The 236,694-nt window shown below is 48.3% G+C and overlaps 5 protein-coding genes and 1 pseudogene across 53 annotated transcripts; 3 read left to right on the forward strand and 3 right to left on the reverse strand.

Moving 5' to 3' along the window:
* Positions 1–3,790: 3,790 nt before the first annotated feature.
* Positions 3,791–9,559, reverse strand: Pheta1 (PH domain containing endocytic trafficking adaptor 1). Of its 6 annotated transcripts, XM_063271210.1 has the most exons (5): positions 8,892–9,556; positions 8,579–8,646; positions 7,447–7,529; positions 6,919–7,016; positions 3,791–5,789 (listed from the first exon to the last, which is right to left on the reverse strand). In XM_063271210.1, exon 5 carries the CDS (start codon positions 5,770–5,772, stop codon positions 5,068–5,070), a length of 705 nt encoding a protein of 234 aa, XP_063127280.1. In that variant the 5' UTR covers positions 5,773–5,789; positions 6,919–7,016; positions 7,447–7,529; positions 8,579–8,646; positions 8,892–9,556; the 3' UTR covers positions 3,791–5,067. The 6 variants fall into 6 exon arrangements, with proteins under 6 accessions (XP_063127280.1, NP_001363745.1, XP_038945169.1 ...); NM_001376816.1 differs by lacking the exon at positions 8,579–8,646 and having other exon boundaries at positions 8,892–9,048; XM_039089241.2 differs by lacking the exon at positions 8,892–9,556 and having other exon boundaries at positions 8,579–8,880.
* A 13,433-nt stretch (positions 9,560–22,992) lies between these two features.
* On the forward strand, positions 22,993–45,574 carry Sh2b3 (SH2B adaptor protein 3). 4 transcript variants are annotated; one of them, XM_063271604.1, is made up of 8 exons: positions 22,993–23,144; positions 31,645–32,319; positions 41,812–41,913; positions 41,992–42,083; positions 42,159–42,253; positions 42,334–42,548; positions 42,626–42,797; positions 42,909–45,574. In XM_063271604.1, the coding sequence occupies exons 2-8, from the start codon at positions 31,672–31,674 to the stop codon at positions 43,229–43,231; spliced, it is 1,647 nt and encodes a 548-aa protein (XP_063127674.1). In that variant the 5' UTR covers positions 22,993–23,144; positions 31,645–31,671; the 3' UTR covers positions 43,232–45,574. The 4 variants fall into 4 exon arrangements, with proteins under 4 accessions (XP_063127674.1, NP_001389277.1, XP_063127673.1 ...); NM_001402348.1 differs by lacking the exon at positions 22,993–23,144 and adding an exon at positions 23,894–24,175; XM_063271603.1 differs by lacking the exon at positions 22,993–23,144 and adding an exon at positions 24,173–24,306.
* Positions 44,895–141,133, reverse strand: Atxn2 (ataxin 2). 33 transcript variants are annotated; one of them, XM_063271185.1, is made up of 25 exons: positions 140,479–141,125; positions 111,975–112,011; positions 110,272–110,331; positions 109,764–109,835; positions 109,094–109,244; positions 87,070–87,194; positions 82,586–82,677; positions 81,962–82,159; positions 80,554–80,732; positions 78,575–78,784; positions 75,930–76,112; positions 74,331–74,528; positions 73,914–74,021; positions 73,383–73,453; positions 67,373–67,677; positions 66,023–66,086; positions 65,184–65,336; positions 64,764–64,830; positions 59,204–59,391; positions 58,441–58,573; positions 55,265–55,318; positions 50,181–50,326; positions 49,450–49,677; positions 47,502–47,670; positions 44,895–45,962 (listed from the first exon to the last, which is right to left on the reverse strand). In XM_063271185.1, exons 1-25 carry the CDS (start codon positions 141,111–141,113, stop codon positions 45,940–45,942), a joined length of 3,849 nt encoding a protein of 1,282 aa, XP_063127255.1. In that variant the 5' UTR covers positions 141,114–141,125; the 3' UTR covers positions 44,895–45,939. The 33 variants fall into 33 exon arrangements, with proteins under 33 accessions (XP_063127255.1, XP_063127259.1, XP_038946072.1 ...); XM_039090144.2 differs by lacking the exon at positions 44,895–45,962 and adding an exon at positions 46,089–46,705 and having other exon boundaries at positions 64,770–64,830; positions 140,479–141,122; NM_001419737.1 differs by lacking the exon at positions 44,895–45,962 and adding an exon at positions 46,089–46,705 and having other exon boundaries at positions 140,479–140,910.
* Fbxo22-ps1 (F-box protein 22, pseudogene 1) lies at positions 89,635–100,203 on the forward strand (annotated as a pseudogene).
* Positions 141,134–166,469: 25,336 nt separating the features above from the next.
* On the reverse strand, positions 166,470–192,964 carry Brap (BRCA1 associated protein). Of its 2 annotated transcripts, none has more exons than NM_001271194.1 (12): positions 192,773–192,964; positions 191,328–191,489; positions 189,888–190,083; positions 188,246–188,435; positions 181,249–181,362; positions 178,859–179,007; positions 175,674–175,749; positions 175,154–175,292; positions 174,574–174,683; positions 171,346–171,435; positions 169,988–170,091; positions 166,470–168,510 (listed from the first exon to the last, which is right to left on the reverse strand). In NM_001271194.1, the coding sequence occupies exons 1-12, from the start codon at positions 192,852–192,854 to the stop codon at positions 168,147–168,149; spliced, it is 1,776 nt and encodes a 591-aa protein (NP_001258123.1). In that variant the 5' UTR covers positions 192,855–192,964; the 3' UTR covers positions 166,470–168,146. The 2 variants fall into 2 exon arrangements, with proteins under 2 accessions (NP_001258123.1, XP_038945684.1); XM_039089756.2 differs by lacking the exon at positions 192,773–192,964 and adding an exon at positions 192,338–192,633.
* A 173-nt stretch (positions 192,965–193,137) lies between these two features.
* On the forward strand, positions 193,138–235,616 carry Acad10 (acyl-CoA dehydrogenase family, member 10). Of its 8 annotated transcripts, NM_001398790.1 has the most exons (22): positions 193,153–193,356; positions 197,939–198,138; positions 203,272–203,420; positions 205,896–206,090; positions 207,891–208,049; positions 209,005–209,164; positions 210,551–210,692; positions 213,458–213,526; positions 215,100–215,281; positions 217,133–217,283; positions 219,582–219,727; positions 221,742–221,915; positions 222,401–222,801; positions 225,005–225,145; positions 225,412–225,549; positions 225,648–225,738; positions 228,824–228,982; positions 230,054–230,226; positions 233,682–233,825; positions 234,449–234,526; positions 234,959–235,151; positions 235,355–235,616. In NM_001398790.1, the coding sequence occupies exons 2-21, from the start codon at positions 197,952–197,954 to the stop codon at positions 235,127–235,129; spliced, it is 3,210 nt and encodes a 1,069-aa protein (NP_001385719.1). In that variant the 5' UTR covers positions 193,153–193,356; positions 197,939–197,951; the 3' UTR covers positions 235,130–235,151; positions 235,355–235,616. The 8 variants fall into 8 exon arrangements, with proteins under 8 accessions (XP_038946092.1, XP_063127408.1, XP_038946093.1 ...); XM_039090164.2 differs by lacking the exon at positions 233,682–233,825 and having other exon boundaries at positions 193,138–193,356; XM_063271339.1 differs by lacking the exon at positions 197,939–198,138 and having other exon boundaries at positions 193,165–193,356.
* Positions 235,617–236,694: the final 1,078 nt, after the last annotated feature.

Genomic DNA, 236,694 nt, shown 5'->3' on the forward strand with positions numbered 1-236,694 from the left:
ATGGCCAGTGCCTTAACCTCCTAAGCTACCTTAGCCTCTCAGAATCATGTATTTAAAGACCAGGTTTTTTGGGCTGCTTGCTTGTTTACATATTTATGGAAGCAGAGTTTGTTTCCCTGTGTTGCCCTGGCTGGCCTAGAACTCACAGAGATCCATCTGCCTCTGCCTTCCGAGTTCTAGGCTTAAAAACACTATACCTTACCTGGCTTAGCTACATGGCTCAGGCTGGCCTCCAACTTCAATTTCTCTTGCCTCACCCTACTGAATGCTGGGCTTCCTGGGGCCCAGCAAAAACCTGGTTATTTGTGGTTTGTTTATTCGTGGGACAGGATCTCAGACGTATCCCTGCCTGTCCTGGAACTCACTGAGATCTGCCTGCCTCAGCCTCTCAGGGCGCTGAGATTAAAGGCATTCGCTGGCACAGTTGGCTGTGTGATTTGGCTTTGAGAGAGTCTCGTGTGTGTGATCCAGGCTGCCCTCAGATTGACTTTAGAGTGAAGGGTGACCCTGAACAACTGATCTTCTCTCCTGAGTGCTGGGGTTATAGGCATGTACCGCCACGCCCAGAAAATACTGGCTTTTTAACTGGATGCCAGCATTCAAATATAGGGGTGTGTCCCTTGAGCATGGCAAATGTCACCTCCTGAAAACTAAACTCTGGCCTTACTGGGGCGTGATCGGTTGTAACAAGAGTTGAGGAGTGACCTCCTTTGCGCGTGGCATCTGCATGAGTACTGTGGCATCTGGTTGATGACTGAATGTGGGGTCCCAGCTGCTCTGAAGGCAGCCCTGTCCTCTGTGGTATGGCCTGGAAGCTGGATGGTTAAGACTGAGCCTTGCATTTCCCTGTGGCCACAAGCCACGACCCTTAGCCAGCCTCTGGGAACAGGTCTGGGCTAAAAGGCCTTTCCCAAATAACACTGCCCGCTCCCAGCTGTGTAATGCAGACCTCAGTTTCCACATCTGTAATGTGGGGTGTTGCAGCAGTGACTCAAGGTGCATTCTCTGGTGTGGCATCTTGGAATTGTGTGGAGCCTGGGTACACCTGCCCAGTGCCTGAACCAGGGGTGTCCCAACCATGTGACCATCATAGGAAGTGGGGCTACTTGCCCCATGCCTCAGCCATCACTCACCCATGAACCAGAGCCCCATGCTATGGCTCAGACCATTCGTTGGTCCAGAAAACTTTCTACAAATCCTGGTTTCCACATGTCCTCTTGTGGGAGGACTCATTTGATTCATTATCCCCACCATGGCTAGGAGAACTTGCCTAAATCTCAGGCAGCACAGTGTGGGAGTGGGGTAGCAGTAATGGGAGCTGTCGTGGAAAGGGCGACCTTGCAGGCAGGCCCAGGTGACTCTGAGTCAAGGAGCCAGACTGCCTGGCTTCCACACCAGCCCCAGTTCTGAGAGCTATATGTCAGTGAGAGAATGCCTAAACCTCTCTATGCCTCTGTTTCCGCAGCTGTAAAGTGGGGATGGCTATATGTTTCTTTACCCAGTAGCATAAACTTCAGATTACTGGGTGCTGGCCATTCTGGCCCCAGGTCAACACTCGTAGGAAGGGTAAGTATCAGAGTCATGGGGCAGGGTGATGGAAGAGATGTGTTCCTGTCATCCTAGCTACTCAGAAAGCTGAGGTAGGGGAATCACTTGAGTCTACTCATTTGAGAACAGCCTGGGCAACACAGCAGAAGCCACCCCAGGAGCCAGGAGCAGTAGGGCAGGACTTTGTCCAAGATGACCCACTAGGAAGCTAGCTAGCCTGTGACCCTACCCTGAGGCACCCACATGTCAGCCTTAAAGCCTGGTCCCTCATTGGGTCACCTAGGACTCTGTTTCCTCATCTGTGAAATGGGCTGTGACCAGACAGCTGTGTTTGTACCCCCTGGCTAGAGCTGCTATGTGAAGCAGTCCACCTTTGGTGGCTCCCAGTCCTGAACACTTGAGGCATAAGTCTGAGTCTGGCCACCCAGCTGCCTCTAAGTTCCCTCACAAAAAAAGGAGACAAGGGGCTGGGGATTTAGCTCAGTGGTAGAGCGCTTACCTAGGAAGCGCAAGGCCCTGGGTTCAGTCCCCAGCTCCGAAAAAAAGAACCAAAAAAAAAAAAAAAAAAGGAGACAAAACACAATCCCAGAGACTGATTTTTAGCGGTCCCGAAATACTGCCCTCTCCGCCTGTGTGCACCCCCCACCCCTGGGCGTGGGGTATGGATAACAGTGATGTTAACAGGCAAGACTCTGGAAGCACTCACTCAGCCTGAGATGGCTGCCTTCTCGTCACCATCCCAAGTCTGGTTGGCTCTCTCTTGAATGTCACAGACCTCCTGTCCACTGGGACCCCAGGACGCACAGGTAGGAATGTCCGGCATCCCAATGGGCAGGAGGTTTGCCTGCATGTAGCTGTGGTAGATAACACTGCCGTGACACACACGGGCACACCAAGACCCTCTCAGGTCCCTGTGTGTCCCCTGTGATTCTGTCTTTAACTGAGAACTGTCTAGCTGTTCCACCTCTGTGACCTTGCACTGCGGTCCATCCCTGCACATGGCCACCAGCCTTGGTCATAGCAGCTAGCTGATGGACACTGGGTGACCCCACTCACATCTCACTGGCCAGACTGGGCCCCCGGGGCCATTCTTTGGCAGTCAAATGGCAGTAGCCTGGCTGATCCAAGTAGACTGATAACTTGGATGGGTGGATGCTGTGGACCTATGACCTCTTGCCTGAGTGTTCCTCCATCCCTAGCTGCCTCCTAGAATATTCCTGACCACACAGTCTGACCTCAAGATACCTTGTACCTTGAATACATAGCCATACCATAGCAGGAGGGCAGAGAGGGATGTCAGCATTGACTGACTTTGTCCCCGAGGCCACCTGTCACTCCAAGGAGTATTTTGATAAGGACACACCTGTGACCCTGTCTCTTGGAGCAGCCTCTGTCCCCCAACCCCAAACCCCTGCTTCCTCCATCCTGTGCCTAACAGGGACTGTAGTCACCGGTGCCCTGACTCAGTCAGCTGTGGCCCCAGGGGGATGGGAGAACTCGTGTGCCAAAGACTCAGGGCCACATGGTCCTCTGACTTGAACATGAGTTGTGTGACTTGCTCCGTTCACTCTAGAGCCAAATGTCCCTGAAGGCACTTGATTTTTCCAGGCTGCCAAGGGAGCCATGGCACATCATGAGTCTACATTTGGAAGACCTTGGGCCTCAACCATCATGTTGGGCCACCCTGGGCCTGCTCCTTCCCTTCCCATGAGCCCAGTGAAGAAGAGGGGGCCCAGCACTCACAGCAGACATTACTAATCACAGACCCTTCCCCTCAATTTTCACAGTGTCAGGATTCTCTGCACTCTAACTCCTGAGCTACCAGGAACAGGCCAGTGAGAAGGGCCATGGTTTTGTTGTTGAGATGGGTATCTTACTATGTAGCCTAGGCTAGCCCTGCTAGAGCTCCTACCTCAGCCTTGACTGCTGGGATGACAGATGCATACAATTATCAGGTCTGGCCGAGAGCTCGGCTTGGACCCCTTCCATTTGCAGCCTAGCTCACCTGTCAATCATCATCTCTTTAGGGCCTATAGTCCTCCACTTGCCTCCTGAGGGCATCCCAGCTGACTCTCCAGCTGTGTGGCCTTGGCAACCTCTGAGGCTCCGCCCCAGCCCCACCCCCCATGTAAGATGAGGCTAGAGTCTTCCCCAAGAGGCTAAAGGACAACAGTCCTTTCTAGGACCCCAGGAACTATATCGACTGTGGATTCTGCAGGGAGTAAATTAATACAAGCAGCCATTACTAGACCAGCTTTTATTTTGGCCCTCGTACCCCGTCCGTGGCTGATTCTCTCTCCTACGCCAGAATCAGCTGGACTTTATCTTGTGCTTTGGGGAAAGGGGGCATCTCTACCCTTGCCCCCCCAGCTTCTGTCCTGTTCCTTTAGAGTTTGTAAACCCATCCCGCACGGACCAGAGTCTACACTTCAGGCCTCCAGCTGGGCCACTCCGAACGTCCTGAGCCGAGAGTGGGAGAGTTGAGGAGACCGTCCCCAGAGGCACTACCTGTGCAGAGAGCTGAGCCCAGGAGACAGAGGTAAGGGCCAAGTCAGTAGGCGCCTGTGTCTCCTGCTAGGGCCTGGCTCCCTAGGGACAATGCCACCCCTTCCAGCCAGCCAACAGTGACAAAAGTGGTGGGGGTGGGGATGGAAAAGACAGTGTCCTCTGTACTTCAAAAAACCCACAACCAAGCCCTGGCCCCTGAGCCAGCAGGGAGTCAAGAGGCTCTGGCAAGACAGAAGAACCCATGGAACCCCAGCTCAGGGCCTCCAGGGACAGAGGAGAAGGGGGGACCAGGTGAAATCTGTCAATAGGATGCCGAGATTGGAGTAGTGTCCTCCAGTCCCCGGGCGGGGCACTGAGGAGGACTGTAAACAAGACCCAGGTGGGGCTGCTTGTCCTGCCCAACACTCTGGAAGACAGCCAGCACTGTGGTGAGTGGGAAGTAGGCCCCGCTTGGAGGCTCACTGGTCACCTGCAGTGGCCAGGGACAGTGCCTGAACTCTCTCCCTGCAGGCATGGAATCAGTTGGAGGCCTGTCTCCTCCAGGTGAACCTGTGAGGAGCTGGATCCCAGCCCAGGCCTGAAAGGCCCTGCTCCTGCCCAAGCAGAGTTGTGAGGCCTGCCTGCAAAACTGGGCAAAGTCCTGCCTTAGCAGGATCCAGGCCAGAAGCCTTGGGGACCTATCCCATTCAAGCTCCACCCTCTACCTGCTGCTTTAGGCCCAGAGCAGCGGCTGAGACAGCAGCAGACAGCAGCTAGCAGGTTCAAGATTCTTGAGAGGCCGGGCACCAGCTGGACCCTGAGCCCCACAGCTCCAGGGCCATCGAGGTCCACCCAGGCCGCCCTGGGGCAGAGTCCTCTAGAAACCAGCTCCTTGGGCTCTAGAAGCACCTTCAGGTTCAGGTCCCAGATTCTTCTCAGAAGTGCATGCCTCTGACCCCAGGAGCCCAGATCTCCTGAGTCATGTGTCCTATGTCCCCTGGCTTGCATCAAAGCTCACAGCCATTAGGTCTCTTAAGGCTGGTCCTGGGTTTGAGTCTCACCAGAACCAGGATGGCAGGGGACTTCCAGGCTGGTGAGGCCTCCACGCCACTGATTCCTGAGGGCCCGCACCTCGAGTCCGTATCGCTCATGCAGCTGGGCGAAGGATACCGAGGGCCCGTTGGCCGCGGAGGCCCTGCGGCGGGGTGGCAGTGGTGGGCGGCGGGGGGCTACAGCGGGTTGCTCAGGCAGAGCGCTCCACACCGCCCGGCCGTTCTCCTTGGGTTTCGGGTTCAAAACCGTACTTGGGTTGGCGTCGGGTAAGGCGTTGGCCGGGCTTCCCTCGCGCATGGCTGCCAGCTGCTGCTCCAGCTCACGCACCACCAAGCGCAGGTAGTGGAAGCTGGCCCGGGACAGTGCCTTCACCCAGCCCTCCAGGGCGGCCTGGCTGTCCGCTGCCAGCACATAAGGCCGGGAACGGCCACCCGCAAAGCGCACGGCGAAGGCGAACTCCTCCCGGGCGTCCACCAGCTCCACCGTGCAGCCCTCCAGCAGGATGACGCCCAGTGGCTCTCGGCTCGATTCCGACTCGAAGTAGAAGAGTATGTTGCCGCGAAGCACGAACCACCGCCGGTGCGAGCCGGCCCCACGCCCACCACGTTTGTACAGGAAGCCCGCATTGTCCACCGGAGCGTCACAGGTCGCGTAGAAGGCCAGGCTGCGCTCGTTGAGTTTCATGGCCACGAGGCCTGCACCTGTCCCCAGCATAGGAGCAGAGGTTACTCCTAGGATCACAGACTCCCAGGCCACCAGCAGCCTCCTTCCCCATACCCACCCCAAGCCCGCGAACTCGAGTCTCACACGGCCACCTGGAGGGTTCCTGGTGCCCTTGACCTGGAAAGGTACATTAAGCATTCAGCTCGACAGACACTTAGCATAGGTTAGCTCCACTTAGCAATGACCTTGGATGGTATGGGCTAGTTTTCTGGTCGCATCCATGTGTCAGATGGGGAAACAAAGGCACAGCGAGGTCAGCCACAAAGCAAAGGTCACAAAACGAGCTGACTGGAGCCTTTGCTAGTGCCTGGAGGTCCCATGTGAGAGAGGGAGCCATAGGGAAGAGCATGATGGGGGTGGGGGTGGGGATGGCAGGTACAGAACGGCAAACACAAAGGTAAATCCTCCTGCTGTGGGGGCAGCAGGAGAGTTCTGGAGCTGCTGGAAAATAACCTAGATAAAATGCAGGATCAGTCCAGACTGTCAGGGAGGAAGGGACAGGGCATTCTAACACATGCCTCCCAGAAAGCACACACTGGGGCAGCAGCAGGCAGTAGGGCTTATCAGGGAGTGGCACGTGCGTGTGTTACCAGTGTGGCCACTTGGAGGAGACAGACCCTGCAACCAAGGGTCCCCTGTCACGACTTCACTTCACCCAGATGGCTGCCATCCTTTCAAAGAGTCAGGAATGCAGTAGGCACTCAACTAATGCCACCCCCTCTACGTCTGGAGGGATGAGGTCTGGGTGATGGCTCTGCAGGGCCAGGCTGTGCCACCTGACCTGGGTGGAGGGAGAAGCTGTTGCCAAACAATACTTTTTTTTTTTTTTTTTTTTTTTTTTTTTTTGCCACCTCATGCACATTGGAGTCAGGGACAGCTTCCTGCAGAACCAGAGGCTAACACCTGCTTGGCCCAGGGCAATGGGGCCGGAGCCTCAGCCCCTGAAGGCTCAGGTGAGTTCAATCCCCAGTCTGCCTCCTGCTGCTGTGTGGCTTCTTATGCCAGCTGTCCCTCTCTGTGCCTCTGTTTCCTTCTGCACGCATGACTCATACACCCCTCCGAAATCAGTCGCACGTGACTCACAGGCCCACTTCTCACGGAACCTACCGCAAGCCGCTCACTCCCGTCCCAAGGTGGCTCACAGTCTCCAGGCTGGGTCACCTCAGGGGCACACAGTCAGTCTCTCTGGACCTCTCCTTCTTTGTCTATAATATGAGAGCAGAACTATCGGAGTCAAGGTTATGGCAATGAGACTGGACACAGGGAACCGGGCCCTCTGTCTGTGGCAGCCGTTGACGGTATACTTGGCGGCGGCTCCACCTTTGTCCCTTCCTATCTGGCTGCCTCAAGGTAACATCACCTCTCTAGGGCCCTCCCCTGGGACCACAGAGGGACTCTTGCCTCCCGTGACTTCTAACTGCCTCTAGCCCAGCCCAACCCCGAATCTCAGCTCCTTCCCCAACCTCTGCCTGCCACCTGGCTACCTTGCTCAAATACACCAGACACTTTCCTCCCTGGGGTGCCTTCTTTTCCTACCTCCTCCCAGGCTTCACTATTGCCTAGAAGGAGGAGGTGGCACCCTCTGACCAAAACAGACCACCCGGCACTATCCTGCACCCCCGCTGGAAATTATACCTGGATCACTCATGCCTGCTCTGGAAGGGGAGGATTTTTCCGTCTGGATTTGAGTGTCCAGTGTGTAGTGTGTGCTCAGGAGCCTACACGACAAAGCAAACCGTTGTCAACATGAGGACTCTGGGACAAGGGGTGGTCCCCATCCCACATTCATAGATGTGAAAAAGACCAGGGCTCGGAGCAAACACCCCAGTGGGGCAGAAACCTTGGGTCCTTCTTCCCCACCTAGACTGACACTATCTTGCCTGGGGCCGGCCCATCAGCCATCCTCCCTCAACTGCCCAGGTGGGGGTACCCTGGCCCAAGGTCACCAACAGACAGAAGGCCCAGCCAGGTCCCTAGTCCTTGCCTGCTCTGGCTCGGCAAACACACAGGCTCTAGCTTCCCGTTGGAGGGAGCAAGCGCTCCCCACTTTCCAACTGTCCTGCTGTATTCAGGTTCAAAGTCTGCTAAGCGCACCAAGCTACAAGTAACAGGACCTAAGCAAGATACTTTAGGGACCAAGTTGCTGTCCCCGCTGGTCCAGGTTGGAAGACCAGTCACTGGCACTTCCCAGACCTCAGTTGCTTCAATGGGTTTCAAGGAGGCTCAGCTGAGCTAACATAAGGACAGCCCGTGACAAACTTTAGGGAGAGTATTCTAAAATAAGACAAACCCAAAGTGGCCCTCACACCTGCCATTCCAGCACTTGGAAGGCAGAGGCCAGCCTGACTCAGACACAGCAAGACCCTGTTTTGTTTTGTTTATTTTAAAACAAAAACAAAAACACCACCACCACCACCACCAACAACAACAACAACAAAAAACGGACACTTGCTTGGTATAGCGGTGCACACCTTTGATGCAAAGATATAGATGGATCTCTGCGAGGATAGTCTGGTCTACATAGTGAGTTCCAGGCCAGCCAAGGCTATGCAGTTAAGACTCTTGTCTCAAAACCAACAAAACCGGGGCTGGGGATTTAGCTCAGTGGTAGAGCGCTTACCTAGGAAGCGCAAGGCCCTGGGTTCGGTCCCCAGCTCCGAAAAAAAGAACCAAAAAAAAAAAAAAAAAAAAAAAAAAAACCAACAAAACCCACAAAAAGGCAGGACTGGCAAAACGGATAAAGGCGCTTGCTGCCACGCTTTCTGACCTGAGTTCGATTCCCAGAAACCAAGTGGAAGAATTAAAAGAACCGACTCCGGCAAGTTGTCTTCTGACCTCCACACGCGCACGCATAAACAAAAAATAAATATAGGAAAATCTAAGACAAGCGATGACCCCACCATCCGTGGGGTTACAGCTGGCCCCAAGGATAGGACTTGAGGGAAACTGAGGCAGTCACTGCTGCACAACCTCAAGTCCAGGCGGCGCTCGGCCCGGCCCTGATGGAGGCCGCGGGCGAGTCCCGGGCGACAGCTGCGCGGATGCCGTCCCCGTCGCAGTCCCCTCCCGCCCGGCCTTACCTAGAAGTGGGACAGACGCGATGGCCTGTCCCGCCCATGGCCCGGAACCACTCGGGGGCGGCTACGAGAGGGCGCTTTGTCTCCCGGAGGCCGAGCCGCGGCGACCCGCGGGCGCCCCTTTAACCCTGAGCGGCCCGCCCAGTAGGGTCCCGCCCCTGAAGCACATACGCCTGCTCATTGGTCAGCCCCACAAGACCCCGCCTCCTGGTTTGCCACGCCCCCACGCCCGCGCCTGAAAAGCACTCTTAAAGGGACCGTGCCGGGGTCAGGAGTCCCCAGAGTTCTGTCCCAGAAGACCTGAGGATTTGAGCTGAGGAAAAACTGGCGCAGCTAAGACACAAAGCTTGCGAGGCGGCGAGGCGGGTAAAGGCGCCTGCCGCCAAGCCTGGTGACCTGTAAGGTAGAAGGTTCCAGAGAACTGACTCCCACAAGTTGCTAACCATGGCGCGCTCAAGGTACACACAGTATCTCTGTGAGTTCGAGGCCAGCCTGGTCTACAAAGTGAGCCCAGAACAGCCAGAGCTACACAGAGAAACCCTGTCTCGAAAATAAAAATTAAAAAAAAAGAGAAAAAAGGAAAGAGAAAGTCTGCTGTAAACGCAGAGGATACCGAGCCATCCAAACACTTGCCCAGGTGAAGAAAGTTCTAGAAGTGAGCAGAGTTGGAGGACCACCGACCCACTGCACCCCTGCGTGACCTTCCAGAGCAGTTCCTCAGCTTCTCTGGGAGTCTATGTAAAATATACAGACAAAGAGTTACAGGGTGTGACTGAACTGCAAGCGCTTCCAGTGAGTAGGAATTGCTGGGGTTTCCCCTGCTTCCCAAAAATCACAGGGACCCGCCTCCCAGAATCCTTCACTTCCTGGTCTATCTGCCTCCTCTTCCTATCCGGAGAACAAGAGCAAAACAGGACAGACCAGGATTCCACAGCGTCTCACTAGCGCCTACTAAGGTGCAGACCGATCCAGAGAGAAATAGCCAAGAGTCAATCAACAAACAGTTCTAACTTGGTGTGAGGCAGGAATAGGCAACAGCAGGAGTACAGGGCTAAGACAAACTCTCAGGAATGGCCACTGAGGAGCAGCGACCTAACCCACTGGAGACCTGCACTTTTAGGAAGCCATATTGCGTAGGACCCTGTGAACTTTGGGAAAACTTTGCTTTGGTAGTAGTATTTGTGATTTCAGGCCTTGGGAGGAAGAGGTAAGAGGACTGTGTGTGTGTGCACACGCGTGTACATATATACGTACACATACATATATAGCTGTAGCAAGATTATGATTCAAAATTACAATTAATTAATAATTATTAAATAAATTGGTAGTTTATTAGATAAATCATTAATTTACTGAATAAATTAATTAGTAGACTAAATTGGTCTTGAACTCACAGAGAGCCTCTTGTCTGCCTCCCAATTTGGGGGATTTATTTCCCGCCCTCTGATGCCTCTCCCGTGGAGGATTTTGAGCATAAATGCAGTCTTTAGGGGGCTGTAGGACAAGAGGGAAGGCTAGGAGGCCAGTCATGAGGCTACTGCAGTGGTCTGAGCGAGTCATGATGGCAACTTGGAGGAGAGAGGGGGAGAGAAGTACGAAGTGGGCAAACTTTGTGCGTGCTTTTAAGATCTATGCAAGATTTCTTGATGGTTTTCTGTCGAGATGAGAGACTCCAAAAAGGAGTTAGAAATGGATCCATGTCTTTGGGCCTAAGTAACAGACATAACCAGAGCGTCTGGAAGGGGAAAGCCTAGGCGATGTTTTACCGGGCTGGAGCCAGAGGGGATCCATCTACAAAGACAAAACCAGCTCAGTACCTCACACCACAGGCGAAGGCTGACGCCAAACAGATTACGATCCCAACAGGAGGGGTCTTATGTTGACCTAGAAAACTTCTGAGGCGCTAAAGGGGAGTGCATTGGCATGTACCAGGCCCTGGTGGGATCGCCAAGCCTGAGGGACAGTCCCAACCTTCCTGAGGGAGGAAGGGAAGAAGGAAGGTTCTTAGTTGGTCTCGAGCCATTGATCAGTCAGCCAGTTGTCAGTCAGTTGTCAGTTGTCAGCTGTCAGCCAGTCAGTCAGCCACTTGTCAGTCAGCTGTCAGTCACTCAGTCAGTTGTCAGTCAGCTGTCAGTTGTCAGTCAGTTGTTAGTCTGTCAGTCAGTCAGTTGTTAGTCTTTCAGTCAGCTGCCAGTCATCTGGTAATGTTTGGTGGTTGTCAGTCAGTTCTCAGTCGCTAAGAGTCTCTTCAGAGGTCAGTCAGTCAGAGGTCAGCCATGTGTCTGATCAGTTAGGCAGCACTCAGTGAGTGGCCTGTCAGTTATCAGTCAGTGGCCTGTCCTAAGTGCCATTTAGCTTTTATCCAGTGGTCAGCCTGTTAGTCCTGGCTTGACTGGATTCAACATGGCGGCCGCTGTCAAACATACAGTTGTGTGTGTCCTGGAGCCACTAGCTGGAGAACCCAAGTGACGGAGAGAAGCGAAGGGCTCAGCTATGCCACCTCCTGCTCTGGCCTCCCCTAAAAGGAGCTGGGTTTTGTTGGCTGTGGCCCTGGAAGGTGTCTTGGCCATGGCACTTGCTTCAGAGATAGGCGTGGGGACAGGACCGGCCCATGAGGACAAAGCAGGTTGACTGTTGGGCGCCCTCCTAGTAGTGGAGGGGTTCGTGGCCATCTTAACTCCTCTCTCCTGCATCTCTCTCCCAATCTCATGTGGCTCCACCTCAGATGCAGGGGGCCTCGTGCTCCCTGGCCCCTGAAGGTGCAGGTGTGTAAACCACACAGGGTCACCTGGCAGGGAGGGGAGGCAATGAAGATGTCATCATCTATGCTGGGGGAGGGTGGTACAGCTGCTCTGGGGTCACCCACGCTCTCTGTAAGTGACCCCAGTAAATAAATCCCCCAATTGGACTTTGGGAGAATCTTTACTTTGGTCTCCTGAAGCATCACAGTCCCTATCTGGGGGAAGGACACATTTGTTTGTCTCCCAGGGAAAGTCTACATGAACATCGGAGGGACAGATACCCGAAGCAAACAGGGAGGCGTTTGTTCTTTATTATTTGTAGTTTTTATTGGTTTCGTTGTTGGTTTGGTTTGTTTTGGTTTTTGGGTTGTTCCAGGCAAGGTTTCTCTGTGTAGCCCTGGCTGTCCTGAAACTCATTGTGGACCAGGTTGGCCTCGAACTCACAGAGATCCACCTGCCTCTGCCTCCTGAGAGCTGGGATTAAAGGTGTGAGTCACCACTCAGCTATTTTTTTTCTTTTTCTTTTTCTTTTTCTTTTTTTCTTTTTTTCAGAGCTGGGGACCAAACCCAGGGCCTTGCGCTTGCTAGGCAAGCGCTCTACCACTGAGCTAAATCCCCAACCCTAGCTATTTTTTTTTTTAATTGAAGTGAAATTTACTTGAAAATTTGATTTCAAGACAACCAACTTGTCTGTGTTTGATTCATCCCCAATGTCACCAAACCACTACCTTGTCTGGTTGTGGGCAGGTTCGTTTGTTTGTTAAGACAGGACCTCAGGGACTGGAGAGATGGCTCAGTGGTTAAGAGCACTCACTGCTTTTCTAAAGATCCTGAGTTCAATTCCCAGCAACCCCCCCTCCCCCGCCCAGGGTGGACTTGGCTTAACTATGCTCCTGCCTCTACATCCCAAGTGCTAGAATTCCAGGCAAGCATAATCATGCCCAACCAGGAGCCATTTTTATTGCCTCAGAAGAAGATCCCAGGGCTGGGGATGTAGCTGCTCAGGGGTAGACAGTATCTGTCTAGCATGTGTGAAGCCCCAGGTTCGATTCCGAGCACCATAAAAAACGGGCAGCTTAGTCCCCACTGCCCCAGCCCTAGACAACCTCAGACAACTTTGCGTCTCTGTGGATTCCACCATCAGATGCACAGACTCCGGGTCATCCATTCCTGGTGGAGTTCCCTCTCCAGGGCTCAAGGCCAGGTCTTGCTGAAGTTGGCATTCTATCCTTTCCCCCAGCTGATTAAGGGCCCATCATGGTCACAGAATGCATTTTGCTTCTCTGCCTCTCCACCTGCCAGCTGGCTTCGTGTAGCCAATACCTCTGTAGCTGGGGACTGAGGAAGGGTGGAAGGGACCATGACTTAGAAAGGCCAGATAATGGAACTAGGGAACCAGCAATGGACTGTGGTCAAGGATATGGTTTTGCCTCCAAACCTCTTCTCTAATCCAGCAACTTCCTCATCCACTCCCTATCAGGATCCTTTTGGCTCTCCCTCTCCTTCTCTGACTCCCTGGGCCCTGGGCTCCATTCTCCACGGAGCAGCCTCAGGGTTCCTTTTGAAACTCTCCTCAAACCAAATCCTGCCCTTCTCTTGGTTAAAGGCATTATGGTGGCTCCTCGCCACCTCAGAACCAGACAGCTCCCTGCTAGCCCCAAAGCCTCCCTTGTATTGGCTCTGGCCACCCCTCCAACCTCTTCACAGCTTCCTCTGTGTTCTCCTATCCTCTGCCACCCGCCGCCCTCCCTATGTTCCAGAATGCTCTGTGCCCCAGACCTCTTCCTGCGTGCTGTTCCAGGAAGACTGCCCACATCCTCCAGTACCGATCCCTTCACTGGGTCACTTCCTCTTCAAGGGGGCAGATGACCCCCCAACCCTTCTTCTTACTGAGTTCAGTACCTGCCTTCCTTCCAGTCAGTCCCTCAGCCGGTAGCATTTAGAGAGCATCCTACTGTCCCACGTACTCAGAAAATAAGTTTAAAAAAAAAAAAAAAAAAAGGATCTCCAGGAGAGGCCAATGAGACGGCTCAATAGGTCAAGGAACCACTGAGACTCACAACTTGAGTCGGATCTCCAGGATCCACAGGGTGTAAGGGAAGAATCCACTCCCCACAGTTGCCCTGGGACTTCACCTGTGTGTGTGTGTGTGTGGAGGGGGAGCACAACAGAAAAGAAAAGTGTAATATTTTAAAAGTCCATACGGTTGGGGCTCAGGAGACGGTCAGTTAATAAGACACTTGCTGTGCAAGTATGACGACCTTAGTTCAGAAGCAGAGTCCAGATAAAGAGCCAGGCACCCATGTGTACTTTTTGGGTAGTGGTTTAGTCCTGGGGAGCTCAGGTCGGTTGGCCTTGTTGGTTTTTTTTTTTTTTTTTTTTTTTTTTTGGAGCTGGGGACCGAATCCAGGGCCTTGCGGTTGCTAGGCAAGCCGCTCTACCACTGAGCTAAATCCCCAACCCCAGCATTGTTGTTCTTATGGGATTGCAAACCCCTTCAGCTCTTTCGATCCTTTCTCTAACCCTCCAACGGGGACCCCATTCTCAATTCAATGGTTGGCTGCTAGCATTCGCCTCTGTATTTGACATGCTCTGGCTGTGCCTCTCAGGAGACAGCTGAGGCTCCTGTCAGCATGCACTTCTTTGCTTCATCAATCTAGTTTTGGTGGCTGTATATATATGAGCCACATGTGGGACAGGCTTTGAATGACCATTCCTTGTCTCTGCTCCAAACTTTGCCTCCATATCCCCTCCTATGACTATTTTTGTTCCCCCTTTTAAGAAGGAGTGAAGCGGGTTGGGGATTTAGCTCAGTGGTAGAGCGCTTGCCTAGCAAACGCAAGGCCCTGGGTTCGGTCCCCAGCTCCGAAAAATAGAAAAAAAAAAAAGGAGCGAAGCATCCGCACTTTGGTCATCCTTCTTCTTGAGTTTCATGTGGTCCATGGATTGCACCTTGGGTAATCCAAGCTTTTGGGCCAATATTCACTTATCAATGAGTGCATACCATGTGTGTTTTTCTGTGCTTGGGTTATCTCACTTAGGATGATATTTTCTAGTTCCAGCCATTTGCCTATGAATTTCATGAAGTCATTGTTTTTGATAGCTGAGTAGTACTCCATTGTGTAGATGGGAGGGGGGAGTGGATGGGGAGGGGAACACCCTTATAGAAGAAGGGGAGGGGGATAGGATAGGGGGGCTTATATCCGGGGAAACTGGGAAAGAGAATAACATTTGAAATGTAAATAAAAAAATATCCAAAAAAAAAAAAAATAGAGCTAGGCACCAGCATGCGGAATTGTCCTGGTGGGGACAGGAGGAAACCTGAGACTGCCCAACCACAAAGCCTTCCCCTGGAGCTGGCCCAGGACAGGAAAGACCAGAGCCCTCCACTTCAGGAGCAGATTTGTAAGGACTTGAAGATTTCCTTCAGTGGTAGATTCGGATGTGCTAGTGTGAACCAGATAAACCCTTTCCTCCCCATCTTGATTGTGGTCCTGAGGTTGCATGGTAGCAGCAGGGACTTGACTAGGGCAGGTGTGTGCTGCTCTCTCCCTCACTTTACAGATGAGGGATTGAGGCTTAGGGAGGTGGTGGGCCACCTGCTGTCCCCAACCTGGGATCTAGGGTCACCGGCTTCCAACAGCCTGCCATTGTGCCTCCTGGGGTCATTTGTTGTCTCTAGAGTTGTTTGTTCCTGCAGCACTGAGGATGGCTGAGTGCTTTAGCACCCGGGTTGCACCCTCTCCCCACCCCCAGGCTTCAACATGGGTGTGGTACATCCACAGGATGGAATGTTACTCAGCTGTCATAAGGAATGCAGTGTGACACCAAGGCCACCGTGACTCTGCAAGGAGTGCCAGCCTAATCAGAGAGATTAGAGCAGCAACTCCATCCTTCCTGTAACACAGGCAAGTGAATGAGTCATGGCAACCCTCTGTCACTGAAAGCTACACCCCCAGGGGACTAGGGCTGTCTTTAGGTGGAGGTCCCTTTTCAGGTGGTTTTGAAGGGTGTGTAGGAGTTGACCACACAGGAGAAAGGGAGAAGATATGGAACAGCGTAGCAGAGTCTGGGAGAATGAGACAGAGGGGTCCCTTAGCCTGGGTGTGGGTGTTTTGCAAGTACGGATGAGTCTGAGGTAGTGGGGGAGCTATGGAGGGTTGTAGAGTGTGCATGGGCAGGCAGGGCATCCCCAGATTGATGCCTTGTATCAATGGCATGGACTGAGCACCTATCATGTAACAGATTGCCACGTTGAAACCTTTGCCTCAGTTTCCCCCTACAACCCAACCACGTAGAGTACTTATTTCCTCATTTGTGGTTTGCTCTGTTTCGGCAGGGTCTCTCATGAGGTAGTTCTGGCTGGCACAGAGAGCCACCTGCCTCTACCTCCTGAGTGTAGGGATTAAAGGTGTGTGCCACCATGCCCGGCTTGGAGTTCTTTTTTTTTTTTTTTTTTAAAGATTTATTTATTTATTATATATAAGTACACTGTAGCTGTCTTCAGATACACCAGAAGAGGGCATCGGATCTCTTTACAGATGGTTGTGAGCCACCATGTGGTTGCTGGGAATTGAACTCATGACCTCTGGAAGAGCAGTCGGGTGCTCTTAACCGCTGAGCCATCTCTCCAGCCCTTGGAGTTCTTTCTTATCCTTGCTTTATGGATGACGGATGAGGAAATGAAGACCAGAGGATACTAAGTCGCTGGGGTGAAGCCAAGGTCCCCAGTATCCTCCCCTCCTCTCAAGCTCTGTCCAAAGAAAGGTGATGAATGGGGAACCAGATAAATGATTATTTATTTATTTATTTATTTATTTATTTATTCATTCATATATTCATTAATCATTGATTGAATGATCGATTGATTGATTGATTTGGAAAAGCGCCTTCTAAGGGAGAGAACTCTCTTGAAACCCACGTCTTCCACCTTTGGTGGCGCTGTAGCCCGAGGGTCCGGGTCTCAGGGAGGCAGGCGGCAGCTGCGCGGCCGCCCAAGACCAGCAGAGGGCGCGCGAGCCTCGTGACTGCTGTAGTCGTCAGACTCCAGCCCAGGAAGCGGGCGCCGGTCGGGGAGAGGACCCGAGTCTTCAAACTGCGGAGCAATTAGGGCCTTTAATTACCAGGATTGGAAGTGGACGAGCCTCGAGGGGCCTCAGGGCACTGAGTCACTTCCCCAGAAACCAGATTCCCAGGGCTGGCGGAAGAGGGGGCGGCTGCGCTTCCCTGAGGCCGGGTGCTGGCCAGGATTGGGCTGAAGCCAAGACCAGGAGCCACGGGTGGGGCGAGGGTAGCGGGGTGCAGGTTCCTGGTGGCCCGTTGTGGGTCTTGGAGAGGGCACCTCCGTTTCTGTGCCTCAATTTCTTCCTCCATCAAGAGGAGTAGAGCAGCCCCCTTCCCCTGCATAAGGTTGTTGGCCAAGCAAGCTATGAACCTGTGGAAAACCCTCCAAATCGTTTCCACAGGACCCAGGCGAGATGGCCCACATCTGTTAACCCAACACTCAGGCAGGAGGCTGCAAGTTCACAGCCATCCTGAGCTACTTAGTGAGTTCCAGGATAGCTTAAGCTACAGTCTCGAAGCTAACACAAACACATCATTAATTATTCTCCTATTTCTCTTTATTTCCAGCGCCGGGTACAGTAGATGAGAGAGCCCCGAGCAGAGACTGCTTCAGTCTCTCAACATCTGTGTGACTTTGGCTCTGGGCCTCAGTTTCTTCAGAAGCACAGGGCAAATGAACAAATAGCCCCTTCCTTCAGGACAGGCATGGCCTTGGCTGGGCACACATAGTTCGAGCATGACACCAGCCTATACTTGTATTGAACAAGGGCTTGGGGCAGATTTCACGTGGAAGGCACAGAAAAGGGAACCCTAGCCCCAGAGAGGAAGCAGAGGAATCTGGTTCCTTAGCTCAGCAGATCAGACCCACCGGAATCCTGCTTGGGAGGTCGGAGTGCCTGGTGCACACACTCCAGCAGAGTGCGTAATCTATGCCAAGGCCAAAGCTGCCCTCTGAGCTCTTTTTTTTTTTTTTTTTTTTAGATTTATTCATTTATTACATATAAGTACACTGTAGCTGTCTTCAGACACACCAGAAGAGGGCATCGGATCTCTTTACAGATGGTTGTGAGCCACCATGTGGTTGCTGGGAATTGAACTCAGGACCTCTGGAAGAGCAGTCGGGTGCTCTTAACTGCTGAGCCATCTCTCCAGCCCCCCTCTGAGCTCTTTCAGCCATTGCTGAATCCAAGTATGGGGAGCAGAGTAGGTGACCGCCACAGGACCTTCTTAGGGTATTAGCTAGCAATTGCTGTGTAACAAACTGCCCCACCCCACCCCACCCCCGCCCCGGGGCCTTTCTTAGGTAATTCTCCTTGATTGTCACATGGTTTTGGAAATTCAGATTCGGTTTCAGGAGTTGGGACTCAAGGTCATGAAGGACGGTGAAGTCTCAAATGGAATCTGAGCTTGGCAGCTGGACATTTCCTTTGACATCGGCAGTTGGGGAGGCTGAGGCAGGAGGATCAAGAGTTTCAGGTCATTGTCATGGCAACTGTGTGGAGGTCAGGGGACAACATATGGGAGTCAATTGTTCCTTCTCCTATGGGGGTCCCAGAGATAGGACTCAGGTCGCCCTCCTCTGCTGGGCCATCTCAACAACCCAAAATAAATAGAGAAATATTTTTTATTTTTAAAGATTTATGTATTATATATAAGTACACAGTAGCTGTCTTCAGAGACACCAGAAGAAGGCATCAGATCCCATTACAGATGGTTGTGAGCCACCATGTGGTTGCTGGGATTTGAACTCAGGACCTCTGGAAGAGCAGCCAGTGCTCTTAACCTCTGCATCCCCATAAAGATTTTCTTACTATTTTAAATTTAATTTTTTGAAATTTTCATTCATATGTAATTTTTCACTTCTCTTTATAAATACTTTTGTCATTGTTGCTTGAGACAGATCTTCTCTGTGTAACCCTGGCTGTCCTGGAACTCACTTTGTAGACCAGACTGGCCTTGAACTCAGAGATCTGTCAGCCTCTGCCTCCTGAGTGCTGGGATTAAAGGCATGTGCCACCACTACCGGGTAATAAATACTAATTTTTTTCTTTTTTTTGGAGCTGGGGACCGAACCCACGGCCTTCCGCTTGCTAGGCAAGCGCTCTACCACTGAGCTAAATCCCCAACCCCAAATACTAATTTTTTTTAAAGACATAAATCTTTATTTTATGTATCAGTACAGTGTCGCTGTCTTCAGACACACCAGAAGAGGGCATCAGATCCCATTACAGATGGTTGTGAGCCACCATGTGGCTGCTGGGAATTGAACTCAGGACCTCTGGAAGAGCAGTCAGTGCTCTTAACCGCTGAGCCATCTCTCCAGCCCTAAGTACTAATTTTTAAAAGGGCTGGAAGTCAGTCATGGTGGCACACACCTGTAATCCTAACATTTGGGGAGCTGTGGCAAGATTGCTGTGGACTTGAGGACAGCCTGGGGTACACAGCAAGACCCTTTGAAAACAAAACTCAAAAGTGGGAGCTACTGGGGTACTTTGCTGGGTACTCTTTTTTTTCCTTGCTTTTTTTTTTTTTTGAGATTTATTCATTTCGGGGCTGGAGAGATGGCTCAGCGGTTAAGAGCACTGACTGCTCTTCCAGAGGTCCTGAGTTCAATTCCCAGCAACCACATGGTGGCTTACAACCATCTGGGATCCAGTGGGATCTGATGCCCTCTTCTGGTGTGTCTGAAGACAGCTACAGTGTGCTCACATACATGAAATAAATAAAATCTTTTTTAAAAAAAGATTTATTCATTTATTATATATAAGTACACTGTAGCTGTCTTCAGACACACCAGAAGAGGGCATCGGATCTCTTTACAGATGGTTGTGAGCCACCATGTGGTTGCTGGGAATTGAACTCATGACCTCTGGAAGAACAGTGGGGTGCTCTTAACCACTGAGCCATCTCTCCAGCCCCCTTTTCCTTGCTTTTTTAAGATTTATTATTTTATTTCATGTATAACTGTAGCTGTTTTCAGACACACCAGAAGAGGGCATCGGATCTCATTACAGATGGTTGTGAGCCACCATGTGGTTGCCAAGAATTGAACTCAGGACCTCTGCAAGAACAATCAGTTCTTTTAACCACTGAGCCATCTCTCCAGCCCCTTGATGGGTTCTCTTAAGGAGGCCCAGCTAACCAACTCCTCAAGATGGTGTCCTCCCATGTTCGCCCAGAGTTGGTGGCCTGAGGGACTCTCCTCTTCATGAAGCAGGGGTACTATCCACACTGATGAGGTCCTCCTGACTGTTTCTGCCTCCCCCCTGCTGGATTTATAAGTGTGCCCTGGCCTGCCAGCTGTACATTTCATTTCTTTTTTGGCACAGAGTCTTACTATGCACTCTGGCTGGCCCAGACTCAGGGTGATCCTCCTGCCTCTTCCTCCAGAGTGCTGTCATCACACATGTGAGGCATCGTGGCAGCTTGAGCTGCACATTTTTTTTTTTAATGATTTTATTTACTTAATGAATTTGGGTACACTCTAGCTGTCTTCAGTCACACCAGAAGAGGGCATCAGATCCTGTTATAAATGGCTGTGAGCCACTATGTGGTTGCTGGGAATTGAACTCAGGACCTCTAGAAGAGCAGTCAGTGCTCTAACCACTGAGCCATCTCTCCAGCCCCAGCTGCACATTTTAATAAACATTAAAATCATACGTACCAGGTGGGTTTGGAGGTTCACACCTGTTGCTGCTTAGCATGGGTAAGACAGAGGCTGGGGGATTACAAGTCTGAGGCCACCTGGGCAACACAGCAAAACTCTTGTCTCAAAAACCCAGAAACAAAGCCAACTCTGGCAGCACAAGCTCTTACCTCAGCTACTCAGAAGGCGGTGACAGGAGGAGGATGAGTTGAATGCCTTCCTTGACTAAGTCTAAGGCTAGCCTGGGCAAACCGACGAGAGTTTTTTGTTCAGTTAGAAGCCCTTGGTTCGTATACTTCAAGCAGTAGTTTCTCAGGTCTTTTCTCTAGAGACAGGTTTCCTTCACTCTGGGGCCCTGGCTAGCCTGGAACTCTATGTAAACCAGGCTGGCCTCAGATTCACAGAGAGCCACCTGCCTTTGCCTCCTGAGTGCTGGGAGTAAGGACACTAGATACACACACACACACACACACACACACACACACACACACACATACACACACACATACATACATATACACACACTCACATATACACACACACTCACACATACACATATACATACACACACATATACACATACACACATACATACACACACACTTACACACACACATATACACATACACACACACTCACATACACACACACACAGAGGATTTTCTTCTGTTTTTGTTTGCCTTCCCTTTTTTGTTTTTTATATCTTTGAGACAGAGTATCTCAAGGAAGTAACCAGTTTGATGGTTACTTCAAGCCCCAGTAGCCCTGCCGGGCTTTCCCCTGGGTGCTGGGGTTTGAACTCGGGTCCTCAAGCTTGCACACTAAGCACTTTACCTATCCCGCCGTGGCCCTAGTCATATCTGGCTAGTGTTCGTTGCTGTTCCTATTAACCACATGAATGGCTTGGATCATTGGCTTCTTAATACTCTTGGCTCTGGTTAGCCTTCATTGGTATTGTCTAATTGGTTTGATCCGAGATAGCGTCTCACGTAGCCCAGGCAGGTTCCCAACTCCGAAGGTAGCCAAGGCTGGCCTTGAACTGATCCTCCTGCCTCAGCCGCTAGGTGTCTAGGCCGCCAGTCATTCAGTGCACCTGGCTGATATTTTGACACTGACCTTGGTGACTTATAGAACCTGCTAGACTAGGTTTCGTTGTCCTTGTGACCTGGCCACCTGGGTCCCTGCAGGTGGACCCTGTGCCGCTCGCTGCCCTCAGCAGGAAGGAAGGGCGGGTGACCCGGCCCTTGGGAGTGGACAGACTGCTTCCGGCAGTCCCCGCCAGCCGTGGGAACTGGCCTCCTTCCCTCACCCCCAAGCCCCGCTGGGTGGAGGAGCCAGATCCCCAGGGGCGCAGAACCCCAGGGTCGCTGCTGTTACCGCAGAGTCCGCCTTGAGTCCTTTGCCCTCGGAATGAAAAACACAAATAAATAGAGAGCTCTGACGTTGCAGGGCTCACAGGGAACCCGGGCTGGGGCGGGTCCCCGGCGAGCGAGAAGAAACCGAGCGCGAGGAAGGAAACGGGTTTGGGCCTCGGAGAAATCTGGCAGGCAGGGCCGGCCTGTGATTAAAAAGAGGAAGAACCACAAGTCTCCATTTAACTCAGCAGAGCTGCAGTCGGCTACGAGAGGGAAAGTGCTTGCGGCTGGCAGATTGCAGCCACCATTTGGCAAAGGCTGCCAATGCCCGATGCTTCGCGCGCGCCTCCGGGCCACAGCGAGGCTGCGGGTACCCGGCAGTCGCCCCAGGTGTTGGAAGGAGCGTGTTGTGGGCCAATCAAGGCTCGACTTCACTGAAGCCCTCCTTAGAGGCTGCGTCCCTGAGCGGGGACACCTACCCCAGGCTCTGTGGCGAGAGCTCATCTGGGCCTTTCTCGCGATTCTTCGTGGCTAGCGGGTGCCTTCAGAAAGGACCCTCCCCCCCACCGACCCTCCAAAACCAACCAAACAACAAACCAAACCCAACTCTTGCACCAAGACCGCCGAGACAGCACGTGTAGGCCAACGTGTTCCTTCTTTGTAGGTGGGGCCATTTCTACTTTCTAACAAGGCACCTTAGGGCCTTTGCATCTGCCACTCTTAAGGCTGGGAATGCCTTTCCTTCTCATCACGTGGGAGAGCTTAAACATTACTCAAATATCTCTCTCCCTGCGTCCCAAAGACAGCCCCACGACAGAGCTGTCACGGAGGCTGTCTCCTAGCCAGAGTGCAGCCCCCCAAGAGGGAATCACTAACTTGTGCCCACAAGCACCTTGACAGGGCCTATCACCTCGGAGATATAGCCTCCGCGCCTTTTTGGGGGTGGGAGGGAGGGCTCCTTCCAAGCCATGTTGCTACCAGGCCCTGTTTGCTGCCATCCGATTGTAGTGGAAATCCCCACCTACGGGGGAGTCCCTTCCTAGGGCTCCAACGGCAGGCCTCGGGGACTGAAGCCCGGTTGGTTAACTGCTCTAAGGCGAGCGACTCACTTCTTCCAGTCCTTGAGTGGGCTGGGGACACGTGTTATTTCCATTTCATTGATGAAAAAAACTGAGTTGGAGGGGTCCAGTATTTGGTCCCACGCAGCCAAGGGAAGGCAGTGGCTCCAGGGAGCCAGCGGCTCGTGGGAGCCTGTCGTCTGGGAAGGCTTGAAGTGGCCCCTCCAAGCTGGGGGCGTGGGCGGCCTGCTTCCTGTTGGGGGAGGGGGAGGGGACAAGCATTCCTCTTTCCCCTCCCTCCGTAGAGACCGCGGGGAAGACTGGCGTGCAGTGACTCTCCACTTCAGCACAGGGGCACTCCACTGTTAGCCTATGTGGCTAACAGGTAAAAGGTAAAGGGCTAGGGGGCACGCAGACGTGGAAGCTCAAAGGGCTCGGTTGCCCGGGATGCGGAGGAACTCTTGGAGAAAGTTTCATCAAGCTAGAGAGTGGCCGGGTGGCCAGGTAGAGAACAGCCTACTCGGCCCGTTCCGGGACTCCGAGGACCTTAAGAGGGGAGCGGAACACGAATGGATGGCGCCGCCGAGGCAGGACGGCTCGGCGGAGCCACGGAGAGTGGGGCCAGGGCGGGGCTGGCCCCTTCCCCGGGAGGTGATGAAAGCCGCGGTCGCAGTTGCTAGACCCGGCCGGGAGAGCTCAGATAAGGCCGGGCTGGAGGGAGTCCGCAGGGGCGCGCCCCCACGAGGTCCCGAAGGTCGGGGCGGCCACGCCCACAGAGCGCCTAGCCCCGCCCCACCCCATCAGGGGCCCCGCCCCACCCCTTCCAGGGTCCCGGCCCCACTGAGGCCCTCGGTTACTGGCCAGCGCGAGAAGGGCGAGACCGCGCACACTCCTCCCCTTAGAGATTCTTTCCCCCTTCTTTAGGGGGCGCGACGCAACTTGGGGGTAGGGAGTGAGCCTTTTGGGGGCGGAGCTTGTCAATATTCTACCTCCCACCGTGCAGCAGGGCGGAGGCGCGAGGGGAGGGCGGGGCCGGCGTAGGCACCGCCCCCGGCCTCCGCAGGCGGAACACGGGGCGTGGTTCGTTGTGGCCACGCCCCCAAGCCACCCTCCTCTGCCGCGCGCGTCTCGCGGTCGGTTCCTCTTTACATAACGGCGTGGGGCGGCATGGGCTCGGGCCGTCGTCGCCTCCGCCTGGCCGCTCTCCCGCCCAGACTGTCACGGGCCACGGGGTCCACAGCAGCGGCGGCAGCAGCAGCAGCGTCCCGGGGGCGTCCCGGGGCCGCGTCCCCTGGCTGCTGTCAGGAGCTGGCGGCGGAAATGAGGCGCTGGCCGTTTTCCGAGCCGGGGTTTCCTGCCTGAGCTCCGAGAGGCCGTGCAACGACGCCATGGGCCGGCTGGGCCCCGACCCGCAGCTTGCGCGGTAAGAGCGGCCCGCCGAGCGTGTTGGAGGAACTGGGCCGGGCGGCCGCCCGCATCCCGCTTCTGTTTTCTGGCGTTTCCTCATTCTGTTTCTCTTCCCCAATCCCAGACCGCAGTGATGTGGGCGCGGAGGTCAGTGCTTGCACCTGGGGCCTCCGGAGAGGAGCCTGGCGGGGCGCCGCGGGAGGAACTGAGAACTGTCCCGGCACACAGTGTGCTTAGCCTCCGGGACCTGGGGGGTGGTGGACACGTGTGTCACCAGGGCCCTGGTGATCCACAGAGGTGGTATGCCGAGCCCTAAAGGTGAAAGCAGGCAGAGATGGGGGGAGGGAGGAAGGGTAGTAGGGGACACCCCATGACAGGCCAAGGCCCTCTGGGGAAGTTGAGGTTTTAAGAGTTTTATCCTCTTAGGACACTTTCTGAACCTCGTCCCACAGGTCTCCTCTGGGAGGAAACTCCATCTGAGCCAAGGGGTGAATGCATTCTGAACTTGTGCAGTCCCTATGGGCAGTCAGCTGGGAAGGGGCTGGCCCGAAGCGACAGCAGCTGTGGTTTGGGCATCTCAAGGGCTGGGGCAGTGGCAAAAGAGGAAACAGAGGGTCCTAGAGGCAGAACTTGTATTCTTCCTCCTCTGCTTTCCAAGATGAGGGCCACGACCTCAGTTTCCCCTGTGTTGAGTGAGTAATAAGAGATTTGCAGTCCAGTTTTTAATGAGGCGTAGTTTTGGTGAATCCTGCGTGGAAGACACCTGTGCCTGCCCAGGAGGGCTCAGTTACAGGCTGTTGGTCTTCAAGCTGTCCTGTTTTATTGACCCTGACTGTGGGACCTTCCTCAGCTTTCCTGAGCACAGCTGCTCTGGGGTTTCTCAAGTCTGTGGGCAGGGAACTCTGGAGGACCCTGGGCAGGGTCAGATGATGAGCCCTTCCTGGTCTCAGTTTCCTCTGTTGACACTTAACTTGTGAGGGCTACCAGAGCACAGCACGGCTTGATCAGGAGGGCAGGCAGTCATGACAAGGGTGTTATCTGTTTTGTTGAGGTCATTTCTGTTCTTCTTCCTTCCTGATTCTCTGGCACCAAATGTCACCCAGTGCCTGGTCCTCACTGTTCAAAAAATGTTCTTAGACAAGTGACGTTCTTTCTTTTGAGGAGCTGGGCTGTGCAAAGCTCGTGTGTCTCAGGCTATCTAGTCTAGTTGAGCCACCTTCTGCTTTCTTCCTCTTCTGGGATAGCTGGAGGTACTTGGGAGCCCCTTCTGGCTGTCAGGCCCAGAGTGCCCTCACTAGCATGCCCTGCTGAAGGAGGCGTTTGGTGACCTCTCAGGGATCTAACATTCCCCAGGCCTATATTACACCACACCCTCTGCAGAGCAGGTCTTTGTGTGGGTCCAGCCCACCTTTTGGGGCTAGTCAGCTTCTGAATGTCCCCTTGCTGTGACTCTTTGGGTGAGCACTTCTCTGAGGTGATGAAGCTGTCAGGACTGGGAAGGGTTTTAAGTGCTTGCACACGAGGTGGAACAGATATTGCTATTGAAATGAGAGGTCTTTCCTACCAAGTCCCCAGCTCTCCTGGAGCAGCACTTGGCCAGAGGCTGATCCAGACTCTGCTAGCTTCATGGGGGAGGCCCTGGGCAAGTGACCTTATATCTCTTGGGCTCTGCCCAGTATCAGCCAAGTCTCTTGCACCTCTAGGGTGGTTGTGTGCCATGTAGGAGCCCAACAAGGAGTAGGCATTTGAAGTAGGTTGGCTCTGACTGGCCTGACTCTGAGGTCTTGAGTGTGGATTTTACCATCTCTAAGTTACAAGTGTTCTTGGCAGTCTGGAGGGGAGGTGCTGAAGGACAGAGTTGTTGGGAGAGAGGCATGCATGGTTGGCACGTTAGTGCTCGATAAATTCAAGCTATTGCTATTAATCCCCGAGGTTTAACTGCCAGGTTTCCTGGGAAAACGGTCCCCAGGGCCCCTGGGTGTTGAGCATCTCTGGTTGGGCAGGGGAGGGCAGGGCAGGAAGCAAGCTTGCATCTGGAGAATCTGGAGGGGCCGCAGAACCCTGCCAGACCTGCTCCCAGCCACCCACCCTCCCCGAGGAAACTGAGGCTGGTAGGCTGCTTAGGGGAAATGACTCAGTGGGGGTCACTGGCTGAGTCATGCCTACTTGGACCCAGGAGCCCTGCAGCCCAGCTCCCAGCTTCCGGGGGCTTGAGCTCCCTCAGGGACTGGGTACGTCTCAGACCTAGCTGCACATCCTTGGGCACTGTTAGACATCACCTGCTTCGGCCCTGGGATTTGGACAACCAGTGTCTCTTGGTCAGTGCTCTGGGGATCTCATTGACACCCCCACTGAGCTCTCCAGCCTTGTACCCTTCTCATTGGGACAAGAGACAAGTCCCTAAGGGACCTGATGGCCTGCCCCGCCCTGGCCAGCCGGAAACCCAGCAGCTGAGCAGATGGCTGAAAGATTTTTCCTCCCACACAACCCTGTCAAGGGTCGGCAGGGGGGCCAGCCCCCTGGCTTCCTTGTGAGCCAGTCCTTGGAGCCCCTTGGGGCCTGTCCGGATGTGCCCCCCCAGCCGCTGGGGGGGTTGCAGCTTGGTCTCCAGGGAGGACTGGAGGGAGGAAGTCTGTGCCCTGCTTGTGGGGCTGACTCACAGCAGCTGACTGGGGGTGGGGCCAGACTAGGGGTAGGGGCACAGTGTGACTATCCTCTTGATGCTGGAGGTAGACTTGCCTTTCAGACCAGCACTGGTGGCATCTCCAGAGAGTCCCAAGGACTCATCAGGTGGGGAGGAGCACTTAAGGGCCAAAGGCTGTCAGTGTTCCTCCTCGGCCCCAGGCCGTTCAGGAGTTGGTGAGGCTTTCCCTGGCAGTGAGGTCTATCTGCCATCACTTCTGCCACTGTCAACCCTGGGGCTGGTAAAGGAGGATGCACCAACCTTGGGGGCTCTTCCCCTGCTCACCCCGTCTCCTGGCGCCTACTTGGATGTCAAGCTGTGTGTGGGAGTCAGGGAGGTGCACCTGGGAGGTAGAGGAAGCTTCCCTGCCCGTACTTCCTATTCTGGCAGACTGGGCCAGCCTGGTGATTTCAGGATGGGCCTTACTGGCTTCGAGGTGGTCTAGCCTTAGTCTTTTAGGGCCAAGCTGGTTCCCTTGTACCCTGCTTCCTGTGGGCTAGAATGTGAGTACGTGCACTGGGTCTTTTGATTTCTTGTCCTAGCATCTATGGGTGGGGCAGGCACAATTCTTGGGCATACATACATACACACACACACACACACACACACACACACACACACACACACACACACCTCCCAGACCGGCAGATGGATCTGCCTGCCTGCCTGCCTGCCTGCCTGCCTGCCTGCCTGCCTGCGTCCCTCCCTACCTCCCTCTCTCTCATGCTCACTCACAGCCCTCCCTGGCCTGGCAGGTGGAGCCTCCAGGTATTGAGGCATCCTCTGTACCTGTGAGATGGTAGTGGCAGTGGCCAAGCTGAGAGGCTGCTGATGTGTCTGCAGTCATGGGCCTGGGGTGGTCACAGACCCCCCCTCCCCCCAGGCCTGGAGCACCAGCCAGGCTGTGGCAGGCCGAATGGGGCGATGGGGGTGTTCAGGGGTGCTGCCCACCGTGCTGACTACAGGGAGCTGGCTGCTCTGCATGCTCACCCTGTACACTTGGGGCTGGGGAACAGGCTGCTCAGGGCCCAGCTCTTTTTTGTCACTGTGGCTCCTACGGGGGTGGGGGTGGGGGTGGGGTGGGGTCAGGAGAAGCCCCGAGGCTATGTCCAGGTGGGCAGATGAGACTGTATCTTCTGTGGGTGAGGAGAGCTGTACCTGTAGTCAGGCTGGCACAGAGCACATCACAAACTGAACTTTGCTCCTTGCTTCTCTCGGCTTCTCTACTCTGTCCCAGGGCTATCACAAGCTTCATCTCCTAGCACATGGAAAGTGTTGTCAGTCATTGGAGGGGACCACCCCTATGCTGCCTACCCTCCCTGGCCATCCCTGGGATGCCCTGGGTTCCACAGCCTCCCATGCTGCCTGACCCTGAATTGGGTTCTTCCTGAGGCTTAGGCCTTGCGGGTAGGTGGCCTGACTCACCTCTACTGCTTTAAGTATCAGCAACAAACAACATAGCCATTCTCTTCTCCAGCCTGTGCCAACCTACCACAACTCTCAGTGTGCCACTGGGATTACCCATCAATGCCTGCCTGCCTGCTGCCCCTGGGCAGGGTTGGATGGAGACAGTCCCTAAAGCTACTGGGGCAGGTCCCAGGGGTGCTCTCTTCCTCCCAGGGGTGTCCCTAGAGTCCCGTGTTGGAGTTGGAGTGGGTGGGATGTGATAGGAGACTGGAGTGCCAGTCTGCCTTGCCCAGCTGCCAAGGTATCTGGGGTACTTGCTCAGAGTAGGCTTTGAGGGTGGCAGGTGACCTCAGAATGGTGACGATGGTGGTGCACTGTGGCTGATAGCCTGTGCTTGTTGAGAGGCTGGTTGGGTCCATGCCCTCCAGATGGCAGCCGGGCCTGGAGTAAGCCCGACTCCCCTGCCTCCTTTCCCTATCTTTGACTTGGACTTCAGGACAGGATACCCAGCTAGTTTCGATTCAGAGAGCCATTTTAGTGTGAGTGGATGTGATTTGTTTGTATGTTGCAACTATTTCTAAAGAGTTGGTAGGTTTGGACTGTGAACAGGGGCACTGGCCACTGTCCTGGCTCTGTGCTGTAAGCTCTGTAGGGTGTAGGAAGCAAGTTAGTTCCCAGGGTGCATTTGGGCACTGTGGGGTACCTTCTATGAGTCCTATGGTTTCATTCTTACACCATAGGAGTTCTGTGATGCCTGAAGTTTATCTTTGCAGGAGTGGTCAGAACCATGGCTAGGTGTGGTAGGGGCAATGTGAGGGCCATGGGAGTGGGTCTGGGCCTGGCTGTCAGGGAGCCTGGAAGGTCCTGCCAGGGTCGGGCTCTGTAGCTGAGCCTTAGACCCTGGCAGACAGAGTGAATAGGCACATATTCCAGATGAAGGGGCAGGTGTGGACAGAGCACAGGCGCCCAGAAGGCAGGCTCTGCAAGATGGTGGCTAGTGGGTGATATTGGTCACTAGGCACTGTATACAGGTATTCTTAGGCCAGTGAGGCTTTTAGCCGGGGGCAGGGGGCGGGAACCCAGTACACGCCCTAGACCCAGCCCTCAGGAGCTGGAGGCAGGAGGCAGCCATCCTAAAGAGAAATAATTCTTTAGTCATGCCAGGCCTGTAGGAGAGTGGTGGGCCCAAGTCCAGTTTCAGCTGCATGGTAAGACAAGTTTTTGTGTGTGTCTTGGAGCCTCTGCTGTGATGTGCTCTGGGTCTGGTGGAGATGGCCACTAACATATGTATTCCCACTGCTCAGGACAGTTGTGAGAAGTGTACTGAGGACAGATTCTGCACTTGTGCTCCTCTCGTGGGGATGAAAGCAGTCAGGCCTAGGGAGTGCAGTGCAAGAACACAGCCCAGTGGTGGCCCTTGTAGTTTCCAGATAGGGCTGGAACTGTATGTGCACTCCACTTGTGGGTCGTACAGGCAGTGAAGGCTGCGCCTGACTCCCGTGTCAAGGCCTGGTGCGCAGGGATATGGCACTGACCAAGGTGGGGAATCTCCCAGGGAGTAGGTGCTCTCCTTGGGGAGGCGGGCAGAACGAGATGGGCCTGCTTAGATTTAGCCTCTTTCTGACTCCTGGCATTTGCTGCTATGTGCAGAGGACTTACTATGTGCAAAGGACTTACTATGTGCAAAGGACCTTATGGTTTTGTGGCATGCTGTGTAAAGTACTGATAGAGTGCAGAGTGTCTCCCAGTGAGTTCACAGGCCTTTACATTGGAGTCGAAGTGTCCTATCAGGTGCTGGCCACCCTGTCTGTTTTGGGTCTTGCAGAGCACAGGACACAGAGGAAAAAGTGATGTGGGGTAGAGGGAGCAGAGAGTCCCATTTCTGGACCCAGATGTCCCCTTCTAGCCTCTTGCAAAGGCTCTTGACAAATACTTAATGAGTGGGAGATTGAGGTGGCCATATGACCAGTGCCTGGTGCTCTTTGCAGTGAGCTCTGGGTTGGAGACAAGGCTTGTTTGCTTCTGTTTGGACAGGTCTCACAAAGCCCAGGGTGGCCTCCAATTCTCTGTAGCCAAGGATGGTCTCGAACTCTTAACCTTTCTAGGACTGAGATTCAGGCACAGGCCACCACAGCAGCTAAGCTTTCACATATCTTACCTGTCCTCTGTTGTGTCCCTCAGTGTGCTGTGGGATGCCTGAAGGAGTAGATAGAGGCGGGCCTTGTATACAGGTTGCTCAGTGCTTATCCTGGCCATCCAGACAGCACAGACAGCGCAGGGCTAATCCACGGACATCTTGACTATTTACACCTGTGTCTGCCTGAGTTCTCTCTCAAGCTTAGAGAGGTTACCTCTCTGTGAGTCTGGTCATTACAGGCCGATTTGCTATGGGAAGACAGCAGCCAGTCACACTGAACTTTCCCAGGTTTTAAGCCATTTGTAATGGAGTCTTTGTAACACTCTGGATGAGCAGGAGGAGTTCCTCTGACATGAGAAACTGAGGTGGAGAACCAGCACCATCACTCACACAGTGGAAGTGGGCCTGGAATTTGGACCGGGGCGTCAGTCCATGCTTCTAACCATTCTTTCTGGAGATAAATAATACTCATCTGTCTTGGGTACTCCCTGGCACCCCACATCTGCCCTCACAGCCTTCCATTTCAGAATGGGTCTGCGCTCCAGGCCTTTCTTGTTGCCCATTCCCTGCTCCAGTAACAAATGTGTTCCCGTACCTGTAAAAACTAGCTGGAGAAAGATGTGAGCCTTGGTTTGTGTCCTACAGGGTGGACGGTTCCTCGAAGAGGTGATAGATTGCCCCTTGACTCCTCCTGCTCAGGGACAGACCAGGGTCCTTGCCTCCTCAGCTTTACCTGCTGATTGTCATTGTCCCCAATGGCAGGGAGCAGTGGCCAAAGCTCTGGGCCTATGAGCAACTGTGGAAAATGAGTCTAAATTCCTCTTGTCAGACTGTCCCCACAGAAGAAGCGGTACTGCTTTAGGGCACCCAGCATGGGCGGTGGAGAGCCTGTGTTTTAGTCTTTACAAAGCAGCCCTGGCTATCCCGTCAGTTTTTACTTGGGTGTGCTGTGAGTAGCCTGATTCCTAGTAGGAAGTTCCCTCCACCCGACATTTCACTTCATATGGTCAACTGAGGCCTGAAAATACTAGGTGGAAAATTCCGGAAAACCCCAAGCATGGCTCTGAATGGTGCTGAGCTCTCAGAGCCCCGCTGGAGGAGGCAGCGCCTCCCCAGTAGATCTTGCCTATCCACTGTATCCACCGTGTGGGAGCTGCAGACCCGCTGGCTTGCTGGCTTCCACGTGCGGGGTGTTCCCCGGGTGGTCGCGGGGGCGGGGACGTTCCCTGAGCTCATTGCCTTTTGATTTGTCTTACAGCCCGGCTGCCCCGCCTCGCTCTCCACCATGAACGAGCCCACCGTGCAGCCGTCCCGCACGTCCTCGGCACCCGCCTCGCCAGCATCCCCGCGCGGCTGGAGTGACTTCTGCGAGCGACACGCAGCAGCCGCGGCGCGGGATCTGGCCCGCCAGTACTGGCTGTTTGCGCGTGCGCACCCACAGCCGCCGCGCGCCGACCTAGTGTCGCTGCAGTTCGCCGAGCTCTTCCAGCGCCACTTCTGTCGGGAGGTGCGCGAGGGCCTCGCGGGGCCGCCAGGTCACGACTACCGTGCTACTGCCCCGCCCCGCCCCGCGCTGCCCAAGGCACGCAGCTCCGAGGACCTGGGCCCACGGCCCTCCTGCGCCCTGCAGCACCTGCGCCGCGGCCTGCGCCAGCTCTTCCGCCGCCGCTCGGCTGGGGAGCTGCCGGGGGCTACCAGTGACACCAATGACACCGACGCCATCGCCACCACCAGGCCGGGCCCTGCCCGCAAGTTGCTACCCTGGAGCCTGCGAGAGCCGTCCGCCGAGGCGCTCAAGGAGGTGGTATTGCGCTACAGCCTGGCGGATGAGGCGGCAATGGACAGCGGCGCGCACTGGCAGCGGGGTCGCCTGGTGCTTCGGTCTCCAGGTCCAGGCCACGGCCACCTTCTGCAGCTCTTCGATCCGCCCAAGGTGAGCACCCTGGAGAGTATGCTACAGTGTGCCCACACCTCGATAGGCACCCTGCGACCCGGGAGAGTTCAAGGACTGTTCATACGGTTGAAGGGTTGCAGCATGTTGGTTTAAAGCCTTTGAAAGTCTAGATATACCTAACTCGGACATTGGAGCTTTCAGGAAGTTCCCAAGGGCTGAGCGGCACCCGTGATGTGCCCACTCTACAGTTTCTTTTCTTAGACTTTTGTTTCTTTCTGGCAGTTTGCCCTGGCTTCAGTTACTCTGCTGGCAGGTAAAGCTTAGGGTCTCCGTTCTTCAGCCTGCAGCTGGCTTCCGTCCCTCCTGTGTGGATGTGTGAAGCCTGGCTACCTGCCTTGATTTCTTCAGTTCTCTGTGGCCCATTCTGTATAATAGCCTGGCTGCAGGGTAACAGTGATGTGAGCCCAGGCACTGCTGGCAATGTTCATGCATATGCTCAACAGTGATCACGGGACAGAGAATTACCATAGGTACACACATCTCCCCAGTCTCCCTTCTCTCTCCAGTTTGGATATATGGTTTTGTTTTGGAGATAGCATCTTACCTAGCCTGCTCTTGAACTAGGATGTAGAGAATGACCCAGAGGTTTGAGCATGTCTCTACTTCCTGGTTACTGGGATTACAAGCATGTCCTACCAGGCCTGTGGTGTTAGGTATTGGACCTGGGACCTTGTGCAGGTCAGCAGGACTCTATCCACTGACTTCCGTCCTCCGTCCCTATGCATTTATTTGTGTGTGTTTATGTTGTGTGTGCGATCACTTGTGTGAGTGCAGCTCAGAGGTCAAAGGTATCCAGGACCCTGGAGTTGGAGTTCTAGGTGGTTGTGAGCCACCCGGTGTGGTTGATGGGAATTGAACTCAGGTTCTCCCGAGGGCAGCAGATACTCTGAACTGCCCAGCTCCCTCTCCAGGGTTGTGCGTTCTTGTTTTGTGTGCTTTTCAAGGCCAGCACTGTCACTGTTTTCCGGATCCCTGTTGCTGAGTGGTTTGGTGGTTTCCACTCCAGTGCTTTCTCCCCCATGGATAGGGTGCTGCTTCCGTCCTCTTGCATCAGCCTCTCAGGTGCTGGCGCCATGAGCATGTATGCTCCTGTACTTGGCTTTTTTGGGACTTTTCTGAGTAATGTCACAGTGACATTCACACATAGGTCTTTGCAGCGAATGTGCTTTTGTTTCTCTTGGGTATATTCCTGGAAGTGACTTTCCTGGTGACATTATGACATTTCCCAAGTGGCTTTACCAGCTGGTGTCCTTAGTGTTGGTGGCAGAGAGATCCCTACTTCCATAGCCTTAACCACTCTTGCCCCTGGTCAGTTCCTGTGGTGTCTCAGGAGCTTAGCACTCCTGTCTTCTTGCCACCTGTGACTTACTCTTTTGTGAAGTCTGTCGTATCCCTACCCTACCCGTCCTTCCGTGGAGTATCTGTGACTGAGTGTACACATGTCTGTGGAGGCCAGGAGACATTAAAGACAGGATCCCAGACTGGAGCTCATCAATTCACCTGGCCGTCTCTTCTCAATATCGGCCTGTGTCCAGCTGCTGCCCTGAGCTCTTGGGTCCTCATGTTTTGGATCATGCTTTACCAGCTGGGCCGTCTCCTTTGCCTCTCTGCTGCCTTTTCCAAGGACTTCCCAGAGCTTGTGTGTGGTATAGGCATTCCTGTATTGCAGATGTCATGACACACGGTGTGGGCTGCCTTCTTAGCAACTCAAGTTCCCACCTTTTATGTTGGTTCCCTTGCTGTAATTTTAGCAGGGATGGAGGTGTGCGGAGGTCAGAGGGAAACTTGTAGGAGTCAGTTCTTTCCTTCCACTAGCTGGCTTTTAAGTAATGGAACCCAGGTACCTGCTGAACCATTTTGACAGCCCTTATTAATTTTTTTTGAGAAAGTATCTCCCTATATAGCAAAGGTTAGCCTTCAATTCTTGACTCTCCCTGCCTCAGCATTCTGAGTGCTGGCGTGTGTCACCACACTAGACAAGTTCCCATTTCAATGCTTTCTGTACCCTATTTAAGAAATACTGGCCTACCCCAGGCATTGTGGGCACTGTGTCTTTCCTTTTGGAACTTTCTTGTGCCCTTCATGCTATGGCAGTGGCATCTAAGCTGAGTTGGTATGTGGGAATGAGGCCAGGCCACCATACTTGGCTGTATGCTAGAGAGTCTGTCTTTCCTGTGAGTCTGCTTCTGCTTCTGGACACCATCTGTCCTGTTGGCTAGTGCTTTAGACTGTGACAACAGCACTGCCTAAACCGCCAACGTTTCCTCGCTGTCTCTTCCTCAGTAGCCGTGGTGGACCTGGAGGTCACTGTGTAGCTCAGGTTGGCCTTCAACTGAAGGTGATCTTCCTGTTCCAGCCCCCTGCGTGCTGGGGTTATAGGCATGTGCTGCTGCACTTGATCACGTATGCGGCTGAAAGAGAACCCATTGACTGGCAGAGGACAGCGGGCCAAAGGCCTGAAGGCAGGAGTTGTGGCACATATTTGAAGGGAGAGCCAAGAAAGCTACCTGGGTTGGGAGGAGGCTACCCTGAGGTCTTCACACTGTGTTCCAAACATGTACACAGGGACAAGTAGACACCTTTATTCTTATTCAAAAGAAACCCTGAAGAGGAAAAGATTCTGAGGTCTAGACTGTACGGTGGCACAACCTGTAATCCCCACAGCTGGGCAATGACAGCATCAGTTCAAGGTTAGTCTTGGGCACATATCAAAATTGGGACAGCCTGGGCTACATGAGTTGCTACCTCAAAAACAAAGACCTAAGGCTAGATATGACAGATGCCCCTCCCCTGCCCCCATAATCCCAGCACCCTGTAAGCTAAGGCAGGAAGACTGTGTGTCCAGGGTAGCCTAGGATACAAATAAGCCCATCTATAAATAAATGAACAAATATTAAAATAAAACGTCTCAAGACTGACACAGGAGGGTCCCAGCACCTAGTCTTACCTGTGTGGTCAAGTAGAGACTAGAGGACATCACTAGCTGAGGAGTGGCTTCCATGCAGCTCTCTCTCAGAGCAGTGACCAGAGAGGCTATAGATGCTGGGGCTGAAGCCAGCCTTGTTTCAATGTCTGCCCCAGCTGAGGACACCACTGAGGTGCTGTAGGGGAGCCTCAGCCTCTGCACTTCCCAAGGCTTTGGGCTGCCAGTCCCTACTGGTTGGCCCAGTTGGCTGGAGTGGTTTTCAGGCCTGGTGCTGCCTCTACCAGCCCCTTGGAGCAGCAGGTCAGGCCAGCTTAATCTCCCTTGGGTGATCCTGAAAGCCTAGTGCTACCATTCTTGGTGGCAGGAACAGGAGTGACTCTGAGTATGCCTGGGTAGGCCTTGCAGGAGCCGCTGCGCTTCGTAGGGAGAAAGGTCTCAGGCTGTGAGGTCAGAGTGTAGAGGGCAGCAGGAGGGAACCAGGTGCAGGCCATCCTTGTGGCTCTGCGACCTGAGAAAGGTGTTGCAGAAGAAGCTGGGCAGTGATGCACTTGCTGGGCACAAGGACAGGGAGGCCTGAGGAGCCTGGGGCGACCTGGCCTCCCTTCTGCCCCAGTGTGTGGGAAAGAGGAAGCAGAGAGAAAGGGCTGGCCACTGCCGGCCTGGCGGTTTCCTCTAGGCCCAGGAGGAGGTGGCGGGGAGGCAGGAAGCCTGGTTCCAGGCTCTGTGGTCCCATAGCCCCACCCCCACTCAGCCATGGGAACACTTGACCCTGGAAAGCAGGTCTCCCTTTGGGCCTTTTGACTTGCTGTCCCTGGTGTGGTGCCTATCATCCTTCTCCTTCATCACTTTGCCTGTGATAAGCACTACAGTTGACTCAGCCACGGAGTCCTCCCACAATACCTCCGAGGGCCTACCATGAAGTCACCTCTCAGATGAGAAGATTGGTTCAAGGCCACACAGCCTAGACGTGGAGGAGACAGAAACGGGGTCTTTTGTGAGCACAGGGCAGGGGACATGAGGTTTAGGGTTGTGTTCAAACCCCCAGTTTGCAAAGGAAGCCCTGCCTGCCTGCAGAAGCCACACTCTGGTATCACAGTGCTTGACAGGCCCACCCACCTTGGGCCATGGGCAGATACTGCTCTGTGCGTATGGCACTGGAAGGGGAAGAGAGGGAAGCTGTCACACGCACAGCCATTCCTGCTCCCTTCATGGGTTCTGTTGAGAATGGTGGTCACAGCTCAAGCTGCACTGCAGGCAGCTGGCGGCTCTCAGGCACGTGTGTGCGCACGTGCGTGCGCACGTGCGTGCGCACGTGCGTGCGTCTTTTAGCTCATTCTGTAACACAGAGCAGAGCATGCCTGGATTCCAGAGGTGACTGTTAATCCCTACTCTGCCCAGAGCCTCTGCCCTGAACACTGATCTATTCATCATGGAGTCAGGGCCATGGGCTCAGTGTTGGGGTCATGTTGAAGGGCAGTGTGGTAGGCTTGGGGAGGGGCAGGTCTGAGCTCATGTTTTGCCTTGAGTTCTTAGGCTGAGAACTTGAGTTTGTAAACCTCAGTTTCTCCTGGTGGAAGGAGTGCTCTGGGGCTGGAGGGATGGCTCAGTGGTTAAGAGTACAGACTGTTCTTAGAGGTCCTGAGTTCAATTCCCAGTAGCCACATGGTGGCTCACAACCATTTGTAATGAGGTCTGATGCCCTCTTCTGGTGTGTCTGAAGACAGCTACAGTGTACTCATATATAATAAATAAATCTTGAGAGAGAGCGCACGAGAGCACGTGCTCTGGCACATTCCCATTTTGAGGGCAGAAATAAGACTCCTTGCATGGAAGGCTGCAGATCCCAGGACTAGGTCTCTCAGGCACCTTCCCGTTAGGACCTCTATGGCCATGCTGGGGAAATCCCCTGCCCACTGCTTTGTGAGTGGAAAAGGAGACTAAGGCTTTGGAAGGGTTCCAGCTTAGCCTTGTGGGAAGCGGGGCTTCCAGCCCTCCCTCCTATCCCTCCTCTGGCTAAGGCTGGGGTGAGTGATGGGACACCCTCCTGGGGGAGACCAGCCACCCAACTCGGGCCCCAACATAGGCACAGGAAAATTCTCGTTCCTAGGCAGTTGTCTGAAAGGGGCCAAATGGCCTCAGAATGCTCCACCACCTAGGAAACTGATAAGGACTATCTAAAGTGACCAAAGCCACAGATGGACTCCCCAGCACCTAACCTGTCCCCAATTGCAGAGAACATTGTCAGTATGGTAGACAGATGTGTTCTAACCCTGTGTCACCTCCACCAGTTCAGATCCTTGGGCTGTCTCCCCAGTGCAGTTAATTCAGCCCTGAGCATCATCAGAGTCTCCTTGGGCAGAGTGCCTATGAGGGCAGTCTTGCGCTGGGCTCCTCTCCCCAACTCCAGGGTCTAAGTTCACTAGTCCAGAATGGTGGAGCAATTACTACCCTCTCCTAGGACATTAGCTGGTTTCAAAAGGACTCAGGCTGACATGGCCTTTGTGTATCTGTGTGATATCCTTTAGGAGGCTCCAAGTTACACCCATTATTTAATGGCCAGTTAATAGTCCCTTGTATGGACTTAGCATTATTTTCTTCCCTACTTTATGACTAAGTGGAAATTAGGTTGTTTCCACTTGGGGAGTTAGAGTGAATAATGCTTTGAACATCTGTACAATATATCTAGTAGGTTGTTCAATTTATGCTTTTTTATGTGTTTTTTTTTTTTTTTTCTTTTCTTTTCTATTTTTCGGAGCTGGGGACCGAACCCAGGGCCTTGCGCCTGATAGGCAAGCGCTCTACCACTGAGCTAAATCCCCAACCCAATTTATGCTTTTTTAAAAAAAAAGATTTATGTATATGAGTACACTGTAGCTATCTTCAGACACACCAGAAGAGGGCATCAGATCCCATTACAGATGGTTGTGAGCCACCATGTGGTTGCTGGGAATTGAACTCAGGACCTCTGGAAGAGCAGTCAGTGCTCTTAACCACTGAGCCATCTCTCCAGTCCTCAATCTATGCTTAACATTTTGAGGAGTTGCAAAATGATAACACAGAGATATTCCCACAAAAGCACACACAGGTGTCCCTGTGACCTGTCACTTTCTATCTCCATATTGCCGGTAGCTGTTGGGGCCTGAGCCAGGATCTGGCTTGGTTCTGTGGCTGGCTAAGGGTGTCTTTCCTGTGCTCCCTGACATGCCAATGCTCTGCTGTAGCCTGCACCCAGGGGCACCAGCTCTATTGCTATCTTGTAACCCCCATTTTACACTATGTATTCTCAGCTTAGCCTTCAATTTGTAACTATTTTGCCTCAGCTTAAGCTCTAGGTTTCTACTGTGTCTATACTTGTGTGCTCTGGTGCCTGGAGAGCACAGGAGAGGGTGTTGGATCCTCTGTGCAGGAAGTGGTTGTGAGCTACCAGGTGGGTGCTGGGAACTGGACTTGGGTATCATGGAATAGCACAAAAGGCTCTGAACTGTTAAACTATGCTTCTCCAGACCAATCCTTTTTGGATATGGGTATGACTGGCCTTTTTTTTTTTTTTTTTAAAGCAAGGTTTTTCTGTGTAGCTCTGATTGTCCTGGAACTCAATTTTTTTTTTAAAGCAAGGTTTTTCTGTGTAGCTCTGATTGTCCTGGAACTCAACTGTGTAAACCAGGCTGGCTGGCCTCACACACAGATCCACTTGCCTCTGTCTCCTGAGTGCTGGGATTAAAAGGTGTGTGCCACCATGCTCAGCTGCTGTTTCTCCGATCCCGTAACATCTGCTTTAACAATACGTTGACCCTAGCACATTTACATGATCGCACAACGTTTAACGTTAGACCTCACCTGCCTCTCAACAGTCTGTTCCATGTGTGCAGTCTGCTCCTCGTCTGTGGATGGGTCCTGTTCCTGTTGTTTCATTGGCCTTATGATGCATGCTGGGCAAGGACGACATCAGTCTCACCCTCAGCTACTCCTCTTGTGTCTGGTCTCAGTAGCCATGACTTGTTTCTTTGTACCTTGAGTTCATGATGTAGTCAAAGATGACCTGAACTTCTGATCCTACTGAAATTTGTGTCACATCTGGTTTTTGTGGTGCCGGGGGCCTGAATTTTAGGGCTTTATGCATGTTTACCAGCCAAGCTCCATCTCTAGCCTGTGTGTCTGTCTTGCTGATTGGCCTCATGCCATGGGTCCTGGTCCTGTCGTGAGGCAGGCGGCTTGTCTCTGATCTGAGCTCCCTGGCCTGAGGACTTTTACATCTCTGCCACAGCTGGTTGAGGTCATCAGTGCTGTGCCCCCAGGGCTCAATGCTGTTGCTAATGTTCCAGCCTCGATTCTCTCCCCACTTGCGTGAAGGGTGTACTTATTGATTTCCTATACTGGGGACAGATGCTCAAGGGGTGCCTGGGGCTTCTTTTTAACAGGGCTTCTCCCAACCCCCAAACACAGTCTTACATGATGTCGAGGCTTGCTCTGGAACCTTTCTGCTCCTTGGTCCTACTGGCTCTTTTCCCTCAGTTATGCAGTATCTTTTCTGTGACTTCTGAACTCTGATTAGCCTGCAAACCCCATCTCTTAGAAGCCTTCTGTCGGGCAGCCTGTGGCCCAGGGCCAAGGATGTCCTTCTAGCTCTAGCTACTGACTACTGACTGCTGTGTGACCGCTGCCTCTGTAGCCACTCTGGAGCATTTATGGCTCCTGTTGTGCCCAGACAGGGTCCTGTCCTATCCCTTCCCAAGAGGCCTTTGTACTGAGTCTTTCTGATCTGTAGGTAACTTTAGGGGAAGGAGGCCAGCAGAGTCAGCCCAAGCCTGGTGGGCGGGCAGGCACCTGCGCTTGGAATTCGTAGACTTCCTTCCTTGAGTCTGATGGCCTAAGACGGAAATAAAGTCCACAGTGGGAAAGAGAGTCACCAGGAAGAAGCAGACTTGCCTTCAGACTGACTTCTGGTCTGGTTAGCTCCCACATGTCTCTGCGTAACCCTCTAATGGGACTGAAATCTGCATTTGTTCTGGGAAAGGTTTCTCATGCAGGGCTTAGTTACCTAATTGAGTCCTAGATCAGCAGGTCCTTTCTTGTCCTCAGGTCACAGGGTGATGATGGTAGTGGTGCTGACCTCTAGAATGGAAGCTGCTCCAGCCTAGACAAGCGAGGTTCACTAGGCACAGTCCTGGCAAAGGCCATTATCATGGCCCCAGGCTTCCACACAGTGTGGCTCAGTGGGAGCTCGTGGGCTGCTAGGGATTTCAAGGCAGCTGCAGGTCCTTCAGAACGCTATGAAGATGAGGAAGTCTCACTGCTGAGCGCCCCGCGACACACACACACGAAACCATGTAGTTTTAAAGGTGTTCAGCACAAGGACCCAAGAGGCAGTTATGGCTCTAGTGTCGCCCCCATGCTCCAGCAGGCTGGAGGTGCAGTGGCCGAGGGATGGCAGGACTCCTGACCTCTGTGCTGGGGGTATTCCGCCTTGGTCTGGAAGTGGGTGGTATAGAATGTGGTAGTTGGTGCTGCTCTACTCACATTGAGAGACCACGTGTGGCCTGGACACCCCAGCCGCCCCCAGCTGGGTCTGGAGAAAGCTTCTTATTGGGAGGCGTGACCCGTGAGGCATGTTGGTAAGAAAGAATGAAGGCCTCCAAATGTACTTAGGGTTCTGGCTAGATCCTCCCACAACCTGCATTCCCTCAGAAGTCCGAGCAGATGGACCATAGGCAGTGCTTAGGCACCCTGTCCCCAGCCTAGTGCAGGGTCAGGCATTCTAGCGGGTAGCTCAGGACAGGCGCTGCGACTCTGATCCTTTTAAGGCTTGCATAGGGAGTTGAGAAGAGTCTGGATGCTGGCCAGCACACAGCAGTTGTAGACAGGAGTGGGGGTCATGTCTTATCCACTTGGCCAATTTCCAGCAGGTCCCCCTTCACTTCTGTTAGCAGGCGGTTGACCAAAGCCAGTGGCATGGGAGTGGACTCTGCAGAGAGCAGAGTTAAAGCTGGGCTCTGATGCACCTGGTAGTAGTCTTCTAACCTGGGACAAAAGCCACGGAGGGAGGAGAAAGGCCTGTCCTTCCTACTTCTCTGGCTCTGCCAGTTAATTATCTCAGCCTCTGCTGAAGCTGGTCCTCAGCCTGCTCAGCCAGCTAGGACAATCTTTTTTTTTTTTTTTTTTTTTGGTTCTTTTTTTCCGGAGCTGGGGGACCGAACCCAGGGCCTTGCGCTTCCTAGGTAAGCGCTCTACCACTGAGCTAAATCCCCAGCCCCCGTGCAAGGACAATCTTATCACAAGAAAAAAGGACCAGAGGGCAGGGAAAGGGTGGCTCCCCCCCCCCCCCCAGAACTCTGACCCTGAGAACTGGCATTTGTGGAACTCACCAAACCCAGAAAGGTGGCACCTCCAAGCTGTGGTATATGTGACTCTTGCAGCTTGCTGAGCCCTGTTCCCATAGGTGGGAAGTTGTAAGAGAAGGATGTTCTGTGCCTCCTTCCTCTAGAGAGACTACCTGAGAGGCCTGAGGGGGCGGGGGGAAGCCTTGAATGATCCTCTTGCTCTCCTAGAGCTCAAAGCCCAAGCTCCAAGAGGCCTGCTCCAGCATCCAGGAGGTCCGACCCTGCACACGCCTGGAGATGCCGGACAACCTCTACACCTTTGTGTTGAAGGTGAGCGCCAGGGCTGTGGCTCCTTGGGGAGACACTGCTGTCTCCTCAGGTGCAGAGCTATATGCCTCCTTTCTGCAGGTGCAGGGCCAGACAGACATCATCTTTGAGGTGGGAGATGAACAGCAGCTGAACTCATGGCTGGCAGAACTCAGGGCAAGCACAGGCCTAGGGTGAGGACCTGCCCATCCCTGGTTCCCTTTGATAACCCCTGCTGGCCCCCTTCTCACCAGCCTCTTCCCCTACAGGTTGGAGCACCTGGACACAGAGTTACCTCTTTCCTTAGTGGCAGAGCCTGGCCCAGCTATATCCCCAAGGGGAAGCACGGACTCCCTGGACCAAGGTATGTGCCAGATCCTTGGTCTCTGGGTGTCCTTGGACATGTGGCCCCTCTGCGGGTCACCACCACCATCTTTCTGCCAGGTGCTTCACCTGGGGTGATGTTGGACCCAGCCTGCCAGAAAACAGATCACTTCCTGTCCTGCTACCCCTGGTTCCACGGCCCCATCTCCAGGGTGAGGGCTGCACAGCTGGTTCAGCTGCAGGGCCCTGATGCCCACGGTGTGTTCCTGGTGCGGCAGAGTGAGTCCCGGAGAGGGGAATATGTACTCACATTCAACTTACAGGGCAGAGCCAAGGTAGGGGCAGGAACTGGGGGACCAGGGTGGGGCAGATGCAGCCTGGGCAGCAGGCTGATCTCTACCCCTTCCCACAGCACCTCCGCCTGGTGCTCACAGAGCGTGGACAGTGCCGGGTGCAACACCTGCACTTCCCCTCGGTGGTGGATATGCTCCGCCACTTCCAGCGCTCCCCCATCCCACTTGAATGTGGAGCAGCCTGTGATGTCCGACTCTCTGGCTATGTGGTAGTCGTCTCTCAGGCACCAGGTAGGAAGCCCAAAGTTGTGTCAAGGGGTGGTGTCACAGCAAGTACAGCACGTACAAAACTTCCTTCCTGGTTACGCCTTCTTCATGGAGTCATCCATGTTATCTCTCCAGGTTCCTCCAACACCGTTCTCTTCCCCTTTTCCCTTCCTCACTGGGACTCAGAGCTGGGCCATCCCCACCTCAGCTCTGCTGGCTGTCCCCCTGGCCATGGTGCAGAGGCTCTCCGTGGCCAAGTGACACCTCCTGAGCAGATCTTCCACCTGGTGCCTTCTCCTGAGGAACTGGCCAACAGTCTGCGGCAGCTGGAGCTTGAGTCTGTGAGCAGTGCCCGGGACTCAGACTATGAAATGGACTCCTCCTCACGGAGCCACCTTCGGGCCATTGACAACCAGTACACCCCTCTCTCACAGCTGTGCAGAGAGGCAAACTTGTGAATGTAACCATTTTCCTTCCCTCCAGAGAACTACAGGCTGCTGCTGTCAGCCTTCCCCAGCTCAGATGTGCCCTGCTTCCACCACACACAAGGCTGTCACAGGCTTCCTGTCAGCCACAGCTAGCCCTGGCTTCTTCCCACTGTCTGTAGATGTAGTTCTTGTGCACAGGTGCCACTAGCTGGCACCCAAGGCCTCGTTCCCAACCCAGAGGAGGCGGGGCTGCAGGCCCAGAGCTGGCAGTGGAAACTGACAGAGCTGATGACAGACTTCTTACCAGGTAGGGTCATCGGGAAGCACAAAACACTAACAGTCCCTGGATTCTCACATGGTGTCCTTCCCTGTAGCTTCATTCTGTGGCAAGTCTAAGTCCCATGTCACAGGCGATGGACACTTCATAATCCTGCTTCTACTCTTAGCTTTGGACAGAAGCTCTGCCAGAGGGGCAAGCTTAAAGATCAAAAATGATTTAAACATTTTACCTCAGAGTAATTATTTTTAAAGGGTTCAGGTTTCCACTTGATATTATAGCTTACTTCACTGCACTGCCCTGCTACCCCCTGCCACTGTAAAGTTGGGGGCAGCTGAGTCCCCCTGCTTTGCTTACCTTGAGCCAGGCTAGCATGCTAGTGTCCTTGTCTGCTCACCCTCAGGACAGTTGCCTGCTACGGGGTAGCCACTGTCCTCCCTAATGTAGAGAATGAAGTGTGTCACCCTTTCAGGGAAATCCAGGCAGCTTGCAGAGAGAGGAGGGTGGCAGGGGACATTCCACCCCAGTGCCTTATGCATTAAAAACAAAATCAGGACTGTGGTTTACAGCAGCGTTAGAGGATGAGATGAATGGGTGGGGGAAGACAAACACAGATGGAAGGCCTCTAGGCTTCTTTAGTGAACCCACATTTTACTCCCCCCAACCCCCTCCCAGCATCTAGGGGCTTAGTGAGTTTGGCCCATGCTATGAAGAAACTCCTGTAACCGCTCCTAGGTGTTCTTATCCATACAATCTTTCCATCTAGACAGAGCCAAAACTGTCATCTTTCCTAAGGGATGCAGTTCACAGGGACTGGAGCAGGCTGTTCATGGCACAAACAGTGCTTACAGCAGTGGCTTTGGGAAACCACAACTTAATTCCTTGAACATTGAGAGGCAGCCATGCTGCTGCCCTGCTGCAGACAGCAGTGCTGACTCCCCCTCTGCTCACCTTGCACTCGGGAAGCCTGCGTGGGCTTTGGTGAGGGAAGCAGCTGCACCTCAGCTTCGACACCCACCACAGGTGTGGACCTGTGCTCATCTTAGGACAGCGCCTTCCTTCACTGCACATCAGGTATGAACCAGAGACGTGAGCAGTAACAGCCAGTGGGCCAGGCCGGCTCTAATCCACACAGGATGCGTGGACGGCTGTGCCCTGCACCTGGCCAGGAGCTAAACCCACTTCAAACTTGGGGCACTCATTTCTCCTGGGCCTTCAAAGAGAGACTTGCTAGGTGCTGTAAGCCAGCACCTTGGCCCCTTAGTGCTGGGATTCACTCACTGTGGACAGCTTTGTTTCAAAAAATGTCCAAGATATCAGAAAACAAGGTAAAAAAGTCTCATGACTCTGTGACAGAGTGACAACACTAAGCCAGCACCTTTTCTTTAAGCTAAAGTAGGTCCAGTTGGCTGACGGGGACAGACGGGTACCGGGTATGAGAACTCCTGGGCCAGATACCCTGTGTCAAAGCCAGGCCCCACTCCCACCCTCAGCAGTGTCTTCTGGCCACACAAGGCAGGATGGGTCAGTTGGCCACTAGAGACAGAGCAGCTCAACAGTCCTGAACCCCTGCTCCCTTCTCCCGAGTACTCAACTCAGACTAACAAGCACCAGCACCAAAGAGTTAGGTCAACTAACCTGCCTTGTCTTTACCAGCATCCACATGGCTTTATCTGTATAAATCTTCTGCCTTTGATCATTTCTGGATGGTGTAGGAAAAAAGGAATAGTGACCATTACAGTCTTGGGCCAGACAACACTATTTTTACCTAAGTCTCTTAACCTAAATTAAGGCTTCACCTCTTCCCTGAGGGCTCAGTCTCTTGTTTAAATGTTACCTTGGTGCAAATAAAAGTGATAAACTGTCCCCCACTGCCTCCTGACGAGGACACATCTGTCTAATGGCCAGCGTGTGGCTGGAATAAGCAGCATTGTGACCACAGGATCAGGGGACTTCATCTTCTATCATTAGAGCAGAAGGTATTTGGCAAATCTTTGTTTTATGTACTGTACGAGTAACTTATTCTTGAATAATGCAAATTTTCCTACAATGTACAAATTGCTGTATGTGAATTAAAAAGGTTTTCAGAATTACAACCACGATCCCTGCTTCCATACACACACCCCTCCCACTTGCCTCTCCCTTCTGGCAGCCTGGCCTCACCCAATTCCTCCATCTCCCCTCTCGGGCATCCCTGGCCGCTCTACTAGACAGCACTTAGCCACTAAGGACACACCCTGGGCCCGTTGGGCTTCTTTGTTTCCTTTTTAAAGAAGGATCTTCTGCCCCCTGCTGGTAACACAGGCCTGAACTGGGATAACTCAGATCAACCACATTTGGCTCTGTAGAAAAGGAAAAGCAAGCTTACAGAGTCTGCACCTGCTTGCAGATGTGGGCTTTGGAACGCTGCCCACCTTCCTTCTGCTGAAGCCAACTGCACCTCTCCACCCGAGAGGGAGTCTCAGTCTTGACTTTTTCTAGATACTAAAGGTGAAGAAGAAAAGTCATTTGGTCAGCACCTCTTCAGAGAGCACACCCGGCCTGCCTCCATTCCCTGGGGTCTGCCTCCCACAGCAGCAGGAGTCAACACAAACACACACTAACTGGGTATCAGTTTTTAAAACTTTTTTTATTTTTTAATTTTTTTTTAGTTTTTATTTTATATTATCTACAAAGTAAAAGTTTTCCCTTAACTTAAAAGTTGAATCACTGTAGACAGTGATCGCCTCATCAAACTTGATTTATAAATAATAATCCGTCAGTTTGGCGGTAAGAATTTACTGAACTTCTGTCAAGTTTAGTAAAAGGGCGTTCCAAGTCTTGATTTTTTTTTTTTTAAAGCGGTAATAGCAGCAAGAATCACTCTTGTTACTTCTGTTGCTAGCTGATGTGTTCATGACTCTCAAGGGCCATTAAAAAATAAATAACTTCCAGTTTCAGCAAGCAGAGCTGGGTACTTGAGGACCCTGCAACAGCACATGGAGTTATGGAACAGCCACAAGTCCCTACATGCCTCTACTCGGTCCAGAACATCCTCCACTGCAAGTGAACTGTTAGCATTCCTACCGATGTTAAATCAGTGTATCTTTTTTAAAAAAAAAAACAAAATAAATGAAGTTCTAGTTTTCTGTGCTTCCAGTTGGCAGAAGCAGTAGAAGGGAGGAGGGGATTTGGCCTTTCGGTTCCTCCAGGGCAGACTTACAACTGCTGTTGGTGGTGGGCTTGTACTGTAAAAAAGAAAAGTGGCTATTTAAACAACACAGGACTGCTGCCCACCAGCCTAGTGTCTGTCTGCAGCACGTGACTGTCAACTGCTCTTGTGCTAGCTGAGTAAGGCCAGAGGTTTAATGCTGCCCTCTCTCCCCCAGCTGCAGCCAAGGTGGGGTTGGGGAGGGAGGGAAGGGGAGGTGAGGAGAAACAAACCAGTCAGACGTAAAACCACTTCAGATACAAGTCCTGGACTTGCTGCTTGTGGAGCACAGGCCTTCACTCCCCCTCCCACTAATGCTAGCCAAGCACCACTGCTTTCCAAGTCACAGGGAAGACAGGTGTCGTCACAGTAGCCATCCAGTACGAGACATCATGGGTGTCCTGTGTCCAGGCACAGGCTGGGGCTAAAACTACACTCAAACCAGTCCGCAATCAGCACGTGCTCATCAGTGTTCTTCTCCAAGCTACAATCAAACTTGGCCATGGGCATAAACCCCCCACATCAGCCTATAAAGGACTCGGGAAGGAACACGCGTGCCCTATCCAGCCTATCATACATAACCAGGAAGGCCAACTGAGTCCTCGGCATGCATCAGCTACCCAGAATGAGGCTGCTGCTTCTCAAGCCAACCCTGATACCAGCAGAACACACACAGATTCTGATGCTCCCTGACCGTCACGATCCCTCCTGTGCACACTTGGTCGGGCCTTGCTAGTCAGGTTTGCAGCCTGAAGCACTGGTCCTGCCTGCCATTCTACCTCTGCGAGCAGAACTCGGGGTGCCCCGGCGGCCCCTGCACACACACGCCTCACCTGAAGGGTGCGTCATATAGGGGAAATGCGCTGTTGTCGAGACTGGAATGGGCTGTAGTGCACTTTGAGCGAGGGCGGCCTGGGGACCGCCGGGTGGCTGTGTCGTCATAAGCATCATTGGCGCATGGGCAGTTGGATGAGAAGGAACCATTCCTGACTGTACATGAGCCTGAAACAGAGAGCTCTTTTACGCATACAGGCAACATCTCCTTCTTAAACAACAAGTCAACTATTCCTTTCATTGGACTAGGGCTCAAGAAGGGGCAAGATGGACTTCTTGGGTCACTGTGAGGTAGATCCTGCAGGGATAAATGGGGAAGTTGGCTACAGCCTCCTAGTCCCCAACATGTCTGCTCAGATTACCACACAGGGTAAGGTCTTCACCAAAAGCAGGCCTCTATTAGGTTGGGAAGGGCACTTTCTTAGCTATGGCGCATGGCCAAAGATATCAATGCCCCTTTCAAGTCAGAAAGCCTGACAAGGGCCTGCAGGGGGGCAGCCTCCCCAGCACCCTCAGCAGCTTCCTGAGTCTCCTCTTCCGCCCTTCCCCAGTCATGATGGGTTCCCCAAAGTAGGGTGAAGTGGCACTTAGGCCCCTCCCTTTAAAAGCTTAGCTGATGGAGCAGAGGCTGCAGTTACTGGCTCCACTGAGATGATGTCAGAGAGTGATCTGAAGTTGGATCAACCCGGTGCTCCATATCAAGTGGCAACAAAGTTAAGTTAGAAAGGTGATGTCAGCTAACGGGGTTGGTAAGCTCGACCTCGGCTCTGCAGGGAGTGGGCCGAGCAGGAAGAAGCTGCTTCCTGCCTCCCATCCTGTGCACCGCTCTAGACCATCACACCAGCAAAGCACTGGTTCACACCTCCAAACAGGCCTGTGGCTCTCTGCTTTCCCTATATTAGCCTCTTACTCTCTGACAAAACACATAAGTGAGGTTTGGGGTGAGCCCATCTTACACATAAATTCACAACCTCTGCTGGACACTCACAGGACCCTGATTCTCTTAAGTCTCACTCCACCAAAGCACACTGACCAAACTGGCTGCCCTCCCCACTGTTGCCAGCCAATCAACAGGAGTATATTCTAGGGGAAGGACAGTAACAAGCTAGCCTTCTGCAAGAGACCCAACTACACGGCATCTTTAGCTCACACCTTGCCAGAGCCTCACTGGCACACTGAGACAGGAAATAGAATCATTCAGTAACTCTTCTAAGTGAGACCCACCTCAGGGAACCATGATCAAAAATAGCAGAAACATCTGATGCAGCCACCGTACGCTAACAGCTATAGAGAGGGCCTCTCCATGGCCCTGGGCTGCCCTGGCTCTATCAGCAACCACACCTTTCAACCTCAGACCTTACACTGGGGGTAAGAAAACTCCAGATGATCCTGGGGCTACTCTGGAGCTTCAGTTCCACTGCACCATAGTCCAAGGCCCGAGCTCAGGAAGCACAGTACAGGATAACAGCAGAGGTAACCAGGCAAAACAACTGGGACACTTCTCAGAATTCCTGTGACTAACTCAAGCTAACAGGCCCAGTGCAGTCCCCCTCAGAGAGCTGAGAACCGCTGCCTGCCACCCTGCTCTCGGGCTCTCACATGTGCGTGTGTAGAGGTGTCTGTATGTGTACACATATACACAGTGGTGAAGCTAGAGAGACGGAGCGAAGCAGACACAGAAAGGAAAGGACTGGGGTGCATTCCAGACTCAGAGTTTTAGGTCTCAGCTGGGAAATGCTAAATCACAATTTCACTGATCCATCACAAAATCATAGCAACATTCACTGAGGGCCAGAAGATCACGTACTAAGCAGGAAAGGGGCAGACAGGCAGATGGCACCACACACAGGGTTTCCTGGCTTGGGGAGCAACTGGCTCCTTGCTGCTTATCTGACCACCACCACTCCCTATGTGGCCTTCACAAAAACTTGGCTAGTGCTGGTTTACCTGAGGTACGTGGGCCATGTGGGGTGGGGTGGTGTATGCCGGCTGAACATGAGAAGGATGGATGGTGAAGACTGTCTGTGGTGCTGCTGGGAAACTGCTCTGTGGAGACTGTGTATTAGAGGCAGGTGTCATGGAAGGTGGTGTTGGTGCCAGCCCCGCGTGATAAATGGCCGACTGCTGCTGTGGACTGGCCAGGTGAAGAGCCTGGGCGGCCTGGTGCTGATGGTGCTGTAAAGCAATAGGAAACTTCTTCACTGAGAAGCCACTGGGGTCAGAGCATCATAGAGTGACAGCAACAGGCCAGCACATCCCACCACACCCCAGGGAGGTGAGAAGGGAGAGCACAGGCATGCCCTGACCAGAGGGTCTTTTCTGGAACTCGAGCCCAAGTCTCAGTTGGGCAGTTACAAGCCCAAACAAGGCCTTAACTGTCCTCATTAGCACGTGTGACTGAGGAAGCCAACAGAAGGCAGCATTATGGCTTGGTTTCAAGAATGAAATTCCAGAGTGCTTTATACTTAACTAAGAGCCTTTTAACACTTCTGTTTCTGGCATTCACCCTTAGGGAATGGCCTACCTCGACGCACATTTTCAAGACCTCCCCTGTACCCACAACAGCTCGCAGCTGCTTGAGGATGGTGGCCCTGATCACACGGAGTCTTGTAAGTAAAGTGGCAGGGACAAGCGAGCAAGGGAGCAGCTGTGCACGCACAGGTCAGGCCTCTGCTTACCTGAACAGGACTGGGTGCAGGATGACTTCCACCATGCTGGCTTTGTTGCTGTCCGGTGGGAGTGGCCGAAGGCTGAGGATGTGGAGGGTGTGGATGCAGGGTGGCATTAGGATGTGCGTACTGCTGAGCGAGGGAGCCGGTGGAAACTGGGGTGAGAGGAAAAGGAATGTGTACAATTGACACACATCGATGACCCCTGCCAGCCCACCTATGCCTAATTTACAGTGCTTTCCTGACCACTGCAGTATAACTCATTCCACTGCCATTCTCTGAAGCCCTGTACAGCAGGCCCAGTCTAGTCCGAAAAATAGATGGAAGGGCTCTGCCGGACAAGGCCAGCATGTGACCCATATGCTATAGCTCTACACACTGCGCTAACACTGAGTCAGTTTGACTTTACTCAGACAGTCCCTGTTTCTCTTGGAGGCTTAGGTAGAAACAACTCCAACAGACACACACTGGCCCAAATGAAGACAGTGCAGCCTCTCTTACAAGGTCGGCATCTGATTACCTCACCATGCTACTGCCCAGGAATGGTCCCTGTGCACAAGCCATCTCAGTCAGTCACATGCCCACTTCACTATTCGGTCCCCGCTGAGGATCTCCTAATCAAGGCCTGGAGAGGAGACTGTCCGCCCCGCCCTGTTATCTAGAACAACACCAAAGCAACAGCTTTTTAACATCTCTTTAATGTGACCACAAAGACAGACCCGGAGGCAGCTCTTTGTCCATCTAGGAGGATAAACAAGGAGATCAAGTGTTAAGTGAACCATGCCTTTACAGAGCATCATGCTGAGAATGGAAGCCAGGGAAGGCCTCACTCTACTGAGTCTGGGTAGCTCAGGGCACCAAGCACCAACTAAACATCAAGCAGAAACTGAACTGCTCTCAGGACGCACATCTCATCTGAGCCCTTAGCTCTCCACAGCCACGCCCACACACAGATGTTGCCACAGTTTCATGCACTTTGGGTAACATGTCAGCAAACACTGATATGGTGTGACAGAGAAGCAAAACCACTTAGGGTCAGCACCAAAGCTCCCAGAATAGCCAGCATGGAGGACTCTGGCTGCATGCCAGCTAAGTAAGGGACAGGGAACATTCCTGAGATGTCACAGTGCAGGGCAGGGCATCCTATTTCCAATGTGTGGTCTTGAATGGCGAATGCATCTGAGAGGACAAAGCAGAGTGCCCGAGCTGGCATGGCCTTTGTATCCAACCACCAAGGCCACAGCTCCCACCAATGTCCCTCAGTATCCAGCTGAGACTGATGAAGGCAACTGTGCTCAGAACCTTTGAAAGCTTCCGGGACACAAATGTGTGTCCACACACAGGTGGGTCAACAGATGTGTAATGAGAACACCAAGCAGCATAATGTCACAATGTTTCAGGGAGTCAGGGAGAGCAGTCTGTCTTCTAACTTGCTGATTGTTAAAAGCCACGCATGACCATATAGCACTTAAAACTACTTGTTTTTAGAGATAGGGTCTGCTAATGTAGACTAGGTTGCTGGATGGTGATAACTGGTCCAAATGTCTCATTTTAAAACCACAAACATTAAAACCCCACCCAGTGTTTATCAAGTGTTTCCTTAAAACAATGTTAAGTCCCAGTGAGGTAAAGCAATCCTAGATGTCTACTTATGGGGTCTCATAAAGATAGTGGGTACAGAAGCTCAAGCTCTAAAATTCCATTAGCAATGAATTCCTAAGTATTCAGATTAGAAAGGAGTTTTTAAAAAGTAAACAAAAGGCTGGAGACACAGCCAGTGCAGAGCTTTGCACAGAAGGCCCTGAGCTCCAGTCCCAGAACAGCGGGCAAACAACAAACCACCCTGAAGGGAGCTCTAGTGAATGCTGTGCCACCACCACCACGGGAGCAGAGCCACTGCAGCGACAGAATTATGTCTGTCAAGTCTCAGAAGGACATTTGTCAACAGGGAAAATGCAAAGTCTTGACACTGTCGTCTGGAAAGAGAATTAAAAGATTTTTTTCCCCTTGTTCCTTCTTCCTCTATAGCTTGATGGCCTGGAACCCACCATCCCTGAGATTCCAAGTAGATTCACACCAGGACACCATATCCAGCCAGGATCGGGACCAAACAGCTTTAGTACTCACTCACTCACAGTTTATGCTGAGGATTGAAGCCAGAGCCTCCAGCACACTAAGCACACAGTCTACCAATGAGCTATGCTCTCAGCCATGTTCTTAAGAGTTTGTAATTAATTAGAGGCAGGGATTGGTAGAACCCAAGCTTCCCAAAAGCCTGACAAGCAGCTGAAAATGACCTTAAGAGTTTTTAATTTTTTTTTATTCATATGAGTTCACAGACACACCAGAAGATGTTGTGACACACAGATGGCTGTGAGCTACCGTGTGGTTGCTGGGATTTGAACTCAGGACCTCTGGAAGAGCAGTCAGTGCTCTTAACCACTGAGCTATCTCTCTAGCCTGACCTTGGACTTCTAAGAGGCTCTCCGACCTTAGCTCCTCATGTGGTGGGGTCATAATCTGGCTACCACATTCAGTTTTGAATTTAATTATATATATAAGGACATTTAAAGGCTCTTAAAAACCTTAAAATTATTATTGGTGTGTGTGTGTGTGTGTGTGTGTGTGTGTGTGTGTGTGTGTGTGTGTGTGTGTGTGTGTAGGCGGGCACACGCGCGCGCCAGGGGATGGAGTGGAGGAAGGTTACATGGCTCTCTGTGCAAGTCAGCAGAGGAGGTTGTCTCTTTCTGCTTTTATGTGGATTCTGGAGATGAAACTCTAAGCCATCTTGCTGGCCCTATCACACATCTTTTAACAAGTTTTCTTTATTGTATGCATATGAGTGTTTTGTCTGTGCAACACACATGTGTGCAGTGCTCACAGAGACCAGAGGAGAGTACTGGATCCCATGGAACTGGAGTTACAGATGGCTGTGAGCAGCCACAAGGGTGCTGGGAACCAAGCCTGAGTCCTCAGCAGAAGTGAGCACTGCTGACCTGCTGAGGCCCACAAGCATGCACTCTAACATAACACAGCAGTCAGGAGCACCCACAGAAGTGTTTTCATCCGCTCACTTTGTGTGGCTCAGAGTCTAAAAACAAGCACCTTATGTGACCCTTTCCCCGTGAATAAAATATGAAAAACTGGGGAAATGGGAATCTAAAACTGTAATTCGACCAACAGCAAAGCTAAGTGCAGTAAAAAGTGAGGAGAGGGGAAATTATAAAAACAACAAAGAAAGCAGAGATGGGGAAGGTGAACAAGAACAGAATTCTAGAATAATGAGCAAGGCTTTCAGCTAAGGGCAGGATTAAATGGTTTTCTGCTCTACGCTAGAAATACCATGAATCCTCTCAGAAGCTCTGAAACCGCTGTTTGCTAAACCACTACTTACAAGGCTTGCGGCCTCCATGAGAGCTGGGTGAGGTGAGGACAAAGTGCTTCCTGACTTAAGTGTTTAAAATTCTAAATACGTCAAATCTTTTTATCATTAACTGCATTCCAGAAACAGTCTCCTGAGTCAAGATGTTAAGAGAAGCAAATTCAGTCCCCAGGGCCAGATGTTTAATCTGTAAATAGGTTCTCTCATTTTGACCCTGGATGCACAAGTCACTGCAAACACTGAAAATAAGCAAAACAGGATCCACCACCTTCAGTAATAATTCCAAAGGGAATTATTATTATTATTATTTTCTTTTCTTTTCTTTTTTTCGGAGCTGGGGACCAAACCCAGGGCCTTGCGCTTGCTAGGCAAACGCTCTACCACTGAGCTAAATCCCCAACCCCGTATTATTATTATTATTATTACTCCTCCTCAAGGAGCAAATTCTAGGGAGTAGAGGGGATAGAAGACATCAAACTTAGCCCAGGCAAAATGGCAGTGGTCGAGGGACAGAACACTGTGGTGACTAAAATCCCCAACAACAGCTGCTGGCTTTGGTGCTGACTCCTCTCATGAGGAAGCTATGTTCAGGCTATCAGTGCTTAGGGATGGTGACTCAAGACCTTTTAGCCATCTGCCAGGGGAATGACTGTGACCATAACAGGGCCAGCAAGATGGTAAAGAGACCTCAAACTATGTCCTTAAAGTCGTCATGTACATTCTCAACAAGTCTCCTTTTCTAAGAGCGTCTGAAAGGACACCATCTGTTAACTTATCCCAGGCACCAAAAAGCAGCAACTAATTTTGGCTCGGCACAATTAATGAAAACTTAAGGTAAAAATATTTCCAAAACCCTGCATCTGATGATGAGTAGCCATTCCAAAATAGCCCGACATTTAGTCCTTAATTTAAGAACATTAAGTCTTAATGTCTGCTAGAACTCATGTTTCATACAAAGTGACTTCAGCAACATACATTTCTAAAAGGTCTCTCAGTAATTAGTCTACCAAAGCTGCTTCATTTTAAAACACTGCCCTGAAAATAGGAAAAATCCATCTACCAAGTTAACCTAGGGAAGGGGGCAGCCTATGGGCTTCAAGGCCTGCGCTTTGGGGCCTTCGGCACTGAAGGACGCTCTGGGCACCACGGATGTATCTGCTCCCCGTACTTTAAGCTTCTACTCATGCAATCCCAGATCAGACAGAAACGGACTAACTGCTTCATCTTCTTGTGCTACAGGAATCTCACTAAGGACTCTTCTCTGTAGTCCCAGGCACTATAAACTAGTGCTTTAAAGTCTACACAAGCTTGTAAAATTGTTCAGAAAAGGCTCCCCTGAATGAGGAAAACACGAGGTATTTCCCACACAGCTACACTCTTGCGTTGTATTCAGACTGCTTCCGGAAAGATCTGATTCCTGACTCCAAGAATTCTTAAGCTAAGGCATAGTTCTTCTGTCAAAGCTGAATTATACAAACAGAGCCACAATTCTCTACTTTTCCTTTTTTCTTTTGTACTAGGGAATGAACTCCGGGCCTGGTGCATGCTAGAGCAAGAACTACCACCACTGTGCCACACCCCAGCCCAGACATGCACACTTTGATTCTGTCTGGTAGAAAGAAAATATTCTCCAACAAGTTAGCTACTTTAACATGTATCCCTTAAATAGTGTTTACTGTGTAATTAAAATTAGTATAAAAACCCAACTCACTGGCAAAGTAGAAAGAAGGGCTTGTCTCCTTGTTGTATGGTAATTTGGGACATGCTGAATTTGGGAAATAGAAAGGTAAATTAGCCTCTTGAGGTGTGCACTGCTGATGTTCTGGAAAGGCCGACATATTCAGTGCTCTTTTGTATTCCCGCACGATTCGCTTATACAGGGGTGACCAGCACTGTAAGTAAGCATTGCTGCAGAGATTTACAAGCGAACAGGACTGAACCGCAAGGCTTTCCTTCTGTACTGAGGTAGCAAGTCCGCACGCTGACTTGCTTAAATAAAAAGAATAAGATTATTATCTGATAGAGAACCATTAACTGATACAAAGACCAACATGGCATCCATCAAACAGCCTTGACATAAGCAAGGTACCCAGATAAAACAGTATTTAAGCAAATTCATGATACATAACTTTTCACAGCAACACAATCGTCACCACAGGCCCTTGGGTAGTAAATCCCAAGGTTCATGATATAAAAATAAGAATGTAAGTATTACACTATTCATACTAAAATGTGTCTGTCTAAAGGGCCTAATTAAAGCATCTGGGAGAATACATGACTATTAAGAAGCAGATGTCAGGCAGGAGGATTATGGGAATCCTATGTCTTTATGCTTATTGTACTAAAAACTTGTCTGCTATGCATATTAACATATTTAGTTGCTGTGCTATGCACACCTCTAATCCTAGCACGTGGGAGGCAGAAGCAGGTGGATCTCTGAAATTCAAGGCCAGCCTGGCCTATCTAGCAAGCTCAAGGACAGCTGGGGCTATATAGAGACCCTGTCTTTTTGGAGGAGTGGAAGTGGGGACAGTAAGAACACATTCAGTTCTTCTGGCTGACCTGTCTGTCAGTCAGACAGCTCTATCATTGTTTCTGAAAATGAAACCATGGCAGTAATATCAACTCAGATGAGCAGGACACTGGATATGAGGAAAACAGAGGTTACAGTGACCACTTGGGGGTGGGGGCAGAGACAACAAGGTGAGTCTGTGAATGGAAGTCCTTCCTCAGAAAGAGTACAAGGTGACAACACATAGTCCGCCTTGACCACACCAGTAACAATCAACAAAACAAAAACAAAAACAAAAACAAAAAAGCAAACCAGCAGCTGGACTGAGGACAAAGCCGCACTACATTGTAAATCAACATCCTCAAGTATCTGATTTCTTGGGTTATAGAAAATGCATACTTTTCCAAGAAAACGAACACAAAAGTAGCATTTCCATACAACAACTTCCAAACAGTATGTACGTTTAGCCTAACTGGTCCATGGAGCAGCCGAAGTAACTGAAACGACTGACAAGGCAAACCTGTGACTGTGGGAGAACCCCAAACAATTCCTTTCCTAGTGTGTGTTTGACATCAGACCTACATGACAAAGGCAAATCCAGATCAGCAGCCCCAGGGAGGCAGCTTCTGCACAGCCCTGCACTGGCAGCCACAAAGTGCTGTTCCTAAAAGCACTAGAATCTTCAGCTCCAAAGTCTCCCCCTAGTCCAACGGGGCCGAGAACAGCAGAACGGAGGCCTCTCCTACTTCCGAAGCATGCAGTTGGCAGCAGTGTCCGAACAATGGAAGAGCTTCAACCGAGTCTTTTAATAATCTGGAAAACTGTGGAAACGCATGCAGGGTGCAGGAAAGCCAGGAAGAGACAGCACCAGGGCCTTCCACACAAGGTCTGATGTAATCCCAGGGAGTACAACTGAACACAGGCTGGAGGACAGACACATCATGGTCGAACTATAAATGAGACCAGGCTGTCCCTTTATAAATCAGATTTCAGGAGGACTTTTATCTGAGACAGGTCTTGCTCTACCACTAAAACTGGTCTCAGTGCCTGATCCTCCTTTTTCATGATGTCCACAGGGCTGAGATCTACAGGCCCTCGCCCATGCCGGGCCAATGGACTGACTGCTTGGAAGATATTTTCTAAAATACAGCAGCACTTGCCCTACTCTTTATTTCAAATGCCGAGCACACACTGAGGACGATGGTAGTGACAGTGATCTCATTAAACTCTGTGTTAATGAGAAGAAGCAGACCTCAGGTTTCTTTTTTACAAAGGCAACTGTTTGCATGGCATGTATCCTAAGTATCTTAATGTATCCTAACTATTAATCTACCCTGGTGACAGGTGTGCGCCTGCTCGGTACTCATGTGATCACAAACAGGGAGAACGCTCAGGGTAGACAACGTTACTCTTTCAAGTGTTTTCCAGAACACAGAATCTTAACTGTCCGCATATGGTCATTTAAGGCAACAAACTGAAAAGATTAGACAGTGTCTGTACATCTGCAGGCACTCACACCGTCAGATCCACGGTGTACACTTCTCAACTGGATCAATTACCCAAACTTATCTAACATTCCAAAGAATTCAAATGCCACTAGGAAGAATGTGTGTTAAGTTTGGTATAGTGCTTCAAGTTGGGAGTAATTTAAGGTGACTGTACAAAGCACACAGCACGCCATAAGGCGATCCGACCCTACCTGGTAAGACGTGGCAAGTAGGAAGGAGGACTATACCCTTTCTTTCCTGCAAGGCTGAGGCAGGATAAGCAGAATGACCTGGGGCAGAAAGGAAGGAAAGTACATCTTTCCCCCAAAGATGCTTTCTCATTACACATCATCAGTTGTTTTGTTTTGTTTAATAACAGGGTCTTGCTATATAGCCCCGACTACCCTGGACTTGCTTTGTAGACCAGGCTGGCCTCGAACTCACAGAGACCCGCCTGCCCCCAACCCCAGAGTGCTAGGATTGAAGGTGCGCACCACCACGCCCAGCTTATCTCATCATTTATGAAAGGAAAAGCGTATCCGACAGAGGAAGTGCAGGTACAACGTAGAAATAAACTGCCAATACGTCAGACATAAGTTTGCTTTAAGACTCTCAACACTCACTGTCACAAAGAGTCAGGTTATTTTTACTCCTTGTTTTCTGAGGTCTCCATGTTGCCCGGGCTTGTCTCTCACTCCTTGGCTCAAACGATACTGTACTTTAGTCTGTCCACCACCACTAGTAGCCAGAATAGTCACACCACTACACCTCCCTCCCTCCCTCCTTCCCTCCCTCCCTCCCTCAAGCTATTCTTAAACAGAGTATCTTCACAATGCTTTAAAACAACTCTAGTCATACACACAGAAAAGACAATAAAATGATTCCTACCATACATGGCATGCGTCTGCTCGTGAGCCCCGAACTGAGCAGCTGAAGACGACACTAAACCAGGCTGAGCATGTGCTGGTGGTGCCATCATCCTGGCATTACCTTGTATGACAGGACTGTACACATGAGGATGCTGTATTTAAACAAAAGAACATTATACCAAAATGAACGATGAGAATTCTAGTTAAGACTCTTTTTTAAAGATTCACTCTGTGTGTGCATGTGTGCGTGTGCGTGCTGGGTTGTGTATGTGCAGTGCTGGAAGGGGTCTGAACAGCTACGTGGTGCTGGGAACCAAGCCTGGGCCCTATCACTAGCAGGAAACACTACTGGGTCCAGTCCCTTCCGATTCCTGACTTGATGGTTCCCAGAAACATTTCAGAGTTCTATTTCTCAACGCTTCCTTTTCAAATTTTTTTCTTTTTACGATTTATTTTATGTGGCTATGCCTAGTATTTGTGCTTTTTATGAGTACAGATGCCCATGGAGATCAAAGGATCTTCTGAAATAGGTATGAGGACAATGAACCCAGGGGGGTCATCTGCAAGAGCAGCACCTGCCCTCTGCAACCAGCCCCAAGTGCACCAGGCATGGCATATGGTTTAAAACATGCAAAAATAATCATACACATAAAAAAGAAAGCCATTTAAAAGGCCCCAACTCCTTAACTATCTGATAGCATAAAACAAAGCCAAAAGACCCATAAACACATAAACAGTAGAAATGAGATGCTTCTGTAAAGAGTGAACGAGTTCGGCCTTACCTGAGACTGATAATGCGGCACGTGCTGGACCAAAGGCTGGTTGGGAAACTGCTGAGGGCTGTAGGCAACGTACTGCGTGGAGTAAGCGGCGGGCGGGGTGGCAACGATAGGCGGCCCTGCTGCGGAGGCAGGGTGCATCATGGTGCTTTGATGGTGCTGCTCTTGTCGCTGTTGGGGCATATTTGGTACTGCAGGAGAGAAAGGGACGCATTGAAAGGGAATGACACCTCCTGGGTACACTGCATGCACCTGTGTGGGTGGTCTACAAGGCTGTGTGACTAGACTCTGAGCCTGCCTTCCAAAAGCTGTCTTACCCAGCTCCCACCCCTCTCCAGCTGCTCTGAGCGATTCCCCTCAGCTTCAGGCATGTGATTGAGCCTTCAGGTTTAGCTGTGGAGCGATTTCCCTTATGTTGTAGCTTTCATAAGATACGGCATTAGGATGGGAGGAGGAAGAGACCATAGGGACTAACACTCCAAATTATAACGTTTAAGAAGTTCACGAAAGGCTCCATCCCGAAGAAAAACAGATGACAAAAAAGCCAATACCAATCCACACCCGTCACTCCACTCCTGCTTTACTCCCATCCAGTTTGTATTTTGTCAGAGCCATTATTAAGCTTTGGACCTCTGGAACTAAACAGGCCCACCACTGAGCTACAGGCCCAGCCCAGCTCTCCTTCATTTCATCTAAAATCATACAGTACCAAGTCCACCAAGTAGCAGATTTCTTTTTTTTTTTTTTTTTTTGGTTCTTTTTTTCAGAGCTGGGGACCGAACCCAGGGCCTTGCGCTTCCTAGGCAAGCGCTCTATCACTGAGCTAAATCCCCAACCCCCAAGTAGCAGATTTCTAATCAACAACGCCACCCAACACTACACAAAAAGAACTGCTGTGTCTTCCATACCCCTGAATGGGTTCCTTTTCCTGACACCAGCTAAGAGCTGAGCACACCTTTAGTCCCAACACCCAGGACACAGAGGCCAGAAGACCATGTACTGCCCACAAACGCCCTCTGTGTCACTGTGCACTTCCTCCCAGGACATCACATCAACTGTAGCCGTCAGGTCTGTTTGCTAACTGCAGAGGAACTGCATGCCACAGTCACAGAGAACATGGAACATGGCTTCTTTACTCAGGCAACAGAGCTAAAGCAACTGTTAGTGTCTATGTGTTTGTTTTAAATATTTAAAAAGTTGGCTGAATACTTAATGAAAATGCTACTTTATCTATTTAGAAAGTAAACCTGAAAATAGAAGAAATCAGTATTATGAAAAATTTCCCAAAATAATATTGACAGTCCGTACATTAGAAAAAGGAAAGGAAATTTGATTGAGTGGGGAAAACCCATAAACCTAAATATTACTTTTATCAAAGAAAAATTTGCCTAGTTAATCTCAGTAAAGTCTCTTCACTGTAGGTTGATGTCCTTATGCAGGTGAGGGCAGGTACAGGATAGAACAAGGCCTGTCATTGGAGGAGAAGGCAAGATGGGCGGGAGCAAAGTTTTAGGCAGAGGAGGACAGAGCAAGGAGGAAGAACTGAGAGAACATGGCGGCAGATGTTAAGATTCCTCTCTGAACATATTACAGAATGTTATGATTATTCTTAAGGGATGGATGTGTACAGGATTTTGTGTTGTCTAGATGGACAAACTATATCTTATCAATTGGACCAGAGGATATTGTGTGATGTGTTCTTTCACGTGGAAACTTAACTGAGTTCAAGATGCACTGGGCCCGCCACAGAATTGGGATGTGTATGCTGGCTGTCGTGGTAGAAACCAGCCCAGAGAGCTGTGAGTGAGGGCGGGGCAGCCTGACAGGGTGCTGTGTTGTGATGGCTCGAGGACTGCCCGGGTCAGAAAGTAGATGAGTGCAGTGTGGAGCTGCTGAGAGAAATTAGTGTTAGTTCCAATGGCCCGCTGGAGCCAGAACTAGCGAGAGCGCAACTGCCAAGGTATGCACAGGAACCGGTTTTTACTGCAACACGTTGGCACTTTTGTTAAAGCTTTATGTGGTGTCCTAGGCCTAGGCCCATGCCCAGCAGCACATGGACCAGCAGAGACCGCGCACACCTACCCTTGAGGCACAGGGAGGTGGAGACAGACAAGGACAACAGACATTCAAGGTCCTCAGCTTTTGAGGCTGGTTGGGGATCCATAACCTCTGCAAAATAAATACTCTAAACAGAGCAAAACAAGACACAACCTAGTCATGGATGCCTGCCCTCCACAAAGACATTCATCTTAGACGACACTTTATATAAACCATATTTTACCATTTCACGTCACTGGCTTTCTATCAGAACAATTTTGCCCAACGGAGGCCATGTTGCAGTATCTGGAGGCCGCCTTTGTCACCCTAATCAAGTAAAGGGAAGTACGACTACTAGGTCTAGTGACTGCTAATAAGCGCCCTCAGTCAACAAGCGCCTTCTCCCACTGTAGAAAAGAACACCAGTTACCGATGCCAACGGCAGCAAGCATCAGGAGTTTACTTCAGCCTTTGCAGTGTGGTGTGCCCATGAAGCTCAGTACATGAGGCAAGATCAGAAGTTCAAATCCACACAGCTACAGAGAGCACTGGAAGCTGGAGTAGGCTCAATGACTCTGGTTGCGCGTGTGTGTGATCTCCTTTTTGGTAATTCCCTGACAGGCATGTTCTCACAGGATGCATGAAAGGAAGGTGTGATTGATGGCAAGAGGAACCTGACATGATTTTATGCAGAGATTCACTGCCATGCAAGAAAGCGTGGCTTACCGACTTCGTATATTTGGAAAATGCTAGAAGTATCTTTGCCCAGCACCTCCATTTGTTCAGTAGCAGCACAGCAGTACGGGAATTACAGAGGCAGGGATGGCTACTTCCCAGGACTTTCTGGGTTTTGCCTTAGAAGATAGAAACTGTTATGTTCTTGGAATAGCAGTTTAAGACGCAGAACCTATGGAAATGCACGAGGTCCTCCATTTATGCACAGAACAAGTTTATCCCTATTCTCCCTCTGTGAAGGGCGAGACTCTCTAGGTCAACTTCTGACTTTACGGGGTGCTAGCCGGAGAGACAAGGATGCAGTTCCTCACGCTGATAATGCCCAGACATACAGCGCACTATTTTTATCCTGGAGACGGCCTGACAAAGAAGCAAGACGCATGACTGTGCTTCCTTGTAGCTCATGCGAACTCTGCCTCAGGATAATGCAAAGTCTAAGGACGTAAAGCTTTGCAACACACGAAGTCTTGGCTGGAAAGCCAAGATGGATGAAAGGAGTGCTACCGCGTCACAGCGCACGGCAAATGGCAGAACCTGGGGCGACAGCATGCTCATCTATGGCAGCAGCACAGGCAGGAAGTAGCTACAGAAGGCATGTGGCATGCAGAGACGGGGGAGATGGACAAAGGGTGTCATGTAACTCAAGGTGATCTTATGCTCCTGACTCGAACTCCTGATCCTTCTGCCTCCGTTTCCCAAGTGTTGGATTACAGATACGTGCAATACAGTTACAGCTGATCACAAGGAGAGATGACACGACACGTCCGCGTAAGAACAGACACCGTTCACAGCACAGCACAAACTGAAAGACCAACTACAACTACAAACTCAAACTACAGCCTGTGACTGCAGCATGACTTTCCCGCTTCCTGGAACACAGGCAGAGGGTAAGGCTACCCTGGGCAACTTAAAGACTCTCTTTTCCCTTCCTCCTCCTTCCCTCCCTCCCTTTACCTAAATCACTATATATAAGGCCCCGGGTTCAATGTTCAATCCTCAGAAATACCATCAATATCAGAAAAACAAACTAACCCAACAAACCCATCAAAAACAAACAAACAAAACCCAAAAAACTAAAAACAAAACCAAAAAACTAACTATCACCACCACCACCAAACCTTTGTCCTGGAAATTACTACTATGTAGTAATAACACTTTCTAGGACTGGAGGCTCATAAGACTCCTTTAAACTAACACTACTCAGGGATGCAGTTAACAGGAGTGATATGCTGGAAAAAACTAAAGCCAACCAACAACACACTGGAGGGGACAGCAAAAGACACACAGAACAAAAGCTGTAATAAAAGAGCTGCACTGAGCTGTGTGCAGAGCAGGAGAGAACTCGTGGGTCCACACTGTGGTGCTTCTGCATAGGAACAGGGAGGGTGCTGCTCAGAGCAGCATACAGCCACCTAGAACTCAGTTCCAGGACAGCCAGTGCCCTCTCCCCTCAGGGCTCTGGGGCCTTATCTACACAGCAAGTTCAAGGAGGCCAGCCTGGCTACAGGAGAATCTCCTCAGTGGTAAAGAACAGACAGTGTGGTGGGGTATGCGCCTTTAATTCCAGGTATTACAGAGGCAGAGGATTGCTGAGTTTGAGGTTAACCTGGTCTACATAACCAGTTCCAGACCAGTCAGGGTTACACAATGAGACTATGTCTGAAAACAATTCCAAATAAACCACAAACAAAAAAAAATTCTGTTAAATTTTCATTTTAGACTTCAGGTTGAAATTTCTAAAATTCATTGATCCTGAACAGAGGCTGGAAAGATGGCTTATCAGTTCAGGCACCTGATGTCACAGAGGATCAGAGCTCAGGTTCCCAGCATGTGCACATGACGGCTCCCAACTGTCTGGGATTCTGGTTCCCGAGCTTCTACTGTCCTCCATGCGTCATACAGTCAAGCACAAACGTGCTGGCAAAGTGTCATGTACAGACAACAGAAATAATACTGTAACTATCTGTAGTGGATGAGTGCTCTGCCTGCACGCCTGTCGGGACACTGTATAGCTGGTGCGTGGAGGCCAGAGAGGGCACTAGGCTCCTTGAGTCTGCAGGTTACGAGGCAGCACGTGGGCTGGATGCCAAGCCTTGCTCGGTCCTCTGCAAGAGCAGCAAGCACTCTTGACCAATGATCAAGTCTCCAGCCTCAAAAGACAGCTTCAAAAAGAAGGCCAGGTTTAATCCCAGCACTTGGGGGCAGGCAGATGTAAGCAAGTTCCAGGCTAACCAAGACTACAAAGTGAAAGGGAGAGACTATGTGTGTGGTGGTAGTGGTGGTGGTGGAAGAAGGCGATGGGGATGGGCTGGGACATTTTTTTGGCAAGACGGCTCAGTAGAAAAGGTTCTTGTGGCCAAATCTGATGACCTAAGTTTGATCCTCAGAACCCACAAGGTGAACTCCTACAGTGCTCTTTTTAATCTCCATGCATACCAAGTGCACACATGCACATACTCACACACCACATACTAAGTATATATATATATATATATATATATATATATATATATATATATATGTATATATATATATCCCCTCACATGAGTACCATGTGCTATCTGCTCAAGAGTCACCTGAATACTCACATTGGCCATCAGAAGTGAACACACACCCTGTGAATTGAATACTCACACTGGCCATGAGAAGTGAACACACACCCTGTGAACACTCACACTGGCCATCCGAAGTGAACACACACCCTGTGAATTCAAGCTGCAGTCAACTACTCAGTGCACAGTGGTACTTAGCTCATGCACACATAGGCACACACAGGCAGGGCTATTCTCACCTTTACCTGCTCTATATGTCTTGGCTTGGTTCACTGGCATGGGCGTCATAGGTATTGGGTATAAAGGCTTGAGGGAATTGAAAACACATCATTAGATTCATATGGTAACAATATATCCTATCACTGTCTTTTAATGTTATCTGGCCTGTGTTTTCCTGATTCCCTATGAGCTATTCAAATTAAAATAATACCCATAACCAAAAGGAACAACTCTGGCCTACAGTAAATGTAAGCCATTTTTCTGAGAATTAGCTCTAAAACTCAGATCCACATGCTAATGATACAGCACACCAAGCCCTCCCCACCCACCACCCACTCTTACCCCTCCCTGCTATCAGGTATCCACTCAGTACCAACCCAGGACCCCTGTGCTAAATGCAAGCTATGGTAGTCCAGCAAATCCTAACCCATGGAACTTACCTGCACGCCTGGGCTCACTGGGACAGGGTACATCATATTGGGTGCAAAGCACACAGGCTGCGTGTACACTGGAGCTGGCTGCTGATGACCCACCATGGACGGGCTGGGCTGGGCTTGAGGCCGAGGCGACGTTGGGGTAGTAGAAGGCTTTGGCTACAAAACAGAATTCAGTGTCAACCACGTCAAGATAAAAGCAACTATGAAAACAATCTTTACAGCAGCCTCCCTAGTGGTTTTGCCAGTACATATCTAACTAGCACTTTGTATTCAAAACACAAAACAAAACAAACAAAACACCCAGAGTCTAGCATTGAAGTAGCTGATTCAGTTTCCAGGGATTAAAACAGGGAAAACTAAGGCTGCAGACATTTCTCAGTGTTAAGGGCTGTCATAAGCAGATTTGGTATCAGAACTGTGTTTTACAAGGAACCAGAAAAGGTCTATTTTTTTCTTTTTCATTTTTGTGGTTTTGGGCACGGTCTCACTGTGTGGCCCACACTGACCAAACTCATGACCCTTTTGCCCCAGTCTCCTGCTTGCTAAGATTACAGGCATGCTCTACCACACCTCCCTGAGGAAATGTTTCCAAAGGGCAGGAAACAGATTCTCTTCTGTGCAGTCAGTGGGACCGGCAGCCTCACTAATCATCCAGCTTACATTCCGAGCTGCTCTTCAGAGCCTCCGTTCTCACAGCTGCACAGCGAACACTGGCAAGCTCGGGGAGGACAGGCTGTCTCAGCGTCCTACAGCTGGGCTCAGTCAGATGGGAGCACAGGAAAAAAGCCATGAAGACCACCCTGAATCTCCGCAGAAACTCGCTATAGAGGGCTATCGCTTACCTGAGAGAAAGAACGAGGGTTGAACTCCTTTGCATTGGGATTCAAAGTCGACTTCCTAACTTGCCTAAGTGAGAAAGAAAACAACAGGCAGGTCAGTGAAACATCATGGAACCCACGGCTTTCACAACTCTGCCACAGCCATCAGCTTTCAAAGGATTGCTAACATAGGTCATATTTGTGTAATTCTCTGTTTCAGTCTCCTTCACTGAAACACACACGTCTGCTGCTCAATCTGATGAAGAGAGTAATCATACAAGAACAAATTCAAACCAAAGAAACCACATCCCTCAAAAGCAATCAAGGAATATTCCAACTGAGAACACAGTAGCCCCATGGAAAACAGCCTTAAAAGGGTGCCTGACGGGGTTAAGGAACAGCCAAGCAGCTGCCCCTCCGAAGGACTGGGGTTTAATCCCTCAATTGATAACTGGTTTCAGCCACCTAACACCCTCTTGTGGCCTCTGAAGGTACAGCAAGTGTGTAGTGTACAGACGGACATGTAGACAACAGACGGACACGCAGACAAAGCACAGAAAATTAATCCACTTTAAAAACCCCAATGCTTAATACGAGTGCATAGTATTTCTAATTGTTTTTCTTTAAAGATTGGGCTTTGCAATAGATCAAGGCTGGCCTCACACTTAGGATCCACAGCCTCAGCTGCTCAAGTGCTGTGTTAACAAAATCCTTCCTTCCACCAGGCACCAATTATAAATGTATCAAGATTTTTTAATCACATGCCTTGGGAAAGACCACTGCTCCAGTAAAATTATTTTTCTGCAAATCAAGAATAAACAGTCACAGGTTGGGGATTTAGCTCAGTGGTAGAGCGCTTGCGTAGCAAGCGCAAGGCCCTGAGTTCGGTCCCCAGCTCCGGGGAAAAAAAAGAATAAACAGTCACTCTAAACCTGCCATGCTAAAAGTTCAAGTACAATTAGGGTTTTTTTCGTTATCCAGAACACAAAAAAGGAGTTGTGATTAAGTCTGAGGCTAACCCACTAGTCTATTTAAGTGCTTTAATACGGCAGATGCACAGAAATAAGGTTTATAAAAATGTGCTTATCAACTAAACATTTCCTCAACTGGGGCAGCACACAGTCCTTGCAAACTGCAGGGTAGGCAGAACCTGAGTCCCAAGACAGGGCTTTCAGATTTAAACTGTCTGTACACAAGTAGCATTTCTTACCGTCACAGCTACATACAAAACAGAATGGTAACAATGCTAAGAATTCAATGACTAGATTCAGCTACGAGTTCTAAAGCAAGTCTCTGTAACGGTTACTCTGCGAAAACAAACTCCTTAAAGCACACTACTTGGAGAGAGGATGTGCTGAGGCCCAGGCTACTAACTCGGTTGTGTCTTTCCGCTCTTCTCGGTCATCCTTCTCTTGTTTGCAGGCCGGACTGGAAGTCTGCACCCCCTGGGACGTGACCTCAGGCCCCCTCTTGTGCTCTGCATTACTAAGCACAGAAGGGGAGGCGCTGGGGCTGTTGGTCTTGCTGCTGCTGCTGGTGCAGCTGCTGCTGCCACTGTCAATGAAGCTGTCCTTAGCACTTGCTTCCGTTTTGTCTTTCATCAAATCTCGTGACTTTTCTCCTTCTCTGTTTTTGCTTAGTAGTTGATCCATAGATTCAGACGTAGAACTTGGCTGTAACTAAATATAAGAAATAATTTCCCATAAGTATAAGCAAAGGAGTGTGAATAGGTTTTCTGTTACTGGTTTCAGAAAATGACCTTTTTGGTTGATCTGTCTGTCTGTCGAGACAGGGTCTCTGTGTGTAGGAACTCCCTACGTAGACCAGGCTGGCCCTGAACTCACTATGATCTGCCTTCCTCTGCCTCCTGGAAGGAGGAAGGAACTGAAGGCCACCATGCCCGACTCAGATTATGTCTTTTTAAGGCACAAAAACCAAAATAACATACAATACAACTTTAGCAACCAGTATCCAAGACTCAAGAGCTAGTTATTAGCCAGGCTGACCATGGTGGTGTAAGCCTTTAGTCTCAGCACTCAGGAAGCAGGTGCAGGTCTGTGAGTTGTAGGCCACTTTGGTTTCCACATATTGAGTTCCAGGAAAGCAGGGCTATGTACAGAGACCCTGTCTCAACGTCCCACACCTGCCTCCCCCAAGGCACAAACAAAAGGCTTAGTTATTAAACTGATGGTGGCTCATGCCTGCAATTTCAGAATTTCAGAGGCAGAAATAGGTCTGCTGGGCGTCGCAGGCCGTCCTGGGCAACAGAGATTCTGTTTCAGGAAAAGGAAGGAAAAGTTAAGTATTTACCAGCGGCCCGCAACACCAGCACTGTGTGGCTGATGGAACAAGATGCGACAGTTCTGACCCCTGCCTCAGGGAGGTGGAAGGCTACCACGCAAGACAGAGAGAAAAAGCAGCCTCCACTAAGGAGCAGGAGATGGCATATGCTCAGAGTACATCATAGACATTTATATAAATGTGCTTATGGAACCTAGTACAATACTCAGTAACCATACAACAGTTTAAAAAGTAGGACTGGAGTGATGGCTCAGTACATACTTGCCCTTTCTGTTCTTGCAGGTTCAGTACCCAGGACCTGCATGGTCACAATCTCTACAATTCTAGTTTCAAGGGATCTGGTGTCCTCTTTGGGCTCCATAGGTACCAGGCACAAATGTAGTACACTTACACATTCAGGCAAAACACCAAACACATAAAACAAAACTGAATCTTCATGAAAATGCAAAGGAAAGGGCCTGAAAAGGTGACCTCAAGGACCGGAACCCATGTAAAAGTAGAATAAAGAGCTAATTCAAAGTCCTCCTGCCTCTGCGCGCGCGCGCGCACACACACACACACACACACACACACACACACACACACACACACACACGAGTATTTTCCATTTCTATTCTTATAATGGCAAATTACCTACAGATCCAAACTGCTTATGTTATTTCTTAATCCACACGATATAGGTTCTTTAATGGACATCTTATAAATGGCAAGCCCATGGAGAAAACAAAGTACAATTAAAATTCTGTAGAGAAGGGTTATGTGTGTTCGGTGGGACAGAACTCAATTAGTCCACAGTAAGCACAGAGCTAAACCCTACCCAAAACCAAGCCTTTCTGTAACTCAAAGAAAAAAACTTGTCAAGACCCAGTCTCTACCCTTCCCTCCTCTGCCTGGGACGTCCCTTAGGCAATACCCTGAGCGCACAGTGCTTCAAGCAAAACCTTTACCTCCATAATCTACAAAGCATTAACCCACCAGACCTAGGAAGTCTCCATATAAAACTTCCAGCACTCAGCTATGCTGCAGAGTGGAGACTGCTCTCAAGAGAAAGAAGGGCAGTTCAGGACAAAACCTACATGTCATGTCACAATGGCGGCTGAACTCGTCTGCACTCCCCTTAACCTAAGCCTTTCATTTCCCAGTCACCTAGTTTCCTGGGCAGCTGACTTAACTTCACCAACTCAGTTTCCTGATGCACACACAGCAGGCAGCGACAGAAACTGCTTTACAGTATCACTGTGACAGGAGGGGCTGGGACAGAAGCAGGGGAAAGGGTCTGAAACTCAGGAATCACTGAATGTAAACAACCGACAAGATTTCGCATTTAGAGCAATTAAAATTCAAACACGGCATTGGAACCCCTGCTCTACTTCCTAGCATTTACTCATTGGCCAGGAACTCAAAAAAAGAAAGAAAAGGTATGATCAACTCCTAGAGACCAACTCCTAATGCCATTGCTACCTAAGCTTTTATTTTTTTTTAAGATTTATTCTATGTATGAGTACACTGTCGCTGTCTTCAGACACACCAGAAGAGGGCATCAGATCCCATTACAGATGGTTGTGAGTCACCATGTGGTTGCTGGGAATTGAACTCAGGACCTCTGGAAGAGCAGTCGGTGCTCTTAATCTCTGAGTCTCTCCAGTCCACTACCTAAACTTTAAACAATTAAGCACTAAATTTTTTTTAATTAAACAAAAATTTTAAAAAATTAAATTAAGTTAAATAAAAAGAATTTGATAAGACCTCAACTAAGCAACAATGCTGTACCTGAATATCCCAGAAAAGGAACAAACAACAAACTAAGCTCAAATCAAAGCTGGAAAAAAACAATGAAAATAGGACAGGGAAAAAGAACAGATGATGCAGAGCTGCGTGACAGACACAGCCTAAGACTGAGTGTGAGCCTCACATAGTTAAGGGGAACCACATAGACGAGAGCTCCCCAGCAAGTCTAAAGAAAGCAGTTAAGTACTGTGATCCTCAGGAGAGTTAAACACCAAACTCCCAAAGCCTCTGACCTCACCAGCATCCTCATTCTTACTCACACTTACCCATACACACACACCCCTACAATTTAAATAAAAAAAAATATATATGTATATGTATGTATACACACACACACACACACACACACACACACACGCTTATTTTAGACAAGATATATATACATGCACACTCAGATACCCACTTAACTCTGTCAGAATGGCAGTCATTAGAAACAAACAGCAAATAGTAGTGAAGATGTGGAAAAAAGAGAACCCCCTCTTTCTCCCACCAGAGAACAATTCAGGTGAGAATGTAAAGTTGCCCAGTTCTGTGGACTAAAAACAATAGTGGGCTGGAAAGATGGTTCAGTGGTTAAGAGCACTGGCTGGTTCTCCCAGGAAACCTGGTTCAATTCCCAGCTCCCACATGGGCTCATGCTTACCAACTGTCTGCAAGTTCAGCTCCAGAGCATCTGCACGTGTACACACACACACACACACACACACACACACACACACACACACACGCAAATAAAAAATATAAAGTATATCTTGAAAAAAAACCCGAAATCCTAAAAACTTAAAAACAGACCTGCCATTTGACCCAGCCATTCTTCTCAAAGGACTGCAAACCTAAGTGCCACTGAGAGTCTTCCTCATCAACACAGCTTCAGTGCTATTCCCAGCAGCTACTACACAACAACCGAGGTGACTATGCACAGAGGAGAGACTAACAAGAATGTGGCATGTAGGGCTGGGGATTTAGCTCAGTGGTAGAGCGTTTGCCTAGCAAGCACAAGGCCCTGGGTTCGGTCCCCAGCTCCAAAAAAAAGAAGAAGAAAAAAAAAAAAAAAGAATGTGGCATGTATGCTCTTGGATTTATTAATCCAAAAAATTGTATCCTTTACAGGAAAATAAATATAACAGGAGAGTACCAGATTAAGCAAATTAACTCAGAAAAGACAATTAGTGCATGTTTCCTCTCATTTGTGAGCTTTAAGATTTAATACAGACATATTAAAACATGATGTTTCCTTCTAGATAGCTAAACTTTGAGACTCCCTGAGCTGGTATTTAATACAATTTGGTGGGGAGGATGGATGGATGGCTCAGTGGTTAAGGGCATGTACTCTTCTCTCCCAGAGGATAGAGTATGGCTTCCAGCACCCAGGCCAGGGAACATTAGTTAGCTCTAGACAAATACCACCCCACTGGTCCCTGTGAATACCTCCACTCTAACACACAGATACATATGCATATAATTAAAATAATAAAAATAAAAAACAGCAGTGTAGGGAGAGATGGCTCAAGTGGTTAAAAGCACTGACTGCTCTTCCAGAGGTCCTGAGTTCACTTCCCAGCAACCACATGGTGGCTCATAACCATCTGTAATGGGATCCGATGCCCTCTTCTGGTGTGTCTGAAGAGAGCAACAGTGTACTCACATACATAACCTAAGTAAATAATTCTTAAAACAAAAACAAACAAAAACCCAACAGTATAGAATTCAAAGGATAAAAAGTTACTGGTCTAAAATGTAATTTGGGAGGAAGGAGAGATGATTCAGTGGTTAAAGAGCACTGGCTGCTCTTTCAGAGGACCCAGGATCAATTCCCAGCATGCACATGGCTGCTCACAATGCTTTTAACGACAGTTCCGGGAGATTCAACATCCTCACACATACATACATGCAGGGAAAACACCAATGCACATAAAGTAAAAACAAAGAAACCATTTTAAAAAATTAAATTAATTTGGTATTTACACTAAAGCTTTTTTTTTTTTTTTTTTTTTGGTTCTTTTTTTTTCGGAACTGGGGACCGAACCCAGGGCCTTGCGCTTCCTAGGTAAGCGCTCTACCACTGAGCTAAATCCCCAGCCCCTTACACTAAAGCTTTTTGTAGATTTTGTGTGGAAGAATGACAAAGTAACCCAGGAGGGCTCTAGAAGCTTGTCTTAGGATAGAAGTGAGATTTATAGGAACACTCTCACCAAGGGAATTCAGGCCTGGGGTCAAGCCTCAGCCCCCAAAAGCATGAATGAATAAGAGAATGAGTTACATCGGGCTGGAGAGATGGCTCAGCGGTTAAGAGCACCCGACTGCTCTTCCAGAGATCATGAGTTCAATTCCCAGCAACCACATGGTGGCTCACAACCATCTGTAAAGAGATCTGATGCCCTCTTCTGGTGTATCTGAAGACAGCTACAGTGTACTTATATATATAATAAATGAATAAATTAAAAAAAAATTAGAATGAGTTACATCTTCTACTGCACACACTACAAGTACTGACAGGGTCAATTCTCAACCTTAGACCTAGGAAGCAGTGAGCTCTAGTGTGTCAGCTTCCAAAGTAAGATATCCTTTCATTTGCTACCTGCAGTCTTGGTATACACACACACACACACACACACACACACACACACACACACACACACACCCCAAACAAAAACCTTGTGATTTCAAATTTTTGTACTTAGAACAGAGAAAGACATCTTTAAGAGTAATTGTGAAAGGGCTAGAAAGACAGCTCAGTGGTTAACAGTGTTTGCTGTTCTTCCAGAGAATCCAAATTCACTTTCTAACACCCTCTTCAGGCAGCCCACTGTTGCCTTTAACCCCATCTCCAAGGGACGACAGCTGGCCTCGGAGGGCATTTGAACTACTATGTACATATCAACTCACAGACAGACAGGCAGACCAGACCAGATGGCATGCACGCACATACATACACACACATTTAAACCCTGTGGGCTAGAAAGAGACATTAGTGGTTAAGAGCACTGGCTGCCCTTCCAGAGGACCTGGGTTCAGGACCCAGAACCTACATGGTGGTTCATGACCATCTGCAACTCCAGTTCCAGGAAATCCAGTGCCCTCTTCTGGTCTCACAGGACACCAGGCAGACCCGTGCCCAAATGCATAATGCATACATAAACAACAGCTGAAAAACAATTAGTTTGTTGCACAAATGACTTAAAATGACAGTGTGCGTGCATGTGTGTGCACTTTAAGAACATGCTTTTGTGAACTGGTCATTTAAAATCACCAACTGCTATTTTTTTTAATTCTAACCAATCAATACAGAACTTACCCTAAAATCATTCTTAAACTTCTTTAAATCATCGATCTGTTTTCTGTGTTCAGAGATAACTGGTGACACACCTGTAAAACCGAAACCTGTTAGATCCCAAGTCTCCTCTAACCTTAAACGTAAAACTGTTAAGTACGGAATGTTAGAAAGGAGAGCAGAGGCCACTTGTGTTGGTGCACGACTATAGCAGCTTTAATCATAGCACTGGGGTGAGGGGAGGAGATAAGAAACGAGAGGAGAGGGCTGAAGAGATGGCTCAGCGGTTAAGAGCACTGACTGCTCTTCCAGAGGTCCTGAGTTCAAACCCCAGCAACCACATGGTGGCTCACAACCATCTGTAATGGGATCTGATGCCCTCCTCTGGTGTGTCTGAAGACAGTGACAGCATGCATATATATATATATATATATAATCTTAAAAAAAAAAAAAGAGAGGAGATCTATCACCTAAAGACTAGCAATTTCAAATATCTTCTGGCTAAATAGTTTTCTGTTTCTATAACTGTGTCTAAAAACTTTAACAAACTCTAACCTTTGTTTTCAGCTTTTGAAAAGCTAGGTGATGTTTCACTTGCTTTAATATTTTCTTTATTCCCTGCAGGAGAGTTCTGCCTCTGATCTTGAAGCCTGGAATCTTTCGCTAGAAAACAAGTTTAAAAAAAGCAAACAAACTAGTATTAGACAGAAGTTAGGACAATCGTGTGAGTAAACAGCAAACACATGTAATGTAGCTTAGGGAAATGGGTTCACTTTTGAGTTTATTCCTTGTTAGTCATCACATGGAAACCCAGTAAGCATGCTCCTGTAACAGGCCTATCACACTAGGACAGGCCAGCGCCTCTGACGCCAGATATTAGCTAATATACATGGAATAGTTCTACCGCAGACAGAACTTTGTGTCACCGTGTATGTAGAACCCAGCTCTTGGCCATCCACGTTGGTTGCATACCCTCGATAGATGGGGTCAGAGCTCTGTTGGACGCAGGGCTGGCAGGAGTAGGGGACGCGGCGGGGACCGGCATGGAAACGGCTTCGGCAGGGGTGATGCCAGCTTGGGGAGAAGCGAGCACAGGCCCGCTGGGAGAGTTTCCAGCGCTGTTCTGCCTGGGAGACCTGGGTCTGTGAGTTTTGGGAGATAGTCTTGGAACTAGAAGCAAAAAGGCACTCATTAAATTCTCAGAATATCTTATGACAGAAATCACCAATATCTATGTGCCACTGTGGTTTCCCTCCTAAATTCAATGAGTTAACTTTGAAGTATTTTTGAGGAAAGTTCAACACCGGGTTTAATGGCAAGCCAAATCATACTTAAAAAAATAAAAAATAAAAAAGGACAACATCCAGAGTGTGACATTTATGTAAGATGAGAGAAGGCCTCTACCAAGCCTCTCCCTCTCCTTCCATCAGTACACTGATGGCAGCCTGCTGCAAGCCTGTGTGCTTTTCTTTGCAATAAAAAGATCCACTGCTAGTGCTGAAGGAAATTAGGACGCAATTAGCCTCGAGGTGTATGCAGCACAGACCGAGTGCCTTCCACACAACTGCCTAATGTTTCTTAGTCCATTAAAAACCTATTTGCAGACTTCAGACTAAAGAGGTTAGTGAAAATGGTTCAATTTGCATCACTTTAGTGACTTTTGTTTTTGAAGTCACAAACATTATAGAAGGAAACTGTTCATGTCTCTAACTTCTCCAGGAAAGACCAACCCTGTAACACAATCCCCCCCCCCCCCGCCCCGCCCCCCGAGGCTGGGGAATGAACCCAGGGCCTTTTAGGCAAGCGCTCTACCACTGAGCCAAATCCCCAACCTGTAACACAATTCTTACTATATCCCTCTCAACTGTCTCTACTCACATTTATAATAAAGTTGCTTATTTATAAGGTTCAAACAGCTCAAGATTCTTTTCTCACCTTCTATTTTCTTGTTAGTCTTCAGTTAAAAAGGTCAAGAAAAATAGCACAAAGGGGTTTATAGGTGATCCCACACGTGCAGACCACACAGGATAAACATACTGTGTGAGGGCGTAGCAAATAAAAGCAGACGTTTAACAGCACTGCCTGCCTGTCTGTCTGTCTGTCTGTCTGTCTGTCTGTCTGTCTGTCTGTCTTTTTTAAGCTTAAAGGCCTGTCTCTGGTAAGGCCAGAAGAGCAGGCACTGCTCCGCTCTGTTCCCGGGAAGTGAAGCACTATAGGCTGACAGGACAGATTGCGGCTGCTGACGGCCAGAGTATGTCTCAGGCCCCTACATAAGAGCTGAAGGCCTGCTGTGCACGCCCCCTGAGGAGCACTGGGTGAGCATCTGTTTACCCCACACACAGATGCCATGGAAACACGCTGCAATAAGAAACCTAGACAGGTTTACAAAATGTACACAGGGACAGAGGTCCAGAAGGATGGGACAGGTCCTTCAACTAGTGTCTTGGGTACCTGTGATAACTGGCAACACCTGCTAAGGCCACATTTAATTTGTATCTCTGTACATCCTCTCAGATCTTCAGCTCCGCCCTACTGTACGTGTGCAGTCAGCTGTCACAATGTCATACCTACCCCCACTGACCACTGAGGACCACGTTCCCCCTGCAGGACTGGTCCTTGCCACTGGAGGAGCAGCTGCTTCACTTGGGGGATTGTGGGATACAAATTCTAGGCCACTAGACATGGAGCCTCTCCCAGCGGAGACTCTATGATTCCGAGGGTGCCGCTGTGCCTTTGGAGACATCCTTGGTGGGCCTGAGGAAGACACGAAGGATGTCACATCAGTCCTGCAGCGTCTACCTTACTGCTCTTTTTGCTAGACACAGACATATGCTCTTACTTCCTTAACAGATTTTCAATGGTTAAAATATGAACCACACTGTATTGGTTTTTGGCCATACTAAGAATGATTTCGTGGAGTGTCAATTATGCACGTACATCTTACTTCTCCCTCTTATGATGTGTTGTTACTTTAACTCTACTGCGTGTATGTGTCTGTGTGAGTGAGGGTGTGCACAGGAAGTTCTCTAACAACTCACCCATCTTTCTAGCCTTATTTCCTTTTTAAAGCAAGGGAGAAGTAAACTTGATGGTGAGAAATCAAACAACATGGCATAACAGTGTATAACTACACTTGCGTTTAAAAACGAGTTATAATAACCTCAGTAGGAATCACACCTGCATGATGGGATGTTATCAGTTTACCTTTCTACAACATTGTATTACTTCCAAAATGAGACAAAACATGATTTTGATGGTGATAGGAACCAAACTCGGGAGCCCATATGTATTAGGCTAGCATTCTATTTCTGAGCTATGTCCTTTAGGGCTCCAGGGAAAAAGGATTTTAAGCAGAAACCTCAGTTCTCCTCTCCATCTTTTGCCATGATTACCAATTTTACAAATCATGCCTCCAGCTGTCTGTCGTGTAAGAGCAGAAAGCTGCACTGTTCGAGCTGACACACTCACATCACTGACTCCGCCACCCATCAGGGACTGCTGTGAAGATGGCCTGTAGCCCACTAAGTCAGACTAAAAACACAAGTCCAGAACTACCCCTCTCAGGGGCCATGAGAGGCAGCTAACATGCTCTCTGCTGTGTCTTCAGAGGGACATATCAGACATGCAGTTTGAGAAAGTGCTAATTAGCATTAGGAGTTTCCTTTCCTTTTCTTAATTTTTTTTTCTTTTTTTTTCTTTTTTTTCTTTTTTTTTTTCTTTTCTTTATTTTTGGAGCTGGGGACCGAACCCAGGGCCTTCCACTTGCTAGGCAAGCGCTCTACCACTGAGCTAAATCCCCAACCCCCTTTTCTTAATTTTTAAAATGTATTAAAAATCTATGTGTGTGGTATGAGGTGGGGTTTTTCGTGCCATATAGCATGTGTGTACAAGTGAGAGGTCAACTTTATGGAGTCGGTTCTCTTTTTTCACCTTTACATGAGTTCCAGAGACCAAACCTCAGTCATCTAGCCCTCTGTTAGGGCTTCCACCTGAGGCACCAGCACCCGGAACTGCGGAGCATGCTTTCTGGGCAGTCCAAAAGCAGCCCTTAGGTCTGACTACAGTGCAATGCTCACAATTCTCTTATGCTCAGTGCTCTCTGCAACGTTCTCGTGGAGTAAGCATCTTTATGCTAATGGTCTGCAACAGACCTCCATGTTGCTGCTAGGAGCCACTATGAGAGGCATGCATTGAATAAAAGTCAGTGAAATTTGCCTTTTCAAGATTGCAACAGCTTCTTTGGAAAACTTTATCAGTCTTGCTCAGCCGTATTCGTTATGACTTTACCAAGACAAGGTGATTAGAATATACACACAAACACTCTGAATTGAGGACATTGTCATTCAGAACAAAAGATGCTTTAACTTATAAACTGCACTAAATCAGAATGCTACCTTTTTCGGGCAGGGCCTCACCATATAGTCCTAGCAGGCTTAGAGCTCATTAAATGAGCCAAACTGACCTCAACTTTTGGCCATCCTCCTGCCTGTGTCCTGGGCACTGGATTACAGACATATGTCACCCATCAGAGTATATGACATCCAACAATGGTGAATTCAGCATCAAATACAATTTGACAAGAGCCAAAAAGACAGAAAAGCCTCAGCTCTGTATCTGTTTTGTAACTGATAAACTTTAAATAAAGGTCTCTCAAATTAAAGCAGCCTTTCACTATAGTGATAATGTAAAACTAATTTAAAATAGTTATTCAATTGAATTAGTAATTCCTCAGGCACTCTAAAAACTACTGTTACCCGAGGGCAGACATACAAGGTCACTACAAGGGATGTCATGGATCACAAAGGACCCCAAAATAGTACTCCTGCCTTTGGCCAACAGGAAGGTTCACTGGCACCATGTCCAGGGAGCTGAATGTGGCAGCCCCCATACCCCCACCCACCTCCAAGAGCAGAGAGTGCCCAGTTGGTCCCCGTTGCTCTCCTGGAGCCGGAGCCGTGACCTTCCTGGGCTGCGCAGGTGCACTACCGCAGACGGGTCAGACCCATCTTCACATCCCGGACAGTGCCGAGCTTGACTCAGAGCACTTGCCAAATTTGACTCTAGTGAGCAAAAGGCTAATAGAAAGTTTCAATAAACTAAAGTTACAACACAAACTTACAGGTTATTAACTAGTGAAAAGGAGACTATTTGTAACCATAACCTCACGACGGAGCTAAACAGAGACAAACAAAAATGAACAAATCGTGGTATTGTACCTTCTGCAGACATGCGTTTAGGCATAGTAGAGACAGGAGCTGGAGAACCATGAGCAGAGGGGTGAGACGGGGGTCTGGAGGGCCTCGAGGGGGGCCTGGAGGGCGGCCGTGTAGGGGTGGCTGCCCGAGGTGGAAGAGAGTTGGGACCTGACTGGTAGCGAGAAGGTGGGCGAGAGGAAGGAGATGGGCAAGGCGATGGCCAGGGAACACCTGACAGAACAAATGATATGAAGGAAAGTATAAAAACTAAAGAAAAAAATGAGGGAAAAAGTAAACAGAAAAAAAGTAAAATGACAAAAATGATTTCTTGTACATTTAACCCTTTGAGGACAGTCATTTGATTTGTGATAAGTTTTAGCACAACTTAACTGACACAAATTCACATTTTACTTTAACCTCCTTAAATTAAGTCTGTTTGAATGAATCCACGTTCCCAAAGGGTTAATTAGGATCTACACACACTACTGAAGAGACAGTTAAGACTCTGCCTAGTGTGCCTACTTCTTCAGCTGCTGTCAGCCGTCCCTCATGAAGAGAATGTCGCACACACAGAGAACCCCTCAGTAAACACAGGACTCCTGCTTGGGAAGGCAGCCTTCAGCAGTCTCCGCTCTGAACAGTCGAGAGAAACAGCAACCACCGAAGCCGCCGTCGAAAGCTCTTTCCTGCTCTCAACTGACGTTCCTCAGGTCTACCCCTGAACCAAATACCAGTTTCATTAGAAATGACACCTTACCTCTACTGTTTTCTAGAATGCTAGAACAGCAGCCTCTGCTTCTGTAAAGCAAATCTCAACCCAACATACTGCTCTGGGCTCCAGCTATCCATCTCCTGTCTGCACACAACAGGAAGCACAGGGCACAGACTTCCCTGGTGTTTGTCGACAGCCCAGGGTTCCTCTCCAGTAGTCCAGGGGACTCCACACACGGGACTATCATACAGACCTCAGCTCCCTTCGTGTTTTTAACTTGAAAATTCTATTCATAAACAACTGAAAATCTTCACTCAATGAGCAAAGAAATTTCACCATCATTACTAAGTAGGGAAATGGTCAGGAGTGCTGCTTCCTTGCAGAGGGATTCTGGAGAGAAGACTCAGCAAAAACGAACACAACTGGAAACCCAGGGTTCTTCTGCTCGCCTGTTCTCACACGGCTGACACTCTTCTCCCCTCCCTTTTTTTTTTTTTACATGAGGTCTCACATGACCCAGGCTGGCTCAAACTGCCTCTGGAGCCTTTGACTGTTCCTCCTCTACCTCATCAAGCCTGCACTGCTCTAACCTTCAACCCCTGACCACATTGGCTGTCTACTCGTTCTCTTTCTCTGTCAGTTACCAGGTTTCCAAATGATTCACTTCTGCTGTCCCATCTTCCAGATTTCTATACACACTTATAATCTGTATTCAACTGACTGGGGACACTATGGGGGCACTATAGAAAGTGGCTTCCTACTTAAAGATCTAAGCTGCTACACTCTCACACCTACCCTCGAAATCAAAGGTGGTCTGTGCTGTATTTGTAAGCACAATTCTGATGACTTTCGTCACATGACTCTTGCTCATTTCTGTTATTACAAATGACCCCAAGTTCTTCCTTGGGTTAGGCAGGATGGAGCCTATCACAGTTGATGAAAACAAGTCTGCACTAACTCCGTGACTTCCACATGAACTATTCCTACTCCCATAGCCTTATCACCCAGTGCTTTACGAGTTTCCAATCTATTTGTCTGTGGAGTATCTTAGGCCAAATGAGTATGAGAGGATGAAACAGCTCAGGACATGCTGTCACCCTACACGCGCCAAGGACGGTTACAGTGTTATACTGTCCGGTAGCCACAAAACAAACTACATTATAGGTAATAAAAACTACTCCAAAAATTCACAAATGGCATGCACATTCCTATCATGTATGTAACCCTTAATGTTTAGATAGCTCTGTATCTGATAAGAAACATTAGCAAATATAGTCAAAATACTTGCCTCCATTAACTACTCTTTGGTCTGAGCCAGCATTCGGGTTGAAATCTGAAGTGTGAGAAGTAGCTCTTGATGGCATGGAGCCTGGTCCAGGCTGGCCCATCCGTGGTGAGCTCTGTCTCCCACTTCCCCAGGATATGACTTCTCTGTTTCTTTGTCCAGGAGGAATATATTTATTTTCCCTGGAAATGAGAGATGCTCTTAATCATTTATCCTAAAAAGTGCTAGGCTAACAAAACACACTGGAAGGTACATTAGATAGAAAACCATTTCTTACACAAGCCTCGGTCTTGCCACACTGCCTCACAGCCCTGCAGGTCTTGGCCGCCCACCACTTTAACTAAGTGTGCTCACTTTCATGCTGACACTCTGTGAGGATTAGGGAATCAGAAGACTCAGCTGTGGAGCCTTGACGGCAGACTCAGCTTTACCCACAAGGCAGCAGGTTTTCTACATGTTCTGAATAAGTGACAGACCCACAGCCCTGCAAATGTGTGCAACCACTGCACCATCGTTTCTCCATTTGAATTCATGCCACACTGTCTTTAGTTCGTGTGCAAGCATCATGAAAAGCTGAATTTTCAAGTAAGACCCAGCTCTTCCCTAGTTTCCTAGCCTCTGTGCCGGGGAGAGTCTGTCTGGCAGCTTGCCACGTTCTGCTGCAGTGCTGGGTCACACTGACAGCTCTCTGACTCAGCGTCTTTGTTCCTCCTCACTCTTCCCTGTAGGCTACTCTTCAAGCACAGCACACAAGTGCTTCTGCCACCTGCCATTACAGCATCACAAATATTGACTGTGGGTTCTTAGTCTTTACCCCTAAAGAGGCCAGATTCTCTTACAGTACCATGTTCTGCAGAGGTGACATTACATTATCCCCACACTCCCAGTGGCAGACAGGCACCATTATCATATCGAAAGTATCAGCTCCTGGTGAGGCTCTCCTGAAGTACAAGGCAATTCTAGTTCCTCCCCATTCCGATATTCTGATGCTCTGAACAGACCTTCATCGTGCAAGCCACAGTGCACTGCCACTAGGCCACCGGGCACCACTCGGACCTTGTTTCAAGGAGCTCCTCAGGGTCTGGGCTAGGTAGTCACATGGGTCCAACACTTGACTCCAGAGAGCTAATCCCAAAAGATACTATTAAAATGACTGTAATTTTTTCTCTAACAGAAATCTGTGTGTAAGGGGAGGGGGGGTCCAAGGTGGGAAGGTGGGTATTGAACTCTGTATCCCAAGTGCTGGGATTAAAGGCCTGCACCACCACCATCCAGCTCTCCAACAGAATCGTAAGTCAAATCAATCAGCACTTTCTCCTTAGCTTCATGAAAGAGGAAACAGTCAGACTACATCTTCTCACACAGACTTTGAATCGGGTCCATGACAATGCATGTGGCTCAGTCTGAGTACCTAGTGTTGGTGCCATGACCTTCCCGGTCACTGCAGTTTCTCTGGACTGCTGTGTACTTCTCTTCCTCACTCCGGTCATCATTCTCAAGGGCCACACGAGCTTTGTACTGAGCACTGGACTCGATTTCTTCTGCTAACTGGTTTGCCCTTGCCTCCCGTTTTAGAAATTCTTCTGAGTTGTCCCTTTCTAAGGGAACCCTAAATACACAGGAAAGAAGACGAGTGATCAGTTTTCCACTCTCAGCCATTAAGAAACGCTACAGTACAGGGTCAAGGGCACTGACGGGGTTAGGGGCTTTGCCATCACAAACCAAAACACGGTTTTTAGTGTTGCTGTTATACAGAAGAACATTTACCGTTTCAAGAACTGGCTTACTCTAACCCTCATCCCTGAAAATTGAACATTTTTACAATTTAAAAACAAAGACAAAATGTATTTTGATCATGAAATGGAACAACATTTATTCCCTATCTTAATGTGAGTCTATCAGTATGAATAGTTAATAAAAAACAATGTGATATTTTTATTTAATTTAAAATTAAAAAAAAATTAGTAACGTAATTTAAGTTGATGAAAATTGACAAATGCACTAAAATAAATAAAAGGAAACTCTGTGAACTTACGTATATGAAGATAAACTACTATCGTATGTGGACACCACACCGTAATTCTCTTCATTATATCGAAACATATCATTGGGATCCCATCCGTTAGACTAGAAGGAAAATGAAGGTCAACTTTTCAATTTAGCTGCAATCAATGTTTCCAGTAACTTCCTGCAAACTGTACTAGTTGGCTCTAACTCTGACCCCTTCCCTACAAAAGGGCCAAACTTTACTTTAGAAATCATTAAAGAAAAGCTAGACGCAGCCCACACCTGTCATAGCAGCACTCAGGAGGCTGAGAAAAGAGGACGTTTGAAGTTCAAGAGCCAGCCTTGGCTACAGTTGAAAAGGGGGGTGGGGGGAAGCCCTATATCTAACAAAAACAAAAAATAACTCTTTAGGAAAAGCTTTTCTCTGATGTGGATCATCCCTTTAAATCGGTGGGGGATTCCATGAGTTGTCAGAGATCCAGGGCCTCTGGGTCAGAGTTCCCACAAGCTTCTAGATTTCCATGCCAGCACAAAAGCATACCTTCCCTTCCCCTTCCCCTCCCCTAGGCAGGTGAGGAAGGACAGCATAAAGTCATGGGAAGGCAAATGGGACGTCACACAGGCTAAGTTTTAAAGCTGTTTGCCATGAAAGGTTGCAAGGAGCTCAGCAACAGCTCGGGTCCCATTGTCCTGACTTCCACCTTCAGTACTGTCCCCTCCATCACTGAAGGAGTCAACCGCTACTCTCAAAACATAGGCTATTCTCTTCACCCTGAAGATATGAGGAAAATACAGCCAGAATCTGCGGTGCCAATCAATCTTGTTGAGGCCTAGGTAACTGTTACCTTTCTAGTCTGCCATTTTGTGCTGTTACTAATGTCATAAGGGAACTTTCTCATGCTCTAGTTGATTGCAGATTCTGTGACTTCCGTGCTTTGGTGTCTTGGAAACCAATCACAACAGAAGTTAGTCAGAACTGCTTTGTACAGGTAGCCACCCAAACCAACCACCCAAGCAGCACTTCCTACATATATGCATGAACTTTTATGGTTTTTGCTTTGATGAGTAGCCCTTTGGATAAACCCCAATATAAGAGAGACACCAGTACCAGTATAAGAAGCTTTTGAGAATAAGACTTCCATTTTGAGTAGGGTGGAGTCAAGTTTAAGTTCCCAAGGCCTCCTTGAGAGTTGACATCCTACCTCCAGAAAGAGACATGTACACAGGCAACTGACCTCCTGATTGGCAAGTTAAGTCATGAATGTTAGGTTAGGCAAGCAAGTCCCCTGCCACAGCTGAATACCGAGACCAATGGAAACAGGGTAAATGTACAACAAAGACACGACCCTGCCCCTGAATCCTGACCAGTGGAATACCGAGGCACAGATGTTCGTAGATCTCAGGCTTAAAAGCCCTACAGGATCTTGACTCACTGTCACAGCCAGCTCTTGAGTCTGCTCTGCCACGTTCAATCAATCCTGGGGCAAACACTCAATAAACCATCCCTGTCTGAGGTCAGCATTCATATAGTTTGTGAGGCAACTCCTGGACCCCAGAAGCCTCACATCCGACTCTCCTTTTAAAGTCCAATAGGCTGACAGCTCAGTAGTCAAGAAAACATTTCCAGAGGACATGGTGAGGAAGAGGGGCCAACCCCACAAGCTGTTCTAGGACTCTGCATGCAAACCATGATACACACTCACACTACATTCTCTGACTCTTGATAGACGATACAAAAGACAGATTTTTTTTTTTTTTTTTTTTTTGGGTTCTTTTTTTCGGAGCTGGGGACCGAACCCAGGGCCTTGCGCTTCCTAGGCAAGCGCTCTACCACTGAGCTAAATCCCCAACCCGCAGATGTTTTTTTTTTTAATTGGAAGATTATAACTTCAGTAATTTGAGTGATTCATTCCACTCAACTGAAAAATACCCACCAAAACTAATGATTCCAAGTTCCAGGTCTTAGAAATAACCACTATTAGGAGTTTCCCAGACTTAAGCCAATGGTTCCAAGGTTACGAGCTGTTACTACAGAGCTCAGTATGGTGGCACAGGTCTTTAACCCCAGCACTCATGAGGTAGAGGCAGGTAGATCTGAGTTCAAATAGCCAGATATACAGAGGAAAACCCTGTTTCCACAAAAAAAAAAAAAACAAACAAAAAACCAACAACAACAAAAATATGCTCTAAGAACTCTTACAAAAGGATTTGCAGCCCCTGCATGGTGGATCTCAACTCCCTGTAACCAATGCCCTCTTCTGGTCTTCATTCCACTGTACACATAACACCCCCCCAACACACACACACACACACACACACACACACACACACACACACACACAACACAATGTAGTTTCAAAATTTAAATACAGTGTTGCTATTCTGCAGCTTGCCTTTTCTGTTAATAAGTATGTAAGGTGTCTTTCTCATTTGAATACTGGTAGGTACATATTTCTATTAGGTATTAGTATTATGCTTTTCTGATGTGAACCTGCTAATAGAAATAATGTTGCAAAAAATATCATGACATAATTATTTACATGTATTATAGATATATTAGGATTAAGGTAAATTATTTTATATTTTAAATTTGTATAATCCCATTTTTGGAAGGAAAAGAAAAAAGTACATGGTCTCAAGCCAGGAGGTGGTTGATGGACACCTTTAATCCCAGCATTTGGGAGGTAGAAACAGGTGGATCTGAGTTTGAGGCCAGCCTGGTCTACAGAGTGAGTTCCATGACAGCCAAGGCTATGGAGAGAAACCCTGTCCCAAAAAAATAAAAACAGGGTACTGGACAGATGGCTCAGTGGTTAAGAGCACTGACTGCTCTTCCAGAGGTCCTGAGTTCAAATCCCAGCAACCACATGGTGGCTCACAACCATCTGTAATGGGATCTGATGCCCTCTTCTGGTGTGTCTGAAGACAGCTACAGTGTACTCACATATATAAAATAAATAAATATATCTTAAAAACAAAAACAAAACAAAAGACAGGGTCTCACAGGGTAGCCAGGAAGGCCTAGAACTTGCTATGTAGATCAGGCTGACCTTGAACTCAGAATCCAAACTGCCTAGCTAAGTAAATCCTTCGTAGTAAGACTAATAGAACAAACCACATTTACATTTTAAATTTTGATAAAACTGCCAGCGTCTTCCCCCCCAAAGCATTAAAGAACTTACTGCCCTAACTAATAAAGTAAAACTGTACCTGCTTCCCACTTCAATGGTACAGTGATATACACTTGAAAACCATTATGCTAAGTTTAGGAGATCCTTTAAACTCCGAGGATTAATACTGATGACTTCCCAGGGCAGGGCAGTTCTGTTCTTTTAGGTGGTAGGGCTCTTGGAGAAGAAGATGCTATTCACTATATTACTATGCCTTAGGCAGTAAACTCTGTTCTCTGCTCACAACAGAAGGTTCTTTATTCACTCAACCTTACTTACTGCACGGCACTCCTTAACATTAAATCTCTATGCTCTAGGGGACTGGGGAGATGGCTCAATGCTTGTAAGCACAGGCTGCTTTTCCAAAGGTCCCCGGTACAATTCCCAGCACACAAATGCAAATTCACAGTTGTCTGTAACTCCAGTTCTAGGGGACCTGACAAACTCTTCTGGCCTCTCAAGGCACCAGGTATAGGTGCACAGACATACATACAGTATGCCCATGCATATAAAATAAAATTTTTAATTAAAGAAAATATAATAAGCTCTATAAATGGAATGTCAAGAGAAAACAAAAAATAATACAAGATCAATGCACAGTTCAGAAGGAAGATTCTACAGATGATGATACTCATTTTAGAGAAATTTAGGCAATGCTTTAATTTTAATGTAACCTAAGTATTTATCTTTTATGATTGCTATTTTTCATCCACAGTCTGGCTGAGTAGCTGTAGCTAGCCTCAAACTAACTATGTAGACATGTCTGTCTGCCTCCTGGTATTAAAGGCAGGTAACTCGACACCTAGCTGACTTGGGGTTTTTGTTGTTGTTGTTTCGGTGTTTTGTTTTGTTTTCTGTTGTTTTGAGTCAGGGTCTTATATAGTTCAGGCTGGCCTCAAACTTTCTCTTTAGTGGAGGTTGATCTTGAACTCTTAACCCTTCTTTTTCTACCACTGAGTGCTGACATCACAGTTGCCACACCCAACTTGAAACTACCTTAATGATAACTCTTGCTCAAACAAAAAGGCCAACTTGACCTCATTTCTAAGGAAGCCAACATACAATTAAACACTACCTGCTTTAGGCTGCTTATTTTGTTGGTATTCAAAACAATACAGGCTGCCAGTCTCTTAACTGTCAGTGTGCTGAAGTAAACTGATCATCACAAAGAAGTGATTTATGAGTGCTCGGAACTCCAGTCAAGGAGAAATTCTTTCCTTTTCTTACTTTCACAACTGCCCAGAGAAAGCGCTGCTCTAAACGTGTTCCCTGTGACAGATGCACGTTTACATTGAAGGCTGGGGTGTGCAGAGCACACTGAGCAGTCTCAGAGGACACTCACCACATCATTCTCCAGAGCCTCCAGCTCCTCGCTGGCTGTGAGCTCCCCTGCATCCCAGGGCTCCAGGTCCTTCTCCTTGTGTTCACCATTCACTTTAGCACTGAGAGCAGAGTCAGTGAAAGCATCTGTGAAGAAGACAGGTGACACTAAGTATCTGTAGCCAAATACATTAGTTGTCTTGTTTATGTATTGAGACAGTGTCTTCTATGTATCCCTAGATGGACTGAAACCTAATATGTAGCCCAGGCTAGCCTTGAACTTGTAGCACTCTTCCTACATGTACTTGCCCCAGTGCTGGGATAGCTAGCAAGTGCCCACACCATGTGTGACTAGGCAGAATGGTTTTAGCTTTCTAAGCTTAGGTCTCTGCACAGGGGCCTCCCGCTGGTATGTGTATTAAGGAAGACCATTCGTAAGTGATCTGTCCCTTTCCAAAACATTTCCTCAATACCACCTTAAGAAGCTCAGATTCAAGCGGGCTAGTGGTGTCCCACGCCTTTAGTCCTAGCACTCAGGCAGCAGAGGCAGGCAGATGTCTGAGTTCAAGGCCATATCTGGTCTATAGAGCAAGTTCAGTGAAACCCTGTCTCAGAAAACCAAAAAAGAAGCTGCTCAGATTCTGCAGTGCTGCCTGTGTGGGACAGGCTCATGCCAACTTCTAGTAGCCTAGGCTTACTGACACGCACCCCGTCCCACTCCTCCTACTATCCCTTGAGGAGTCTAGCTTATAAAAATGTCCAGCACCCCCATGCTCAGCTGACCTTACTGCTCTACAGCTAGGAGTTAAAGAGCTAAACAGCAACAGGGATACACATGGTCACACATCTAACACAGGAATGCCTCTATCCTGCCAGAGACACAAGCTCCCAAACTCTTTGTGCCCCAACCCTTACTACAAGTTGATACAGAGAGTAGGAGAATAAAGTACCATTAACATGTAGAATTATTCTACAAAACTGACTACTCAAAGGGTTTGATCTGGCACTGTCATGCATTAGTATCCCAAAGATCAAGGTATTGCCAAAGTAAGACATGTGGGTGGAAAATTTTAAGCAGAGCACTGCACAGCTAGCTAGCCTGGCCTAACCACCAGCCTTCCCAAATGAGGGGCTTATAGACATGGATGTGCACCATACATACGAGCTGCCTACTTCCCCAGCACCTAAGGAATACATACAGGGAGCCCCTCAGAGACACAGAAGCAGAACGGAACTGTAATCAGATAAAGCTTTTTGCACAGGATCCCATGCTCATCAGGGGTTGGGGATTTGTCTCAGTGGTAGAGCGCTTGCCTAGCAAGAGCAAGGCCCTGGGTTCGGTCCCCAGCTCGGGGGGGGGGGGGGGGGATGCTGCTCATCTCCCAACACCCCACCAACTGGAAGCCACAAATAGCCCTAAATAAGTAGCCTCATTACTTGCTGCTAGCTTGACTCACTCTATTCTACATCATCTGACACTCCATCAACTACTGGTAAAAACTAACTGATAAAGCTGGAGAGATGGCTGATGGCTCTGCTCTTGCAGAAGACCCGGGTTCAGGTCGTAGCACCTATACTGGGAGACTCACAGCCACCTGCAACTCTATTCTAGGAGACCTGATGCCCTCTTCTGGCTTCTGCAGGCACCTGCACTCAGATGAAGATACATCTGAGTAAACTTTTTAAAAATGTATATCCTCGGGGTTGGGGATTTAGCTCAGTGGTAGAGCGCTTGCCTAGCAAGCGCAAGGCCCTGGGTTCGGTCCCCAGCTCCGAAAAAAAGAAAAAAAAAAGAAAAAAAAAAAAAGAAAAAATGTATATCCTCATGTACACTTTCAGGAAGAGGAGAGATTACAACAATAACAGCAAATAGTATTTGTTAGGATCCTGAGATTCCTTTAACCAAAAGACTAAAACCACAGAAGTAGATTCCAAGGCACTTGGAGCAGTCACAGTCATCTCTGTGTAAAAGCTGCAACACTGTTCCAAAAACAAAATCTTGTTAACATGTTAACCACTAGTTTTTCAAAAGCATGCATTTAAGTGAGTAAAAAAATCTATATAAATACAAACTCAGCATAAAAAAACTAGCATTCTCATTCAGGAAGTTAAAACTCAAAGCGGGGAGCTGAGCCCCCAAACTGGGAGACTTAAGCAGGAGGTTCACTGCTATACAATACATACATTAAGACCCTACCTTAAAAAAAAGAGAGAACGGGGTGGGGGTGGACCGGAGAGAGACAGAGAGAGACACACATACAGAGACAGACACAGAGAGAAAAAGGAACAAAGAAAAGGAAGAAGACAACATGGTAAAAGTTAAAAGCATAGAAGACTGTCCCACAGCCACACAAATTATATACCTTTTTTGGAGACAGAACTTTGTCACATAAATAGTCTGGTATGGCAGCCTACAACTCTGAGAGTATCTCTCCTCAGGCTTAAGGAATATAGATGCATGCCACCTTTTCTTGTTATGGGAGAGTTGTGTGCATGGCTATAATGCACAAGCCCCTGCATCACAAGTATAACGGCAAACAAACGAGCCCTCTTTTCTGTTTCAAAATACCTCAGTACACTGCGCATGATGGCACAGTGCCTGCCGTCCCCAGGATACAGCCAGAGTGGACAGGAGGAACAGAAGTTAGAAGTCATGCTCAGCTACATAAAAATCTCCGGGTTGGGGATTTAGCTCAGTGGTAGAGCGCTTGCCTAGGAAGCGCAAGGCCCTGGGTTCGGTCCCCAGCTCTGAAAAAAAGAAGCAAAAAAAAAAAAAAAAAAAAAAAAAAACAAAAACTCCAAGCCAGCCTGTGATAAGTAAGATCTTGTCCCTCAAATAAACAAATCTTCAAAGGACTGGAGAGATGCCTCAGGCACTTAACCGCAGCACATACTGCTCTTCCAGATAACCCAAACCCGATTCCCAACGCCAATCAATGTTGGATGGTTTACAACCATCTGTTAACTCCAGCTGTAGGGGATCCCACACCTATGGTCTACATGGGCACTCATGAGCAGGTGCGCACGCACGCACGCACTTTAAAATAAAGCCAGGAAGTGGTGACACAGGAAGTTAATCTCACCAGGAGATGGAGGCACAGGCAGGTAAAATCTCTGAGTTTAAAGCCAACCTGGTCTACAGAGCTAATTCCGGAACAGCCAAGGCCTCACAAACTGTCGTGGGATGTCTGCCTTTGTCCTGAAGTGGGGTGGGGGTGAGGGAGTGCACAGAGCTTCCCAGGTCCTCCCCATTCCCAGATAAAATATCCCGAATCCACTATCCAAAGAACAGGCAGAAAATTGTCACGGAAGCTAGCTAAAGAGGCTTCTATGACTTACCATAAAAAATTGCTTGCTATTTCATTTTCCCCAGCTTGGCCTTTGGGGGAGGCAGTGGGGGGGGGGGGGTGCCTTTATGCACAGGGCAGAGCCAGAGTGAAAAGCCTAGCTCCAGAATTTGAGGTGGAAAGGTCTTTTTACACTCACTGGGGCCTCCAAATGTTAATCCTGAGACTCTAGAGAGGAAAACCAGTTCTACATATTCAAGCCAAATTTGAAGCAAGCTTTATTTAAATACTAACCAGGAATGACTTTGGTCAGGACCACTCATTATAATTCCCAGTTGAGCGGCCCTGAGACATGTGCTGTAGGGACTTTAAAGGACAAACCCATACAGCCACCGTATTTTTCCATGTGGCTCTTTATGATCCCCAGAATTCTAGGAAGTTACCTGGTCCTTGGGCAAGTAGAGTTTATGGGTTAATTTTGGGGCCTGAGAGATGGCTCAGTGGTTAAGAGCACTGACTGCTCTGCCAGAGGCCCTGAGTTCAATTCCCGGCAACCACACGGTGGCTCATAACCAACTGTAATGGGATCTGATGCCCCTTCTGGTGTGTCTAAAGAGAGCTACAGTGTGCTCACACACATTAAATTAATTAATTGATTACATAAAATAATCAAATACATCTTAAAAATAAAACAAAAGCAACCAAGAAAAGAAACATAGGAGGGTAGGCGAATAGAAGAGCAGTGAGTGCTGTGAAGATCATGATGGCTGTGCTCAGAGCCGACAGTCCTACATAAGCTGCCACACAGGACGTTGAAGGATAATATTGCCTAGTGGGACACTGCTCTGATGGAAACAAAACAAGCTGTCTAAAAACCCAATCTCTGTCACACATGTCGCTGAAAACTTACATCTGATGTGTAAAGGCCCTCCCCACAACATAGTGCATGCCAGAAATACACAGCTCTCTTCTGCATGCCAGCACAGAGCAATAGCACCTGTTTTGTCAGGGAAAAAAAAAACCCCAATAGCAAATATACCATCCATTCTGAATGACTACGTCCACTGAACAAAACACATTTACTATTTACCTGATTAAATGTCAGAAAACGGTTTGTTTTATATACTGTAGAAATCATTAAACACATAAACACAAAACGCAAGGCTCTGAGGGGTACCATCATAGTCAACAGTTGTTCCTTCCACTAGAAACTTTAAAGCAGAGAAATAGAAAGAACTACGACCTCAAAATAAAATCAAGTCCCAGGCTATGTTTGACGTTCACTGGGGCAGGAATCCAGGCCTCTCTGGGAACAAAATTGAGGTGGAGCTCATCTTTAAAGATCATTGCATTAATGGAAATTCTTTTTTTTTTTTTTGGTTCTTTTTTTCGGAGCTGGGGACTGAACCCAGGGCCTTGCGCTTCCTAGGTAAGCGCTCTACCACTGAGCTAAATCCCCAGCCCCGGAAATTCTTAATGGCCAACCGGACTCACTAGCAGTTAGGACATCACCCTAACAAACAATACTGGAGACACCAATTTGTCAAAACTTTCTGGGAAGCAGGACAGGCATCACAGCAAAAATCAGAAACAAAGCCACCCCAAATACCAAGTTTAAAGAGAAATTCAAAGACAACAAACTTCCAATCCACAATATAACAGGACACTACCTTTTTAGGTAATCATGTCTACCTGCCTCCAGAACACTGACTTTAACCCACTAGTGGCGTGCGTGCCCTAGAAGGGGTTGTATAGGGATGACCTTCAGGGGACCTCGTAACCCTAGGACTCCAAACTAAGCCGCAGCCAGGTTACTTTCATGCACTCCTTCACAGCGGGTACACTGAGTGGACACATGGACATGCATATAAGCATATAAGCACTAAGGCAAAGTTTAACCCTCAAAGAGCTATGCACACTTTACTTATGCTCAGTGAAGAAAGAATTCCATGCGCTGGGCTTACTTTTGAAATCTAACGCGTTAGAATTTGTTTTCATTGTCTAAAGTGTATTATGCAGGTTGGAAAGATGGCTCAGCAGTGAAGAGCGCCTGCTGTTCTTGCACTCAGGAGGCAGCTCACAATCTTCTGTTAACTTCAGTTCTAGGGGCTCTAAAGGCCTCTTCTGGCCTCTATGGTACTAGCCATGTACATGCTACATAGAGAGACATGTAAGCAAAAACATATACTTATAAAACAAAACATTAAATAAGTCCTTTAAGAAAGTTCATCAAAATGACTAGAAATGGGCTGCTACCACAAAAATATGCTTAAATATGCTACTGAAAAGTAACATTTTTAGATTTCTTATGTTTTCCAGAACTGAATGGTAAATAAAATGTAATCTTTCTATCGATATGCCTATAAAAAATAATAAATGACTGCTTTGGGTTTGGTTCTGAGGATTAAGAAATCATCTGGAGGAATGATTATGCAGTAAGGACAAAAGAGAGACACATCTTTATCTCTGTAAACAGAAAACTGTCAGGGCCTAGAATAGCTAGCTATGCCCCCCAGCAGACCACTGCTTCTCCAACCATTTCCTCACGCGCCCCAGGAGTCAGGAGAAAGAGCAGTTTGGGGCTCCAGGAAACCCCCATTCTCCTCAGCCTACAGAAACCATGTCAACTGCATCAGCTGCAACCCAGCACATTATTGAGGCTATTTTGGCAAATTAATAATAAAACGTCCGGCTGAAGAGCTACTGTGTGAGCACTAGATCAACAGTGAGTGCAAAAATGCTCAGGAGTCTGAGGAGGAGAGGCTGACTTGGTTTTGAAAGCATGTCTATCATTCTCTGGAGTGCACGGGCTTTTAGTAGACAGCAAACCCGAGGATAAATGAGGCAGATGAACTCAAGAAGGCCATCCACGCTGGGGGAAACAGGAAGGAACGCTGACAAGAAGCCTGTCTGTAAATGCCCTAAGAGCATATGAAGCCTTGCCAGGTGTGGGAGCCACATGCTTTAAGGCATGGTGGTGGTGGGATGTCTGAATTCAAGGCCAGCCAGAGACACCAGTGAGACCCCATCTCCAAAAAAAAAAAAAAAAAAGAGTATCTATTTTGAGGGATAGTACTAGTTTCTCTATCAGAGGACCTGGGTTCAAGTCCTAGCACCCACACTGAGACAGCCATCTGTAACTAGTTCCAGGTATCAATACCCTCTTCTGACCTCAAGAACACAAGGTATATACATGCTGGCAAATTCATACAGGTAGAATAAATCCATAAAACGTTTAAATTCAACTTACTACACTGGCACAGGAACAAGACACCGCAGCTCTGAACAGAAGCAGGCACACAGTGCAGCAACGTGTAATCGGAAATTCATTTTCTACTCTATATGTTTGAGTGTTTGCCTTCACGTATGCTTGCAGCGCCTGCAGCGTCCAGAGGCAGCCTGGTCTACATAGCATGTTCCAGGCCAGCCAGGGCCAGATGAGACCTTGTCTCAGATAAACAAAAACATAAGCATATAAAAGGCACAAAAGGACAGGAATAAAAACCTCCACAGTCTAAACTTTCATAGGTAAGGAACCAAAGAAAAATAGGTGAAAGGGACTTTGGAGGGGTTGGATGGGGTATATAATTTTTGCTAAAGCAAAAAAAAAAAAAAAAAAAAAAAAAAAAAAAATTGAAAAAGCTGAGCCAGGGGGCTGGGGATTTAGCTCAGTGGTAGAGCGCTTACCTAGGAAGCGCAAGGCCCTGGGTTCGGTCCCCAGCTCCGAAAAAAAGAACCAAAAAAAAAAAAAAAAAAAGCTGAGCCAGTTCCCAGTCTGGTCTACAGAGTGAGTTCCAGGACAGCCACAGAGCAACCCTGTCTAGAGAAATCAAAACTCAACAAGGAGGGGCTAGAGAGATGTCAGTGGTTAAGTGAGTTTGCTCCACCAGAGGTCCTGAGTTCAATTTCCAGCAACCACATGGTGGCTCACAACCATCTGTAATGGGATCTGATGCCTTCTTCTAGTGTGTCTGAAGACAGCTACAGTGTACTCTTATACATAAGTAAATAATTCTTTAAAAGAAAAAAATCCAAAAAGAACAAACGAACGAAGGAAAGAAGGAAACAAAAGGAACTCTTGCAGTGTGGTACCCCAGCACTTAGGAGGCAGACGTAGGCCAGCCGGGTATATATAGCAAGTTCAGATTCACCAGGCACACACACAGACCCTATACCAAAATACATAATTTCAAGAAGAAAAGAGAGAGGAGGGGAAAGGAGGGGAGAGGCAAAAGAAAAATTAACTAATGGCAGGGCAGTGAACCAGAATCCCAGCTCCTGACAGATGCAGTGAAGGAAATGGAGCCCTAGGCTATCCTAGGGTACACGGCTTAGACCTGCCCCTCCCAAAAAAAAAAAAAACTTCAAAAGGACAAGCTTCAAACGACTAGTTTCTTAAAATGATAAACATATGAAATCAAATTTTGGAGGAGACACCAAGAAAAGAACGCCGGGGAAATGGCATTGAGTGATGCAGAAATAGGACTACAGATGTACAGATTCAAACGGACTGCATCTGACAGCGTCCTGCTTTGATTCGGTAATGAACTGACTACATTAGGAAATACCATTGTGGTCAGTAAATATCTCTATACAGGTCTGCAAGTCCATTTCCAGAGAGTTCTCTCCTGAGGGCTGGAAGTGAAGCCAGTTAACCCCTTGATGTATTTACCGTATGATGGCATTACCTGGAGGCAGTGCTTAATTAGAGGGAGTGGGTCACTGGGCTGATGTCCTTGCCCTATATGGTAACCTGATTGGTCTCTTCTGCTTTCTGTCTGTCTCCTAGAGGTAAGGCCCCCAACCATCACACAACCCACTGTTCTTCAAAGCTCATGAACCAAGGAGCCACAGTCTGTGGGCTCTGAAACCATGAGTCAGGCTAATCCCCCTGCAATCTATCAGGTTCATCATAGCAACAAGAAACTAACCAAAACCCATGGGGAGAAGAAACAGTGGGTCCTTCTTTTGTCAAGATCCATTCACAACCTAACCATGCAGAAAATGCCTTGACCCTTAGATTACAAAACAATATTAGCCAGAACAATACTTATTCTTTTATTGTGATCACACAATGAAGAGATAAAGAGCTCTAGGCAAAGAAGAATCAAAAGGGTTGGTGGAGACCTTGCTCTGGAATCCTAGCTTCCAGGGCAAGGGACACAGTGCAGCGGTGAAGAGCACCTCATATACTTTCAGAGGGCATGAGCTCTGTATCTGTCTGTATCTGACAGTTCCACAACCTTCTCGAACGCTAGCTCTAGGAGATTCCATACTGGCCTCATACAGGATCACAAACATATACACAATAAATCTAAAAGTAAAAAATATTTTTTAAAAAAGGCATGACTTAGCAGCAGCAGCACTGCACTCCGAGCACAGGGAGGGAAGGCAGCCTAGGGAGGCACCTTGGGCAGTGTGCTCAGGAAACAGGACCTTCTGCAGATGCCACCCGACAGGGTTAAAGAGCAGAAGACCCTATTAAGCTTCTATGGCCAGGAGCAAAGCAAATCAACTCACACCAACCAAATCATTTTATCCATACACCAAAGAAATAAAATAAAATAAAAAGGTTCAACCTTAAGTATCTTCAGGGCAGGTGGTGGGAGCGGGTAAGCGTATGTGCCCTGGAGCATGGCTCTCCCTCTGTCATGTAGCCTCAGAGATGAGCTCAGGTCATCAGTTTGGTACTAGCTGCCTCTGCCGGCTGAGCCATCTTACCGTCTCCCATATCCCTCTTCTTAGGACTTAATGTGGACTAAACCACTTCAAACAGTGTCTGGAAAGAATCAACCTAAGCCAACACCAGCATGCTGTTTTCCTTAAAAATACAGTTTGCTACTTCAAAGTGCCTTGGTTCCTCCCACAGATTACAGACCATCACAAAGGAAGCCCGAGGTAGGACTTCAAGGCATGAGCTTGAAGCATGCACTGTGGTGGAAGGGCGCCTGTGCTTTGCTTCTGGGCTTGCCGTCTGCTAGCCTTGCATAGCCCAGCCACTTGTCCAGAGGTCGCACTTCCCCAGAGAGGGATTGATCTTTCTCCAATCAGCAAACAAAAAAATGCCCATAGAGATGTCCAAGGGCCAAACTGATGGAAGACATTAACTAAGGGTCTCTCTTCCAATATGTTGACCAGACAACCAAACACATGCCAATAAGGCTCTTCTTTCAAATTACTCAGATGCCAGGTGTAGCGTGTGTCTGCGCCTCACTGCTTGCTGTCTTACTCTATACTGTGCTGAAATCATGGGAAACAGAAAGCTAATCTCTCCTAAATGCTATCCAATACTGCTGGCCAATGACGGACATGCTTGTCTAGATGTGAAGTCTTACCTTTACTGTGCACACGCACACTGAGACACAAATCAAGTCTGTCTGGGGTTTTCTATTTTCTGTCTCTAGTGCACTTTCATGTCTCGGAAGGCATGTCCTCCCTGTTGCTACAGAAGAAAACATTCGCCTCTTCTCTTTGTTAAGGCATGGAAGTACAGCACCTCTGGCGTCACATCAGTATACAAACATGACGCTCTTCTCTTCAGAAATCACAAGATCACTAAGAACTGATCACACACTACAATACTAAATATTTCAATTCAAACCACTGAAAAATCTCCAATTTACCAAATCTACTTCAATAATTTTTTTTAATATTTATTCATTTATTTTATGCATGAGTACACTGTTACTCTCAGACACAGCAGAAGAGGGCATCAGATCTCATTACAGATGGTTTTGAGTCACCATGTGGTTGCTGGGATTTGAACTCAGGACCTCTGGAAGAGCAGTCGGTGCTCTTAACCACTGAGCCATCTCTCCAGCCCTTCAATAATGTTTTTATTTATTTAGTATTATTGTTTTTTGCAAGGCTGGGTACTGAACCCAGTCAGGGAAAGGAAAGTGGGTAGCGCTGAGCTATTAAAGTCCTGTCTAGGGGTAACACACTGTATTAAATATGTAAGGTCTTATCTACGTGGGTTTGATTACAAAAACTAATAAAGTATTCTCTAAATTTAAAAAAAAAAAAAAAAAAAAGTCCTGTCTATCATCTGGAAACCCCGCAGCTGGACGCTCCGCACTGAGTCAGACGGCTGTAGTGAACCCTGGGAACGTCATGGTAATGGAATCAGGATCAGAAACTCAAGATCATCCTGGGTTACACAGTAAGTAGTCTGGAATATAGGAGCGCCCATGGGGGTGACAGACCAGACGCTGATACCCACCCCAGTAAGAGGGCTCGGTGATTGAAGGTACCGACCACCACACAATACCATTTTTATTGCTGCAGGGCACTCAGAATTAGTTCCCACACACAGTCCTCGGACATCTCTACAGCTGCCATAGCACCCAGGCCCACATACTTAACAGAGAAATGTAGTGTTTTACATGAAATATGTAAAAACCAGTTAGGCCATTGTGCCTTTTCTAGTACTGCTTAGCAGTCTTAACCCTCCTGCCTCGCCTTCTGGGTAGGGAGGCACTGCCAGGCCCAGAAAAGCCCCTTTCTTGTTCTTAATGCTCTGACCTGCCAGAGTTCTATGCCTGCCAGAGGAAAGGGGGTCCTCACAAACCAGCAGACAAAAGGCCAGGCCTAGAGTCAGCGCTCCCTGCTGCTTACAGATCCTCGTGCAGAGCTCTTAGCTCCTTCTCTGGCACCATGTCTGCCTAAGTGCTGCCATGCTCCCCACCATGATCATAAGAGACTCAACTTCTGAAACAGTAAGCAAACTCCAGTTAAATGTTTACTTGCTTTTATAAGAGCTGCCATGGTCATGGTATCTCTTCAGAGATAGAACGTTTACTATGACGGTTATACACTGGGGAAGAAACATGGATGAGGATTTGCAAGATTCTTGAGGACCCTACTAAAAAGTTGCTAGACACACAGCTAACAAGCACAACTGTCTGGAGCAACACAAAAAGCCCCAGGGCTGCAGTTCATGTGCTATTGCCCATGCTGGGGTGGGCTTTCTGGGGTGCAGCTGCTTTTTTGAGTTATTCCTAATCCTTTTAGGTAACTTCTCCCACTAGGAACCCCAACGAGACTGGTTGGTTCATGAACCTCAGTGCTGTGATACTCATGCAGGTGTGCTGTGTCACCCCCAGAAGGCTGTGACACAACATGCTGCTGGGCATACAGAAGATAACTTCTGTACTTTCTGAATGTCTGACAGTCACTTTAGCAAGTGCTTTCTGGTCACATTCAGCTAATAGTTCATTTGTGTGACTATTTCCACAAGCGTCTGTATTCTCTTGAGTGGTATTTAAATGTACAAGTTTGCTTGTAGTTCCACTGAGTGAAAAAGCTTCACAAAGGTTCTCAAAAGACGAAGAGACCCCTACATCTCACTGTGCTGTCCAGAGCCATAAACAGAGTGACAAGAACACAGCGAGACATTTGTAGCCATCTTTGGCTAGTTCCATTTACTTTAGGGGTTTACGTGTGTGAGCACATGTGAGGGGATACACACTCCTGCAGCAGCCAGCAGGCAGCAGAGTGTTCCTCAGCCTCCTCCTCTGACAAAGAGTCCCTCTCTGCATCTGGAGCTTGGCGTTTCTCCACTAGGCTAGAGGCCAGCAAGCTCCAGCAATCCTCCTGTCTCACTCTACAGTGCTGGACCCCCTGGCTTGTCATACTGGGGTAGGATCCAGACTGAGGTCTCTGTGGTGGTGCAGCACGCACTACAGTCACTGAGTCTCTCCAGCCCAAATCTCCTAGTCTTCATATGGAGTTGTGGTTCTATAAAAATGTTTTAGGGGTGCACTGGCCACTTGGGTGCCTGAGCCTCCATAGGGCTTTTGAGCTGGTAGATGAGGCAGGGAGCCAGCAGGCAGTGGCGGCTCCTCCTCCACAGATCCTCGAGGCCCCTATGTGCTGGGTAACCTTGTGGAGGTGGGGTAACACGTGCTTACCTTCCTGCAGCCAAACCACTGCTTCGGGTAGCCAGAGTGTGCTGCCCGTGGAGGGAGTGAGCGTAGGGCTGCGGACCCACCAAGACCGATCTCCATGGACGGTTCTCTACATGGCAGATTCTGACTTTAATCAGCCAGGAGGAGTGACGTGGCCATAAAAGAGCAAGGAAAAGAACTGCCCTGGAGAAACTGTTCCCCAAGCAGTGTCAGGTCCTTGGGATTGTGACCCTGGGAATCGTAGTGACTCCAATGGGATCAGGCAGCAATTGGCCTCAGGAAAGAGAAATTGGAGAATCTTGTTTTGCTTTATTATTCCCTCAAATTGAAGGAATAGAAATTCAACCCTTACATTTTATTAAGGATCCCAAGAATTTAACACTTGAAAGACATCAGCTTACTGAAGTGGGTCTTCTGGGTAACCCTGAACTCCGAGTGGTCCTTGTCCTTGACTGTAACTGCTGTACTATGGGAGCAGGCAGTACCTGCTTCGGCAGCCAGCACTTTCAGCTGTGAATGCCATCTTGTCTTCACTGACTTGTGACAAGAACTCTCTGGATATTGATGCTACAGGTGTGGCTGGGCTGTCATTTAGTGGGTACCAAATCCAGAGTGCCACGGTTCTCCTCAGAGAGGGTGTAAACAATGCCAAGACCTCTGAGGCTGCTGCCCAGCACCTCAAAGCAGCCAATGTCCTTGAACAGAACACCACTGGCTTCATGTCTGCGTGTGTTGGCCAAGGCTTTCAGTACTACAGAGCTAAGGGGAATGTTGAGGCCGATGCATTAGAAAGATTTTTCCCAGTGTCTCCTTATTTGGCTTCTTTGGAAATGGGGGTATTGGCTGCGACCAATAGTCCCTGGGAACTTTATACTGAGGAGGTGTAATGAGGTAAAGGAGGAGGATCTGTTCCATAGCTACACAACCATCATGGCTCTCGGTCACCTGGGGCCTTGTTGAGAGTAGCTTTCACACTATGTAACTTTGGGGCTTTCTCTTTTTTAAAAAAATGGGAACTCGGGATACAAATATTTTAAACAAAACTAGCTATTGTGTGTTTTGTAGCTTTGAGTGATGCTCTGAGGTCACTCTGGGATGACTTTTTATATAGAGATGAAGGACAGTGTTAACCTTGTGAGCACACAAGTCAAGAAATGAGGCTGCTGTTAGTGCAAGCACAGCCGCTGTGGCTCAACTGCACAGATTCTGCGGCTCCTGCCTAAGTGGCCTGGGAGGCTGAGAGGCCACCAGGAAGGTGGAGGTTTAAGTAGTGGTTGGTGACTTTCAGCAGAATCATGAGAAGATTAAAGAAATGGTTTGAGAAGTCCTTCTCTGCTTTTAAGTTTTTTGTAGAAGCTGTAACAAATTATCACTGACTGTTTACTTTTTTGAGAGTTAGCATTTTCCTCTCTATAGTAAAGAGACTGCAAGGGAACAGTATCACCTAATTCTGAAAATCACATCACCATATTTTGGTTTTATACCAATAAAATATACTTGAAACCCACCCCCCAAAAGTTTTAGGATACTAAATATCATGAATTCAAAAACATTATGAGCCTATCTATTTGCTATGTGCCAAGCAAGAGACTATGGTAGATAATGAGAATTTTTTTTTCCCCCGGAGCTGGGGACTGAACCCAGGACCTTGCGCTTAAAAGTCAACCAAACGGGGTTGGGGATTTATTTAGCTCAGTGGGAGAGCGCTTGCCTAGCAAACGCAAGGTCCTGGGTTCGGTCCCCAGCTCCAAAAAAAAGAAAAAAGAAAAAAAAAAAGTCAACCAAACAAACAAAACCAAACCAAAACAAACAAACAAACAAACAAAACAAAAAAAAAAAAAAAAACAAAAAACCACAAAAAAAGAGACATGGTGGCTCATGCCTGTAATCCTACTACTGAGGAGGCTCAGACAAGAGAATTGCAAAGAGTTCACAGCAAATCCAAGGACAGCCTTGGCTACAGAGTGAGGTCTTGTCTAAGAAGAAAAAAAAAAAAAAAAAAGACATTACTCAGATTTAAGACCTCAGACTATAATGAGAAAACCATCACCCTATACAACCTGGCCTCCGAGTAGTATCATGGGCACTGGGTAGGGGCATGTGAGAAAGCAGTATAAAGGAGGGAGACAAGCCAGTAAGAAACACAAACAGAGATGGATCAGGAAAGCAGATGCAGGCGCTGGTAATCCAAACAGTCTCAGTGTGGCCCGAGTCTGCGAGGCCCAGAGGACCTGCTGAATGGAGGGTCCACACACCTCAGGTAGGACTGTTTGTATGGGGCGGGGGGGAGGGAGGGGACTCTTTTCAGGGAAAGGGGACTTGAATAATTTGCAGGCAGAACTGAAGGAGTCAGTAGTAAGTAGGTAGAGTGCGGAGTCCAGAAACAAGTGGTATAAAAGCCCGAGAGGATGGCCCACGGCTAACAGGCTGAGTTCAACACCCAGAGCTCACAGGTGTCATCCTCTTCCTTCTACACAGTAACACACACACACACACACACACACACACACACACACACACACACACAACATACACTTAAAATAAGTAAAAGCAAAATGAAAGATTGGAGAGGGGTAAGAATGCTGTGGGCAAACAAATGGAGAAGTGGGTTTGTTGTTCCCTCCACAACGCCAGAGAAAAGAGAATCAAATGTGCAGAGGAGGAGTAAGTGGTAGGTGTTTGTAGTTACTCCAGAGGCCATTCCCGACAAACCCCTTGCTCATTACTTTTTATGAAAGTGGCGTCTAGTGACCACAGTGATTCTTTGGGCGGCCTCCAGTCGGAGTGGTCATAAGTAAGAGGCTGAATGAGACGATACGTGTCATACTGGAGCCAAGCATTGGTGCTGAATGTGAGATGAGACTCAAAGCATGTTCTGCTATTGCACCAAACCAGAACATCATGTAGCTCTTTTAAAACATCACCTCTAAATAGCTCCAATGCGGAAGGAAGAATGATTTAGGCTAAGGCTTGGCAAGCTTCCCCGTCAAAGGCCAGAAGAGGTATATCTGCAGGGCCTGCTGTCTGTTATTAAGGCTGACTGACCTCCGGCTCCACAGAACAGCAGCGACAGCCAACACATGAATGAGGAGACACAGTGCTGTTACAATCCAACTCTGTGTACTACTGGGTCCATCTGCTGACCTGCTATCCTGGCTGGCTAAGGCCACACAAAGGCACAAAGCAGTAAAGCACCAGAGACAAGCAAGAGAGAAGCCATATAAATCCAACACACAGGGAGGTCATCAAAACAAAGGACACAATGCGAACATTAGCTGCTCTACCAGAGGATCTCTATTCAAATCACAGCACACACGACAGCTAACAACTGTCTCTAACTCGTTTCACACATGATACAGAAATATATATGAAGGCCAAAAATCCATGCACATTAAATTATTTTTAGAGATTTGTTTATGTATGTGAGTGCTTTATCTGCATGTACACCTGTGCCAGAAGAAGGTATCACAACACATTATTCCCATGTGGTGGCTGGGAACTGAACTCAGGACCTCTGGAAGAGCAGCCAGTGCTTTTAGCCTCTGAGCCATCTCTCCAGCCCCCATAAAAATTATTCTTAAAAACAGGAGCTAAAGAAGATAGCTTAGTGCTTAACAGGGTTTTTCTGTGTGTATCTCTGGCTATTTTGTAACTCATTCTATAGACCAGGCTGGCCTCACACTCAGATTTGCCTGCCTCTGAATCCCTAGTGTGGAAACAATGACTCTAAAATATGTTGAAATCAAGCTTCCAAACAGGGCCACCAGAGCTGGCAACCTGAATTTGAACCTCAGGAACCACACAGTAGGAGGAGAGAACAGGTTCCACAAGCTGTCCTCTGAGTTCCACTTGTACATCAAGCACACACACACACACACACACACACACACACACACACAATAAATTTTAAAACAACACACTGAAATAAATAAATAAAGTATGTATCAGGGTTCAAAAGCCACATTAAGTTTACTTGTGGTTTAGTTAGCAGGGAGTGGTGAGTCCTGCCTGTTCTACATAGTAAGACCATGTCTCAAAAAAAAATGATTTTCTTTTTCCCTACAAAAGCCAGACATGAAAAGAAGAAAAAGAAGAACTGGAACCACACAATAATCTGTACCTTACGCTACCTGCGATGGCTTTGTTTTGGTTGTTCTTGTTGTGGTTTTGAGACAGGGTCTTGTCAGTTATACCAATCTGACCTAGAACTCAATGTATACATATTGTGATATAACCTTGACCTTATGACCTTCCAGCCACAGCCTCTGCAAAATTAGGATGACAGGTGGAGACACCGTGCTTTAGCCTTTGCTTTTCTGTGACGTATCCTTGGTGTTAACAAAGAGCTGAACGGTCATTTCGGTGTTCATCACTACAACACAACGGGAGGACGGATGCGAGTTAGGGTTAAAGAACTGGGCTCTGTCACTACTTGTCCACATACTCAGATGCGTCTGTTTTCTTACCCAATAACAAGTAGATAAAAACCATGCCCACTTTAGAAACTCGTGATGACAGTAAAAAGTTTATAGAAACCACAACAGGCCCTGACCTGAGGACTAGAGATGACGGCTCAACAGTTAAGAGTAAAAGTTAAGAGACCTGCACACACCGGATGGCTCACAATCACCTTTAACTCCAGGTCTAGGGATCCAATACCCTCTGTAAGCCCACATACCAATAAACAGAATTTAAAACTAAAAACTTGTTTTAACAGTCTCCACTATGTAATCTTAGCTATCCTCAAACTCACTATGTGGACCAAGCTGGCCTTGAACTTGGGAAGATTGCCTACCTCTGTTCCTGCCTCCCAAGGGCTAAAGGTGAATCACTATGCTCAGCTGATTTTTCCTTTGAAACAGAATTTGGGTTGTTTTTATTTGAATGCATTGGTTGTGTCAGGAGAGTGTGAGCTGTTGAGAGGGCAGCTTGTAGAGTTGGTTCTCCTCCAGTGTGTGGGTTCCAGGGCCAGCAGCAGACACTTTTCCCTTCGAGCCATCTGACCAACCCTTAAAGTGCTGCAGCTTCAGCTTGGTTGTTCCATGACTTTCCCCTTCCCCACTGGTGACCGACCTAGGATCTCATGCCTTCCACTCAAACACGTTTCCCACTGGTGCTGCTGCTGGGATTTTTTGCTTTTTATTTTCTTAAATAAAAATTCTCGGGGATCAGTCTTAGTTAGGGTTTCACTGCTGTGAACAAACACCATGACCAAGGCAACTCTTATAGGGACAACATGTAATTGGGGCTGGCTTACAGGTTCAGAGGTTCAGTCCATTATCATCAAAGTGGGAACATGGCAGCATACAAGCAGAAATGGTACAGGAAAAGCTGAGAGTTCTACATCTCCATCTGAAGGCCACTAGGACTGGCTTCCAGATGGCTAAGATGAGGATCTTAAAACCCACGTCCACAGTGACACACTTCCTCCAGAAAGGCCACACCTCCAAAGGGTGCCACTCCCTGGGCCACATATTCAAACCATCATAGGGTGGGTGGGTGTGTGTGGGTGTGGTTGATCCTAGAAGGAGTAAGATCTCCTAGAAGTAACATTACAGGCAGTTTCAAGCCCTCATGTGGGTACAGAGAATTGAACCTGATTCCTCTGGAAGAGCAGCCAGTGCTCTTAACCACAGAGCTATTGCTCCAGCACTGTCAGTTGGTTTGTTTTTGGTTTTTTTTTTTTTTTTTTTTTGCTTTTTTGAGATAAGATCTCACTGGTCTTCATTCATGGAAGTCTCCTGCCTCAGTATCCTGAATAATGGAATAGCAAATGGAGTCACTATGCCTCGCAACCTCAAGATCCTGACAGTAGTGTTAAGGAGAAATGATGAAAACAGAAGCTCCAGGGGACGTCATCTCCGTCTGCATTCATGAAGCACTGATGTCAAAGTACCACCGACTAGTCATCTCCGACCAAGGCCTACCACATTCGTGTATCAGCAAAAACTGCAAGACACTGGTTAACTCTGAGACCAAAAAACAAAAAAAAAAAAAAAAAGGCAAAGAAAGCATGTGCCTTCAAGACACACAGCTAAGGCACTCCTCAAGACTAAGGGCTTAGTCCTCATATACTACATATGCCCAGAACCACAGGCAGGGTGGTTTGGCCAGGAGTTTCTTGCTTATGTCTGTGCATGTGAGTGCAGTGCCCAAGGATGCCAGAAGAGGGGGCTGTATCTTTAAAACTGGAGTTGCAGATGCTTATGAGCCACCATTTAGATGTGAGGAACCAAAACCAGATCCTCTGGAATAGCAGTCAGTGCTCTTAAATTCTTGAGTTACTCTCCATTCCATAAGCTGACTTTTTGTAAATTAGAATACAGCAAAAGGAGGGCTGATCGCTTGGAAAATGTCCCTTTGTATCTAACTACAACTAGTAAGCACTGGTTAAATTCCATCTTCCTTTACTCCAGGAAACTAAAAAGCCATAAGGTAAATCTCTAATATAGACCACTTCCTTTAATGCAGCACTGATTATCTTAATTTATTTGGTTAATTTATTTGGTTAATGAGACATGCCAAATTAGTAACTGAAACTTTTACACTTAAGCAACATCCCCATAGCAACACTTTACTCTCAAAAAATGGTAATCCTAGCACTCAGGAGACAGAGGCAGATGGATCTCTAAGATCAAGGCCAGCCTGGTCTACAGAGGGAGTTCCAGGACAACCAGAGCTACACAGAAAAGCCTTGCCTCGAAAACAAACAAACAAACAATAGCAACTGCTATGGACATACAATGTGTTCACACACAGACCTGACACAGAGCTGGGAAGAGGGTTCAGTCAAATCAATACAAATCCAAGTCCCAACTTCAATCCCTAGCATCTGTATAGAAGCCATGCTCAGCGTGTGGCTGTGTGTTTATAACTCCTGAACTGAGGAGGCCAAGATAGGCATTCGCCAAAGTTTGTTGTCTAGCCTAATCAGTGAGCACCTAGTCCTAGCAAGAGACCTTGTCTCAAAACAAGGGATAGCTTCTGAAAAACACCACCCAACAGTGACCTGGCCTCCATGTGTACCTGGCAGAGGATTCTGGCTCAAGGATCCCAAATCCTTGAAGACGAGCAGAGCTTGTCTTTAGTATGCAGAGGCCCTGCACTCATTCCCAGCACAGAAAAATACAACTGGATAATTAACTAGACCACTGTGGGCATTTTTCTTTTTCGCTTTTTGTTTTTCTATGTAGCCCTGGCTGTCCTGGAACTCACTCTGAGAACCAGGCTGGCCTCAAACTCAGATCTGCCTGCTTCTATGCCCTCCTCCCTTCATACCTGGTTTTCTACAAAATGTCTGAAATTACTTCAGAACTCATGTCTTTTAAGAAATTAAACCATCACTACACAGTAAAGTGCCCTTCCTCCATGAGTATCCTGGACATTTGAAAGCTGCTACTGTCATCTGAATTTTCTTGGCAGGAGATCCTAAGCCACCTGAGAAATGAAGACACACTATCGCAATAAAATAAAACCACTGATTTCAAAAGGAATTTTAAAACGCAGAACAAAAATTAGCTCAGAATATATATTTTTTGATCCATATTCAGAAAATGCCAATTCACCATTGAAATTTTAAACAACAATAGCATGTTCAAGGCTATGGATTCACAACCCCAGAACCATAAAACAAACAGCCAGGCAACGGTCACACTCCACGACTCAAAAAGGTTGAGATAACAGGATCAAATCTGGTACAGAACGACTTAAAAGCCAAGTTCCTATGTCAAGATAAATGAACACATATATGAGTAATAAAGAACCAGGCTAGAGATGTAGCTCAGCTGTTAGATGCTCACAGTTTGCATGGGCTGGGTTTAATCCCTGACACTACCCAGGACCAGCGATGCTAGAATACTCCTGCAATCCCAGTTCAAGGGAGTAGGGACAAGAAGCTTTATCACTGGAGGCCAGTCCTGAGTACAAGAGAGCACAGGGCATAGTGCACACCCCAGAGGCGAAGTCCGCTGGACCTCTGTGAGCTCCAGGAGAGCCAGAGCTACACACAGAGAGAGACCTTGCCTGGGGGGTTCTGGGACAGGGTGGGGTGGGGGTGATGGGTGAAGGGAGCAGGGGTAAGAATGACTAAGCCAACAACAGAGCATCAGAGCTGGGGCTGGGCTCAGTAGTAGGGCTTCTCTAGCACATGTTAAGGCCATCGGGTAGAGGTCCAGCACTGAAAACAACTCAAAGGGGCCTGGCGGGGTACACAGTATCATGATCAGCTAGCATGCAGTAGTCTGGTCCACAGCTCTTCCAAAACAAGCACACTGCAAACACAGGAGAGCAGCCAATAACTGCTGTTTCTGCTACGGCCAATCCTCTCCTCAGAGTGCTGTGTGCACACTCACAGTTTGGTCTTCCCCCTTGTGTGATGACCAAAGTCACTCTTAAAGTTTAAAAACATGGGTTGGGGATTTAGCTCAGTGGTAGAGCACTTGCCTAGCAAGCGCAAGGCCCTGGGTTCGGTCCCCAGCTCCGAAAAAAAAAAAAAAGAGAAAAAAAAAAGTTTAAAAACATGGGATCTTTCCAAAGCATAAGGAACACTGACTCGAAAGGCGGCAGCTCTAGGGCATTTGTCTCCTTCCTTCAAGAATCACAAACCTAAGTCCACCACCACCCCCAAAAGTAATGGCAGAACTGTGTTAAGAAAGGCTGTTATTGGGGTTGGGGATTTAGTTCAGTGATAGAGCGCTTGCCTAGGAAGTGCAAGGCCCTGGGTTCGGTCCCCAGCTCCAAAAATAAAGAAAAGGGAAAAAAAAAAAAAGAAAGGCTGTTATCAGCTGGCAGTTGTGACACACCTTTAATCCCAACACTCTGGAGGCAGAGATAGACAGATCTCAGAGTTTGAGGACAGCCAAGGCTACGGAGAAATCCTGCCTCAAAAAAAAAAAAAAAAAAAAAAAAAAGGTGGGGTGGGGTGAGGGGGTTACACTGTAATTTCTGTGCTCAGAGTTTCAGTATGAAAATTTCAACCCAAAAGCACAAACAGCTGTTAACACGGACTGAAGCATAAAAACAACTCTAGTTAATGACAGAGTTGTGAAAGTCCTCTCCCAGGGCTACCAAATGGATGGCGGACCAATTCCCACAGGCCCCTCTTTAGTCAATATTTGCAACAGATTGGAGACACACACGACACACACACATAAGTATGTACCTATATTTAAAGTCTCAAAACACACAAGCATGCCCACAATAGCATTCTGTTTGAGATGGTACCACTATGCAGCCCAGATAGAACTTCTGAAGCCAAGGCTTACACATGTGAGCTGCTGCTGGCTAACATTATGTTAACAGAATGCACACTGGGGCTGGAGAGAGGGAGGAGCACCTCATAGCCATCAGCAACTCCAGTTCCTAGGGATCTGACATCTTCTGACCTCAACAGCACCAGGGACGCCCATGGTATACATAAATACATTCAGGCAAAATGCTCAGATACATAAAATAAGTAAATCTAAAAATGTTTTTCAAAAACTGCATACTGCAATTATATGTTTATGCTTCTAAAAGTACTGTTATTTTCCAATTAAGTTTTAAATATTTTCTAACAAAAATGCATTAAAACGTCCATTTTTACTAATTTTTTTAAAAAGATATTCTAAAAAATACCTCTAATAAAAAAATAAAATGAAAAGAAAATCTCGTTCCCAGGTCTTGAGGCAAAGGCCTACAACCTTAGCACTAGAAAGGCAAAAGCAGGAGAATCAAGAGTTCAAGGTCAGTCGGAGCCACATAGCAAGATCCTGTGTGAAGTGAAGGGAAACCAAGTCTGTGTGATTTCTGGAGAACTGCTGCTGGAGTGAGCCCATTACACCATTGCTGGACTGAGGAAAACCAAGCCTACCTCTTCGTGCATAACTCGAGTCTGTATCTTTAAATTGTACCACAACGAAGTCTGAGCATTTGAACAAAACACTCTCCATTATTTCTTCACGTTTTGGCCCCGAACTGGATTCTGTACTTTTCTCATGTGCAGCATCAAGTACCAAATCACACTAAAATAAAAATATTAATAATGTTAAAAACATTGATTAACAGTATTATAGGGCTATTTATTTAGCTCATCAAAGCCATTTACTTTTTAAGCCTATGGCTAAAGTAAGCATCTTGAGAAAACCAGGTAACCGTGGCCTCCTGTTTAGACCTGTCTTACACCCACCAAAGAAGACTCCTCAAATCTAATGGCTGTTCTTACTACCATATAGCTGAGACACACTAATGTTAAAGGGGACTCGTAACTCTGCACACCCTCTTCTAGCTCACAAGAGCTATGTCTGAAAATAGTTGCATATCATATGCACATACAATATTTTAAGTTATACAACCCAGTCATTAACTAGTAAGAATTTGTTATTTGAAAAAAACAAGTGGTTATTAGAATTAGGTAGAGAGTGTGGTGAGCAGGAAAACATTTTCACTCGATCTCATGAGCTCAGCTGCCAAGTCCACAGTCAGTTCAACAAGATGCTCGCAAGAAGCGACAGAAGAGTTCATTAATACTTAGTAAGAATTACCTTAGGACTGTATGTTTTAAAAACTCCTTCATATACACCTCCGTTTTTCACTTGTACTTCACATTTCGATCCCTAAAAGATACAATTTAAAAAGTAAAGAGTGTGGTCCCCATCATCGGTGCTTTCCTTTTACTTTCTCTAAGGTCTCATTCTGTATCGGATATTAACCAGCATATTAACATTATACCAAATTCTCTACCGGCACAGGACCGGAAACTCCAAGGTGAATATAAACTGAACCCTGAAGCTACACAATTCTGTGCCAACTACCATTACATAACGAAATATTCCATGAAAGAGCAGCAGCTATGAAACTATTTTACACGCAAGAGGGTTAGCAAGAGTATTTTACTGCTGAGTTATAACTAACTGAATAGCATCCTAATGTACTTTAAAATCATCTTTATCACATCTAGCCCACTAATATTAGGTTGAGAATTATCTACATTTTAACTCCATGTAATATCCCACCCCAAAAGAATTTATCCCTAATAATCCAGTAACTCACCACAACCGATGTAAGTATATGAACCATCCTCACGTTTGCATAGATTCCGTCAAAAGAAATCTGGAATGTTTAAGAAATAAACATTATTGCAAGTTGGATTACAATGCTCGAAGAAGAGCTGGTTACTGTGGCATTGTTTCCTTACAAGAAAAGAAAGGTAGAGTTTTAAATAATTAAATCAAACAAGATCCAACTAATAACTATTATGACATAAAGCAAACAAAAACAGTAGACTTAGACCTCCATGTGAGAAAGCAAAAACCTCTGGAGAAGACAAATCAAGGTTCGTAGGGTCTGTGCTCTGCACAGCTAGCTGCCAGGTAGAGGAATGTGTTGTCTTAAGTGACTGTAGGATTACCAACTTTTACAACTGCACGCACAGCCAGGCATGCCTGTAAGTACCTTAATTCCAGCATTCCGGAAGCAGAAGCAGGTGGATCTACGTGAATTCCAGGCCAGCCTGGTCTACACAGGAAGTTTTCAGGCCAGTCAGGATACATATAAGTTCTTGTCTCAAACCACACACACACACACACACACACACACACACACACACACAGAGTGACTGACCAACTGACCAACTACCTCAGACAGGGGCTGGTGTGATGGCTCGGTGGGTAAAGTCACATGTCCTGATGTCCCGAGTACAGTCCCCACATGGAGGTCTCTGACTATCACACCTGCACTACAGAGGACTCAATGACCCACACTAAGTAAAACTAAACCACAGCTGGGCTGGAGAGCAGCTGGATGGCAGAGTGCTCCCCGAACACACTAAAGAGTCCGAGCTTCAGCTCCAGCACAAAGGCTAGCTGGGTAGTGAGGAAAGACCTCACAACCCATATCCTAGTAAAGAAGAGAAGTGGTGAGCAGGGTGTACCTTGCACAACCAGCTTCTCTCAACGTGGCTGAATCAGGCAACAAAACTATTCCAGGCCGGACTACACGAGGGTGTGACCACCTCACACTCAGCAAGAAAACCTGAGCAAGAAAACCATGTTTCCAAACTCAGTGACAGCCAGATCTCTATGGGTTTGAGGCCAGCCTGGTCTACGTAGAAAGTTCCAGACCAGCCAAGACTACATAGTAGACCCTGTGCCCAAAAGACAAACAGGTAGGCAGTGGTTCACACTCCTAGTCTCGGCACTCAGGAGGCAGAGGCAGGCGGATCTCTCTGAGTTTGAGGACATCCTGGTCTACAGAAGTTCCAAAACAATTAGGATTACACAGAGAAAACCCTATCTCAAAAAACCAAACCAAAACAAAACAAAACAAAAAACAAAAAACAAAAAAAAACCAAACAAACAAAAAACCACCAATCAATGGCGGCTTCTCCTATGGAACTTCATGTTCTTTGTGTCTATTTTAACTTCACTGGTAAAAGTTAGAAAATGTCAGACCAGAAGGTATTTTCCAAGGAGAAAAAAAAAGACAATAAAATAGACAGCACATTAATCCTAACAAAAACCCAAGACCTTTGCAAACTCTGGTCCTGGAACATCAACATTACATAGTCTACAACACTGTTAACAGAAAAGCATACATCCCCGAGAAACAACTCACAGAATCAACAGCTTTGTAGTAAACTGACTGACCGATAGATTACTGGTAGCACAATTTCAGATTTAATTCTTTGCTTTATTATTGAGTCTGTAGTTAGAAATCACACTTTATATATTTTCCAATTAAATATAGTTACTCACCGTAGGCTGAGGCAGTCCTTTGCTACTGTTCCGACCTCTGCAAAGATTAATAAATATTGTTTTGTTAAATTCAATCTTCATTTTATTTAAATTAAAGAGAACATAAAATATAATCTTCTAATTCTACTCAAACACAGGCCAGGCTGAGTGTGGAAGGGGCCATCCTGTGTGACAGGAAATCTCAGTGGCTGTGTGCTACCAGGCCAGGGAGAGACTGCCACAGAGAGGAAGACGAAACACAACTCGCTTTATCAAACCCAAACCGGTGAGGCAGGTGGAGTGCCACATGCATGTAATCCCAGCTCTCGGGAGACAGAAGCAGGCAGCCTGCTCTACACAGTGAATTCCAGGACAGCCAGAGCTACTGAGTGAGACCTTGACCCTAAAAGCTAAATAAACAAAACCAAATGCATAGAGTGAAGCCAGCTGAGCTGGTGCAGTGTAGTGAGCAGTGTGTGGCTGCACTCACCCTTCAGAGGCTGAGGCAGTGGGATGCCATGTGTGAGCTCAGCCAGGGCTGTAGAGCACACCTCATCTCCCTACCCCAGTAAGGGACTGAAGGACAATGGCACGCAAAGCAGCCGTACTCTTAGAAGCAAGGCGCGGTGGCACACACTTGGGATCAACAGAGCTGACTGACACCCCAATCAGCTCTCATTTTCTCCATCTCTAAAAGCAACTAAGTGTTTATAACTGCAGGAAAAAACTACCAAAATTAAGTTAAAGCAGGGCTTTTCAGAAGGCTCAGAAGGCATTAGCTACAAGTCTGAAGACTTGAATTCAATCCCCAGGACCATACAACAAAAGGAGAATCAACTTCTATAAACTGTCCTCTGCCCACTACATGTATGCTGGGACACACACACACACACACATGCACACCCACACACCCCACACACCACACACACACACATACACACACACACAAATAAATCAATGTTTAAACATCAGAGATAATTATAAACACTTTGACTTCTAAACACCACGTCTCTGTCAGATCTGGCATGTGATATGGCAGGCCTCGTGGTCCACAGCTGTAATCCCAGCTTAGGCAGTGAGCTAGCCTGGGCTACACTGTCAAAACTCAGGAATTGTTCACCAAGCCTTTCCTTACCACCCTCTCCCTTAGAAAGACACAGCACACAAGACTCAGCTGCCAGGCTGGGGTGGCTCACTCGGTGGTCAAGTGTGCTTGCTTAGTGGCTTTGAGTCCTAAGCTCAGGTTCCAGCACTGCAGAGACAAACAAAGCCCGCATTAAACAACATAAACTCAGCTATCAAATGGTGCCGTGTAACGGGGACTATTTTCAAGTGAACTAGAGGATTTGTCCGAGATCCCATCAGAAGCAAAATTCAAAGATGTTCAAAGATGTTTAGTATTTAATATCCAGTCAAATGTAAACGCTACACTGTAGCGACTGTATTTAGAGAATGTACACACACGACTGTATTTAGAGAATGACAAGAAAGACAAACGAAACCACGATGCACAGTCCTTGCTGGTACAGTTTCCACCAATCCTTTCCATCCTCTGTTAGTTCAATAGAGCCTGCACAACCTAAGCCTTCTTCTAAGGGAAAAGATTGAGTTTCTCACAAATAACAAGGAATCCTACATTTCTCTTCCACACGTTGTGAACAACACAACTGAAATCCCATTTTAAAGTTGTTGGGTTTTTTGGATTTTTTGTTTTAAATGTACGTGTGGCTGAGCGCCCGCCTGCCTGCATGTCTGTGCACCTTCTATGTGCCTGGTGCCCACAGGGCCCGGAGGACACTGATCCCCAGGAACTGGTGTTACAGAATGTTCTGAGCAGCCGTGTGAGTGCTGACAAACAAACCCAGGTCCTGTACATGCGGCCAATGTCCTTAAGCACTGGGACCTCTGTCCAGCCTTTGAAATTCCATCTTCATAGAGCAACCACACGCTCCACTTGAGTCAAAATCTGAAAAGTCAATGAAGAGCTTGCCTAGAGCAGGGTTGCCAACTCACGGCAGCAGGCTAGCAGAACTCCAAGGCAGCCCACTACCTAGTCTCTCCACTCTCCAACTGTCTTCCTCACCTCACTCACTCAGGACAGCTGGCTTAGGCTGGATGGCCTCTCATTTCTTCCAGAGATTCTAGAATGCTATGCTTCGCACACTGTAAAAATGTTCTTGTCACCTGCAGAGTGCCTCAGCAGGTGAAGGCACTTGCCACCAAGCCTGACAACCCGCGTTCTATCCTCTGGGTCCTCATAGAGAGAACTCTCACAGGTTGTCCTCTGACCTGTACATTCCAGTCAGGAGCCATTTGAAAAGAGAAGGAAAAAAAAAGAATTGAAAAACCTGAAGAACCTGACTTCTAACTTGTCCTGGGTCTGGCTATGAGCCAAGTCCAATGTTTCGCACTGGACTCTGACCAACCACCTGTTTCACAATTGATGGACGTGAACCTTGACCCAAACCACCCAACCCACTCCATGTGCAGTAAGGCCTGCTGCAGCTAGGCGCACCTCATCGATGCCCGGGCTTTTGTTCCCGGGGTATGCGTTCTTACTCTTAGGATCCTATCACAACCCAAGAACTTCCTGGCACCCTTCAAACTTTACAATTAAGGGTTAAAAGACAGGCTGAGTTAGTAGAGTGTAGCCAGCCCTGGTTTTCCCCCCAGTACCACACAAAAATCAGGTACAGTGACACACACTTGCAATCCTAGCACTAAGAAGCAGGATCAGGAGTTCAAGGTCTGGACCACAAAGATGGTTCGGTATTAAAGGTTCTTCCACAGGTCTGATTCTATTATAGCAACATTGTGGGGTAGCTCGAAATTGCCTGTAACTCTTAAGATTAGGAGAATCTAACATCCTCTTCTGGCCTTTGCAAGCACTGCAAAGACTTAAAACATAAGTCTTAAAACAGAAGCAATTTGACAGACCGTGGTAGCCCATGCCATTAATCCTAACACTGGGGAGGCAGAGGCAGTCGATCTCTGTGGGTTCAAGGCCAGCCTCAGCTACTCGAGAACTTGCACCCAGCCTAGACTATGTGAGAACCTGTCTTTAAAAGAGCCACCTCCTCCTTAGGGTCCAGCTGGGTAAATAGTTGGAACTAGAAAAAAACATATTTAGTAAGGAAACCCATACCCATAAAGACAAATGTCACATGTCCTCTCTCATCTGAGGTGCCTAATTCCAAAACTTCAGGTGTGAGTACATATTCTGGAGTAACTTCAGAAAAGAGAAAAGTAAAAAGGAACCATTGAAAACAGGTGTCGTGGTACACACCTTTAATCCCAGCACTTAAAATGCACAGGCCAGCCTGGTCAGCATAGTGAATCCGAGGGCAGCCAGGACTACACAGAGACCCTGCCTCAAAAAACAAACAAAACAAAAAACAAATAAGAAAAAAAAAAGCATTGGGGAGGGAGGGGATAGTAGGGAAATGGTAAGATCTCTAGGGAGGTAAATATTAGAGGAGGAAAGAGGGTATTACATACATAGTTTCGATGTATTTGTCTCATCTGGGCTGACAATACTTTCTCCAAAAGCCAAAGGCATGCTAACCAAAAAAAAAAAAAAAAAAAAAAAAAAACAACAACAATACTCAGACATGAGAACCCCTCTTCTGAGTTGTTGGTCAGGGCTGTCCAAGACTTTTAAGCATACGACATATTGCTACTGCCCTTGGGTGACCCTGAGGTAGACAGTAAATCAGTCTCCATTGCTGAAGACACCATGCACTTTAGAGGCAGGACCCACAGGCACCTGAGCTGGAACTGACCCGAATGCTTCCCCCCGACAGACTAGCTTTCACGGTGACACATGCAAGCTTACAAAGGAGGCAAGCAACCAGCAGTCTGACTCTAACCCTACCCAGCTGTGATGCCTATGAACTACAGCAATGACCAGCATGGTGGGGTCACCCTTGGGGTGCAGTAGTGGCACACACACCTTGGCAGTAACCAACAACTCTCGAATTGGACCTAAGACACACTGAGTAAGAGAAAAGCCATACCCTGGTCCTGGAAACCTGGCCAGCTACTCAGTGCCAGTGAAGCTGTGGCTTAGGGACCCTACGGTTCTTTACTAAAACAGCAGAACCCCTAACTCAACTCTAGACATTTTTGTCCTTATACCCACAGATAGGTGTAGTCCTCACACCTCATCTAGGAAGCTTCTCTTTTTGGCAGATAGGGACCATTACAGAAACATACAGCCAATCAAAATGCAGCATTATGGAGCCCAGAACCAGTGGATACATCTACAAAATTCCCCCCTACCTAAGGCTCAGGAACACTGCAGAAGAGAAGGTAGAGAGACTGTAAGAACCAAAGAATCAGGGAGTCTGCTGTGAGATCGTGTTTCCTAGTAATGTCACAAGCTGTAACCATAAAGTCTCACCAACATGACTGCTGTAACATGAGCGGAGACAACACTGACAGACATAAAGTGGATGGGAGAAAACCCACAAGGATTACAGACAACTACAAGCAACTTAGGAATGCAGAGAGTGACAGTAACGGACACTCTCCAGGAAAGTGTACACTAATTGGTTATCTATGACAAACGCTCAGCCCTGAAAACATACATATGAGAGACGGACTGATCAGATTATAGTTAGGAATATACTCATAAACATATATGCATGAAATAACAATGAAAAAAGAGGTAATAAATTTGAAAAAGAGCAAGGAGAATAGGAGGAGGGGAATTTGGAGGGAGGAAAGGGAATTATTTAATCCTATAATATCAGAAAGAAAAAAATATTCACTTGATATGGTGTCATTAACCCCAGGAAGTAGAAGCAGGAGGATCTCTGAGTTCAAGACAAGGATTGCCTTTCTGAGTTGAGTTTCAGGCCAGCCAAGGCTACAAAATGAGACTGTCTCAAAAAAAAAAAAAAAAAAAAGAAGGAAGGAAGGAAGGAAGGAAGGAAAGAAAGAAGAGGGCTGAGAGTCAAGAGAAGGCTCAGCAGTTGGGAGCGCTGCTGCTCTTCCAGAGAGGATGCTGGTTCACTGTTCAGTACCCACATTGAGCAACTCACAACTCCCTGTAACTACAACTCCAGCAGCATCCAACACCTTTGGCTTCTGTGGACACCTACACTAATGGGCTCATTATCCAAAGAAAACACACACAAAATTAAAAATACTACAAAATAAAATTTTTAAAATCCAATTTTACGGGGCTGGAAAGATGGTTCAATGGTTAAGAGCACTGACTGCTCTTCCAAAGATCCTGAGTTCAAATCCCAGTAACCACATGATGGCTTACAACCATCTGTAATGAGATCCGATGCCCTCTTCTGGTGTGTCTGAACAGCTATAGTGTACTTATATATAATAAATAAATAAATCTTTGAAAAAAATTTCTTTAAAAAAAAATCCAATTTTACTGTTGGCAGAGGCAGGCAGATCTTTACGAGTGAGGCCAGAGTACGAATCGTAATGTGCATGCGTGTTTTCCATGTCTTTACAGTGAATGAAGGGTCATTTGGCACTCCAAAGGGGTCTCGACCCACTTATTTTTAGTTGTGGGGCTCTGGAGGGGGTGTGGGGGGTGGAGACATGAGTCTCATGTATCTCAGGTCGGCCCTGAAGTCTGTATGTAGCAGAGGGCAACCCTGGACTCTTGGTCCTCCAGCTTCTACCACCCGAGTGCTGGGATTACAGGTGAGCACCAGTGCCCAGTTTCAGGCTATGCAAGCATCTGCTCACTGAGGTATATTCCAGCTCTCCATTCCTTCACTAGCACTAGAACCAACCATCTATTTCATAACAACTAAGTTAAGTAGCCTTATTGGGTACCTGGAATAGAAAGGTTTTGGGTTTTGGATTTCCAATTTCTCTGGGCTTTAGAATAAGGAGCTGTCTTGGGATGGGACCCAGGTTTAATGTTTCCTGAGTACCTGTGCACATAAGCTGAAGGTGTCGGTATGCAGAACCGTAGGTGGCCACACATTCTGACTACCGCTTCATGCAGAGCTCCCCCTGTAGCATCATGCTGGCAATAAACACATTCAGACTGCGGACCTGTGGACTCTGTCATTTTCCAACCAGAGAGGCTCTACATGAGACAAATACTGACTCTCAAACAGTAAAGACAGACCAGCACAATGTCTCAGCCAGTACAGGTACTTACTGGCAACCTCAGCTGAATCCCCAGAACCCACATCATAGAAGGAGAGAACTTACTCCCTCGAATCACCCTCTGACCACCTTTAAGTCTATGTGCCCACCCCCACCACCCACAGTGTACACGAAAATACAAATAAAGTTCCAGACCAGCCACAGTAAATTTTTTTTTTATACTATCTCATTTTTTAAAAAAAGAGGTGGAGGCTGGAGAAACAGCTTAGCAGTTAAGAGCACTTCCAGCTCTTCCTGAAGGAGAGAGTTCAGTTCTCTGGACCCATATCAGGTGACTTACAACCATCACAACACCAGCTCCAGGGCATCCATACCTCCAAGAACCTGGAATCATGTGTACATACTCACATGCAGACACACATACCTATTACAAAACAATAAAAATAAATCTTAAAAATTAAAATAATTTAAAATGCTGGCTGTATTACTATAAGAAAACCTGCACATGAAATAACCTCTATACTGCTTCAGAGTAACAGGAAGAAGGAAAGAGATGGTGTATGAAGCAAGACCAGCGTAGCGTGACTTGCTAAGTACTGAAGTGGCAGGTGTTCAAGGGTCATCATACCAGTCTGTCTACTTTCCTGCAAATCCCTTAAAGACACCAAGTGCTACAAAAGACGCTCATCAAGCACCTGTATCTATCAGGACAGAGAGACACATGCACAAAAGATCCTAACCACCACTGGTAGGTTACCCTTGTCAGCTAAATCCAAAGTGATCAATTCAACATAAAAAAGATTTCATTAAAAATTAAACAGGAGGCTGGAGAGATGGCTCAGAGGTTAAGAGCACTGTCTGCGCTTCTAGAGATTCTGAGTTCAATCCCCAGCAACCACATGGTGGCTCACAACCATCTGAAATGGGATCTGATGCCCTCTTCTGGCCTGCAGACATACATGCAGGCAGAACACTATATGCATAATAAATTAATCTTTAAAAAACAATTAAATAGAGGGGCTGGAGAGATGGTTCAGCAGTTAAAAGCACTGACCACTCTTCCAGAGTTCAATTCCCATCTGTAATGTGATCCGATGCCTTCTTCTGGTGTGTCTGAAGACAGCTACAGTGTACTCATATAAATAAAATAAATAAATCTTTAAAAAGAAAAGGAAAAAGAAAAATGGAGGTTGGGTGGCTCAAGATGGGAAAAGCACCTACTGTCACCTCTGACAACCTGAGTTCAATCCCACAGACACACAAGGTGGAAAGAAAATCACTCCAGAAAGCTGTCCTCTGACCTCCACAATGCATACTATGGCATTCCCATGCACATGTCTGCTTGCCTGCAATAAACAAACAAGTGGAAGGGACTAGGGAGGCTTTATTCTTTTTTTTTTTTTCCCCCCCGGAGCTGGGGACCGAACCCAGAGCCTTGCGCTTCCTAGGCAAGCGCTCTACCGCTGAGCTAAATCCCCAACCTGGGAGGCTTTATTCTTGCAGAGGACCCAGGTCCAGTACCCACATGGCAGCTCAACCTACTGTTAAATCTGGTCCCAGGGGATCAAACTCCTACTTCTAGCCTCACCAGGCATCCATACACACAAATGCACATTTAAAAAGAGAAACCTGAGAGGGAGTACATGCTTTTAATCCCAGCACTTGAGAAGCAGAGGTAAGTGGATCTCTGAGTTTAAGAACAACCTGTTTTTTACATGTTAAGTCCTGGGCCAGGCAGAGCTACTTAGTGAGACCTCCTCAAAAGAAAACAAGGAAGTCTAAAATCACCAAACTCCTAGGAAAATCAGCACTGTGACCTTGGATTCTTTCTTCTGTTTTGTTTTTTGAGATAGGATTTCTCAGTGTTGCCCTGGCTGTCCTGGAACTCACGCTGTAGACCAGGGTAATCTCAAACTCAGAGATCTGCCTGCCTCTGCCTCCTGAGTGCTGGGATTAGAGGTGTGACCATTACTGATGGCTGTGACTTTGAATTCTTAAATATAACATTAAAAGCATCATAACTTAAGAGTCAGCCTTAGGGTGGTGATTTATGATGTAGTCTCAGCTGTGTGGGAGACTGAAAAAGAAGGTGCTCTTGAACTCAGGAATTTAGCACCAGCTTTGATAACATGCAATATGCCTCTTCAAGCCAACATTCAATATTAAGGAGGAGTGGTGTGTGAACTCTATAATTCACTAACAAAAATATAACCAAAAACCTAGCTCAAAAACAGCAAAAAACAAACAAAACCAAAATACCACCACCAACAAAACCCAGATCAAGGGGTTGGGGACTTAGCTCAGTGGCAGAGTGCTTGCCTAGCAAGCGCAAGGCCCTGGGTTCGATCCCCAGCTCTGGGGGGGGGGGGGGGGGGACACCAGATCAATAGATGTTCAAAGGTCAATTAAGAACACCTGATGAGGGGTTGGGGATTTAGCTCAGTGGTAGAGCACTTGCCTAGCAAGCACAAGGCCCTGGGTTCAGTCCCCAGCTCCGAAAAAAAAAAAAGAAAGAAAGAAAGAAAGAAAGAAAGAAAGAAAGAAAGAAAGAAAGAAAGAAAGAAAGAGAAAAAAGAAAAAAGAAAAAAAAAGAACACCTGATGCTCTTCCAAAGAGCCAGGATGGGGACAGATCCCAGTACTCACATCAGATGGCTCACAATTGCAGTTCTGGGGATCAGACATCCTTAACTGACCTCTGCAGACACCCATACAGGTAAATAAATCATGAAATTAATCTAAAAATAAGAAGATGTTTAAGCAGCAAATAGTGGCCTGTCCTTGTAGACTCAGAATTCAGGAGGTGGAGTAAGAGAATCAGGAATGGAGGGACATCCATCCCTGTTACATAGTGAACTTAACAACAGTCTGCATTCCATGAGACCCTGCCTCAAACAGATAAAAATAAAACATTCTCAGTATCACTAGTTTTTAGGAAATTGCATTTCACACCCATTATGGCAGCTTACATAGCTCAGGAATTGACATATTTACCATTCAGGAAGCCGTGAATTATTTCCAACACTGTCTCCAACAAACACCAGAAATTAGCAAGCAAGTGAAAGCAGCAGGAAAATCAGAGCCCTTGTGTACCACTGGTAGAAAGGGAAGATGGAGTGCCACACTGGTTAACATGGTGACTCCTTAAATCATTAAACACACAAGTTGTTGAGACAGATCAGTGAATAAAGGCATCCCTGGAATCCATAAAAGGGAGTGGAAGGTGAGAACTGGCTCCACAAAGGCCCCTGGCCTGTGTGCACACAAACATACACAGCGTGAGCGTGCATGTGAGTGTGTGTGTGTGTGCGTGTGCGCGCACGTGTACACGTGTCTGACACGCCCACATTAATCAAACAGAGAGTCGTTGGTCAGGGTCTTGCAATCGCTCTGTTGCCATCAGAAGTAGACACTACGGCTCTTACTAATAGAGACATAGACACCACATACTGTGGATACAGGACAACGAAAGCCCACTGTAACAGAGTCAGGGGCTTCCCTGATGGTTAGCTAGCTTTCACAGCTCCTGAAGGTGCTCGAAATCTGCCCGGAAGAAAGACTGATATGAACCTGAACAGAATCTTCACCCTGAAGTGAACCCTACAAGCCATGCATACACCAACCTATCCACCAAGGTGTGCAACTGTTACAGCAATGGCATCACTTAGTGAGCGGGGCACTTTCTAATTGGATGTAAGGCCTGTTCCACAGGAGAATATTCATGCCTGTCTGACACCATAAAGCTACTCAAGAGTCCACGGCTAGGAGAGTTACGGGCTATATGGAGACAAGCTAGTGCTGTTTTTCTAAGTAGACATGGTATCAAGTTACTCTGTAAATATTTCTGTCCATCCCTATAGATTAGAGCTGCTTGGTCAGAGGCAGCAACTAGTCCAAGTACAGAGAATGAGTGACCACTGCACGTTAGGCCTGAAACAAGACTTCCATGTGCATCACCCCTGCCACGGTCAGACAGAACCAGACAGGGAGGGCGCTGGGAGTTTAAGGCCAGAGTGTACAGATAAGGCACAGCAGTTGTGCTCAAGAACTTAAGCAGTTGGGGTTACCTACACAAGACTGGGCGTACCCATAACACAGCACAGACGGGACATGGGATCTTAGGGTCCCACCCATCTTGGGGGGAGGGGTTCTACTGGAAATGAACAGCTGCCAGAGGGTCTTGTCTTCAGTGCTGTAGTACCCTTCTGCATAAGTAACTCCCAACCTACAATCATGTAAGCAACTCTCATCAAAGTAAGCAGTCACCAAAAGCCAAACAACAAACAGACAGGAAAAATGGAGGGGGGATTGGTTGGGGAAAAGGGGGTTAGCAGGAATAGAATCGGGTTAAGAAAATTTTGGGAGGGGTTGGGGATTTAGCTCAGTGATAGAGCGCCTGACTAGCAAGCGCAAGGCCCTGGGTTCGGTCCCCAGCTCCGAAAAAAAGAAAAAAAAAAAGAAAGAAAATTTTGGGAGTGGGGAACGACCAATAGACACTGTGTATATCAATGAAATCAGTAAAGGGCATTATTTACATCAAATAAATAAATACAAACTAGAGTAATTGGGAAAATTTTAAATAGAATGACCACGAGATCCAGTAGTTCTGTTTCTGGGCATATATCACAGAACCTGAGTGAAGCAGCGAGTCATCGAGGACAGCTACATACCATGTTTACCCAAGCAGTATCACCCGCCACGGGAAGAGTGTTAGATGCACACTGGTGGGTAAGTGGCAGACACGGGGTAACATGTGGCCCACTGACAACGGAATGCTGTATTAATCATAAAGAAAGAACTCTCCAGAGCTGGAGAGACAGCTCAGTACTTCCTGGTCTGACAACACAGGATCATCTCAGTTCAGTTCCCAGCTTACAAGCTGCCTGTAACTCCAGCTCCAGGGAAGGTGCCCTCTTCTGGCCTCAATGGGCACCTACACTCACATGCATATACCCCACATACCCAACACACACTAACTTTAAAAAGTAACAAAAATAAACCTTTCAACTCCCTCAAGTTCTGGTGTGTTAGAACACAAAGGACTCTCGAAGCATGCGAAACTAAACAAGCTAACAGGAAAGCGAGCCTGCACAACTGCATGGAGAGCGGACAGTCACAGTCACAGAGACAAAACAGGATCCCCAGAACCAAACACAAGGGGAAAGGGACCACTGCATATCGGGCATACCAAATCTCCTTTGTGATCACAGAAACTGTTTTACAAGTGAATAAAACCGGGGCTCAGTGGGTAAGAGATGGCTGACAGGCATGCATACAGGCAAAATACAGTACACACAAAATAAGTTGTTTTTTTTGGGGGGGGTTCTTTTTTTCGGAGCTGGGGACCGAACCCAGGGCCTTGCGCTTCCTAGGCAAGCGCTCTACCACTGAGCTAAATCCCCAACCCCAAAATAATTTTTTTTTTTTAAAAAAAGAAAGAACTGGCTGTTCTTTCAGAGAATCTGAGTTCAATATCCAGCAGCCACATGGCACCTATCAACTGTAACTCTAGGACCACAGGATCCAATACCTTCCTTAGAGCTCAGCAAGCAACATGTAGCACTTAGTACACAGACATACATGCAGGCCAAACGCCCATAGACAGAAAATTTAAGTTTTGTAAAAAATTTGACGATTAAAATGGTTATGTGACAGGTGTGGCACAAGACTTTAATCCTAGCACTTGGCGGGGAATCTGAGTTTGAAGCCATCGTGGTCTGTAGAGTTCCAGGATAATCAGGACTACATAAAACCCTGTCTCGACCCTCTCTCTCTCTCTCTCTCTCTCTCTCTCTCTCTCTCTGTCTCTCTCTCTCTCTCACACACACACACACACACACACACACACACACACACACACACAAAGTTATGCTATTTTACACAATTTGTCAGAGAGCTTACAACATCTTCCCAAAGGAATGAACACCATCTGCAAAAAGAATGTGAAGAACTAAAGTGACTAAGGGAACTTCAGGGCTGGACATGGGGACTCAAAAACAAGAAAAATGAATCCAAGCTGCTTTAAAAGTATCCGGCTTGTGGTCAAAGGCACTAAGAGAAAATTGGTGAGCTCAAAAGAAATTCAATTCCAGTAGGTCTGATGGACACGTGGGAAGGCGGCAGGTAAGCAATTGAAAAACCAGTGTCTAACTCCGAGTCCGGGAACTGCCCTTCGAAGGTACAGATCTGGCCAATCAGTACGTGGAGTTCATGGCCCAGAGCAGCACCAAGCAAGCAGGAGGACCTAAGCTCAGTTCCCAGCACTGGGTACAGAAAGCTAAGTGTCAGGCTGGGCGTGTTGATCCACACCTTTGATCCCTCATCTCAGGAGGCAGAGGCAGTTGGATCTGTGTGAGTTCCAGGCCAGCCTGCTCTACAAGGTGAGTTTCAGTTGAAAAAAACAGGGTGGCAGACCCAAGGATGAGCTCTCCTCTGCACACTTCTATGTACACATATCCACATATACATGCCAAATTTTATGTGTGTGTGTGTGTGTGTGTGTGTGTGTGTGTGTGTGTATGTATAAACAAAACCCAGTATCATCCCATTGACAGTTAATGTGATGTCCTACACAACCACTGTGGTCCAGACTGCAGACCTAAGGGCTACAAGTCAGGTGTAAAATGGCCGACTGCGCGGTAGCCATTCAGCAGTCAGCACACAGCGATGCACCACACATAAGCCACGTACAGTGGTCCCATAAGATTACACAGCCTAAGAGCTACAGGGGCCCCAAGCTATGTAATTACACTGTAGGTTAGTCCTCTAAGACTCTAATAACACAACTCCTTTATACTCTTGTAATACTGCCCAACTGTAAATAGTAATAGCGGCCCCAGCTCCAACCCAGAACCAGACTTGCTATAAGATATTGTCTAAAATATCCACTTTTCAATAAAAAAATTACAGAGCCTAGGAAATCATGATCTCACCAACTAAGTAGAGAAACAGGAAACACAAACTGCTTCTGTAACCCAAAGTACAGTTTAAAAACTAAAACTAAAAGCAGTTGGGTGCATAGCTACAATGCCCAGCTTGGGAGGCCAAGGCAGGAAAGGCCGTCGGGCACGGTGGATACACACACTAGAAAGACCCTGACTATCGCTAAAGGCAGTAGCTCCAACAGGACCAGCCGCAGGACAGTGTGATCACTTACTACGCAGGATCAAAAAGCCACAGAAAGACAAGTCACTGGAGACAGCAGAACTTCCACTCAGTGTTACTCCCTTACTTACCTGGGGAACGCACGGCCTTGGGCAAAGAAATGAAACCCCAGGCAGCAGTGAGATATCTGTTCCAATCAACTGTCGTGCAACCTACCGTCCCGAGTCTGAACCCAGGTCCTGAGCATTTCAAACACTTCTGCCTACCCTTGCTCACACACCTACACACAATAATAATAGAGCAGTAAGGGAAACAGGTATCCAGCCCTTGAACCCCAGTGCTTGGAAGGCAGAGGCTGGAAAACCACTGTGTGTTCAAGGCCAGTCAGTGCTCCATAGTAAGAACCCGGCCATAAAATAAATAATAATTAATTAATTAATTGGTTGGTTAATTGGTTAATACATGGGCTGAAAAGACGGCTAAGCAGTAGCACAAGCTGCCCTCTAAAAGGCCCTGGGTTCAATTCCCAGAATCCACTTGGTAACTCACAGCCATCTGTAACTCCACCTCCAAGGGATCCAATACCCTTTCTGCCATCTAGGGGCCCAGCCAAACACACAGGCATGCACACATACAAACATGCACACACACAGAAACATGCATAATTTCTTAAAAAGGAGAAAACTTTTCAAGTTGAAAAGCATAACAGACAGAAATTCACTAAAGGGACTCAACAAACATTTGTAGCAAGGCAAGAAATCCCTAATAAGCCTGTGGAACAACACAGATTAGGAAACCTAAAGAAAGCCAGGTGAGGTGGCATAGACCGTGGATCCCAACACTCAGGAGGCAGAGGTAGGGGAACTCTGTAGGCAGGGGAAACTAGCCAGGGCTAGTTTAGACCCTGCCTAAAAAAAAAACGTTTTTAAGCCCAAAGAGGCATTCTCACAAAACTTGAGAGATTGGGGAGATGATTTACTAGTCAGTCTACAACACTGATTTCTACAGAGCTAGACACCTGCAACCCCATCACTAATCAAAGGAGGTCACTGGAGATCGTTCACTGACAGCCTAGCTCCAGGTTTCCTCAGGTCCTAGCCTCAAAGGAGTAAATCAGAGATAAAGAGCCGGACACTGAACGTGCCCTGTTGGCACACACGTGTGCACATACACTGTACACTAAAGACATTCTTAATGTAATATACTGCTAGCAATGTAGAATCTCTTTTGTTTTGTTTTGTTTTGTCCAAACAGAATTTCTTCATGTATCCTTGGCTGTCCTGAAACTCTGTAGACCAGGTTGGCCAGATCTGCCTGCCTCTGCCTCCTGAATGCTGAGATTAAAGATGTATACCAACACCTGGCCCGAAAGAAACCCTTTAGAGCTGGACAAACTCTAAATGCTATTCATTCTCCCTCCTTGACCCCAACACAAACCAAAGACGAGCTAGGGAGCGAGTTTTGTTTTCACTAGATAAAGTGCTTGCCACAAAATATATGGGCCTGGTTCCTGATACCTAGCCCCACATAAAAGCCAAAAGCCAGGCACAGTAGCATCAATCTGTATATCCAGTACCGAGGGAGCAGAACGGCAGATCCCCAGAACTCACCGGCCAACCAGTCCAACCAACTGGTTAGCTCTAGGCTCAATGAGAGGCAATGTCAGCCAACATCAGTCTCTGGCCTACAAATACCCAACCCTCATCCCCAACACACACACACAAACCCATAGAATGTCAATAAAGGTAACTGCACAGTAAAAGCTAGTGTAAACACCCTTTAAAACTGTTCTTTTAACTTACATTCAACTTTGTAAAACCCCATGTACTATCAGATACAGCACCTCATAACCATTATTCGAGCAAGACCTGCTTGAGCTACAGAATAAGGCTTTTTTTCCAAGACAGGATTTCTCTGTGTACCAATCCTGGCATCCCAGAAACCTGCTTTGTAGATTAAGCTGGCCTCGAACTCACAGAGATCCACCTGCCTCTACCTCACAAAACTTTTTTTAAGCCAAATTTGAAGCAAGCTTTATTGAATACTAACCAAGACAGACTTTGGTCAGGACTACTCCCTGGAACGGAGTCCAGCTGAGTGGAAAACAAAACAAAGCAAACTTAGGGCCACCAAGATTCACAACTTAAGTTCTAGCCCTGAGATGCACATGCACACATGCACATGCGCACATACATACATACATACATACATACACACACACACAAAGTGGAAGTAAATTTGTACATGGCCTACAAACATCGCCCATACACTCTGAGCGACCTGTGTAGGCCAGAAGAGGGTACTGGTATTGGATCCTCTGGGACTGGAATTACAGACAGTTGTCAGCCACCATGTATACGCTAGGCATTAAATCCAGGTCCTCTGGAAGAGGAACCAGTACTCTGAAGCACAGAGGCATCTCTCCAGAGAAATGCACTAGAATACCACTGCACAGCTACCTTTACTAAATTAAGCTAAGGGTTAGCACACAAAGGGCTGGCAGAGAAACCAGAAGTAGCAGCTCATACACTAGGCGGGTAACACACGTCAGCAGTCACAGCAGCTACATTCAGTCAACACTGTAAGGTGGAGACACATCCTCTGGCCCCTGTCCCCAGCACTGGAGGCAAGGGGAGTATTATTTAAAAGCTCCATCGGCCTGGTGGCTCACACCTGTAATCGCAGCAGTTGGTAGGGCAAGCGGGAACAATTACCAGGAGTCTAAAGCAACCAGAGTTAAGAGTCCCTGCCTCAAAACAGAGAATCTCATTGGCTCTCCAACATTCTTCCCTTTCACCATCAATTATGTTATTGCCCACTATTTAAATATGACTTTTGGGGTGACAAAGATGACCCCGCAAGTTTAAGAGCACTAGCTGCTCCTGCAAAGGACCTGAGTTCAATTCCCAGGACTCACACACATCAAGTGGTTCACAACTGCCAGGGGATATGATATCCTCTTCTGGACTCCAGTGGTACATACACGTACGTACACACACACACACACACACACACACACACACACACACACACACACGCATGCACAAATAAAAAAATGTTTTAATCTTTTTACACTAGGGAGGGAGAAGTAAAAGGATTTCTGTAAATTTGAGGCCAGCCTGGTCTACACAACAGGTTCCAAGACAGCCAGGGCTTCATAGGCCTGTCTCAAAAAAATTAAAAACTTGTTATTTTTTTTAATCTGACATTCGCAGCATTAACTGCTCCCTTCTATAACACCATCAGTGTGTGCCGCTGCAGTGTGAGCTCTGCTGCTGCTGCTACACTTGAATGACACTGACAATAAGCTGAGCTCAAGCACATAGACATTTTTGAAATAGCAGTAGTGGGTGTGGTGACTGAATTTGATCATTAGCAGCACAGCCACCTATCTGTTGGTGGCTGGTGGCATTAACCCCCTTATTCTGCAGTTCTAAGTTTCCTCCTATCTCACTATTCACCGTTAAACTGAAGCCCCCAGACATTAATGCAAGGCACTGGGTCCTGATGTCACTTTAACTGTACGTCCCTGAAGCTGCGAGAACACAGGCAAGGCCCTTTTCCTTCAATAAGACTGTGTAACTCAACTCGGTTGAGCCTATGAAGACTACATTTAAGAAGGTAAATGAAGAGCAGCAGGCTTTACCTCACGCTGAATGAATACTGTGTGCTCCACCTATGGAGGGACTTACTACCACAGACAATGGTGTGGACTTGACTCTGGCAAGACTGAGTCCCACTAATAGTCTCTCCACAGAATGTGGCTGTGATGATTTCTGATTTCTAAGGCTCTGGAGAACGCAGGACAACTCAGAAAAGCAGGAGGCATGCTAAGAAACATGTGCTGGGGGAGGGGGTTGGAGCCCAGGTGTGGCGCTACAGCAGAGCACAGGCTTAGCATGTGAGGTCTGGAGTAGCCTGATTCACTAAGTAGGGGTTTTTGAGGGTCGGAGTAGGGGGTGAACCTAATTCTAGTGGCAGTTACAGAGCCAAAGATGAAACTTAGTAAATATCATTGGCCTTAGTTTCTTCACCTGTAAATAGACTGAGTACTGAAAACCACCAAACTTCAAGCTTCAAATCTGAATGGTGTTAAGTGGAGAGCTAGGAAAGAACTGACAAGATAAAAGGTAAAGAGTTCAATGCCTCACTGTGTGGGGGGTGCCAGGCATGAAGGCAGAGCATGCACTCCACCACAGACCTATACCCCACCCTACTTGTGCTTCTTCCTAAAAGCATAAGACACACCTTTATGAGACACAGAAACTGAGTCCTCATGCAAACAGCCAGTCACCATCTCTGGGCCAGGAGATACAATCAAACAACAAAGCTGCAGCCTGAGAAAGCTTAACTAACTGCGTTAGGAGGAAGTGAATCCAGTCTCCAGTTCAACTACTGCACCTGAAGCCTCCACACACTGTGACGATATCATCTAAGCCATCGATCGGCTCAGGAGGGCAGAGCCACACAGGGCAATGTAGCTGTGTGGTCCTGCCAGGCACTGTGGGTCAACCGCCTTTTAAACACTGCAGCTTATACCCAGGGGTCAGAGCTACGCTCAACCTTGGCAGCAAAGTGTTCTTTCTGCAGTGCCCAGTAGTTACCACAGACCCATACTGGTCAGCAGCTGAGAATAAGTGCGTGTTGAGTGCTTGGCCCTAAGTAGGACTCCTAGATCAACACACCTGGCCTCGGGCTTCAAGCAACATCAAGAGATAAGAGGCAGAAAGAAGTTACAAAGCAGGGGCTGGGAGGAGTGTTTCAAATGCTGTCTTCTGAACACTCACGAGATGACTGCAACTACAATCACTTGCACAAGACCTATACACGAGCAAACCAGTATATGCTCACACCTCAACAGACAGCACTAACTGGTCTCAGGGAGTTACAAAAATGTAGGGCGGGGGGGGGGGGGTGGGGTTGGGGATTTGGCTCAGTGGTAGAGCGCTTACCTAGGAATCGCAAGGTCCTGGGTTCGGTCCCCAGCCCCGAAGGAAAAAAAAAATGTGTAAAAATGTAGGGCCGGACGTTCTGGTGCATACCTTTAATTCCAGCACTAGGGTGGCAGAGGCAGGCACATCTGTCAGAGGCCAGCCTTGTCTACATAGCAAACTGCACCCTAACCAGAGCTAGTAGCAAGGAATACCCCCGCCTCGACCAAAAACACTTTAAAGTGACTTCATAATCTAATCAGTTATGACCTGCATTGAAAAATTCTTTGAAAGCTATTAAAAATAATTTAACCTTATGAGTCACCACTGTGAGCATGTTAACTACACTGTGCAATAAGGCAGTACTGCCCTAGGGCCTATGGACCAGGTCATCCACTCAGTCAAAACACCCCGCAGGGTGTGCTTTCTAGGGCCTCCTGACTGACTACAACCCCACAGTTTCTCACCCACATCTCAGTTTCCCACTGCTCTCAATGACACTGGCCTCTGAAAGGTCTACCTTTTGATTCACTGGCAACCTGAAAGCTAAGTATTTTGTGTCTTTTGTTTTGTTTGTTTTGTTTTAAATTAAACTATGCAGGAAGCTAAGGAGTGTGATGCGTGTCTGATACATACAAGGCCTTGGGTTCAATGTCCAGCACTGGAAAAAACCTTTCCCTGAGCTACAGCCAAGTTTAAGGCCAGCCTAGAATGTGTGAGACGCTGCCCTTTAAAAAGCAAACATTCAAGCAGATTTCACATTACATTTATGCAGAATTATACAAACTAAAAACAATTAAAGAACTTATTATGTGAGCCAAACTCAAATCTCGGGTTCGCCTTTTGTCTTGTTCTCTGTGGTGCTGGGTAGGGGTTTAACCCAGAGCCCAACAGGAAAGAGCTGGGTGAGGACTGCTCTAGGGAGCTGCACGCACAGCCCTCCCGCCATCTTGTTGTCTGCACTTACGGAAGGGAGGAGCAGAATAAAAATCAATGAAGGTTGCTTTTGGCAGGCTACCTAATCTCCCAAAGCTGCAAAGTTAGTTCTATTTTGAAAGATTTTTTTTTCTGCTTCTTTTTTCACACTCTAAAATTCTATCATCTCAAGAAAAAAAATTCTTTAAGATACAAACTACTGAACTCAAAATCTAATCTATGAAGCCGGAGAGATGGCTCAACAGTTAGGAGGACCTAGTGCTCTTGCAGAGGACCTAAGTTTAATTCCCAGCACCCAGGTTGATCAACTCACAGCCTAAAACTTCAGCTCCAGGGGACCTGACACCATCTTCTGGCCTCCAGGAAAACTGCATTCATGTACATTTCTCCCAGAAACGCAAAGGTATCACATCACTAAAAAATTAAAACAAGAGGCTGGAAAAAGCACTGACTGTTCTTTCAGAAGGCACACAATTCAGTGCCCAGCATCCACACGGTGGCTATGTATCTCCACTCCTCTGATCTCCAAAGGACACAGGCATGCATGACCATGGTGCATATACACACATGCAGGTAAACACTCAGCAGCATAAAATAATCTGAAGATATGTTTAAGTATAAAATAAAAACCCTGGGGTTGGGGATTTAGCTTAGTGGTAGAGCGCTTACCTAGCAACCGCAAGGCCCTGGGTTCGGTCCCCAGCTCCAAAAAAAAATAAAAAAAAACCCTGACAGCTAGGAGGCAGAGGCAGACAGATCTGTGAGTTCCAGTACAGCCAAGGCTACCCAGGGAACCTTACCTTGGGGGGAAAAAAATCTACGTACCACATCTCTATCAGTATCATATATGAGGCTGTGATGGTGGCTATCTTAATAAAGGAAAAGAAAAACTTTCAGTATTCCACTTTGCTTCCCAGTGAGACTTTATTTATCGAGGTTCTCATTATGTAGCTGGCCTAGAACTCGGATTAGCCTTTTTTTTTTTTTCCGGAGCTGGGGACCGAACCCAGGGCCTTGCGCTTCCTAGGCAAGCGCTCTACCACTGAGCTAAATCCCCAGCCCCTCAGATTAGCCTTTAAATAAAGAGACTGCTTGCCTGTCTCTGGAATGCACCAACACGCCTGTAAATATTTTGCTCTTCTGGAAGCACCCTAAAACTTCCAATGAGAAAACAAAAATCAAACCCATTTATGAGTGAATACTCAGCTTCCTTATCTCACAAATAAGTCTGTTCTGCACTCTAGGACAGTGTTCACCTCTGTCACAGACTATGTCCCATACATATCCCTATTATACACTATATCTCACAAGTCTGTTTTTCCAAACACTGGACAGACATGGCATATAAACAAATTATAGGATCTCGATTGTTTAAACAGGAAGACAGCTGCGGCACAACCACCTATAGAACTAAATGTGTGCTTCAAGACACAGGTCCTCATGAAGAGGTGCAGCACCCTCTACTCAAAGGTATGAGGCTCTTCCACTTTAAGAGCATTTAGTCTGATGGCTCCTGCCTATGATCCGCACAGTCAGGAAACCAAACAGAACCACAGATTCAGACAAGCCTAGGAAAAGTAAGGCCCTGTCTGTCCCTAAATAAATCACATTGCCATCATATGTGACACTAGTTTTAAGATATGGATCCAAAAGTGTCCTTATAGTTCTAGACTTCACCAACACCAACTCCGGGCAGTTTCCTGAAAGCACTCTCTGTGTGACAGCTAAGCAAGCAGCGGCCAGTGAGCAGCACTGGGCTTGTTCAGCTCACACTCCTCAACAGGCAACTGCACCCTTACAGCCATGACCTCCGACACTCCCAACACACCAGGCACTTTATCCCTACTCCCACACTCACTTGCCCCACCCCACCTTTCTGAGACAGGGTCTAGCTATGCAGCCCCAGCAGGCTGGGAATTCGCTATGTACACCAGGCTGTCCTCAAACTCACTCGACCATGTCATTTTCAATTTTTTTTTCAAGACAACTTCAAATCAATGTTGCTGTTTGTTGTTCTTTCTTGACAGAACCTGGGATTCAATCAAGGGCCTCTTGAGTACTAGGTAAACCCTCCACCGCTGAGCTCCGCCCTCCCCCATGCATCTCCAATTCAGAAGCTCCAGCAGGTTAGCCTGCTAATACATTCCATTTACATCTCAACTGAAGCTGTCACCATCACTTCAAATAACTATAAAAATAGACTTCCCTACCCGCTCAACACTACATAATACTAAAAGCAATTTCTACCTAGCCAAAATAGAACATTAGGATTCAAGGAAAAAGTCTCTAAAGGCAGTGTGTGTGCATGCACACGGTGCTCTACTAGAATGACGTTCCAATACAGCTGAAGCTGTTTAGAACAAAAAGAATGAGATGTTCTTTAAATCTGCATCACATGGCTCTTAATCAGGATGGTGAGTTTCCATCCCCTGGGTAAAACGGCAACTGTTTAGTTAGAGAAACAAAAAACACAAGTTCACATTTAGACAAAGCAAGAACACTATGCCTGACCCCATAAATGTTTCTATGCTAGACTTCAGCATGCAGAACTCAAAGCAGCCCCAGCATTTTTTCTTTCAAACACAGATAACTAATATCCATTTGGATAAATCCAGTAAAATAGCTAAGTACAAAAAGAGAGCTGGAGAGATGGCTCAGCAGTTGAGAACACTAACTGTTCTTCCAGAGGTCCTGAGTTCAATTCCCAGCAACCACATAGTGGCTCACAACTATCTGTAATGGGATCCAATGCCCCCTCTGGTGTCTGAAGACAGCTGCAGTGTACTTGTATACATTAAATAAATAAATCTTTTTTAAAAAAAAAAAGTCCAAAAGCAAAAATGTCTTTCTTTTGTATTAGCAGACTTTAGCAGTTTATTGCTAATGACCTAAATATTAATTTTTGCTAACTTCAGATTGGCATAATCAAACGACTATCAATACCCCTTCAGAAGATGACAAAATGAGCCAGTTTTAACCTTATGAATTGCAACTAAGATTTAAGGGTGAAGGATCTGACCTGTTACCTCTTCAAGGAGACTCATCTAATCCACTTAAACTTGCATCCATCCCCTTCCTCAAACTCTCTATGCCCTTAATCTGCTTCCTCTAATCCCAGTCCACAGGTGTGTTGCTTATTTGCTGCCTGCCTCTCAGTTAAGGCAAAATAGGTGTGGCGGTCCACACGTGCAATCCCAGAAAGGCAGGGCTGACATGGGACAGTCCAGGCCACACAGGGCCACCCGTCAAGGCTCAAAAGAGGAATGTGAACTCCAGGAGAGCAATTAGCTTTGTTTTAGACATGAGTACACCCAATAACTTAACACTGCCTTACAGACAGATACTCAACAATTTATGCTGTGCGGTGCTGTAAGCACTTGAGGGGATGTGAACTTACAGAGATGTCTGACATTTACATGGAAGCACGATGGACAATTCTAAGATGCGTGCCTTAAGAGAATGAAGCCAAAAAAACCCGAAAAACAAAGCCGAAAGATTAAAGAACGTTCTCGCTCTCTTTCAAAATGAAATTTATTTTTAATTTTATGTATACTGCTGCCGTGCCTGCATGTGTGAGAGAGAGTGTCAGAGCTCCTGGAACAGGAGTTACAGACAGTTGCAAGCTGTCATGTAGGTGCTGGGATCTGAACCCCGGCCAGTACTCTTAACCACTAAACCATCTCTCTGGACCCTGTAAATATAATTTTAAAGTAAAGTGTTTAAAATGAGAAGTGTAGGGATGGTGGTATACCTGAATTCCCAAAAGTGCTTGTGAGGCTGAAGCAAGGCCAGCCTAGGCTACATTTAAAAAAAGATGTGGGGCCTGCCATGGTGCCTGAGGCAGAGGCAAGAAGATGTACACTGCCTGTTCAAGGAGTCCCAGGCAAGCTGGGCAGTAGAGGCCTCTAATCCTAGCACTCAGGAGGCAGAAGCAGGCGTATCTCTTGGAGGCCAGCCTGGTCTACAAAGCAAGTTCCAGGACAGCCAGGGCTATTACAAGGAGAAACCCTGTCTCAAACAGCAACAACAAAGAAACCCAAAACTAAACCAGGCTTGATAGTGCCTGTCTTTAATCCCAGCACTCAGCAGGCAGAGACAGATAGATCTCTGTGAGTTAAGAGACCAGCCTGGATTACACAGTGACAACCAGGACTGTGAGAAATGTGTAAGATATCCTCTCTGAAAGAGAATACAAAAACAACAACAAAGGCTACAAGTCAGACTTGAGAGCTGACTCCTTCATTAAGAGTGCTTACCCATGGGGTTGGGGATTTAGCTCAGTGGTAGAGCACTTGCTTAGAAAGCGCAAGGCCCTGGGTTCGGTCCCCAGCTCCGGAAAAAAAAGAACCAAAAAAAAAAAAAAAAAATGCTTACCCAGCTCCCAAAAAACCCAGGTCAGTTCACAGTACCCACACAGCAGCTCACAACTGCCTCTCTCCAATTCTAGGGGATTCAGTGCCCTTGTCTGGTTTCCTCAGGACTCCTGCACACATGTGATACACAAGCACACAAGGTCACACATACACACATAAATCTTAAAAAGTACTTTTAAAAAGATGTCTAGGGCTGGGGATTTAGCTCAGTGGTAGAGCGCTTACCTAGGAAGCACAAGGCCCTGGGTTCGGTCCCCAGCTCCGAAAAAAAGAACCAAAAAAAAAAAAAAAAAAAAAAAAAAAAGATGTCTAACCTATAAGCCAGGAGTGGCACATGCCTTGAAGCCCAAGGCTACAAATAGTGAGAGTTTTGTCTCAAAACAAAGAAAGCAAACAAGGGCTGGAGAGATGGCTCAGTGGTTAAGAGCATCGACTGCTCTTCCAGAGGTCCTGAGTTCAACTCCCAGCAACCACATGGTGGTTCAAAACCATCTGTAATGGGATCTGATGCCCTCTTCTGGTGTGTCTGAAGACAGTGACAGTGTACCCATATACATAAAATAAATCTTAAAAGAAAGCAAAGCGGATGCTGTCCATCACACCACTAAACCCTCTCTATGAAGTAACCCATGATTCACCAAATAGGATGCAGCTACATTGGTACAATGTGTGCCCAGCATGCAGATAAGCCTGAATGACCACCCCAGCACTGCATAAATGAGGTGCACACCTACAATTCCAACAGCCGGGTGGGGGGCTAGGGAGTCAGACCAAAAGTTCAAGGTCATTTTCCCCTGCTATTCAAAAACAAAGCTGAACTCAAAAAAATAAATACATGGTTGGTTGTGGCCAGGTGGCTCAGCGGTTAAGAGCACTGTCTGCCCTTGCAGAGGACCTTGTGTTCAGTTCCCAGCATCCCTTGACCACCCTAACTACAGTTCTAGGGCATCTGACCTCCTCTCTGACTTCCATAGGCACCAGACAGACAAGAGGTATGCACAACAAATTGGTTTTTTTCCAAGACAAGGTTTCTCTGTGTAGCCCTGGCTGTTCTGTACAACAGGCTACCTGTCTTTGCTTCCCCAATGTTAGAATGTTAGGTGTACATCACCTCCAAACTGTAAATGTGTATAGCCCAAGCTGGCCTGTAACTCATGATCCTCCTCCTGCCTCAACCTCCTTCAGCTAATCCTACCACACACTTCACCACCAGCTAACTTGTTTTCCCCAAAAGTGATCATAAACTAACAGCTAATAACACAAAATGTCTAACAGTTTTTTTGAACAGCCTGAAAGTTTTAGAACAGTTCCTTCAGAAATCCTGGATCTGCACTGGCAGTGTACACTACAGGCTCCAAAGCGTCTTCACATACAGTCTGAGTAAAAGCTCAAGTAAAGGGCTGGAGAGGTGGATCAGTGGTTAAGAGCACTGACTGCTCTTCTAGAGGTCCTGAGTTCAAATCCCAGCAACCACATGGTGGCTCACGACCATCTGTAATGAGATCTGATGCCCTCTTCAGGTGTCTGAAGACAGCTACAGTGTACTTATAATAAATAAATAAATAAATAAATAAATAAATAAATAAATAAATCTTTAAAAAAAAAAAAAAGCTCAAGTAAAACTCAAATACAAGGGCTGAAGTGGTTAAGAGCACTTATAAGTCTCCTCCTTACAGAGACCAGGCTGACCTCGAGCCCCAAAGATCCACTTGCCCATCTCTAGTGCTGGGATGAAAGGCGTATGGCACCAGGCCTGGCATTTGTTCCCCTTGCAGAGGAACCTGGCCCTGTATGGTGGCCTCACAACTCTCCCTGACTCAATCCCAGGGATCCAGAGACCACTTCTGGCCTCTGTGGGCACCAGGCACTTTTAATATGCACACATAACACTCATATACAGAAAAACAATCTGAAAATCCAAAAAGAAATAAGAGGGACAGGATGAATGCCTCAGGGGTGAAGAACACTGGCTACTCTTGCAGAGGACCCAGGGATTCCAGCAGCCACACAGTGTTCACAGATGTCTGTAACTCTAGTTCTAGGGAATGCAGGGCCCTCTTCTGGCCTCTGTGGACACTAGACGTGCATACAGTATATTTACCATGCAAACGGGCAAAGCACTTACATATATAAAATAAATCTAAAGACAGCCATGACCAGGAAACACAGGAAAGCCATGTCTGTGAGGGACCCTGATGTTACACGCAACACTCCCCCACAGCATCCAACAAGTACATAGAGCCCACCCCTGAAGAGCTGCCTTCTTGGCTCCAGAACCCACTGAGCCTTCTGAGAAATAACATGGCACAGCTTATGAGAGCCATAAAACCTTAGAGTCCTTGACCTACTGAAACCACTCCTGGGCACCACTTTCTCTAGGGAAAAATTAGGATGAAGCAAAAAGCTTCTAGTGAAGAAGTTCACCTCACCACCACTACAAAACACAAACACAAAGAGCAAAGCCCCAGCCGTTGGGTAGAAACTTAGCTCAGTGCATAAGTTATTTAAAAAAGAAAGTCACCAGATTAAAGGGGAAGAAGGCTGCATCACACATGAGCACGACGTCACGAAAGGTCAAAGTCAAGAGTAAGTAGATTCGGGTGCAACTGTGGTAAGATTTTTAAAAAGTGATCACATACGGTTCTTTTCTAAGAAAGTGGCCTCTAAGTGATGATGGGAAAAAACTGTTCTCAAAAATCACACAAAATTCTGTTCACACAAAAATCAAGTCAGATCCAGGCTGGCTGAGTAGCAAAATCCTTTTCGAGCAAAAACAAGGCCTGGGTTGGGGTTCCAGGTTGGGGAGGGTCCAGAAAGGAAACAGTGCTTAAGGCGGCAGTAAAGTGCATTTTGCTAATTCAAACATGACAACATCAACGCCACTTTTCAAGTGTATTTATTGTGGAGGAGGGGACATGCCCTGGCAGGTGTGGAGGTCAGAGGACAACTTGCAGCAGGAGTCAGTTGCTTCCTGCTGTGGCAGCAGAGGTGTGGGAATCCTGGTTGACAAGCCTGGCCGCAAGGGCCACTGAGCCACCCCACCACCCGATGCTACATAGCCCTTCCACAGCCATGCTGCCAGCCCTACTTTAAAATGACACACACAAACCCAAGCAAAACTCTACAAGTTACAATGCATTTACAACCCTGAGGAGAGTAAGAACAGGAGGATGGCGTTAACCAAGGTTCTGTACAGAACAAAAGTACCCATTCTGAGCACAGGCATTGGACGAAGGAAACTTAAAAAGAAACCTATGCGCCAAGTAAGAGAACTTAAAGCAGGGAAGGCTCTAAATGCCCTTCCCTTTTGCAGAGCCTCAAAAGCAGAGACTGACAGGGGTCCTAATACCCTGCCCCTCCCTGTGGAGTCCAGCCAGCCACAGTCTAATGTTTAAGCCTACAGAGTAAGCGAGGCTCAGGAACTTTAATCTGTATTTGAACAAAACGTAAATGCGTGCCACTTCCTGAGAACCAAAGATTAAAACATGAAAAAAGCAAAGAAAAACATGTATCCTTAAAGTTAAATTTAAATATTTTTTCGTTTTTCACTAAAAGTCAAGGACGGAAAAGAAACTCAAGTTACAAACCCTAACTTCGCAGAACCGTGGAAATAGAATGATGGTTTAATTTGAACGAGGCGGGTTAAGAAGGGTTTGAAAGGCCTCATGCTTGGGAAAATTGGGAGTGTGGGGGAATAAAGTAAAACACATACTGTTCCCAGAAGAACTCCTTAAAACCCGGCTCTGATTCACCCTGCGGGTTAACTTCTGCTGTACAGGAACTCTCTGGAAATGGACAGCTGGACAATGGGGCTAAGAAAACTCCAAACAAGAAAACTCCCCTTGCCCACCTCCTAAGTCCTGGATGTCTATTTAAGGAGGCCCTGCCAGCCAGGCCTAGGCCAGAGGGAGGCACAGTAGTGCCTGTTACACAGGGACACAGGGGAAATGGACTTGCATGCCCTTGGTAAGCTCTGGCGGCGGCGTTTCCCAAGTTAAGGACACCGGCCACAATGGAATGGAGTCTATTGGCATTTGCCTCTCCGTTTTAACACTAAGCATTTTCTTAGTTCGTGAAATACGAACTGACAAGCACCCCCACCCCTCCCCACCCCCGCGCGCACACACCCTCCAGAGTCAAGCCCAGTCACACAGGACAGCACCCAGCCTCCTCCAGCTCCTACCAACGAAATCGGGCCCAGGGAAGGGGAAAGGGGGCCGAGGGCGCAAGCCAACACTCGCGTCGTTGCCTTCGGGACCCGCACCAACTCCTCTGTGGAGGCTCCTCACCCCTAAAAATTTCAGGAACTGGGACAGGGGTTGGGAGGGAAAATGAGCTGCGTGTCCGGTGCCCGCCGCCAACCCACCTCTCGAGTCCGGCCCTCGCCCACCTCTATTCAAAGGCGCCTTCTGCTCCGCGGACGAGAAACAGCAATGCGGATCGGCCACCACCCGCGCGCAGGGGACCTTGCGGGGAAGGAGGGAGGCGGGCCTGGAGGGAGCAGGGCACTCCCACCCCTTCCCCAGCTGGGGGAGGACAGCCCGCTGCGGGAACCCCGCCGCCCCAGATCTAAAGGGGGATGGGTGCGCAAGGCCGCTGGCCACCCACCTCGCCTCGGTCGCCCACCTTCCCAGGGTCTGCGAGGCGGGAATATGCAGGACACCCGGCTGACCCTACCTGGGGCGGCTGGGCCTCAATCTCCCCTCCTCCCTCCCGACTCCCCACCCAGCAGTGAGGCTCATTTCAGGAGAGGGTCCCCCTGCGACCTGCACCCTGGCTCAGCCGCTCTTCCATCACAGGCAGGGGACCCAGCAAGGGGGTGGGGCGGGGAGACCAATCGCCCCTAGCACACACGCGAGGGGCAGGGGGCCGCCCGGGCCGTCCATCTTGGCCGTCTGGGGGGAGGGGACGCGATGGTGCGGGAGGCTGGACACGGCCTGAGAAGCCCGAAGGATCTGCCGGCGCCTCCCGCCCCTCCGCGGGCCCCCGGCCCATCGCTACGCCGGCCGGTCACGGGGCGAGGCGGGGGAGGGGACGAGCGGCGCGGGATCGGCCAGGCGGGCGCGGAGGGGGCTGGGGAGCCGACACCCACCTGCCCAGGCCGGGACGCCCGCCGCCCGCGACCGCCGAGGAAGACGCCACCGGCGCGGCAGGGGCCGGCACCACGGAAGACGAGGTCGACGCGGCCGAGGCCGGCGCGGCGCCGGGCGACGAGAGCAGGCCGCCGCCGGGCTTGCGGCCACTGGCGGGCGCGGGCGGCTGCGGCTGCGGCTTCAGCGACATGGTGAGCGGCCCATACACCGGCTCGCACGCCGGGCGGGGACAGCCGGGAGCCGGGCGCGCTGAGGAGACGCCGGAGCGCGGCGGGGACGCGCGGACGCCGAGCGGGCAGGCGCGGGCTGGCGCGGTCGCGGGTGCCAGAGGCAGCAGGACGACGACGAAGGGGCGGGGAGGCCCGCAGACACCGAACAGCCGCCGGGAGCCGGGCCGGGACGCGCCGTTGCCGTTGCTACCAAAACAGTCTGAGGCGCAGGGCGGCGAGCGCGGCCCGCGGGGAGGGGCGCCGGGGCCGCGCGGGGGAGGGCCGGCGGAGGGATATGCTACCGCGCCGCCCCGCCCGCCGCGCCGCGCCGTCCGCGGGAGCGAGCGCCGCGCGGCCCAGCCCGACAGGCGGCGCGGCTCGGGGCCTGCCGCGGGCCGCTGAGCGGCGTCTGTCGACGGACGCATGGGAGCCGGGCTCGCGGACGCGTACGGGGCGACGCGGCCTGGAGGGCGCGGAGATGCGAAACAGAGCGGGGGGGACTCTTTACCGGAAGTCGGAAGGGTCAGGCGGAAGTCGAACGTGAGACGGCTCGGGGGCCGATCGGGGACACGTGAGGAGCGGGCGCAGCGCTGGGCCGCGTTCGCTCTCCGGGGTCGGGGTAGGGCCGTGGGGGATCCGCCCTCGCTGAGGCGGGTCTGCCCTTCGAGGAGGGAATGCTTGTCTTCGGCCGCTGGCCCTGCTTCGCGGACGGGCACCGTGGGCTGCCCGGGTGTCCTCAGCCCCCTTCGGGGACCTTGGTTTCCCCCCCACCAGATGCAACATAGAGGATGGCCCGCGGGCGCCTTCGGGGCGGAGACCTGCATTCGGGCCTGGCACACAGTAGGCCCCCAGGTGCCACTGCGTGCTTGGTTTCCCTGCCAGCGTGGGAAGCTTGCCACCACTGAAGCCACCGCCAGCTGCTTCACTTTGCCCCACTTTATTCACCCCAGCGAACTGTTGGGTATCTGACCTTCATTTGAACCCTTTTTTCCCCTCACTGGAACGTCTTACTCCTCCTTCAGGCGACTCCAAAGGGAAATGGACGTGATTGGTAGAGCTGGGTAATGGGGGTCTTACCGTGGATAATGGGGTCTCCCTCATTGGAGACCTCGCAAAAATGTCAACTTTAGACCTTGACCCCTTTTAAAAAGTTTTACTTTAACTCGGGAAGGCCACCAAACTAGCCCTTTTTTTTTTTTTAAGGTGTTGTAATTAAATTGGAAGCAAATGGGTAACTTTTTGCAATGAGTTTAGTTGGTTTTTTGGGTTTTTTTTCTTTTTGTTTTTTTAAGTGAAATTGCTTAAGGGGATGATGGGCAGAGGACAGCAAAATCCGAGTCAATCTATTAAAATCATTCCCGGGAATTAAAGGCAGGCATGGTGTTCATGCCTTTAATGTATGAATTTAGGAAATGGAGGCAGGATTAGCCGGTCAAGGTCATCCTCACCTACACAAGGGAATTCTCTAGGCCAGGCTAACCTACAAGAGACCCAGGATAGGGGTTAGGGATTTAGCTCAGTGGTAGAGCGCTGGCCTAGCAAGCGCAAGGCCCTGGGTTCGGTCCCCAGCTCCGAAAAAAAAGAAAAGAAAAAAATAGAGACCCAGGACAATTAAATGAGCAGTGAACCCTGGTTACGGCACATGGCTTTAATCCCAACACTGGACAGATACTGGATCTCTGAGTTCCAGACTTGCTGGGTCTACATAGATTAAAAAGTAGCTAGCAGACAGCTCAGAAGGTAAAGGCCCAAGCCGCGGAAGAAGCTCACCTTCTAACTCTTATCCCTGGAGATCACATGTGGAAGAAGAAAACTTGACTCCTTGGAATTGTCCCCAGATCTCCTCTCTTGGACTGTGCCAGTTGTGTGCCCACACATATATAAGCAATAAGTATGACCTTGGTGGTGGTGGTTTTCATTCTTGTTCTTGTTTGGTTTTTCGAGACAGTGTTTCTCTGTGTAGCCCTGCTGTTCTGGAACTCACATAAGAGCCACCGGCCTGCTGGGATCAAAGACCTGCTCCACTGTGACCAGCCAAAAATATGACTTTTAAAAAAAGAAAAATGTATCTGGGGTGTCAGTTTTAGAAAGGGAGCCTAAGGCGTAGTGGTGGCTCTCCAGCTCTACACCCCTGGTCCATCCATGAATAATTAAAAAGAAAAACTCAGCGTATTAGAGTCACTAGTATAGTCCAGTTGAAATTAAATTAACCTCATAGCCCAAATAAAAATTGTCACATTTGGGGCTGGAGAGATGGCTCAGCGGTTAAGAGCACCCAACTGCTCTTCCAGAGGTCCTGAGTTCAATTCCCAGCAACCACATGGTGGCTCACAACCATCTGTAAAGAGATCCAATGCCCTCTTCTGGTGTATCTGAAGACTGCTACAGTGTACTTATATATAATAAAATGAATAAATCTTTAAAAAAAAATTGTCACATTTGGCGAACACTTTAAAAAAGGTTGGGCTGGAGAGATGGCTCAGCGGTTAAGAGCACTGACTGCTCTTCCAGAGGTCCTGAGTTCAATTCCCAGCAACCACATGGTGTCTCACAACCATCTGCAACACAATCTGATTCCCTCTTCTGGTGTGTCTGAACAGAGTGACAGGGTACTCACTTATATAAAAAATAAATAAATAAGGGGTTGGGGATTTGGCTCAGTGGTAGAGCGCTTGCCTAGGAAGCGCAAGGCCCTGGGTTCGGTCCCCAGCCCCCCAAAAAAGACAAACAAACAAATAAATAAATAAATAAATAAATAAATAAAATCTTTAAAAAATAATTGTTATTGTTATTTCCTAAGAACATCGAGAGAGGGAAAGTTAGTCTTCCTAAATGTAGTGGGCCTTTATAAAGTTAGCCTGAAGAAACCTGACATGAATGCAAACCTTGAGGGGTTGGGGATTTAGCTTAGTGGGAGAGCACTTGCCTAGCAAGCCAAGGCCCTGGATCCAGGCCTCAGCTCTAGAAGAAAAAAAAAAAAAATTACATCTTTAAATGAATGCAAGCCTTGAATCCCAACCCTTCGGAGGTAGAGGTGGGAGGGAAAACAGTTCAAGGCCAACCTTGGCTACTAACTAACCCATTTTTACCAGCCATGTGAAACACTGTTTCCAAAAGAAACCAAAATAAGTAACAAGTCTAGTATTTGAAGCAGTGCTTGATTCCTAAATTGAAAATGAATTAGTAAAATGTATACTAATCACTAATACCAGGAGTTGCATGTTAAAGTTATTTTTGGTTTTGGGGTTCCCCCCCCCCCGAGCTGAAGACTGAACCCAGGGCCTTGCCCTTGCTAGGTAAGGGCTCTCTATCACTGAGCTAAATCTCCAACCCCTAAAGTTGTTTTATAATTTATTTTTACTTTATGTGCATGGGTGTTTGGCCTGCACATAGGTCTGTGGGGGGAGGGAGTCAGATCCACTGGAAATTTGAGTTAGAGACATATGTGAACTGCCATGTGGGTGCTGGGAATTGAACCTGGGTCCCCTAGAAGAGCAAGCAATACTCAAACCATTGACGGTTGAATGATCTTTCCAATACCAAGATAGGCTTTTAAATAACGGAAAGGAAATCGGGCAGGGAGTGGGGTGATGACAAAAGACTAAGAAAAGACTTATACAAACAGAACAGCCAAGGCCATGTCCCAAGCACACTGTGAAGGAGAGGATTTGAAGAAAGCCTGACTTTGTTAGATATATATGAAAAGGCCTGAGGACTGAGTCCAAGCCCCAGCATCTGTATATGTTAGGAGAGAATAGATTCCCATTACAGTTGTCTGCTGGCTGGCCACAGGTGCACATCCACACACATGAAACACGCAAAATCAATACATCTATGTGAAATAAAAAGGGTAGAATTTTGAAAAATAAGCTAACTTTAAAGTTATAAAGTAAAATCTGCAGGTACTTGGCAAGGTTCTGAGACTACAACCACAGTCAGCAGGGACCTGATGGCTGCCACAGGCATGTGAATAAATTTGGTAACAGGTCACACCTCAGTCAAATCTCCATGTCTGAAGCCTTTGCCTACTAGAGACCTGGAACTTGGATCACCAAGTTGAACTGCACTGTGCATGCATATGCCTGTGTATGTGTGAGTGTTCATAGAGCCAGAGATAAACATCAGGTGACTTCCCAAATCCTTCTCTACCTTGTAGTCCTAGCTGGCCTGGAATTCACAGAGATCTGATTGCCTCTGCCTCACACCTGGCACATCCAACATTTTTTTTTCTTTTTTTCTTTCTCTCTCTCTCTCTCTCTCTCTCTCTCTCTCTCTCTCTCTTTTTTTTTTTTTTTTTTTTTTTGGTTCTTTTTTTCGGAGCTGGGGACCGAACCCAGGGCCTTGCGCTTGCTAGGTAAGCGCTCTACCACTGAGCTAAATCCCAAACCCCAATAAATAAATCTTAAAAAGAAAAAAAGAGGGGTTGGGGATTTAGCTCAGTGCTAGAGCGCTTGCCTAGCAAGCGCAAGGCCCTGGGTTCAGTCCCCAGCTCCGAAAAAAAGAAAAGGAAAAAAATGTATTTATTTATTATATATAAGTACACTGTAGCTGTCTTCAGACACATCAGAAGAGGGCATCAGATCTCATTACAGATGGTTGTGAGCCACCCATGTGGTTGCTGGGATTTGAACTCAGGACCTTTGGAAGAGCAGTCAGTGTTCTTAACCACTGAGCCATCTCTCCAGCCCCACATCCAACAATTTCAGCTGGCCTGGAGATCAGACTCAAAGTCGAGTCGTGTTTGCTCACTTTCCCAGCTGAGCCATCTCTCTAGGACCGGACTGCAGCCGAACCCTTAACCTTCTGTTGCTTGAGTTGCTAGTCCAGGGTCATTTTCACACAGGAAATCCACTGGTGGTGCAAGAGACCCAGTCAGTGACTCTGAGTTCTCATCCTCAAGCATCCTCAGTGACATCACATCGACCTTACACTGTAATCTGTTGTTCAGCGATGGGGCACTCTCGTGTACATGACCCAAATGTGTTTCCTGCAAGGCTCAGGTGCCTTCGGGATTCTCTGCAGACAAATCCAAGCCTGAGCTAACACCATTCTATATTATTAGCAGCTTCTCACTTTGACCTGTGTTTGGGAAAGTGGATGCATACCAGGATTCCCAGGGAAATGAGGGAACAACTTCCAGGAGTCAGTTTCTTCCTCCTGCTGTGTGGGACCTTGAAAGAGAGCCTGGGGCCTGGGGCTTAGGCTGAACCATCTTGCAGGACTCCTAGTTAATGAAATCCCAGACTGTGGAAGGTGGAGGCAGAAGGAACAGGGAGGGGTTTGTGATCTTCCATTAGTTGGTTGAGTCAGCATGAGCCATGTGAGACCGGGACACACACACACACACACACACACACACACACACACACACACACACACACACATGCACACACAGAGGACATCATATAAAATGAAGAGGGGAGGAGAGATGGCTCAGTGGTTAAAAGCGTGTACTGCTGTTACAGACGACTGAGTAAACCAGAGCAGAGCAGCTCACAATCTAATTCCACAAGAATTCTGCAAGAGAGATCCAGTGCCCTCTTCCTCTTTTTTTCTTTTTTCTTTTTTTTCTTTTTTTTTTTTTTTTTTTTTGTCCAGAGCTGAGGACCGAACCCAGGGCCTTGCGCTTGCTAGTCAAGCGCTCTACCACTGAGCTAAATCCCCAACCCCAACTCTTTTCTTCTTTTTCTTTTTCTTTTTCTTTTTCTTTTTCTTTTTCTTTTTCTTTTTCTTCTTCTTAAGGCAGGGTTTCTCTGCATAGCCAGAATGGCTGCCCTGCAACTGGCTCTGTAGACCAGGCTGACCTCAAACTCAGAGATCCACCTGCCTCTGCCTCCCAATTGCTGGGGTTGAAGACCTGTGCCGCCACCACCATCCGGTGGTTCTTCTGACTTCCAGGGGCACTATACTCACATGCCGTGCACATCCCCCATACACACACTCTCTCTCTCACACACACACACACACACACACACACACACACACACACACACACACAATTTTTTTTTAAAGTGCTTGTTTTAATTTTTTTAGATAGAGTCTTTTTTTTTTCTTTTCTTTTTTTTTTTTTTTTTTTTTTTTTTTCTCGGAGCTGGGGAACAAACCCAGGGCCTTGCGCTTGCTAAGCTACTGAGCTAAATCCCCAACCCTAGATAGAGTCTTAATGTATAGAGCAGTTGACTTTGAACTCAGAGGGTTCCTACTTCTGCCTCCTGAGTATTGGGACTAAGGGCATGTGCCACCACACCTGGAATAAGAATTCTTTTTAAAAAAAACAACAATGAGGAGTTGGGGATATAGCTCAGCAGTAGAGCGCTTGCCTAGCGAGCGAGCGCAAGGCCCTGGGTTCGGTCCCCAGCTCCGGAAAAAAAGAAAAAAGAAAAAAAAAAAAAACAACAACAACAATGAAAGGCCAGCTGTGGAGTGCTGGAATGCAAGCCTTTAATCCCAGCACAGGAAAGGAAGAGCAGGTTGATCTCTGAGTTCAAGAACAGCCAGACCCTGTCTCTCTCTCTAAAAAAAAAAAAGAAAGAAAGAAAGAAAGAAAGAAAGAAAGAAAAGAAAAAGAAGAAGAAGAAGACATTGAGAAATATCATTCTAAAAGACTTCTGCAGTGTTCCTGGGGCTGCTAAAATGGCTTGGCAGTGGACAAAGTTCAAGTCCCAGCACCCATGTGAGGGACCTTACAACCACCTATAACACTAGTTCCAAGGGATCCAATGCCCTCTGACCTCAGTGGACACCTGTACCCCAGGCTTCACATAAATTCCTACAGGCACGTGTGCCTAAACAGACACCTTAAAGCAAAAAGACCTAAGTTGTTCTGTTTCATATTTTGCTGGGATTTGAATTCAGGACCTCTGGAAGAGCAGTCAATGCTCTTAACCACTGAGCCATCTCTCCAGCCCTGAAAAAAAGTATTCTTAATTATTTAACCCATCAAAATCGATATGCTCAAGCCAGCAAGAGGGCTCAGCCAGGCATGGTGGCTCACACCTATGTGTGAGTTCCTGAATACACAGGGAGTGTATAGTGAGACCTCGCAAAACAGAGGGTGGGGGGGAGAATATTTCAGCAATAAGAGAGTTGGTAAAGAATCTCTCGAGAGGGCTGGAGAGATGGCTCAGAGGTTAAGAGCACTGACTGCTCTTCCAGAGGTCTTGAGTTCAAATCCCAGCAACCACATGGTGGCTCACAACCATCTGTAATGGGATCCGATGCCCTCTTCTGGTGTGTCTGAAGACAGCTACAGTGTACTCATATACAAAATAAATAAATAAATCTAAAAAAAAAAAGAATCTCGAGAGAGAGGGCTGGAGAGATAGCTCAGCGATTTAAGAGCACTGACCGCTCTTCCAGAGGTCCTGAGTTCAATTCCCAGCAACCACATGGTGGCTCACAACTATCTGTAATGAAATCTGGTGCCCTCTTCTGGTGTGTCTGAAGACAGCCACAGTGTACGCATATAAATAAAAATAAAGAACATTAAAAAAAAAAAAGAAGAAGAAGAATCCCTCAAGATTTGGTGACTGAGTCCTGCGGCTACTCCACTTGATGTGTGATTTCAGTGACCCCCTCAGCATGCCACGTGACACTCATATTCAGTCTGTAATTCTGATCACTTCAATGATAATCGGGTCTCAGGATCTGGAGGCAGGTTATGAGTGATTTGCTATTGCCGGCTACGACAGTGGGGATCATGTGACCCACGTGCCCAATGAGTCGTTTTTTCCTGCAATCATTTCTCTTCAGCTCACTTCGCCTGTGTGTGTTTCCAGTGTGATGACACATTCTTCCCTCAATGCTCTTGATTTCACTGTCAAAGGCCTGAAGATTCCAATCAGCGCAGATCTGCCCGCCCGCACTACCCCCACCCCGACCCCCGCATTATCCCCCTCAAGTTTTTGCAGATGTAATTTCAAAAATAGGACCATGGCTAATTACAGCAAGGATTTTTTCCCCCCTAACTACAGTTAACTCTGAATTCTTAGAGGCTAATCTATTTGTGGACACTCCAGGAATCCCAAAAGACTAAAAGTTCGGGGGGTGGGGGGATTGCGCATCGAGCAGGGCAGGGGCTTGCAAGAAAGCGGTAGTCAGAGTAAAACCTTCCTGTAGCTCTGAGGACCTGAGGGCCCTGCACTAACACAGCCCAGAACACAGTGGCCACCTGGCAAAGCATTTGAGGGCCGGGCCCTAAACAAGCTCTCTTCCGGTTTGAGGATGCTCGCTTTGTTTCAGTTTAAGGGATAGAATACTGATGATACTGATGGCTGCGACATTGTTCCCAGAGCAGAAGCTGGGTACCAGCTGACGCAGACAGAGGAAAGAACTCTTTTTCAGTAGAAACGCTTAATGAAAATTTTGGTGGCCGGCCCCAGCTCCAGCTTGTTACTCTGGACCTAGACCAAGCTGGCATTGAATTTACAGAGACCCACCTTCGCCTGCCTCTTCCGTGCCGGCATAAAAGGTGTATACCACCACGGTGGAGTCTTCTATGTTTTTATTTACCCCGCCCCCAAACGGAAATTTTGTGCGTAGACTATGGTTTCAGAGCTGGCCTCAAACTAACAGAGATCTGCCTGCCTCTGCCTCCTGAGTGCTTGGATTAAAGGTGTGCCCACCACCACCAGGCATTAGAAATATGTTTTTTTCTTTTTTTCGGAGCTGGGGAGAAATATTTTTTAAACTTAAGACTAAAACAACCCGACGGTGGAAAGATGGCTCAGTGGTTACAAGCACTTGATGCTCAAAACACAAAGGCCAGAGTTCAGTGCCCAGCCACCGTGTTGGGCAGCTCATGGCTGCCTGAAGCTCTGGCTCCAGAGAATCTGATGCCATCTTCTGGCCTCTGACGGCTCACCTGCACTCACTTGCACATTCCCACCCCCCCCACACACACACACACACTCCTAAAAATATCAGACGGTTACCCTTAGGACTTGGTAAGTGGGAACAGGATGGAGGTAAGTTCGAGGTTATTCCCAACAGTACAATAAGCTCAAGGCCAGCCTAGGCTTTAAGGAGGGGGAGGGGCGGCATCTCCATGGAAAATAATGGACGTCATCAAGATGGCTCAGCATATTAGAACACTTGCTACCAAGCCTGATGTTGAGCCCTAGGATCCACAAGGCAGAGAGAATGAATTCCCAAAAGTTGCCCTTTGACCCCCCACCTCTCAAACACACATACACACACACACACTCTCTCTCTCAAAAGGAAGAAGCCTGGAGTGGTGCCCTTTTTCTCAGCACTTGGGAAGCAGAACCACCTGGCAGGCTCTCTCGCTTTGTTTCTTTCAAAGCAGGGTCTTGCTGAGTAGTCCTGGCTAGCCCCATGGGCCTCTAGGTAGTCCAGGACGGCCTCAGGCCGGTGGGATTATAGCACAAGTTCCAGTCTCCAGGAACTACTTTATTTCTGTCTCTGACCTTGACTCAACTGAGAGTTTCGTCAAATGGCTGGCCGTGGGCTAGAGCAATGGCTCAGCATCAACGGCGCTCACCGTTCTGAAAGGACCCGAGGAGAGTAAGGTTCGCAGCACCCACATGGATGGCTCACAACCACCTGTGACTCTAGCTCCAGGGGTCCAGTGCCTCTGACCTTCACAGGTACCGGAACACAGGCGTACAGGCATACATTCATACACACAATTAAAAATATTTAAAAAAAAAAACCAACTGGGACTGTGTTCATAACTCCAGCATTTGGAAAGTAGACGCACAGAGACCAAAGAGATCAAGATCTTCTTCAGCTACAGAGCAAGTTCCGGGCTAGCCTGAGACACTATACGAAATAATAAACAAAAATAAAAGAATGGGCTGGAGAGATGGCTCAGCGGTTAAGAGCACCGACTGCTCTTCCAGAGGTCCTGAGTTCAATTCCCAGCAACCACATGGTGGCTCACAACCACCTGTAAAGAGACCTCTTCTGGTGTGTCTGAAGACAGCTACAGTGTACTTATATAGAATAAATAAATAAATGTTTAAAAAATAAAAGAAACCCATGAACGTGAAGCTCATAACCCCGAAACATATTCCACTCTATTCAGATCATAACTGTTTTTTTTTCCCCCTGTATTTAGAAGAGAAGTTGGGGTTTCAGAAAGGGAGAGTGGTTTTCTCACCCAGGGCCAGCTGGAACTTTCTCAAATCCATAGATGCACAGACATTTGCCTCTAGTCCTTCCGGGCAATGTCAGAAAAGGGAGAGCCACATCGCCAGTGTGCAGGAGGTGCCCAGAAACAGGTGTGTGGGATCAAAGGAGATGACGTCACCAGGTAGTAGTGAAAGTGACAAGGGGCTCAGTTTTACTCTTCCTTACTTTTTGTTTTGGTTGTTTTTTTTTTTTGCTAGTTGTCCTATGGTAACTCTAAATTTAATCCTTAGATGCTGTCACCCCTGCCCCAACTTTTGTGTCTACAGAGCCTTGCTTACGGGGCTCACAAAAGCCAAAAGACAGAAACAGCCCAAATGCCCATTAGCACGTGAGGCAGAAACCAGATGTGATGTGGCCATGCAGTGGAGTATCATACAAAATGCCAACATCTACTGCCATGGGTGAATCTCAGGCCTGGGCATGTAACTCAAGTCGCATGTCCCAGAAGTCCATGTAAATGCAGTGTCCCCAAGGAGGCAAACTCTCGGGGACAGAGAGACTGGCTGATGGGGAGCTTGGGAGAGGGGAAAGGAAGACCTGGCTTCTCTTAGGGAGAACGTTCTGAAAGCAGATGAAGGGATGAGCACTACACTGAGAATTAAACGCCACCAAAATTGTCACTCTAATGTGGCTGAGGATGTGGGCTGCCTTGGTAAAGTGTTTGGCTCACATGAACAAAGCCCTGTGGTCTTATCTGAATTTACCACATCAGTCAGGCGTGGGGAGTGAATGTTCAAGGTCATCCCAGGCTACCTATTGAACTTGAGGCCAGTCTGAGCTACAAGAGATCCCTGCTTCAAGGGGTTAAAATGCAGGGTTAGCTGGAGAGATGGCTCAGCCGTTAAAGGCTAGGCTCACAACCAAAAATAAAATGCAGGGTTAACCAGCATAGTGGTGGAATGCCTGTGACCCCAATACTCAGAGGCTGAGGCAGGAAGTTCAAGTTCAAAGCCATTTGGCTACACAGCAAGACTCTCTCTATTAGATAAAATAAAATAAAATAAAATAAAATAAAATAAAATAGTTTTATGTTATACTCATTTGACTTTAAGTTTGAAAACGAGATCTTTCTCTTAATACCTTGACTTTCATTATGAAATAGTTAACTCGCTTTTTTTTTTTTCTTTTGCTAAAACCGGGCGATTAAAAAGAGATACAGTATTACAAAATTTCCAGGGCAGAGGGGACACAACAGGGCTGTGAGTCAGAAATGAATCCCCATTCATCTTCTCCCTCTACTTCTGGTAAACATACACTCGGAATGAAGCCGGGGGTTTAACTGGGAGTTAAATTTAGCTGGCCTCCCTCCGAAGCCGCTTGCCTGCCTGTCGCACGCAGTTCCTCGCCCCCAGCTCCTGGAGCCTCCATGCGTTGCCAACCTCCGCTTTTCCTGCCCCCTTCATTCAGGCATTCCCCTGCTCCCACGCGGAAGTTGCGCTCAGCCTCAGCCCCAGCAGTGACTAACCCTGGGATGAGCCATTCTCACTGCCAGAGCTCCGTATGAGGCCCAAACTTGAGAGAGGGTGGCTGAGAGGCTCACAAAAAAATGGCCCTGGTATCCCCAGGTGCCCACACAGACCAGCAACCCGTGAGCTCTAGGGCAAACTGAGCTTACTGGCACGTGCCTGTGGTCCCTGATTCTAGACAGGACAATCACTTAGACCAGGATTCGGAGACCAGTTTACATAACAGAACAAGATCTGGTCTAAAATACACAAACAGAGCCAGGCAGTGCTGACATACACCTTTAAACCCAGGACCCGGGGAAAGAGAGGCACGTAGAGCTCTGTTAAATTTGAGGCCGGTCTGACCTATAGAGTGAGTTTTAAGACATAGTGAGGCTCTGTCCCCAAATCAACAAAAAAAAAAAAACTACCACAAAATGCAGGGGCAGGCAGAGAGCTAAGCCAGTAACCGTTCTTGTCAGCCAGCCCAACGCCTGACTTTGACCCCCAGGACCCATACAGTGGAAGAAACTATGCCCAAAAGTTGGCTTCTGACGTTAGCAGCACACAGTGGAACTTGTACACACACTGAATAAATGTCATTAAAAACAAACACCGGGGTTAGGGTGGCAAAGGTCTATAATCCTATCATTTTGGAAGTGGAGACAGCAGGTTGAGGAGTTCAAGGTCATCCTGGGCCATATTACCTATTTTTGAGGCCAGCCTGGGCTACGTAAAACACCAACAGAGTCTGGAGAGATGAGGTGACTGAGGGGTTAAGGGCACACTTACTCCATTCTCTATCTCTCTGATATATATAATATATAATACATAACACATAATATAATGTATAACACATATTAATAATATATAATATGTAATATATAGTAGAATATATAGTAGAATATATTATATAATGAATATAAACATGTATTATAAAGTATAAAATGATATATTTTGACATATATATTATCTCTCTAAATACGTGTAAAATTTGTCCATACTTAGCGTGCATTGCTGTGCTTTGCCTGCGTGCGTGTAAGAAGCCGGGGAGTTGGAGTTACAGACACATGGGAGCTGCCACATGGGTGCTAAGACTTGAACCTTGGAAGAGCAACTAGCCCTCTTAACCACTGAGCCACCTCTCCAGTCAACACTCACTGCTCTTAACAGAGCAGTAAATCCAAGTTCAGTTATGAACAGATCCACACACAGGCATAAACCTAAAATACGTCTTTTAGAGCTCCTACACCAAGCACTTAAGAGGCAGAGACATGAAGACCTCTGTGAGTTCAAGGCCAGCCTGGTGTACAGAGTGAGTTCCAGGACATCCAGGGCTACACAAACAAACCCTGTCTGGAGGAGGAAAAAAAAAAAAAGCCTACACTGTGGTGGTTTGAATACGCTTGGCCCAAGAATCCGCACTATTTGGAGGTTTGGCCTTGTTGGAGGAAGTGTGTCACTGTGGCCGTGGGCATTAAGCTCTTCCTCCTAACCATGTGGGAGCCAGTCTTCTCCTAGCTGCCTTTGGTACAAGAGGTGGAACTCTCAGCTCCTCCAGCCCTGTGCTTGCCTGGATGCCTGCCTTGATGATGATGGACTGAACCTCTGAACCTGTACGCTAGCCCCAATTAAATGCCCTCCTTACAAGAGTTGCCATGGTCACGGTATCTGTTCACAGCAGAAAAACCCTGAGACACCCACCAAAGTAAAGAAATCGACCAACGGACTCTGCTCTAGCTACTCCCAGTCAACATGTCCCAGATCCCTGCTCAGCACAGTTCACTGTCCCTCTAACATAACATGGTGTGGAAAGCACAAGGCCCTGGGTTCGGTCCTCAGCTCCAAAAAAACAAAAAACAAAAAAACATGGTGTGGAACCTTGGGCATCTCTCAACCAAAGAATGGGTTTAAACAAAACGCTTCATACCTATAAAATGAAATTAGCCATAAAGAACGAAATCGTGGGGGCTGGAGAGTTGGCTCAGCGGTTAAGAGGACTGGCTGCTCTTCCAGAAGTCCTGAGTTCAATTCCCAGCAACCACATGGTGGCTCACAACCATCTGTAATGAGATCTGATGCCCTCTTTCTGGTGTGTCTGAAGACAGCTACAGTGTATATAATAAATAGATAAATAAATAAATAAATAAATAAATAAATAAATAAATAATAAAGTGTGTAGTAATTAGTACAGAATCCAGTTCCAGATATACTAATAGAAATAAACGTGTGTGTGTGTGTGTGTGTGTGTGTGTGTATGTATCTGGGCTGTTCCCCCTCAAGCAATGACAAAATAGCTCTAGGTTTCCAATCTGATCAGCGTGGCAGTCACTGGGCAGGATTTTTTGGTTGTGTGGTCTTTCATGAACCTCTTAGTACATTGTACTGTAGCTGTCTTCAGAACACCAGAAGAGGGCCTCAGATCCCATTACAGATGGTTGTGAGCCACCATGTGGTTGCTGGGAATTGAACTCAGGACCTCTGGAAGAGCAGCCAGTGCTCTTAACCACTGAGCCATCTCTCCAGTTCCCCCTTCTTGATTTTTTTTTTTTGAGACAGGGTCTCTCTGTGTACTTTCTGTGTAGCCCTGACCAGGCTGGCTTTTAATTCAGAGTTCCTCTTACCTCTGCTTCCTGAGTGCTGGGATTAAAGACGCAGTACCAACCAGCAAAACCCTGTCGTCTTAGTGCTCCTACCTTCCTACCAGTCCTCATTCATGCTTCCAGAAATGGCAACACACCATGGAAAACCCGAGTCCTGTTCTGAGCTCTGCGTCCCCCAGTGACAGCCATCTCCTCTTTACCCCCAGCAGGTCCAAATTCTCACCCTTGCCCTTCCTACTTCTCAACAACATGCCATGGGGACACTGCCCTTGGTAGAATACTTATTTCCTGACAGCCAGGTGACCATAGAACAAGTGGCCTTGCCTGTGCCTCAGTTTTCTTGTCAAACTGACAGTGGTACCTGCCTGGGAGAGTTGGCTGGGATGCTCTCTGACACTGGGTATGACGTTAACATAGAGCTTAGGGTCAGGCAGAAAGCTGGGACCAAATGACAATTGACAAGCAGCTCAAAAGCTGGGTGACCAGGTCATTACCATGAGTGGTTTACATGTCACAGTTCAAATGAACAAAAAAGGGATATTATTATGTCAATTAAAAATGTCCAAACACGGGGCTGGGGATTTAGCTCAGGGGTAGAGCGCTTACCTAGGAAGCGCAAGGCCCTGGGTTCGGTCCCCAGCTCCGAAAAAAAGAACCAAAAAAAAAAAAAAAAGTCCAAACACAGAAACAAACAAACAAACAAACAACTGTAATCTCAACACTCAGAAGGTTGGATTTTGAGTTCCAGACCAGCCTGGGCTACATAGGGAGTTTAGTGCCAGCTTGGGCCATGTATCAAGATCCTGTCTTGTCAACAATGGGGGTGGGCTGCACACACTGGCAGCTTTCAAGCATCTCCCCCTCCCTCACAGCCCAGTGCCTGCCCCTTACTGTGTTCACTCATCTTGGCCTCAGGAACTTGGGAACAATGTCCCCGTTTGTTTCTACCTCCTTGTCTTGACAAGGAGCCGCCATCTTTCCCTGAGTTTGTGGGGGACAATAAAAGGTGGGGAGCGTGTATCTGTGCCAGCCGAGATCTGCAGTAAAACAGGCCTGTGCGTTGGGGCTCAGTGGAAGGCCTAGATAAAGCTAGGAGCCAGGAGCTGGGAGCTGACAGCATAGAATTGGTTTCCAGTCATAGTTGGGTCAGGCATGGTGGTCTAATCCTAGGACTTGGGAAACAAGACAAGAAGACCAGGAATTTAAAAGCAGCCTGGGCTATGAAACAAGAATCAGTCTTAAAGCTGAGAAAGAAAAAAGTCACAGCGGGGAGCGGAGGACACAGGTCCTTATAACCACAGTGATGGTGGCAGGTCTAGCTGACAGCCCAGAAGACAACAGATTGCAAGACTCACAAGGAGGTTGTCTTCTTTGTCTATACATGACAGTGAAGGGCCAGCGAGATGGCTCAGTGGGTTCAAGGTGCTTGGTGCTAAGCCCGATGATCTGAATTTGATCCCCAGAACGCATATGGTTGGAAAAAGAGAACCAATTCCATAAGTGGTCCTCTGATTTCTACATGCCATCACCACCCACCATGCCATGCACACACACACACCCCCACACGCACATAGACATGCACACACCCGCGCACGCGCGCACACACACAAATAAACAAAATGCAACAGATAAAACGACCCGCAGTGTGACTTCTGGTTGCTCCCACGAGCATTTGCGTTCCCACAGCCTTCCTAATACAAGGATCATAGGCGAGTGCCATCTCTCCTGGCCTTAGCACCAGGCCTTCCTCAGCTTGGCTCCCCCTCTGTTTTCTAGAGCATGGCACAGAACACAGCGGAGTCCATTACAGAATGCCAGGCTCTCAAGAGTGGAAGTGAGAGCTGGGCAGTGGTGGTGCACGTCTTTAATCCCAGCACTCAGGAGGCTGAGTTCAAAGCCAGTCTGGTCTATAGAGTAAGTTCCAGGACAGCCAGAGCTCCATGGAGAAACCCCGTCTCACAAACAAACAAAGGGGGAAAAAATGGCGGTCAGAGAAACCACATGGGGCAACTGCTTCAGGGTGAGGGTGCATCACCCTCACACATGACAGTGAAGGGCCAGCAAGATGGCTCAGTGGGTTACAGGTGCTTGCTGCCAAGCCCAATGATCTGAGTTTGATCCCCAGAACGCATATGGTTGGAAAAAGAGAACCAATTCCATAAGTGGATCACAGCCAGAAAGAATACAGGCAGGCTTTATGCTGCTTTGTTTCTAACAATTTGCTTCACTTATTTTATGTGTATGGGTGTTTCGCCTGTATGTAGGTCTGTATACCACACGCATGCTCCATACCCTGAGACCAGAAGAAGGCAGTTGGATCCCCTGGGTCAGTTGCAGGTGGTTGTGAGCCACCCACCCTGTGTGTGCTGGGAATTGAACCCAGGTTTGCAAAGAGCAACAAGCGCTCTCATCTGGTGGGCCATTTCTCTCATTGATGAAGATTACAATGGCCGTATATGCATGCGTGTGGAGGTCCAAATTTTATGGAGTCAAGTCTCTCTCTCTCTCTTTTTTTTTTTTTTTTCTTTTTTTCGGAGCTGAGAACCGAACCCAGGGCCTTGCGCTTACTAGGCAAGCGCTCTACCACTGAGCTAAATCCTCAACCCCGGAGTCAAGTCTCTTGTCTGGCCTTTACGTGGGTCATTTTTTTAAATAGATTTATTTATTTATAATCTATAAGTTCACTATAGCTGTCTTCAGACACGGCAGAAGAGGGCATCAGCTCTCATTATAGATGGTTGTAACCATGTGGTTGCTGGGATTTGAACTCAGGACCTCTGGAAGAGCAGTCAGTGCTCTTAACCGCTGAGCCATCTCTCCAGCCCTACGTGGGTCATTTTAAGGATCAAACTCAGATTGTCCAGTGCCCTTACCAGCTAAGCCATCTTGTTGACCCCAAAATGTGCTTTGTACTCACTCTGTACCTTCTACTGGGCTCAAACCCACAAAAAGGCACCTGCCTCTGCTTCTGCAGTGCTGAGATTAAAGATGTGCGCCGCCATGCCAGGGCTCTAAACTATTAAAAGTCCCTAGAAAGGAAGGCATTCCAAAGGGGTGCTCTCAAGCCGCAAGTGATTGACAGGCACATTTGGATTAACTCTTCAGAGGGACACGGTGTTGGTCTTTGTTCTTTACCGGATGGTAATCTTTCAGAGAGCTGGGGATGGCCAGCCCCTACCCAGGCCAGAGCTGTCCCTCAGCTGCTCCTATGACTAGGACTTGGAAGGCTAGTTTCAGAATGCTGGTTTTACTGAGTGCTGAGGAGATGGGAGGAGTCCATCCCTAATCACCTAGAAGCCTTCTAATATCTGAGCAGCTTCTCAACACCCAGAGTCTGGACTCAGGATTCTGGTGGGGCTGATGGCTGCTCTGTCATTTTCCAGCCTAGAAACTGGAGTCCGGGCTGTTCTTTCTTGTTTGTGCCGAGCCTTGTTTTTCCCAGTGTTAGTACGGGGATGTCTGTGCTGACCTGACAGACAGGGCTTTAACGAAGGCAGGCAGGGCCAGCTTCACAGATGTGATGTGGCCTTGGGGTTGGTTCAGTAGGCAAATAGCTCAGGAGTGGCTCCCAACTGAGACTCCCCCCTCTTTTTTTTTAAAGATATATTTATATATGTACACTGTCACTGTCTTCAGACACACCAGAAGAGGGCATAGGATCCCATCACAGATGGTTGTGAGCCACCGTGTGGTTGCTGGGAATTGAACTCAGGACCTCTGGAAGAGCAGTCAGTGCTCTTAACTGCTGAGCCATCTCTCCGCCCCCATTCTAGACTTTTCTGTGTCACATATGCTAATAGTAACCCGTTGTGGGTCCCTTAGCATCAAACATGTCCCAAACATATTGGCGAGGACATGGTTTTCTAGAAATCAACAAAGCTGATGGAGAAGGAGGGTCTTGGTGCCTGTTCAATCTTAATATTATAAACAATATATTATTATAATATAATATTATGATATATAAAAACAATATCTGATGTAATATATAATGCAATATAATTATAAATAACAGTAATTGTTAATAAAAATAATAAATACAATTTAGGGGCCAGTGTGAGGGTTCAGTGGGTAGAGCTATTTGCTACCAACCCCTGACCACCCGAGTTTGATGCTTGGGAACCAACTCCTGAAGTTTGTTTTCTTTTTTCTTTTTTCTTTTTCTTTTTTTCGGAGCTGGGGACCGAACCCAGGACCTTGTGCTCGCTAGGCAAGCACTCTACCACTGAGCTAAATTCCCAACCCTGAAGGTTGTTCTCTAACCTTCACATTGGAGGCATGGTTCCACATGTCCATGCATGTACACAGTAAACACACACATACACACACATACACACACACATACACACATACACTATGGCACACACACACACACACATACACACACATACACTATTGCACACATACACACACACACATACACACACATACACTATGGCACACATACACACACACATACACACACACATACACTATGGCACACATACACACACACATACACCACTATGGCACACATACACACACACATACACACACACATATACTATGGCACACACATACACTATGGGACACATACACACACATACACTATGGCACACACATACACACACATACACACACATACAATATGGCACACACATACACACACATACACACACAATACACTATGGCACACATACACACACAATACACTATGGCACACATACACACACATACACACACATACACTATGGCACACATACACACACATACACTATGGCACACATACACACACACATACACTATGGCACACATACACACACATGCACACACACATACACACATACACTATGGCACATATACACACTCATACACACATATACTATGGCACATATACACACACATACACACACATACACACACATACACTATGGCACACACACACACACGCACATACACACATATACACTATGGCACACATTCACACACATACACACATATACTATGGCACACACATACACACACACATACACACACATATATACTATGGCACACATACACACACATACACACACATATATACTATGGGACACACATACACACACATACACTATGGCACACATACACACACATACACACACACATACACCACTATGGCACACATACACACACACATACACACACATATATACTATGGCACACATACACACACATGCACACACACATACACACATACACTATGGCACACATACACACTCATACACACACATACACTATGGCACACATACACACACATACACACACATACACACACATACACTATGGCACACACACACACACACACGCACATACACACACATATACACTATGGCACACATACACACACATACACACACATATACTATGGCACACACATACACACACACATACACACATACACTATGGCACACATATACACACATACACACACATATATACTATGGCACACACATACACACACATACACTATGGCACACATACACACACATACACACACATACACCACTATGGCACACATACACACACATACACACACATACACTATGGCACACATACACACACATACACACACATATATACTATGGCACACACATACACACACATACACTATGGCACACATACACACACATACACACACATACACCACTATGGCACACATACACACACACATACACACACATATATACTATGGCACACACATACACACACATACACTATGGCACACATACACACACATACACACATACACACATATACTATGGCACACACATACACACACATACACACATACACTATGGCACACATACACACACATACACACACATACACTATGGCACACATATACACACATACACTATGGCACACATACACACACATACACTATGGCACACATACACACACATGCACACACACATACACACATACACTATGACACACATACACACTCATACACACACATACACTATGGCACACATACACACACATACACACACATACACTATGGCACACACACGCACATACACACACATATACAGTATGGCACACATACACACACACATACACACACATATACTATGGCACACACATATACACACACATACACTATGGCACACATACACACACATACACACACATATATACTATGGCACACACATACACACACATACACTATGGCACACATACACACACATACACACACATACACCACTATGGCACACATACACACACACATACACACACATATACTATGGCACACACATACACACACATACACTATGGCACACATACACATACATACACACATACACACACATACACACACATACACTATGGCACACATACACACACATACACACACATACACTATGGCACACACACATACACACACATACACTATGGCACACATACACACACATACACTATGGCACACATACACACACGGACATACACACACATACACTATGGCACACATACACACACATACACACACATACACCACTATGGCACACATACACACACACATACACACATATACTATGGCACACACATACACACACACATACACTATGGCACACACACACATACACACACACACATACACCACTATGGCACACATACACACACACATACACACACACATATACTATGGCACACACATACACACACATACACTATGGCACACATACACACACACACACACACCACACACACACACACACACACACACACACACTATGGCACACATATAACGGTTAGACAAGAGCTGGCAGGAATCAGTTCTCTCTCTCCCCCATGTGGGTGGGGCCCGGGTTTCTAGGTTTCCAGGCTTGGCAGGGTGAGCACTCGAGCACTCTTTTCCTACTGAGCCATCTTGCTCGCCCTAGGTTTCTTTTATTACTTTTACTTATTGAGATTTTTTTTTGAGGGCCACAGCACTGAGATCTTCACAAAAAGCCAGATACAGTGGCTGTGTATCTGGAACCCCGGCCTCCTGTGGGAAGGAGGGAGGCGCAAATAGGAAAGTCACCTAGGGCTGGAGAGATGGCTCAGCCGTTAAAGGCTAGGCTCACAACCAAAAATATAAGGAAAGTCACCTAGCTGTGTTTGGCAGGCCAGCCGGCCTTGAGTGCGTGGCTCAGTGGCAGGAAGAAACCCTGTCTCAGAACCAACTCCTGACCTTCACATGGCGACTGTGGCCTGTGAGCCCTGGGCAGACGCAGTCTCACATTCCCACATTGGTGTCTGAAAACATTTCTTAAAGTCACAGAATCTTCTGATTTACAACCCGGAGAGGCAGAGAGGCAGCGTGGGGGAGAGAAGCAGCTAATTTCCAGAGGAATAAACAGAGGAGCAAACTTCAGCATTTCTGCAGCCAAATAGGACCAGGAATCCTGCCAGAGAGAAAGCTCAGGGTTGGAAGCAAGTGTGCTCCAGCATGGACATTCAGGGCAGGTTGTAGGCCTCAGTGTGGAGCCTGTCCCTCTGGGTAAGGAGAATTCTGGCAGCCCCCAGCCCAGCGAGCTCCTACTTAATTGAAGGTGACTGTGCTGGGGGATGGGGTTGGATAGAGGGCTTTGGGCCTTCCTGTAGAGTCCTGTGTCCTGCACTTGGCCCTGGCTGGGACCCGAGCCAGTTAGTGTTGATTTTTTTAGCAGCTTGGGAATAAATGCAGGAAGCTACTTTCCTGAGGTCTGCCTACGCTGAGGAGTTTAGGTCCTCTCACCACCGCTGTCGCCATCACCACCACCACCACCACCACCACCACCACCACCACCACCACCACCACCACGAACAGTTTGGGGAGTGTGGCTCTGGTGTTGCAGGAAGCTGGAAAGACTGGGGCTGTGTGCTTCCTGACTGGAAAGGAACCAGAACATGAAGGGGCCAAGTTTCTGTGTCTGACCACAGAGGACTCTAGGACACTTTCGGTGGCTCTAGAGGAGCAGGCGGAACCTCTCTGCCCAAAGGAGATAAGTCAGTTTGTTCTCTGTAGAAGCGTTTCCAAGAACTCTCCCCTGTCTCCTAACAGCATCTGCTGACTCTTCTAGGCCTTTCCCTGAGATCCCCTCTGGCTCAGGAGGGAGGGAGCCTGTGACTCTTCTGACTCCATGCAGGAGCCTCATGGTTCCTAGCTAATATAGGTTGACACAGGCCAGTTTCTCTGGTGGTGAGGGTGTCTCATTCTACAGAGCTAACCAGAATAGTCTGACGGACCGAAGAGCTGATGCTTTGGGGACAGGTCCCTGCAGCCGCAGGGCTCTGTAGGCTCCCAGTATTGTATGGTGGCATTGGAAATAATGCACACTCGACCTTTTAATTTTTTTTTTCTTTTTTTCGGAGCTGGGGACCGAACCCAGGGCCTTGCGCTTGCTAGGCAAGCGCTCTACCACTGAGCTAAATCCCCAACCCCTTAAATTTATTTTTATTTATTCATTTATTATATATAAGTACACTGTAGCTGTCTTTAGACACACCAGAAGAGGGCATCGGATCTCTTTACAGATGGTTGTGAGCCACCATGTGGTTGCTGGGAATTGAACTCAGGACCTCTGGAAGAGCAGTCGGGTGCTCTTAACCGCTGAGCCATCTCTCCAGCCCTTAAATTTTTTAAAGATTGTGGACAGTGGTGGCTCACACCTTTAATCCCAGCACTGAGGGGGCAGCAGCAGGCGGATCTCTGAGTTCGAGGCCAGCCCTGGTTTACAAAATGAGTTTCAGGACAGCCAATGTTACACAGAAAACCGTCTTGGTGTTGGAGAGTTGGCTCAGTGGTTAAGAGCACTGACTGCTCTTCTAGAGGTCCTGAGTTCAATTCCCAGCAACCACATGGTGGCTCACAACCATCTGTAATGGGGATCTGATGCTCTTTTCTAGTGTGTCTGAAGACAGCTACAGTATATATATATATACATACATACATACATATACATGTATATACACACATATATATGTATATATACATATATATACATATATATAATTAAAAAAAGAAAACCCTGTCTTGAAAGACTTTAAAAAATTTTTTTTACTTGCTCATTACATAATTAAACTCCATTACCTACAGGAACTAACAAAAAATAAATAAAATAAAAATAAATAAATAAATAATGTTTGTTTATAAAGATTTATTTTTTATGTGTACCTGCTGCCTGCATAGGCCTGAAAAGAGCTTTGAGGATCCTAGGACTGGAGTTGGGTTGGCCGCGAGCCACCATATGGGTGCTAGAAACCCAGGTCCTTTGCAAGATCACCGAGGAGCCTCTCCAGCCCCCACAGTGTGTGTGTGTGTGTGTGTGTGTGTGTGTGTGTGTGTGTGTTTTCATGTAGGCACATGTGTACACGTGTGTACCTGCTTGTGGAGGTCACCCTCAGGTGCCGTTCCCTAGGTACAGGGCAGCTCCTCCCACCTTGAGATATGGTCTCTTGTTGGGACCTGGGGTTCATTAATTAGGTTGGGCAATGACGACTGATTGCTAGAGATCCTGTGTTTACCCTATAGTGCTGGGGTCACAAACACATGCTGTTATGCCTGCCTTTTTACATGGGTGCTAGGAATCAGATCTAGGTCATCACATGCGTGGTAGACACGGCACTCATAAGGCTACCTCCCCTGGAACCCTACTAGCGTCTGGGTTCTTCTCTGTAAATCAGGACACTAACATACAAGAGGCTTAGTGTGCAATCTGCTACTTCTGGGCAAAATGTGGCGGAAGGCATCTCTCTGGAGGGAGATCAGAATGGCTCTCCTACATGACATCTTAGTGGCGAGTGACAGGCCAGTTTTGACCGCGGGACAAGAATTGTACTGCAGTCACGTCATGTCAGGTTGGGATTATTCCACAGCCTCTGTGTGGAGGACACAGAAGGGGGAACTTGCTCTTTTCCAGGCAGAATCGGGTTGGATCTGAAAGAGTCTGGGAGTCGGGGCTCTAGAGCAACTCTTGGACAGAAAACAAAGCCTGCTTTAGTTCATGCTATGAGCTTGGTAGTTGGCCTGGAGTAACAAAAGCTATGTGCCGCAGAGCAACTCTGTGCCAAGTACCAAAAGCCACATTTTTTTCAGATTAATTCCAATTCCAGTGAGAAATGTTTGATCCAAAGCCATTCAGCATTAGGCCCGGAAGACTGTAGTCATCTTGTGTGAGGCGACAGATCGTCTCTCTCTTCAATGCGGCAGGAACGTATGATCCTAAGCCGCTGCTGCAGAAGTCATGTTCCCTTGGCTTCCGGGTTCGTAGCACTGATGTGCTGAAGCCCAGGCTAGAATTTCTGCAAGTATTGACCTAGTAATGTAGCTCTGAGAAATAAAAGTCTGAGGTCTTCGAGCAGTTGAGAGAGAAAAAGAGAGGGGGGGGGGAGGGGGAGGAGTTTCCAGGGCAGCCAGGGCTATGGAGAGAGACCCTGCCTCAAAAAACTAAAAAAAAAAAAATGACAATAAAACTCACATTTGCAATTGCAGCTCTTGGGAAGCTGAGGCAGGAGGACTGCCATGAGCTGAAGGCCAGCCTTTGCTACAGTGAAACCCTGTTAAAAGGGGGTGGTGGTGTTTGGGGTGATGGCTCAGTGGGTATTTGCTGTACAGGCATGATGAGCCAAGTTTGAATCCCCAGGACTCTTGGAACAAGCTGAACATAGCCATGGGACCTGTGACCCGGTGTGACAAGAGGACCACTGGGGATTGCTGCCTGCCAGCCTAGCTCCAGGGTTAGTGAGACCTGGTCTCAAAACATGGCAGAGGGGTTGGGGATTTAGCTCAGTGGTAGAGCGCTTGCCTAGGAAGCGCAAGGCCCTGGGTTCGGTCCCCAGCTCCAAAAAAAAGAGAACCAAAAAAAAAAAACCAAAACAACAACAAAAAAAAAACATGGCAGAATGACAGAGCAGGACACGTAACAGCCCTTTCTCTGGCCTGTGAGGACATACACACGCGCGCACGCGCACACACACACACACGCACACACACACACACACACAGAGTCTAACGTGACTATGGCAGTGGCCAGTCAGTGTAGAGAAACCTAAGTATCTCTCCCCAGGAATAAGCTTCTCCTAACACACAAGTGAAAACTGTTCTTGTAAATGGCTCCAGGGGAAACATCAAGTCCACAGCCAAGAAGGGAAAAGAAATGAATGGGGTTCTTACACTGAGGAAAACTGAGGACTCAAGGGAAAGGTGGTCCTCCTTATCATTTAAACATGTTTTCATCCCACTGAGCGTGGTGGTGCAGGCCTTTAATCCCAACACTGGGGCAGAAGCAGGTGGATCTCTCCCCTGGTCTAGAGGAGCTGGACAGCCAGGGCTGTCGCACAAAAAAACCCCATCGTGAAAACCAACCAACCAACCAACCAACCAACTAAACAAACAAACAACCAACAAACAAACGCACGTACCCAGGCCACTGACACTCTTAGATACACGCTCCCCAAGCAACACCACAGAAGCAGACTTCATCTGGTTATTTCAGTAAGAGTTCATTGGCTAAGGGAGTGTGGGAAGGCCAAGCTTTGTTCCGAAGAACACACTAACAGCTTCCGTCCTATGGAATGTCAGATTCAAACATAACTCTTTGACCTTTTAAAATAACATTTTATTTACACATCTTGATTTTTGTTGTCCTGGGACATTTTTTTAAAGACCTTCAAGTAGTTTGGAAACCTCTGCCCATCGGCTGCTTCCTCCGGCCACGGCCTTCGCAGGCGTTTCCCCAACCTGTGCTGTGGAGCGCTGCTCTCGTCTGGGCAGGAGGGCTGCTCTGGATTGTACTGGAGTGAGGGGCCAGCTTTGGGAACTTCTTCCGATTCTCTTAGTTAGCATGCTACCACCCACCCCAGCCTCTGCTAGGTCAGATGTGCAAGACAAGCAGGGCTGAGCCGGCAAGACCGTGACAGTGTAAAACGGTTCTAGAAGCTCCTGTGTGGCTCAGGCCTGAGGGTGGAGTACAGCCTGCTGAGAGCCGAGGGGTCTGAGCAGGCCAGCACTCAGTCTGCAGCCACAGGTGGGGATTTTGGGAAATGCCACAGCCCGTTCCACAGAACTGGATGGTGATCAGCAACACAGGCAACGTGGTGACATGTCAGACACTCCGGTCAAAGGACGAGGTCCAGTCAGTTGGAAAAAAAAAGTCCCTAAAGTATGACATTTTAAACCTTTGGCTGATGATAAAGCAAAAAATTAAACTACAGCACACACCGCTGCCAAGTGCCCAGGCTCTACTAAAAGCTAAATCCCAACATGGTGTCCCGCAATTTTGTTCAATTAATTTGTTACAAGTTACCTGACGTTCCTGGCTCTAGAGAGAGGCACACAGCCCCTCTGTTGGTCACAGTAAGTATTGTATGGCTGTTTGAAAGAGGGCCTGCTGAAGCCATTTTCTGGAGTGTGAAGCAGCCTTTGAAACTATCAGAAAAGAGCAACTGAAATCTGCCCAAGCTCCCTCTAGCTGCGACCTGAACATTCGGCCTGTAACAGTCAGTACACACTGACCCAGCCACACGTCAGCTCGCCACCGAGGCCTCTCACCAGGCTTGCCTGACTCCTGCTAGGTGGAGGACACTCAGTTACCCCAGCGAGCAGAGGAGGAGCCAGTAAGGCTTTTCTTACATGACAGGCACATTTCGTATGGAGTCATCAAAAATGAAGAGAGCTGTCACCATCTTCCCTAAACTGAGTCTACCCCATCTGCCCCAGCTGCTCGTTCTTCCTGTCCCCAAGTCAGGCTGCTGAGGACAAGCCTATGCCTGGTTTACAACTTAGCCCCTTTCGCTCTGACATGCAAGCAGCTCTTCAACCCTGCAGGGGAAGGGAGGGAGGGATGGAGGGGAGATCCTCTGCAGTGGGCGGCAGGCTCCTCTCCTGAAGGCAGCTAGGGCCTCAGGGAGGCACTGTGCTTTAGTGCTAAGTAATGCTGGAATTCCTTTAGTGCTAGGAAGGTCGCATCATGTCATAGATTTACCCTGGAACCCAACTGCAAGTGCTCCAACTGAATAAATACACGGAAAATTGCACAGGCCGGAGGCTACCCAGCTGGAAGGCAGAATGGCAAGCTGTGGCTTGCCCTTGTGAAATGCTGCCAGCGTCTCCCCCACTTTTAGTCTCCTCACACCACACGCAACAAATGAAGGAGCCACACGACCGACCGCAGTTCGTCCTCAGACGTACTTATTAGGGCCCACCCTCCCACTCAGCAAAGGTCCCAGCACACCCTGTGGTGCCCAGGAAGTCTCTGGGACAAGTCTCTCAAGGTCACTTGCCCCTTTTGCTGCGGCCCTTCCTAGACTGCAGCTTCCCACCGGCACCTGAAGAGGGTGGGTTGGGGGCTGAGGCCATGGCAATGTTGATCTGCCCTTCCTGGATCTCCTGCCTCGTCTCTGCAGGCAGATGGCTGATTTGCTGCTGCGTCTCCAGGTAGAACATGACGTCACGCAGCTGCTCCTGGATCTCTGTGATCTGCAGGTCCTTCTGGGCACAGGTCTCCTTCAGCAGCCTCTCCTCCTCCTTCAGCTTGTTCTGCAGCAGCAGCTGGTTGGCGCGCAGACACTTGTTCAGCTCCTGCTCCTCCTGGAGCTCCGTGCTCAGCTTGGCCACTCTGGTGCTCAGCTGAGTGCACCTTAAGTAAAACAGAGGGAGGGGGTTGGGGATTTAGCTCAGCGGTAGAGCACTTGCCTAGCAAGCGCAAGGCCCTGGGTTCGGTCCCCAGCTCCGAAAAAAAGAAAAAAGAAAAAGAAAAAAAAAAAACAAAAACAAAAACAAAAAAACCAAAAAACAGAGGGAGGCAGAGTGGCTTCACCTGCTCTTTGTTCCTTTCTGCTCTGCTGGGCTTAGCAGTGACGGCTCTGTCAGAGACACAGCCTCGATGAGGAAGTCACCAGGAAAGTGTCATTCTCTGAGACAAGTGTTCTGACCTCACTAATTTGCTAAAGGAGGGAAAGTGGTCAAGGGTGGGGGTGCCCTGCCCTCAATGCTCACTCCTCCATGGAGAATTACGAATTGAGACACACATAGGAAGTAGGCACCATTTTTATGTGTCAGAATGCCAAAGAAGCCAGTTACGGTGGCTCCAGCTCCAGCACTCAGGAAGCCAAATGGGCAGCAGGATTTGAATTCAGGGCTAGTATAGGCCACAGAACAAGACTTTCCACCCACGTGCTCACGGCCTTTCCTCTCTTCTACTCTTCTCATATTAAACCTCTCCATGTGGAAAAATAAATAAATAAATAAACATTACGCCAAGCATGGTGTTACATACATGCCTTTACATCCCAGACTCAGGAGGCAGAGGCAGGCAGATCTCTCAGTTCGAGACCAGCCTAGTCTACAAAGAGAGAGACTGTTTAAATAAACAGAAGTATCTCTATCTATTATACAGTATGTTCACAAAAAATGATCTCGTCACCTCTATAGTATAACTGAGACCAGGGAGGGAATCTTACCCTCTTCAATGCTTGGGATCAACCCTAGGCCCCTGTGCATGCTGGGAAAATGCTCTTCCACTGAATATCAGGATAGCAACAGCCAGCAGTGACAACTGTCCTCCCCACTGCAGCTGCAGCAGCAGCAGCAGCCCGTGTTCGCGTCACGCTGCTCATGGGCATCTGCTCCACACTCAGCATCAGGAGCTGTTAGATCCTGTCCAAGGGGGAGCCTGTGATACTGGCTTGGACAAAATGTTTTTCCTAACTTGCTCTCAGCCAAGATAGCTCAGAAACTGCAGGCAGAAATAGAAGGCATCTGCACATGGACTGCAGGAGTTTGGTGTCCACTTGGCACCCACCTCAAGTGGAACAGCAATCAGACCTTTTTTGTTTTTTACATTTATTTGTGTGTATGTGTACACGTGTGCCAAGGTCACATGTGGAAGTCAGCTCTTTCCTTTCATCACATCGGTTTTGGGATCCCACACAATTTGTCAGGCTTGGCGGCTGAGCCATTTTGCTCTCCTCTAACAACATTAATGAGAAATCACTGTTACAACTACAAGCAGACTCCCCAAAAACGCTGAAGCTGTACATGCTGAAAGTGGGGGGGGTTCCCAAGGAAGCTAACCTGTTGGCATTCATGGTTGTTAAGAACTGAGGGATACTTACTTCCTTTCCACAGACTGCTTCTCCTTCAGGAGGTCACTGAGCCTGAGCTCCAGGCTGTCACACTTTTCAATGGTCTCTTTAAACTTGCTCTTCATGTTATTAATCTGAAAGTGCAAACGGAGGTCAGGCAGATTCAGACAATTCTTAGGACTGCCCCTACCACTGTCTCTCTAACCAGGACAAACCAAACTTATGAAGTTGAGTTGAGCCATTTAACTGGAATTGTGACAGCAACACAAATCGTGAGAAACTGAGAGAACAGTTTTCTTTAGGAGAAACAAGGACCAGGAGCTGGTGTGCACCCGGGGAAACGGCTGATAGACAGCCAAGAACTGGTGTGGCGCTAGAGTGGAACCTCCCACCCGCAGTCCAGCAAGAGGAGGGGACTAGGTTATTAGCTGGATCATTTAAAATAAGACTTCATTTACTACGAGAAATGGCTGCTAGAAACACACACAAGCCCTGTGTGCACATGTTCAAATCCTGTTCTCTGTAACTCTCAAGGTTCCTTGAACATGCTACAAAATAGAAAATGAAGCATGTAGAGCTCAGGCCTTTTGCACAGGTTTCTGCAAAATCGCATCACATTTTATGTGCTGAAATCTAAAACCAACCAAACAAAAACACTTATTTTGTGGGCAGGGGAGATGATTCATTGGTTAAGATCATTGTCTCCCCTTGTAGGGGGGACCTTGCTTTAGTTCTTAGCACCCATTGTAGCTCACAGCCATTTGTAATTCTAATTCCAGGGAACTAATGCCCTCTTCTGGCTTCAAAAGGCACCACACATGTGAATACATAGTCAAACACTCATATACATAAAATAAAATCTTTTTTTAAAATGCCTCTGCAGGGCTGGAGAGATGGCTCAGCCGTTAAAGGCTAGGCTCACAACCAAAAATATAAAATGCCTCTGCCTCCAGAGTATACAAAGTCACAGGCATAGGTCACCACATGTGTCATATTTAAGGGAACCACAGAAGCCACCATTTGTGCCTAATTTATTTCCCTCAGTTTACAAAGCTGCGAAGGTCACTTAGCTCCCAAAGCCACTGTTCCCAAGCTGACGTGCCAGTGGCTGACCCATGTTGCAAAACCTTCACACGGACTTCCGTGGGGTCTGGGTTGTCTGGGCAGTCACTGAGTACTGCCTGCCCATTCTTACCTCCTCACTGGGACTGTCCAAAGGCCCAGCTCTGACAGGTGAGGGACCCTGTAGGCCTACAGTTCCCTCTGGAGACGGGACAGTCTGCATCATCACCCACCAAGGGGAAGATCCTTGTTGTCCCTTCCCCTGCACCATGCCCTTTCCACTTGGCAGCCACCTTGCTAGGCATTTCAGTCACCAAGTCATTTACCTCCTCTGCCGTGTCCTTCTCTATGCGCACAATTTTGTTTTCCCAGTATACCCGCTGCGATTCCAGCTGGCTCGTCAGCAGGTATGAATACTAGAAACAGAACAGCGAGAGATGAGAACCGTCACCAACTAGGACACCCAGCAACACTGACCTCCCGACAGCTTCTAGAACTCCTACCAATGTACCCACAGCCAGTAATGCTCTCATACCCAGGATAAACCACATGAAATTAGAGAACAAACAAACAAACACCTGCAGGGTTAGGACGGTGCATGGGGCAGGCCTTGAATCGCAACACTCCAGGCCAGCCTGGCTGATCTGACTAGCTCCAGGCCAGCTAGGGCTACACACACATATGCACACAGGCCTTATCACAACGAGGGGGTGGGGTGGGAAGAGAGAGAATAGAGACATGGTCTTGCCCTGCCATCTCACACTTGAGGCAACCTTCCAACCTTATCAACTGGGGACTTTAGGCTTGCACTCCCATGTCAGGCTCACCAGAAAGAATGTTACACTTGGGTTCAACTAAAGTCAACAGGCACTAGGTCAGAGGTACAGAGTGGAACTAGCAATCTAGCTGGGAAAAATAAAAGAATGCAAACTTATTTTTATGTTTAAAATGTTCTGCATAGCATCACCACCACCACCACCACCACCACCACCATCATCATCGATTCTCTGTATAGGGGGCACATGCACATGAATACAGGCGACCACAGCAGTCAGAGTGTCAGACTCCTATGGAGCTGGGTTAAAGTTCTAAGCCACCTGACATGGGTGCTGGAAATCAAACTCAGGTCCTCAGAGAAGAGCCATATGTACTCACACTGAGCCATTGCCAGCCCCTGTACTCTATCCACGTACATATGTGGGGGAAGGCAGTCAGCCTCAGATGTCGTTCCTCAGGTACTGTGCACTTTAGTTTTGAGACAGGGTCTCACCAAGTAGGCTAGGGTGGCTGGCCAGTGGGTCCCAGGGAATCGATCCATGTCCACATCTTCAGTGCTGGGGTTACAGACCTGGAACAGCACTTCTATTTTCTTAAAATTTGGGTTCTGGGAACTGAACTCAGGTCCTCCTGCTGGCATGACAAACAACTGACTGACTGAACTGTCTTTCTAATGTGTTTATGATTCTGATACAGGGTCTCTTACAGCCCAGACTGGACTTGAGCTCCTGATCTTCCTACCTGTGCCTCTTTAGTGTGAAAGCACATTTATACAAATTTATTCTGGTCCAAACAATTTTAAGAATGGAGGCTTTGAATTTATGTAAATTTGGGGCTATAGGTATAGCTTAGTGGCTAAGTGTGGGCGTAGCATGCTTGAGACTCAGTTCCACACTCAGCACCCCTCCCCACACAGGAAATTCTAACCGACTCTCCCATGTCACCACAGGGAGCTGTCCCTCTGCAATCCCGCTAGAACTACAGTAGCACTCATTGCAGGCTTACCCACCACCCACCCTGCCTGGACTGTGAAATCTGGATCCCCACTGCTACGTGATGGCCTGAACCCACAGTACTGTGTGGTCAAAGATAGAGAAGTATGGCGGGTTGCAGTACAGTTGCTAGGATTTCTGGCTGTTGACAGACATGAGACATGAACAGATACCTGCACTTGGGAGAAATCAGGACCAGCCACAGGGCCTCTTCATCTCAAAGGACAACAGAGATTCTAGGTGTGCACATAGCAGATGGGGCTATAGGTGTGAAGGCTTGTGGGCAAGGTCAGGTGTGGTGGGGGATCCACATGTCTTTAATCCTAGCTCGTGGGAAACATACATATCTCTTGAGTTGAAGGCCAGGGAGTTCCAGAACAACTAGTGCCTGGTAAAAGCTGGGTAGGTTTTCTTACCACTGAGGTCTATACAACTGATAAACTATTTTTTGAGTATCTAAAATGTGTATGGTACCTTAGCGTTCATATGAAAGAGATACTTAATCTAAAGAATGCCAAGGGTTTGTTTTATCTGTCGATACAGTAATTTATTAAGAACACAAGCTCTACTGAAGGCCACTTTCTGTCAGAGCTAAAGTCTACAAATGAGGAGCTGAGCGATGGCTCGATGGAAAAACACATAGGCTGCTCTCCGAGAGAACCAGGTTCGATCCCTAGCACGCACATGTGGTTCCCAACTGTCTATAACTGCAGTCCCAGGGGATCTGAGGCCCACTGCTGGCCCCCGCAGGCACCAAGCATGTACACGGTGCAGACACACATGCAAGCAAAGTCATACATACTAAATGAAAACAATAAATCTCAAATAGTCTACACATGCACTGATTTCCAAAGTCCATTCCCTCTGAAAGTCAGGGGTTTGGGCTAGTTTTCCTGCTTAAACTTTTTAAAAAATTTTTTACACAAAACAGGACTCATTCTGAAACTTCCCCTTCATTAACAGAATTTTGAGTGGGTCATTCCATCACCAGGAAGTGGAGACAGGAGGATCCTGAGTTTGAGGTCAATCTGGAACTACTTGATAAGACCCTGTCTTAAAGGCTGGAGAGATGGCTCAGTGGTTCAGAGCACTGACTACTCTTCCAGAGGTCCTGAGTTCAAACCCCAGCAACCACATGGTGGCTCACAACCATCTGTAATGGGATCTGATGCCCTCTGGTGTGTCTGAAGACAGCTACAGTGTACTTATATGTAATAAATAAATTAATCTAAAAAAAAAAAAAAAGACCCTGTCTTAAAACCAAACCAAACCAAATCCACAAAAGACAGCCAAACATCACCAAGCAAACAAGTGGCAGCACGGGACTGCCCTGCATGCACGGCCATCTGTGACAGGTAGGCTTTGCTTCTTACAAGAAAATCCCAGTGTGCTCAACGTGATGGTTCTTCAAGTATCTAAACCCAAAATGCCTTTAGGTAAATGAGTCCTGACTCACAGCAGTACATACATTAAACACACAGCTATGCGTGAATGACTAGGGAAGGAGGGCACTGCTGGGGTCCGCTCTGACCCCATCCAGTCCAGTGGAGCTGTGGAAGGTGCTGCCTTGCCTTAACTAATGAACCTGAACTCAAGAGAACCAGGAACACCACAGGAAAACAGGAGTCAGGCCTGGGGAAGCTTAGACTTTCAAAAAAGCATTTTAGAAATTCTTCCCCAATGAGACAGGGCAGATGACAACAGGAAAAGGTCAAAGCACCGTTCTCCAGAAAGCGGAAACATGCAGCAAGAGCAGTGGCTAGGTGGCAACTCGGAGTGTCTCACCTCTAATTGTAAGGCATCAATCTTTTCTTCTTGGCAGGTATCGCCCTCACACTCGTACTGAACAATCTTCCCATCCGTCTTGCTGGCCACCAGTCGATGGACATAATTATCTAAAGAAAGGAGAAGTCGGCCAGAGGCAGCCTCTTAGGAATGAAAAGTTCACTGTGCCTTTTCAAAACAGGGCTTTTCTGTGTAATCCTGGCTGTCTTGGAACTTTCTCTGTAGACAAGGATGGCCTCAAACTCACAGAGATCCATCCACCTGCCTCTGCCTCCTGAGTGTTGGGAATAAAGGCTTGAGCTACCACCACCCAGTCAGTTCTCTATGCTTTTAACTAGGAAACGATTTTTGGTTTTGTTTTTAGAAATCTAAATGAACTGATGTATAATTTTTCTCTAAAAATGGGTCAATCATTTGACCATTTAGAGTGAGATAGGGCAAGAATAAACATCTAATAAATTGTCTCTATAATTCTTGATTTGGGTCATCCCAAAGCATGGCGCCTTCTGAGTTTGCCACTGCAAGCTGTGAGAAGCTTCCACAGGAAAGAATCCAAGTCAGGAGATGGCCATGCACTCACCTCCAGCATAGTCCCAGACCCGATGGTTGGTGAGCTGCATGGCGTATGTGTGCTGGGTCTCCTCAAAGTGCTTGTACGCATGTCGGCTTACGTACCGCCCACAGCCTATGTGGCCGCATATTAAACAAATCCAGAGGTTCTGCCAAGGGGGAGATCTGAATTGGTGATTGGGGAGGGGAGGGGAGGGAGGCACAGGCCATGACCCATATGGCTTGGAAGTAAGACTTAGGAGTTTCTTCCACAGACTTCTCAATTATACAGTTCTAAGACCCAACTTTCCAGGGTCCTTACTGGTCAACCATTTCCCTTCTCTGACTTTTGCAGAGTCCTAAGTACAGATTCACAGGTGACTGATCGGTGGGCACCTTAGTCTTTTAATAAAAGCGTGAACAATCTGTGTATTCACACACTTGACTACAGACGAAAAAGAATTAGTCTCACAAAGAATCTAAGCTGCACTGGGCAGAAAAAGAATCCCAGACCAACAGAGCTGTTCATTACCCCTCGTCCCGTTACTTACTTCCTGAACACCACACTCGAAACACTTGTTTTCTTCCACTGGCTCTGGCGTTTGACAGTACCGGCACACAGGACACCTATCCAGCACGAGAAGATGAGGGGAGTTAGACAAAGGTGTTGAGACTTCCCTTCTTTATGCTTTCTCTTTTTCTTTCCTTTCAAATTTATTCACATAACAGAGGTGGGATCTCATAATCCTAGCTGCCCTGAACTCACAATGTAGACCAGGTTTATGTCAAGCTCACTGAGAACAGCTGATCCCAAGTGCTGAGACTCAAGATGTGAGCTACCATACCAGACAATCATTTTTATTGCATTTTTGAGACAAGGTCTCACTATGTACCTTTGACTGACCTGGAACTCGCTCTGTAGACCAGGCTGGCCTACAACTCAGAGATCTGCCTGCCTCTGCTTCCTGAGGGCTGGGATTAAATGCATTTGCGAATATACCTTGTTCCGAGCTAATTTTTTTTTTTAAAAATGTATTCATTTATTATATATAAGTACACTGTAGCTGTCTTCAGATACACCAGGAGAGGGCATCAGATCTCTTTACAGATGGTTGTGAGCCACCATGTGGTTGCTGGGAATTGAACTCATGACCTCTGGAAGAGCAGTCAGGTGCTCTTAACCGCTGAGCCATCTCTCCAGCCCCCGAGCTAATTTAAAAAAAAGGCTGATTGTCATTTGTATGTGTGTGCCTACCCATGCCAGAGGAGGGCGCTAGATCCCTGGAGCTAGAGTTCTAAGTGCCTGTGAACAGCCCAATGTGGGGCCTAAGGACCTAACCTGAGCCTTCTGCAAGAGCAGCCAGTGCATTTCACTGCTAAGCGGCTCTCTACACACATACGTGACACTTGTGCCCCTCAGATCAGATGACCTGTATCTCCTGATCTTCCTGTCTCCACCTCCCAAGTGTTAGCAATGCAGGTGTGTGCCAGCATGCCCATCTGGGGCAACCCTTTTCTCCAACAATCAAGGGGAACTAGTATTCAATGGTCATTAACATATTTTGTTCCATGGGTCAATGTGTCAGAAGGTGGGATACAGCTGTAACTGAGTGAACTGCCACCAAGAGAGCAAGGTCAAGGTGTAGTGAGTATCCGTCCGTCCTTGGTCATGAAGGGCAAGGAAAAGGTGCGAGCGGGCAGAGGGCAAGAGGAAGCTCCAGTCCTCCTGCCTGTCCTTAGTCCTGAAGAAGATGGCAGGTGCAGAGGGGCGTGTGTGCGTGGGGCGCTCAGGAAGACGTGAAGGATGCCACAAGTGCAAGGCTAGCTTGGCTACATGAATGTCAGACCAGCTGGGATACGTGGTGAGGGCTTGCTTTCGATTTTAAAGATTTAACTTATAATTTATGTGCACGTGTGTGCTTGAGGAAATTCCATACACCGTGTGAAGCGGTGCCTGTAGAAGCCGGACCAGACCACTAGATTTCCAGGTTGTCAAGTGACAACCCGCTGTGAGCTGGTCAACCTGAGTGCTGGGAGCCAAAGCTGTGACTCTCAGGAGCAGAAATGCTCTACTGCCGAGACCCCTCCAGTGCCCTGTTTGCTTCTGAAATGAGGCTTAGGTCGACTAGCCTAGCCTCAAGCTCTCTATGTAGCCAGGGATGACCTTGAATTTCAGGTCCTCCAGCCTCCAATTCCCTAGAACTGGGATACTCTATGTCTGGTGTAGGCAGTGCTAGGAATGGAACACAGGGTGTCCTGGTTGGGGGTAGCCTTGCTTCTACACTAGGCAAGAGTTCACCAGCAGAATGACATCTCTGAACCTAAGACCTTGTTTCCATAAAAACGACAGACAGACAGGGATTAAGAGAGTTCAGTGGTGGAACTGTACTTAGCAAGAGAGGGAGAGAGAGGGGAAAGAAGACAGGAAGATGGGGAGAGAGGAAGAAGAAGGAAGAGAGGAAGGACAGAAAGACACTGGGAAGTAGAGGTGGGAATGGCTACTGTGGTAGGCAGAGCAACTGTACAGTGGCTCCCTGTTACCGTCTGCCTGTGTGGTTGCTAGGCAGACACTGGACAGGAAAACAAACTAATACTGAGATCTAATTCTGACTAGGTCATGTACCAGAGTCTGGGGAAAACATTGAAACCTGACTTTTGTAGCACAGTGAGTACATATCGACGACACTCCATACCGTCTCTGAAAACACCAAGTGGAGTCAATGACTGAATCACTTTCCGAAACCCACTGCCTCTGGGATTAAAGGCACGACGCCCACCACACTTGGATATGACCTATTTTGTGGAGTGGGATCACTCTGTAGCCCCGGCTGCCTTTAAACTCCTAACCTTCCCATCTTCAGCCCAAAATACAGAATTACAGGTGTGGCCACTCACCCGGCTTTTGAATCAAGCGATTTAATTCGTGTGTGAAGGTCAAGTTCTGTAGAACTGGTGCTGTCTCCCTTCACTGTGTGATTCCGGAGAAATCTAACTCAAGCATTGGGCTTGACATCAAGTGAGTCATCTTGCCAACTCTAAGCTTCAACAATTTCTTCTATTTTTAGTTTTTGGTTTTTCAAGACAAGATTTCTCTTTGTAACCCTGGCTGTCTTGGGCTCTACTCACTCTGTATATAAGGCTGGCCCCAAACTTGCAGATCCACTTGCCTCTGCCTTCCAAATGCTGGGACTCAGGCGTGCACCATCTTTGCTCAGCTCGTGTGTGTGTGTGTGTGTGTGTGTGTGTGTGTGTATGTGTGTGTGTGTGTGTGTGTTTGTGTACATGTATGCAGGTGCCTACAGAGGCCAGAAAAGGGTTTTAAAAAGGTCTTGGTATTTGGAGATGGCCCAGTGGTTAAGAGCCCTTACTACCTCTGCAGAAAGAGGGCCCAGGTTCCCAGCACCCACACAGCAGCTCACAGCCACCCACTAGCTGCAGTTCAGGGGATGTGATGCCCTCTTGCATCCTGGGGCACCTGCATGCATGTGCTGACATAAACTCATCATACACACACACACACACACACACACACACACACACACACACACACACACACACAAAAACAAATGACAATTTCCACAAGACCTGAACGAAGGAGAGATAAAGCAATGAGTCTCTTTACTACTGAAATCCCCACTTTGCAGAGTCAAGGACAACAGTGTTTGCTAATGGGTATTTTGGCTTCCAAGAAGAGGTCATAAAGGGCCCCGCAAGGTGGGGCAGCCCCTGCACTCACGTTGTGTCATCCCACCGCTGCAGACACTGACTATGGAAGCTGTGGTTGCATAGGGTGGTGAGGATGCCATTCACAGACTCGTCCATTCGCTCCAGACACACAGTGCACTTGGGGAGCTCCGTCAGGTCCATCACAGGAAGGCTGGCGCCCTACAGGAAACATCTGGTTAAGGCCCACCCTTCATCCTCCGCCATCTTCAAACAAGAGACAGTCTTACTGCTTTTACTGCTCACTTTTGGAGACAGAGCCCCACTCTAGCTCGGGCTCACTTGGAGCTTTTAGCAACCTGAATAACTCTGCAAGGACTTGGAGAACGAGCTGCACTGGCTGCTTTTCTTTACTTTTTAAACACATTTAACAAACTTTTCATTTTTTTAAATATATTTTTAAAAGATTTTTTTTTTAAATTTGTTTATTTATTATAAGTACACTGTAGCTGTCTTCAGACACACCAGAAGAGAGCATCAGATCTCATTACAGATGGTTGTGAGCCACCATGTGGTTGCTGGGAATTGAACTCAGGACCTCTGGAAGAGCAGTCAGTGAGTCACCTCTCCAGCCCCAATTTTTTTATTTTTATAACTACTGGTGTTTTGCCAGCATGAATGTCTGGGTACTAAACATATGTGCAGTGCCCGTGAGGGCCAGAAGAGGGCAACAGATCCTCTGGAACTGAAGTTAACAAGGTGGTGTGTAGGTAGTCTTGTAGGTGCTGGGAACTGAACTCAAGTCTTCCATAAGAGCAACCAGAGCTCTTAACTGTTATCCATCTCTCCAGCACCCCTCCCCCGCCCCCCAAACTCCCCCTTTTCAATCTTGCTTTGTGTTTGTTTTGGAGGTACAGCTTAACTCAGGTAGGCCTTGAAGTTGCAAAGTAGTTGAAGAAGTCCTTCATGTTTTAATACTCTTCCCACTACCTTTTTTTTTTTTTTTGGTTCTTTTTTTTCGGAGCTGGGGACCGAACCCAGGGCCTTGCGCTTCCTAGGTAAGCGCTCTACCACTGAGCTAAATCCCCAGCCCCCCCACTACCTTTTTAATTCTAAAAAATTTCTGTGTGTGTGTGTGTGTGTGTGTGTGTATGTGTGTGTGTGTGTATGTGCGCGCGCGCGCACACACACGCGATACGCAAGAGTATCTACACACGTGTGGAAGCCAAAGGACAACTTTCACAAGTTAGTTCTCTCCTTGGATTGAACTCAGTTCAGCATGCTTTGTGGTAGAAAACACCTTTATCTGCTGAGTCTGTGAAACCCTGACTGTTCTGGAACTCAATTTGTAGAGCAGATATTGGACTCAAACTCACAGAGATCTGCCTTCCCCTGGCTCAAGTACTAGGACGAACAGTGTGAGAAAGCCTGGCCATTAAGATCTCCTTGAGAAAGGGGGAAATTTAACAGCATCATGGAGTCTCTCTGGCTCCAGAGCCAAGACTGCTATTCACTATAAGACTGACTGAGCCAGTATTCCAAGCCCTGCTACAGATGAGAGCCAGAGCATGCAGACAACAAGACTGGACTTCAGCACTCAGGAGGCAGAGGCAGGAGGATCTCTATGAGTTCAGGCCATCCTATTCTACATAGTGAGTTCTGGGATAGCCTACCTTAAAAAAACAAAACAAAAATGTGAGGGCGGCAGCACGTGCCTTTAATACTAATACTTGGGAGGCGGAGGCAGATGAATGTCTGTGAGTTAAAGGTTAGCATGGTCTACACAGAGAGATTCAGGATAGCCAGGGCCACACAGAGAAACCCTAAAACAAAAAGCTAGGAAGGAGATTGGGGTTAGTATTTTGAACAAATATGTTTCTTTCTGCTCCAAACTGTACTCCATCGTTCTGGGAAAGTTTCTTTTCCTTACTTTGATTTGGGGACAGGGTCTTGTCATATAGCCTGGGCTGGCCTCCAACTCAGTAGTCTCCTGCCTCTGCTTCCTGAGTGCATGGGGTCACAAGCATGTGCTACCATCTACATCTTATATGAGATATAATTTTCCACTTTTTTTTTTTTTTTAAAAAAAAGCAGGGCCTTGCAGTGTTAGCTTTGACCTTGCCAAGCCACCGTGACTTCATGCCCCCACCTCCCCAGTAATCTCGGTGCTAAGACTCCCCACTTTAAACTCGGTGGTTTTCAGTACGCCCACACCAACTACTCCATCTTGCATCCAGCACCACCATCCAATCTGCCAATAATCCATTAGCCCAGAAGAACCTCCACAGCTCTTAGCTGGCCCCTCCCACTCAGCTTTTCTCCCAGACCCCACCCAGAATCTGTCTTCTGTTTCTACTCTCGGTCTCTCCAGTAAGGCCTATTCCTGATGTCTGTGCAAGCGTCTTAGCATTCAGATCTGTACAGACCCACATTTCCTCGGACAGAAGAAGTCCTCACACTTACATCTTCGGACTTGAGCACTTCGGCCCTCTCCACATAGACCAGCTGGCACACGTCATCTTCGATTGAGTTGAACTGGCGGCCGTTGCATGCCATGTAGAAACTATCAGCATCAGCCTGTACACGCCGACGGGGAGAGGCAAAGAGAAAGGCTGGTCATGGAAGATGCACTCTCCACTCACATTCCCACACACTCACCACCAGACGGCAGGCAAGCACTAGAAGTACCAAGCCCTGGAGCCATCAAGTCAACAGAGCGCGGCAGCTCTGTCCGGGCTGTTGAGAGGTTTGCCTTACAAGGCAGAGGGCACTGCCAGTGCTGAGCAGAGAGCTTGCATGGCTAATATTCAACCTGCCATCTGTCAACAAGTTCCTGGATAGTTTTTTCCCCAGTAGTCATTATTTTTGTGGTACTTTGAAGAAGACACAAAGATACTTTTTAAAATTCTGGAACATAATTGTAACTGTGACAGAAAAATTCTAAAATAAAGGGGGTGGGGGCTGGAGAGACAGCTCAGTGGTTAAGAGCACTGCTCTTCCACGGGTCCTGAGTTCAGTTCCCAGCAGCCATATGGTGGCTCACAACCACCTGTAATGGAATCTGATGCCCTCTTACGGTGTGTCTGAAGACAGTGACAGTGTACTCACATATATTAAGCAAACAAATAAATAAACAAATAAGTAAAGCAAGCCAGTCCTTAAAGAACCATCATTTCATTTGAGGAAAAACCAAGCTCCTACACTTGGGAGGCAGAGGCAGGTGAGCCTCTGAGTTAAAGATCAGCCTGATCTACAGAGTGAGTTCCAAGACATCCAAGGTGACACGGAGAAACCCTGTCTCAAAACAACAAAACGGGGGGTTGGAGAGATGGCTCAGCGGTTAAGAGCACTGGCTGCTCTTCCAGAGGTCCTGAGTTCAATTCCCAGCAACCACATGGGGGCTCACAACCATCTGTAATGGGATCTGATGCCCTCTTCTGGTGTGTCTAAAGCTACAGTGTCCTCATACATAAAATAAACCTTTAAAAAAAAAAAACAAAAAAACAACAACAAAACGAAACCAAACACCCTAGCATCTGTGTTGAGGACTAAGGAGCAGTACGGATGAAAGCCTGCTCCTCTTCAGTAAACTGAGTCAGCACAGCACAAGGTGAAGCTCTCCACTACGAATCCATCTGTGTCAGGATGCCTAGGGCAGGTCAAGTTGTCCGAGACAGGCTAGGGAGACAGATCAGCGGTTTACAACCCAGACTAACCAGACTTTAACACTGGGCTGTGCTCTCTCATGGTGGATGCACAAGGGGATGGACATGGCGAAGGTAAAGGCAAACTAACCCCCGACACACGCTAAGTGGAAAGCAACATGGCAATTCCAGTGTTTAAACTCCATTTGTCATGGCAGGGGCATCAGACCAAACACAGGATTGCCTGCTTCAGCTCTACTCATGCAGACAGCTGTAGAGCATGGGACAGCCTCCTCAAAAACACAACTGGTGGGGCTGGGGATTTAGCTCAGTGGTAGAGCGCTTACCTAGGAAGCGCAAGGCCCTGGGTTCGGTCCCCAGCTCCGAAAAAAAAGAACCAAAAAAAAAAAAAAAAAAAAAAAAAACCAAAACACAACTGGTTTGCACTTTCACCGCCAGACTGAGGGCTGTTCTACCAGTGGATCCTACCTGCCTCTCCTTTTCACGGGTGTCGATCTCACAGCCACCGTACGTTTCTTCAACAGTTTTTTTAAAAAGATCTATTTATTATATATGAGAACACTGTAGCTGTCAGACACACCAGAAGAGGACATCAGATCCCAGATGGTTGTGAGCCACCATTTGGTTGCTGGGAATTGAACTCAGGACCTCTGGAAGAGCAGTCAGTGCTCTTAACCACTGAGCCATCTCTCCAGCCCTCTTCAAAAGTTTTTAATTTCACTCCAGTAATGTAATCCTTATAGATCTTAAATTTATTTTGATTTTAAGTATAAGGGTATTTTGCCTACATGTATGTGTACCACATGCATGCAATGCCTGAGGAGGCCAGAAGAAGGCATCTGATCCCCATCAAGTGTAGTAATAGGAGCTGCCCTGTGGTTGTCAGAGCCTGAACTAAGACCCCTCCCTCCAAGAGCAGACAGCACTCTTGACTGCTGAGCCATCTCTCCAGCCCCACAGTTTGGATTTTTGGTTATTTATGCTTTCTTCATATAAGCCAGTGAACTGAGCCTGAGAAGAACGGTCAGTTCTGGTGCAGTTTTGTGAAGGGGCAGAGCATTTTAAGTTCTGATATGACAGGCTGACTGTGAGACAACTCTCTTTCAACGCAGAGGCCTCCCCAGCCTCCAGCGTCCCTGGAGACACTACTGGATGAAGTAAATCTCACAGGCTGAGGTGCTTACTGAGGGAGGAGCCAGTCTAGGAGGAGGCTTGGCTCAACGTCTACAGCACAAGACACTGACTCCAGCTGCTGAAAACAGAAGCCTCCTTGGGTCATGAGCTGTGTCAAGTGCTCACCAAATAACAGGACTCGTCACAGAAAGGGTAGGTGGGGACTAAACCCAACCCACACTAGGCACATTATATTCCTGAGGGAACTGTTCGTCTGTAACAAAGACATGTACTTTTGGCTTTAGGTCAGCCTGGTCTACAGAGACTTCCAAAACAGCCAGGGATACACAGAGAAACCCTGTCTGGGAAAAAGAAGGAAGGAAGGAAGGAAGGAAGGAAGGAAGGAAGGAAGGAAGGAAGGAAGGAAGGGTCTGAGGAGCAGGGGCTGGAGACAGGGCTCAGTATAAAGAGCACTTGCTCTTTCAGAGGACCCAGGTTTGAACCCAGCAGCTGCACGGTGCTCACAACCACCCCCGACTTCAGTTCTAGGGGGTCGGATGCACTCTTCTGAGCTCCAAGGACACATACACATTGCAGTATGACATACACAGGCAAAACACTCAGACACAGAAAATTAAAACATGCTTGAGGTCAGTTTTCATGACCTCAGGAGACCTTGTCCCTAAAGAGACTAAATGCTAGACTTATAAACAACCAGAAATTTAAATAATGCTAACTTCAGGTTTTGTTTAATTTTGTTGTTCTACTCTGAAAGGAACGATCCATTGTGATTGGGGCTTCTTCTGCCTTCCCATCACGGACAAGCTGCAGAGCTGAATGTGTTTTTACTGTTCACTCATTTGTTTTCAAGACAGGGTCTCTCTGTGTATCCCTGGCTGTCCTGGAACTCACTCTGTAGACCAGGCTGGCCTCAAACTCAGAGATTGGCCTGCCTCTGCCTCCTGAGTGCTGGGATGAAAGGTGTGCACCAGCACTGGCCAGCTGAAGAGTATTTTTACTTTTAACTAGACCATAATCCAGGCAGTCCTGAATAAGCACGTGAGGGAGAAGCCCACTACCCTGTTCCACCCATTTTGGTTTTCTTTTTTTTTTTTTTTTTGGTTCTTTTTTTTCGGAGCTGGGGACCGAACCCAGGGCCTTGCGCTTCCTAGGTAAGCGCTCTACCACTGAGCTAAATCCCCAGCCCATTTTGGTTTTCAAATCCTGATGATTTACAATTTCCTTCTTCAAAGACTGAATTTCCTCAAGGTCGTACTATTGATCTTTGAGTTTCACGGACCTCCAAAGAAAGCTAAGAGAAGGGGGCCAGCAAGATGATGCAAAAAATAAAGGCACTTGCCACCAAGTCTGACAGCCCTGGTTTTGTAGTGAGAATTTTAGTTCCTTTAAAAACCCAATTATGTTATGTGAATGGTTTTGTTCTAACCCCAGGTATGGGATAAGTGGCTGCTTCAGACTGTCTACAGCCGTTAACTATGATTGTTTCCTGATCTAGGAGGAGCGGGATTTTTGCCAGCTGTAGATAGTTTACACTTGGGACTCTGGAGAGGGTGTAAATGGGAGAGCCCCAAGAGGGCCTGTGGTGGCTGCTGCTGTTAGTCCCTGCTGCTGGGTTTGTCATTGCTGGATTGCTAGTTGGAGATATTCTGACCATGAAGACTGGGCTTGCCCCAGGGAACTAGTCAGCAGGAAGGTAGTCTAAAAAGGTCTACACCCTCTTTCCCCTCTATCCTGTCTGTACAACCTAGTGTTGGGGTGGTGGTGGTAGTGGAAGGGATTAGGGTGAAGTAAGGGTTGGAAGGATGGTAGATATGAGAGCCAAATAGAGTAGCCCAAGAAAGCACGGTTACAGGGTTTGACTCCTTAAACCCACACAGGCGAGAAGGGACTGCTGCTGCCAACATACACATATGTAGACAGTTAGGGCCAATAGAAGTTACAAGACATTCAGAAGCCTTCTGAGTTCTCATGAAAAACACCCCTGTGAGGAAAAGAGAGGAGTGAGAACACAGACAGCTGCCCTTATATATGGACTCAAGCTACAATCTCCATGTGACGCTTCAGACCTAACACTTTGGAGGCAGAGGTAAGCAGATCTCTGTGACTTTGAGGCCTTCCTGGTAGACATGGTTAATGCCAATCCAGCCAGAACTACCTAGTGAACCACTGCCATAAAAAAGATTGTGTGGGAAGGCTTAGCAAGTGAAGGCACTGCTACTGAGCCTCACAGTCGGAGACTCACATGGGAGAAGAAGAAAACCAACTCCTAAAAGTTGTCTTCCGAGCTCCACGTGACCAAACATACAGACCCATACAAAATAAATGAGTGATAAGTAATTCGCAAAAGTTGTATACAGGGGCCAGTGAGATGGCTCAGTGGGTAGACACTTGCCCCAAGTCTAACACACACACACAGAGACACACACACACACACACACACACACACATATACACACAAGCTCTCACAGACGCTCACATAACACAACACACTCACACTCAAACACATGCTTACACACTCACACACAAACACCTATTACTGATCATCTACCATTGCTGTCCACCCTGTATTCATGAACCAGGAAGCCTGTGTCATGAGTTCCCTTTTGCCCACAAACCTTAGTAACCCATTAGAGTGGCAAGAACAAATGATCTGTCAAAACACCCATCTGTAAACTAGCGGGATGGGACAGTTTATCTGGAGGAAACCATTGACCAAAGAGCTGAGAGAAGTTAATTTTCCACAAATTAAAGCTCTGTGTGGCCATTGTTGTCCTAGAAGTCATTCTGCTGACCACTGTAGCCTCAAAGTCAGAGATCGTCTGCCTCTGCCTCTGTAGCTGTCGGTTTAAAGGCTTGTGCCACCACCGCCTGGCTAACATAGTCAGATTTCAATGAACAAATAGCACAGGATATAAAACATATAAAAAAAGCTTGAGCAAACCCAAAGGTGGGACAGCCCAGTGACATGAGCAGCAGGTAAAACTCACCTCCACTTATGTTCACACAAACACATAGGCTCTTAAGAACCAACACGCTTACAGCAGCACAAGGAAGGGAGGCAAGACAAAGCCTTCCTAATTCAAAACTGCACAAGCACTTTCAGGTCTAAGAACATCTCTGTTCTTTCAGGGAGTCTGTTGGCCTCTGTACTGTCGTCCATTTTTTTTTTTTCTTCTTTTTTCTTTTTTTCAGAGCTGCGGACTGAACCCAGGGCCTTGCGCTCTACCACTGAGCTAAATCCCCAACCCCACTGTCGTCCATTCTTAATACTTCAATATTAGACCAACTGGTACCAGTGTTTAAAAAAGACAAAGCAAAAAACTAGAGCCAGTTGTGGTAGTGTCTGCCTTTAGTCCCAGTGTTTAGGAAGGCAGTCTCGGAGTTGAAGGCTAGCCTGATCTACAAAGCTGGTTTGGGAACATCCAAGGCTAAACAAAGAAACCCTGTCTCAGAAAAACAATCAAACTGAAGAAAAAGCCTGGGAAACTGGCGAGCGAGTGAGTGAGCAAGAGAGAGCGAGCTGGGTAGGACAATACTGCACAGAGGGCCTTGCTGAGTTTCCAGCGTCCATGTGGGGCAGTCTGGAACACCAGCTCCAGGGGATGTGATACGCTCTTCTGGCCTCCATGGGCATTCCAAAGAGCATCTCGTAAACAGAATCAAAGGACTGGGGATAATGACAAAAGTGCTCGGGCTCCTGTGTCCTGGGCTAATCCCCACTGGATAAGAAAACATGAGCTAGATTTCACACCCACTCTGATGCACAGAGACGGTGAGTCAGGTGCGTGGTGCCAGTCTGTCATCGAGCAATGTGGGAGACAGAGGCATGAGACGACAAGTTCAGTGCACACCTGAGCTAGAGATCGACCAAGGGCAGCCTGGGTAACTTAGTGAGACCCCGTCTCCAAATACAAAAACGTTAAGAAAAAGCACTGGGGGTGTCATAAGTGGCAGAGCATGTGAGAGGTGTTGGGACCAATCTTCGGAACCAAAAGAAGTAATAATTGGGGCTGGGGATTTAGCTCAGTGGTAGAGCGCTTACCTAGGAAGCGCAAGGCCCGGGGTTCGGTCCCCAGCTCCGAAAAAAAGAACCAAAAAAAAAAAAAAAAAAAAAAAAAAAAGAAGTAATAATTAAAAAAATGATTTTTAAATTATGGGAGTGCAGGCTAGTGGATCAAAGGGTAATGCTTCTAATGGATCAGAAGATTCCAGGTTCAACACATGGCTGGTTTGGTCATCTTGGGTTTGGTTTTTTGGGTTTTTTTTTGTTTTGTTTTGTTTTTGTTGGGTATGGCAGTTCCAACACTTGGGAGACAAAGGCAGACATACTCTGCAAATCCCAGGCTACTCTGTCTTCAAAGCAAGTACCAGGTCAGCTAGGGCTATACACTAAGACCTTACTTAAAGTAAAATAAAACTAAAAAAAAAAAAAAAAAAAAAAAGAACTGGAAAGGTAGGTCAGCAGTTAAGAGCACTGACTGCTCTTCCAGAGGTCCTGAGTTCAATTCCCAGCAACCACATGGTGGCTCACAACCACCTGTAATGGATCTGATGCCCTCTTCTGGTGTTGACCACACCCTAGAAGCCATGTCTGGATTTGAGGAACAAACACACCACTGGCATCACAGTTTCTACAGCACGTCTACAGCCGAGAGACTTACCTGTGCACTGAACTTGACCAGCACCATGTACTGATTCGGAGTTGAGTCCCTGATAATTTTCATTTGTTCAATTACGTCATTAAACGGGGCAACAAACTTCATAAGGTCATGGCTGGTCATGGTGGCCGGGACGGTGAGGACACACAGCATGGCACTGCGCCGCACGTCTTCTTTTAGGGAGGTCATCTTACTAAGAGGAAGACAACGAGACCATCTTGATAAGTCTGGAGAACAATAACCAAACGACTCTTTTGTCTGAGAAAATATGAAAAATAAAATAGCTAATATTTCACAAATCAACTCAAATAACTGGTGAGTTTACTTGAAAACACACACTTAGGAGTGCCTGAGTCCTTTTCCACATCCTTTAGAGGCAGGCTCTAAAAGTTCTACATTATCCCCACCAGAGTTTTCAGTCTTAAAAAGAGATATTTGATTAGTTCCTTGAGAATTTCACACTATGTATTTTGGTTGTGTTTACCTCACACAGCACCTCTCCAGAACTTTCCATCGTGATTTAAATAGTTGTTAGTTTATATTACCAGACTCAGTGTTTTATTCTCTTTTCAAAAATATTAAAAAAAAAATTTATTTTATGTGTATGAGTGTTTGCCTCCACATTATCACATGCAGGCCTCATGCTTAGAAGAAGGCATGGACCCCCCCCCCAGAAATAGAGTTACAGATGGTTGTGAGCCACCTTGTGAGTGCTGGGAACTGAACCCAGGTCCTCTCCAAGAGCAGCCAGTGCTCTTAACCCCTGAGCCGTGTCTCCAGCCCCATGTGTCAGTCTCTTCAATTTCTGAATAATAATCTCTTATTGAATAACTATGAGGCACTGTGACGTTCTCTTATGAGCTCCAGAAGAAGAGTGAGCACAAGTCTGTGGGACAATTCTAACCTCTGACTGCGGGACTCAAGATTAGAAAAACTACTGTCGGGGCTGGGGATTTAGCTCAGTGGTAGAGCGCTTACCTAGGAAGCGCAAGGCCCTGGGTTCGGTCCCCAGCTCCGAAAAAAAGAACCAAAAAAAAAAAAAAAGAAAAGAAAAACTACTGTCCAGCTCAACAGCTTCGAGGGGGGAAGAGAAACCTTCTACAGTGCAATTTACTTTTGATATGCTGAAAACGGATCTGACAACTGGGGTCCAAAATGGCTACCCAATGACTGGCTGTTTCCCAGTTTCCCTGGAGGGACATGGCAGACAAGTTAGGGCAAAGACAGTTGTTGAGACATCAACCAATTAGTGTATCCAGAGAGCTAAAGACCCAGCTGGTGGGTTATCTGTCCAAGTGCTTCCTTTCCTTGGGCTTCCAAAAAGAAAAGCCAGGGCTACCCATGAGCCCTTATCTCAAACAAAACAACAACAACAGTGTTCTAATTAACATTGCCTGTGCTTTGGTATCTGTATGGTAAGACATAAGCATGTGGTGCTTTGGCGCCTTTTGTTTTCAACCTCCCAATCAATGCCCACGCCTAACGGTTAATAGAATATTTTCCCAAGCACTTCCTACGTGCATCTACATGTTTCCATTTGAGTCAGGAAAGCTTTGGCCCAATCCATACTGTCCAACACACAGCACTCAGAACTCTGGAGTCCACAGGACCTCAGGGCAGCCTGGAGGAAGAGGGTTTTGCTTACTTTGTCTTGTACAGGTGCATAATGCCGTGGACTATTTCAACGGAAGGGTTGCCACTGAAGAAGGAAATCTGGTCTGGGAGCTGTTTGGACGGAGAATCCGGGACCGTGTTCACAGACTCACTCTGCTCTCTACTTCTCTGTGCAGAGCTGGGGGCTGCTGAAGACGTCTTTTCTTCCGACGTGTCTCGAAACTCATCTTACAAAAGTGAAAACCAGCACATCACCAACAGCTGGGAATAAGCTTAAGGCGCCTGAGAAAGTCAGAATTTCTAGTGGGACGGTAAGTTGTGACAGAAAAACTATGCCGTAGTGTACTGCATTATTGTATTGTGTATTGCCGGGTGGGTATGACAGCTCATGCCTGTGATCCCAACACCAGGAGGCGGAATCGAGAAAGCTGCAGATGTAAGAGGCCCTGTCACAAGAGCCAACAAACCACACTGTGGAACGGCTGGGTTTGGGAACATCCCAACAGCATTTAATTCTCACTCTGCCTAAAAACATCCCCTCCTCCTCCCCTTGCAAAAAAAATCTCTTAATACAGGGGGTGGGCATGGGAGGGGCAACATTTGGATTATAAATAAATAAAATAATTAAATATATATATATACATGTATATGTATGTACACACACACATATATATAAAAGAACTCTTAATATTCTCAAAACCCAACAGAAGCTCCTCCCATATCCAGCAGCAGCCCAACACAAGCAGACAACATTCACCACTGGCTTCTCAGTGTGACTGACAGGCAGGGCTCTCTGAAAACTGAACCTTCCAGTTCTGACCACACCTATGCTGGAGATGCAGAAAGCATCCACTTCCTCAAGCTGTGCAGGCCAGTAAGGCAGGGAGCCCGCAGCAGGCTTACAGGGATGTACTGCTACACCAGAGCAGAGTTAGTGGTGATGAGCATTCACACCAGAGGGAAGAACTTTTACACGCCATCTAGTTTTTCCTTTATTATTCTTTTAAAACAGGGCCTTAGGTTATGTTCCCAAACTCCAGGGTTTAAATAACCCTTTTGCCTTTGCATCCTGAGAAGGGGGGACTAAGGGCATGCACCTCTGAACCCAATTTTACCACTGATTTAGGGGGAAAAAAGACAGTGAAATGTGCTTCACAAATCACATAAAGGACACAAGTGCTTTAAAAAAAACCCTAAACAAGCTGGAACTACGGCTCAGTTGTAGAGTGCTAGCTTTACATGATGAAGCCCTGGGGCTGTGCCCAGCAGCATGAAAACGGGATGCACTGGTGTATACATACATAATCCCACCACTCAGGAGGTGAATGTAGAAAGGTTAGAACTCCAAGGTCATCCTTAGTAATAAATACACCAGAGGTGAGCCTCCTCGGCTCACCAACCGTGAAGAAAGAAACCACAGCCAGGGGCTCCTAGTGCAAGAGCAGCACAGCCAGGCTTCCTGAGGGCATACCTGCACTGGCCTTCATGGTCTCAATGATCACGTCAGTCATTTCCCGACGGCCAAGGTGCTGGTGGATGATTGCTGCTTTTTCCCCTGGCGACTTCCCTTCGAGGCAGGCGGCTGCTGAAGCCAACGTCTTCTTTTTGATCTCCTCATTGGACATCTCTCCAGCTGAAGAACACATGAAAGATTAATACCTTATGACAGAACAAACTCCTCTCACTTCTCAGCACTCCAATCAATAGGTTTTCTTCTCCTCTGCTGCTCTTTCCTTCCGATGAGGCGGTTTTGTTTTGTTTTTTTGCATTGTCTGCCTCAGTCTCTCTAGGAGTCCTACAAAGTCAGACAGCATTCATCCCAAAAAGCTCTGGAACAATGCGGCCATTCTAGTGACTTTTGACAAACTCACAGGGATAAAAGCCTTTCATGGGGACTACACCCAGATGAACTACCATGAGTTGCATCCCAAAACCTGTGAGTCTATGTCGTGGCCAAAATGCAAGTCTCATGAATAAGGGGTCTTTAAGAATCCCTGAGTTGTGACTGAAATTACCTTAACATCAGCTCTGAGGCAGACTTCAGGCTTGTCCAGTCCAGCACTTACCCAGACAACCCAGCACACAGTAGGAGCTTTCACTCTAGGCTTTGCTGATAAAGGTTTACATACTGGCTCTGTATGAAGTTACCTGTTTGTACCTGGTGCCAACTTAATTTGACTTTCAGATCTAGGGGTTACTTTGAGCTCTTGATAGCTGCTTGAAATACATCAGTCATTTGAGTCCGAAAGGACAAGACCACAACTCACTCTTCTACTGCAGCTCTAAAGGCTGCAGTGTCCAGTGATGCCATTCTTCCTAGAACAAGCACCAGCTTGGCTCTCCCAACTAAGTAAGTGGTCCCATTTCTCTTTTCCTTAATTTACCACATTTAGCTCCTATGCCACAAATTAGAGACCCAAGTCTGATTCAGGGCACGACCAAACTCTGACAGATACCTGGCGATCGCTCTCCCACACACACCTTTTCTCTGTCTGTTTGTTTAGACAGGTTTCCCTGTAACCCAGACTGGCTTGTGGTTGCCGGTCCTCCTGCCTCCACCTCAGGAGCCTCAATGTTATTCAGGTAATGTTGTGACAACCAAAGGAGAGCCGAAGCTGCATGGTCCACTAAGGAAATCTGTGGCCGGTGGTGAAAACGTCAGATTCTCGGGCCCGGCTAGGTCAGAACCCGTGTCTCCAGCCACTCAGACCTAACTTGGGGTATTAACCACTGGCCTGTCTGCCAGTTTGGAAAAGGCGCACAGCATCCCCCCCACCCCCCGCCCCAGGCCGCGCTTTCTCGCAGCGAGGGCGACGTCGAGCAGAGGCACCTGGCAAGCCCGGGGGCCGGTAGAGCGAGGGCTACCGACCCGCCGACCCGCCGACTCGCCGACCCTGCGCGAGGCCGCGGACTCACCGGCAGCGCTGAAGCCGAAATCGGCGGGGACCGGCGAGTGACCCGCGAGCTCCAGTCGGATGACCACCAGTGACACACTCATAGGATAGGCGCTGGTCGGCGTGGGCTCCGGCTGGCTGACGGAAGGCTGCGGGCCGAGCCCAGAGGCCGAGCGGCCCGCGGTCGGCAGCCCCGCCACCGCCTCAGAGCCGCGGCCGCCGCCTCAGCAGCGGCAGCCCCTCTCGCGCAGCCGGCCGAGCCACAACAACCTCCACTTCCGCCTCTCGGCCGCCGTCTCTGACCCGCAGGGTCGCGCACGCGCACGCGCACGCGCGGGCGGGAAGGGGCGAGGCCCAGGGCGCGCATGCGCCGTTGGTAGCCGCTTCTGAACCTTGGCTGACCGTCTGGACACAGTATTGTCCGAGGAGCGTGCGCAGTCCGTGCAGAGCGTTCTGGCTTGGTTTTTTTTTTTTTTTTTTTGCGCTTGACCCCTCTCTTCGTTTGTCCCGCCTAGTTTTCCCACAGGGTTCACCGAGACTCTGAGGGTTCGAGGAGACTCTGAGGGTTCCTGGGTCTTCGACCTCAGGGTTTGTAACTTTATGCAGGTATGGCTATGGGCTGGTTAGGAACACAGTGTCTTCATCAATGTTTTTCTGAGAGCCGGACACTGCGGGGCTGTGTGGGATGATGCTTTTGCAAACACAGAAAACAGACCCAGACAGGACAACCTTTGGCACTCGTGCGATCCTGAGCTAGTTGATCCTGACCTAGTCGCGGCATAACCACACGGGTGTGTGAAATGAAACGCATTTAGGAGACAGGGATATATAGATCATGGTTAAATTTGGTTTTGTTGTTTAGTTTTGTTTTTGGTTTTTATTTGTTTTGTTTTTGAGTCAGTTTCTCCATGAATTCCACGTCCTGGAATGCATTCTGTAGACCGGGCTGGCCTCAAACTCAGGGATCTGCCTGCCTCTGCCTCCGGAGTTGTGGGATACAGTTCTGCCCCACCACTGTCTGGCCATGGTCTAGTTGTTTTGAGGTTTTGAGTTCTCTCTATATTGGAAACAGATGTCCTTGAACTTCTGACCCTCCTGCCTCTTCCACCTCACCAGGGCTAGGGTTACAGGATTCTGCTGAAGGCTTTGTGCTTCACAAGATGGCAGGATAGAGCACACTGAGGAATGTACTTCGGTGGTAGAATGCTTGGGGTATAGGTTCTGGGTTCAGTGTCTAGTACACACACACACACACAGGAAAAAAGAAAGAAAGAAAGAAAGAAGGAAAGAGAGAAAGAAAGAAAGAAAGAGAAAAATACAGGTAAAATCAGTGCATATATGGAAAAAAATGACATGCTATACATGCCACAGTGTAAGAGGTGTGGGAGAGGCCGTGTACAAATCGCACCTGTAATAGGAACACACGATACATAGAGGTGCTTATGCTTTTTCCTATGTAATATGTCTCATACCCTTTTAATGCCAGGGTTTCCCAACTTCTCACACTTCACGTCCTAATAACCCTTTCGGGGTGAATGTATGTGCACCATAGCTGTCAGGAGTACTCTCACCTAGTGGTAACCACCAAAAACTGTGCCCAGATATCACTAAATGTCCCTCCTGTGGCCCAAATCACCACACACACACACACACACACACACACACACACACACACACACACACACACGAGAATAATGGGCTTATATGAAAGTGCATAGGGGTTGGGGATTTAGCTCAGTGGTAGAGCGCTTGGGCCCTGGGTTCGGTCCCCAGCTCCAGAAAAACAAAAAACAAAAAACAAAAAAAACCAAAAACAAATGAAAGTGCATAAAAGTCGCCCGGTGTAGATCATCTGACTGTGTGTCAGATGTGTCTGTGGTGCTCACGTTGACCTAGGGCCTTCAGCATGCTAAGCACAGGTCACGCTCATGAGGCACACTCCCAAGTCAAGTGTTAGATAACCTTAAATGGTGTGCCACATACTAACTTAATAGCTCCACATTTTTTTACCTTAGGCAATGGCACGCACACACACACACCCCTTGCAATAGGTACTGTAATTGTCCCCATTTTACAGAGGGGAAAACTGAGGCTCAGAGAGGGTAATGTACCCAGGACCTCACTCTCAGTAGGTAGCAGAGTCATTTTTAGAAACCGGTCAATCCAGATCAGTTATGCCTTACTACACCAGCCCTGTAATATAAATATATACACCATGTGGATGTTTATGAAGTATGATCAAAGCAGGAAGTCCACATTAGTCTAACCTCATTCCGATTGACGAGGAGGAAACAAAGACGCTTTGTGGTAGGGAAGATGCCAGTTCCAGAAAACAAGCATTGGTAACCATTAATGGGCAAGCTGTCATAGCTCTTCGAGGCTGTCGGTCACTCAGATGTGTCCCTTGCTCTTCCCTCCCTGCATCCCTCTCTTCCTTTTCTTGCCGCTTAGCCCAGGCTAGCATGGGCTAGCCTGGCATTCAAGGCTGCCCTGTCTCTGTCTCTCTTGTGCTAGGGATAGAGTCGTGTATCCTTGTGAGTCCATACTATTTTCTGATCCATCCAGTTTATTCGTCCCTCAGGTCATTTAGCCTGAAGAACTGCTCTGACTCTAACACCGAGCCCCAGGAGATGGCTGTCTAAAAGACGGCTCAGTCCTTGCCTTGTGGGGCTTAAAATAGGAACAAATAGAACAGTCAGCGTGTAGAGGGTCAATATTCCACTACAGGCATGGACAAGGGACACTGGGGGTGGGAGCCCGCCACAAACCTGCCACCGTCAGCTTGGGGAAAGAAAAGAAAATCTACGGAGAAGAAGGCAAAGCTGAGGTGTAAACGTGAGTGGAAATTCACCAGCCGGATGGGGCAGGGGAGAAGGCTCTGGGCTGCTGACAGAGCAGGTGCCAAGGCCTGGAGAGAAGGGAGACAGAGTGCTTGCCTAGTGTGCACAAAGGCCAGAGTCAGATTCCCCAGGGATACACAACCCAGAAGTGGTGACAGAGCCCGTAATCTCTCTCTGCCTCCACATGGGTTTGTTGTCCCTCATAGACTTTGGCCTTGGCATAGAAAGGAGTAAAATTAAAATCAGCCTTGAAGTTTGGTGGTTTGGGACGTTTGTTTTGTTTTTTTTAACTACCAAATTCAGCCAAATTTGAGTAAATAAGTATATCACACCATTTTCAAGATTTACCATTCCGGGGTTGGGGATTTAGCTCAGTGGTAGAGCACTTGCCTAGCAAGCGCAAGGCCCTGGGTTCGGTCCCCAGCTCCGAAAAAAGGAATAATTAAAAAAAAAAAAAAAAAGATTTACCATTCAGTCTTCCGTTAGCTGGCAACAGTGGTCCACATGCTCCAGCCTTACCAGCCAAGTAGGGAGACTGAGGCAGGAGGATTGCCAGAACCAGCTTGGGCAGCAGAGCAACACCCATCTCAAGAATAAAAGAGAAGAAAGAAGAAGAAAGGTTCCCTTCTTAGGGCTTGGTTTTGTTTGCCTGTGAGTTTTTGTGTCTATTCAGGGCTCGTTTGTGTGTCTGAGGGTCTCATTATATAATCCTGCCTGACCTGGAGACACAGATCCCCTGCCTCTGTCTCCCTGGTGCTGAGATTATAGGTGTGGACCTCCAAGACCCAATAAAAGCCTAATTTCTCGGGGGTTGGGGATTTAGCTCAGTGGTAGAGCGCTTGCCTAGGAAGCGCAAGGCCCTGGGTTCAGTCCCCAGCTCCGGAAAAAAAGAAGCAGAAAAAAAAAAAAGAAGAAGGGCACAAAAGCCTAATTTCTCATAGTTGACTAAGAAGGCCTCCACAGGGCTGGAGAGATGGCTCAGTGGTTAAGAGCACTGACTGCTCTTCCAGAGGTCCTGAGTTCAATTCCCAGCAACCACATGGTGGCTCACAACCATCTGTAATGAGATCTGGTGCCCTCTTCTGCAGTCACATATGCAGGCAGAATGCTGTACATAAAATAAATAAATAAATCTTAAAAAAAAAAGACCTCCACAGTTAGGAAACCAGGCCCTTGGTGGTCTAGCGACTGTGTCTGGAGACAGTTTACCTCTGAGGGCTCTGGACCCAGTCAGTGGATTGATCCCACGGTAGGATTCGTAACGAGATTCGTAGAAGGATTCGTAGAAGCTGGTGAATCCTGAGAGGTGGGACCCAGCCTGAGGAAGCAAGTCACTGGTGTTGTATGTCCTGGTGTCTTCCCCTGGCGATTTCCTCTGTCCTCTCTGTCTGCTTCCTGCTTGGCCATGAAGTATAAATCTCTTCTGTGGTGATGTTCTGGCCAAGCTGCACAGCCATGAGTTAAGCTCTCTGAAACTGTGACCTTCCCTTGTGCCGCTCCATCAGAGAGCGGGTTGTTACAGCAATGAAAAAAGTGACTAACACATAGGTCCTATAAGTTGCCCAGGCTAGCCCGCAACTTAGCAGTTCTGCCTTAGTATCTCCTGTAGTTGGACTACTACACACTGTTTCCAGTGAAGGTTTTAAATGGGATTAAGGCAGGCTGCTGGTGCAGGACTTTAATCCTAGCGTTCCGGAGGCTGAGGCAGGCTGATCTCTGCGTCCATCTGAGGCTCTGTAGAGCATGTTCTAAGACAGCCAAAGCTAGGGGTTGGGGGTTTAGCTCAGTGGTAGAGCGCTTGCCTAGCAAGCACAAGGCCCTGGGTTCGGTCCCCAGCTCTGAAAAAAAGAAAAGAAAAGAAAAAAAAAAAAAAAAAGACAGCCAAAGCTAAAAACAAAAAAACAAAACAAAACAAAAAAACAACATGGAATAAAATGGGGTTAAGATGTGGTCTCATCTGCAGCTTTGAAGGATTCCTCTGGCTGATGAGGGAGGAGGGTGGAAAGAAGAGGCAGAGAACCATCAGGGTCCCTGAAGAGAAGTCTGCAGTGAGAGAAGAAGGGGGGGAGACAGGGTTCTCAGGAGGAAGTGCAGACAGGGCCGAGGCAGCTGGGTTGGGATTCAGGAAAGTCAGGGCTCAAAACCCTGTTTCCATGGTTATAGCAGTTGAGGGCTGAAGGCCCCTCGGTGGACAGTCATTGAGGCCAGCTGTGGGTGGGGTTTGAGGTTCATGGGGCATCAGCTGGGAGCATGGGTGGCACCAAACTCAGGGATACCCTGACCCTTTCTTACCCTAATGCTGGATGGAAGCTAAGGTTCAAGCTGCCCTAAATCTTCTTCCCACACAGCCTCTGTCTCACCATGTGCATAAGGAGGCTTTTTCAGCCTTCCTCTATCCACTGGGCATGGAGGACCACAGCCCCGAAACATCCTCTGAGCAGGCATCAGGGAATCCCACGCTGGACATATTCCAGAGGCCGAAGCTACAGAGCCGTCATTTTTGACATGGGCGGAGTCCTCATGCCTTCTCCAGGGACAGTGGCTGCGGGTGAGAGCCTTACTCTTTCTATTAGGGGCTAAGCGGGAGTGGGGAAGTAGAGACAGGTAGGCCCTAGGGTCAGATTCTATTTAACGGCAGTGTTTGAGGCAAATTATTCAGCGGCTCTGAGTCATGGTTGCTTGACAGTAAATTAGGACTAATAACAGACCCTCCTTCCTGGAGATTTGAGGGAGAGTGAAATGAAATGACTTTTGGAAAATACAGTAGGGGGTTGGGGATTTAGCTCAGTGGTAGAGCGCTTGCCTAGCAAGCACAAGGCCCTGGGTTCTGTCCCCAGCTCCAGAAAAAAAAAGGAAAAAGAGAAAAAGAAAAAAAAGAAAGAAAGAAAAGGAAAATACAGTAGATTGGTTAGTTCATAGCATGCACTAAGCCCTGGGTTCAGTCCTTAGCACCTCACAAGCCAGGTTTGGCACTGGGTTGGTTGAAGCAGGAGGATCAGGTATGCAGGGCCATCCTCAGCTAAACAGCAAGTTCAGGGATAGCTTGAGCTAGATGAAACGTCATCTGTAAATAAATAGTAGCAGAAGGGACTTTGCCTTCCACCTGGCGGGGGTCACGGTCTGAGCTGTCTCGTTCTGCTATGCCAGTGAACTAAAGCCTCTGAAACAGAGTCCGAGTAAATCTTTCCTACCTTAAAAAATGACTAAACAGGGTTGGGGATTTAGCTCAGTGGTAGAGCACTTGCCTAGCAAGCACAAGGCCCTGGGTTCTGTCCCCAGCTCCAGAAAAAAAAAAAAAGGAAAAAAAAAATGACTAAACAAGCAATCACCAGAGAAGAAGTGCAAACACAAAGTCCTCAACCATGGCAGCTGCAAAACAGACACTGTCTGCTGTCTCAGCACTCCCCAGAGCCAGCGCTCAAGGCCATGCACGTTCCGGGGGTTTCTGCCATACACGAAATGACTTCACTGTGAGCTCACAGCTTAAGTCAGGGATTGGGGAACATTTCCAAGGAAGAGGCAGAGGGTAAGGAACTTAGGCACTGAGGGGCATAAGGTCTCTGCTGCGCACACTGGAATGCTGCCCGGACAGAGTCAGAGCGGCCAGGGATGGCGGTAGACAGAGGCATGGCTTGCAGTCTCCCAGGCGCCAATGGGGGTCCTCAAGCGTCACGAGATATGTTTTGTTGGGTTAGTTTTTCAACTTCTTCAGAAGGTAAAGCCATTCTGGCTCCCAGGCCATATAAAAAGTGACAGCAGCTAGCTCTGGCACAGGCCGGCCGACTAGGCCCTGGGAGTACAGTACGTGGGCTGTACACACGTGTGGGTCAGTGGTAGAGGGGCTTGCCTAGTACCTACAAGACCCTGGGTCCATTCTCAGCATTGGAAGAAGACAGTGGGGAAGTAGAGAGGAGACGGGAAGGAGCTGTATACCACATACCTGGGTTCGAGTGCAAGGAAAGAAGTCCTCACTTGCCCCTTTCTGCTGCTATGATGGATGCCATGCTGATGGGCAACTTGGGAAGAAAGAGTTGTCTTTATTTGAGTTCCACTAGAGTCTAGTGGAACTAGAGTCTATCATGGAGGGAACTCAGGGCAGGATCTCAAGGCAGGAACCTGGGGGCAGGAACAGAAGCAGAAGCCATGGAGGACTGTTGCTTGTTGTCTTGCTTCCTCCCCATGGCTTGCCCACCCTGCTTTTTTCTATAGCCCAGGACTGACTACCCCAGGAATGGCACAACTCATACAGACCAGGCCCTCCCCATTCATCGCTGGTTGAGAAATAAATGCCCCACAGACTTGCCTACACAACAGTCTGACAAAGGGAGGAATTTCCTCAAGTGAGGTCCTCCCTTCTCAGATGACCCTAGCTTGAATCAACCAAAAAAACAAAACAAAAAACCAAAAACAAAACAAAACAAAAAAAATCAACTAACCCTAGTTTATCATTTCTAAGCCTTATGTACTGGCTAGTTTTGTGTGGCAACTTGACACAAGCTAGAATTATCAAAGAGAAAGGAGCCTCCCTTGAGACCCAGCTCTAAGGCATTTTCTCAACTAGTGATCAAGGTGGGAGGGTCCAGCCCCTTGTGGGTGATGCCATTCCTGGGCTGGTGGTCCTGTGATCTATAAGAGAGCAGGCTGAGGGGGCTGGGGATTTAGCTCAGTGGTAGAGCGCTTACCTAGGAAGCGCAAGGCCCTGGGTTCGGTCCCCAGCTCCAAAAAAAAGAACAAAAAAAAAAAAAAAAAGAGAGAGCAGGCTGAGCAAGCCAGGGGAAGCAAGCTAGTAAGTAACATCCCTCCATGGCTTCTGCATCAGCTCCTGATTCCTGCCCTGCTTGAGTTCCAGTCCTGACTTCCTTTGGTGATGAACAGCAATGTGGAAGTGTGAGCTGAATAAACCCTTTCCTCCCCAACTTGCTTCTTGGTCGTGATGTTTGTGCGGGAATAGAAACTCTAACTTAGAAATTACCTAACTCATGTAAAACATGTGAAAAGAGAAGCAAATCCCAGGTAGGGCTGTGGCTGGGGGCGCAGTCCACTGAGTCCTGCTAAGTGGCCTATGTGTGTGCCACCATGCACGGCACTGCCTGGTTTTGATGTTTCGTGCTCTCTGGTTGCCTCTTTCTATATGTCTGTAGGTCACTCAGATTCCTTTTTCTGTGAGTCCTCATGTTTCCTGCTGAACTGCAGCGACAGCCTTTTTTATATTAAGTATCTATGATGGTTGGGAGATTTATTCATTATGTTGATTTATGTGCATTTGTGTGCGTCTGCCTGAGTCTATGGTGTGCAGGTGCCTACGGAAGCCGAAGTTGGGTCCGTTCAAGAGCAATAAACACTCTTAACTACCAAGCCATCCCTCCAGCCCCCATCCTGTGGTTTTATTTATAATATTTTTGATGGTTCTTTATCTTTTCTTTTGAGAAAGGAATCTATACCAAAATTTGCATTTTTAAAGTACCGTCAGAGCCAGCTGTTTCTTCCTTTATAGTTTTAGACTTTTGAGTCTTAGTTGAGAAATTCCTTTCTAGACAGATGGGGTGGTTCAAATCTGTAATTCTTTTTTTTCCCCCAAAGACCATTTATTTTATGTATATGAGTACAATGTCTTCAGACACACCAGAAGAGAGCATCAGGTCCCATGACAGATGGTTGTGAGCCACCATGTGGTTGCTGGGATTTGAACTCAGGACCTCTGGAAGAGCAGTCAGTGCTCTTAACCACACAGCCATCTCTCTAGCTCCCAAACCTGTAATTCTAATACATGGGAATCTGAGGCAGGGGGATCACTAAGAGTTTGAAGGCAGCCTGGGCTACGCAGCGTGGTCCAGGTGAGCCTGGGTTCCAGGTCCAGGTGTGCCAACCTCTTGGACTACTCAGGGCTGAAAGATTGTGGATGGATGCATGGCTGGGAGAGAGCTCAGTAGGGGGAGTGCTTGTCTCAGCAGCTCGAGGAGCTGTGCTTGTCTCAGGGTCCATGTCAAAATGCTGAGCACCGGACCTGTGCTGCTCAGCCCAGCATTGGTTAGGGGGAGGCCCATGGATCCCTGGACTTGGATGGCCAGCCAGTTAGATGAGTGAGTGAGCTCCTGTCTTAAAAGGGATGGATGGTGGGGCTGGAGAGATGGCTCAGCGGTTAAGAGCACTGACTGCTCTTCCAAAGGTCCTGAGTTCAAATCCCAGCAACCACATGGTGGCTCACAACCATCTGTAATGAGATCTGATGCCCTCTTCTGGTGTGTCTGAACAGCTACAGTGTACTTATATATAATAAATAAATAAATCTTTAAAAAAAAAAAGGGATGGATGGCATTCCTAAGGATGACAACAGAGCTCGTCATCCTGCCTTTGTATGTGTATGCGTGTGTGCCTATGCGCCTGTATGCCTATGCACCTGTGCGCGTGTGCGCGTGTGAGTGTGTGTGCGTGTGAGTGTGTGGACATTCTATCCAGACTGCTCTCTGTCTTTTTCATCTTACCTGGCAGATGACTCTGGCAACTTTCCTTTTTCATGGTGATAGGATCGACTAGGCAGGCCTTGTGTGCACCAAGCCCACACTCTGCTGGAGCTCTCCCCTCTGCCGCTCCACCTGCCCACCCCCACCTCCTGTCCTCTCCTACACTTTCATGTCCGTAGGCGTAGGCTTACTCTGGGGCTAGCACGCTTTTGCACGCTTTTCCTTTGAGGACCATGTCAGTTTTATGAGCTGTGCCATCTCTGCCACAAACAGGTTTCTGCATTAGTCACCTTGGTCATTGTTGTGAGACTATTAGGCGTGGTTGCGTTCCAGACTTAACAGGTAGGAGGTTAGGGTGTACTTCCTGTAGGGTGCTTGCCTTGTGGTCATTCCCAGCGCTGAAGAAACAAAACCCAAAAACCCAGAGACTGATGGGGCCCCTGAGCTGTAATCATCACTGATACAAGAAGCCCTTTATCTATACAGATTTCAAAACGTCTTTTCCACAAGCAGTTCTACCCGCACAGCCAGTCCGTAACCTTCCCTTCCTTGGTAAATGTGTCTGGAAGAAATTCCTGGAAGTGAAATTAGGACATCAAACATACATTGAAGATTTTTGAGAGAAACTGCCAAACTGCTTTCCACGGAGGCCGTCCTTGTTTCCACAAGGGTGCCAGTTTCTTTCCGTGCGTGCCAACTCGGGCATGAGCAGAAAGGCTGTGCCCTTCAGAGCACTTGGAGGCTAAGGAAGCCCTGCTTTTAAGGCCTTGCCATTCTCTGCGTGTGTATGCTGCCTTGACGGCGGTCGTTCTGAAGAACTCCACTGCTTCTCTCTCTATACCTTTTCATATTGCCACATAGTCTCAAGACCCAAGTGTCAGAAAAAGTGCTTCAAAACAGAAGATGCGGGCTAGAGTGATGGCTGGTGCTTAAGTGCCGTCTGCTCCTGCAGAGGACCTGAGTTTGGTTCTCTGCCCCATGGCTCAGAGCTGCCTGTAACTCCAGCTTCAGAGGATCTGATGTCCTCTCCTGGCCTCTGCAGGCAACTCAAGTGAGGGTGAGACTGGATCCTCAGTAGCCGTGCTCCCTGTCTGTGTCCGTCCGTCTTTCCACACACAGCCACCACAATAATGCCACAGGACCTGGGACGGTCACTCCAAGCTCCCCAAACCCCAGCCCTGTGGTGTCGTTCCTTATCCTTTGTGTGTTGTGCCTTACAGGATGGGAGGTGCAGAATCATGTCCCTCCTGGAACTATAATGAAGGCTTTGATCAGAGGTGGCGACAGTGGGCCCTGGATGAGGTTTATGAAAGGAGAGATGACAATGGAGCGCTTCTTGGAAGAGTTCGGGAGGCTGTGCTCTGAAATCGTGAGTGACGAACATTTCTCTCCTCATTTCTTCCCTGTCTCTTTTCTCAGGGGAGGGGTGTTGAGACAGGTATGCAGCCCACAGCAGCCTTGAACTCACCCTGTAACCCAAGGTGAGCTTGATCCTCCTGCCTCCACCTCCATGGCTGGTGCTTGGGTTCCAGCCATGAGCCGCATGTCTAGCATTCTCACAGTTTTCTCTTGGCCTCCAGTGCGCTCCCATTCAGCCAGAACATTGATTTAAATGAACTAAAATGAAAACCTAGTAGCCTGCCTTTTTTTTTTTTTTTTTTTTTTTCTTTTTTCAGAGCTGGGGACCGAACCCAGGGCCTTGCGCTTGCTAGGCAAGCGCTCTACCACTGAGCTAAATCCCCAACCCCGCCTGCCTTTGTTTTTAAGTTCTTCCTTCCATGCCTTGGCATTCAGCATTGAGTCCACGTATGAATAAATTACTCTTTCCTGTAAGCTACAGCAGACACTGAAAGCCAAGCCGTCAGCCTAATGGTTTTGAGCCGAAGCTTATTAAATCAATAAATAAATGGTCACCATCTTCTCTGCATTGTGCACTATTAGAGCTTTGCAGTGTGCAGTGACTTCTGTAACCTTCAAAGCTCCACTAAAGCACAATCTAAAACACAGCCGTAAGCTATCTGGGAGGACGGCGGGGGTGGGGGGGGGAGGATAGTGGCAAAATATCTTTTGTGCTGCCGAATTAATATGCTTAAAATGTCTACAGTGGGGTGAGCAAGATGGCTCAGCCCGTTAAGGTGCTTGCCGACCTAAAGTGCACTTTCAGAATCTAAGTGATGGAGGTAGGGCCTGACTCTTGAAAGTTGTCCTCTGACCTTGACAAGGGTAAGATGCACTGGCACGCCCACACTTAAATCAATCAATCAATAAATAAATAAATTTATTTATAAAAACAAGGTAGCCTTGGCTGTCCTGGAACTCACTCTGTAAACCAGGCTGTCCTTGAACTCACAGAGATCCTCCTGCCTCTGCCTCCAGAATGCTGGGGTTAAAGGTGTGCATCCCCACCCTCGTACATAAAAACATGTAATTGTTAAGATGCTAAAGACAGCAGCAAGCCTTGAAACTGTGCCAGCGGGTCACAGAGGATGACCTGAGGTCCTGCAGGTGACATGCCAGGTCGCTTGAGTTTGCAGGTTCAAGAAGCATATGGTGGGTTTCTAGTGGGGATGGAAATGGAGACCGTTCCCGGTTTCACTTTAGAACGGTGAGTTCTCGTTTGAGGGTGATGGTTGCACCTCTTTGTGAGTATCCGAAGCCATTGTCTGGGTCTGGTCTGGTGGTTCATCCGTCCCTCTCTTCCCAACACTTAAGAAGCTGAGATGGGGGTTGGGGTGGGGATTTAGCTCAGTGGTAGAGCGCTGCTCCAAAAAAAAAAAGAAGCTGAGGTCAGAGGATTAAACAAAATAAAACAGTGTGGCTGAGGTGGTAGACACCTTCAGTCTTGGCACTGGGGAGGCAAGGGCAGGTAACCTCTGTGAGTGCCAGGACTTCAGAGTAAGACCCTGTCTCAAAACCACAAAAACCAAAACAAAGAGAAGCCCTTGACCTGCACACCCTATCTAGGCAGACGGCCTGGTATTGTTGTATTTGTGTATAACTGTTAGAAAACCTACCTGGGCCTGTAAGACTTGGCCTTTGCAGCTTTTGAAACCTATCTGCAAAACCCCCACAGATTGGGATTTAAAAACAAGCAAAAATTGGGCTGGAGACGTAGCTCAGCAGTTGAGAACACCTGCAGCTCCTACAGAAGACCCGGGTTCAATTCCCATCGCCCACATTGTCACAACCATGTGTAACTCCACTTCTGGGGATCCAACACCCTCTTCTGGACTCTGAGGGCGCCAGGCAAACACATGGTGCGTGTGTGTGTGTGTGTGTGTGTGTGTGTGTGTGTGTGTGTGTGTATGCGCATGCGCACGCAAGAAAAAACCACGTAGAAAATAAAATACTTAAATAATACTTTTTTAAAAACCTAAAGTTGATCCGAAACTAAAGTTCATAAAGAAGCTATTGCAAGGTACAACACAAACCCATGCCGTGCTGTCAGCTGCTCCTGATACGTAACACCTGGTGAACAAGCTTTAATGTTTAACCTACCCTCTTCAGACCCTCCTCCTTCACTTCCCAGGGTTGGAACTAAAACCCAGCTCCTACATGAGTTTTTAAAGGCCGCCGTACGTATACCCAGGGAAGGTGATATTTACCTGTTGTCCTGGTTACTATGGAGGCTGAGGCAGGAGGATCACTTGGCCCCAGAAATTGCAGGCTCATCCGATCGGTATACTGAGAGCTCCTCTCAAAATACTAGTGCAGACTCTAATGTGATGGGCATCAGGTCCGTGCTGGGCTCGCACATCCAGGCAGCGGCGGGATGCTGGGAATGGATTTCGCCTGCATGCCACGAGGGACCACACTAACGCCACACCGATTGCCCTGTTCACAGGCAAAGACCTCTGTGCCCGTGAGCTCCTTTTTCTCTCTGCTGACTAGTGAGCACGTGGCAAAGCAGTTCCCGGTGATGACGCAGGCTGTCTCTCAGATCCGAGCAGAGGGCCTGCAGACTGCAGTCCTGACCAACAATTTTCTGCTTTCCAACGGGAAAAGCTTTTTGCCCCTGGACCGGAAGCAGTTTGATGTGGTAAGTATACAGTGATGGACGGGCTGGAGGTGCTTTGAGTTCACTTTAAATGCTGCCTGCCAGGAGTCTCCAGGAAGTGGGTTTTCATTCACATACCCGCCCGAACTGGGTTGAGGTATAATAAGTTGAAAATTGTCTTTTATTTTTGGTCTTTTTATAATCTATCAATCTGTCTATCTATTTACTATCTATCCATCTGCCTATATCTGTCTATCTATTTACTATCTATCTGTCTGCCTATGTCTGTCTGTCTGTCTGTCTGTCTATCTATCTATCTATCTATCTATCTATCTATCTATCTTCAAGTCAGGGTCTCTCTGTGTAGCCCTGGCTGTCCTGGAACTCACTCTGTACTCCAGGCTGACCTTGAACTCATAGAGACCCACCTGCTTCTGTCTCTCCTGAGCTGGGATTAAAGGCCTGGTCTTATTTTAGTTTAGGGTTTTTTGTTTTTTTTTTTTTTGGTTGGTTGAGTTTATTTTTTGTTTGTTTGTTTGTTTGGTTTGGTTTTAACAGGGTCTTAGAGTCCTGGCAATGTGGAACTTGCTCTGTAGACCAGAAGGGCCTGGAACTCACAAGGGTCCACCTGCTTTTGCCTCCCAAATGCTGGAATTGAAGGCACACACTACCACATCCAGCAAAACAGGTCCTTAAAACGTCATCGTGTTCAGGGCTGGAGAGATGAACAGCATTAGCTGTTCTTCAGAGGTCCTGAGTTCAGTCCCCACAACCACATACGTGGTGGCTCAAACCCTCTGTAATGGAATCTGATTCTCTCTTCTGGAGTGCATTAAGACAGAACACTCAGGCTGGAGAAATGACTTAGCAGTTAAGAGCACTGGTTGCTCTTCCAGAGGCCTTAAGTTCAATTCCCAGCAACCACACGGTGGCTCACAACCATCTGTAATGGGCTCTGATGCCCTCTTCTGGTGTGTCTGAAGAGTGTACTCATATGCATAAAATAAATAAATAAATCTAAAATTAAGAGCACTCATATACGTAAAATATATAAATAAGTCATTTTTAAAAACCATAGCTGTGGGGTTGGGGATTTAGCTCAGTGGTAGAGCGCTTGCCTAGGAAGCACAAGGCCCTGGGTTCGGTCCCCAGCTCCGAAAAAAAAAAAAATTAAACAAAAAAAAAAACCATAGCTGTGGGGGCTGGAGGGATGGCTCAGTGGTTAAGAGCACTGACTGTTCTTCCAGAGGTCCTGAGTTCAAATCCCAGCAACCACATGGTGGCTCACAGCCATCTGTAATGAGATCCGATGCCCTCATCTGCTGTGTCTGAAGGCAGCGACTGTGTACTCATATAATAAATAAATCTTAAAACAAAACAAAACAAAAAACCATAGCTGTGCCTATGGCCGAGTCTTGGTGAAGCAGAGACCCCTTTACACTCCACACTCAAACCCTCACCTATAGCTCCCACATCTTGTGTGGATTCTGGCTCTCGCCACTAATTCCAGTGCAGTGCCATCCCATAATACCTCACTGCTGCTTGTGAGATGGCTCCCTGAGTGAAGGTGCTTGCCACAGAGCCCGACTACCTGAGTCCTACCCACCATTTCCACAGCATGATGGGCGTTTGTGATGTGCCCGGCTCCTTTCCTTGGGGGTGACACTGAGTGTGGGCCCTTAGGGTTTATCCCAAAAATTTGTAATCCCTCACTTTAAGAAGGTAACATCATTTTACACAACGCTTCCAATTATAGGAAGTAACCCCACACCTGTCTTTCTTTCAAACCCTGTGCTGGTGGCTTGCAGGAGCTGTGCCCTTAGACCTTCCCTCTCTCCCCAGGTGGTGGAGTCCTGCGTGGAAGGCGTCTGTAAGCCAGATCCCAGGATATTCCAGCTGTGCCTGCAGCGACTGAACCTGCAGCCCTCACAGGCCATTTTTCTTGATGATCTGGGACCAAATGTCAAAGTGGCTGCCAGCCTGGGCATTCGCACCATTAAGGTAATCCTCACTGTCTCCCGAACCGCCTTACCAGTTAACACAAGCGTGTCCACGCTATCTTTTCTTGGCTGCGCCCATAGCTTTCCCTGGTGACTGTCTGGGAACAGCCCCCTGCTTTTGACTAACTATGAAATCTGAAAGGAGCCGCTCATAGCTGCAGTGTGGGCAGAAGGTGGTGTGGGGAAAGTGGGCTGAGAGAAAGTCACGGTCGGCCTGGGCAGTCCTTTTCTAGCTGGGGGGCCAGGAGCTACAGGCCACGTGGATCACGTTAGGTCCTTGAAGCAAGGCAGCTTCGGGAAGTGGGGGTCCCAAGGCAGGGTTGTTCATCTCTGTTCTTACTGCTACACTCCCAGGCCACAGAGCCAGCTCAGCCATCTGCCCTCTGTGAAATATGGCATAGGCTTCTTTTGTTTGTCCATTTGTTATAGATAGAGACTATGTATCCCAGATTGGCCTTGAACTCTGGATTGTCCGTCTGCGTCTTCCCAGAATGTAGGCTGTGTCACTATCCTGGCCTCTTGACAACCTGTCTGTGGTACTGTTCCGTGAAGGCGAGGCTCAGGATGGAAGAGGAAACTCGTTGTGCTTCCTCTGAGCTGAGGGAAGCTCCACTGGCCATGGTCGGAGAACTGACCTCAGCCTTCTGGGCTGGTTCCTCTAAAGCAGCAAGCGGTTCTCTCAACCATGGGTCACAACCCCTCGGTATAGCAGGCATCCTGCATATCAGATATTATATTATGTTTATAACAGTCGTAAAACTACAACTCTAAGTGGCAACAAATACAGTTTCATGGTTGGGGGTCACCACAACAGGAGGAACTGCAGTTAAATGGCTGCAGCCTGAGAAAGTTGAGAGCCACTAATCTCAGGTGTGACCCTCATGGGCACAGGCGGGGAGAGGGCCAGGCTTATGGGCACAAGCTGGGATTTTTTTCTTCTTTCTCTCTGAAACCAGGTTGACAATCCTGAGACGGCAGTGAAGGAACTGGAAGATCTTCTGGGTTTCCCATTGCACGGGGGCGTTCCCAACACTCGACCTGTGAGGAAGACCATGGAGATTCCACAAGACGCCTTGGAGACCTACCTGAAGGGCTTGCTGGGGACCCGCTACACTGGTAGGACGGCAGTGCGGCTGCCCATTCCTGGCCCTAATGTAGTGTGTGGACGGATGCTGACACAGATCCATTAGAGCACAGTCTCCCCTCACCTCAGTGCTCTATCTTAGAGTTTTGGGGAGGGCAGCCTTTGCTAAGAATAGCCACTGAGGAGGAGGGATCTTGGAGAGACAGCATGTGCAGTGAGCAGTTCAGACTTTTGGAGACAGTAGCATGTTTTGAGACAGATCGGGACTATCTATGTGTTACAAGACAAATCAGTTTTATTTGCTTGTAAACACTTTTTTATTATTATTTATTTATGTTATGTATGTGAGAACACTGTAACTGTCTTCAGACACACCAGAAAGAGGACATCAGATCCTATTACAGATGGTTGTGAGCCACCATGTGGTTGCTGGGATTTGAACTCAGGACCTCTAGAAGAACAGTCAGTGCTCTTAACCACTGAGCCATCTCTTCAGCCCCTGTTACATGGCTTTAGAGACTGGGAATCCAGCTCAGTATATAACACTTGCCTAACATGGGCAAAGCCCTGGTTCTTCTGTTCCCAGCACCAGAAAAAGAAAATTCAGGATTTAAAAAGTGGTAAAGGACTCCTCTTCCAAGACCCCTTTGTTCTCTATACTCTACCCTCTGAAACAGCTGGCTTGGAGCATCTGAAATCTTCCCTGGTGACAGTCCCTCCCCGAGTTTGGTCCTCTAGAAGACCTTCATTTACAGTCCCACAGTGAGCTATTTCCTAGCCGTAGGTTTCTTGGCAGTGCACCCACAGAGCTGAGGGTCCCTCTCGACCAGGCCAGCCAATGGCCAGCTCCCATGCTTTCTCACTCTCTGGCCAAGTGGAGCCCATCTTACTATTTAACTAAGGGTTAATGAGGTCTGCCTCTCCCAGGAGCCACAGAATGCAGCCTAGAGGCTGGGAAAATCTGTCTTGTGTCTAGCTTTGACCCTGCCTAGCTCCTGTCCGTCATCACACCAGTGCCGGGCATGGTTTGGTGGAGCATGGGCGAGGATATACACAGGCATATTTGACCTCAGCCTTAGGACATTCCATGGGGCCGCATGTGCTGCCATGACTGTTAGGACTGATAAACAGAACCCATGTACTTGTGTTCACAGGGCTGGCAAGGAGATGCACAACCAAACAGAGAGAGGAGGTGATCATTGTGTTAAGTGACCTTTGAGGCTGTGACCACATGTGGGTCTGAGGATATACGCCTGGACTCAGTTGTACCCGGGGAGGCTGCTGTCTCTTGCTCAGGGTCTTTCAGGAGGGCATCATGTATGCCAGAGGCACACCACCCTGGGAAGAAGGCTAGCCATGTGTCCAGATCACAGTGGAACTGACTCCCTTCTGAGTGCTCTATCTTGTCAAACTTGCAGGCCCCATGAAGCTCCTTCAGTTCGATCACGGACAGTCAAACCCAACATACTACATCAGGCTGGCTGACCGTCAGCTGGTTCTGAGGAAGAAACCGCCAGGCACCCTCCTTCCCTCTGCCCATGCCATAGAAAGGGAGTTCAGGTAAGTTTCTGGGGGGCCAGTGGGTGGTTGTCTAGCTGGTGTCCCCAACACACAAGCACCATACTAAACTGTCAAGTCAGCTTCCGTAGGACTGCCCTGAAATCCCTCCTGTCTTTAAAAAAATAAGATTTAATATTTTGTATTTAATTATGTGTGTGTATGTGTGTACGCTTCTGTGTGTGTGTGTGTGTGTGTGTGTGTGTGTGTGTGTGTGTGTGTATGACATGCACATGAGTGTGGGTGACCATGGAGGGCAAAAGAGTGTTTGGTTGTTTGGTCCCTTTGGTCTGGAGTTACAGGCTGTTGTGAACTGTCGTGCGGGTGTTGGGAGCAGTATACATTCTTTTTGTGTGTGTTAAGGTTTTGCCTGCATATATGAGTGTACATTTATCACATGTCCATGGAAGTTAGAAGGTATTGACTCCCCTAGTACTGGAGTTAAAGATAGTCGTGAACCACCTTGTGGGTGCTGGGAAGTTAGCTTCCGGTCCTCTGTAAAAGCAACCAGTGCTCTTAACTACTGAGCCATCTCTTCAGCCTCTCCCAAACACGGTTTGTTTTCTGAGACAGTTTAGCCCCCACTGACTGGCTGTGTAGACCAGGCTGGCCTTGAACTCATAGAGATTCACCTGCCCCTGCCACGTTTTTAAAGCTGTAATTTCCGTCAGAGGAGAACATGTTACCTGCTTGTGTTCTGGTTTTGGCTTGATGAAGAAGTCTCACTGTGTTGCCAGTTGTTACCCAGGCTGCTCTCTAATTCCTAGACTCAGAATGATCCTCCTGCCTCAGCCTCCCAGGTCCCCAAGTTTTTCTTCCTCCCCCACCCCTCCCCTTTTTGAGACAGTCTCAGGGAGTCTAACCATGAGCTCCTGATTCTCTCGCCTGAGCCTCTCCAGTGGAGTGGGATTGGAAGTCACCCCCACTCTTTTTACATCATTATTTTAAAATATATTTTTATGCAGGGTGTGCATGAGTGTACGCATGTTTGTGTGTGTCCATGTGGAGGTTAGAGGTCAACATTGGATATGGGTCCTCGATTCCCATTTGATTTTTGACATGATCCCACCCTGGGATCTGGCTCTCTGGCTAGGCTAGGCTGACTGACCAGTCCCAGGAATCTACCTGTCTCCACCTCCTGACTCTGGGATTACCAGCACGCACCACTGTGCTGGACCTTTTATGTGGTGCTGGGAATTGAACTCTGGGTGCCGAGGATTGTGAAGCAGCCACGGTACTGACTGGGTTAACTTCCAGCCCCTTTAAAAAGAGTTTTGTTTTTTTTTTCCCCCCTGGGGGCAGGATGGCTCAGTGGGCGAAGGCACTTGCTATGTAAGCCTAGTGACCTAAGCTCATTCCCTGAAACCCACACAAAGAGGGAAGGGTCCCCTCCCCCCAGAGCTGTCCTCTGACCTCCTCCTGTGTGCAGTAACACTTGTGCTCCACTCGGTGCATACACATGCCCACAGTAATAAAAGAGATGATTGTAAATGATCTTACCACGTACTCTCTCAACCCTGGCCTCTCCAGCTTGCTCAGGGGAAGGCCCGAATCTGTGATCTTTTGGCCTCAGCTTCCCTCATAGCTAGGATTCCAGCTCTATGCCATCCGGACAGTCTAAATGCACATAACAGAACTCTAGTTCCAGATCTCTTAAATAGAAGGGGCAAAGCCCTTAGAAGCCAGGCTGGAGTCTCTCTGCGGAAGGCTCTTTCTCCTCCTTCCACTGCACCGCTGGGTCACAGGCACACGCCTTCTCCCTCTCTCCTTTCCTTCCTTCTGTCTGCCACACTGGGGACGGAGGCCTGAGCCTGGGTATGCGAGGCGAGCCTCCTCCCGATGACATGCAGCCCGCCTCCAACATATTCTTAATTTAAGTTTACTGCATGTGTTATGTGTATGTATGTGTGTGGTTCGTGCACGTGTGTCCTTGGTGTGCGTGTATGTGGAGGCCTCCACTCTCCGCCTTTATGGCTTTTTTATGTATACGGGCGTCTTGCCTGAACATCTGTCTATGGACTAGCTGCACACAATGCTCCAAAGGCCAGGAGAAGGTGTTGGAGGCCTTGGAACTGGAGTTTCAGATGGTCCTGAGCTGCCATGTGGGTGCTGGGAACCAAACCGGAGTCCTCTGCAAGAACAGACAGTGCACGCGGAGCAGCAGAGCCATCTGCCGTTTCCTGAGACAGGGTCTCTCTGTGTAGCCCTGGCTGTCCTGGAACTCACTCTGTAGACCAGGCTGGCCTGGAACTCAGAGGTCTACCTGCCTCGGCCTCCTGAGTGCTGGGGTTACAGGTGTGCCCCATCAGGGAGTTCAGCAATCTGCTTGTCTTCACTCTGATCGCACCCCATGGCTGGCTCGCTACCAGACTTAGCTTTCTTTCTTTCTTTCTTTTTTTTTTTTTTTTTTTTTTAGATTTATTTATTTAATGTATATGAGTGAGTGCACTGTAGCTGTCTTCAGACACACCAGAAGAGGGCATCGGATCTCATTACAGATGGTTGTGAGCCACCGTGTGGTTGCTGGGAATTGAACTCAGGTCCTCTGGAAGAGCAGTCAGTGCTCTTAACCGCTGAGCCATCTCTCCAGCCCCAGACTTAGCTTTCTACATGGATTCGGGGGATCTAAGCCCAGGTCTGTGTCAGTGTCTCAGACACTTCACCAACGGGACCATTTCCCACCCGGATAGATAATGTACCATGTTTTAAATCAGAAAAGCAATTTGAAGAAAATCTTATCGGTAATGAGTTTTTATTTGTCCTTGCAGGATCATGAAAGCCCTTGGGGATGCAGGAGTCCCTGTCCCCACTGTTCTTGACCTTTGCAGTGACTCAAGGTAAAGATCTGTGTGTTTTGTCTTTGGGTCCTCAGGCTGCAGGAGAAAGAAGCTCATTTGTTAACTCAAGAGCCCATTCCTGAGAGATGAGAGAATCACCTGCAGCGTCCTCCCCAGGAGCCCCGAGACCCTGTCACTCCCAGCATGTCCACTCCCAGAATAGCTTTCTTAGCACTCCAAATGCATCTCCACTTAGCTGGATGCGGCTGGCACATCTGTAATCCCAGCACCTGGGCAGGAGAGGCAGGAGGTGCCACAGAGAGACGACCACCTCCACTCCCACCACTCTACTTCTCCCCCACTTTTCTTTTTGTTTCTTGTTTTTCAACACCAGGTTTCTCTGTAACCAGCCCTGGCTGTCCTGGAACTTGCTTTGTAGACCAGGCTGGCCTCAAACTCACAGAGGTCTGCCTGCCTGAGTTCTGTGATATGCCACCATGCCTGGTATTTTTGTCATTTTCTTTTTCTTTATTCGGGAGGGGGTTGGGGGGACAGGTCTTCTCTGTGTAGCTATGGATGTCCTGGAACTCACTCTGTGGCCAAACTGGCTTTGAATTTTTTTTTTAAAGATTTATTTATTATATATAAGTACACTGTAGCTGTCTTCAGATACACCAGAAGAGGGCATTGGAACTCTTTACAAATGGTTGTGAGCCACCATGTGGTTGCTGGGAATTGAACTCATAACCTCTGGAAGAGCAGTCGGGTGCTCTTAACCGCTGAGCCATCTCTCCAGCCCCTAAGTTTTACATTTGAAAGGAAGCAATGGGAACCACCTACCACTCCAGCTCCAGGTTATTCCACGCCCTGTCTGCCTTCCACTGGCGCAGACACAGCACAGGCAAAACAGCCACACACAGGAAATAAAACGAAAGGGAAAAAGACACCAGGGGCTGGAGAGGCGGCTCAGTGCCTAAAAGCGCTTGCCGCACAAGCATGGAGACCTGAGTTCAAATGCCACAGAGAAGCTGGAGGGGTAGTGAGAGTTTCTGTCATCCCGGCAAGATGGGAGGGAGAGACAAGAGAATCCCCGGAGCCTGAGGGCCAGCAGACAAGGTGGAAGGTGAAGCGACCCCGGAGGCTGCCCTCTGACCCCCACACCTGTGCTGCGTGACATGTGTGCCTTCACCTTTGCTCACACACACACTCGTCTCACATGACACAGGCCTGTAATCCACACAAGAGCCAAATGAAAGGCGGAAACCTTCAGACAGGTTAGTAAGTCTCCTGGGCATGCGCAGCCAAATGAAAGGCGGAAAACTTCAGACAGGCTTCTTAGTAAGTCTCCTGGGCATGCGCAGCCAGTCAAGGGCAGAAGTGAGACTTCAAGCTGGTTCTAGACTCCAGACCTACTCCCCCCTCAGTGATTTGGTTTTATAATCACATTTAAACCTCTTCAAGGGTTTCTGCACATGGGCCAATGAGAAGTGAGATCATGCTGTCTGTCTGCACCCATAGCCGGGCGTGTAGAGGGGTGTTGGGCACCTCAGTTCTTTGCACAAAGGAGAGGAAACTGAGGGCTCCCGTGGCTGACAGCCCCCGTGGTGCTCACCCCCACCTGTGTCCCTGCCAGCATCATCGGCACCCCCTTCTACTTGATGGAGTACTGCCCGGGCATCATCTACAAAGACCCCTCCCTGCCAGGCTTGGAGCCCAGCCGGCGGGAAGCCATATATACTGCCATGAACCAAGTCCTGTGCAGAATTCACAGTGTGGACCTGCAGGCCACGGGCCTGGACGGCTTCGGGAAGCAAGGTGGGCAGGGCAGCCCGTCCTTCACTGACAGTTCCTCTCACAAAGCAATGCTCTACTGTTGGGGTCTGGGAGGTTTAGGGTCGCTGGCACACAACCCTGCCCACGGTCTAAGTCCGGGCTAGCCATAACTGGTTCTGCTCACCCACTGCTCATTTCATCCTTTCATCCTCATTTCATGATAAGGACATCACCGACTTAATTGAGGCCTCGTTCTCCTGGGTGCTTTTTGTCAGTAAACTGCTTAATCCTTCCTTTCTTTCCAGTGCTGATCGTAGTATTTAGCATACACTCCCTCCTCCACCTCACCCTTCTTCTCTTCCTTCTTAAAACAAGTTATATTTATTTATTTATTTATTTATTTATTTATTTATTTATTTTTATTTATTTTAATTTTACCAGAGCTGGGCGGCAGTGGTTTACAACTTTGATCCCAGCACTCAGGAGGCAGAAGCAGACAGTTCTCTGAGTTTGAGGCCAGCCTGATCTACAGAGTTCCAGGATAGCCAAGAAACCCTGTCTTTTTTTTTTTTTTTAAAGTTTTTTTTTAAAGATTTATTTATTTATAAGTACACTGTAGCTGTCTTCAGACACACCAGGAGAGGGAACCAGATCTCATTACAGATGGTTGTGAGCCACCATGTGGTTGCTGGGATTTGAACTCAGGACCTCTGGAAGAGCAGTCAGTGCTCCTAACCGCTGAGCCATCTCTCCAGCCCAGAAACCCTGTCTTAAAAAACAAACAAACAGGGGTTGGGGATTTAGCTCAGCGGTAAAGCACTTGCCTAGCAAGCACAAGGCCCTGGTTTCGGTCCCCAGCTCCGAAAAAAAGAAAACAAACAAACAAACTTAGCTAAGGATGGCTTTGAACTCCTGATCCCCCTGCTTCTACTTCACAAGTGCTGGGGTCACAGGTATGCCACCACACTTGGCCTTCCCCCCATCCCCACCCAGACAAGGTTTCTCTGTGTAGTCCCAGCTTTCTTAGAACTCACTTTGTAGTCAAGGCTGGCCTTGAACTGACAGAGATGAGACTGCCTCTGCCTCCTGAGTGCTGGGATTAAAAGCGTGCCCACTGCTGGCTACACTTGGCCTCTTTGAAAATAAGAAAAGGAAAACTTTTTGCTATGTCAGGGGGTGTCACTATATTGCTAAGCTGGCCTTGAACTCTCCTCAAATGATCTTCCCACCCAACTTTATGCACCTCAATTTTAATACTATTTATTTATTTTGGATTTTTAAGGCAAAATTTTTCTATGTAGCCTTGGCTGTCCCAGAACTCACTCTATAAACCAAGCTGGCTTTGAACTCGGAAATCTGCCTGCCTCTGCCTCTCAAGTACCGGGGTTAAAAGAGTGCACCACCATGCCAAGCTCAATTTCATGGATTTTATCCTCCCTTCGTCTCTGAGAGGAGCCTTTCAAGAGGAGAAAAGGAAGGCCCAGAGGAGTTAGGCACTTGCTTGTCACCACAGAGATGGAATGTGGTAGAGCTGGATCCCACCTGAGTAGTCGGACCCCATGCTCTTAGCCTGACGCTGTTACACTGAACCAAGAGGAGCCCCTAGGCTGTTCGTGAGAAAGCTCACAGACCTTCAGAGAGGATTAGCGTCTGGCTTAAAGCTCAGTGTGGAGGAATAATGAATGCCTAGACCATGCTGAGCCAGCTGAGGCAAAATAGCTGGTGGCTGCCACATTGTCAGGAACATCTCGTGGGAATTGTCCCTGTCCCTAAACCGTGTTCAGACACATAGCACTGGCACAGAGCTGCTGATGTCTTCACAGTTCTGGCGAACTTGCCAAGCATCTACGGCTGTTGGAATAGCATCCTGTGTCCTAACCCTCTTTCCCTCAGGGGACTATATTTCTCGACAGGTGCAAACCTGGACCAAGCAGTACCGAGCAGCGGAAACCAGCAGCATCCCGGCCATGGAGCGGCTTATCCAGTGGCTGCCACTGCACCTTCCCCAGCAACAGAGGACCACGGTGGTGCACGGTGACTTCAGGTAGACACAACCATGGGGTGGGGGGGAGGTAGTTTGTGCAGAAGAAGATCAAGCCAGGAGTCCCCGGCCATGCTGCAAATGGGAATCATCCCTTAGGAGATGGAGCATTCATTCCTGCCTTCAGCTCACTAAATATCACTAGCAGCCCCTCCCCCAAGTTGTGACCACCAAAATGCCCACAGACGTTGTCCCATGCCTGTAGGGATGAGGCACTGTGCGGGGTGGGGAAACACTATTGAGATCAGGTAGAACTAAGGTAGTCCCACTTCTATGGGATCAGCATTGGATGCTGACACTGTGCCCAGTGAAGGCGGTCAGGGAGTAGATGGGGTTTCCTGGGGTGTGTGCTAAGTCTAGGGCCCCCCATCTTCATCGGTGTGCCTTCCATCCTACTGGGGTTCCAGCCGACCTCCCATAGCTGCCCTGGACTCTGTCTTGTGGCACTTGGGGAACAGTTTACCATTTCCTGCTTCTAGCAGCTCCTGCAGGCCCGCCCCACTTGATAATTTCCTCGCCCGTCCTTCATGCATTTAACTAGCCTCTACCTAGGACTCTAGAACAACCCTCCCTCTTGGGTGGGGAAGAGTAGCTAGAAGGTGGGCACTGGACACCACTGCCCCATGGCCTTAGTCTTGGACACTTGACGAGCGTCCACAAACGTGACTAAGAGCAGGCAGGAGACAGCCAGCAGCGGTCTAAAGGGCTCTCAGCTGTGGGGAAGGCCATGACAGGGTTGGAAAAGCTCCCCTTAGAAGTAACATTTGCTCCAAGACAGTTCTATCTGCTGCCACATGGTAGAGGGCGTCCCGATGGAGGCAGGAGTCTGAAACTGCTGCATTGGAAACCTACAGCCATTAAAGCAGGCGAAGGGAGCCTGCCATAGCCGCCCATTCCCCTCCAGGACGCCTGGCGCCATTGCTTGGCAGTCTCGGCACAGAGGCGACTGCTGGTGCTTGTCCCGAGTGATGAGTCACGTTTGGTGGTGTGTTGGGATCCTACCTAGCAGGAAACATACGCTGATTGGCTCCATTCGAGTCAACCTAAATAAACATCCAGGGGATTGTGCTGAGAAAAGATTCAGCTCCGGGAGGATAAGAAGTACATGTGATATTTATGTAGGTTTACCAAGAAGTGAGGGAACACCGTCTGTGGTTTCTAAGTGCCCACTTAGCTAAAAGAGACAGAAAGCCAAGAGACAAATGGTCACCACGTTCAAGGAAGGTGGGGAGGGAGGGAGGAGGCCGTTAGCTGAACCTGAAGTGTTTGCGTGTTAAGAGATTCAAGGGAAAAACAGCAACACAGCAGGTGTGACCTGTCTGAGAAGACGGTCACGTGCTCTGCGTGTCTTTCCTACAGCTTATTTCATGTTTGGTCATTTTTCTCTCAGAGATTAATTTCACTTTTGACTTTGTGTGTACTTGTGAGTGCAGATGCCCACGGAAGCCAGAAGGGAGTTAGATCCCGGAGTGGTGGTTGGGAGCCAGACTCAGCTGGGACCCAAGCTCAGGACTTCCGTGGGAGCAGCACACGCTCTCAAGCGCTGAGCTCCCTCTCCAGCCCCTCCCATCTATTTTAGTGTCCAGTCAGGGATCAGAAGGACTCAGAGGCCACTGAACAGATCCGAACTCCGGAGGGGTTCCTAACCAGCTGGCTCCGCTGGGCCAGCATGCTCTACCGTACCTTACTGCATAAACTTCTCCAAGGCCCCTTAGCTGACAGAACAGCATGTTTCCACCACGGTGGCTCTCTGGCTGGGGCTGTAGTTATTGGCCTGCTTGCTATGCCTGCAGCTGGGCTCCTCAGGTCATTTTCTGTGGCTTTGTGGTTTCCCAGAATAGTAGCCCCTGGGTAACAGATGTGTCTGGTGACTCGGGTCTCCAGAAGAGCATTTACTAAAGAAGCTATATTTTCTCCCATGATCTCCACTGCCCCGGAAGCCCTTCAGTGTCACTTGACATGTATTAGAAGCCAGGTTCCTCATGCAGTGAAGAGGCCTGCTTTAGGGACATCACAGAGAGGGTATGAATCAAGAAGGGATAACTTCAGAGAGGGCTCCTGGCCAGAGCTATGGCCCTTGGCTTTTCTCAGTTGGGGAGTTGGGAGAAGAAACAGCTAAGCTCATCCCATGCCCTGCTGAGGCTTTTGATTGGCTGAGGCCAGCTGGAAGCCAGAGGACCTAGGTAGGAGACCTAGAAGTTAGCCTGGTTGCAGCATACACACTGCTGGAGGGTGAACCCGGGAGGAAAAATAGAGTGTCCCCAGCTGTCTCCATTCCTTCTGTGGCTTCTCACTTCTCAGGCTGGACAACCTGATGTTCCGTCCTGAAAAGGCGGAGGTGCTCGCTGTCCTGGACTGGGAGCTTTCCACCTTAGGGGACCCCTTTGCTGACGTGGCCTACAGCTGCCTGGCTCACTACCTGCCGTCCAGCTTTCCCATGCTCAGAGGTAGGAGCCAGTTCCACAGCAAGCACTGGGGCACGCACTGGCTGAGGTGGCCGGACTGGAGCTCGAGAGCGAGGTCCAAGTGGCTCAAGTAATATTGTCCCTGGCATGTGGGGGTAAGAATAGGAGGTATCTCCATTTATTCTGCATTTTTTGTTTGTTTGTTTGCACTGCGGGTACGTCTTGGCGGTCGTGCGTGCCAGCAGACACGCTAGCATCATGCTGAAGCACCAGCTTACATTTTTCCATATGTTCTGGACAATCTCTTGTTGATCTGCCCAGGCTCACCTTGCCCCTTCCTTCCATTCGTACATCTGCCTTCGTCTTGTTCCTGCTGTTTCTGGGTTGTTTGCTCTGATAGGCTCTCCTGACTGGCTGTCCTTGAACTCCCTGTGTAGCTGAGGCTGGCTTCAGACTCCCGAGCCTCCTGCCTTCACTTCCTGGGAGCTGGGATTTTGGGCATGTGTTACCGCATCCAGTCTAGTATGGAAACGAAGCATGCCCTTATGACTTTATGATCTCATCATTCTACTCACTGTGTACTTTGCCTCGGTCTGGTTCGGAATGGCAGGGAGGGGGCGTGTGTGCGCTGTGGTGGTTTGTCTCCACGTAGCCTTGAATGTCCTGGAACTCACTGTGTAGACCAGGCTGGCCTCACACTTACAGAGATAACCCTGCTTCAGCCTCCCAAGTGCTGGGATCGAAGGGGTGCCCCAAGCGTGTCCAGCTGTTTTGCTTTTAAGACTTATTTTTAATTGTGTGCATATGTGTGGGCAGGTATGTACACCGGTGGGTTCCCTAGAGTTGAGAGGCAGGCATGGAAACTCCCTGAGCCGGGGTTATACGAGCTGCCTGCATAGGTGCTGGGAACCTAATCTCTGGCCCTCTGTAAGAGCAGCAAGTGCCCTTAGCCACTGGGCCATCTCTGCAGCCCTTCACTGGTTTTGGTGACAGGGCCTCACTATGTAACCCTGACTGTATTGGAACTTGCTTGTGGCCTAGGCTGGCCTTAAAGTCCAGTGATTTTTCCTACCTCTGCCTCAGAGTGCTGGGATTACAGGCCTGTGCTGCCACGCCCACTGTAGGTGTATAGTTTGGACAGATGGTCATTAAATATTTCTTTGATGTCTTAATTTGCAGTGACAACTTTTATCACATAGATGTGATATAAGACACTTGGTTTCGGGGTTGGGGATTTAGCTCAGTGGTAGAGCGCTTGGCGCAAGGCCCTGGGTTCGGTCCCCAGCTCCGAAAAAAAGAAAAGGGAAAAAAAAAAAGACACTTGGTTTCTTTCTTATTTGGATGCTTTGTTTCTGAGGGTTTGTTTGGTGGTGGTGGTGGTGATGGTGGTGGTGAGGGGTGTGGGGGTGGTCTCTGGTTTTTTTTGCCATCACCTCTCTTCTGACCCCATAAAGTAAGACACTGGACATCTTTCTAGTCATCTGATTACCAAGACACAGAGTATTCAGGCTTTTAGTCAGGGGTCATATATTACGGTGCAAGCAAATCAGTGAAGCTTAGTGTCCTGATGTTTATCTGCTTCATAATACAGTGAGATTGCTCTTCTGATGCCTGTGTGTGCGTGAGTGCATGGGTGCATGCATACATGCATACATGTGTTCGTGTGTGTGTGTGTGTGTGTGTGTGTGTACACTCCCGTGTCTGGGCATCACACCCAGGGCCTGGCACATGCCAAACAAGTGCTGTAGCACTGAGCTCCACCACCAGCCCGCCTGGAACTGTGTCTGAGCAAATGACCAGCTAAGGATGTCTCCATCTGGGAGCTGTGGTCCAGGGGGGATCCTTTGTTGACTGATAATTTGGTCTGAAACCTTGAGGGAGTGCTCCGTCAGTAGCTTACCTCAGGCCAGTGGCTAGGGCAAGGAGCCACAGGACTCACAAGCGGCCTCATAGCTGTGAATGTCACTGGGGAGCAGAGTGGCCTTCAGAATTCACAGTCGCTAGTGGTAGGGAAACGCGGGTACCAACCACTCTGGTCGGCTCTGTCTCATCTCAGGGTTCAGGGACCAGGATGTGAGGGAGCTGGGCATCCCCACCGTGGAGGAGTACTTCAGGATGTACTGTCTTAACATGGGCATCCCACCCATCGACAACTGGAACTTCTACATGGCTTTCTCTTTTTTCCGAGTGGCTGCAATCCTACAGGGAGTCTACAAGCGCTTGCTCACAGGTAAGCCTTGGCCCGGCAGCCACGGAGGCTCTGAGGAGAGAGGTTGGGTCAGAATGGTGTACAGCTCAATTTATTTCCCCATCATCATGAAAGTACGGGTGTGTAGAGCCAGCTGTGGTAGCTCACACTTGGGAAGTGGGGGTTCAAGGTCGGAGAGTTCAAGGGCATCCTCATCTATATCTGGGAAGCAACAGGAAGCCCTGTCCTGAGTGCTGGAATTAAAGGTCTGTGCCACCACAGCTTAAATTAGTTTCTTTAGGAAAAGTAAGGCCAAGCAGCAGGGGATATCTGACCTCCAACTTCTGGTTCCCAGGTCGCTGACTTACCACCCTCTCCAGACTCAGTTTCCCTGTCCGCTAAGTTCAGATTCAGAGTGGAGTGCTGCCTGGGAGTGCAGAGCTCAGCCAGTAGCAGTGTCTGCCCTCAGAGTATTGCACGTCACCAGGGTGGTCATGGGTCATCAGTTCTCCCTCCATTCTCCGTAGGACAGGCCAGCTCTGCAACAGCCGGGCAAAGTGGGAAGCTCACTGAGTCCATGGCTGAGCTGGCCTGGGATTTTGCCATCAAAGAAGGGTTCCGGGTTTTCAAAGCGATGCCAGCCACCACAACACTGACGAGATCCTACCATGCCTGGGCTGGGCCACGGCTCCCGAGGACTCCCACGGGCTCGAGGAGTCACAGCACTACAGTAGCTGCTTCCCCCTCTCATGAGGCAAAGGGAGGCCTGATCATCTCTCCAGAGGGCCTGTCCCCTCGGGTCAGGAAGTTGTATGACCAGCTGTTGCAGTTTATGGAACAGAAGGTGTACCCCGTGGAGACAGAGCTGCAGAGACACCAGGCCTCAGCCGACAGGTGGAGCCCTTCCCCGCTGATAGAAGACCTCAAGGTAAGCCAGCTCATCTGTGTGGCGGACCCTAGCCATTGAGGCTTGAGGGAAGGAGGCTGAGTGGAATCCTCTTGGTTTCCCATCACTAGAGAGAGGTCGCTGCTGGCTAATCAGGTTTCACAGGGGCGGCGCGCCTGCGTGCGTGCGTGCGTGTGTGTGTGTGTGTGTGTGGTGTGTGTGTGTATGTGTGTGTATGGTGTGTGTGGGTGTGTGTGTGGTGTATGTGTATGTGTGTGTATGTGGTATGTGTATGTGTGTGTGGGGTGTGTGTGTGTGTGGTGTGTGTGTGGTGTGTGTGTGTATGTGTGTGTATGGTGTGTGTGTGTGGTGTGTGTGTGTGTATGTGTGTGTATGGTGTGTGTGTGTGGTGTGTGTGTGTGTATGTGTGTGTGTATGGTGTGTGTGTGTGTGTGTGGTGTGTGTATGTGGTATGTGTATGTGTGTGGGGGGTGTTGTATGTTTGGTGTGTGGGGGGTGTGTGTGTGGGTGTGTGTGTGGTGTGTGTGTGGGTGTGTGTGTGTATGTGTGTGTGTGTATGTGTGTGTGGGTGTGGTGTGTGTGTATGTGTGTGTGTGTGTGTGTGTGTGTGTGTCTGGGATGAGGAAGGAGAGTGGTAATTTGGGCATAGTTCTCCTGTGGTCCCCATACTTGGGAGGTAGAGGCAGGAGGATAAAAAGTTCAGGCCAACCTCAACTACTTGAGACCCTGTCTCGCGCTTGCTTTTTTTTTTCTTTTTTCTTTTTTTGGAGCTGGGGACCAAACCCAGGGCCTTGCGCTTGCTAGGCAAGCGCTCTACCACTGAGCTAAATCCCCAACCCCGAGACCCTGTCTCAAAATCAAGTAATATGACCTGTAGCTTGGAGACGCATCGTGTCACATGGACATCTGTCACACGGCTTTGAGAAACGAGCCATGTTAGGGGACGTCTCTAGCCAAACTCTCTTGCTAGAGAGATGGTATGAGAAGCAGAGAGCCGAGCATTTGGAAAGTGTTCTGCTCACTCCGCCTTGTTCCCTCACCGTTCTGACAAACGCCCGCAGTCTGTGGTGGGCTGGCCCATTCCTGCCTGTGGTCAGTCAGGACAACACAGTGAGGAAGCCTGTGGAAAGCAGCTCCCCTCAGGGTGACAGAAAACAGAGGCAGAAGCAGACACATGAATCTATACCCGAGGCCTTCCTTTCTTCACCTTTTATATCCATATGGATCTCCAGCCTAGGGAATGGTGCCACCCACATCAGTAGAAAGGTTCGTTATTTAATTACTTACCTCTGGAAAGGAGGGCTTGCTCAGGGCCTGAGCTCACAGGTCTCAGGACCCCCATGCCCACGCCCACCCCCACCCCCAACCCCGGGGAGCTGGCTGTGTTCCAGTAGGATTCCTACCTATCAACAGCACTAGTGTTAGTCCTGAGGAGGCATGGGGATGGAGATGGGGGGTGGGGGTGGCTGGGATATGGAGAACTGGAATGAGCTCACTCTGGACCTTGCTAGTTCTCTCTCATTTATGCCACCCGTGCCTGCAGGCCTGTGTCTGGCCAATGGGTCTGCCTTGGCATTGCTTTGGGTATATGCTGTGTCTCGAACTGCGCCTTCCTTTCCCCTCTGTGTGCCACTGGTCAAGACAAGATTTGACCTGGGCTGGGGAGATGACTCAAGGTTAAGAGAACAGACTGTGATTTTAGAGGGCTAAAGGTCAGTTCCCAGCATCCACATCAGGAGACTCACAACTGTCTATAACTCTAGGTCCAGGCATTTTAATACCACACCCCTCACCTCCATGGGCCCCTGCATTCACGTTCATACACATGTACATGCTTACATTGGGTTTCTTTGTCTGGTGTGTTTGTTTGTTTGTTTGTTTGTTTGTTTGGAGACAGGGTTTCTCTGTGTAGCCCAGGCTGTCCTGGAACTTGAACTTGCTTTATAGACCAGATTAGCCTCGAACTCACAGAGATCTGCCTGCCTCTGCCTCCTGGGTGTTCACCACCTCAACCCAGCTTTTGGTTTTTTTTTTTTGTCTTGGTACTTTGAGACAGCATCTCTCTGTGTGGTCCTAGCTGGCCTGAAATTCAACACATAGACCAGGCTAGCCTCAAACTCAGAGCTCCCCATGCTTGCTGGGGTTAAAGATGGATAATGATACTTCTGTCCAAACTTATATATATGTAAGATTCAGTGATTATTGCCATCCCTTCCCCTGACAGGAGAAAGCCCAGGCTGAAGGGCTTTGGAACCTTTTCCTACCCTTGGAGACGGATCCTGAGAGAAAGTACGGAGCAGGGCTGACTAATGTGGAGTACGCACATCTGTGTGAAGTGATGGGCATGTCTCTGTACGCTTCTGAGGTACAGTCCCCACAGTTCTCTCAGCACGAGAACATGTCACACGCGCACACACGCGCACGGCCAGTGGAATCCCCTGCATGTGGAAGGTCCATCTCAGGCCACCACACAGCTGGAATCTCACATGGGCAAGGCCGTGGACTAAAGCCTGTGTAGAGAATCCACTCAGCATGGGAGACGCCTAGGGGTATGGGCTGTGGGAGCTTCTAGCCCCTGGCTTCAGGGTCCTTAGGAGATGTGGGGGACATGGATGAGTTTCTTCTCCTCAGATATTTAATTGCTCTGCCCCGGATACGGGGAACATGGAAATCCTGGTGCGCTACGGCACGGAGGAGCAGAAGGCCCGCTGGCTGGCGCCACTCCTGGAGGGCAGGATCCGTTCCTGCTTCGCCATGACCGAGCCCCAGGTACCATGTTCACATCTAAAGGCTGGGCCGAGGCTGCTCTTCTGCTCCTGTACGATGTAGGTCACTAGGATCTCTAACCGGAACGTGCTCTCCTTCAGGTGGCCTCCTCAGATGCCTCCAACATCGAGGCGTCCATCAAAGAGGAAGATGGCTCCTATGTCATAAATGGTCACAAGTGGTGGATCTCAGGTATTTGGCCTGAAATACGCTTGCCAAACTCAGTCTGCTTGCCAAACTCAGTCTGCGTGGGCGGGCAGGCCTCTGAGGCCCAGTGTGAGATGCATGGGGTTGGGGGAGGGGGATTACAGGGGCTTTTGCAGGCAGAGCTCTAGGAATCTGTTAAGGGAACCTTCTCTCTTTATCCTGTCCCTGCCATTTTGGCCGGAAGCCTTCTCGGTAGCTCTCCCTTTCTCTCTCTCTCTTTTTTTTTTTTTTTTTTTTTTGATTCTTTTTTTCGGAGCTGGGGACCGAACCCAGGACCTTGCGCTTCCTAGACAAGCGCTCTACCGCTGAGCTAAATCCCCAGCCCCTCTCCCTTTCTCTTGAGGTCGGTGTGTTGTATCTTAGGGGCTTCCAAGTGTTTCTGTGCCTCAGCTCACAGAGCCCCTGTACTTCCCTTAAGGCAGGGATCCCCAGGCCCCATCCCATTTCACAGGAGGAAACTAGGACTTGGGGTGACCAGTCACTCCCCTGGGGCTGTAGCAGCTGGCAGGTGTTGTAGAGATTGAAGTATCATGTAGGCTATGCCGACCTCAGACTGCTATGTAGCTGATGCTGGCCTTGAACTCCGGATCCGCATGCCTCTGCATTCCAAGTGCTGGGGTCACAGGTGTGTGCCACCACACCAGGCTCAAATGTATGTATTTGTCAAAAATTCATATACCTCTAGACATGGTGTTGTGCAAACTATGATTCCAGGGCTTGGGAGGTAGTGGTGGAGATTAACACAGGTGTGGGGATGCCATCTTTGGTCATGTACGAGTTCAAGGCCAGCCTGGGCTACATGAGATCCTGTCTGGAAAAAAACAACAACAACAACAAAAAAATGACAACAAAAAAACAAATCCAAATGCTACATCGTCCACAGACTTTTAACAGTTTTTTCTTTTTTAAGATTTATTTATTTTATTTATATGAGTTCACTGTAGCTATCTCCAAACACCACAAGAACAGGGCATCAGATCCATTACAGATGGATCTGAACCACCACGTGGTTGCTGGGAATTGAACTCAGGACCTCTGGAAGAGCAGTCAGTGCTCTTAACCACTGAGCCATCTCTCCAGCCCCTTAACAGAGGTTTTTTTTTTTTTTTTTAAAGATTTATTCAGCTCTCTTTTCTCTGTTCTCTTACCCTCTTCTCCTTTATCCCTTCTCTTCCCACTCCCTATCCCCCTTCCCTCCCATGCTCATGGCTGGCCTTTACTTCTCCCCTCCTCTACTCTTCTTCTCTCATTAAACCTTTCCATGTGGAAAAAAAAAAGATTTATTCATTTATTATATATAAGTACACAGTAGCTGTCTTCAGATACACCAGAAGAGGGCATCGGATCTCTTTACAGATGGTTGTGAGCCACCATGTGGTTGCTGGGAATTGAACTCAGGACCTCTGGAAGAGCAGCCAGTGCTCTTAACCCCTGAGCCATCTCTCCACCCCCTTAACAGAGTTTTTAAATAACTCTTTCACTTGTTGTTTTTGAGTTGTTGTTGTTGTTTTTGAGACTGGGGCTGTCTGCCTAGAACTTGCTTATGTAGACTAGGCTGGCCTTGAACTCCCAGAGATCCACTTGCCTCTGCCTTCCAAGTGCTGAGGTTAAAGGCGTAGGCCACTAGACCCAGCTTCATTATGTTTCTAAGCAGTGGGCTGGAGAGATGGCTCGGGGTGAAGAGCACTTGTTCCTGCAGAGGTCCTGGGTTCAGTTCCCAGCACCCGCATGGCTGCTCACATCGTAATCCCAGGGGATCTGATGCCCTCTTCAGACTTTCCTGAGCACCAGGCATCATGTGGTACCCATACATGCACACATGCAGGCAAAACACAGACATAAATTAAAGTTTTTAATTTTATAATTGTTATGAAGTGAACGCTTACCACTTGTTCACTGAGGCATTTGACTTTCCATCTCACCTCTGTAAGACGATTCTGACTCATGTTACGGAAGTGTTCTCTGAACTCATCCTATCCCGTTTTCTTTTGTTCTTAGATACCTGTTGACTGTGTGGGGAAAATCTAATATTCAGAACCACTTATGACTAGAGGAAGAGGGAGGGGAGAGTAGGGGAGGAAAGAGGAGAGGAGGAGACAGAGAGAGATGAAGTGTGCCTTGCTTGTGCTCTGGGCAAGCGTTCCATCTTGAGCTGTGTCCCCAGTCTCTCTATCATGGTGGATTCTGAACCACTCGCTCCATTTACACAGTGTGCCTGGTCTTTGGCGTATGTGTTACACTTTGGACCTGGAGAGAACACAGCTGGTATTCTCACAGAGGTCCAGCCAGGGAGGCTTCCAGGCCTCCCACAAAACACAACCATGGCCTGCTAGAAGCACAGATCGTTCTCTGAAGAAGTTTTCTGAAGCACTAGCCAGAAGGGAAGCTTGAGAAGCAGCTCAATTGTCCTCTGGGTGTCTCCAAGAGTTGCCTCTGCCCTGGGTCCACAACCACCAGTGTCCACAAGAGGGCGCACTCTTGTCGATGGCTTTTGTAGCCAGTCCTATCTTGGCTGCCTCACGGGGGATGATTTGTGAGCTGACGTTGGGTAATATCCATGGTAGATACCCATCATGCAGCCCACTACCTCACGTGACGCTCAGCAAGCTAGAGGCACTGACAGCCTCTTTTACATCTTGTCCCTGGTTTTTAAGTCTAACGTGATGGTTTTAAACCTTTTTTTTTCTCATGGTGTTAGACTGAGGCCTCAACAGTTAAAGGCCCTGGGTGCTCTTGCAGAGGACCAGCCACCACCCGCGTGACAGCTCCCAACTCTCTTGTGACTCTAGTTCCAGGTGACCTGACACCTTCTTCTGGCTTCTGTGGGCACTGCACACACATACAGACAGAAACTCCCACGTGAAAGTGAAAAATGCTGCCCTTACAGTGTGACAGGTCCCCATCTCGCTGCAATAAGCTTTGTCTGGCCCGGAGGCCACGTAGGCATCTCTGATCCCGTGGCTCTGTCAGGGTCATCGCTTTGCTGTTCGCAGGCCAGGGCTGCGTGCGGTCAGAGGCTCCCGTAGTCCCAGAACCCACTGACAGGCCCTGTCCCTCCTCTTCCCGGCAGGTATCCTGGATCCACGCTGCAAACTCTGTGTGTTTATGGGGAAAACAGACCCGCAGGCCCCAAGGCACCAGCAACAGTCTATGCTCTTGGTTCCCATGGACACGCCCGGAATCAAAGTCATCCGGCCTCTGTCGGTGTTTGGGTTAGAGGATCCTCCAGGTTAGATATCCCCGAGTCAGTCACCCTGAATATGGCTCTAATACAGGACAGCAGATTGGGGAGCCCTTGCCCCCTTCAGAATTTGTCACATGCCAAGGATCTGAAGGCGCTGGGGAGGCCCAGCCCAGCCTTTTATTCCCTCAGAAACTTGGCCCACCCAGCAGACTGCCTGTGGGTGTTTATGCCTTTTCCCCTCCATTCTCAGAAGAGAAGCAGGAGTCCTGAGAGGAGGCAGGCAGGCGGGCAGAGGCACCAGGCCTGCATCCTCCTGGCTTTGTTTGTGTGGGCCAAGGCCCCAGTGGACTCCCCTCACCTGTATGAGGGGAGGGACCTCTCCACTGACAACATTCACACCCACGTCTCCAGAGGACCGGCACACCCACATTCCTCATCCAGGGGTTCTGGCCTGCGTCCTAGTTTATCCTCGAGGCTCAGTAGGTGCTTCCATCAAGCCCGATGACCTGAGTTCAGTCCTTGGGACCCACATGGGAGAGAACTAGCTCTGCTAGTTGTACTCTGAGCTCCTCACACATGCTTGGGCATGTGCGCGTGCGTGTGCATGCACACACACACACACACACACACACACACACACACACAAAACCAATAAATAATACGTGTAAAAATGAATCAATGTGTGGCCAGTGAGCTGGCTCAGTAGTGAAAGGCGCTTGCTGCAAGCCCGACCGCCTGAGTTCAATCCCTAAGAACCTACATGGTAGAAGGGACCTGGCTCCTTAAAGTTGGCTTCTGATCCTCCCAAATGCACCTTGCCTGTACGCCTAATCCCAGCACTTGGGAGGCAGACGCAGGCAGGTCCCTGAGTTTAAGGCCAGTCTGGTTTACACAGAGAAACTCTGTCTCACAAAAGAAAAAAAGAAAGAAAGAAACGAATAGAGTAACTTGTTTTTGCTGTAGACATCAACTCCCTTCCTGTATTTCTGGGGCCGCTGTCCCCCTCCTTAGCGATGACCCAGTTAGAAGCCTAAGGCCTGGGAACGGGACCAGCAGCTAGCCCTAACCTAAGCAAGGTATACAGATGTCCAAAGAACCTGCATCTTGGTCTTTCAGGTGGCCATGGTGAAGTACAGTTCAAAGATGTGCGTGTGCCTAAGGAGAACATACTTCTGGGCCCTGGCCGAGGCTTTGAGATCGCTCAGGGCAGGCTGGGGCCCGGTCGGATTCATCACTGCATGAGGTTGATCGGGTATTCAGAGAGGGCCCTGGAACTCATGAAGACACGGGTGAGTCCCCGCCTTGTGCCCACATTGACTCAAAGCCCCTGTTGCTGGCTGGAGAATTCCAACGCTGGTACCCTTCTGAGAACAGACCTCGGGGATGGTGTTCCCTCCCAGAATCTCCATCTCTGCTTTGCACGTGCTTTACTTGGCCACAGCTGGCTTCCAGAGAGGGATGGGTACCCCTCTGTCCAGGTGGCCAGATGCCAAGGCAGGCTTTATGGTGGCCGAGGGCAAGGTTCCAAAACCCAGAGGATTATGGGCAACCAGGAGCCATTTGTGTTCCCAGCACATCCCCAGGGAGGTCCTGCATGGCCTGTTGTGCCCCTGGGGGTCACAGCACCTGGCCCTGTGCATGACAGCTTCCTTGTTCAGTACATCCAGACATGGCTGGCGTCTTATGCCTATAGTTCTAGCACTCGGAAGCTCAGGCAGGAGGATTGCTGAAACTCCAAGACCAGCCTACAGACTGTGTCCACAGTATGACATTGTCTCAAACAACAAAAGTCATTTGCCATGGGCCCCTTAAAGGCTGGGGTCTCTGCCACCACCATGGCGGCAGAGTGAGGATCCGCAGGAAGTTAGAAGGTGGTTCAGTTAGGTGTGACCAAGTCGGTTGAGACTTCATGAGTCTTACCCCGAGCAGTTTGTTTTCGGCATCTTTAAGCACCACACAATTCAGTGGAAACTTATTCTGGAGATGAGTAATCCTGAGTACACATAAAAAAGAATCCTGGAATCCCTCGGAGGAACAAAGCACGCTAAATATATGTCAGAAGTGACTCCATCGAGACTCTGTAAAGACCGTGTGACATCCTCCATAAAGACAGTTCTATACATTGCTCGAGAGATAAAAGCCTATAAGGCGCTGGGGGAGGGTTTCTGTGCAGGAGGATCTGGTGTGGTCTCCAGTCACACAGATAGCACAAAGGTCCCAGACTATTCACTGCATCCTCTCTCCTAGCTCAGGGTCTCTTAACAGCCATGCTGGTCTGGAACTCTCCATGTAGGCAGAGGTGACCTTGTTGGGACTCAGGTGCAGGCACCAGACCATCCCTGATTGGAACGTAACTTCATGGTATACAGATGAACTCACTGTGTTCCTAAATTATATTTATTTATATTTAGATATTTAATATATAAATTATATGTTATATTTATTGTTTTTAAAGCAGGCTGCTAGGGACAGATGTCATGATGTTTGCCTTGCACCCCAGAACTCTGTAGGCAGAGGCAAGTGGGTCTCTTTGTGACAGAGGCCAGAGCAAGTTCCAGGACAGCCAGGGCTACCTGAAAGGCCCTGTCTCAAATGAACAACTGGGCAGAGATTACTGAACAGTGTGTGGACTGTCGCTGTGTTTTCAATGGCCGGAGAGAGAACAGTGAGTCGGCCCAGCACATAAAGGCATCTGCTGAGGCTCATGAAGTGAGATTGACTCCTGGGCGGAAGGGGAGATTCAACTCCTCCAAGTTATCCTCTAACCCTCACGCTCATATAAGACTTTAAAACTATATCTATGCGCACCTTTAAATGCATGCAGAAAGTGTGGAAGCACAGATAAGAATCGTGTGTTTTGAGATGGGCTCACTCTGCCGCCCAGATTGGTCTCGAGCTTTTAGACTCAAACAGCTCTCCAAACAGCTCACTCTACAGACACACCAAGGCGACAGCCACCCCCTGTCAGGTGATGGGATACTAGGTATTTTTTTCTGTCTTTTGAATGAAAATTGACAGCCATGACACAAGATATATTATTGCTGTAAAAATTATTTTCCCAGGGATAGATAAATAAAACATGTGAGAGAAGAATGCTTTTGACTCTCAACCCTTTCTAAGCTGGAACTCCAGGCTGTGAGGCTGGCCTTTGCCAGCAGATGGCGACTTGCCCCTTGGTGGAGTTCCCTCAGTCCTTCCTACTTTCCTTACCAGGAGCAGTCTTGGCCAGAAGCTGGCTGGGGCTTTCTCTCTTGCCTAACTTCAAGCCCAGGGCTTCACTAAAGGGGTCTTAGAAGTTCTGGGCCGCTCTGTGGTGGTACACACCTTTAATCCCAGCACTAGGAAGGCAGAGAGAGGTAGACGGATCTCTCTGGATCTCTCTGAAGTTCAAAACCAGCCTGATCTACAGGACTAGGGCATTGAGGGCTACACAAAGAAACCCTGTCTTGAAAAACAAAACAAAACAATGTGGCTCTCAGCTCAAAAGAAGATTGTTGGGCTGGAGAGATGGCTCAGCGGTTAAGAGCGCCCGACCGCTCTTCCAGAGGTCATGAGTTCAATTCCCAGCAACCACATGGTGGCTCACAACCATCTGTAAAGAGATCTGATGCCCTCTTCTGGTGTATCTGAAGACAGCTACAGTGTACTTATATATAATAAATAAATAAATCTTTAAAAAAAAAAAAAAAGAAGATTGTTTCAGAGTTACATGTAAGCACTGTTCAGGAATACAGATTTAAATTACCTCAGATTCCACTTTGCAATCTACTAAGTTATACAAAGTTTCTTGTTTTGTTTTGCTTTGTGGGTTTTTTTTGGGGGGGGGGTTTGCTGGCTTGTTTGTTTGTTTGTTTGTTTGTTTTTTGAGACATGGTTTCTCTCTGTAGCCCTGGCTGACCTGGAACTCACTTGCTTCTTTAAACCAGCCTGGCCTTGAACTCAAACTCGAGATCAGCCCCCCTCTGCCTCTCAAGCGCTAGGATTAAGGGGAGAGCCACAGCTGCCTGACTCTGTTGGAAGACATTATCTAACTGTATCTCTCTCTGTCTCTCTCTGTCTCTGTGTCTCTGTCTCACTCTGTCTCTGTCTCTCTCTTTCTCACACACACACACACACACACACACACACACACACACACACACACACAGCATAGACCTCATAGTCATAGAGATCCTCCTGCCTCTGCCTTTGGGATTAAGGATGTGCGTCACCACGCCCAGGCTCATGAAGTTTGAACAAAGGAGAAAGTCACAGAACACCTTCAGTTGTGTTGATGGTGCTCCAGGCGGGCGAGTCACAACACAAGCAGAACTATGTCTGCTGTGCGCCTCTGGTCCTCTCCGATGACCTCCTTAACTCTTGGGTTGGTGGAAGGTAGCGATCTCCATCTTCACATTCCAGAAGGACTTCCCTTAGTCACAAGGTTGTCACACACTGCCGTGGGCAATAAATGTCCGTTGAGGCACCAAGACAGCCCAAGATTCCTGGCTGTGGACCTGTAACATTCCAGGCTCTCCAGGATCACCAAAGCTGTAGTCAGCCATCAGCCACCGGAGAATGCGCTCTGTAGGTGTGGCATCTGTAACGACCATTGCATTGCAACCGCCCCCAACTAGCTGGCAGGCAGGCGGTTCCCACATCTGCTCTCTCCTGCGTGCCTGGCTCCCCTGCAGGTCATCCACTCTGAGCCTCCCAGGACCACTCTAGGCCCAGCTCCCGAGCCTTGTCTCCCTGGTATCCGTAGGTGATGTCCCGCACGGCCTTCGGGAAGCCCCTTGTGGAGCACGGCACCATCCTAGCAGACATTGCCCGGTCTCGTGTGGACATCGAGCAGGCACGTCTGCTGGTACTGAAAGCTGCCCACCTCATGGATGTGGCCGGAAACAAGGTGGGAGGCCTCCGAGATGACAGGAGCCATCCTGAGGGGACACTGGACTCCACCCTTCTCTCATTGTTTGGCAAACTGCGGGAAGGCTCAGCTCTTGGACACTGATGACTGCTAATGTTCTGCTTGAACTCTAGAGGGTCATCTATTGCCAACCAGAAAAGGCCCGGGGAGAGAGGCGAACGTCCACCAAATGGTCAGCTCTGTAGCCCCAGGTCTTCAACAAGACCCAGTGCAGGAGGCCAATGAAGGGGGAGAGAGCTGGGAGAAGGACCTCACAGACCTGGTCCAAACAGAGCATTAGCCTACAGAGGAGCTCATTCCCATAGCAACGTTCCCCATTTCCTATAGTGGGTGGCCTTGATGCATGTGGACTGCCCTGTTACCTGGCCCCCGTGCAAGGGCCCCAGACCCAGGAGAGCTGCTGCACCAGGTAGTGGAGCCAGGCATGCTGTCCCTGGTTCTTTGATGCCCTTGTTTTTGGCAGCTTGAGGATGCCCAGGTCTAGCTTTGGTCCACTATTGCCTGCAGCACTGTGTCCAGCGTCCACCCTGACGGTCAGTTTGGTTTTCTGTGGTCCTCTTAGCACCTCATCCCGTTTTCCTTTACTCTGCCTTCTCCTGCAGGCTGCAGCTTTGGAGATCGCCATGATTAAAATGGTAGCCCCTTCCATGGCTTATCGAGTAATTGACCGCGCTGTTCAGGTGAGCTGCCCCTCACCGGCCTGCCTCGGGCTGTGCCTGCTGCCTTCCTCTCCAAGCCAAGCCGTGCAGGGCCCCTCCTCTCCCTCCCACGACAGCCCGTGCTTCCCTCCCTGCATTCTGCTTGCAAGTAGCTGGCCTCAGCCTAAGGAAGCCCTGTTGCTGCTCATACCCAGTGCCCTGACCCTGCGGGGTGCGCATCCTGACACCTGATCCCACACAGGACCACAGGACGTTCTCAGTAGCAGAAGCAAACCTTGTAGAATGGGCTCGGTGAGCCAGGCATCCAAAGGATGCCATTATGGTCCTATGTGAAGTCTGGGACACACAGTGGTATAGGGGACCCCTGGTGAGACAGCAGTCGCCAGCGGTTTTGAGCAGGCTGACACTTTGAGAACTCCGGCTTTCTTCTGTTTCCTGCTATGTATCTGCCAGGCTTTTGGAGCAGCAGGCCTCAGCAGCGACTACCCCCTGGCTCAGTTCTTTGGCTGGGCCCGAGCCCTGCGCTTCGCTGACGGCCCTGATGAGGTACACCAGCTGACGGTGGCTAAGATGGAGCTGAAGGGTCGCTCCAGGCTGCAGGAGCCAGCAGCCCCCAGAGTGTAGATGCTGGGTTTGCAAAGGCCTGGTATGTGTGCTCCTCACCTCCCCCACCGCACCTCAGTCTGGGACAGTTACTGTGACCCGATCTTTCTGGGGTCTCCTCGAGAAGGTGTTTCTGGAGGGACGACTGAGTTAGAGCTTGTTTTAGGCATAGAAGAAGGAGATTTGGATGCAGGCCTGGGGAGCTGTTCTTTTCTTCAGAATTGACCTGTGACCCCCTTCCTCCAGGCTGTAGGGATCTGGACACCGTGTGCTCTGATCTCTCCAGAAGCAATAAGGCTCCTTCCTGGGGCTTCTGGGAAAGCAGAGGGCATAGCCACAGCAGATACTGCTGGAAACTGGGATGAAGCCACCCTGTGCCCACATCTGGAATACGAATTCAGAGGATTAAGATGCTCTGTTGGAAAGGGGCTTTGGGGATACAAAGAGTCTGTGTACTTCCTGTGTCACATGCAGGATATGGGGAATAAAGGCTCGCATAGCCCCGTGACTCAGGTGTCAGTGGCTTTCCCAGTGCTGGCCTTATATACTGGAGTCCGCCACGCCCCCTAGTAATCCCACTTGCCTTCTTCACACCTCACCAGCAGTTCAGAAACCTCACCAAAGGAGCCGCGCCACCTGAACGAGACCCTCATTAACCCTGTCTCCACATGGGCTGGGGACACAGGTGCCACCACACCTAATGGAAGATCCATGAAGGGCCCAGCCCTCACTGGCAGCATAGCCCCTGCATACTGGCAGATCGCAGTAACCTGAGCCCCACCTCTGTTTTAGGCCTGAGAGAAAAACAAGGATTTGTAAAAAGGAAGTGGCTATCACATAGTATGTCATGTGGCCCTAATTCTGTCTCTTGATCTCTGAGGTTAACCTTGCTCTACTGCCAAGCTGAGGCATAACCCCTTGTCTGCCTCAGACTAGCTGCTTCAAGGCCACGTGCAAACACATGGTCTTAACCACCGAGCCATCTGTCTAACCCCCATTTTGGATTTGTAAAAGACCCTGCGGGGCTGGGGAGGAGACGAAGCAGGGAGGGTGGTTGCTGCCCATGGATGAGCTCCGGACTTTGTGCTCCAGAACCCACATGGGAAAGCAGGGTATGTGGTATATACTGAGAGAGCAGTCAGAGGAAGCTCCTGGTGGCTCTCTGACCAGACAGCCTTGACTGCTTAGTCAGATCAAGGCCCTATCTCAACCATGAAGGTAGCCACCTCCTGAAGAATTACACCCAAGGTTGTTCTCTGGCCTCCGCACACATATGGATACATGTAGCTACACACATGAAACACTATACACACAGGCATACACATGCACACACACATGTACACACAGGCTTGTGCATTCACATGTGTGCACATACACACATGCACACACATGTGCTCATGCAGGCTTGCATATATGCACACAGGTGCACATGCACACACATGCGGATGCACGAGTACACACACAGGCTTGTGCACATTCACAAACGTGCACATACTCATACACACATGTGCACATACTCATACACACATGTGCACATACAGGCCCTCACATATGCACACACATGTGCATGCGCACAGTTTCGGATG

The sequence above is a fragment of the Rattus norvegicus genome, chromosome 12 (genome assembly GCF_036323735.1).
Source record: "Rattus norvegicus strain BN/NHsdMcwi chromosome 12, GRCr8, whole genome shotgun sequence".
Lineage (NCBI taxonomy): Eukaryota > Metazoa > Chordata > Mammalia > Rodentia > Muridae > Rattus > Rattus norvegicus.

Bases quoted from the DNA above. Each gene is read 5' to 3' on its own strand.
- Pheta1 (XM_039089245.2), bottom strand. From the start codon at position 5,772: ATGAAACTCAACGAGCGCAGCCTGGCCTTCTACGCGACCTGTGACGCT.
- Atxn2 (XM_063271181.1), bottom strand. From the start codon at position 141,113: ATGCGTCCGTCGACAGACGCCGCTCAGCGGCCCGCGGCAGGCCCCGAG. The intron at 80,733-81,961 runs GTACTCAGACTG...TCTCATTTCCAG, and splicing joins GGTCATGGCACCAACACTAG to GGAAAATAAATATATTCCTC. The intron at 67,678-73,382 runs GTAAGTTCTGTA...TCTTATATTTAG, and splicing joins AGTTTAAGAATGATTTTAGG to TTACAGCCAAGTTCTACGTC.
- Acad10 (NM_001398790.1), top strand. From the start codon at position 197,952: ATGTGCATAAGGAGGCTTTTTCAGCCTTCCTCTATCCACTGGGCATGG. The intron at 206,091-207,890 runs GTAAGTATACAG...CTCTCTCCCCAG, and splicing joins ACCGGAAGCAGTTTGATGTG to GTGGTGGAGTCCTGCGTGGA. The intron at 221,916-222,400 runs GTAAGCCTTGGC...CATTCTCCGTAG, and splicing joins CTACAAGCGCTTGCTCACAG to GACAGGCCAGCTCTGCAACA.
- Sh2b3 (XM_063271604.1), top strand. From the start codon at position 31,672: ATGAACGAGCCCACCGTGCAGCCGTCCCGCACGTCCTCGGCACCCGCC. The intron at 41,914-41,991 runs GTGAGCGCCAGG...TCCTTTCTGCAG, and splicing joins TCTACACCTTTGTGTTGAAG to GTGCAGGGCCAGACAGACAT. The intron at 42,084-42,158 runs GTGAGGACCTGC...CTTCCCCTACAG, and splicing joins AGGGCAAGCACAGGCCTAGG to GTTGGAGCACCTGGACACAG.
- Brap (NM_001271194.1), bottom strand. From the start codon at position 192,854: ATGAGTGTGTCACTGGTGGTCATCCGACTGGAGCTCGCGGGTCACTCG. The intron at 181,363-188,245 runs GTAAGTCTCTCG...CGGCGTGTACAG, and splicing joins TGGTCAAGTTCAGTGCACAG to GCTGATGCTGATAGTTTCTA. The intron at 168,511-169,987 runs GTAAGTATCCCT...GTTTTACTTAAG, and splicing joins AAGCAGTCTGTGGAAAGGAA to GTGCACTCAGCTGAGCACCA.